The 288,358-nt window shown below is 40.8% G+C and overlaps 3 protein-coding genes and 1 long non-coding RNA gene across 9 annotated transcripts; 1 reads left to right on the top strand and 3 right to left on the bottom strand.

Moving 5' to 3' along the window:
* Window positions 1-43,491: 43,491 nt before the first annotated feature.
* Window positions 43,492-123,834, bottom strand: CPE (carboxypeptidase E). The gene is made up of 9 exons (XM_038399268.2): window positions 123,184-123,834; window positions 66,404-66,600; window positions 63,532-63,699; window positions 62,324-62,441; window positions 59,843-60,025; window positions 52,649-52,788; window positions 50,983-51,082; window positions 48,367-48,485; window positions 43,492-46,252 (listed from the first exon to the last, which is right to left on the bottom strand). Exons 1-9 carry the CDS (start codon window positions 123,485-123,487, stop codon window positions 46,154-46,156), a joined length of 1,428 nt encoding a protein of 475 aa, XP_038255196.1. The 5' UTR covers window positions 123,488-123,834; the 3' UTR covers window positions 43,492-46,153.
* Window positions 123,835-150,329: 26,495 nt separating this feature from the next.
* On the bottom strand, window positions 150,330-164,763 carry MSMO1 (methylsterol monooxygenase 1). Of its 4 annotated transcripts, none has more exons than XM_038400883.2 (6): window positions 164,657-164,763; window positions 160,047-160,358; window positions 156,837-156,985; window positions 155,658-155,784; window positions 152,983-153,137; window positions 150,330-151,354 (listed from the first exon to the last, which is right to left on the bottom strand). In XM_038400883.2, exons 2-6 carry the CDS (start codon window positions 160,299-160,301, stop codon window positions 151,147-151,149), a joined length of 894 nt encoding a protein of 297 aa, XP_038256811.1. In that variant the 5' UTR covers window positions 160,302-160,358; window positions 164,657-164,763; the 3' UTR covers window positions 150,330-151,146. The 4 variants fall into 4 exon arrangements, with proteins under 4 accessions (XP_038256811.1, XP_038256812.1, XP_038256810.1 ...); XM_038400884.2 differs by lacking the exon at window positions 164,657-164,763 and adding an exon at window positions 163,957-164,076; XM_038400882.2 differs by lacking the exon at window positions 164,657-164,763 and adding an exon at window positions 163,917-164,060.
* Window positions 164,764-168,681: 3,918 nt separating this feature from the next.
* Window positions 168,682-273,674, bottom strand: KLHL2 (kelch like family member 2). Of its 3 annotated transcripts, none has more exons than XM_038400387.2 (15): window positions 273,441-273,674; window positions 267,724-267,852; window positions 262,317-262,423; window positions 259,333-259,454; window positions 208,810-208,972; window positions 192,238-192,347; window positions 190,481-190,597; window positions 189,426-189,575; window positions 186,442-186,559; window positions 185,633-185,830; window positions 184,766-184,867; window positions 181,813-181,941; window positions 170,933-171,073; window positions 170,575-170,721; window positions 168,682-169,815 (listed from the first exon to the last, which is right to left on the bottom strand). In XM_038400387.2, the coding sequence occupies exons 1-15, from the start codon at window positions 273,461-273,463 to the stop codon at window positions 169,787-169,789; spliced, it is 1,785 nt and encodes a 594-aa protein (XP_038256315.1). In that variant the 5' UTR covers window positions 273,464-273,674; the 3' UTR covers window positions 168,682-169,786. The 3 variants fall into 3 exon arrangements, with proteins under 3 accessions (XP_038256315.1, XP_038256316.1, XP_043369246.1); XM_038400388.2 differs by having other exon boundaries at window positions 170,578-170,721; XM_043513311.1 differs by lacking the exon at window positions 273,441-273,674 and adding an exon at window positions 264,100-267,133 and having other exon boundaries at window positions 267,724-267,830.
* A 71-nt stretch (window positions 273,675-273,745) lies between these two features.
* Window positions 273,746-287,711, top strand: LOC122459878. The gene is made up of 2 exons (XR_006280836.1): window positions 273,746-274,016; window positions 287,402-287,711. It is a non-coding gene; the product is annotated as an uncharacterized LOC122459878 (long non-coding RNA).
* The last annotated feature ends 647 nt before the right edge of the window (window positions 287,712-288,358 follow it).

The raw sequence follows: 288,358 nt of genomic DNA, 5'->3' as shown, positions 1-288,358 counted from the left end.
CCAGCCAGTGGCTTTCCCTGAACAAGCGGTGTCCCAAGCTTGGAAACACTGGTCTAGATAATACTTAGTCCTTCCATGAGTGCAGGGGCTGGACTAGATGACATCTTGTGGTCCCTTCCAGTCCTATGATCCTATGGTGCAAAGACATGAGTTAACTACTAATGCAATGCCAAAGAGCTAGATTACTGTGACAAGAGACTCCTTCACTCATGAATATAAGTGGCAAGATAAAATATCCAGCAATATTGTGGTTGAACAATCAAGCAATTCTGATGAAAGTTTCATTTGACTGGTCTGCTCATGTCCACAAATGGATAAGAAGAATATATCAAAGCAACTAATTTGTTGTAAACTGGCTGTCCGAAAATTGATATGTGAGCTAATCAAATTAAATGTCATAAAGATGCTCTCAAAAAGCCTTATATTTATGTACTATTGACACATAGATATTAAGTTATAACTGCCAATTGAACTAATTGGCAATTAATATTATGTGATGGAGTGAAGTTACTTGAAAATCACCATCTATGTGATCACAAAGCAAAACTCCAACTGCACCTGCAGCAGTTATCAACCCCAGTTTATCAGCCTCACACTATTTTGTGCACCTGACAGCCCATTATGAAGAACAGAGTGACAGACTAATTCAATTTTAAAAAAAAAGGTACAGACAAGTTGAGCAGAACATCTTTGCTTGAACTGCACTTTGCAACCTTAATTATAGCTACATTTATGGTTTGGGAATATTGAGGACCCTATGTTCTCCTCCAATTTGATGCATGGAGCAGAATAAACAGGGTAAACAATAGAAGAAATACCGTTGAACCTGGAGAAATGGGGAGCAGAGGTAATTGAGAACTTATGAAGGCCCTTGGTACTCACATGGAACATTCCAGGCTCCACAGATCTGGAGAGGGAAAGCCATTGTGCCTATGAAGCAGCAACTGTATGTGGGATATGCCCATCTGAAACAGGGGCTGTTTCTGCTTTAAAAATCCAGTGAGAGTTAATGCTGACAACTACTTAACTTCCACTCCATGCTATCCAGTCACCCATTTGATGTACATGTTCCTTCTTCGTTACTGTATTTGTGAAAATTCAGTCTATGTACTATTACTTGCACATGCAAACAATTATTTACATTAAAAACTCCATTTGCATGGAGTTACCTTGTACTCTCCAATTCTGTTGTATCCACTCGCCTTTCATTATGTACTTAGACCATAAGCTCTTTGTGGCAGGGACCATCTTTGTGTTAGTCATTCTGCACACACAACACACAACAACAAAAAGGAATTGCCATGCTCCAGGTTTGACTGCCACAGGTCCACTGGATTTGGGACAGATTGTACTCAGAGCAGTTCTTTAAACCCTTCCTTACTGGGATGGGAATCTGTCCTACCGCAACATAAGTAAGGAATTGAGCAGCAAAATAATTGGTAATGAATTTAAGGAATATATGCTTGTGCGATAACACAAATGATCTAGATGAGGCACTAGAACTAAGTTAACATAATATTGCCAATTTCCAAGTATAAAGAAGAGTGCAGGAATTCATGCAGGAAATACTTGATGATAATCAGAAGAAACTTGCTGAAGCAGAGACACACAGATGGCCATAATTCAGGTCCCAAAGCCACAGAATCAATTCACTACTTGGGTTGAGATGAGATTTCTGTGTATGCTCTGCTCTGTAAAGGACAAAGAGCAATTGTGGCTACTGGGGAGAAAAAGGACATGTTAGAAAGACTATGTACAGCAGATTTGGAATGGAGATGTGCCAAGAGAGGGCTCAAAATTGGTTTCTCTTGCCAGTAAAGAGCAAGCAGATTTATATCTTTGTAGCAGAGTGTTCAGTCTATATGAAGTTAAAACAAAGTTCTCAGGTTAAAAGATTTTGGTAACTGAGAAAGCAAATATAATATTTGATGCTATTGGATTACTATTATACACATTTTTGGTATTAGATCTAAATTTCCAACAAGATACAAAACTATTCTCACTCTCACCTGATCTGAAGAGGAAATTACCACATATTCAAACTAGAAAGAGGGTTTTGGCAAAGGAGGCACTTGACTGGATTCAGGTGATCTGGGTTCTCTTCCCAGTTCTGCCACAAATGGCTTGTGTGATACTGGGCAAGTCATTCAGCCTCTGTGCTTCAGTTTTCCCTCTCTAAAGTATAAATAGTAATAACCTTTCTCCTGCCATTTGTCTTGTGTTTTTCTCCTCTTTAGGTCAGGAATTATCAGTTGCTATGTTTAAGTATAGCACCTAGCACACTGGGTCACCAACTCAGCTGGAGCTTTTAGGTGATATAATACAAATTAGTAAGATGGTTATTTTTGACACTTTACATGGGTGACAGAGAAGGCAATTAAGACAGCAAAAGATTGGCCTAGTAAGGAAATGTTAGGACTTCGAACATTGGCACAACTATTGCTTATGAGTCTTACCAAGACATACTTAAATGGTGTTCTTAATTCTGGTGCAACATGATTTGATCTTAAAGTGTGGAAGGACTGCTTGTTTTGAGCATGGCACTACAACTAGTAGAAGGTAAGAGTGGTTCTGGCTTGTGAAGATTATATTGAGAGATCATGCCTTTGAAAAGATCCCCTGAAATTGAAGAGAAGCAAGTTTGCCTGGCCATAAATCATGAATACTATGGTTTATTAAAGTACAATTGCTGCTGCTTTAGAGTGAGAGCCGTTGCCCTTTGATGTCATTTTATGTTATTGTACTCCATTAAACTCTGATCAGCGAAATAAGGTCTGAGGCAGGCAGATCAGAACTGGTTTGTTTACTTAGAAACAGAAGTAGGGTCAATACAAAGTGTACTAGCAAGCACTTTCTATGCCATCAGCACATTTTCAGATTTATTCCTCAACAGTGGACGATATCACATTGTCACAAGTTATCTACACAGGATGTGTCAAAAGTACCTATATCAAGTAAACACTGGCATGACTTTTTTTAAACAACCGCTTCTCTTCCTTTGCTTCAGACAGAGGAGGAAACTGTAAGTGCCACATAGACATCTATATCTAAGAGACCTTTAGAAAGAGGATGCTGTGAATTAAGAGATTTAATTACTGTACTATTCCCTTTATTAAAGGAGACAAAAGCTGTCTGTAGCTTCCTTGTCATTTCTGTCTAGAAATGATTGAGGAGACATGCAAAGTTCTACAAATAGCGGCTCAAAATTATAGCAATGGCTGCAAAAGTGAGTAGTTCACTGCTCTCTCCATTGTAGCCAACAGATTTTTAACTGTCAATTTTAGTTTAGGCTCATAATTCAAGGAGGTGTAGTTGCTGCAGATTAAGATTTCCCAGTAGAATCCTTTAATTTAATATCCCTGGCTCTCTGGGAACACAACAAGTAATGAAATATGGAGTCAGTTACATAATCCACATTTGATTATTGAGAGAGTCTTGAAACAGTCTTGTTCATTGCCAAATATCCAGAGCAATGGGAGCAATTAGAATTGTATATAGATATCTAAGCACTTAGGGCTACATCCACAAAAGCACTTGGGCATCTAACTGCCCCTTCAGGTACCTAAATCCAACATGAAGGTGCTACTGACATCAAAAACTACCAGTCAGCTGCCACCTCACCCCACAGACACCTACATTTCTGCTGGTGGGCACATGCTAAGCCGCATAAATGCTGCTGTTGCCCCATGGCTAACAAGCTGCTTGGAGCCCTTGCTGAAGCCAGAGCCCTAATGTGACCCTAAAGCAGGATTCTCAAACTAGGTGTTCTCCCACCTCTCTTACTTGTGGGGCCCAATCCCATAGAATTCTCATGTCATGCCTATGAAATCAGACCCTGCATAAAAGACAACCAGGTCAAGAATTTTGGGTACCGACTACTATGTTCTGACCTGATGGAGACCCAAATTCAAGTTGTTGCTCCATTTGATTTGGAGCATAGACTTGAACCCTCATCTCCTACATCTGATGTGAATGCCCTAACCACTGAGTTATTGGCTATCATTAGTAGGGGGTGGAAGAGGCTCTCTCTGGTTTTTCACAAGAGAAGTCTGGGTTTCATCTGCTAGGGCACAAGCTGATCTGGCCTAGGCACCCAACTCCAGAAGAGGGTTCAGGGCTGAGAATTTTAACTCTTCCATATGAAGAGCCTGGGCACCTAAAGGCTGAGGATTCCATTAAGAGATAGGGTGCCTAGGGGTTAGGTATTGCAAATTTAAGTATCTTTGTGGATATAGCCTTCAGTGCCTCATTCAAAGCCCACTGAAGTCAACAGGAGTTGTTCCACCGACTTCAGTGAGATTATGGCAATGAACAATAGACAGGCTCTAAATTGGTCTTTTCAGTTTTTCATATTGTCATCATCCCAATGTTCTCCAAGATTTTTCTATCTGATACTCCCATAAAACTAAAGGTGCCTGTCATAGACATCTCAGTACTCCTTCTCTGGATACATACCTTTTCAAGTTACAGACTCAATGGGTGCACTTCTCTCAGAGTGGAATCCCACAGCTCACCCCATTTTTAGACTGGGTTATAACACCCCTGTTTATCAACTTCTTCAAAAACAAAGGGTTAAAACAACCTAAGGGCTTCACCTACATTAGTATTACCAAACAGCTTAGGTAAACCTATTCTACCCAGACACCTGAACATCTGGAGACAGTCTGCTTCTCTTCAGACATGGTCTCTCCCCTGAGCTTCAGGGATTGTGCATTTTTAAAATAAGGCAGACCTCTTTGTTCTTTGTCCATAAGTTGGGACTCTTGCCCCTTGTCAAACCCACCTGACAAGCATGCCAGGGTGTGGAGATAGACCAAAGGGAACTGTCTTGTCATTGTCCTGTAAGTGTTGGTAGACAGAGGACTATCGGAAGTTATCATAGTCCTTTCCTGAGGATGTGTGAGGTGAGCCTCATGGAGGTTAACCTTTTAGCTAGCAGCATAATTACCATCAAACATATGTAAGTACACAATGTCATGGTGTCTGGAGTAATTCATGACCATGAGTTCCAAACTCAGGGCAGACTGTCAAAAAATAGGGCAGACATCCCAAACTGGTGATAGGTTCTATAATTAGATTTCACCAACCCACTAACATGTGTGAACTCCTGGATCACTATAACAGTCTTACTACAGAGTCTCACAGAGTCCTCTTGGGCACTCCAGTCTATCTTGCCACCCAGGCTAACTGGACTTAGTGATAGTTGGTTGCAATACACCAAAGATCACAGAAGATTGTTGTTTCCAATCGCAAGAGACCAGTCACTTTTCCCAGGTGAATTTGTACTTGAGATCTCACAAAGACAATGCTTGTAGATAATGCTATAGTAAATGAACTAAGGATTATTTAACTAGGAAAAAATTAGTTATTACAAGATTAAAGCAGGCAACATATATATACAAATGAGTTACAGTCTATGCTTCCAAAAGGTGACAGAGTTGTTGTAATCCATCAGCAGTGAATGTCTTTTAGGGCTAAACCAGGTTGACCCTGGGGATCTCTTCTTCTGTTTTGTATTTCCAGTCCAAACAGCAAAAGGAGGCAAGAGAAAAATTTCCCCCGTTTTATCCCCTTCTTCCACCATTCAAGCTGATGGGCTGGGCTTTATTACACATAGTGGCCCTCTCAAACTCATAAAGGGACTAAGTCTTTGTATTGTGATGTGCCACAATGGCCCATTTAGTTCTGATAGTCCTTGATGTGTGGAGGATCATTCCTCCTGATTGGGTTCACAGGTCCAGAGCAAGCATTTTTACAGTTATAAAGCAAAATTTGTCTAAACACTTTCTTTTAAGTCTGAACAATACTAACTACTTGAGTTAGTCTGGTTTCCAGCTATGAATTTGTCAGTGCTCTGCTGACATCTACAGCCTTGGCAAGAGCTGGCACCAGATCTACCTGCATCACACACACAATAATTAAAATAACACAGATCTCCCCCACGTTCTTTACAGGGTTTTGTAACACTGAGAATATGAGATCACTCTTGCTATGTGAGGGGAACAGTAGTATCCTGGACTAAAAACTCCAAGACCAAAAGCTAAGGTATTCAGTAACTCAGGCTAGAGTTATTTGTGTCAACACAGATCACTTAAAGTAATAACTTGCAAATGTTTCCTTTCCAACCCATGCTGTGCTTGGCTACTAGAAAACTCTTCCACCCTCAGAATGTTCCATCAATATGTCCACAGCAATCATAGCTACCTCAACCTCAGATACCCATCACATTCAGATCAAGATTTTTATTACTGTCCTCCTCTGCCTTTTCTTGCCTCTTGAGTAAGGCCCAGGCTATCATCTTCCACTAAGAGTAGCTACTTTAAAAATGAACATCTGGGTGTAGGCAAGGTGTAAGATGGGGATGGGAATTAAGAAGGCCAGCTATGTTGTGGACATATAGTTCTGCAAGCAAAAGCCAATCATAGTGCAAGGACATATGGTAAAGAGGATAGAAATACACGTAACTAGTATTAGTTAATAACCGAATGCTAATTATTAGACAGATTTCTGCTCTCTGGTTAATAACACCCCTCAGAGTATAAGTATTCACATAGTGTGTCTTTGGTGAGAAATAACTTTGCAGTCATGCTAACTAGTCAAACTCATCTAATCTGCATGAGGGAAATTGTGTAAATGAGCTATCTGCAGTTTTGGTTTGGGATCTGTGCAGCATCCTGTGCTTCAAACTAGCTAAGACAATTCAATTTTGAAATAATCAGTGGTAAATTCTAAGAATGTAACTGAAATATGATTCAGACTTTCTGGGCTTCAGCCAATGAAGATGAGATGTGAAGTCTGTATAACAGTGGGTGGTCACTTTTTTTTTTTTTAAGAATAGGCATCAGTGGTCCATGAAATGTCTTTACTATTTTGAAACTTAGAGTATAATCCAAAACTACATTGATTCAGACTTATGGCTGGTAGATCACATTGTCCTTGTTTCCAGACTTGTGTCCTTGGCATTTTAATAAAGAAAACATCACTACATTCATGACTAGGCGACTGAAATTATGACAAAACAAAACCACTTTTTTACTTTCCACTGAAAACATCTATTGTTTGAGTGGTTTCATCTCTGGAATACATCAGCTGTTTGGTTCCAAACTTCACTGATCATATTTTTGTTTTCAACCTGTTGTGTGAGCAAAACTATTCTGTAGAAAGCAGTACAATGCTAGTCAATGTACAAATCAAACTTTAGTAGCAAGTTTCCAAATTTGCTACTGCTTCAGAATCTGTATAAACAATTGTGCATGACTTTATACCCTCAGAGACATAACTTACAGGGTGAAAGGGTTCTAAAGGCACATTCAACACACAGGTAGGCCATGTCATTAAAACTATAAACTTTGAATCCAACCCTAGTGTCGATTTCCTAGAATTCCTGAAACCTATTCACTCTGCCACAGCTATGTTAACACTGCAATGCAAGTAAATGTGCTAACTTAGTATAGCCAACCCTGTCGTTTCTTCATGGATAGCCTGCAGCCACTTTTTAAAGAATAAAGAAAAGAATTGACTGAGGTTTTAAAAAAATGGGTTACATATATTCACTGGAGAGCAGGGATCTCCAAATAATGTTCAAAGACAAGGAAAGCACTGGTGTTTACCATATCTAGCTTCAAACAAGTGGGTGGTGTCTTTCATAATTCCAAAAGTCTTGCCTCTGAAAGTGCTAATTCCACAAAATCTCTCCTGAACTGTGAGAGTCAACACAACAAATCCAAAACCATAAACATACTTGCCAGATCAAGATATACATTGATTTACACACGTTGAGGATTTGGCCTACTATTTATACAAGTGCAGATAGCAAGATGGAAAAATGAAAGAATAATTTACCTCAGATCTCTGACTGCAAATTTTAATCACAAAAATAAAACTTACGGAGTTGTGTTACGAGTGTATTATTGATAAAATCATAATTAATTGGCTGCATAATGAGACCAAGTCTTTTTCTGCATTATTGTGTTGCTGGCACAAAAGCCCGAGGCAGGCAACAGCTGGATTCGTTGTCCGGTGTGCGTCGCCTAATAATCACAACGGGGTGGAGAAGTAGAAAAGTTTATTTGAAGCTTCAAGCGGTACAGGGAGACAACAATCTCATATCCTGCACACCACTGCAAGCAGTTACACATATTTTATACATTCATTCTTCATCATCCTTATCCAATAGCAAACTGCCCTGAGTATCCATATAGCCAATCCGGGTATACCAGCCAGTTCCCCTTTTTCCTCTTATCATCTATTCCCCCATATATGAAGTTGTTTGTTCAGCATTATCTAACATTGCTGTCCAAATGCATCCGATGAAGTGAGCTGTAGCTCACGAAAGCTTATGCTCAAATAAATTTGTTAGTCTCTAAGGTGCCACAAGTACTCCTTTTCTTTTTGCAAATACAGACTAACACGGCTGCTACTCTGATTCCTGTCCTGCTTGACCTAATCTTGTTCCAGCCAGTCTGTGCCTGCAATACACTGTTGCAAATTTCTCAGCGTGACCGCTGTAAGTTTCTCCAGGCAGAAAAGGGAAGGGGGGGGCCATCTGGGCCTAGAGCGAGGGGGCTTCATCGACACTCGTGGTCTTTCATCCCTTTGAGTTATCTAATGGCCATGCCCAGTGTCCCCAACAACTCCCTCCTTTGAGGATACTCAACAGCCTTGTCTTTGAGTTTTCTCACTTGGGCTGTTCAAATTGCACTCACCATAAGGACCGCTGCAAACCCACCATTGGCCTGCTATAGTGGAAATATTAACTGAATGGCAATTTATATTTCCTGACCCTCTTTTTGTGGAAGGATCATTTGTAAGAGTTTCCCCAAAAGGGGCGGAACCATTACATCCACACTGTTGACCTCCCCTCTCGGTTTTTATCCAATATCCATCGGCCCACTGTGTAATAACACAGGAGCTCCTTCCCACAGGATGCCTATAGTGATCAGATTGGTTTCGGGTAAAACAAAACACTCCCTCAGTGAGCACTGCAACTGAATACTCCTGATCCTGGTAGGTAGCTTGCTGCAAAGAGATCTTATCCCTTATGGTGAGTCCGTTCGATTTCTACTTTCCTGCTCTTTGGTGGTGGCTAATTCTGCTAGGGTTAAGGGCAGCATGACAAGGGGCACTCCTGTTCTGGGGGAAAGTGGAGTCGGAGCACACACCCAGCAATCAGTTTGGTTTGTTAAAGTAGCAACATGGTGCACAAGTAAAACAAAGGAATTATGTTCCCGATATGCACAGTTTAGAAATAACAACATAGAAAATAACAGGGTTACACGATTAATTATTACTGGGGTCCTCCTGGTCCAGGGTTTCCAGTTTTTGAGTGGGCCCATTTTGGCGCTAAGGTGCCCGCTGTTTGTGTCTCTTAAACAGTAACTTTAGCCCTAGATCGTCACTAGATGAGGAATCAACGGGGTGGATGGTCCACTGCTCTGCTGATGAAGGGGTAGGTACTGCCTTCAGACGCGAGTGATGGATCCAGTTCTTGTGTCCCTTGACCTTTGCCGCCGTATGGGAGATCAGCAGGACGATGTAGGGTCCTTTCCACTTTTCCTGGAGAGGCTCGTCTTTCCAGGTGCAAACAAGCACAGAGTCGCCGGGCTGTAAGGAGTGGACGGGAGAGTCCAAGGGAAAAGGCTGGGAGTCTTTAGTATACCTGTGAAGAGACAAGAGAACAGCAGACAGGGAACACACATACTGAGACAAAAAACCATTACCCAGCTCCCACTCCCCTGACAGAACCGGTGTGCCATTCATAGGCCATACCCTCCCAAACAATTTCAAAGGGACTAAGCCCTAATCTATCCTTCGGGAGAGCGCGGATGCGGAGCAGGACGAGGGGTAAGGCATCAGGCCATCGCAGGGAGGCTTCTTGGCACACTTTTGAGAGATGTCGTTTAAGGGTCTGATTGGTATGCTCTACTACGCCGCTGGCTTGTGGTCTCCAGGGCGTATGGAGTTTCCAGGGGATCTGCAAGGCATTCGAGATGCTTTGGATGATCTTTGATGTGAAGTGTGTCCCGTTGTCAGATTCCATCCACTGGGGAAGTCCGAAGCGAGGAATGACCTCCTTAACAAACTTAAGGGTCACCATCCTGGCAGTGCAATTGCGGCATGGGAAGGCTTCTGGCCATCCGCTGAATTGATCCACTAAGACAAAGAGATATTTGTACCCTTGGGTCCGCGGAAACTCAGTAAAATCTATTTGCCACACCCGTCCGGGCCCCGGAGTGGGTTCCAGAGCAGAGGGTGGCCCTGGATGTCCTGGTCGGGGGTTATTCTTTTGGCAGACTAAGCACCTGCGTAGCCAGGAGTCGGAGTCCAGAAGTTATAAAGTATTTTCCCATCAGCTGGATAAGTGCTTCCCTGCCAGCATGAGTGATTTGATGTAATTTCTGTAACACTGGCTGGATCAGGCCCTTTGGTAGAAGGACCTTCCCTTCCGGGGAATGGAGCCTTCCCTCCTTTTCCTGTAGACCGAGTTTGTCAGTTAGCTGTCTCTCCTCTCCAGAATACTGGGGGGTCAGAAACTCCCCCACGGATGGGATAAGGGCATGCATATGGGCATTCTCAGTCTGAGGGGATATCAGGGTGGCACCATGCTTAGTCTCTCTATCTGCCTGGGTGTTACCCCTGGCCACATCCTGATCTTCCCTTTGATGGGCTTTACAGTGTACCACTGCCACTTCCGAGGGGAGTTGTACGGCTTCTAGGAGCTGGAGGATTTGGGGCCTGTACTTGACTGGGGAACCTTGAGCTGTCAGCATTCTCCTTTGCTTCCATAAGCCAGCATTAGCATGTAGCATTCCAAAGGCATATTTTGAATCGGTAAAAACATTGACCCGCTTTCCTTTTGACAGTTCAAGCACACAGGTGAGGGCGACTAGTTAAACCAGAGGTCCCAGTGGGCAGAGGTCCCAGTGGGCAAACCCTTGGCTTCCACAGTGTCATGGAGGGTTACGACAGCATAGCCTGCCCTCCTTTGCCCATTTATCACAGTGCTGCTACCATCAGTACACCACTCATGATCTGCATTTAGGAGGGGTATATCTTTTAAGTCCTGACGGCTAGAGTATTGGGCATCTATGATCTCTAAACAGTCATGTTCCTGTTCCTCAGTCTCTGGTAAGAGGGTGGCGGGGTTAAGGGGGAGGCAAGACTGTAAGATGACTTCAGAGTTCTCTAGAAGTTTAGCCTGGTACTTAGCCATCCAAGCCTGGGTGAGCCAAAGGCCTCCCTTTGCATCCAATAAGGCTCAGCTCATATGAGGGGTATATATCTGTATTGTCCCTCCCAAAGTTAGTTTCTCAGCTTCAGCCAGCGTCAGCGCTGTGGCTGCAACTGCCCGCAGGCACACTGGCCATCCCTTTGCCACTTGGTCCATCTGCTTAGAGAAATAGGCCACGGGACGTTTCCATGCTCCCAACAACTGTGTGAGCACTCCTAGGGCCACCCCCTTTCGTTCATGTACATACAGCTGAAACGGCTTAGTGAGATCCGGGAGGCCCAGAGCCGGAGCTTCCATCAGCTTCCTTTTCAAGATTTTAAATGCCCTTTTGGCCTCTGGGGCCCAATAGAAGGGGCCATGATCTGCTCCTTTTACACAATCATACAGGGGTCTAGCCCACAGTCCAAATTCCGGGATCCATATCCGACAGAACCCCGCCATGCCCAGGAAGGCTCTGAGGCATTTACGATTAATAGGAACGGGAACCTGGCAGACAGCCTCCTTCCTCTCATTGGAAAGCTGATGCTCCCCTGCCTGTACTTTGAAAGCAGCCAAATCCATAGGGTTAAAGGGCACATGGGTATAGACCTGCATAGTCGTGGCTAGACGCTCACCCGTGCCAGTACGGGAGATCTTAGTTTCAGTAAGTAAAGGATATAAGCCCACTATAGGGGCCCTATCAGGTGGAGGTATGGGGGCCGAAGGGGACACCGGACCTGCCATCACAGTTGGGGTGGGGGTCTGGGGACTAACATTAGCCACTACCGAACCAGTCGGAGTCAAATTACATTGCTATAAGACATCTGATCGATTACACAAAGCCAAAAACAAGTGCGCATACAGATGTTCATTCCATTTCCCCGTTCGCTGACAGAACAAAAGAACAAACTGGAGGAACGTATTGTAATTAATTGACCCTCCTGGTGGCCACCGCTCCTGGTCCTCTAGTTGAGGACCAGTCAACTGTACAGTCAATTGAGGCCAGTCAACTGTACAGTATCGTATTAATTTATTCTTAGTCATCGGATCTGATCCAAATACCTTCCAATTTGCTAGGATACACTCTAGGGTCATACACTGTGCCCTCCCTCCCGAGCTCTGTCCCTGTTCCATGCCTACAGGGTAACTCTGGGCGTCCCCAGGTTCAAAACAGAGCAGACAATCTGGATTTCAAAAGGTTCCTATCTTATCCGAAGGACTGGTTCCCCACCATCACCCACGGCACTTCTCCACTTATCAGGCGCATTGCACCGTTGTGCCCTATGGGGCCAGTTGGGCTATGCCCCTACGAGGCCCCCGGGAATCACACGGTGTGCACTGGCCGTCGGTCGGAGTCCTCACCCGCCAGTCCCCGCAAGGGATCCGGGCAAGGCTTGTGTTGTAGCCTCTCGCCCACCCAGGGATGCCAAAAACTGTTGCTGGTACAAAAGCCCGAGGCAAGCAACAGCTGGATTCGTTGCCCGGTGTGCGTCGCCTAATAATCACAACGGGGTGGAGAAGTAGAAAAGTTTATTTGAAGCTTCAAGCGTTACAGGGAGATAACAATCTCAAATCCTGCACACCACTGCAAGCAGTTACACATATTTTATACATTCATTCTTCAGCATCCTTATCCAATAGCAAGCTGTCCATATTGCCAATCCGGGTATACCAGCCAGTTCCTCTTTTTCCTCTTATCATCTATTCCCCCATATATGGAGTTGTTTGTTCAGCATTATCTGACATTCCTGTCCTGCTTGACCTAATCTTGCTCCAGCCAGTCTGCGCCTGCAATACACTGTTGCAAATTTCTCAGCATGACCGCTGTGAGTGTCTTCAGGCAGAAAAGGGAACGGGGGGCCATCTGGGCCTAGAGTGAAGGGGCTTCATCGACACTCGTGATCTTCCATCCCCTTGAGTTACCTATTGGCCATGCCCAGTGTCCCCAACAATTGGTTTCCTGGTTTCTCTCCTCCGATTGAATATTTTATCCCTCAGTTCTTCCCTCCTTCTCTTCCAGATGCCCTGCAAAATGTGACCCAGATCCTACTCATTAAAGTCAATGGGAGCTTTGTCACTGATTTCAATAAATGTAGAATCAAGCCCTATGCCAAGTTCCATAAACCTTCTCCCTCTTCCCTTCTCCCCAGTTCTTTTCATTACTTATTATTTCTTTGCTCTGAAATCTATTAATCTCCACACTCTCTCGATCCTATCCATCATAACCATCTTTCTTTGCCAGTTATGTTGTCCCAGTTCTAGGGCTGGAATTAGTAGTAGAGTGTGAACTCAATTCTATAAAGTGTTACTTTTGATACTGCCAAGCGTATGTCACTACATCGCATAACAGGAGCCCAAAATGGCATACAATTTCTCCTCATGAGTCTGGATCTGATTTTAACTTTACTTCTAAGTCTCACTTGAAAAATGACCAATGTATATAATTTTTCTAAATGTTCTCAAACCTGAGTGTTAAATCTTTGCCATTTGCAACTTTTTGAACCCTGGCATTCCCAAATTTTACAATTGTACATTATTATTTCTGCCAAAATGTTTCTATGTACAAACATTAGCAATTCTTCATTCCCCGTGCCAAAACCTCCCCTGGATTTCTTCTTTTAGTCTTCACAAGTTTAATTAAAGCTGTCTCTACTGAATATGCCTATTAAGGCAGGCAAAGTAATGAAGCTATTTTAGAAAAACATACAGTTCCAGCTGTAGATTAATAGTCTCCATTCATAGTGAATGTGAAGGGTATTGCTTTGAAAAGCCTTTGTTGACAATATTAAATATTGATTAAACATGAAAAACCCCTAGACAACCATTAGCTGGTTATTGGATCAAGACCTGCTGTTTGTTCTCCCTCTTTTATATACTCTGCTATTTGTTAAAATCTTGCATTGGTTGTCTGAAAGTGCTCTGTTATCTTATCTCCAAAATGCACTACTTCCCAAATAGCAAGTGAAAGGGCAATCTTTATTCAGTTTACAGTGGCCTTGACTTTATTAAAAGTAATGCACCATGCAGTGTTCAAATTAATAGCTATTCTAACAACTCTGTTTTATGGTTTGGTTTTTGTTATCAAGTACTATTGGATTTTCCTGCATATTGAAATGAAGTATGCTACTATTATCAAAAAATTTAGTCCCTTCCCTACTACATTTGTTCTGTAGATCCCAGTTTTTCTAATTATTGTAGTTTTAAGAAGTAAGTTTGTCTCTGTTCTCCTGACTTCTCTTAGGCAAGAAAAATATGAGCTGATACAGTACTAACCAAATATAAGAACATTGTATGTCCCTTGCAAATATAGAGATGCATATACACAATGCATAGCATCCATTCCAGATAAAAATACTATTGATTGTTCTGGAAGGTGTGTGGTTATCCAGGAGTTACTACAAAACAGAATATTTCACTAATAGTGTCTTTACAGCTGAGCATGTATGCCTGTGCCACAATCAGGCAGTTAATCTGGATGTGGGGCAATAGAGCTATCTGGCTATAGACCAGGATTAAAAAATGAACACAATAGGGGAAAAAGAGAGGAAACCTTGCACACCTATGTGGCAAAGCTTTTTAGTCAAATCAGTGTAGTGTATATTACACCTCATCCTCTTCTGCCTAGCCTTTGGTCCCAAAAATGTGAAAATGCTAACTTGCTCTGTAATAGGTATTCACTGAGGCCATGGGATTAACTATCATTTAAGAATGTATAAAAACTTATGATTTACAGCATAAGGCAATGCATATAAAGTTATTATCCCCTAAGTAGATTCATCATCTGGTACAGTATTTGAAGAAATTTCACTCCATTGGTTTGTTTTTACTTGTTATTCAGTTGGAGCAGCCTATACAGTATTGCAAATTCTCATGATTTAACTATGAGTTTCTAATATTTCAGACATTTTTAGGATCTTCATTAATTTCTGCCTTCAGTCTTGCAAAGTTTTGCCCTTACCTGAAATGGCCACCATCTCCCATTGGACCAAACCTACTGGCTTCCCTCAGTTAGATGACTACCATCTCATTTGAACCTCTGCAGATGAAAGTGAGGCTGCTTGGGGCGGGGAGGCGGGGCACAGGGGAAGGCCAGCATCTCCCAAGGTTGCTGGTGGGGTTTAAATCAAGCTGCTCACAGTCAAGATGATGGCCCTTTAGTGGGCACACAAGGGACAAGAGAATGTGGAAGTCCAGGGAATGAGACTGGGGGGAAAGGCAGCAGCCCTCTACTACTTGTACTAAAGTTATAGTTCTGTTGGCTGGTAGTAGTTACAAGGCTTTATGAGGACATCTCTGAGAATCAACTACTAGATTGGACCAAGGTACATACAGTTCTCCTTACTAAAAGCTCTAAAACAGTTGATTTCAACCATTAATAAGTGATACCAACTATATCCCCAATGTTCCATCATAGCCTATAATGTGGTGTTAGTAATGTCACTCTAATGGCCAGACACTAACTCTTAACAAAAAGAATGAGGAGTACTTGTGGCACTTTAGAGACTAACAAATTGACTTAGAACAGTGCTTCCTCAGCTCTCGTCCCCTAACGCTTCCACTCTGCTTGCGCTACATTGATGACATCTTCATCATCTGGACCCACGGAAAAGAAGTCCTTGAGGAATTCCACCATGATTTCAACAATTTCCATCCCACCATCAACCTCAGCCTGGACCAGTCCATACAAGAGACCCACTTCCTGGACACTACAGTGCTAATAAGCAATGGTCACATAAACACCACTCTATATCGGAAACCTACTGACCGCTATACTTACCTACATGCCTCCAGCTTTCATTCAGAGCACATCACACAATCTATTGTCTACAGCCAAGCTCTAAGATACAACCACATTTGCTCCAGTCCCTCAGACAGAGAGAAACACCTACAAGATCTCTATCAAGCGTTCTTAAAACTACAGTACCCACCTGCTGAAGAGAAGAAACAGATTGACAGAGCCAGAAGAGTACCCAGAAGTCACCTACTACAGGATAGGCCCAACAAAGAAAGTAACAGAACGCCACTAGCCATCACCTTCACCCCCTAACTAAAACCTCTCCAAAGCATCATCAAGGATCTACAACCTATCCTGAAGGATGATCCCTCACTCTCACAGATCTTGGGAGACAGGCCAGTCCTTGCTTACAGACAGCCCCACAACCTACAGCAAATACTCACCAGCAACCACACAACAAAAACACTAACCCAGGAACCTATCCTTGCAGCAAAGCCTGTTGCCAACTCTGTCCACATATCTATTCAGGGGACACCATCATAGGGCCTAATCACATCAGCCACAATATCAGAGGCTCGTTCACCTGCACATCTACCAATATGATATACGCCATCGTGTGCCAGCAATGCCCCTCTGCCATGTACATTGGCCAAACCGGACAGTCTCTATGTAAAAGAATAAATGGACACAAATCAGACATCAAGAATTATAACATTCAAAAAACAGTCGGAGAACACTTCAATCTCTTTGGTCACTCAATTACAGACCTAAAAGTGGCAATTCTTCAACAAAAAAACTTCCAAAACAGACTCCAATGAGAGACTGCTGAATTGGAATTAATTTGCAAACTGGATACAATTAACTTAGGCTTGAATAAAGACTGGGAGTGGATGTGTCATTACACAAACTAAAAACTATTTCCCCATGCTAATTTTTCCCCTACTGTTCACACCTTCTTGTCAACGGTTTGAAATGGGCCATCCTGATTATCACTACAGAAGTTTTTTTTCTCCTACTGAAAATAGCCCACCTTAATCGATTAGTCTTGTTAGAGTTGGTATGGCAACCCCCATTTTTTCATGTTCTCTGTATATATCTTCCTACTGTATTTTCCACTGCATGCATCTGATGAAGTGGGTTTTAGCCCATGAAAGCTTGTGCCCAGATAAATTTGTTAGTCTCTAAGGTGCCAAAAGTACTCCTCGATCTTTTTGCTGACACAGACTAACACGGCTGCCACTCTGAAACCTAACTCTTAACACTTATTCATCACTGTAATCCTGTTGATTTAACTGAGATGTGAAGTCAAAGTGACTTCTTCCTCACTGAGTCAGAATTGCTTGTGGGTTGCAGTATCTTCCCTTAAAATATACAGGTCAAATTTGAGAAAGTTATTTTTTCACTCTTAAAATTCAGTACTGCTTACTTGTTTCAGTCAATATCTGTATAACTTTTTTCCTCTTTTGGAATGTTTCAGAAAAGCTGTTTTGTTTTTTAATACGTTTGGTGAGAGACCTTTGCAGATCACTTTTATAACCAACGTATTTTTTAATTAGATTCATCAAGATTTGCGGTAATTCCAGAATCGACCCATGTTTGTCCTGGGCACAGAAAAACAGATGGGACAGTAGTCTGGTCTGGAAATCTTAACTGCTTGAAAGGGGAACTCTGAAATCACGTGGCTGAGTGTAAAAGGATTTTAACCAGACATGATTTTAATAAATATTTAGAAAGTCACACTTTTGAACTATAGACCCATCCTTTAAGTTAAAAGAAACCTTTTAGAACTTAAACCCATCGTATTAAGTAAGAAAAAACCACTCCACTTACTTTAGAACATTATAGGCCACTGTAAATCCAGAATAACTCCTTTGGCTTCAAATGAGTTATTCCATATATACACCAATGTAACTGAGATCAGAATCAGACTGTGTGACTAACTTAAAACAAAGAAGAACAGAAAAATAAAGCCCACAAGAGACAAACTGCAAAATGTTACTCCTTCTTACATAATGCTTTGGAAACAACAGAGCAATGAGAACAAAATTTCAGCAGGAAATCCCAGGGGAGTAATGGGATAAGATTTTTGTAGAAGCCTGTAACTGTAGCAGTGTCCCAAGCTGGCTTGAATTCAATTGCAAAACAGTTAGATATTTTAGCACTTCAACTATCCAGAACTAAATAGATGCTTCTAACTCAAAGTGTTGAAGGAATTGTGCACATAGAGAAACATGTGCATATATGTGTGTTTTGGTTCTGCCCCAAAATTCAGCCTTTTTGGAGCCAAATCAGTGCATGATTAGAACAAGTTTTCAACAGTGATTTTTCCTCTCTCCCTTAGAGTTGTTTCTGAAAGCCCCTCTGGAGAATTTGTCAATTTATACAAAAGAATATATAATGTTACAGCCACTACTCTGAAGCTAAACTGAATACTTCTTGCTCCTTCATCTAACCTACCTCTTCATTTATAAAAATGAAAGAACAGACAGAATAGCTCCTAGTTTTGGTTAAGAAGTGGTACTATGGTATAACTCTGAAGCACTAGCTTCACAACTTGTAAGATATCTCCATTGTCGTTTGCACTGTTGTTGTAGCCTTGTTGATCCCAGGATGTTAGAAATACAAGGGGAATGAGGTAATATCTTTTAGTGGACCAGCTTCTGCTGGTGAAAGAAATAAGCTTTCAAGCTACACAGAGCTCTTCTTCACATGCCTTGTCTCTAATATATTGCCCAACAGTGACACACAAACAGTAGGTATGCCCAGATTCTGTTGCTTTCTGCAAACTGAAGATCACTACTCAGCTGTGAATAAGCATAATTCCACTCTATAAATATCTTATTTTATATACAGGTCTGGATAAGATGTGTTTTTGAGATAGATTATTTTGATACAAGACTGGCGGCACTCTTAGGGACATCTTTAATTTGGAGAATTAAGAGGACAAAATTTCATTTCTTAATATTAATATTTAACACCATCAAAACAAATTGAAATTGAATTAAGCCCAGAAATGTACAAAATACCTCCACTAGCCAGGCTGTGCGGACATTAAACCACAAATAAGTTGTAATAAGCCTTTTAAAAATTCTTATTTCCTGTCTGTGCCATCTTCTTTGTACTTCCTTAGCACTTTCACACCATGGAACATCACAAATGCCCAAAATGTTTTACAACCCATGCAATCCATGGTATTTTTGATATCACAAGTCGATGCATTGTGGAATACCTTCAGCAAATCAAAATTCTAAGCGGGTTTTCACGGAGAATTTTTAAAATTACTTAATTTAAGCCACCACCCCCTGGGTAGGAGAGTCATTTAGCATGTATTACTGGCTTAACTCAATTTTCACTTTTGCTTTGTAGTTCACCTTTTAAAAAAAATGAAAATTAGCAATTATGGTTCACTGAGAATTACAAAGAGGGGAATACCTTTGTGGGATATTAGCGTGGCAGACATCATATGGACAAGTATCAGCAGTATTGAAGTGGACTATAGGTGCAGCAAACAGATGTGAGGAATTAGGAAACCTGAGTAAAGAGCAGATTCTGGGCTTGTTTTCACTAGTGTCAGACAGCAGAGTCAGGGGAACATCAGCATGTCAGATGTGTCTCATGAACAAAGCACTGTTCTGGTCTGTGACCCAGACAGGCAGGCCCTGATTGGTGTTATGCTGAGGAGAGGAATAGATCAGAAATCTGAATGTGTGGCTGAACTATGGGCATAAATGGAAGGAAAATTTGTTTTGGGAGGCATATAACAGTTGAAGAGGTTTATACCTGTTGAAGGAGGTCTAAACCTTTTAAATGGTCTCAGATGAGGGGCTATATAGAGGAGACAATGGGCTAAGGCTCTGCAAACACTACAACCTAGGTCAATAAGTTTATTAACCACGGTGTGCTGTGTGTGTGCCTAGACCCTAGTAATGAACTGATACATGATGGTTTGTAATGGAGGCTCATGTTCATACGGCTTTTAGAACCAACAGTAAGAGCATGACTTTGCAATGGGTGGAGATTAAGGATGAAGCATGGCTCAGTGAGTTTGTGTTATATATTAGAAAACAAAGAGTATATTCTGTTATTGGGATTCAGTGCTAAGCAAGGCATTATAATAACTTTTATACTGATCTCTCGATTAATATTCAGGGACATACTTGAGGAAACAAATGCCTTCTTGGTCCCACACCAGAGGCAAACAGTCACCCCACTTCCTTCATAAGCCACTCTAAATCTTGAGCGAAGAAAATAAGTGAATTCCTGTCAGGGTTCCCTCAAATCAATCTGCTATGTAAGCCCCTGGTCCCTGTGAGTAAGTTCCATACAGAAGCCAGCAGGGAGGAAGGAAGAAGTAGCTAAAATAAGCAGATGGGTGGACAGGGTGGAAATAATAAGCAGTGAAAGAGACTTCTATACTGGGGAAGATACTGGAAGAACTAATCAGAGACAGAATAAATGAACATTTGGAAAGTAAAGATAAATTAAACAATGGGATAGAACGCAGAATGGTATTTGACAGAGTGCCTTTTTGAGAAGTGGGTGATTATTGCTTGCCTCAGGGTACAGTATATCTTCATACCTGCAGCCACCAAAGAAGTAAAATGCTACTCATAAATGTTGCTGTCTAGCACATTTTGTGGTTTCTTTAAAATAACTGAATTGAAAATTCAAAACAACATCTCTCTAAATAAAAATGTTTTCTACAGATTACAGGATAAGAATGCTGCACATGGAAAAAGATATGCATTGAAACAGAACAAATGATGAAACTCTGCACACCCTAATTTTTATGATTTAGAGAATATGTATTTTGAGTTTATAAACACAAAGGCTATCATAGAAGGGTTTCCCTGCCTGATTCTTTTTGATATTATAAAGCTGTCTTCAGAACTATCTGGACAATAATCAAGTGCTCTGCTGTGAACCATGGGATAGCAGATCACACTATAATATCACTTAAATAATAAGTAAGAGCCCTTAATACCATCAGAAATAGGCAAATAAACTTCTAAATATATTAAAAACACCATTGAACCATTGCATACATAAGACTTTCTACAAAAACTTGTCATAATATTCAGTCAGTTGAGTGAGATGATTATCTGAACGCATACGATAACTTAGCTATTGTTGTTAAGTTAATTATCAGTTTTATTGAGCCCCAGGCCAAATCCAGAAAACTATGCAAAGTCTGAGAGAAAAAAAAGAGTGGATAGACAGAGTATCACCAGTATAGACCAGTCACATAGCCTCCTTACATATCCCAAAATGCTACTGTGCTATGAAATAGGCATAAATTCACCAGAAAAGAGGAAATGAAAAGAGAACATCTGTGATGTATAAAAGATTCTGAAGGGTATTCACAGAAGAGTGTTACAAAACTATTTGAGCTAGTGTCAAATAGGAGTACAGGATACAAACCTAAATGAGGGATTTTAGGCTAGATTTCTGTACACTGGTAGCAGTTAATATGTGGAACAAGCTACTAAAATCCAATAGACATGAGTAACATTGATAGTTCTGGAAAGAACTAGACATAACCATATTAACGGAGTCACAAGCAGACACGACCTCATCAAAATCAAGAGTTGCACCCTCTCATGCCAGGTGTGAATTTTACCCATATTAGAACAAGATAAAATACTGTAGAGCACAACTACATCTTCAAAAGAACTTCACAGAATCTACCTGAAAAAGAAGTCATGGTGCACTGTTAGTCAGTATCAAGTTTCAAAGTAGCAGCCGTGTTAGTCTGTATCCACAAAAAGAAAAGGAGTACTTGTGGCACCTTAGAGACTAACAAATTTATTTGAGCATAAGCTTTCGTGAGCTACAGCTCACTTCATCAGATGCATTCAGTGGAAAATACAGTGGGGAGATTTATATACACAGAGAACATGAAACAATGGGTGTTACCATACACACTGTAATGAGAGTGATCAGGTAAGGTGAGCTATTACCAGCAGGAGGCGGGGGGGGGAAACCCTTTTGTAGTGATAATCAAGGTGGGCCATTTACAGCAGTTGAAAAGAATGTCTGAGGAACAGCTGGGGGGAGGGGAATAAACTGGGGAAATAGTTTTACTTTGTGTAATGACCCAGCCACTCCCAGTCTTTATTCAAGCCTAAATTAATTGTATCCAGTTTGCAAATTAATTCCAATTCAGCAGTCTCTCATTGGAGTCTGTTTTGGAAGTTTTATGGTTGAAGAATTGCCACTTTTAGGTCTTTGATCGAGTGACCAGAGAGATTGAAGTGTTCTCCAACTGGTTTTTGAATGTTATAATTCTTGACGTCTGATTTGTGTCCATTCATTCTTTTACGTAGAGACTGTCCAGCTTGACCAATGTACATGGCAGAGGGGCATTGCTGGCACATGATGGCGTATATCACATTGGTAGATGTGCAGGTGAACGTGCCTCTGCGGCCTAGTCCACACTGGGGGAGGATCGATTTAAGATACGCAACTTCAGCTAGGAGAATAGCGTAACTGAAGTCGTATCTTAGATCGACTTAGCATCACTTACTTCACCGCTCCCCCATCAACTCCGCTTCCGCCACTCGCCCTGGTGGAGTTCCAGAGTTGACAGCAGAGTTATCGGGGATCGATTTATCGCGTCTACACTAGATGCGATAAATCGATCCCCGATAGATCGATCACTACCCACCGATTCAGCAGGTAGTGTAAACGTGGCCTGATAGTGTGATTAGGCCCTTTAATGGTGTCCCCTGAATAGATATGTGGACAGAGTTGGCAACAGGCTTTGTTGCAAGGATAGGTTCCTGGGTTAGTGGTTCTGTTGTGTGGTGTGTGGTTGCTGGTGAGTATTTGCTTCAGATTGGGGGGCTGTCTGTAAGCAAGGACTGGTCTGTCTCCCAAGATCTGAGAGAGCGATGGGTCGTCCTTCAGGATAGGTTGTAGATCCTTGATGATGCGTTGGAGGGGTTTTAGTTGGGGGCTGAAGGTGATGGCTAGTGGCGTTCTGTTATTTTCTTTGTTGGGCCTGTCCTGTAGTAGGTGACTTCTGGGTACTCTTCTGGCTCTGTCAATCTGTTTCTTCACTTCAGCAGGTGGGTATTGTAGTTGTCAGAACGCTTGATAGAGTAGTCAGTAGTAACTTCTTTGAACAGGTGTTGTACTGCCATCTAGTGCTCACTGTATATTATGAAACCCAGGAATCACTAATGTAATCACACATCTAAATCACTTCAGGCCTTGCAAAACTGAGTGGAGCAACACATATAAATTCCTTTAAAAATCTTAGTACACATATAGCCCTGTACTTGTTGAATGATCTATACAAACCTTAAATTAATCTTCACAACATCCCTGTAAGGTAGGAGAAATACCTGCTTATTTCACGGATGACGGTGGGTGAACTAGCTAGTTTTAAATAAGAAATTATCTGAACCTGAGACACAGAGGTTAAACCTGTGCTTTATCCAAGGCTACACAGTGAATGAATGGAGGAGCCAGATTAGAACCAAGGTGGTCCTAGTTTCCAGTGCTACATGTAGTCCCCTGCTCATGCTGCTGCTCTAGGTTGAATAATCTCATCCTCATATCAGGACCTCCCCGAACGTTGATATTCATCAAGATACCCAAGTCGATGACTGTTGCCCAGTTGTCCTGTATGGCAACTGGCCTAAAGGAGAAACAGATCCTGCACTGGAGATAGGGAATGTGAAAGAGTGCTTCATATAGCCAAAGACAGAATTTTTGAAAAATGAAATCAAGATATCAAAGTCAGACTTCCTGGCTGTGGAGCCGAAGAACCTACTATGCTTCCATCTCTTAGTTTCTACCATACCATCAGCTACATATGCACACTTTCATAGGGTTTTATACTGCCTCATATAACCAGTGGATTTTATCATCCCACCTCTAACTCTTATGGCCTGTACTAATAGTTTGCCTTGTTAGCACACTATTTTATTTTTTCAATGTAATTATTTACTTTATGCTGTTTCATAGGTTGCAGTATCAAGAAATGTATTTCATAGCCTGTTTTCTGTTAATCAGTCATCCGATTTTGAAATTGTATTTGCTATTACTGCAGCTAATAGTTAAAATATTTACCCTTACCTAAATTCAATTTCAGTTTACTACTCAACAGCACACACTGCTTAAATTATGCTCCATAAAATTACAATACAGTTTACGATGTGGTTTTAGTAGCAATCCACTAGACTATGGGAGACATTTATATTACGTCCTCTCTATGGGAAAGATGATCTTATGCTTAAGACACAGGAATGGGACTCAGGACATTGATATTGTCTGTGGTTTTGCCACAATCTGCCTGTCTGATGCTGGATATGTCACTTGGGCCAATACTTTTCAACATGGTGCCCTTCAGTTAGGTACTAACATCTCTGTGTAAACACTGAAAAAAAATCAGTGCTCTTATTTAAGAGGTGGAGAACCAAATCAATGGGGAGTTCTGCATTAGTTGTGATAGCGTACTATGGCACTTTGACGAGTGGAAAATGTCCTGATTGTAAATTAAGTTTCAGGATGGATAGAAGCTAATTCTTGTGTACCAGATGTGTTAGGCTCTGATTCAGCAAGTTACGTAAGGCACACGCCTACCTTTAAATGTTTGAATAGTTCCATTCATTTCAATAGGACTACTCTGGTGTATAAAGTGAAGCTTGTGCGTACATAGCTTGCTGAATCAGAGCCATGATCCTATGAAAACATAAAAAAGGTAGATACTTTGCCCATTTTTAATTAAATAAAGCCACTTGTAAAGATTAACTTATTGATATAGTAATTACATGTTTTATCTAGTGAATTGAATACAGAGACACTGTTAAGAAAAAAGAAAAGGAGTACTTGTGGCACTTTAAAGACTAACAAATTTATCTGAACATAAGCTTTCGTGAGCTACAGCTCACTTCATCGGATGCATTTGGTGGAAAATACAGTGGGGAGATTTATATAAATATTTATATATTTATTTATATTTAAATAAATTTTCCACCAAATGCATCCGATGAAGTGAGCTGTAGCTCATGAAAACTTATACTCAAATAAATTTGTTAGTCTCTAAGGTGCTACAAGTACTCCTTTTCTTTTTGCTAATACAGACTAACACGGCTGTTACTCTGAAAATTGTTAAGAAAGAAAATAACATGGGTAACAAGAAATTTTAACTGATTGATTTAAAAAAAAGTGGTTTCCTAAATAGTCAATTGGAATGATAGTGTAGGCCTGAGACATGATCAACCCCACTCCCGACCCCCACCATTAAACCAACTCTTGGGTGAAACTCAGGGAGTTCACCGCTACAATTGAAAAAAGGAATGTTCTGCTGCTGATAAAGCACCCTCCCCCCCACCTCAGGAATGTCTCTAACGAGAGTTATAACCACCATGGTTGTGAAGACGCTGGGAAACTAGGAAGGATACAGAAGGAGACTCAACAAATGGTGAGATAAGCTTTGACCAGTGTTTTATGCTGACCATCTGGACAAATAGAGATGGTCACAATTAAGTTACAATTTGGGCATGAAAGATAAAATGTAAAGAACTTGGGGCAGGAAGGAGGACACATAGGTGCCAGTGCATAATTGGCTAAAATGTTTGTTATTGAGAAGTGTGGGATACTGTGATAGGTTTAGAAAATTTGAAGGAGGGAGCTAGTTTTATCTATATAATGTAAATGAAAAACAATGCTCTTTGGGAACCATTTCTGTACTGCGGTTCAACATCAAGCTGCTAGAACTCTGACCCCTCTGCATGACCATGACGTGCAGAGGCAACACCGGGAATCCTGATTGGCCATCGAGTGAAATTTGTCTGTATATCGGGAGTGGTGAGCATAAGAGATTTGCTTGGTATATGTATTCTGTGTGTGCTGCTAAAAGATGTTTAAAGCCCAACTGTGTAAGGTTCTTTCATTGGAAAAAGGTTCCACAGACTTGTAGAGCCCTGAGTCCCAACGGAAAGGGCAAGTACTTAAATTGATCAGGTTTCTTCCTGAGCCCCATAGGTAAGAATAGATGCCTTACACCCTGAGCCCTCAGCTTTGAGTGCGCCAGGTTGCAGCCCCTATTGCGGCTCCTCACAAATATTTTGTTACGTTTCTGGCTACACTTTTCCCTTCACCTCCTTATCTATGCACTCCCTATCCATGGCCCCACAAAGCCACGGGACTTCCTGGTCAACCTCCTCCTGGCCTTGGCTAAAATGGCCATCTATAAAACCAGGGAGAGGAGGTTGGCTGATGGAGACTCCTGTGACTGTGGGGCCTATTTCCGATCCTCCGTCCGTTCACGCATCCAGGCAGAGTTCCTTTGGGCAGCATCCACTGACTCCCTTCATGCCTTCAAGGAGCAGTGGGAGCTGTCCGGGGTTCTCTGCTCAGTGTCCCCGTCAGGTTCCCTTTGTTTGACCTTTTGACCGCACTCCTGTTCCTATTATTTTATTAGTTGTCCCCTGAAATCACTTGGCTTCAAGGTCCTGCGGATCCTCCCCTTAGGCTGGGGGGGGATCCAGGAAGTGGGCTTCTGCCTGCCCACTTCCTGGATCCCAACAGGCCTGAGCCCTCGGAAGGGAAAGGATGGGGGTGCCTAAATTGATTGGGTCACACTTTTAGACCTCTATAGGGAATAAGCCAGGTACCTTAAATTGAGCGGGTAACAGTAGCAATTGTGTGTAATTGGATATTTTTAAATCCTACAGGGGAGGATAATGTGAAGCTCAGAATAAAAGTCTGAGGAGGTTTATCATCCCTGGCCAGGTTGCTAATGATACTGAGACTTCACTAACATGCTGATAACTCGCCTCTCATTACCACCTTAAGTTATTATAACATAACACTATTTGGCACTCAAACTAGCAACCAATTTTAGGCAATTGTTACAGGACTGTACCAGCATGGTAAGGATGTGTAACTCTCACGATCAAGAATTAGGGCAAGAAGCTTCTCAGTATTAGCAGGATAGTAAATGCTTAATCTGTTTTAAGATGGGGAAAGTATGAGATGAAAACTGACCCCAAGTGTACCTTTATGTATCAGTTTTGCATGTCCACTTTCACCAGCCTTTTTCACTGGATTCAAGGAAAAGTTCTCAGCCCCTCTAAAGTGCATTCATATGCAAACACACACACACACATATACACCGGCACTTGAAGGGACCTGTTAGTTTTTCACAACTATAATCAATTTTCATTTTACAGATTCTGGCATGCAAAAAATATATGCTACAAGAATGTCATTATTTCCATCAGTAAAACAGTTTTTAATGGTTAAAAACAAAATTCATAATTTTCACACATTTGTCCCAGGTGTAATTTGGCCATTTGCAGAAAAAAGTCATTACTTACTCAGCAAAATTTCCACTGAATTCAGTGGTTGGCAGATTGGACCCTTCACTGGGAAAACAGTCTTGTATAGAAATGGAAGATTTTTCAACTATTTAAAGAAAATAGATTTGAAGTTTAGGTTTAGAGTAGCAGCCGTGTTAGTCTGTATCCAAAAAGAACAGGAGTACTTGTGGCACCTTAGAGACTAACAAATTTATTAGAGCATAAGATTTCATGGGCTACAGCCTACTTCATCGGATGCATAGAATGGAACATATAGTAAGAAGATACATATATATACATACAGAGAAGGTGGAAGTTGCCATTGTTGAAACCCCTTATTTAAAAAATAGGGTATTCTAAATTGTAGTCCTAAACACTTCATCCTAAAGTTGTCCTTCTGTATTGTTTCAGGTGCTTACTGTCACATTTCTGTTTTATAAAGGAAAACAGTCAAATTTGAGGAAAGACAGTAATATATTTAGGGAAACAGTGTAATTTCTCTCTTCTCTGTGTCAAGGTGAATTTTTTCCCATAGCTCCAGTATCTGCACCAACTGATTCTGATAACCAGTTGTTTCTGGAACATTGCTCTTTCAAACATTTCAGGTATGTGGCACATTCACAACATGACACATTAGGCCAAATATTCATATGCAAGAGGAAGCAGGTAATTGTGAGTGAAATATGCAGTAGTAGCATGTGCCAAATTGCCATGCCTGATGACATCTGAAAACTGGGGAGGAGGATGGTTGAAGGACAAAATGAGAGACACGAGGTCTTAGTCATTTTCTACTCTCAGTAATAGCATTGTAAATCCAGAGAAGTCTGAAAACTGAAGTTGCTGGATTTACATATATAACTGAGAGCAGAAGTTGGCTATTGACTTTGATGGGAACTTGATTAGACCATAGGTCTTGATCCTGTGATATGCAGTCTCCTATTAACTTCAGTGGGAGTTGGGAGCACAGCATTTTGATGGGAAGTGAGCAACAGCTTGTTTACTTTAATATCACCCTTCTTTCTATGGTGAGTTAATGATTAAATGATTAGAAGTTCATCCTCCCCTGGCAGATAACTAAATTTCTCTTTTCTTTACATGTTTTCCTTAAACAGTAGGTTTGGGAGAGCAGGATGTGAGTTTTTGGGGAAGTGGGGAATTTCCCTGGCCCTCCCAGAGGAGATCAGGATCTGGGAGTCACTGCAGGAACCAGTTCAGATGGTGGAAGTTTCCCTCACTTGAGAGAACAAGGTCCCAGAGCAAATGAGAGGTGCATGTGTGTTTGTTAGTAATGCAATTCTAGCAGTAACAGTTAGACTCACAATATCTGACACCTTCTTTAATCTAGGATAGGGTGTCAAATACCGAGTTTAAGGGCCAGATTAAGCCATTTGATGTATTTATTTAGCTCACATGACATTTAGATTCTCCAGCATCTATCCTTTGAATATTTTTAAAGCAATTCGTTAGCCCTTGTGGTTTCAAAGACAAACTTTACGACCATCACCTGACTGTAACCAATGCAGAAATGGTTGCCTCAGCCTGCAGAGGGCTGAATCAATGACCCATTGGGGTTATTTACTCTAACACTCAATTATGGCACTTTAACATAAGCATTAACTATTTAAATTGCTTAAATTGTTTTAGCAGACAGAAGAGGGAAGAAGGTGGGAGGAAAGCCTGCAGGGTATTCGGATTTGAAAGTTGCTTCAGGAAAGGAAATGCAGAGGGCTAAAAAGAGGAGTAACACCAAGACAGGGAAGAGGGAGTGAAACAGAAAAAAGATCCGATTTTTTTCATCCGATGAAGTGAGCTGTAGCTCACGAAAGCTTATGCTCTAATAAATTTGTTAGTCTCTAAGGTGCCACAAGTACTCCTTTTCTTTTTAGAAAAAAGATTGATGGGGAAAGAAGAGAAGCAAAGGACAAAATAGCATTGTTCCTAAAGGTGAGAATATTTTCCCCATTGAATGATGCTGAACGAGACAAAGTACAGAACAAATAATGAAAGTTTACTTTCCACATAAAGGATATAATTTATAGTTAATCTTAGTCCCATTGACATTAAGGTGAGTGGGTTGTGGAGAGAGGGTGGTATCTACCATAGACCTAAACTGATGCTTTGATCCACAGATAATTAAAAATGGAATTGGGTCCTCTATTATAGGTCATACTAAGAAACATATCCCTCTGATATCTAAGCACTACCAGCATTGTAACAGAGGCAGATATATAATCACTTGGTTATTATTATTATTATTATTATTATTATTAAAGTTGTATTAGTAAAGAGTTAGTTGATAGTCACATGCAGAAATTTCTTCAGTTTCTGACTTTTGAAAGCAAGATTTTGATCCAATCAAATCCACTCACAAATTATAATAGTCACACAGAGATATCATCCTCTCTCTGATTGGGATTTACACAAGCAATAAAAACTACACGCTTACATGGGGAAGACAAGATAAGGCTTCTTAGTTCAGCACAATGTATATCCTCCTTGTTTTTCTATATGAACAGCTTCTGGCAATGCATTTATACAATGTTAAATTCAGAACAAAAAAAAATCTAACATTTCCATGTCATCTGTGAAAGCAGCTAGACAGGAATTAGGATCCCAAGGGCCATCATTGTTTTACATGAGGAAGTAAAAACGTCACATCTTGTCAGCTTGTTTGTCAACTACTTTACTCCCATGTCGAATTTAAAAAGTACAATTCAGGGAACGTTGCAGAAGGGAAACTGAAACCCCATCTAGCCCATTCCATTTCACCTCAAGTGACATTTAAAGAACTTTGACAGTAAAGAAGATGCATTGAGGAGATCCCTTCAGGTCCAGCTAGTGAGCACTGAGTTTCAAATGTTAGTATTATTCTGAACATCTTTAAGAGAAAATGTTATCCCCTATTAACTCTGTGTGCATGGGGAGGTGTAGTTAATGTAAACAGGGGTTTATAGTGAATAAAACTGCAGCCTCAACTAAATGCATAACGACAGGTTTCAGAGTAGCAGCCGTGTTAGTCTGTATTCGCAAAAAGAAAAGGAGTACTTGTGGCACCTTAGAGACTAACAAATTTATTAGAGCATAAGCTTTCGTGAGCTACCAGAGCTGTAGCTCACGAAAGCTTATGCTCTAATAAATTTGTTAGTCTCTAAGGTGCCACAAGTACTCCTTTTCTTTTTAAATGCATAACGTTTGCTACTGCAAGGGTTAACATGATAATGTATTCAAAATCATAAAATCAGAGGACTGGAAGGGACCTCAAGAGGTCGTCTAGTCCAGTCCCCTGCACTCATGGCAGAACTAAGTGTTATCTAGACCATCCCTGACAGGTGTTTGTCTAACCTGTTCTTAAAAATCTCCAACAATGGAGATTCCACAACCTCCCTCGGCAATTTATTCTAGTGCTTAACCACCCTGACAGTTAGAAAGCTTTTCCTAATGTCCAACCTAAACCTCCCTTGCTGCAATTTAAGCCCATTGCTTCTTGTCCTAGCCTCAGAAGTTAACAATTTTTCTCCCTCCTCCTTGTAACAACCTTTTCTGTATTTGAAAACTTATGTCCCCCTCTCAGTCTTCTCTTCTCCACACTAAACAAACCTCATGTTTTTCAATCTTCGCTCATAGGTCACGTTTTCTAGACCTTTCATCATCTCTGATTAATCATTAATGATTGTTTTACCATTGCAGAAACAGACTGTCTGAAGCAGGCTATGGACTTTATTGAACAGAATGGGTAATTTGCCTTCCATGTGGATGTATAGTTTCATTTGTAGGTACAATTTTTTTTGTTAGAATCTCCATTCTTAAAATGATGTGTCCTACTAAAATTCTAGTCAGTTGTGAAAATTTGTGATATGATTGTTTGATGACATAAAGTGGAACTTCTCTTTGAAGGAGAAGAATTCATCTGAAATTAAAAATATAATGCAACCTTATTATATTTTCCTTAACTATATATTTATGGCCCTGTCAAGAGGTTCCACTCACCCCTTGGGCACCTCTTCCTGGCCACTACCAGGGATTGGCTCCTTTCAGTTTACTGCACCTTCCTCTGAGGGTGCCTCCACCTGCCACTGCAACACCAGGTACTCCTTCTTCATGACTTGGCCATCTGGCCAGGTCACTATGCTTGTTTACCTCTTCCAGAGTAGCAAAGTCTTTCAGGGCAAACTATCTCAGTCTTCCCATTCACTGTTCAACCAGTACCACCTCCCTAGTACATTCTCTGAAACCCCTTTCTGTACTTAGCTTCCAGGTTTTATATAGGCCCCTCCTGTTCCTGTCCAGCTGAGCCTCATTTAATCAATCCCTGCTCCCTGGCTCCTCCTCTTTGTGCAGCCTGGGGAGTTAATTGGCCCAACTAGCCACCTTAACGTCTCATGGGCTTGTAGGGGGTGGTCACCCCATCATAGGCCCCCAAGATTAGAGATAAAGGATTGTAGAAGGGCTCAAATTCCCAATACTACTCGATGGCTGAGAGTATAGTCATACCACTGAAGCTACCTGGTTGCAGTTAATATGCAGTCTCCTAATATTTCCCCCTATGAAAAGTTGTATGGTTTGAACCTGCATTCCAAACTATTCAGAAGGCCCAAGGGGAAAAAAGAAGCAGTTTAAACTACTCAAAAGGACTGTTTTCCTTAGGTGGAGAGGATGGTGGATTCGAGACTAGTGTGGGCTAATGGAAAGGATTTTTTTTTTGAAAGGCTTTTCTCTCTTTGAGACAAATACATCTTGCAAGGTAAGCTGGGAAGTGTAATATCAATAAAAACATGTGGTCAGCCATTCTGAAGGCTAAGTCATCCATTCCTGAATGGAGTGTGCTAGAAAATTAGAGGCAGCATTTCAGAATGGTTTACTTAATGATTCTCACAGAGCCTTTTTGTAAACAGGACCCCTTTCCCTGTAGACTGGTTCCGTGAGGAACAGGACAGTGTGTAAGCCAATGAGCCTATTGCTGCCCAAACAAAGAACATAATCTCTAAAAGAAAAGGAGTACTTGTGGCACCTTAGAGACTAACAAATTTATTAGAGCATAAGCTTTCTTGAGCTACAGCTCACTTCATCGGATGTATTTGGTGGAAAAAACAGAGGAGAGATTTATATACACACACACAGAGAACATGAAACAATGGGTTTATCATACACACTGTAAGGAGAGTGATCACTTAAGATAAGCCATCACTAGCAGCAGAGGGGGGAAAGGAGAAAAACCTTTCATGGTGACAAGCAAGGTAGGCTAATTCCAGCAGTTAACAAGAATATCAGAGGAACAGTGGGGGATGGGGTGGGGTGGGGGGGAGAAATACCATGGGGAAATAGTTTTACTTTGTGTAATGACTCATCCATTCCCAGTCTCTATTCAAGCCTAAATTAATTGTATCCAGTTTGCAAATTAATTCCAATTCAGCAGTCTCTCGTTGGAGTCTGTTTTTGAAGCTTTTTTGTTGAAGGATAGCCACTCTTAGGTCTGTGATCGAGTGACCAGAGAGATTGAAGTGTTCTCCAACTGGTTTTTGAATGTTATAATTCTTGACGTCTGATTTGTTTCCATTCATTCTTTTACAAAGAAACTGTCCACCTTGGCCAATGTACATGGCAGAGGGGCATTGCTGGCACATGATGGCATATATCACATTGGTAGATGCGCAGGTGAATGAGCCTCTGATAGTGTGGCTGATGTGATTAGGCCCTATGATGGTATCCCCTGAATAGATATGTGGACAGAGTTGGCAATGGGCTTTGTTGCAAGGATAGGTTCCTGGGTTAGTGGTTCTGTTGTGTGGTGTGTGGTTGCTGGTGAGTATTTGCTTCAGATTGGGGGGCTGTCTGTAAGCAAGGACTGGCCTGTCTCCCAAGATCTGTGAGAGTGATGGGTCGTCCTTCAGGATAGGTTGTAGATCCTTGATGATGCGTTGGAGAGGTTTTAGTTGGGGGCTGAAGGTGATGGCGAGTGGCGTTCTGTTATTTTCTTTCTTGGGCCTGTCCTGTAGTAGGTGACTTCTGGGTACTCTTCTGGCTCTGTCAATCTGTTTCTTCACTTCAGCAGGTGGGTATTGTAGTTGTAGGAATGCATGATAGAGATCTTGTAGGTGTTTGTCTCTGTCTGAGGGGTTGGAGCAAATGCGGTTATAGCGTAGAGCTTGGCTGTAGACAATGGATCGAGTGGTATGATCTGGATGAAAGCTGGAGGCATGTAGGTAGGAATAGCGGTCAGTAGGTTTCCGATATAGGGTGGTGTTTATGTGACCATCGCTTATTAGCACCGTAGTGTCCAGGAAGTGGATCTCTTGTGTGGACTGGTCCAGGCTGAGGTTGATGGTGGGATGGAAATTGTTGAAATCCTGGTGGAATTCCTCAAGAGCTTCTTTTCCATGGGTCCAGATGATGAAGATGTCATCAATGTAGCGCAAGTAGAGTAGGGGCATTAGGGGACGAGAGCTGAGGAAGCGTTGTTCTAAGTCAGCCATAAAAAGCCCCCCAATCTGAAGCAAATACTCACCAGCAACCACACACCACACAACAGAACCACTAACCCAGGAACCTATCCTTGCAACAAAGCCTGTTGCCAACTCTGTCCACATATCTATTCAGGGGATACCATCATAGGGCCTAATCACATCAGCCACACTATCAGAGGCTCGTTCACCTGCGCATCTACCAATGTGATATATGCCATCATGTGCCAGCAATGCCCCTCTGCCATGTACATTGGCCAAACTGGACAGTCTCTACGTAAAAGAATGAATGGACACAAATCAGACGTCAAGAATTATAACATTCAAAAACCAGTTGGAGAACACTTCAATCTCTCTGGTCACTCGATCACAGACCTAAGAGTGGCTATCCTTCAACAAAAAAGCTTCAAAAACAGACTCCAACGAGAGACTGCTGAATTGGAATTAATTTGCAAACTGGATACAATTAACTTAGGCTTGAATAGAGACTGGGAATGGATGAGTCATTACACAAAGTAAAACTATTTCCCCATGGTATTTCTCCCCCCCCCACCCTACCCCACCCCCCACTGTTCCTCTGATATTCTTGTTAACTGCTGGAATTAGCCTACCTTGCTTGTCACCATGAAAGGTTTTCCTTCTTTCCCCCCCCTGCTGCTAGTGATGGCTTATCTTAAGTGATCACTCTCCTTACAGTGTGTATGATAAACCCATTGTTTCATGTTCTCTGTGTGTGTGTATATAAATCTCTCCTCTGTTTTTTCCACCAAATGCATCCGATTAAGTGAGCTGTAGCTCACGAAAACTTATGCTCTAATAAATTTGTTAGTCTCTAAGGTGCCACAAGTACTCCTTTTCTTTTTGCGAATACAGACTAACACGGCTGCTACTCTGAAACATAATCTCTGAGGCTCAACTTCAGATTTGGTGTTTATTTTAAGTTCCACACCAAACAGTAGATTAAAAGAACATCTGGGTTACAAAGAAAAACACTCAAAATCAAATAAAGCTGAAATTAAGGATGTATGCATGACCTTATCTTTGTTTTCCTTGTGTGTGTGTGTTTTTCTCCTTCCTCTATTATTACATGGCCTACCTATTTATCTACCCCAAGTCTAATATACAATCTCATACTATAGTTTGCCATGACATCGGAGTCTTGGTGGTGTAGGAAATTGTGTGTAAATGGAGACAAAAAGGGGTATCCACAGTGGTGTGTGATCACATGAAAGAACACATCATTCCCCCTACATATCCACCATCTGCACCTCCTCATCTCCCAGGAAAAAACCCACAACTTATTAAATCAGGATTTTTTTAACTGGATGTTCTTTTCATTAGAAACCAGAAAATCTCTTTAATAATTCCTGCACAGAGGCACAGAATAATGGGCCACTTCTTACAAATGCTGAGAAGAGGATGTTCTGTGACTGTTCTGTCTACTGCTGCCAGCATATCCCCATCTTCCAGAAGCTAAATTTGTCACTAGCAATATATTCCATCTGCCAACCTGAGCAGCTGGAATCCAGAACTAGAGATGCTCCCTGCCTCAACTTATAGATTTTTAAATGCAGAAGAGACCATTATGATCATGTAGTCTGATTTTTGGCATAACATAGGCCATTGAATTTCACTAAACAGTTTCTGTGTCAAGTCCATAACTCATGGTTAGGCTAGAGCATATCTTTAAATCAGGATTGGATGTCATTCTAAAAGACTTCAAGTAATGGAGAATCCACCACACCCCGAGGTGAGTTGTTTCAATGGATAATTAACCTTTGCATAAAGAAATTGTGACTTGTTTCTGTCTGGATTTGTCTGCCTTCAGTTTCCAGCCATTGGATCTTGTTACGTCTTTGTTTGCTAGACTGAACAGCCCTCTTCTATGCTTTGAAAGCTTTGTTAGTTAGAGGAAGATTTCCCATTCACATACTGGGGAACACTGATAGAACTAATGAAAAAAACGTTTTGCTGCTTTGAAAGTTAAGTGATATCACCGTACTCTAGCAGTTCCAAACATTTTTTAAAAGTTCAGATTCCAGTTTAAAAATAATTGAGGAGTCAAGTTGAAAGAGACTTGGGCAGGGGGACACCAGCCTCTTCCCAGTGGAGGGGGATGGGCTAAGGTGGGCCTTAGCCCCCCATCACCATAAGACCCCAATCCCTGCCCCTTCTCTCCCCGCAAGGCCCTGCCCTCTGGCCAGGTCAGAGGCTGGAAGCTAGAGCCAAGCAGTGTGTGATGCTGGCTGACCGTAGACCGTAAAGCCACCCACGTGGGGGGACCTGGTTTCAGCGCAAACAAAACCCTTGCAGTGCCTGGGGAGCAGCGACAATGGGGTGGGGCCTAGGAGCAGGCCAAAGCAGGTCAGGCCAGGCCACTGTGGGGAGCCACGGACTCTCCACCTGCCCTTGGCAGCATGCCCCAGTGGACGGGGACATGGGCTGCGGGCTGCCCTTGGACACCCCGCCCCCCGCCAGGGCTCACTTCTGTGCTGCTACCGGAGCTGGGTGCTCAGCCAGCAGCCACCGCTGTCTCCGCTCTGCTTTTAGGGCTGGGCGGCCAGAGAGCCGCAGCTGCTATGGGGTGGCTAAGGCAAATTTTTCGGTGGCTATAGTATCCACAGCCTCCTCTCCCCTTTCCCCTGAATACCACCCCTGGAACTGGGTATTTTATTTTTTCCAGCCCTGTCCATTGAGTCATTTAACAGCCTATCCCTCTAATCTAGGTTATATATATATATATATATATATATATATATATATATATATATACACACACATACACACACACATATACATACACACACATACACACATACAAAATATAGGGAAATACCTACCACAAACATTGATAGTGAAGTTATAAAGTGAAGACCTTTGAGAACTACATAGTTCTCATGTCAATTTTTCAAAAGCATTGTCTTTTAATAATATGCACTACAGTAAATATTTGTTTGCCCATGCATTGGACTTTCAATGGAACTTAGGTGCTTTGGAAATACTTACCCGAGTTTTTTTTTGGTTTGGTTTTGGTTTTTTGCTTTGTGTATTTCTGTCCTAGGAATATTTGTAGTTTAGAAACCACAATGCTTTGTAGCTAAAATGAAATCAGAAATGTCTCAGATTTAAAGTAGGGAGAAAAATTAATTTCAAAAGTCAATGTGAAAAAGTTTTCCAGTTTAGCTGCTTTTCAGAAGAAAACTTCCATTAGATCAGTTTCTATATTCCAGTGACAGTTGTTCACATTTAAGTGTGCTGTGTGTGTGTAGTTTTCCAGAAGACTATTAACTAAGCACACTTGTAAGGTAATATGCCAGAAATTTATGTAAAGCTATACCCAACAGTAGTGAATACTTATCTTGTTAATTTGGGTTTATCCTGGCATCTTCTCATACCATCGGCAAACAAATATCTACTGACCTAATTTATAATGTCTTTCAAATTTTTTCCTTCTTAAAAAAAAAATCCACTGCAAGCTATGTCTAACTTTTAAGATATTACAAAAATGATCACAAGATTGTGCAAATGTTTCATGTCTTGAAACTGAAATGGCATATAATCATATATACAAAAGGGCAGTTGATGTTGGGGTTGTAGCGTATATTTGGCTCTAGATGGAAGGAGAGAGCTCAAGACAGTGTTTCTGCCTTTACTGGGGAAGGAGTATATCATGTGTTGTTGTGATATGGTTCAGCAGTAATTTCCCTCTTCACTCAGTCTTACAGTCTGCTGCAGAAGGCTTGAGACAATTATTCCCTTCTCATAATTCAAAATCAGCACCTTTTTTTCCCTCCCTTCCATTTGCTCACCTGTGCGTGAGAAACAGAGACATGCAGAAAGTTCTAACATTGGCAGGACAAGTCGGAAGCCACACCTCCACTCTGAAGCTTTCCTTTTCAGAATACTATGGTATCAAGCCAACAAAGCATTTATGCATCTATTTAACTTGAAACACAAGAGTAGTCCCTGAAATCAATGCATTTTGCTGGATTGAGACCCATGTGATTCTCACTATGGCAGTCACACAAACCTATTTGAGATAACTATTTTTAATAAACAAGTCTCATTCGCAAATTCCTATCACCTATCCTACCATTACTTACAGTCCTTTAGTGTTTGGAGTTTGATTACTTTCCCTTGGGTGCTAATGTTGTTAGAAGGTGGAAGAGGTTTGTTGATACTGCACACTGTGTGTTAGATATTTAAGGCACAGAATGTGCAGAGTACAGAGCAAGAATTTGGCCAACACTGCTGTCTTTGTGGAAGGGTATTGCTTTTGCTTCCCTTCACTATTGACAGTAACTGTTCCTTCTTTATTATTTACACTGTTTTACACTCCAGTCACATGAGGCAATATGGTTTTCCTATTATTGTGATGGTGCCTCCCAATATACTTATGAATATATATATATGACATAACTAGAATGTGTTTTATGCTACTGTCAAGGTTCCTTCTCCACTCTGAACTCTAGGGTACAGATGTGAGGACCTGCTTATTTTTACCAGCTTAGGTTAAAACTTCCCCAAGGTACAAACTGTTTTACCTTTTGTCCCTGGACCTTATGCTGCCACCACCAAAACATCTAACAAAAATAACAGGGGAAGTGCCCACTTGGAAACGTCTCCCCCCCTCAAAAAAATATCCCCCCCAAGCACTACACCCCCTTTCCTGGGGAAGGCTTGATACAAATCCTCACCAATTTGCATAGGTGAACACAGACCCAAACTCTTGGATCTTAAGGGCAATAAAAAAACAAACAAACAAACAATCAGGTTCTTAAAGGAAGAATTTTAATTAAAATAAAAGAATCACCTGTGTAAAACCAGGATGGTAAATACCTTACAGGATAATCAGATTCAAAACATAGAGAATCCCTCTAGGCAAAACTTTAAGTTACAAAAAGACACAAAAACAGGAATATACATCCCATTCAACATAACTTATTTTATCAGCCATTTAAACAAAACAGAACCTAACACATATCTAACTAGATTGCTTACTAACTCTTTACAGGAGTTACGACCTGCATTCCTGCTCTGGTCCCGGCAAAAACATCACACAGAGAGAACCCTTTGTGCCCCTCACCCCAGCTTTGAAAGTGTCTTGTGTCCTCATTGGTCATTTTGGTCAGGTGCCAGCGAGGTTATCTTAGCTTCTTAACCCTTTACAGGTGAAAAGGTTTTTCCTCTGGCCAGGATGGATTTAAAGGTGTTTACCCTTCTCTTTATATTTATGACAGTTACATATGCCATGTAACATATCTCTGTAAAGGTTATGATCTACTGAATCTATTAATCCTATTTGTATGCATGTATCATTTTTGTATTTGAAGTTATGAATATTGGCGGCATACTTGTTTGATTCTGAGTAGGTTTAGTGAAGCAGTTGGTCAACTTCCTGAGAAAAGACTATTCTCAGTAAGTGCCCAGTCAAGAAGCCCTTAAGCCAACAATGAACTTGGAGACGCCATTCCACATCTGGGCTTTCCCAGGAATGTGGCTTGGCTGGTAAGGAACACAGTCATGCATGGACATGTGACTTGCCCAGGTGACTCCAACACTCCATTTTGTTACTGGACTTTGCATAGGAGAGAGGAGGGGATCTCCACCCAAAAGAGAAAATCTATTTAAACCCCTGGGAGACCCCTCCATTTAGTCTTCTGCTAGCTAAAGAGAGTTTCTCCACCCCCAAGGATACCTCAAAGAAACTGGAACAAAGGACAGTAACTACAGGGAGCGTGAGTGATTGCTGGACCCAGACTAGGAGAGTAGTCTGTAAAAGAAAGCTTACTGGAACCCTGGTGAGATTTTTATCTGTATTCAGTTTGATTAGACATAGACTTGCCCGTTTTATTTTATTTTGCTTGGTAATTCACTTTGTTCTGTCAGTTGCTACTTGGAAGTACTTAAATCCTACTTTCTGTATTTAATAAAATCACTTTTTACTTATTAATTAACCCAGAGTACATATTAATAGTTGGGGGTGGCAAACAGCTGTGTGTATCTCTCTATCCGTATTATAGAGGGCAAACAATTTATGAGTTTACCCTGTATAAGCTTTATACAGGGTAAAATGGATTTATTTATGGTTTGGACCCCATTGGGAGTTGGGCATCTGAGTGTTAAAGGCAGGAACACTTCTTAAGTTGCTTTCAATCAAGCCTGCAGCTTTGGGGCATGTAGATCAGACCCTGAGTCTGTGTTGGAGCAGACTGGCGTGTCTGGCTCAGCAAAACAGGGTGCTGGAGTCCTAAGCTGGCAGGGAAATCAGGGGCAGAAGTAGTCTTAGCACATCGGGTGGCAGTCCCAAGGGAGTTTCTGTGATACAACCTGTCACAAGCATATACTGAAGTAGCTCCCAGAAGCCCTCCATAGCACCTATTTATTAGGTGCTGTGCAAACACATACAAAGGCACAGTCCCAAGGAGCTTATGTTCTAAGAAGTGGTCTCATGGACTATGAATGGGATTTCAATTAATGAATGCTTGTGCTCTACTCTGAGCTGTCACAATGATTACCTCTTCAGCCTTGTTAAGTGTGTTTGGACAAGTTTACACACTGTGCTAATGCTCGAGCATTTGTACCCATTTGTGATGAAGTGGGAATTTTTTGTAATATGTTGATGAATCCTATGTGTGCCTCAGTTTTCCTTTGTACATTCCATTGCTATCCAGAGGTGGGGGGAAAGGGTTAAGTCTGCTCTTGGGGCAGCCCAGGAGGCATGAGAGTGTGTGTTGCCTTCTCTCTGGGCACAATGAATGGGCCATTAAGAAACTGGCTGGAATGTGCTGAAAGTGACCCATATCAGTGCAACATCTAAAAGAGACCATGGGAAGCCCCCGGGACCAGAACATCCTAGCAATCAATGACCAAGAGGAAGGATGTCGCCACAACCTCTCAGCACGATGCTGAGCAGAGACCAGCTTGAGAGCAAAGGCTGGAAGGTGACCAGCAGGGGATAAATGATAGGCTTCTGGAAGAGCCTAAAATGGAGTCAAGTACTGCTTGGCTAGTGAATTGCTCTGGCTTGGCCGTATGGGGATTACATGTTAACCTTTATTTCTCTATTCTAACCTAAGGACTTCCAGTTGAAAAATACATCCTACTGTTTGGAAAACACTGCCTTGGCGACACTGCAAATAATTGCAGAGGTGCATTAGACCCTGAAGTGTGTACAAGCCTCTGACTAGTAATCTACCTCCACTGGCCTACCTGGGAAGAGATCCTATGAAACAGGAGTGCTCGAGCCTCAAGCCTCAGAGGCTGCATCAGTGCTGTAACTAGATGTTTGTTTTAGTGTCCAGGGCGAGCAAGTATATTTGCGCATGGGACTATTTTTTTTTTTTATTCCCGCACCCATCCTGCCCCTGGCCCACCCTGCTATTCCCATTCCCACTTACATTGTTTAGAGAATTTTTTATCCCACTCCTGCTATTATGGCAATGGGTCCTGCAGGATCCCAGTCCCGCAAGTCTCTACCCCCTACCATTTTTCTTTTTGTCCACCCTATTTTTTCATTCCCCCTCCCCACACACACACACACACACACACACACACACACACTTTTGCACCATGGGGGTTGCCCCACTCACCCCACCCTGGTTATGACCCTGGGCTCCAGCCTGCATGGCCTATCCTGAAGGAGGAGTGAGGCCCCTTAGGAGTCTTCATGATTGAAGTGGTTCCTCCAGAGACTGCTGAAAAGCTGGGGCCGACCGCTGATCCTGTGGATACGCGACACCAGGGTTTGGTTCTGGGCACAGTGTGGTTTTTGTGTTACTTTGAGCCCAAGGACTATGCAAAACTACAAACCAAAGTGAATGGGGAGATGCCAGGGCCAGATCCCTCATCTCTCTGCTGTGACCATGCCCCTGGCTCTAGAATGCACTATACATATTTCAGTATATTAGGTGAAATTCTGGCCCCATTAAAAATCAATGGGAGTTTTGCCAGGGCCTTCACTGGCATCAGTATTTCATCTATTGTCTTAGTGAGCTCCCACTGGGACAGTGCACCACCACAGTGCCCCAATGTGGGACAAGACCTTGGGAGCACAATAAAACCCTTAACTATTCTGACTTAATTTTCCCCCATCTGTAAATGCATATAATATCTGCCTAAGAGAGATGTAATGGTTAATGAGCCAATGTTTGTAAAGCACTAATTATTAATAGGAATAAATGGGAGAGTGCTATCAAGACAATGGAAGAGAGGTGGCAATCCAAAGACCCTCCTTCCTTTGCTATAAAATTTGACAGTTAAATTGTTGCAGAGGAGGAGAAGGCATACATTTATTTTGCTTACCCTATAAAAGTCTAGTTGGTGGCAGGTATCTAGTTTGCTGATGAACCAGACTTGGAAGTGGGCTTAGGGGAAGATGTCCCCTAAAGAACCTGGGGAATAGGTCTGGGGTCCAAATATTTAGTACAGCAAGAAGATAATCCTTCCTGCCCTTTACGCTCAGCCCCCTTATGAGGGAGCATAGTAGGGTTCCAGCAATGGGCTGGGACCAGCTGTGGTGGGATAGGGGACTAATGGCAGACTTCACCAGGTGGAAATGATTAAGGAAGGACTCATGACCTGTGCCATATGAGTTTTTGCTAATTAGTTCCCAGATGAGTAAGTTAATAAGCTGCAGCCTAACTAAACCACACAACCCTTGTATTTTGTCTGTCTTCCCACACGTCTGGGACAATCACACAGATTTCTGACTAGGAGCCTGAAACAAAATCCAATAAAGGGAGTTTCTATTGATTTCTTTCATCTTTAGATCAGGCCCTAAATGTACAGATAAGATGTTGAGTGCAGTGATTCTAGGGCTCCAATCTGCTTGTAGCATTTTGTTGCTGAATATTTAGCGGAAAGATCTAGCTAATATCACAATGCTGAACTGTTTCAATAACCTTCCCAGATGCTGACTGCCCCAACTGTCCCCTACACAGCTCCTAAAACCGCCAGCTTCTCTCCTCGATGACTTCTTCCATGCAATCGTATCTTCAGTACGACTATTTGTGGTACCTTGAGATAATAGAAAAGGTAATATAAAGGCCACAAGGATACTATACAGAGTGCATTATTCAGTCTTGCATTTAATTCAGTGTAGATCTAGATCTGTAATAAAAGGTGCTTATGTGCTGGTTGTAAAAATGTTGATATATAATATCTAGGACTCAGAGGAGCAAAGTGAAGGAGACAGGCTGAGCAGGAATCAGTGTTTGAAGGCCACCCAATACAGTTATACTACAAGCCCCTTAATCACTATTAGCAAAGATATACAGCACTATTGCCAGCTCTTGCAATCTTGTGGTGTCTTTCTTAGAGCCTTTGCTCTTGGAGGCATAGGATTATGTGAGAGCCTCCATTTTTTTTTTAAAGTAAGTTTCTGGCCCTCATGGTTGTGTAGAAAAAGCTTGGAAACATGAACTAAGTGCATCCTCAAAGCTCAGAAACCAAAAGGTAAAGAAAAAGAACCCCAAATGTTTTTTTAAATCTCATGACTTTTAAAAGTCATGATTTTTGGATGCTGGGGTTGGCAATACTGCAATAGTTAGCATATTAATAGCTGGACATTTGTCACCTGCAGTATTGTTAACCATGCTACCTGCCATTCTAAATATAGGGATTCCCACGAATACTGCAGTAGGATAAGCACCTGAAACATGGCACACATTCTGGGCCCTTTCAGCATTCAGGAAATGAAAAGGGGTACATTTTAAATAGACCTGTCTATTTATTGTACAATAGTACAGCATGTGCCTTTTTCAACCAAAGAACTCTGCATCATGTAACACACTTTTAATATTCCATTGCAACGTACACAATCCTACAGCACAGATCAGTTCAGTTAGAGAAGCTACATAAACAATGACACTCCTGGTTATTCTGTTCTTAAGCATTTTTACATACAGTAAGAACAGTGGCAGTGGTCCTGGTGCTGTTATATTTAATTACTTTAGCCTGTTTCAATACAGCTAATAGCAAGCAGACATCTGAAGTAAAACAATGATAGCTTAGGGGACATTACATTTCATTTACAAATGCATAAAACAATAGACCAGAAAATGGCATGCATGGAATATAAGCAAGGCTTAGAAATACATTATGAAGTTCAGTTTGATGTAATGTCTGCACTATACCACAGAATTCCCTATGCAGAAAAATTGGCTACACGATAGGAGTTGCACCATATAACAGTGCCTTCTGGCCTAACATTATGCTGTTTTATGTTGTATTTTGTACAAATCTACACTTGCCTTGTTACAATAATTTACAGGCTGAAAGCAACTCTGTAGCCATTGCTAAATGCCAGCACTCCTTTGTTTTAATTCATACCATTTTTTTTTATTTTGCCCATCTTATCTGAACCCAGTATCAGTTCCATACATATAATCATACAGACATGGTTTTGTGTTTAATGTCTCTACATTTTAAACTGCTTTGTAGTAGGTGTTTGTGTCTCCTCGACTTTTTACACACACTAGGGAGGGAGGTGGAGTTACCTTTTTTTAACCAAAATGTCTGTGTATCTGGTTTTTTTTTGTTTGTGACAAAGGTTCTTCAGCATGACTGAGATATAGTTACAAAATTCATTGAGTTTCAGCTTAATCCATTGTTACAACTCTTAATAGAAGAGTTCCTTTGGGATTTGTAGTCCAGTGTCTACTACTTTACGTAGCACTGATCTACATCTTACAAAGTCAATTTTTGGTTCATTAGGAATCAGGTTATTCATTTCCATTACTTGTTCAGTGTAGGAACACATGCAGTATCTTGGGCATTTTATTTTAAAAGTCAAAGAGCTATGTTTGTTTAAGAAATGCAAGAAGTCCAAGGACATCATTTGCTGTGATTGTCAAGCTAGAATCTTAAGCAGATCAAGTTAGGGCCTGTTCCTAAACACATGAAGTAACTGGTAGTTTTCACATTGACTTCAATGGGAGCAAGATTGGGCACTGATGACTTTGTTTTTGAATCCTGCAACCCCCATTGACTGAAAATACAGGCTAATAAAACTACAGATTTCTTTGAGAGAAGATGGTACAATATTCTATTTGTTCTGTTCCACTGCTTGTTTGGGGGGGGGGGGGGAGTCAAACACCTGATCCTAAATTAAATGACACACAGCAGTACACTCTAAACTTTCAGTCCGATCCTAGCTGGTATAAAGTGGCAAGTTCCATTGATTTCAATGTAACCATGTCAATTTACACAAGATGAGGATCTGGTGTCTACATTTATACTGTTACTTCTGAAAGTTTCATTTTTCATGGACTAAATAATGGAAAACTGGTTCGAATAATTAAAAATAAATTGGAGGTCCACAAATTTGTCCAGAACTGAAACGTATTTTTTCCCAAAATATTTTACATCTATTTCCCTTTTACCCACCTGTGTTTCTCCTAGATTTAGACAAGACCAGCAGCGGAACAAACAAGAGTTGCAAACAACACTACTACTGCCTGGCTCAGACCAAAGAATGCCTGTCCTTAGTAGATTTCCAACCCATTTTGTAAATTGAAGAGTTAGGTGGCTTTGAATGAGCACTGGAACTTTTGGCTGCTCATCCAAATCACACAAACCTTTGGCAGTTCTTCCATAACTGGGTGACTAGTAATTATATATCAGCTGAAACACCGAACATTTTCTTCACTGGAACACCCCACAAGCACAAGAAGCATATTAACAAAATCCACACTTTGCAGCATTCCTTCTTTTGCCATTCAGAATTTTAACTTCGTTACTGAGTGACCAAAAAACCCCAAATCCAACCTTGGAGTATCAGTAACAGATTAAGGAATAAAATTACATTATCCCCTGTTATTAATATTAGGTCTTCTTCAGTAAAAATGCTTATACAAGTTCCTTCCACATTACTAAAATGAAGCTATACATTGATGTTTATTTGTTTAAATAGCTTCCACCACCAAAGACAGAGAATTTTATATTGATTTTAATTCTTGTAAAACATTAAGTAAACTGTTTTTATACACCTTTTCAACTACACTCATTATAACTCAATATAGAACATCTCTGCTCATACGCATTGCCAGACATTTCTGCCAGTATCTGAAACTGACTAAGAATTATGGGTATTTTTAAATCCAGTTAACCTACAAATTCTGGACTTGCAAATTACACATAGAAGATTGTATTTCCACTTAGGCTGCTGAGACATTCACTCATTTTTTTGTGTATCTTGTATGTAGGAAAGTGAATTTTCTTTAAAAGTATGGAATAAAAATTAATAATTTTTATTTGTCTAGTTAGTAGCCTTGTAGTTTTTTTAAGTAGTGCTGGTACTAATCAAAAGATTACTGAAAAAAATCAAAGTTAAATATAGTGAACTGCACAAGATCTAAAATATAGGGTCTGTCCACAGCACATTATACTAAGTCAACACATAATACATTAAAAGCTGCAAATTCAAAGACTTCACTTAGAAATTTAAAGTTTCTGACATCATCTTCCACCACTCCATCAACTCTTCTTTCTCTTCTTCTTTTCTTTCAGACAATGACTCCAGCTCAAAATCAACCTAGGTCAAAGAAATAATCCAAAAGGTGACTTTTAAAACACATGCTTCAGGAAATGTAGGGCAGGGAAGGAAGGTCCATGTTTGGATTAATTAACTGAAAGGAATTATAGGAAAACAAATATTTATTGGGATCTGAGTGGACGCTCCCTCATTTTAGGCTTTGTTTTTCAAAAGACTCTAAAGGAGTTAGGTGCCCAACTTCCACTGAAATTCAATGACAGCTGGGCACCCAACTCCTTTAGCATGCAATGATATGAATTACCTCTGTGGTTTGTCTACCACCTATCAATACAGGGGAAAAAAACACCAAGATCAGAATTCAGGCAGTTGTCTGCTGTATAGCAGAGCAACACATATGCTACCTCATGCCACCACAGAGTTCCTTCTCACATACAACACATTTTAGGTATGTAATAGGGTGGCTCGCCCATTGAGGGCTGAAACTAACCAAGGCTGATTACAGAAGCAGACACCTGGGAAAGACTAGGTGATTTCCCTAAAATGGGCAGCAGGAGGAAGTAATGAAGTCTTGAAAATTGTAGTGAGTGTGACAGGTTTCTGTAAGGAAGACCATGAGAGTGCTCGGGTGGCTTCTACTAGAGCTCTTGAGTATGAGAATGGTTTGGGCCTAGAAGCCAGACAAGAAGGCTGAATTTTAACCAAGTGAAGCCTGAGGGTTCTGGGCCCAGCTCCTACTAGACACCCTGACAGGGAGAAGGATGTGGGAGCCTGGAAGCCAGAGAAGGAAAAGCTCCTGCCAGGTACAGCCTAAAAGGCTTTGAATTGGAGCTAGGTCTGGGATGTAGGGTTGGTGTGTCTCTACCTATAGGAGACTGACCAGACTGCGGTTGGGGCTGGAGGGGAATGTTTTAATTACCTATTAACTATGAGTTATTAAGGGGCCCTGAAGGGGGGAGACATTGTAGCAGGGTTGATATTTACTGAGTGCCCCCCTCATGGCCTGTGTTATCCTGCTACCAATGTACTGTTAGTATGTCCTAATAAATGATGTCATATTATGTTGACTCACTGCTGATTGTCTACCAGAAATAATTTTAAAGAGAGGCACTGATCTAAAATCTTCCCTGGTGCATCTTCCACAGCAAGAATGGGCAAACTATAGCCCATGGGCCAGATCCAGGCCCCCCGCAGCTCCCATTGGCCGGGAATGGGGAACCGCAGCCAATGGGAGCTTCAGGGGAGGTACCCGCAGGCAAGGGCAGCGCACAGAGCCCTCTTCCCTTCCCTCTCCTCCCCCAGGGACATGGTGCCGGCCACTTCTGGGAGTGGCATGGGGCCAGGGCAGGCAGGCAGTCTGCCCTGGCCCCGGTGCATGCCGCTGCTGCCCTGGAGCCGCTCCAGGTAAGTGGTGCCAGGCCAGAGCCTGCACCCCAACCCCCTGCCCTGAGCCCCCTTGTATACCCCCTCCCACACCCCAATCTCTTCCCCAGCCCTACATTCATGGCCCTACATGCAATTCCCCCCCCCCCCCAGATATGGCCCTTGGGCCAAAAAGTTTGCCCATCCCTGTTCTACGGCATTACATCCAGGATGGGTATGTCCCACTTTAGTTTTTAAGGGGGAAATTTACCTCTGTGCCGAGGCTCAAACCAAAACCCATACATTATTTAAGTCCCACTGAAGTCCTAGTTTTGGGTTTATTTGGCACGTAAGTGGTGTAAGCGTTCTAGTGCTGGCCCTCTGCGCAGAGGTTAAGGAGATTTTCATCTTAACTATTCAGTTGCCAAAAGAATATCAGATCTAAACAAAAATGCTACTGTCCAGCCATGTGTGTGTAATTTTTACCCACCTAGGTGGATAAAGACAAGACTAATAGCAAAAGAAATGAGACACCTTCAAACACACTACTCTTGCTTGGTGGAAGCCAACAAGCATTAGAAAGAAAGAGTGCACAGGCTGACTAGATTTCCAGCCTGTTTTCTAAACTGATGAGGTTTGGGTCTATAAAGAGTTATGAATGAAGAGCAGCTAGGGTTTTTCTTTAGACTTGTATATTTTTTGAAATATATGAATATACATAGAATATAAATAACAATGCTCCATTATTCTTTTTTCATAAGGAAAGAAAAAACAACCAATGAGGGAGAACTTACCCCAATGGCAGGGCTAAAGGGAACAGCCACTTTTTTAGTTATTGCTAGATAGCCTGGTGCTGAGGCTGTAAGTTTATAGTTTCCTGGTGTAAGCAATCTCCAGTAATCACCATCCTTGGCTGAAGAAAAAGAAAAACATTGAATCGGAAGAAATAAAACTCATTATCCTAGGCTAAAAAAAAATGGGCTGTAAATGCCATTACAATATAATCCCAGAAATTCCAGCCTGGATTTCAATATCCAGGCAATTATGCAATGACATAAGACAATTTTAATTAATTTATAAAAAGATGTTTTCCACAAATATAAGCCACCCTTCACTACTGATACAGCTCTTGTGGAAATAGATAATATGAGAACTGTCACCCTGTAATAAGGAATCTCTTTAGGGATATAGTATCTTTTTAATATATACAGTTTTCCTGGGTGTCTCCCATCAACATGTGTGTGAGTTAAGGAAATAAATCCCCATTCATCAAGATTCAAATACTCTAGAGATTATATAGCCCAGTGAAAGAAGCATCTTTTTTTTTTATCAAGATGACAAATGAATGGAGGGACCAGATTATTCTACATAATCTTTGTTTACAGTGAATCAATGAAGGAAAAAAATATAAAAATCATAATCCTAAAGCCACACAGTAGAACTAACCCTCCACTCCATTACACCAGTTTTACACCAATGGGTGGATAAAGAGGCCCACTGGGCATTGTTTATAGTGTGGTATTTCTTTGGAGTTTACAAAAAAGTCACTCACAAGAATTCTTCATCCCTGCATACTACATAGAGTTTAGAAGAACCTTTGGAAGGTCACTCAGCAATGCCACTTGAAATTAGTGTCATTGCTTATGCCAATATTTTTCTAAATGCTTGCTGAACAATTCTGCAACTACACCAGCACTTTAAAAAAAAAAAAAAAACAAACTTCTATGTCTAGAAGGGAATATTATACAATTGTTCACAAGTAAACTTGACAGCGTCAGTACAATCAGAGTTGGTGAAAGTCCAATTGAGAAAGCTTCAGGAGGCATCAAATTAAAGTGCCCCCATATTTTTTCTTTAAAAAGACAGATTCTGTGGAAAAAAATATGATCTATTATATTAGCTGGTGCTGTAGCAAGATTGTATGTTAAAACCTACACAAAAGAACAGAATTAAGGTTCACCATTCACTTTTGAGATTTCCTGACTTTTGACCACTTTATTTCTAAATCTTTTGACATTGCATTGCTGCTATCTTTTTGCAAACATCCAGTGATATGAGATGATGGGGTGATGACTATGTGCATTATCTACTATAGAAGTGCAATATCATACATCTTAATCTCCCAGCACTGCAACAGAGAATAGGGAGTGGATTCTGACCTTTCAAATGGAGGACATAATCCTTTTCTTCCCTCCCCACCTCCATTCCTTCTCTCAATCCCTATGCTTGGTCACTTACTGTTCTTTACCTTTCATCCCTCCTTTCCTTTATTATGTACAGTGGAAGGGTACTGCTAAAGTTACTGTTGGCTCTTCTGGTTGGTGGCACGACTGTCCAGTGCCTGTAACGTGTGGGCACATCACAAAGGGAAATGCCAATCTGAGTGGGTTGCAATCCCATGCCATACAATGCAGTGGAATAGTGGGATTCAATGCCAGCATACAATAGTCCACAAAATGTGGGAAATGTATTTATTTAATTAGCACCTTACACCAAAAAAATGCTGTTTAAAATGACAATGAATATATACACTTCACACACTGTCAACGTGAAACTATTGCTAAACCTATCTCTAGGGTAAGATTCAGCAAAGATGAAAAGGTATACTACTACGAAACAACACGTTTAGAACGGGAAATGAAGAAGTACACCATCTCACTGAAGCAGCAGGGAGCTAGGAAGAAAGCAATTACCCAAACTGGAATTTGGCAATGAGATTAGGGATTAACACTCCTAATCCTGCAAAAAGTACTAGGGGGTCTTTAATGATCACAAGGGATTTGGACCAGAGTTTTAGGTTTCATCCTTGAGATGGCACTTCCAAAAGTACATTGCTCAAGAACATAGTCTGGACATACACCATTGACAGTTCCATGGTGACTCAGGGTGTTTGCAGCTCAAACCAACATATCCAAACTAGTTTTAATCTTACTAGCTCATATCCCAGAGCAGTGAAGCCACAGCAGCTATCTTGAGGATGTCAGCCTGAGCTGCAATCACACCCGATGATTACAGTCTAGACATATTCTCAAAGATAAAGGTGTCACCTACTGAGTCACCAATAATATTTCATATAGCATGTGGGATTAGGACTAAAAGTATTGTCTCACTGGATCAGAGCAGTGATCTATTTAGTCCAAACCAGTCTCCAACAGCAGCCATTATCATCTCCTTCAAAGAAAGGTGCAAGAAATTCTGCAAATGGCCGATATGAAACATCCTGCCCACAAGGAAAATTTCTTCCTAACTCCAGGTTGTCTCCCATCTAAGTATTGATGCAGCCTGACCACACTTAGCTAATAATATCAGATTAGATCTGAGAGGCTATGACTCCAGATTGCATGTTACAGAGGCATAGTAATACATTCTAGCACACCTCCTTACTTAATCACCTACGGTGTGACACCCACCTGATGTAATATCATGGTTTATTCCCTCCACAGAAATGGTAGCATTTGCAATCGGGTTTCCCTGAAGATCTCTAACAAATCCTTTCACTCCCCGATGTATCTGAAAAAGCCAGAAATACATGGGAAATTACTTGTGCTTGTTTTCTAAAGGAAAAGGCAGCTGTTTTAGTCAGTGAAATATCTGAGACTGCATGTTATCCACCCCATAGCTACATGCTGAAAATAAGCAGCAAGGATAATTTCTAAACCTCACACTGGAATATTACAAAGTGATTGAGCCAATGGAGTTCAGCTGCTGATATGACCAATTTGTTTTTTGATATGCAGCACTCATCACAAATGTGCAGCAAACCATGAAGGGAAGTAGGCATTCCCTCGAATCCTTTTGTTACTGAGTATTCTCACACTCAATAAAAGGTGTTGGGAGACAGCCTGATGCACATATTTCCTACAGGTTGTTAAGTTTTCTCAAATATAAGAATTTTGGGTCTGATCCTGCAAGGCATTCAGAACCTAAAATGGGGTGTGAGCAGCCTCAACTCCCAGTGAAATCAGCTAATTTACATGAGACAATCAGCCCCTTGGAGGACTGAGCCCACAAGATACAATCCTGCTCCGATTGTAGTTAATGGTAAAACTCACATTAACATCAGTGGAGCATGAATCCTCATTTGAAGACCGTACCCCGGTCCTCCAGTGCAATGTGGCCATTTTGTGTTGCAATACCATTGGACTGTGGCTCTAAAACCAGCATCACCAGCCAGCATAGAGCATTTGGCAGTGTAAGTGGAGATAGGGTATGCAATTGAGGCTTCTCTACACTCTGATCTACAGCTGTCGTTTAGGCACTATTAGCAGCTGATATCGTTTAGACAAGAACATCCTTTAGACAGCTCTAATTTATGATGAAGGATTAGCCTGGCACATAGCACAGGAGAGCAGAAAGGCCAAGTACCCTTTACTGGGTACTACTGCACCCTCCTCAGCCATAGCTGAGAATCTGGCCAGTCAGTATCATGTAGGAAAGTCCAGAAGGTGAGTAAAATCCTCTACCAGATGAGAGCAACTGAACTTCAGTGATCTAGCCAGCAGTTCTACAGAAGCGGGCAGTTTAAGGTGTCACGGTATCTACAGCTCTGAAAATTCCTTGTCAGACCGTATTTTAAGTAAAATTAACCCATGTGCAAAGCTGAAGGTTTTTTTTTTTTTTTTTTTTTTTGAACAGGAGGATCCTGTAGCAAAAGGGTGAAATTCTGTAGTGCAAATATACTGCCTGTAGTGCAAATATACTGCCTCTTCATCCCACATAAAACTAACAGGCAAAACTCAGTGATTTATTCATTGCAAATATTTGATCTGGCAAACTTTGGCATTTTTTTCTTAAATAAATTATTCAAGAATAAATGTGTCCCATTCTTCAACAGCTGTACTAACAGGCTATTTTTTTCATCATAATCACTGGCATATAATTGTTAACTATAGCATATCAAGCAAAAATCAGATCTAGATCCAGATGGGTTTGAATTTTTAGCAATCTATTAGTTCTGGATTTACCCTATGGATGTGTGTGGAGTAATCTTAACTACAGTATATAATCAGATTAACACCCTTGGCAGTTTCTGTTTAGTTGCATTACTCTAGAGAAAACTCTATTTTGACCATTTACCTGCTCAATATAATTGACAAGTGAGTTCTTGTTGTCCTCCCAGTAGTTCTTCAGAGTTTCCTCTGATGGGAATTTTTCACAGCTGAGCTCCACTGTGATTTCAAAGCAGTTGCTGCTGAGGTAATTGAAGTCCTGCATTCCTGCAATATCAGCAGAGATATGTTGACACTATTTGCATTGCTCTGAGGCAAGATGCACTGACAGTGTCCAGTGTGGAAAGTGGAACTTATTAAATGTTATGGGGAATTAGGAGAAATCTGCATTAAACACAATGGGCCTGATTCTCCTCTCCCATTGGTGTAAATCTAGAGCAGTGGTTCTCAACCTGTGGCCCAATCAGCACACAGCTGTGGCCCATGTGACATCCTCAGGGCCTTACGGGTAGTATATATATTGTGTGTATGCAGCCCACATAACAGAGAGCTGTATACATAGCACACAATGGTAAATGGTTGAGAACCACTGATCTAGAGTAATTCCACTGAAGTTACTGGAGTTTAAACCAGAAGAAGAAAGAAGCGAATCAGGCCCAATATACTGTTCTCAGGGGAGAAAAAGGGAGTTCACTGAAAATGCTCATTTCACAGAAAACACAGAATTTCTTGGCAGTCGTGACTTCATGTAATGATTGTACCAAATCTGACCATGCATCTGGCCTGCATATTCCTATGGGACACTTGGCATGGAAAGCCCTTTTTTTCTTTCATAGGAACTAAAAACAATTTCCAGGTGTGGTTCAATTATTTCCAGATGAAAAAAGAAACTGACCATTATGTGCACTATAAACCTGTGAATGACAGCTAATGACAAAGCAAATAAAACATCACAAATACTTTGAAAGAGATATTAGGGCTAGTCAAATTTTTTCTTTTCAGCAAAATGAATGTTTATCACAATTTTTAGGGTCTACCTTCTGTGGAAAAAAATTTCAATGATTTTCTGCAAACAAACAACCCTCACCCCCAGAATGAAACGTTTTCATTTTCACTGAAATTTTCAACTGGGGTGGGAGAGTGGGGAAGGGAGGCCTGTAATTTCCAATCAGCTACAGCATTTATTTTTCTTGTTTTTTGGGGTTTTTTCCTTTCAAACTCAGCACCAGAGTAAAAGAAATGGGGAATAGACTTGAATGTGATAAATGAAAAACATTGTTAATGCAACTTTAATTAGGAGAATTTAAAAATGTACAGTAGTATTTTTGATTAGCTATGTATTTAAATGTTCATCTGCCTGACCTCAGTCATTATATTCACTGGACCAGTTTCTGTGACACCCACTCCACTTCCTCTGCACCACTCAGGCAGCACAAAGAGGAGTGGAAGCCAGCCATGTTTCCCTGGATGAGGATTCATCGCAGTGAGCACAGGGTTTGTATAGCCAATTCCTATGCCTCCTCCTTGTGGTTTTCAGTGTAGGGACAGGAAGAAGCCTGGCTGAAGTACAGTATACCCTGGCAATCCCCACGTGGATTATTGCCAAAGGGCAATTATAGTAGTCCTAAGGCTGCTCTAAATTCCACTGTGACTGGGATCTCAAAACTGGCCTCAGAATCAGGGAACTGCAGTCAGCTTCCTAATGCCATCCTGCTCCTTCATGGTGGGCACAGTAGAGAATCTGGTCCAATACATGCAGTGTGACTGAATTCACGTTACATGTCAAATTTCATGACTTGTTTGTAGCTTACTTCTATAACCTCTAGTAGCTAGGCAAAACCTTCATTTATTCCAAAGTCCAATTTGCCTTCCCATGATTACATTAGAGACCATTTGGACACAACAGAAAATATCTGCTGTATAATTTTTCTGTTTTTATTTTATTCTTTTAAAAATAGGAGAGGAAGGTTGTTTGTTTTTTATCTGAAGCTCTCAGCTGTGGCCCAGGTTCTGCAAAGAGATCTGAGCAAATAGACTCATATCATTCAAAACTCATACACATGTAGGAAGTTCCATTCTCTACCAGGATGTGCTAATGGGTTCCACAGACTGTGGTGTGTAAAGCCTTTTCTTTCATAAAGTTTTGAATCTGCCACTTTTCAGCTGAAGTGTCCTCCTTAATTTATACTGAGGTTGCACCTAAAGGCCCAAATAAGATTTGAGCTCATGTTATGTACAATACAGATATGAAGAGACAATCCCTGCCCCAGAAAGCTTGAGAGAGAGAAAGTATCATCATCCCTATTTTACAGACAGGGAATTGACACATACAGACTAAATGACTTGCCCAGTGTCACACAGGATATCTGTGGTATAGCCAGGACCTGAACCGACATCTCCTTGGTCCCAGCCAAGTGTCTTACTCAGGCACACCTCTTTCTAATTACATTTTTAAACAAATTGCCCATTAATCATTCCCTCCCATTGTCTCTTTCACCATAGCTGACTGATCGTTTGATCCTACTCACCGCAAAGAGAAAAAAAGCGAATAATAAAAGATCCTTGAGATGGTGCACATGTAACTGAAATTCTGGAGAGGAAATGGCCTCTCCTATTCCAGGTGTCCTGTGTCACTCTAGCCACTACCTCTTGCCCTCCTGGAAGAGTGGGGCTATTAGGAGGCTCTGTGCATGGGGGACAGACTTTACCTTTTACTATAATGCTGTAGTCACATCGTACATTAATGGCAGGAGGTAAATTGTACTGATAGTGTCCAGTGTGGAAAGTGGAACTCCCAGCAAGGAGGGACTTATGTCATTACTGGGAATGGCGTTTTGATGCTTTGCAAACTTCAGACTATCCCTACAACTTTGATTCATGTCCCTCATTGCTGGTTTAAAGTTGAGATTTTCTAGGGAACCAAGTGAGTTGAATGTCCCTTTGTTCTTTTATTCCAATCCCTTCTAGTTAAGGGAGTTACACAGGATTTACATTGGAATAAATGAGTTTAGTATCTGGACAAAGCAAATTTTCTTCAATTTTAAAATAAATATTATGTCAGGGGGCAAATCCTCAGAGCTGCTGAGCATCTGCAACTCCCACGTACCTTTGTGTTACTAGCTAATATATGAACTAGCATAACCCTTTATTCGTACGTCTGGGCAGTACATGGTGACAAAGTACATTGACACCTTTCGTTCTTAGGGTGGTGCAAACTGAAGCTTTGGGGGTGATACGCAGAGCAGAGCATTCGACATGACTCATGGTAAAACCCAAAAGAAAATGTCCTCAGCTTTGATTCAGCAGTAGGCAACATGAAATGTGATTTAGGTCAGCAATGAACTGACAAAGTGTCAGGCACGACTACAGCATAAAAAGACACTTAAACAATAGACTAATTACAGATCAAGTTAAGCTGCTTTGAGATGCTATTTTTATGCTGATACAAGAATCTGATAAGACTCAGTTGATCAAGGGCCCTTGCACGGCTACTTGGAGTACTGTATTGTACATATTACAGAGTTAAACTGTAATAAGTGAATAACTGCCATAGGAGACTTATGCTTGGGGATGATTTGCTATTATCTCTTGGTCTTGCCTATATTACACAGTAACTCCACACAGTTAACATTGTTTCGTTGTTACGTCACTGATCAATTAGAAAACATGCTCGTTTAAAAGTTGTGCAATGCTCACTTTTAACATTGTCTGGCAGCCGCCTGCTTTGTCCACTGCTTGCAGAAAGAGGCACCCGTTGGTGTTAGTGGTGGGGACTTGGAACCAGGGTGGATCGGCAGCCCCCATCAGCTCCCTTAAGTTCCGTGTGCAGCAGCCTATCAATTGCCAAGCAGTTCAGCAGTCCCTCCTCCCACTGCCGTGTGCTACTCCTGCCCTCTGCCTTGGAGCTACTCTTGGGAGCCTCCTGCTTGCTGTGCAGAGGGCGGGGTACAGGAGTGCTAATGTCAGAGTGTCCCTCTTCCCAGCACTCCTGCCCCCCACCTCCACAGAGCATTGGGTGGCAAGGGTCATAACAGGGCTCAAGATGGAGGGAGCTTGCTGGCAGCAGCTGCTGTCTCAGTTTACTGATCTACTTAAAAAGGCAATGTACTTTAGAGTAGGGTTAGCGTACTTAAAGGGGCAATGCGCATTTCTCTCTCTCTCACACACACACACACACACAGTGTGTGTCTCTGTATTTCTCTGCCATGCTGTCTCCCCGCCCTCCATTCGTGCTGCCTTGTAGAGTGTGTTGCTACATTAACAACAATGTGTTAACTCTTGAGGGCTCAGATGAGTGCTAGTTCATCATTTAGCAGCAAGACATTCCCTGGAAAATATCCCACCCTCTGACTACCACCTCAACTAAGCTTCACAATCATTATTGCTGTGTACAGTATTAAACTGGTTGTTTAAAACTTATAATGTATAAGTGTGTGCATATATATAAATAAAAATATATACTCGTCTGGCAAAAAAAATTTCCCTGGAACCTACCCCCCATTTACATCAATTCTTATGGGGAAATTGGATTCACTTAACATCGTTTCGCTTAAAGTAGCATTTTTCCAGAACATAGCTACAACGTTAAGTGAGGAGTTACTGTATATAGATATTACACACACAAAAACTACTTTAACAGAACATTATTAAAATTCAGAGTCAAGCACTCAAAAATTTTGGAAATGCCAGAATTAACGTTCCCTCTGTAAGCTTAATTCAGCCCCCTTATGTGTATGTATTATGATATAGTCTTTAATTGCAAGATCACACATTTTTTCCACAGGACCATTCCTCATTCAATAGCCTGGAAATGAATCAGGATTATGCAATGAAGGGGATTTGTGTGAGGTATCCCAGCTTCCTCCTAATTAACCCTCTATTTTCATCCTTCATCCAATCTCAGTCTCCCCCATCTACTGGCTCCCAGTCATCATCCCCATTTCCTTCCCTGGCTCCCAGTTCCAGTCTGCTTGCCCAGTCCGTCCTACTCTTCCCCCTGGATCCTAGTTCCATTCCCAGGCTCCTTGCCCAGGCAGCTCCATCTCTCCCTTGCTTCTAGTTCCCAATTCTAATATTCTTGACCAGCAAGTCAGTCTTCCACAACCCCAACTCCATGTAAATTTCCTTCTCCTTCCCTCCCTTCATACACACCCCACCAGTCTTTACTTTTCACACACCCCTGGCAGCTCCTCCCAATCTATTTTGCCACCTCTGAAAGTCTACCTGTTGTCCTCTCCACATTCAAACCAGGCAGCTTCCTCTTCTATGTTTCCTGAACCCAGTAGCGGGGACATGGGTATGACATGGGTGTATGACAGATGTGAGTTTGGATGCCTGGACCCCGCCCAGCTCACAGCAGCCCAGAGCTGCAATTGCCAAGTCCTGCTCAGTCCTGGGCTCCAGCATGTCTAATGTGGAAGGAAACATTTGGAAACTGCAGGTGGGCTTCCCCAGAGCTGCAGACCCTGGAATTGCCAGGGAGCTGGGCAGGCAATCTGGCACAAAACTAGGCAGGTTTCCAGAGGAACTTAATCAAAATTGAACCATCTCTGTCAAACATTTCAATTAATTGGCAAATTCTGACCAAAGAAGTTTCATTTGAATTTTTCCAACCAGCTCAAGCTTCCATTGACTTAAATGGGAGTTTTGTCTGAGCAAAGAACTGAGTTAAAACTGAAGTCTAATTCATGCCCCTGCGGCCTACGAGTGGAAGTATATCCTTTCCCTACATAGTAAAGGGGTTCAACAACCTCTACCACATTGTACTGCCACCTCCACTGGACACTGCAGAGAGCTCTGCATGAGTCTGGGGATCCACAGATAGGGAGGAGGCAAGAAGTAGGAAAGGGATGCAAGAATCTAAGGCCCTGACTGGGCTCTGTAGCAATGCGAGGACTCACTGGTGCATTGCCTCCTGCTGGTCATCCTGGGAATTAGTTCTCCAGCCTAAGGAGTGCCCTCTGCAGGCCACTGTCTCACCTGCCGCTGGCCCCCATGTCCCTCCTGGACCACGGTGCCCCTCTCCCTCAGGGTTCTGCCCCCAGCAGTAACCCACAATCTGGGTCTCCCCACCCAGGGAATCCCCAACCCTCTATCCTCACCTTGCCTCAGTGGCTACTGCCAGTCACCATCTAGCCCCTGCTCACTGGGGCAGACTGTAGTCTGTAAACTACTCATCATTGGGGGTGGGGGAGTTGGACCAGCTGCCTCTGCCTATTCCCAGGCTACACCTCTGTAGCCCCAGTACCTTTCCTGGCCTTTAGCAAGGCCTGCAGCCTGGGGGTTTTCCAGGCTGGAGCTCCCCAGCACCTCTGGCCTTCCTCCAGTCCTGCTCCACTCTAGGTACTTTTCTCACAGGCAACCATTCCTTCTCTCTCAAAAGCTAGAGAAAGTCTCTGCCTGAGCCCCTGCTCACAGCCCTTTTATAGGGCCAGCTGTGTCCTGATTGGGGCATGGCCCCAGCTGTGGCTGCCTTCCCAATCAGCCTAGCCTTTTCTTTCAGCCCCTTACAGGGTTGGAGTGGGGTGATCGCTCTGCTACAGGCTCCTATTGAAACTGATGGTAAAACTTCCATTGTCTATAGTGGTGTAGAATCAGGCCCTAAACATCTCCTAAAAGGCACTCTGCACCTTTCACGATTGGGCCACAGTGAATAGCAGTCAGCAGTCTACCATCCATTACCAGGTATCTTTCTTTTTTTTCCTTAGATTGTTGGTAATGATAAATTACTCCATACTCCCATAAGTAATAGTGTAACTGTGTTTAGTAGGCATTTTTTTTACTGTGCATGTGTAAAATCAATATTCCACTTGTTTATACATCCATTATTTTTTTACATTTATTCTCTGAATTATTTGTTACAAACCTGAAGATAAAACAGTTTTCAGACCTTTCTGTGAAAAAAGACAAATAATTTTTAATTGTTCTCTAACTGTAGAAAATGGCTTAACTGCAGTTGTCTGAGAACTCAATTGCTTAAACATTCCAAGTCTGCTGGGTGTGTAGGGTGAAAGATAACAAATATTTTAACGGGCATCCTGGTCAGCTTCCCTTTTCACTTTGGGTATGTTCTGAGCTGAGCACATAAGGAGTTCCATACTTACCTCCCATTTGCTTCATGGGTGTTTTGTGGCTACAGTCGTTAAGAAAATATTCCCTAAAGAGCCATCTGAGATTCAGCTTGTTACACCCGCAAACGTTGAAGAGCTTTGCAATATTGTTCTATTAATTTGTCACTGAATATGTGATTTTAAAGTAACCACAACTACTGACCATCCTCAAAAGCAACTGAATCCGTACTGTACCATGAAGTGACACTGACCTCCAGAAACACTGTACCAAGCACCACCATTGGTTGTTCCATCTACAAAACTACTGTCGTCATCATTCTTACGACATGGTGGCCTGTTTGGATCAGACATGGCTGGGTTAAAAGATGAATAACTCCGAGCTAAGCTTTGAAAAATCGCATCATCAGGGCAGGAGCTGTATTCATGAGTACTACCTAGAATAGAAAATCAGACACACTGATTAGCAGATTAGTCATACAGATTAGGACTACTGGATTATGAACTCATTAAAACAGGGACTGTGTCTTCTACTTTTCTGTAAAGTACTGAGTGCACATATAGCAGAATAAAATTAATATTTAATAATAATTCCATTACTTTAATATGTTAATATGATCTGTATTTCTATTATTCAAAATATTAATATCAATAATAATATCCATTATTGATTACCAGTATTAATATTATTGTTATTAATTTTACAGTACCAAGGTGTGCTAGGCATTTTCCAGACAAAAGAAACAAAAAAAGTCTCTCCCTCAAGAGTTTACAATCTAATATTAAATGATATGATGAGTAAGAGTAACAAACAGTAGGGAGAAAATGGGTTGAAGAAGGACAAGGGTTACAAACAAGATCAGATGGTTATTCATTTTAAACCTGTACACATGTTAGTGGCTGAAGTAATAAAACAATAATAATACTATTTGCAAACTGACAAAATGATTCTGCTGCAGAGTGAACCATTTTATAACAGACTACATATTGCCGAGCAGTGTTTGTGAAGGAGAAACTGCAATACAGTTATTTTCACTAACATACATATCACTTCCATGACTGCATTTATTAAAGTACCAAAAAAGAACTCTTTCAACTAGGTATGTCACTAATGTCTTAGTTTGCAAGCCATATATAAACAGCCTCTGCTTACATGTCAGCTATTGTACATATACCTACTGGTTCATTGTCATGTGGTAATTACCAGATATGAGGAAAATTCTTCAGATAGATGATGAGGATGATATGGAGAGTTAAACATCGTGGACAGAAAGGGTGAAATCCTGGCTCCACAATAGCTAATGGTAAAAGTCCCATTGACTTCAGTAGAGGCAGGATATCACTCAAGCTCTTTTGCTATTATACCAGCTATACCACTCTGCTTGGGATGTTCCTAGACTCACGACTCAATATATAACTACCATTTCTTCACTGACAGGTGTCCAAAGCCTCAAAACCCATTCCCCTCTCCCTGATTAGGAAAATTTGGTGTATGACTAAAAAAAGATACAATGTAGGGCATTGGTCCCCAAACTGTGGGGCGTGCCTCCTAGGAACATTTGGGGAGGCACACTGTGTGGTGGGGGGTGGGGAGGGAGTTCCATGTTTCCAGCCCTGCTCCGCTCCCAGACCAGCTTTGCTCCCACCCTTTCTCCTCCCCAATCCTGTTCATGCCCTAGTCCTGCTCTACCTCCAGGCCCAGCTCTGCCTTCATTCCCTCTCCGCCCGCAGCCCAGCTCCAGCTCACTCCCAGCCCTCATTCCGGCTCCCCAAACCACCTCTGCCCCCAGTCCCAGCTCCACTCCACCCCGCTGCTCAGCTCCCAGCCTGGCTCTGCCCTCATTCCTTCTCTGTCCCCAGACCAGCTCCCCCTTTAAATCCAGCTGCTCCCCCATCACCGTTTCTGCCCCCAGCTACATTTTCAGCCTACGCAAATGGATAAAATTTTCTGAACCTGATTCTCCACTGTGTTACACCAATTATATGTCAAGTAACCCACTGAAATCAGGCTCTTCTAACTGCAGAAAATGTATCTTCAAAAACTAGAGTGAAACATTACATATTAACTATCTTTGAACTAATTAATGAATAATATATTTAAATGGCTCATAAAGTTGCATGGTATTTCCACTCCACTCCTAGCTGATTAGGCCTCAGCTGGAATATTGTATCTCTTTCTGGGCACTACATTTCAGGAAAGATGTGGACAAATTGCAGAAAGGCCAGAGAAGAGCAACAAAAATGATTAAAGTTCTAGAAAACATGACTTATAAGGAAATATTGAAAAAATTGTTTTTGTTTAGTTTAGAGAAGAGAAGATTGAGGGGGCTCATAATAGTTTAAGTACATAAAAGGTTGTTATCAGGAGGAAGGCGAAAAAAATGTTCTTGTTAACCTCTGATGATAGGACAAGAACCAATGAGCTTAAATTGCAACAAGGGAGGTTTAGGTTGGACATTAGGAAAAACTTCCAGTTAAGCATTGGAACAAATTGCCTATGGAGGCTGTGGAATCTCTGTCACTGGGGGGTTTAAGAGCAGGTTAGACAAACACCTGTCAGGAATGGTCTAGATAATACTTAGTCCTTCCATGAGTGCAGATGACCTATTGAGGTCCCTTCCAGTCCTATACTTCTATGATTTAGAAAGTGAATCTTAGTTAGCAGCCACGGAAAGATAGATTGTCTACATCCTATTTGCGTCTTTGGACGTATAAAGTTAATGTATAATACACACCACTGCGAGTTTCATCATATGGATAGTTTGCAACAAGGTCTCCTCCATGAAGATTCGCTGAGAGGACAAAGGGAATATCCATAATCCAGTGGATGATGCTTTTAGTTTCAGGAGCAAGCTGTAACAAAACAGATATTTTCAGCAATTAACTTTGATAGTCTATGTAGTAACATATCCAGCAGTCTAATGCCTTTTAAATACAGGTTACAGGCTTGCTTCTGATCACACTTATGGCCCAATCCATTTAAGTCAATGGGAATCTTTCCACTGGCGTCAAGGCAGCTGATTGACATTAGGCCCTTGCAGAGATGTCAATCTGGAGTAGCTCCATTGACTTTGGTGGATTCACATCAAAGGAAAAACGTATAAATTAGATCAGAATCAGACCCTATATTTACTGCATCTCAGTGTTTGACTTTACCATGCTACACAAAGCACAAGAAATATTGCAAATATTGTGGTAATTTTGAAAACTATGAAAAAAACAAATGTTGATTTCAAGGATGTCCATTGTACATTCTACGCTGTATGTTAACTACAATGGATAGATAGTAAAATTAAACCTGTGCTGAGCTGGTAGTCACTTTTCATCAACAGGTTGTCAAAATCTGTAATCAAAAGCTGGCTTTTAGGGCCATAGCCCCTTAAAAGTGTATGCCAGTGTACCAGTAGTGGTTCCTGAAGCATTCTGCATGTGAAGATCAGAAGTAGGCAGAACCCCTCCAGACATGTTATTTAAGAATATGGGTACATAAACAAGAACTGAGTTTCCAGCAGGTAAGATCAATGTATAAGTGAATTCTGGCAGTGTTCCACAGATGGCAATACCAGGATGTCTTATCGACAAAGGAAATGTAGGAGATAAAGAAGTCAAGGATGACTCCATGATCTCCGGTCTTAAAAAATGAAGGTTGGAATTAAGGAGAGACAGTGAACTAACAGAATGGACCAAAGAAGACTTGCTACGCAAAAGGAGGAATCCAATTTATGAAACATTCAATAGAAGGAAATTAATGGTGCACTAGGAGCTGACAGATTTAAGACCAGAAAATAGATTAGTTTAAGTAACAAAATAATCCAAGTCCGGAACATTGTCTTATTTATTTTAAAACATAGGCTTCTTGATGTAAGAGCCAGCAAGAGAGCTCGCTATGGAAAAGGATGAAACACACTCCAATGATTTGGTGAAAGTACAGGACATTATTTACCTTAGGATTCTGGTCCACAGCTTTCCTCATGTTTTTCAGTAGGTGATTGTTTGGGCCACTTTCTCTCTCATTAACGTAAACTATTCTATCCAGGTCAGGGAAATTACGGTTCAGGTCTATTCCTTGAGCATTACTTCGACCAACAAGCCAGTCTTTGAGTTCACCAGGCTGAAAGAGAAGAGGGAGAAGACGGGGGGAAAAAAGTAATTCAGGCCATCTGTACAGACAAACGCATATGTATTAATATTATTATTATTAATTATGTGTATTACTGTAGCACACAGGGGCCCCAGTCCTAGAACAGGACCACAATGAACTAGGCACTGTACAAACTCAGAACAAAAAGATCCTGCCCCAAAGGGCTTACAATCTAATTATCAGAAAGAGACAATAGATGGATAAAGACGGGGGAGTACAAGTAAATGAGACTATAGGTGACAGACAGTGGTCTCTGCACAACAGCAGCCTAACCATTGTCATGGTTTTTGTAGACATCATAGCAAAGGAGACTTTTAATGAAGGAATTCAAGGTAGAGAATGAGGCAGTTTTACAGATGTTTAAGGGGACCACCTTCCAGACGTGAGGGGCAGCATGGAAGAGGGCATGAAGGTGCTTGTGATGGTGGAGGTCAGCATCATTGACAAATCAGAAAGCTGCAAAAGATTGATAGGGTGGGATTGACTATGAAGTGCCTGGAAAGCGAATACTAGCAACTTATATTTGATGTGACAGGGAAGAGAGAGGCCAGTGGAGAGATTCAAAAAGAGAGGTGACATGGGCTAGGAAAATGATCCCAAAGAGCAGCATTCTGAATGGATATGAGTAGGGCAAGATTCCATTTAACAAGGTCAGGGAGCAGGATGTTGCAGTAACTGAGACACAAGATGATGACAGCTTGAATGAGAGTTTTAGCCGTATGATGGACAGGGAAGGCTGTAATTTCGAGATGTTATGCAGAAAGCATCAGCACAAACCTAAAATAAATTTGCGCCCTGGACCAAAACCTTCAGTCATCATTTACTAAGACAAAACTCCCACTGAAGTCAGTGTTTTATGTGAGTTTGTACTGTGTGAGGACTTCAGGATTTGGCCCTAGAGTTGGATTATTGCAGATCAGTGAGCGTTAGTAGCTTAATGCTGAGGTTAAAGGCAAATTCTCTAAAGAAGGGCAGCCTTACATGGCAAAAAGTTCACATTTCTATTATCCTGCTTCAGGTCACATTATTTCTAAAAGATCAAATACTAAAGTTCTTATGCAGACAAACTCCTGTGAAAGTCAATGTTCCTCATCCAGAGAAGAGTTGTAGCTGTTCAGAATTTCTCAGGAATCAGGAACAATGTGAGTTTTACATTAGCAAGAACTTCCAGATTTGGCTATGATGCTTTCAATTTGCATTAAAAAAAACATATCTATTCCCTGAAGCTGACCAGTGACCGCGTGTATATAACTACTTTCTGATGATTTGTATTCTTGCTCATTATGACTTTAGCTAATGGAAAATTCATGGCAAAGATATCATTTTGGTTTAATTTGTGGGGTGTACCAAACCTGCCATAAAGCTCTGTGTACAGTAGCACTATAAAAATAAAATTCAAGTAACCCTAAAACAATACATGTAAAGCTTTTTTGAGAGTTTCTTTCTGAAGGCAGGAAAGAGGTTCTTTCCCATTTTAAATCAGAGTTTTACAAAAAATGATTTAACATGAGTAGGACGTACTGATCAGCTGGTAATTTATGGGAAATATACCTTCTTTACTGCCACTAGAGGGAGCACTAATACCGAACATTTTGGGGAAACAGTGATGGTAACCGATTCAAACACAAGTGTTTCATTTCCATGAATTTAACACTATTTTTAAGAAACAGAATCTTGCTTATTTAATAATATATACAGCTTTCATGTGGGAAGTTTCAAAATTACTTTAGCAATAATCTTTACAATTTAACGTACTCAAAGTAATGAAAATAGATGTTGTTAGCAAACTAAACTATAGCTATTTTATATTATTTTATATTATAAATCATAATAACCATCACATCTTTATAAAAGGTGCAATTATAGTTCTCAGTAGTGACCATACACTAAAACCCCAATCCTGCAAACACTTCTGCAGATATTTAACTTTAAGCATGTCAGTAGTCCCATTCATTTCAACGGGTACATTCATTGGAGTAAAATTACGAGTGTGCATAAGTGCAGAACTGGTGGATGAAACATCCATGAGTAATCCATTAATACAATTTTAGATCTGCATGAACAGATCACAATTTTCTTGACTGTATTCATTATCCTAAATTATACTACATTTGCTGAATACTTCTTGCTCAGTAGTTGGTTTTTAGAAGAAGCTTGTTCAGAGTCTCTGATATTTGAAATTAAAGCAGTTTTATGAGACATATAGGTCACATGGTATATTTCTGTTCCCTGATTGGATGGATGTAGTTCTTAGAATCAGGTTTCCAGTGAGAATACTCTTAATTATTACTTAAACTTATCCTTCCATCAATATTTCACAATATTCCATTAAAATTTGCTGTTTGGGGGAAAACATTCTGGTCAGTAAACTTATTTGTAGAATATTTATGAAATGCGACAACAGAAAGATCATGAATACAGTGAATTAGTTAAGCTAAAATGAATATTTGGAGACAATTTTTTGCAGTATTTGCCTAGCTCTATCATATAGCTATTAAAGAGGACAGTTACAATGTATTGTACTATTAAAAATAGTGTGCAAGGTGGACTTGTCAACAGTCATTGCAGTGAAAATTCATATATTTCTGAGCTTGTTCTATTAGTCGTGTTTTTCACTGAGTCTAAGATAGATACAGATCGTGATTACAATCCTTATAAACCTTGGCTTACAAACCTGGGATGCTGCCTTCTCAAACCCATCTGGATTTAAGGATGGCATGATGTGGATGCGTGTGCTGTGGATCAAGTTGATAATCGTCTCATTTCCCTTCTGGTATTCATTACATAGGTACTGAGCTAAGAAAATGAGCAGCTCCCTTCCAACGGCTTCATTCCCGTGCATATTCCCAATATATTTAAATTCAGGCTCCCCTGCAACACAAAGAAGAAACATCCCTTAGACAGATGCAAAGAATATTCCACATTTTGTCCATGAGGCATGGGCTTTGGTGATCAGGTCACATAGCATATTACAGCTGTTTCCAAACACTATTGTTATAGCTCTGTGTCCCCACCCTTAGTCCCTAAATATCTAAAGGAGAGAGACTGAAAATGTCCTTCAGGATAGTGAATTTAGATTTTCAAAACAATCCAGCTAATTAAATAAATAGTAATCTTTATTCAGGAGTTTGTCTAAGAGTCGAGAAAAGACACCAAATTCTGACCCAGTATATCGGTGTAAATGCACCATTAATATTAATAGTGTGACTCTGCATTTACATTATGTAACTGGTATAATCCAAATGTAACCCATACATTTTATGGTTTATAAAGAATAAATTCACTTTTCAAGAAAAGAAAAGTGTTGCTAAATTAATCTTTTAATTGTTAATGTCGTTTCAGCTTGCAAATATTTTAAACTGGAATGATGTTTTTTATAACACTCCCATTGAATAGCAACTGCTCCTGGACGTCTGAAAGTCCTGTTTAACAACTGTCTGAGACATTCACTTCTGATTTATAGACTTAGTGCAGTATCTTGATGGGTAGAATGTGTGGTTTTTCCTTAATTAAATAAAAATTCTAATCTTCCCAAATTATGTTTATTGGTCAATATCATTGCAGCTGTAGATACAAGAGGAACGTGCAGGAGAGTCTATGGTCCCTAGAGGCATGAAGAATTTATATGCATTTATTATTTTTAAGGTAATATCTTGGGCCCTGATACTGCAAACATTCAGGCATGTGTTTAACTTTAAGCACGTGAGTATTCTAACAGAATCCAGGGGACTCTTGTCCTAACGGTATGCATATTCCTAAGTGTTTGTAGGATTGGAGGCTTAATTTTCTTTTCATCTCTGTTCATCTCTACATATGATGATTTATTTTTTGATTCCATTATAACTGCTCTCATCTGACCAAGGAGTCTTTCATGATACGCTTTGAATATATAATATTGAATACCTGATCTGATCTATATTAACCGGTATGTCATAAGTAAGACACAGGAGGTAACTTGTCCCGCTCTGTTCGGCCCTGGTGAGGCTCCAGCTGGAGTATTGTGTCCAGAGTTGGGCATCACACTTTAGGAAAGATGTGGACAAACTGGAGAGAATCCAGAGGACAGCAACAAAAATGATCAAAGGTTTAGAAAAACTTTATCCCTGAACCTGTAGAATTTTACAGGTTACTACCACTAAATCCAAACATTCTTGTTAAACCCTCTAAAGCCAATTCCTCTTCTTCTCTTCATTGTTTTATCAGTTTTCTATCAATAACAAATTCCCTTTGACAATGCCCATTTGGTGCTTCAAGCAGAGGAGCATGAGCAGTAGCACAGTGATATCAGAGGTAATGCAGCCAATCACCACTCACTCCCTCCAATAACCCTCACCTTTAACCCTAAACTGCTGCCTGCCTCGGTCATGTCTCCCTATTTGGTGCTGCAGGCAGAGGAATCTCTACCTGTAACACTAAGTGGGCATGGTTTAAATGAACTAAAACAGTTTTGACTAGGCAAAGGTAAATGATCTTGCCTGAACCAGGCATATTGTGGAGGGGGCCACAGTGCAAATCTCTATTCTCTTTCCTACTCCACCGATATAGCAACTGATCTGAAGCAGCCCATTATTCCTGCGATATAGCCTTATTTGAAAATATAAGTGGTTATTCTATAAATTATCTTTAGTTGGAGTTGTGTTTTTAGAAAATAATTGAACAAGACCTTAGGTGACAGTAACTTTAGAAGTGGTTAGTGACATGTAGCAGTGCTTGTCAGTTTGTCACCAAAAAAGCTTAACATTTTAAAACACTTCTTCCTTAATCAGTTATCAGGCTTTAATGTACTCTGAGGTCAGGTCAGGATTGATGTAAAAGCCCTCTAAAAGCCAGAGCAACTGAAAGGAGTTTGTGCTTTACCAAAGATATTAAATTATTTTAGAAAAATTGAGTACTGGATTGCCAATAAAAATTGCTACCTTTTCATTTCGTTTTTACTATCAAGGGCCAGCCCTTTTTAAAAAAAAAGGGCTTAGTTGGAACCAGAAATTGAGACTTCTGTTTTGTGATGACCTTACTAGATTATTATGATGTTAAGAAGATCTTTTAATAATAAAATAATAATAATGATAGCATTTATATAGGACTCTTCATTTGTAGGTAAAACTAAGATACAGAAAGGCAAGGCCACATTTTCAGAAATTGACTCTAATTTTGAGTGCTTCTAATTTTAAGTGCCCAACTTCAGATATCTAGGGGGGTCTAATGTTAGACATCCAATTACTGAGCGCTCAAATTTAGATGCTGTTTTTGAAAATTGATTGAAAATACTCATTTGCATTTTTCTGATCCTGAGCCATGGGAATCAATGGAGTCAATTTCATGTTCGTTTTTAGTCTGTTTCACTTTTAGGTTTTTGGATTGCAAACACTGGAATTCTTCTTTGAAAACTTGTCTACATGTTTTTAAAAAATCAACAACATGGAAATATTTATACTAGTCATTTTAATTCAAAGCAGATAAATAATGACGAAAAATTATATTAAAATTTTAAAAGCAATAAATCTCTCTCTGGGTTTGGCCAAGAGACTAGATTAATATTTGTTTTTGTATTGGATTTATCATATCAAATTCTTCCCAAATGCTTTAGAAAAAAATTTTATGACAATACTTTGCACTCATATTATGCCTTTTATCCATCATTTCCTTATGATGGAGGTGTTATTAGTGCCATATTAAGGATGAGGATAGTAAGGAAAAGAGAGGTTAAGTGACTTGCCCTCATCCACACACAAGTCAGTGGCAGAACTGGAAACAGAACCCAGCTTTCCTGTCTCCCACTCCGTTGATCTAACTGCTAAACAAGACTGCCTTCTCTGGAGGTAGATGCTGGTAGTGCAGTGACTGTGTGAGCAAACGTATCACCATGAATATTAGCTGTGGAATACAGCCGGTGCTACTCAGCTTGTCCTCTCTGTTTATTAAGACCAGCAAAATTTTAAATTAATCACACAGTCTGCACAGTGGTTAAGTGTAATTTCAAAGGGATTGGCTGTATTCCTATAGTCTGGCTGGCACACGACGCAAAAATTTTTCTTTCATTTTTCTTTTATCATTGCAATGTATCTTTTTATTACAAGGAAGTTTTTATATATGACAGGTTTAAGTGGGTGTATGCAAGATGGTTCACAATGGCATTTTTGCCCCCCACTGCAGCAGCCAATTCCTGGTCTTCCTTGTCCTTGGGCAGCTAATGCTGATTGGCTCTAACAGCAGCTTGCCCTGCAGTTTACATCCTATTTCCAGGGATACATGCCAACTAGAGCAGCTGCTCCTCAGCTTTATCCCTGCACCCTCATCCCCATCACACACAAAGCTCCAGCCTCCAAGTTCTAGTGCAGGGAGATTTCTGCCGACTTTGGCTACACTTCCTTTGCTGGTTTCAGGGTCTTTCTTACTCCATTCCTCACGCTCCTCCTGTGGGGCAAGGGAAGCAATCTGGCCTTAAGAGAGAAAAACAGAGCAGCACAGGTAAACCATCTCTGTAAGTGAATTGTAACTAGTGAACAGGGGCTGGACTGACAGCACTGGAATCCTGAAACCCAAGCCCACAGAACAAGTACAGCACAGGAGACAGCAAGGGAGGCTTCCTGACGCTGCCCCAACAATACGCCTCAGACGCAGTCATGGATGGTGCCTTACTAGCAGTGACGGCAATTTGTCTCTATGGCAATTCAGTGTGTTTTTATTGAAAATAATCTCGATCTTTCTCTCTCCTTCCTTATTGAAACTCTGCATTTCAGCAGCCATGATGCATTTTAAGACAGTAACTGTTTCTGGAAATTGCCAATGACTAAGGACTTTTTTACCCAGGGAAATTGACTATATAGCTCCCCTGGGTGGACACTCTATTCTGGAATAAAATGACTTTATTCCAGAATAATTATTCCACTTTCCCCACATAGAAAGTCCTAATGCTTATTAGCTTTTGCTTGAATTTACTGTTATTAGTCAGGAAGTTTGTGAAAGGATTTTTAAAGTGAAAAGCCATCTTTATTTGATCAGTTGTTATAGGAAAAGCAAGCGGACACAGAGCAAAAGCTGAACAGGTTAAAAAAAAATCTACTTTTATGAAACACAAATCTATGAGGACTAGCAAAGGACACAAATTACATCAGAATATTAGGTTTTATGATTTGATGTACTTCAGTACACACAGTGAGCAAGAAAGATTGAGGAGTAAGTTATCTTCTTGTAACATTCAATATCTTTTGGGGTACTTTGATGGTCTCTTAAAAGAAGAGGTCACTAATAAGCATAGTTTCTTGCACACTTTTCATAGTACCAAGCAGTATCAGGTAACCACTTCAAGGGTTCATTCTTCCTATCTTCACTGTCAGTGGTTATTGCCACTAGACAGAATTCAATCAATTTAGATGGCTGGTTGGGAAGGGCCATTTGGGAGAACAACAGGTCTTAGAACATGCTAATCTCATGTTTCTGAGAAAGTTACAAGGAGCCTCTGTCTCATAATGGCTGCTACAGCCCTACAGAGGCATGTGACCAAGTCATCTGATACTGGACTCCATGATAATACTAGTGTTTTTTCCACAGACTAGGCGTGGGAATCAAACTCTGAGAGACAAAGGATTCTTGCCATATGCAAAAACTCTTTAAGGCAGGGGAGTGACATCCCGCGGTTGGCTCTTCACTGACTTCCCGCCCAAGAAAGAAGACTGCTGAAAACACCTGAGAAGAAAAATACTGAATTACGGGAAAAGGGCTGAACCCAGGCTAGAGGGTTGTCTGGCCTGTGAAAGGAATACCTGTAGTTTTAAGCTGCAAGCAAGTGTAGTTTGTCTTCAATAATCTCTGCAATATGCCTAAAACAACATTTAGGGTGAGAATTTGCTACACATATCCAATTTCTTTAGTATATTTAAACTTAAGTTATGTGTTTGTTTTATTTGCTAGGTAATCTGCCTTGATCTGTTTGCTATCCCTTACAAATTACTTAAAAATCTATCTTTTGTAGTTAATAAACTTGTTTTTGTTTTGTCTGTGTAGAAATCATAGCTTTCTGCCCCAAGTTATGTATATTCCTCTCCACACTGAGGGAGCGGCTGAATTTCATGAGCTTATACTGTACAGTTCTCTGTGCAGCGCAATACAATATAATTTTGGGTTTACACTCCAGAAGGGGTGTGCACCAGAGTAACTGGGCAGTTCCTTAGCAGAGCTGATTTCAGCATCTGTGTGCTGGATGTGTTCCTACCTTTATGTGTGCTGGTAAAGTGCAGTCTAAAGCCTGGGGAAGGGCTTGACAGGCTGCACAGCAGTATGGTGTAAAGGGAACCCAGTCTGGTGGGTCAGGCAGGCTCAGTGGTACCCCAGTTCCAAGTGGCACCCAGAGTGCGGAGAAACCCATCACACCCTGCTTCTTAAATCTGGTTGTTTGTGATCAATTGCAGCATGTTATAGCAGCTAATATTCTCACAAGCTTCTAAAGTTAGACACAAATGTTTTATTCTCTTTGAAAACTAAGATTAAAAGCTTTTAGATAATGTGCAGCTTTGATAATAGCTCTAATAGTTCTTGAGACAGCAACCACTACAGCAAGCCAGCATTGAAGTGGAAAGAAAAAAGAGACAATCCTTCCTCAAAGAATTATTCATCCCTCACTCCAGGCAAAAACACAGACCTGGATGGCCAGACCAGCATGCAACGCTCCCTGGACCAATATATCCCTATTCACATATTTGTTAGAACATAGAAACCCTTTATTAAATGCCTCCCCATATGCCTGTAAAAAATAAAACAGGAAAAGAAATGATAATTTAATATAAGCCAGATCTAAGGAAAGGAAGCCAGTTTGATGTAAAAGCTAACCTAATCAAGCTTGGTGCGCAAGAGGAAGAAAAGAATTGTATTACAGTCTGTTGACTCAAGAATAATGATATCAGCCTACTGAGCTGAGTAAAACCTTTGCCTCAATAGCAAATAGAAAAAAGGAAAAGGGCCTGTTTCTAGAGGTTGGTTTGTTTTTCCTTCTCACAAAAGGGACTGCCAGAGAGAGAATGCCAGATGGACAGTGACCTTGGAACTGGAAGCTGGGACACAGCATTGCAATTGTGAATCACTAAAGGCCATTAATATATATGCATTTCATCTTGCTTAACAAACAGTCTGTAACAGCTTTAGCATCTGATTAGGGAGACACATCATAGTGACCTGCTAACAGCCAGACTGTTTGCTATATGGGAAAAAATGTAAGGGGGTTGGTAAATTCCCTCAGGTTTCTCTCACAGAATTTCCACTGGAGTTTGCCTTCAGAGGAGCAATCAGCGGGTTCTACATTCAGAGGAGGCTGAGTCAGGCATAGGATTACAGCACAAGTACCCAGGCAAGGACAGCAGAAGTCGCAGTATCCGTCACACCTATGGGGATGTCTATACTGCAAAGTAAGCCTGTGTTTGAGCCCAGATCAAGCCTAAACCCCTTGCATCTACATTGCAATTATGCTAAGCCAGGGCTTGGACCTAGGGTCTCAGGACCCTGCAGGGCTGGAGAGTCCGAGCTCGAGTTAAGCCAGGACCCAGCATCCAAGCCTTATTGCTTTGCAGTGCAGACACAGCCTCACCTGACTCAACCACAAGTATCCCACATTTCCATGGGACAACTTCCTTAGTCCTCTCTATCCCAACAATCTGCAATCTACTCTACTGAAAATGGAAGCCACCCCCGCCTTTTGCTAATGGCAGCAGCTCAGGTCAGTATTAACTCATTTTCTTCTGATCTGCAAGCACACTGTCAGAGAGCCTCCTGGGTTTGCAATGGAGGGTGAATCTACCAAGCCTTTTGCAAAGCAAGCTGCTTCCTGGTAATGTGCAGGGTGGGCAGCAAAGTTTTCCCACAGTGCACCATGGTCCTAGGGTTAAAGCGGCCATATTTCAAGGAGGCAGCACTAGGGACTATGGGATATGGTTACTTTGATTTGCAGGGTGGACACCCTAGGTTCAAGCACAGGTTAGAACAGTCTTAACATAGGGTTAAAATACAGTGTAGCTTCTCAAGCCCGGGGTTCCCTAACACAGGTCAGCTGACTCAAGTCCCACTAACCCCAGGCTTACATTGCGGTGTATACATACCCTTAGAGGACAGTGAATGAACTCCAGGATGAAAAATCTTGAAATTTATAATTAGACAAGTGCATAGTGATCTCTGCATGTGCAATCCTGTTTCATGCAATTTGATACAATATAAATCTACACGATTTATGCCCCCTAGCTGCAGACAGGCAGAAGGGCTAGTTAAAAACAACAAGGCATATTCTTTACAAAAGATGACTAATAACTATTTCCTACAATTATAGCCGGTCTGTCTCCATTAGGCTATGCACATCCAAGTACAGGCAACAGCAGGATCAGGAACTGAATCTTTCTTCCCAGCACTATCTGATTTTTTTAATTCCTCTGAGAAACATTAAAAGCTACAGCAAATCCATCTATTTTGTGGTCTCTTTCATCTCTTTCAGAATTTTCTATCCCTTTTATGTTATTAGCAACACACCACAGAGGCTTTTTCTTGCCAAAGCATCAAAAAACAAGTCAAGCTGGTGAGAACAAACATTTTCTTTTCCATTATATAAGGGCACAATCCTGCACCAATAAAATCAAGGAGAGTTTTGCCACTAGACTTCAATGGCAGCAGGATCAGGCACTTGGGCTTGATTGGTCTTCTACCTTGCATCTAGTGCAGTCATTCACACCTAAGACAAAGGAGTGCACTATGGACCTGATTCTCCAGTCACACTAGTGTCAATCAGAAGTTCTGAAGTAAATGGGGTTGGGCCAGAGTAAAATCTCTGCAAGCAAAAAGGCAATTGTGCCCTGCCATTCTGATCTGAGAGTGTCTTACACTCATGTTACACAGGTATAAATGACTACACAAGATGGAAGGCAGTAAAAATCAGAACCACAGCCCTTTTAATGTGCCTGTAGTATGTATTGTATGCCAGCATACATTAATAAATATTCAATAGTAGAGCTGGTTAGAAAATGGGGCAGGAATGTTTCCCATAGATCATTTTGATTTATTGATGACAAAATCAAAACCCAAGCTTTTTTAGCTGAAAACCAATGTAATCTGGCCGGGAAGCCTGGCCATTAAATAGAATGGGGCCACCAGGCAGCTGAACTACAACTCCCATGAAGTATCAGAGCGGCATTTCAACTCAACATTTTTGGTTTTCAGATGTTTTGGGTTTTTTTGACAAAAAGACAAAATTCTCCAAGGAAAGCAGACACTTTTCATGAAAAATTTAATTTACTTGAAAACCAAGTTTTCCATTGAAAAGCAAAAATTTTCCATCAAAACTGACCAGCCCCATTCAATAGAATCAGAATACCACCATTAATTATCCACCTGCTTATTGAACAGCAAATCAGAAATGATTGTTCCCTGGTTAGAGTATTTTCTGCTTCCTTTGCTCTCTAGAGATACACATACCACCCGTTTTACCCAAGTCTCAAGTAGACAACAGTATAATCAATTTTTTAATAATTAAAACAGGGACTTGATGAAGTGCAAACCAGTAACCAGTGTGACTTATGCAAAACCTTTCCAGGAAACAAACATGGGAGCAGATTTTTATTTTAAATTTTTTATGATTGGCCTTTGTAAGTTTTGCTATTTTTTTGTTAAATGTTTAGCTCTAAGAAGCAAATGAAAAATGGGAAAGACTGTTAAGATACTTAGAGTAGGAACAAGAGAAGTACTAGGAGCCCTAACTCTTTAATCCAACTTCATCAATCACCTTGCTTCTGAACAACTTTTCCAATTGCACCTTTTGTACACAACAGCAGAAGGGAATAAATAGATATGACGCATCTCCGGAACCTGTGTGGGTGGAAAATGTCAAACAGCACCAGGAGACAAAGAGAAGTGTAAACTGTAACTAAAACTTCAACACACAGATAAGGGGATACGGCATGCAGATGGCCAAATAATCTCTGTAAACAAAAATGTAAATTCATCAAAGCTGCATGAACAATTTCTTGACAAAAAGGGCCTAACCTGCAAAGCTGCAGAAATCCAATCTGGAAGTGACAGCTTAAAGGCCAAACAGATTTACCAAAATACTTCCAAAGCTTTAAAAACACATGTACATGGACCACCACAGACACACACACACACACACACCCCAGCCTCTTTTTGGGTTTGTTTAATACAAAACCAACAAAATGAGCTCCAGACTCTCAGGATGTGGCTGAGAGCACTGTGGAGATGGTGTCATCCAAGCAGCATTATACTTATGTTAATACTCATCTTAGGTACTTCTAGAAGGAACCCTGGTACCTCTCATGATGGATTTCCAGGTGAAATAAAAGTGGCCCTTTTTCCCTAGTTGGCTCTGTCTTCATCCTCCTTCTCTCTCACTTCTCATTCTATCTCGTCCGAGGCTCTAGCCTGCACAAAGAACTAGAGTGAATATAATAGATGAAGTCTTGGCCTCACTGAAATCAATGTCAAAACTCCCATTGTTCATCCACTATTGGGAACAATCCCACATTAGCAGGGGGAGAATGAGATGATCTAATAGATCATTCTGCCACTGCTGCTTTCTCAGTCCACTCCTCTGCAGTTTTTTCTTTATCACCCCCATTGCTTGCACTACCCCAGCCAGGTGACTCTCTTCCCCGTATTTTACTTCTCTAAGACTATTAGGGCAGAGAATGACATGATTATGGGAGAAGCAATGTCTTCCTAATGTTAGCTAAAGAGAGAGTTTACAGAAATAGTTGCTTAAATCAAGTAGGAGGAAAGGTGTGGTGCATGGCTAAATACACATTTGACTAACTGTTGAGCCAGACCCAGTAATTTATAGAACAAAGAAAAATTGTGGAGTAGTGTGAAAACTGAAATCCATCTTTTTTTCTACCCACTCTGGTCTTAGAGACATGTTTATATATTATTGGATTTATGTATTATGTATACACATACACACATACCCGATGTCCTTCACTCTTCTACTCAGGAGTTAGGAAGGTCATTCTGAGTTCATGTAAATATTTTTCATACCATGCTGTTCACTAAGTACTCCTTATATGTAAAACAAATACCTACTTTTAAACAAAAGGAGTAGCATTTACAGATATTTAAAATGGCAAGAAAAAGAAAAAACTGGCACATTTTGAAAACTAAATGCAAACCACATGACTCCAATGGAGAAATAAATAGAATTCTTTTAGAAAGCAACCCAATAATCACTGGTCTTCATTAGTCCCCCTCCACCCCCCATGCCCTCCGATCGAGTGGTTTGTTTTTATTTAATTGCACAATGTGAAAGAAAAGCCCTATGTGCCAGATCAAGCTATTGTTTCAGTATATGATTAACGTAAAACTGCTGGGATCATTTTATAGAATGTTATAAATCTGGTTCGTGACATATTTCTTTTTCCTTTTTTAAAATGCACTTTATTTAAATTTCTCTCATCTTGAACTTAAGTTTTATGACCGAATCTATGATGACTGCCAAAAGCATGTTTCGGTATATTTTATCCAGCTGTATGCCAAGCCACAAAAGGAAAAAAGGGAACGTGGGCTCAAAATTTAAAGTAAAATAAAAAAAGTATTCAAATTATAGGAACACAAGAATATGAAAGCTAAGGGGCATGAGGTTACCGCATTGTCCATTACAGCCAGTACTGAATGGAATATCACAAACCTATGGAGGAGAAATCAACATAGATCTTTTCCAAACACTGTGTTAGCTCAGTAGGCGATGACAATACCCTCCATCCGTCTCCTGTTCCAAAAATGAACCACTGCTCCTTGAACTGACCTGACTCTTTTTCTAACTGCAACTGCAAAGGTCTGCATATGTATACAGTAGATCCACCCCTTTTATTATATCTTTACTAGTAGCAAAAGCTTTCATTAAAATTAAATTTAGATTTCCATTATAACCACATGTTCCCATGCTCATTTAGACCCTGATCCAGCAAAGCACTTGGGCCCAGATTCTAAAAGGTATTTAGGCATTGAGGCACTCAGTGTTTTTCTATTGCCTAACTGATTTAGGAGCCTTAATATCATTTTCTAAAGGGACTTAAGCATTTAGGAGCCAAAGTCCCATTGATAGTCAATAGCATTTAGGCTCCTAAGTGCCTACATCCCTTTAGAAAATGAGATTTAGGCTCCTAAATCAGTTAGGCATTGAAACACTGAGTGCCTCAATGCCTAAATACTTTTAAAAATCTGGGCCTTAGACATGCGTTTAACTTTGAGTACACATATTGATTTCAATGGGATTATTCTCATGCTGAAAATATTAGTATTTTGCAAGATTGGGGTATCATGACCTCATGCAAAAAATATCAAAATCAACAGGAGTCTTTCTACTGACTCCAAAGAACTTTGGATCAGTCCCTTACTTTGGAAGATTTCATTTTGGGTGGAATTTTGGTCTCTGTCCAAAGATTTTTTTAAATTATTTGTTTGTTTGTTTATTTTAAGGAAAAAGCTCGATCAAGATCTGTTTGCACAGTTCTGAGTTATGTGAGGGAGAAAAAATAAGGTTCCTATTAAAAAAAATATTATAAGACTTTTTCTTTGTACACACATAACTCAGAAAAACAGCTGAACTTCACAAGCTGAAACTTTCCAGGTATCTTGTTTTCACTGAGCACCAAAATAAATGTCTGAGCACTGAACAAAACTCCAGGCCAGTTGTAAAAGAACAGATTTATTATGGATTACACATGCCTGGTATGAAATTTAGAGGCATGATACTATTTACAGGACTTTGGACTAAGGTGCATACAAAACAGCAACATTACCTACATCAGAGTAGTTTTGTGCTCCTGTTTCATTGTGGATTTCTATAATTGTGAACATTTTTAACTAATCAGCTGTGGAAGTGCACAGAAAAATCAACAGAAAGTGATTAAAAACATGAAACTTTGTTTTTCTTCCTTTATTTAAGAAATGGGAAATGATATTTAAAATCTTATATTATTGTAATATTTAGCCAACAATTGTAACCCTCCAGAGTTAGGAAATATAAAATTTAAGGGGTCAAAGTTATCCCTGGTGAATGCCCAATGAAGCCAATGTACCTATACCCAAGGGCATTGGAACATTTTTTATAGTGGGGGTGCTGAGCGCCATTGAATAAAACTGAAAACTCTGTATATGATGGAAACCACTTCAAGCCAAGGTGTGCTGCCGCACCCTAGGTGCCCCTAGTTCCAGCACCCCTGCCTATACCAGGGATGAATGCAGCTCAGGATTCTCATGATAACCTACACTCATCTACATTGTACGTATTGGACTAAACTCATCTCTGGCATAATTCAACTAACATCACTGAGGCAACACGGGATGAACTTGCATCATAAGAGTATTTTAAATTGCTAGTTATGCCATTAAATATCTTCCATAATATTTAGAAGGCCTATTTCTAACCTTAAATACTCACCAGCAACTCAAATCAATGTCAAAAGAAGTAGCACAGATGTAGCTAAGGGAAAAATTGACTCCTAGGAGCCTTGTTCCCTTTCTTATAAACAGGAGGGAGCTAGGTTCTCCAGGAAATACTCTGGACTTTACGACTGCTCTCCTCTTGATCCGATGGAGTTTAGTATCCTGTAGAGTCCATCTTTTTTTCCTCAGGCTTTTGTGGAGGGGCTGAGCTGAGGTTTGGGTTCATCAATAACTGGTCGATATTTATTTGTGCATTAAGATGGGGGAAAACAGTCCTCTATGTTCTATTTTGTAACGTATGTTGTAGTTGCATGTTAATCTAAATAAATATTTCTGCATTCATAGCACATCCAAAGCCCATTGAATTCATTGGGTGTGCTTGGAATACAGGATTGAGCTCTCTATCCGTGCAATGTGTACGAGAGCATTATGAAAACTTTAATTCAGGCCTCTTATATCTTCCGACTTGTGTGTGTTTACAACTGAAACCTAAAATTACTTACATTTAATTTATAATTAAGTTTTTATCTTTAAATATATAGAAATTATACACCAGCTGCTTCAAAACTAAAGTTTAATTTTAATTGATAGTGAAGAGGAGACTTATTTTTCCAAATTAAATATAATTTTCTCTCTTTCACAATTTGTATTGCAGTTAACATTGACAGCTCAGATGGCTGGAGAACTTACAGAAGTTATTCATTATCACTTCCAGTATGGAAGAGGCAAATCACAATCTACCAGCTGTAAAAATGTTTTGCTGTTATTGAACATAAATTATGTAAAAAACTTCAATGGTTACAAAAAAAGAAGAAACGTTAATATTTGTCCCTCAGCGGTTTGCCTCTATTCGCAAAGTCTGAGCATCTCAGTCCCATGTTTTTGCTGCTGATGTCATAGGCAGTTCCTAGTTCCATATCCAAGAAGCGCTACAGTAGCCCTGTGAAGTAAAAGTTGAGTTCATTAACTTTCTTTTTGCAATGTTAAATATATTCTCAACTTAACTTCACTAAGCAGTTGTAGCTCTTCTTGAATATGGAAAAGGGAACAGCTTATGCTGCCAGAAGCAGTAGCATAATTATCAAAACTAACAACACCTGTTGAGACAACACCTAGACTTTAAAAATCAGGTCATTCTGATTACTGTCTTGTTGAAATTTCAGGATGATTTAAGCAGTCAGAAAGGAAGGCTAAAAACTGGGATTAGAAATTTATAGATGTGCAGCATTGATTCATCAGAATGTGTTATACTGAGGTCCAATATCTTGCAAACCACCAGGTTACAAGCAACACACTATATAACATGGAAAAACTGGTATTAACCGCTTTACCTTGGGAGGGATAATTAGTTTCTATGCATGGTAGTTTATGAGATATCAAACCTTAAAGTATTCACTGCTCCCTGCAGCCAGGCAAATATATAGATCATTCACCAGAGAGAACAGGATGTTTTCCTACAAATCACAAATTGCTCATTGGAAGTTAGGGATTAAATAATGGTATGCACAAATATGAATTAACACAAAGTCCCATGGCAGCAAGTCTCAGATTTTCAGACAGTCTCCGCTTCATGGGGTTTGTGCTATGGACTAAAAAAGCAACACAGACATTCCTTCTCAGCCCAGGCTCTGAAATCCAGAGAGGGGGTAAGTCTCAGAGCCCAGGCTCCAGACTGAGCAGGAGTATCTACACTGCTAGTTTTAACCCCGTTGCGTAAGCCACACAAGCCCAAGTCAGCTAACCCAAGCTCTGAGACTTCTTGCTGCAGGAGTTTCTTTGCAGTGCAGACATACCCAGTAGTTCTCTTATTTCTATGTAAACAATGTGCTCTTTTTGAAATACTTGACCCATCCATTTGCCCAGACTCACTAACTCTCTCTCTCTTTCTCTCTCATGCACACACACACACACACAAAATGATATAGCTTTGTCAAGTATATTTTATATTCTTCCCAAGACTGCCACACTAAAGCGTGATAATTTCAGTATTGTTATCATTTATTATTTTTAATACCGTAGCACCTAGAAGCCCCAATCCTAGACCAGGACCCATTGTGCTAGGCACTGTACGAACACAGAAGAAAAACATGGTGTCTGACTCAAAGATCTTATAATTTAAGAATCAGACAAGAGACAACAGATGTATACAGGGGGCATATGAGAGAGTACAAAGAATCAGTGAGCTAATATTTGTCCACATGATAGGCAATGTTCTCAATGCAACGGCAGCCTCACTGCTGTCCTATTTGTATAGGCATCATGGCAAAGGAGAGTTTTGAGGAGGATTTAAAGGAGGAGGATAAGGCAGTTTTGTTGATATCTACATGAAGTTCCTTCCAAGCATCAGGGAAGGCACAAAGGTGCTGTTTTGAAATTACCCAGAGATAAAGTGTAGAGGGAGAAGAGTCAGGGACCAAGGACAAAGCCCTACGGAACCGTCACAGAAAGCTGGAGAGGGAATAAAGAGTATAACCTCCAAAGGACACATTGAAGGAGCAATTAGAGAGACAGCAGGAGAACCAGGAGAGGACAGGAGTCATGGAAGCTGTGAGGCTGGGATTGTGTTGCTGGCAGCTGTCAAGTCAAGGGGGCGGAGGGACCATGAGAACATACACTCTTAACCCCCTCTGTTTTGATTGACTGTACCAAAAATTTGGAAACCATGAAGCCTACAAAAACAGGACAGAAGTGAGCCAGCTATTGCACTGAGAACATTGCCTATCATGCTGACCAATATTAGCTTATTGATTCTTGTACTTCCCCTGAGGGAAGATTCAGAAAATGGGATTTGTTTAGTTTGGAGAAGAGAAGACTGAGCGGGGACATGATAACAGTTTTCAAATACATAAAAGGTTGTTACAAGGAGGAGGGAGAAAAATTGTTCTTCTTAACCTCTGAGGATAGGACAAGAGGCAATGGGCTTAAATTGCAGCAAGGGAGGTTTAGGTTGGACATGAGGAAAATCTTCCCAACTGTCTGGGTGGCTAAGCACTGGAATAAATTGCCTAGGGAGGTTGTGGAATCTCCATCACTGGAGACTTTTAAGAGCAGATTAGACAAACACCTGCCAGGGATGATCTAGATAATACTTAATCCTACGATGAGTGCAGGGGACTGGACTGGAAGACCTTTCGAGGTCCCTTCCAGTCCTGCCATTCTATGATTATTATTAGTATGAACTATTTGAATTCCAGAAGTGCCCAGAGGTACCAGCTGAGGAGCCTCAGGCCACATTTGTGTTAGACGGTAAACAAACACATAGTAAAAAATAAGAATGAGGAGTACTTGTGGCACCTTAGAGACTAACAAATTTTTTTGAGCATAAGCTTTCATGGGCTAAAGCCCTCTTCATCAGGTACAGTCTCTGAAGAGTTTCTAAAGGAGACAGATGAGACAGAGAAAGGGAGTATGCTTGGTTGGCTTTACCTGTTTCTAAGCATATTGTGCTACTCTAATCTTTGGGGTAAGAAAATCTGAGTTAACTTTATATGAAAAAGGCAAACATGGGATTTTTTTATTGAAACCATATTTAGAAAGATGATACAACTACATTTTGTGAGGAGCAGCCAATATTTGCATTCACTGAATGAAATAATAATGTTCCAGTAAAGACAGAAATCAAACAGGATACTTGAAATTAGACCAAGAATGCAACTAAATGTATGTACATTATCCAAGTATAAAATGAGCTTATTGAAGTTATGACTTTTCAGCTGGAATAATACTATTGTGGGCCAAATTCACCCAAAGCACAACTCCACTGAGTTGAGGGAGTTACATGAGTTATGAACTGGACTATGTGATTCAAGCTCCTTCTCATTTTACTTTGCAAATTCTTGTCTGTAAAAACTGAGGGATTTGTATGCTTTTCACAAAACTTTGAATATTTCCCCAAGGGCAAAATGGCAATTCATTTTTCACCAGCAATCAGCTCTAGTCCCAAACCCAAATGATGGTCTAAATCTTTATATTGGGACCCAAAGAAAACACAAAAATAAAGGGGAGGGCAAAACAAAGCACAAATATAGCAAAGAAAACCAGTGTAAATACAGATAAAAATGAACTGAATAGACAAATCGTTCCTAAGGGTCAGACTGTGGCTGGGACGGAAAGGTTGTGTTGCAAAACTCTAGCAAAATTTCACTGAAGTCAATGCAAGTTTTGCCTAAGGAAGTAGCGAGAGAGAGAGACAAGCAGAACTCTCATTTACATAAAAAGAAAAGGAGTACTTGTGGCACCTTAGAGACTAACAAATGTATTTGAGTATAAGCTTTCGTGAGCTACAGCTCACTTCATCTGATGCATTCAGAAGTGAGCTGTAGCTCACGAAAGCTTATGCTCAAATAAATTTGTTAATTTCTAAGGTGCCACAAGTCCTACTTTTCTTTTTTGCGAATACAGACTAACACAGCTGCTACTCTGAAACGTCTCATTTACATGAGACTAAGTAGGTGATTACTGGGGGGAGAACCAACTTGCTTTCTGTAACAGCAATCGCTTCACATTACTGCACAGTACTTACCTCTGGGAATCAGAGCAGCTTCTTAAAAGAAAATTAACATTGTTTCAAGTTATTATTCTGCCTATTTCGTTTAAAACGTTGATCAACAACTGTACTGTTAAGCCATTTTCTGTTGCTTTTGTTGTCATTACAGAGATTTTCACCACAACAAAATACACTAAGAGTTGACATTTTGAGAGCACGTTGAAAGTAGGATCACTTATGATGTCGCAGTTTCTGTTTTCTTCTGTTGATCTTTACAGCTAAAACGTAATTATTATTTTAATAAATTCAGACCCAGATAGATCCAGCCTGGAACATAAGTACTTTATGGGAAGGAAGAAAAATGTGTTATGAGTAGGTTTATTTTAAGATTTCTGATCTGTAATCACACCTACACAAATCCACCCATATCCCACTAGGCAGATGACGTGAGAAGCAATGTCATTCGCAACAGAAGACACAAAGTGAGTCATTGCAAAGTGACGCTTGTCCAGGTAAATCAAACTAAACTAGGGAATACATCTGTTGTGTTCCTTGAGCCCTTGCTGCACAGTTTTGTGTGATACTCCTTTGAATTCTCTGAATCCCAACACACATCCCCTTCCCTCCTGAAGGGAGAGTGAGAACAAACCAAGTTCTTTTCAGACAGTCAGTGAACGAAAAAGACAGGAATCAAGAAACCAGAGATAGAAAAAACGTATTAGGACACTACGTCTATCTCCCTGCTAGCTCAGGATTCTTTCCTAAAGTATTCTTAAGTTTTTTTTCTCAAGTCTATTTTTAAACGATTAGCTATGGAGCTCTCATACTTTTCCTGGGAGATTATTCTACAGTCTAAGATCTGGCAGGATATTTTCCTTTATTCCTTTGACCTCCCTAAACAATTTCTATGACTACACTCTTGGCATTTGCATTATTTAACATGGTTTTCATATTCCCCCTTAGTTGTCATTTCGCCAACCCAAACACAGGCCCTTTAATCATATTTGTTGCTTTCCTCTGATTTCCCTCCAATCTGTTGTCATCTTTCTCATACTGAGGTGACCAGAACCGAAAACAGTATTTTAGGCATTCCAGTCAGTGCTATAGAGAGAAGAAATCCCACTGTTCTTGGTGACAGAGTGTGGTTTCGGAAAGTACTGGCCATGCAATAGTAAGGAAGCCCTGTATAACCAGTAATGTGACTAGAACACTGTTGGTGATCTGCCAACTAGAGACAGCAGACACAGTGATGGGTGAGCCTGGCGGAAAACTGAACCACCAAGAAAAATTATGGGCTGCCTTCTGCCACCCTTACTCACTCTGAGTAGTAACTCATTGGTCTGTGTTTGTTGAGTGCCTAGCACAATGGGGTCCTGGTCCATGACTGGGATTGCTAGGCTCTATGATTACATAAATAATAAATAAAATATAATAATAATAATTCCACAAATAGCCTCACTGATTTCCATGGGACTGCTTGAGAGTAAGGTGAAAACCAGTGTAAACTAGTATATCAGAATCTGGCCTTATGTTTGTAAGTTACAGTGTAGGGTGCATCCTGTTCACTGAGGCACACAGTTCCTGTGCTATAGCTCTGTGCTGCTTTACAAGTCTGTCCTATTGTGAACTTAATCGCCACGTCTAATTCTCTCTCATAAAGAGTCTGTTTTATCTTAACACCTGTGTGTAACCTCTTCCTATTCTAACCAAGCACCCGACCTAACCTATCAAACCCATTACACTATTATCATCAACATCCTTTCAAAGCAGTGCTGGGCAGGGACCTTCCCTTTTCAAAACAAACAGCTGCTAAATGGAGCTAAACCATTTTATACACATAGAAAACGGAAGAGAAGGGACATAAATAATGTTTTCGAAAATGCTGCCCGGATGGAGATATTATTCCAAGGGGGCCCACTCCTGGTCTGTGTGCCTGCATGTATAAACAGAGCAAGTGATTATTAGCCCAGAGAACTAAACATGAATTTGTGGATGGCTTTGTTGTTTTTACAATCTAAAATGGACAGATAAAGAGTGAGATTTTGCAGTGAACCTGCAAGAGGCACTGCACAGAACTCACAGCCCAACGGAAGATAGGAAGATTTCACCCTATCACTGGTGAAACTCACAGCGCAAAAACTCTACAAGTGTAGACATACCCTAACTTTCAGCATGAAAGTACTCCAGTGAAGCCAATGCAACAACTCAGATAGGAACCACCATAGTGCATCAGAGCAGTGATCCACCTACTCCAGTATCTTGTTTTCAACCGTACCAAGTAACAGATGCTTCAGAGAAAAGTGCAAAACCCCCACAGCTCACATGCTTAATGATAAACATATCTTTAAGTCCTGTGGTGAATCAGGGCAAAACATAGAGTATCTCTTGTCTTCTTTACCAATTTTTGTATTGCCTTGCCATAATAACAACCACCACCTTAGTTTATATACAAAGAAGGTTTGTTTGTTTTATTTATTTAGTTGATCTAGTTTGTGTTTTGCTGGGCTTGTTTCTGTTTTGTTTTTTGTTTTATTTTTAGGGGTTTATCTGTTTTTTGTTACTGTCAAATATGATTGTAATTATACATAAAATCTAAACAGATACTAGGCATAAAAAAAGAGAGGCTCTGCTGTTTTCAGATGGCAGCACATGCAGAATGTAGAACCTAACTATGCTAGTGAGTTAACCATATAAAACAGATGTTTCTCTCATAAATAATTTATTCTCTGTGACTTTTTAATTTCAGAACAATAAAGAAGTAAGACAGAACCCCCTCTGGACATGTTCTATACATTAAATATATTTTCCTTCTGTCATATTTACGGAATTTAGATTCTGCTTTTGCATCAATATACTTTTGCAACAATATGAAGAGTTACTGAGCCTGGGAGTAAGCACTGTGCTCACTATTTTTTGCCAACTTGGTCCCATAGTTAATTACTTTTTTTTTCAGAAACACTTACCTGGGCAATTCACTAAGAGCCAAAGTGAAGCCCCCTAATCCACACAGGCAAGGTGAGATGGACCAAGACAGATCTAGTACTTTTCATAGGAGGGACTCCAACCCCGTTCCATGGCAGAATGTATTATATTATATATATTTTTCTAATTATTTCTGAGTTTTGCCCCACAGATATGTAGTGGAGGGTGTGAATGAAATGTGGGCCCAATTCTGCCCTCAGTTACATGGTGCAACTTCCATTGTGGGCTGAGAGGGAATGCCCAGTGGAAGAATCTTACGCTTCCTAAGATTCAACAGTAGCCAAGGCAAGGAGAGGAAGATGCAACTCTTTCCCTCCTGCTACTTCCCCATTCATGCTCTGACCCCTGGTCCAGTGACACTGGGCTTCTCTCCCTTCCTTTCTCTTTGTACCCCCACAGTGCTCTGGTCTGGGCAGGGGATTCTAAAGGCTGTGAAGCTAGCTTCATAGAGTCATAGAGTTTAAGGCAAGAAGGGACCACCAGACCATCTAGACTGACCTCCTGTATATCACAGACCACCACGCAGCACCCACTCACTAAATCCAGCCAACCCTTGCTCCTTTGTACCACCTTAGATTAATTGCCTCTTTGGAGTCACACCCTTCAAATCTGTACAGATGATTTTCATGCCATTCTCCTACTTAGTGGTCGGCTTATTTAGTTCCTTCAATCCTTTCTCAGAAATATTTTTTTCACTTATTTTTGCTACTCTTGTCTAAATTTCCAGTAGCTTGTTATCACCTTGCTGTTATTAGCGTGTTCAGAACTGAAAGCAGTACATAAGTGTGATCTCACCACAGTCTCAGACTAGTCTTTTGTTGCGATTTATCCACATGAAAAAATACTGCATTTGACACAGTAATCAGTGTCTACTTAATGGAGGTCTGTGGTGAAGTAACACGTATTCCGCAACTCAGACATGGGTATCTATACCACTCTATCTGAAACTTTCCCTACCATTAGGATTCTTCAGCAATATTCCACTGACTCCTTTGCTTTAGTGCAAATGATATGATTCAAATGTAATGATTTCAAAAAATACATTTTTTCCACAAAGAAAAATATACATTATGATCACACTGGGTATTAGTGCCTTGGAGATAGACTAATTTAATATATGCTTCCTCTCCTAATATGGCAGATATATTAATTTGTGAAATTCTCTATTTTCCGATAGCCTGTGGATGATTACTAGTATTCTTTATTTATTTGGTAGTGGAGCATGCCTCAGGTGTTAAAGTGTATATGTTTATTCTGTTTATGTCTTTCAGTAAATCAAGTGTTTGTTTTAAGCTGACTCTAGCTAAGGTTGGAGAGGGGGAGGTGGAGATACAGCACTGTAATATGGAAAATGCAGTTACATTTAGAAAGTGACAATACAAGTGTTATGAAGTTCAGAAGAGATGTGCGTGCTCCCCATATGAAGCACAAGATTAAGTGTGCTACATGACATCTAAATGGGCGCTTTTCTCATTATCTGCCTTTTGCAACCCCACAACTCCAAACCACATCCACCTGCTTTCCTGGGTTCCATAATGGACCTGCACCTTACTCTTGGCCTGGTAAACACTTTAGCACACACAGACTTCTGTTGGAGAGGAAAGCACTGAAAATCACTAGCATTGGACCTGCCACAGGGCCTCAATGGACTCCCAGTATTCTAAGTATTGTGCAGATTTTGGGGGCATTATTTACACATAGGTGGATGGTTTATAAAAGCGTTGCTCAGGATACATATCCAAAGATGAAATTTTCCCAACTGCCAGCCCTGCAGATTTAAACTGGAATCTAAAAATTAAACTGCGCTTTCCATACCCTATCTAATCCATCTCTGTGTTTTCATATTACACTCATCACCAGGGTGTCATTATCAGTAATAAAAATTTTGCAATCAAAGTTTAGCACTTAATTTGGTAGATGCTTCCCAAGCTAGAATAGATCCCAGCTCATTCTTCCACAGCTGGGTTTTCTCTGCTGTGCTAAGAAGAGCAAAAATATGTTTGTCATAAATAAGCAGCTGTAACATGTATATTTAGTAGGAAGATACTTTTTTTGCAGTCACATTTTGGTACATAACCTCATTTACAAGGTAAAAATAATTTATGGGACAACTTGTCTAATGCATATCTAACAATCATGTCAAATATTTCTTTAAATTGGTGTCACCATATTTCATTTAAAGGGGCACTTTCAAATGTCAAATTAATCAACACACTGTATACACTGTGATTTCATCCTTATGAAAATTATTAAAAGGTTTTTCCAGGTCTTCCTCTTCTGGTTTGTGCCAGAAAAGATAGTGCTTAACAATTTACCCTAAACACTTCATAATTCATTGCTTACATTCAACATGTCAATACAATGTAATTCTACAGAGTGTATCTGCAACTGCAGTTCAGGATTCCTGGTTCCTCAGGAAATCCCATGGAGACAAGTATTTGGAACTGAAAATGTGACTATTTGTTGAGTCATCAAATGGAAAATCAAAAGGGCAGGACTTTCCTATCAGTGCAATGATAAAAATTTTTAATAAAATTGGGGAAAAGGAAACCCTGAACTAATATGAGTAAGGTCTGTGCATTAATTTCCAAAATCATGATTTTCCTTAGTAAAAGGAAAAATTAGAAATAAATCACATGTTCAGCACAATAAAACTAATTTTAATATTTATTTTGACTAGTCCCTTGTAAAATAATATAGCAGTGTGCAGCATCAATAAGTTACCAAGACTATTCCATAGTATCTCTTTGGTACTATCCAGGGTTAATATCACAAAAACAAAAAGGGCTTACAGTCATTCTGTCTCAGGCAATGAGCTCATCACCTCTCACAAGGTAAGCAGAGCGTGACCTGGTTATACTGGCATTCTTCCAAAGAATACCTGGGTGTTACAATAAGAAATGTTAATAATTCAGTTGATAACAATTTTCTCTGAATAAATTTTAAGCCAATCATGTTGCATGCTCTGTAACTGAGTTTAATACCTTTCAGATGAGCTGTAGACCTAAGAATTTAACCCACTTGTGCTTCTTAAAAATCCCATGGCACTTTGCACAAGAATAGGATTACTAACCCTGGTCTACTGTCTAAATTCAACTTTGAGCAATCACACTGCATGAAAACTTCCTGTTTTGTAGCACCCTGTGCATTCCTGTGATGAATGAAATTATTTTTCCTATATACAATACTTCACATATGTGTCACTTTCTTTCCAAGGATCTCAAGGTGCTTTACAAACTTTAATGAGGTATGAAGTATATCCCATTTTACAGAGAAGGAGACATGGAGATTTAGGAGTACGTTTTCATTTCAAGCCTGCATTTAAGATTCTAAGTGCCTAAGTCACTTTTGAAAATGGTATTAGGTGCTTTAGAAAGTTTTACCTAGGGTACTTAGATATAGTGTAATAAAGAACTTATTCAAAACGCATAAAGATTTAAACCAGAGTAATGATAGAGACTGAAAATACAGGAAAAATTGTCTGACAATCTGATTTCCAATTCAGCTCTGGAAGAGAGTCTCCTAATGAAAGAGATGGAAGCTCCTGCATGTGAGTCATTTAAAACAAGTCAGGACTAAGCACTGAAGAACACTGTAAACTGTAGGAAATGATCCCACCAATGGGATGGATTAGTGAACTAACAGATCTTCTCCAGAACTAATATATAAATAAATAAATACAATAAATAATAGTATATACATAAATTTAAATATATAAATACAATAAATAATAGTCACTTCTATTTTTATGGATCTATAATCATTCAACACTATAGGGTTGCCTTTTTCTTTCAAACCTTCTTTTTGAATAAATTCGTGCCTTGGATAGTCCTGATATTGATATCAGGTATGATATCCATGTGTATGGTACCCATACACATTTTACATTTGATTCAATATTAAAATTGAAGCACCTTCAATTACACAATGAAACTGTCAGCATTTCTTCAGCTGCTTTGAAAGGTCTTGTCTGCTCTGTGTAAGTATGCTTGTCTTGACTTACTCAAAGCAAACATTCTCCAACAAATTTCAGGTCTTTTTAGAGGGCATCAGAAAGACTATTCCTTATCCTCTGGTACCTCTTACAGAAATCCCCCTTAGAACAGCGAGTACATAGTAAACACTTTCAGTTACCCAATTACAGTTGTTCACATAGCAACACACTAACGCTTTCAGTAGAATTCTTTTGTTTCTTTTCAATCTAAAGAGCTTTCAAACCTTAAAATATGTTGATTTCTTTTTACTAACAATTATGGAAGAATAAACAAAATGCTTTTTCAAGATACATCTTATGGTTTAACCCATCTTTAACCTACTTGCATTTATCCCTTCAGAATATGAGAAAACTTTAGAAAGTTGTCCTTTGATATCCTGTTCCCATTCTCTCAGACCGCTTTTTATTTTCCAGCAATTAGTCACACTTTTCCCTTTGAAATCACCAAATTACATACAAAACTCTTTAATATGATTTGTGCTTCGTTTAAGACCTTTTAGGCACAACCTGAACATTTTAATTCCTATTCCTATTAGTCTCCTTCTCTGCCATCTGTGTAAACTCTTGTTTATTTCTTTAAACCCTTTTATGACTTCCTGCTTCCTGAGTAGCTCATCCAGGGTCTGATCCAGAATCCACTGAAGTAAATGAAAGAATACCCTTTAACTGCAAGAGCATTGGATCAAGCCCCCTGTCTCTGATTCATACCATTGTGTTTCATGGCTTTCAAGTCATCAAGCAACCTGTTTTCACCCACTCATGACACTATAGAATCATAGGGTTAGAAGGGACCCCAAGGGTCATCTAGTCTAACCTCCTGCCAAGATGCAGGATAAGTTATATCTAAACCAGGCAGATGGCGCTCCAGCCTCCTTTTGAAAGTTTCCAGTGAAGGAACTTCCACAACCTCCCTAGGCAGTCTGTTGAATCGTCCTACTGGTCTTATAGTTAGGAAGTTTTTCCTGAAATTTAATCTAAATCTGCTATGCCCTAGTTTGAACATTTGCTCTCATTCACTCTAATGGTGCAGGCTGTCTCCCCTCTTGTGTTCACTCTTCAGTTGCAGTCAAACTTTGGCCTTGGAATTTGGTTTGTTTCTATTTGTGATTGCACATACTGTATTTCCATCAGGCCGGGTTCTGAATGAGCTCCTGGAATTAGCTTCATTATTATTATTTATTTGTGTTTTAATGATACCCCGGCAAGACTGTGGCCTCATTGCCTTATACAATATACAGAAACAGAGTCTGATTTCAGAAGTGCTAAACACCTTCAACTCCTTTGACTTCATTTGGAGTTATATACATGCAAGGTATTACTGATATACTATCTCCCCTTAGGCTTGAATAAAGATGGGGAGTGGATGTGTCATTAAACAAAGTAAATCTATTTCCCCATATTTATCCCTTCCTCCCCCCGCTGTTCCTCACACGTTCTTGTCAACTGCTGGAAATGGCCCACCTTGATTATCACTAGAAAAGTTTTTTTTTCTCTCCTGCTGGTAATAGCACACCTTACCTGAACACTCTCGTTACAGTGTGTATGATAACACCCATTGTTTCATGTTCTCTGTGTATATAAAATTGCCCTACTTTATTTTCCACTGCATGCATCTGATGGAGTGAGCTGTAGCTCACGTAAGCTTATGCTCAAATAAATTTGTTAGTCTCTAAGGTGCCACTCCTTTTCTATCTTCCCTACTTTAATCCTGATGTAGCCTTACAGGCACATAGCCATACCTGAGTCTTCAAACATATTCTGATTGACTTCCTTTCTGCCTGTTAAGGCTTGCAGGCCTTACACAATTGTTAAGCTAGCATTAATTAATGTTTTATAGAGATCCTTTATATCACACATTTTTAGATTACCAATGCATATACACCTGAGTGTCAAATGTGTCCTTCCAAGTAAAGAGCTAAGTGTTCATTCTTCCTCAGTATATCTCATCTTCTAAATTAATGTGAATCTGAGAATCTAAAGCATGAGATACAATGCATAATGTAGTAGCTTGTATGTATGTGTAGTCTTCGTGATAGGACAACTAAGAACTGCCAGAGAGTCAACAATGACTACTAAAGGAATTACTTATAAAATATGCCTTTCACAAAAAATTACCAGGTCTGAAAAAGCACACTTTGCCATATTGGATCACTCTGGGACAGAGTACGTGGAAAAATACAAAAAGGTATAAAGCCTAGCAACAAAGTTTCAAGGCTGAATTCAAACAGTTACTTAAATGCAAATACTTACATTAATTAGAGAACTCCTCACTTACGTGCATCTACACAATCTCTAGGGTCTCCTATTTCTAAGTGCACTGGGTCTGTTGCTATGGAAAGGAGGCACAGTCTCCTGAGAGCGTGGACATCGTGGATAAAAAATCCACAATTAACAGCACTGGCCATAATATGAGAAAAATAGCTATAATCACAACCAAAAGGAATAGGAACTTCTAAATTTGGTTTCCTCTATTTAGCATTTGGAAACCTCTAGCTTCACTCAAAGAATTATGGAAATAAAATTATTCCAAGGTTTAATTAAGTGACTGATGCTCAAAACCCTGTAATTTTTTTTATTTTAGAAATAAATATGTAGTTTCTTTAGTGATCATTGACTTCAACTAGCTCTCTCCATATTGCTGCATGGATTAGCCTTGATCCTGCAAGCTACTCCACATGAGCTGACCCCTGAGCCCATGCAGAACCCCACTGACTTCAATGCTACTGGATTCCAATGCAGCATTGCAGTAAACTAAGCATACCTCTTGGTTTTACTGGGACAGTCCTGGTGTTCAGATGATGTCCCAATACCCTAAGTATGTCTTTTCAGATATCCCAAATATCCTGTTTTTTCATTTCATCAATCAAAATGTTCTGTTTCTTTATAACTGCCTAATGTTTGTTCAAAACATATTGCTGCATGGATATAAATATTTTCAACACCCCTGCTTCACCCACATTACATAGCAAGTATGTGTTTTGTGCAACACATTGTTCAAAATCAAAATCTGTGATAACCTGTCAGGTGACATAATTGTAGTACGAGTTTTATGAATTGATGAAGCCTCTCAGGGGGGTGGGAGTATGTAGAGGCAGGATAAGCACCTAGTAATCCCTCTGTGCCGCCTCTCTTTGACCCAATATATTGCTCCTGGTGGAGCTTTCCAAAAGAGGATTGGGTGAATCAAAAAAGGAGCCAGAATGCATAGCCTTCAAGTATACCACAACCCTGAATGTGTTGCCACAAACATGTACTAGCTTTGATTTTGCAGATATGGGCACCTTAGATTAGGCCCATAGCCTCCAGTCCACAATGAAAAAAGCAGATCATCATCAGTCCATTGACAATACTTTTCTTCCCCATATACAATATATGGGCAGGACTTCCAGATTTTCAAAAAGGTACTCATGCACTGCTCCGCTCAAAAATGCAACATCTAATGTTTGGTCCTGCCACCCAGTGTAATCCTCAGCCCTGAGTTAGGTGCCCAGGGTCCTTATACAATGCATGGGGAGAGTCAGACACCTCAGAAAGGAATCCTCAGAAGCCAGCAATCTGCCCAGGAAGCCATCTAAGCTAGCCAGGAGTGAGGAGAGGAGAAGGGCTTAGATGCCAAAGTGTCTGATCTGGAGCTCTTGGCTAACAGGACAGAGATAGGCATCTCCCTCTGCTTGGGATCCTCAGCCATCAACACTATCCTAAAGTAAAGCACCGAAGTCAGCTGCTTATGTAGCCTGCAAACTAGCAGTTGAAATCATCTCTCCCTTTCTCTCCTGCTCTCACTCAATACCTCTCTCACACTGACCCTCTGTTTCCCCATAACCCCAGCTATCTTTTTTTACAGGTACTTGTGCTGCCCCTCCAAACACACACCTATCAATGACCTACATCCAGCTCTTCTGCTGTGGGGTCTGGCAAATATCAGGTCTTAGACATGCTCAGAGCATGATACAAGAAGGCCTGAAACATAATTGTTTTTTTAAGTAATGCAGGGGTTTTACATTAGAAATCCACCTTCTGGAAGACTCTATGGACAACTGTAGAATTAGCAGGATGATGACATCACAGGTGCCAAGGAAGTGAAAGCTGATTAATCAAGAAGGGAAATGGTTTTTATTCAGACTATTTAAAACTGTCTTTTATTGGTTGGCTGGTTTGGTTTATTCGTTTATTTTTGTTAAAACCCATTTAACCAAAACACTTCTGAGAAAAATCTTTCTTCAGGATTCAACCTCTTCAGAAAGAGCTGGGGAAAGCTCCCAATACCCAGTTCTGAGCCATTCATGAAGTGAGCCAACGAAACAAAACAAAAACGAGAGGCAAGACTTGATATCCCCAATATTTCTTGGGGAGCAAAGGGACCTTTGTGTCCCGCTTTAAACATTATAAACAGGGAAAAATAGGGTCAACACCTTTTTCTTTCCTGGTCATCTTTGAAAGGGCAAAATCCAAGGGAATAAAAATCAAACAACTTCTATAAGGATTTAAAAATAAAAAGGATCTTTAAAAAGCTCAGTAGAAAAGACTGCTTAATCTTTAAATGGAAAGGGAGATTTGGAAGTCCTATGGTAATTGGTTCTAGAAATACACAATCAAACAGCATCAAAACAAATAGGGATCGAATCCTAGCTCCACTGAATTCAATGGGTGTTTTGCCATCAACTTCATTGGGCCAGGATTTTACCTATGAGGCATATTATTAAACAATATAGTGGTGAGAAAAGAGTCCGTCCAGTGCTTAATCACTGCCATGCAGTTATATTTTTACTACTTATGAGCCTTATCCAAAGCCCACTAAATATAATGGAAAAACTCTCATTAATTTCAGTAAGCTTTGGATCAGGCTCTATATGCCCCATGTTACTGACAAGATTTGAAATTACAGAATCACAGAAATGTAGCACTGAAAGGGATTTCAAGATGTCATTTAGTCCATTCCCCATCACTGCAGCAGGACCAAGTAAACCTAGACCATTCCTGATAGATGTTTGTCTAATCCGTTCTTAAAAACCTACAGTGGTTGAGATTCCACACAACCTCCCTTGACAGCTTATTCCAGCTCTTAACTATTCTTAGAGTTAGAAAGCTTTTCCTAATATCTAACCTCGATCTCCCTTGCTGTAGATTAAGCCCATTACTGCTTGTCCTACCATCAGTGGACATGGAGAACAATTGATCACATCCTTTTTATAAAAAGAAAAGGAGTACTTGTGGCACCTTAGAGACTAACAAATTTATTAGAGCATAAGCTTTCGTGAGCTACAGCTCACTTCATCGGATGCATTTGGTGGAAAAAACAGAGGAGAGATTTATATTCACACACAGAGAACATGAAACAATGGGTTTATCATACACACTGTAAGGAGAGTGATCACTTAAGATAAGCCATCACCAGCAGCGGGGTGGGGGGGGGGAGGAGGAAAACCTTTCATGGTGACAAGCAAGGTAGGCTAATTCCAGCAGTTAACAAGAATATCAGAGGAACAGTGGGGGGTGGGGTAGGGTGGGGGGGAGAAATACCATGGGGAAATAGTTTTATTTTGTGTAATGACTCATCCATTCCCAGTCTCTATTCAAGCCTAAGTTAATTGTATCCAGTTTGCAAATTAATTCCAATTCAGCAGTCTCTCCTTGGAGTCTGTTTTTGAAGCCTTTTTGTTGAAGGATAGCCACTCTGAGGTTTGTAATCAAGTGACCAGAGAGATTGAAGTGTTCTCCAACTGGTTTTTGAATGTTATAATTCTTGACGTCTGATTTGTGTCCATTCATTCTTTTACGTAGAGACTGTCCACTTTGGCCAATGTACATGGCAGAGGGGCATTGCTGGCACATGATGGCATATATCACATTGGTAGATGCGAGGTGAATGAGCCTCTGATAGTGTGGCTGATGTGATTAGGCCCTATGATGGTATCCCCTGAATAATACCCTGAATATGTGGACAGAGTTGGCAACGGGCTTTGTTGCAAGGATAGGTTCCTGGGTTAGTGGTTCTGTTGTGTGGTGTGTGGTTGCTGGTGAGTATTTGCTTCAGATTGGGGGGCTGTCTGTAAGCAAGGACTGGCCTGTCTCCCAAGATCTGTGAGAGTGATGGGTCGTCCTTCAGGATAGGTTGTAGATCCTTGATGATGCGTTGGAGAGGTTTTAGTTGGGGGCTGAAGGTGATGGCTAGTGGCGTTCTGTTATTTTCTTTGTTGGGCCTGTCCTGTAGTAGGTGACTTCTGGGTACTCTTCTGGCTCTGTCAATCTGTTTCTTCACTTCAGCAGGTGGGTATTGTAGTTGTAGGAATGCATGATAGAGATCTTGTAGGTGTTTGTCTCTGTCTGAGGGGTTGGAGCAAATGCGGTTATATCGTAGAGCTTGGCTGTAGACAATGGATCGAGTGGTATGATCTGGATGAAAGATAGAGGCATGTAGGTAGGAATAGCAGTCAGTAGGTTTCCGATATAGGGTGGTGTTTATGTGACCATCGCTTATTAGCACTGTAGTGTCCAGAAAGTGGATCTCTTGTGTGGACTGGTCCAGGCTGAGGTTGATGGTGGGATGGAAATTGTTGAAATCATGGTGGAATTCCTCAAGAGCTTCTTTTCCATGGGTCCAGATGATGAAGATGTCATCAATGTAGCGCAAGTAGAGTAGGGGCATTAGGGGACGAGAGCTGAGGAAGCGTTGTTCTAAGTCAGCCATAAAAAGCCCCCCAATCTGAAGCAAATACTCACCAGCAACCACACACCACACAACAGAACCACTAACCCAGGAACCTATCCTTGCAACAAAGCCCGTTGCCAATTCTGTCCACATATCTATTCAGGGGATATCATCATAGGGCCTAATCACATCAGCCACGCTATCAGAGGCTCGTTCACCTGCGCATCTACCAATGTGATATATGCCATCATGTGTCAGCAATGCCCCTCTGCCATGTACATTGGCCAAAGTGGACAGTCTCTACGTAAAAGAATGAATGGACACAAATCAGACGTCAAGAATTATAACATTCAAAAACCAGTTGGAGAACACTTCAATGTCTCTGGTCACTCGATTACAGACCTAAGAGTGGCTATCCTTCAACAAAAAAGCTTCAAAAACAGACTCCAACGAGAGACTGCTGAATTGGAATTAATTTGCAAACTGGATACAATTAACTTAGGCTTGAATAGAGACTGGGAATGGATGAGTCATTACACAAAGTAAAACTATTTCCCCATGGTATTTCTCCCCCCCACCCCACCCCCCACTGTTCCTCTGATATTCTTGTTAACTGCTGGAATTAGCCTACCTTGCTTGTCACCATGAAAGGTTTTCCTTCTTTCCCCCCCCTGCTGCTGGTGATGGCTTATCTTAAGTGATCACTCTCCTTACAGTGTGTATGATAAACCCATTGTTTCATGTTCTCTGTGTGTGTATATAAATCTCTCCTCTGTTTTTTCCACCAAATGCATCCGATGAAGTGAGCTGTAGCTCACGAAAGCTTATGCTCTAATAAATTTGTTAGTCTCTAAGGTGCCACAAGTACTCCTTCTCTTTTTGCGAATACAGACTAACACGGCTGCTACTCTGAAACCTATCCTTTTTATAACAGCCCTTAACAATCATTAACTTTCTTCATGACTAAACTTGCCCAGTTTTTTTTTTAACCTTTCCTCATAGGTCAGGTTTTCTGAACTTTTTATCATTTTTGTTGCTCTTCTCTGGATTCTCTCCAAGTTGCTCATATCTTTCCTGAAGTGTGGCGATCAAAACTGGACATACTATTCAAGGTGAGGCCTCAACAGTGCTGAACAGAGCACCTCACATGTCTCACGTACAACATTCTTGTTAATATACCCAGAAGGATATTAGCTTTTTTTTGCAACAGCACCACATTGTTGAGTCATATTCAATCTGTAATCCACTATAACCTCAGATTCTTTTCAGCATTACTACTGCCTACCTAGTTATTCTCCATTTTGTTGTACATTGGATTTTTTTTCCTTCTTAAGTACTTTGCACATCTCTTTACCGAATTTCATCTTGTTGAAACCAATTCTTTGATTTACCAATTTCTAATCATATCATCCAGAGTGCTTGCAACCCCTCCCATCTTGGTGTTATCCACAAATTTAATATGCATACTCTCCACTCCATTACCCAAGTAATTAATGAAAATACTGAATAGTACTGTACCCAGGACAGACTCCTGTGGAACCCCACTAGATATCCTTCAAGTTTGACAGTAAACCTTTGATAACTACTCTTTTAAGTACTCTTTTTTCAGCAAGGGATGTCCCTTTATAGTAATTTCATCTAGACCAGTGATTCTCAAAGCCGGTCTGCCGCTTGTTCAGGGAAAGCCCCTGGCGGGCCGTACCAGTTTGTTTACCTGCCGCGTCCGCAGGTTCGGACGATCGCAGCTCCCACTGGCCACAGTTCGCTGCTCCAGGCCAATGGGGGCTGCGGGAAGATCAGTATTATGTTTGCCCTTTTTTGATTTAGTTGGGGATTGGTCCCTCTTGAGCAGGGGGTTGGACTAGATGATCTCCGGAGGTCCCTTCCAACCCTGATAATCTATGATTCTATGATTCTCAAATCCTCTGGGACCTCCCCCATTCTCCATGGATTCTAGAAGATAATCACTCATGGTCCCAAGATTATTTTATTTATTTAACAGGAGGGGAAAAAATCAAAAGCTCAGTAGGATTTTTTTTTAATTAAATATGTGTTTAAAAACCTTATCTTCCTTTCTATCTGAAGCACAAAATGTGACTGTAAATAAAGAAACAGGTACTCACTGGAATGTATGATAATTTGTGACTTTTCAAAGAGCCTACACTGCAAAACCTCACACACAGGAATAGTCTTTAGTGAGTGATTATTCATGGGATAAAGGATTGCAGGATCCATCCCAAATGTTTTATAAATACATTTAAAAAAAAAAAACCATGGAAGCAGAAATCAAGTTATTCCCTCAGACTTTCAGTGAGACAAGGAGCTGTTCATTCCCCTCTGTAACATGCTCTAACATTTGAGACCAGTAGCAAACTGCTAGCCATCTTGGCAATTAAGGCTGTATTGATCAATATGATAATCAATCAGATGTTTTGTAAAAACTCATTTGAAAGCCAAAAAGACCAAAGATTTTTGAAACACTAGCAATTATTATGTCAGTACCAATTTCTTATAGAAGATTTTATCATAAAAGCAGTTCCCTGGTAGAAATAACAGTAATTTTTTTCATCCATTCATTTTTCTGTTACCATTATATCACACTGAAAAAGACTTTCAAATTGCAAAATATTAGTCTTAGTCATGAAGTACTTTTTCAGCTGATTTGAAAATTCCAGAAGAGATCTATTAGAAGCTTCTTTTATAACAATATTAAGATACCACTGACAGCTCTTCTGGAAGATAATCACTGTACAATGATCAATGTAAGACAAAAGAAAAACAAGAGTATTAGGAAACAGTTGTGGAAAAATAACTTGATATACATTTCAAATAATTATAATGTCGTCTAATGTGCCCTCATTACAATTGGCCCAGGCTCTACAGTTAAAACAGGAACCAAACCAATAAAGTCCAGAAATCAGAATAAAGTACAAATCAACAACACATATTTTTAAAAGGGCCAATTTCACAAAGCTCAAATCAATTATGAGCCAGATCAGCTGGGAGAAAGAATTTAATCAGAATAATGTGAACGATAATTTGGAATTGTTTAAGCACACTTTACTGGATGCCCAAAAAGTCACAAACAAGGAAGAAGGCTATACTGGTTAAAAAAACAACCTGGTTTAGAGGGGAAGTGAAGGGCAACTATAAATAATAATATATAACAAATGGAAGAAATGGGAAGCTGATAATAATGAATATAAATCAGAAACTACTCATTTTAGAAAATTGTTAAGGTAAGCAAAGGGACACAAGGAGAGCTCTATGGCCTGCAGAGTTAAGGATAATAAGAAACTGGTTTTTAAGTGTATTAGGAACAAAAAGAAACCTGACATGGTCCCGGTCAGTTACTAGATGGAAATGGTAGAATCATCAATAATCATGCAGAAAAGGCAGAAGAGTTCAATAAATATTTATGTTCTGTATTTGGGGAAAAACAGATAATGGAGTCTGATCATATAATTATGATAACACTCTTACCATTCCACTGTTATCTTAGGAGGATGTTAAACAGCAGCTACTAAAGTTAGACATTTTTAAATCAGCAGACCCAAATAACTTGCATCCGTGTATTTTAAAAGAACTGGCTGAGGAGCTTGCTGGACCACTAATTTTGATTTCCAGTAAGTCTTGGAACACTGGGGAAGTTCCAGAAAACTGGAAGAAAACTAACATTGTGCTAATATTTAAAAAGGGTAAACAGGATGATCTGGATAATTATATGCCTGTTAGTCTGACAACAATCATGGGCAAAATAATACAGTGACTGATACAGGACTTGATTGATAAAGAATTAAAGGAAATAATATGATTAATCACAATCAACATGTTCAAGGAAAATCAATCCCATCAAACTAACTGAACATCTTTTTTTGATAAGATAATAAATTTGGTTGATAAAGTTAATAGTGTTAATGTAATATACTTAGACTTCTGTAAGGCGTTTGACTTGGTGCCATTACATTTTGAATAAAAATATAGAATAATATAAAATTAACCTGGCACACATTAAATGGTTTAAAAGTTGGCTAACTGATATATCTCAAATGGAAATGGAAATAGGGAATTATCACTGAGCAGGTGAGTGTCCAGTGGGGACCAACAGAGATCAGTTATTGGCCCTGCGCTATTTAATATTTTTCTTAATGACCTAGAAGAAAGCATAAAATCACTACTGATCAAGTTTGCTGATGACACAAAGATTAAGGGAGTGATAAATAACGAAGAGGACAGGTCCCTGACACAGAGGATCACTTGCTAATCCAGGCACAAGGAAACAGTGTGTGTTTTAATATGACTAAATATAAATGTATACTTCTAGGAACAAAGAATGTAGGCCACACTTATAGGGTGGAGGACTCTATCCTTGGACTCTAGAAAAGATCTGGAGGTCATGGTGGCTAATCAGCTGAACATGAGTTCCGGTGCAACGCTGTGGCCAAAAGGGCTGAACCTTGGATACATAAACAGGGGAACCTTGAATATGCACAGAGAGGTTATTTTACCTCTGTATTTAGCACTAGTGCAACTGCTACTGGAATACTGCATTCAGTTCTGGTATCCACAATTCAAGAATGATGTTGAAAAACTGGAGAGGGTTCAGAGAAGCACCATGAGAACGACTAAAGGATTAGAAAATAGGCCTTATGGTGACAGACTCAATGAGCTCAATTTATTTATCTTAACAAAGAGAAGATTAAGGGGTGATCTGATTACAATCTATAGATACCTAAAAGGGGAACAAAGATTTGATAATGGACTCTTCAATCTAGCAGAGAAAGGTATAACAATCTAATGGCTGGAAGCTGAAACTGGACAAATTCAGGCTAGAAATAAAGGTGCAAATTGTTAATGGTGAAGGTAATTAACCAATGGAACAACACAACAAGGGTTGTGGTGAATGTTTTTCTGAAACATATGCTCTAGGAATTATTTTGGGGAAGTTCTATGGGCTGTGTTACACAGGAGGTCAGACCAGACGATGGCCTTGGAATCTATGAAAGATAGAATAATAACCAGACGTTTCCACAGCTGGAAAAAACTAAAACTAAAATGAAGAGCTTTTATTATCTGTTGTTTTTACTGTACGTCTTACAGTATTCACCCAACAGCTTAAGTAGAAAGAACATATCCCTACCCCAAAGAGCTAACAATGTCATTTTAGACATGACGTGAGTAAAGGGAGTAACATAAAGGCAGGGAATGGAAGAGGTGATGAAGGACAAGGGTTACAGCAATAAGATCAAAGAATTCTTCAGTTAAGGTGGATGAAAGTGGTTTCCCTTCACCTGAGTTAAGTTTTTGTAAGAAATTCACAGTAAACGAAATGCCATCTTTACCAACATGACACGTAATTCTTCTGCTCTACTCCATGTTGAATAGGCCTCAAGTGGAGTATTGTGTCTGGGTGCCACATTTCAGGAAGGATGTGGACAAATTGGAGAAAGTCCAGAGAAGAGCAACAAAAATGATTAAAGGTCTAGAAAACATGACCTATGAAGAAAGATTGAAAAAATTGGGTTTGTTTAGTCTGGAGAAGACATAACAGTTTTCAAGTACATGAAAGGTTGTTACAAGGAGGAGGGAGAAAAATTGTTCTTCTTAACCTCTGAGGATAGGACAAGAAGCAATGGGCTTAAATTGCAGCAAGGCTGGACATTAGGAAAAACTTCCTAAATGTCAGGGTGATTAAGCATAGGAATAAATTGCCTAGGGAGGTTGTGGAATCTCCATCATTGGAGATTTTTAAAAGCAGGTTAGACAAACACCCGTCAGGGACGGTCTAGATAATACTTAGTCCTGCCATAAGTGCAAGGGACTGGACTAGATGACCTCGAGGTCCCTTCCAGTCCTACGATTCTATGATTTCCTGTAGGAACCCAATACACTGAAAGCTAGCACACTGTTGTTTCTGAAAACTCACTGTTTCAGTGGGTGCATAGTAGATATGGCCTGGATACCTCATATGCTCACAGCCTTCAGTGTGATTAGGGAGGTTTCTATTATGGTACTTACTAAAATAACAGATTCTGGAATGTTATAAACTGCTGTGATCATCTGAACAAAGATTCTTGTTATTTCCGTCTATTTCCAGTATGTACCTAAATGTACAAGTGTGATTTTTCTTTGCTCAGAGATATGAATAGAGCCTTTAATAACAGGACTATTACTGACTATATCTCTTGACCGCCTTTTCTAGCATTTTTCATGTACACTTCCTTCTAAAATGCTCACTCACAGCTGCTCTGAGTTTCCTCAGAATTCACTAGTGAGCCTCCTTAGAGAAAAGGTGCATTCTGCTCTAAACTACAATGTTAAAAATTTATTACTTATTAGCTCGCCTCTTTCTTGTTCTAAACTATAGTTATAGCTTCCTTCTAGATAGCAGAATTCTTGATAAAGAGCCTGGACTTTTCCTCCATTCCACACCATATACTGCAGCATGGAAGACAGGCTGAAACAGAAATCAGGGCCTGCTCTGATAAGTCTGTAGAATCTGCAGCAATGCTGACAACTTGTTCTTTTCAATCTCTTCTGCTTCTTCTCCATTGTCCCAATTTCTCTGCATTTTGGAGATGCTTCTTTATGAAGCAGAGGAGAAAGGGCAAAAGAGGAGTTATGAAAGAGCAATGGAGATGGGGGGAAAATGGGAGGAAGAAACAGAACAGAAACATTTCTAACTACTTTTAAAAGTTAATCCTTCCTTTCCATGAAGAAATACATACAGAACAGTGGCTTCCAACTGCGCAACACTTAATTTAAAAATGGAACCGGGAGTGCATAAAGGTCACACCCTAAATTTTTGATAACAGTAGTAGGTGAGGTCTATTCAAGTCAATGGTCATGTAGTTAATATGTTATATTTATCCAGACTGGGGAGTAGAGCTCTGTGCGGGCACAAATTTATATCGATGGATGCGGATATCAGCGGATATCAATTGGTATCCGTGGAGGTGCAGGGCTCTACCAGGAACCACAGCAGCGAAAGGAGCAGCACGTCGGGGTGCTGCTCCCAGGAGCTAGCACACCACGCTGGCAGCTCCTCCAGGGTGGCTGTACGGCTCCCAGCCCCGCCCACTGGGGCGGGCACCCGGCTCCCCAGCAGCTGTCCCTGATTGTGCTTGTGAGTTCAAGCAACTCGCACCCTCCTAGACAGGAGTCCCTTCCATGCAGCGGTCTGCGTCTCTTGTCTGGGGGCGTGCGAGCCTCTTGAACACACAGGCGCGACCAGGCACAGCTGCTGGTGAGCCTCATGTCCACTGGGCGGGGCCAGGGCTGGACTGGAGGCAGAACGGCCATGCCGGAGGGGCTATCGGCGTGGGGCGCTGGCTCCTGGGAACATTACTCTTTTCGCCACTGCTGTTCCCGGTAAAGCCCTGCACCTCCACGGCGACTGATTTATATCTGTGGATATCCACATCTGCAGATATAAATTTGTATCCACACAAGGCTCTACTAGGGAGTAGAGGTAGGTGAATTTTTTTTACGGCAAATGGCATGTTTGCTTTAAAAAAAAAAGCATTCTGGGGGCACTGAAACTATTCAGGAATTCGGGACAAAATTCAGCTCATGGTTTTGGCCAAAAAAAAAAATTAAAAACAAAAATTTCAGAAATATCAAATTGAACCGTTTCAACATTTGTTTCAAAACATCTTCATAATGAAATGTTGAGTCAAATAAACATTTCATTTTGAAATTGGCATTTTGAATCAACATTCAAAACATTTTGTTTGACCTGAACACATTTGTTTTGGTTTTTCATTTCAGCAAGAAAACACAAAAAAGTTCAGTTTCAGTTTGAAATGAACCGTTTCTTTTTCCAGTTTGGCCACTGAACCGAAAGATCATTTGCTCATTGCTACTGGAGAGTGCTCTCAGGCGATACTTCAGCTAGGGATAGGCAAACCCCTAATAGTTCAGATCTGGGTGCTTATCTATCTTTTTGTAGCCTTGTCTCCTCATAACCCATCCCTCCAGAATCCTTCCACATGCCCTTCACCCTAGCTCCCATGCAGGTCTTCCTGTAGAGGGAGAGCACAGTAATATATTACCCTCCCACTTTCAATATTTTTGTCTTCTTCATCAGGTGAAAACGGGGAGTCCCTTATCTGGCCATTTAGGATCTTAAATAAGATTCTGCATCTAGAAATGCGCTATGGTTCAGGGAGAAATCTCTTCTATTCCCCCTTAAAAACACATTCCTAATTTTCACCTTCTGCTGGTGTTACACTGGTGAAATATAATTATTGCTAATACACTGCTTGGCTACCAGAATAATATTCAAGGCCTTGTCTAGTATGTAGCACTAAAAACCTAATTTATGGTGCAAGGCCCCAGGATTTGTGAAATATCTCTAAGTCAATTTGAAGTACATTATGGTCTAGAATGAATAAGGGATTTTGAGAGGTGTTGTTTTCCATACTACATGAAAGTGATACAATGCATAGAACAGGAAAACAACAACACTTGAAGAAGCTCCCTTTACATACAAAAAGCCTGATTCTCAATTACACTAGGACTCCTTTATGCTGTTCTGGAAGCATAGACGGGACATTTAAATGGGGCAGAACAGAATCCCTTATAATAATTCTGGTCTGTGTAAAACTGGTTTAATGGCTCTACACCAGACTCCTTTCTACTGCCCAGTATAGGAAGAGGGAAAGAAACATGGTTGGACTGCACTTACACCACCCCCATTAACTTAGTATTTAAGCACTTTAAAATCTTTAATGTATTTATCCTCACAGTGCTCCTGTGAGGTAGGGCAGTGCTATGATCCCTGTTTTACAGATGGGGAACTGCGGAACAGGGAGACTAAGTACTTTGTCAAAGGTCACAAAGGAAGTTTGTGTCAGATCTGGGAACTGAACCTGGACCTCTCAAGTACCAGACTAACATCCTAATTGCTGGACTATTCCCTGATTTTCAAGGCTACTCTACTCACTGGGACTACCCACTGGATACTACTTAAAGATGAATTTCGCCTAGCACAAGGACTATGAATAATATGTCTCACATAAATACAATATAAACTCTTATGAGGACTTAAATGGACCCTGGGGCCTATGCTGGCCCTTGGCACAAGAATGAATTTCTCTTTAGGTTTGTAGTTAGGCGCATAAAAATTCCATAACATGGACTGATACCAAACAGCAGAGTAATTCACTGGATAGGTAACATGTATTTTTAAATATATACATACATATATGGTGCAATGGCTTCCTGTATGATATATTAATTTAGTAGAAGATTTCTCTTGGTCATAAATTTTCATCATCACTATTCAAAAAGATTAGAAATGAAAACACAAATATCTGATAAACTATTGTACTTCAACTCATGTCGCAATTAATTTAAAGAGTTTGCTTGAAGCTCCAGGCAGACGGCCTGACTGCCCTGTTCTTTTTCATTTAGCCCAATTTATTTTGTTGTCAAATTACAATTTATGTTCCTTATTTGCTGCCCATTTTTCCTTATGTTGAGCAGTACCTTCAACTTCAATGGGACTACTTGAGGAATAAGAGTCAACTCAATGAGAGTAAAGGTGGCAGAATTAAGCCCCTGGTTAAAAATTAAGAGTTCATTCCCAGACTCTAGGTATTAATATATCTGCGTTCAGATTCATGTGATCAGAAACAAACAACACTAATAGGTGCTGGAAGTAGGGGTGTTTCGGGTGCTGCTACATCCCCCAGCTTGAAGTGGTTTCCATTATATACAGGGTTTACAGTTTGGTTCAATGGCTCCCAGCACCCCCACAATAAAAATTGTTCCAGCACCCCTGACAATGCTACACATATATTTACAAGGAATACTGTAGCATTTGGCCAACAATCTGCACAATATGATTTCAATCTTGACAATCAACAATCCAAGATTATTTTCTCTAGAACTACAGCAGTTAAGTATAAATTAAGTTCAGATAACAAAATATAACCTTCTGCTGTTATACACTAGAAGTCAAAATTTATAATTAATATAGTAGGAATAATGCTAGGACTGAGTTGTCAATACAATAGGGATCAAAGATGATCCTCTTTAAAGCCTTCTCAAGACAAAACAGAGCACCTGTTACTATGTAAATCATCAACAGGCTTAACTATAAGGCCTTGTATTTCAAATGTACTTTATAATCAAAAATGATTTTGGCACTAAAGCCAAAACTTCAGCAAGAAGGCTTAACAGTAAGGATTTGTGAAGTAGCTCTGACACCCTTTTTAGTATGTAACTGCACTATTGCATACTAAGTCAAAGTGATTACCCTCTGTAAAATGCATTGAGATCAAAGTGCAAAGTAGTATTATGAAGTGTCATTGTTAATAAGTTTAGAATATGAAAATGTTTCTATCAGATGTTCATAATCAAGACTGAAATTGGTTTCAATACATTACAGAGGATGAAATTCTGTGCTGATTTACTCCCCCTGCAATCCTACTTTGACACCAAGGGTGTAAATTCACACAATGTTTGGGCCAAAGAGTACATTTCAAAACTGTAATGCTAAGCTTTCTATGGGAGCTGGTTTTATTCTGAATTTGACAATGCTTGATTCATTCATCTAGTCCTATAGTCTTGGGAATAATTAAATGCTATGATATAAATCACCAGGAAAAAAAATCAATGGAAATTCAAACGCATCCTATGTAAATCAGTACTGTACTATAAATATGTTTTAGGTAAATCAGCTCTTCAGAGGATAGCAATTTCCATGCTAGAGCTTGCAGACAATGGTAAAGGCAAAAGAAGATTCATGCTTGTTAACAGATTAATGGTATTTGGGATTTTATATTATTTTTCTTCTCTTTTTTAAAAATATTTTAAAATGTTTTTGAATTCTGCAGGTTCATTCCAAAATAAAATGGGCACTGACTCCTTCTTGAAAAAATGAACCCAAAAGTAAGTTAGTTATGGGTTGTTGTTTTTTAAAGTTAAACTGATATGCTTTACTCTAACACAGAATAATAACACTTAGCACTTATTGAGGACTTTTCATGTACGGTTCTCAAGCTAGAAAGCATCTTCCAGTGTATATTGACAAGAATTCCTTTTGAAAAGGGAAATGTGGTTGCAAACACATAGGCCCTAAAGAAACGTGCAGGAGTACATGTTTTGCAGTGAATATTTTAAATTGTGCATTGACTGAATATTAAACAAATCTCAGAAATTCTCTATGCTGCTGCCTAGAACTGGCACCTCATTCTCTATTACTGTGCATGCTGTGACTTTTTAGAATATGTTAAAGGCACAAGTACTCTTTTTACTTTTCTTTACTCTTATAAACTGCATTTTAAACATAAATCAAATCACATTGGCCAATTCTTTTTGCAACAGAACTGCACCCTTAAATACAACCAACACCAGATGGTCTCGGCATATAAAGCAGCAGGAGACAACATATTAATGCTACTCAAACAAGCAACTTGTGCTAGTAACAGACCAATGAAATCAGTCTCAGACTGCTAATCCTCTGTCACCATGGCAACATCTATTTCAGGCAATTCTTCAATTTTCAAGTCAAAAAGAGCCTCCCTGCTCTAAAACTTCTCTAGTCAAGGGTCTGATGCAACCAGGTGCATTTTCATTTTGCATTGCCTACAGCTACAGAATTTCATTTACTTTGATCGTCACATGAAGCATCAGGTGAAGTTTTTGTCTTTCCATCTGGTGGTTTGTTTAATTATAGGTATTTCTATGGCACTCATCAAGGTAGCATTGAGTGTTCCACAAATATAGAGGGCTAGATTGTGACTTGAACTACCTGATCATATAGGGACTTAAGGCAGAAGAACCTTCCTTATATTCCTGCTCAGGCTATGGAGACAAGTGTTCAAGAGGAGGATGCTGTGTACCTGCTAATCCCCCTCAAAGAGTTGGTGGGCAGGGCGGGGAAAAACTTGGCTCCTCTCTCTCACGTGCCAAGCAATGTAGCTGAGCCAGCACAAGGGTTGTCATCATTTGCTGCTAGTATAGGCCAGGAGTAAATTACTACTCCCACCCCACCGCAGCAAATGAGAAGGGAATTGTGGCTCTCAACAACGTCCCATACACAGGGCTTACAGCCAAACCACAGCTGAAAGTTCAAATCTTCCTTTGTGATATAGAAAGAGGCATGTTCTCAAAAGGATACCCATGAGTCAGGCACAAGGTCCCATTTTTCGTCACTGGGATTTGTGTGCCTCTGGCCTGATTTTCAAAAGTGCTGATTATCTGCAGCTCCCATTGACATGAAATGGAGTTTCAACTCATCTGAAAGTCAGGCCCTAGCTAGCATGGACCATTTTAAAATCTGCATCTAAAGGCCTGATCCTGTATTTCTCATATAGATAAATCTACCATTAAAGAAAGAGTTTTGCCTGAGTAAGGAGTACAAGTTTGGACCCTAGATCCACCTGAATTTTGCTTATGTTCCTAGCTTTTTTTCTCTATCACTATGACCAAAAAATAGAATTGGCCAAAACCAGTAAGTGCTTTCTGCTTTTCCTGTTGGAAAAGTTTTAAAATTCTTTATTACAAAAGATACATGTGCTGGGAAGATGCAGTTCATGCCTGTGAACCAGTGCAATGTATAACTCAGTGTGGGATCCTATTCCTTTATGAAGGGGTCATTCAAGTTACATGATTTACATCTAGAAATTTCCTGAAAGAAACTTTCAACAATTCATACTTGTTACTTATCAGTCATTAACATGAGGTGAAAGTTATTAACATTTAAAATCTTTTGCCCTCTTTTCTATTTTCTCAACCTTAATTTTATTGTAGAGTAAAAATATTAAATTATTTTTGTTTTACATCTTTTTTGTGGGGGTGTAGTGATTAGAGAACTGATCGGAAGAAGGGTCAGTTACAGTCACAAATTAGTGTTACAGGATCACATTTAGATACAGAAAAACCTATAAGCACATAAAAGTTCACACTCCTGCAAAGACGGATCTGCCAAAGAAAAAGTATCAGATATTAAACTGGGACCTCATTAAATATTAGCCAAAGGGCCCAAGTCGCACCAGATCAAACTTCTTTCTATCTGACTTTAATGCAGATCTGCACCTACAGCATATGATGAGTACTTTAGACCATATGCACATTCTGCAGTAAGACCAAGGTCTTTATATAGTTGCAAATTAGGCATCTTATATTCCATGACAATGAATGTTTCCACATAAAAGGTGCTTCTTGGTTTAGCTCAGCCTACATCTCAGGATTTAGTTTATGAATAAACAAACAGGCCAGATTAAAGGTCTTGGGCCAGATTAAATAAGATTGCTAACATTGACTAAGGTTTATACGGTTATAAAAGTCTCCCTGGCTTTGGGAAAAGATCAAACAGCACTGTTGTTGAATTAATTTTAAAAAAAAGTGTACTGTCCTAGAACTGCATTCCAAAGGATTTATGATTTACAGATCTCTTCTGACCATTTACTGTTATCTACATTTAACTCTAATATATGGCCACATGTTGGATCAAATACTGCAGTGCTTCCTCAAACAAACATCCTGTCATTTGCCAATGACAAGATTTGGCTAGCCCTACATGGGTACACAAAAAGAAAGGAAGGACAGAGGAAGCCTTCTCTCTGTGGGCAGGGCCTAAACACAGTAGCAACAAGGAGTTGAGTCGATCTGGCACTCTTGCCAATATTAGACATCTCAGAGGTGAGGCAAGGCCCCGTCCTCAATCCCCTACACCAGCCATAGGATGGCAAAGCTCCCACTCCATGATGCACTCCTTCAGTAACCCTAAAGGCATTCTGGGTAAATCAGCTCATATGTTTGGGATTATTGATCCTGTCGAGACCCTGAACCCCCACCCACTCATCCACAGTATGTCAGTACTTACTCAACATATAGATCTGTCTTAAGAGCTAACAATGATTTATGTTGTTTTCACTGCAAAAAATACCTACAAACCCTGCTACCATTCTATTTTCTGGGCTCAGTACCATGCAGGTCTCAATCCCTTCAAGTCCCCACTGTCTTCTCGTAGATGCCCTCACTCAACCCAGGATACTCTGAAGTAGGTTCCCAGAGACTGGGAATGAAATCCTATTCCCACTGAACTTAATGGGAATTTTACCATTGACTTCAATGGGGCAACAATTTCCTCCCAGGAACTTGTTTCAAAATGAGTACATCCTCTTCACCAATGCCCAGTACTTCTACTCATCATATTGATTAACTGGATTGGCAGCCTTAAGTTACACACTTTTCTTTTTGCTTCTTTTTCTTGATTCCACATAAATTTGGTAGCTACGATCCCCTTTCTCAGTGTACTCCAGCTTCCCCACTGTATAGCTTTAGACATACCTTTGTTAGTGCTCTATGGTGCCATGCATGTCAGAATTTTGTTTAAAGAGATCCTGCTAAGAAAAAGGTCATTGGATCAATGATTAAGAATTTACCATATAGAGAACCCAGTCAGAAAGTACCATACATGGTTTATTAGTAGCATACAGCCCAAAGCAAGCAGATAAAGCAATACTGTTTGTTTCTTTACCTCACCACAAATGCGTTGCATGGCTATATGCATAGTGCCAAATTTCCAGACTGGGTTGCCTGGCTTAACTTGTCCTCCAGTTTTGCAGACACAAACTTGTACCCCCCTTGTTCATGCCAGCAAATATGAAGGCCAGACTGTCGGGGATTGGCCTCATGTCTCATTACGTGCCTTAACTAAAGTATTGAGAAACTGATCAAGAAATTATGGAATACAGAACTGCTCCTGGATAAAAGGAATTAAATTTTTCAGTAAATTTCTCAGATAAGCAGAATTAACACAATAGCAAGATCATATTCTGTGAAACAATTGTATTCTGCTGCTTTTCATCAAGTGCTTCATGAGGCCTTAGAAAATCATCACACTTTATAAAACTCATGCTACTAATGACCTGGAATTCACATTAGTCTAACTACCGTACAACACCAGGTTTGTTCTAACTGTGCAAGTCAATGACACAAAAAGGCTTGCCTTTTGTTTTTTGTTAGAAATCCCTAATGAATTCTGCAGATATGCAGAGGTAGTGATAACTGCATCACCCATGAGAAACCAAGTCAATGTAATCAACTCTTTCAAAAACCATCTGACTATCAATAGCTGATTCTGAACAGACAACTCACAGTTCTCCATAGTATGCTAGGCCTTACACCTGATTTTTATGAATTCTCTAGCAAAATCCCCACTGGAGTCAATGGTGCAAAGTAATGCCCTTTCTGAAGATCTGGGCACTGATTCTTGGCTACAGTCTGTCCCCCCTTTATGCTGCTCCAGCAAAGTAAAGGGGCAGTAAAATGGTTGGATTCAACCCCTAAGACATATGCCGGCCTAGGGGCTTCCCAAGTAGCATACAGAGCTGCCAATATGGCTTTATGATCCCTTTTTCATTATGATCTGAATAAAAATTGAGATAATTAAATAGCTTGACCAGAAGTATAACTGGGGAGTCAAAATACTAGGCCCTGATCCTGCAAAAACTTATGTGCAGGCCTAATCTTACACACGGTGAGTAGACCCAATGACTTCCATGGAACTACTCCTAATGCATACAGTTAACCACGTGTGTAAGTCTTTGCAGGATCAGAGTCCTAAATTGCTCACTTTGGTTGAAACTCTGCAAATGAATATGCTTTTCACGGCCCCTGGATTTTAGTGGGAGTTCTGCAAGTCCATCCCAGCACATAGTCTGGCTCTTGAAATTATCACGTGCTCTACACACTTCCATTTTTAAATTGAACTTTAAAAGTACTCTTAAACTACAAACAATAAAACTTTTGGATGAATTCACAAATGTTTAAAAACAAAGTAAAATAATGCTTAGCAACGTCTAGCTCTCTCCCTTTGCTTGATGGGCCTTGTGGGGACAGCATTATTGAACCTACCCCCACACATACACTTTTTGTTCTGATAAAACGGTTTTCCCATTTTGTTTGAAGGAAAATGCCTCTACATTTACAAAACTTTCTAAATATGTAATGTTTTTTCCCCAAAAGCAATTAAGTTGCCATTTCTTACAAAATTAAACTACATTCAGCACAAAAGTTGAAAAAAATCCCCTAAGAAAGAAAAAAAACACAACTCACTCACTGGAATAATTTGTATAGTAGTGGTGCTGAGAGCCATTGACCCAAACTGTAAACCCTGTATATGATCGGAATCACTTTAAGTCAGGGGGTGCAGCAGCACCCCCAGCATCCCTAGTTCCAGCACCTATGCTCACTCAACGAATAGAATCATAGAACTGGAAGGGACCTCAAAAGGTCATCTAGTCCAGTCCCCTGCACTCAAGGCAGGACTAAGTATTATTTAGACCATCTTTGACAGGTGTCTGTCCAACCTGCTCTTAAAAATCCACAATGATGGAGATTCCACAACCTCCCTAAGCAATTTATTCCTGTGCTTAACCACCCTGGCAGTTAGGAAGTTTTTCCTAATGTCCAACCTTGCTGCAATTTAAGCCCATTGCTTCTTGTCCTATCCTCAGAGGTTAAGAAGAACAGTTTTTCTCCCTCCTCCTTGTAACAACCTTTTATGTACTTGAAAACTGTTATCATGTCCTCTCAGTCTTCTTTTCTCCGACTAAACAAACCCAAGTTTTTCAATCTTCCTTCATAGGTCATGTTTTCTAGATCTTTAATCATTTTGTTGATCTTCTCTGGACTTTCTCCAGTTTGTCCACATCTTTCCTGAAATGTGGTACCCAGAACTGGACACAATACTCCAGTTGAGGCCTAATCTGCGAAGAGTAGAGCGGTAGAATTACTTCTCATGTTTTGCTTACAATACTCCTGCTAATACACCCCAGAATTATGTTTGCTTTTTTTGCAACAGCGTTACACCGTTGACTCATATTTAGCTTGTGATCCACTCTGACCCCCAGTGTGCAACTGATTGTTCCTTCCTAAGTGGAGTACTTTGTATTTGTCCTTATTGAATTTCATGCTATTTACTTCAGACCATTTCTCCAGTTTGTCCAGATCATTTTGAACTTTAATCCTATCCTCCAAAGCACTTGCACCCTCCCCCCCACCGGCTTGGTATCATCCGCAAACTTTATAATGACAGGTTTCAGAGTAGCAGCCGTGTTAGTCTGTATTTGCAAAAAGAAAAGGAGTACTTGTGGCACCTTAGAGACTAAAATTTATTAGAGCATAAGCTTTCGTGAGCTACATCCGATGAAGCGAGCTGTAGCTCACGAAAGCTTATGCTCTAATAAATTTGTTAGTCTCTAAGGTGCCACAAGTACTCCTTTTCTTTTTGCAAACTTTATAAGTGTACTCTCTATGCCATTATCTAAATCACTGATGAAGATATTGAACAGAACTGGACACAGAACCGATCCCTATGGGACCCCACTCATTATGCCCTTCCAGTATGACTGTGAACCACTGAAAACCTCTCTGGGAATGATTTTCCAACCAGTTATGCACCCACCTTATAGTAGCTCCATCTAGGTTATATTTCCCTAGTTTGTTTATGAGAAGGTCATGTGAGACAGTATCAAAAAGCTTACTAAAGTCAAGATATACCACATCTACTGCTTCCCCCAGCCATAAGGCTTGTTACCCTGTCAAAGAAAGATATCAGGTTGGTTTGACGCAATTTGTTCTTGACAAATCCTTGCTGACTGTTATTTATCACCTTATTATCCTCTAGGTGTTTGCAAACTGATTGCTTAATTATTTGCTCCATTATCTTTCCGGGTTCAGAAGTTAAGATGTCTGGTCTATAATTCCCCAGGTTGTCCTTATTTCCCTTTTTATAGATGGGCACTGTATTTGCCCTTTTCCAGTCTTCTTGAATGAGTGCTCTGCAGGGGTGGGTGGGAAGGAGGAGAGGACTTCCACAGAGATAGTAACCTTTTCCTTTCCACACACACACAAAGGAGATCCGGGTGCAGATCCTTGGGTATGATCTGTGCCTGTATTATTGTGGGATTTCATTTCTATAAAGACAAATCTCCAGTTTAACTAGGAGCTACAGATACTTAGCACCTCACAGAATTTGGTTGATTTTTTCCCCCCAGAAAGTTCTGGTGCTTTCTTTTAAATGAGAATGAGAATGGATATTTCTGGCAGTGGTACCATTTTCAGAGCACGTGTGTGTCTGTTTGACAACAAAAATGTTTGCCTTGGAATTATTTTCAGTGAAAGTAGGGAAGGGGTGGGGGTGGGGTGGAAATAGTGTCCCAGTTAAGAAGAGGGAAGATCAGCACTAAGAAACAGGAAGGTGGAAAGAGTCATTGTGGGGGATTAGCTGAAGGCTGGCACATGTTTAAAGAGAATTGCAAATGATGAGCTACTATAGAAGCACAAACTGAACAACAAATTACAGAGAAAATATGGAGTAATTTGGTGATTCTGTAGCACCTCTTATGCTCCAGATACATCATAAGTATATTCCTTGTGTTCCTGTCTTTACTGTATTTGTAATCTCCCAAGCTTTATTGAGTGCACTGGGAGAAATATAACCTCACTTTCCACCATCGGTACTCTTGCATACAGGAGACTGGCCCCATGTTCTCCATGACCTCTCTGCAGCAAGATAATGCTAAACACTATCACTTAAAAAAGTGTTGTCTACTTAAACATTAAAAATATAATAAAATGAGCCTTTCTCTAATGTCCAGTGTTAAAAACAAGTCACTTGCCACATTCAGTTTGCATTAATGCTTCACAGGAGATAATAATAATGAGAAAACAGGAGATAATAATAGATCTTATCAAATAACACATGGGATTTCTACTTCTAGATGGAGAAAGACTCAGAGACAGAAACAGAAAAGAACAAAATATTATACAATGAAGTGCAATTAACTATAATCAATAAAGCTATAAATAATAATATCTGATGTTCTGATGACTTCATGGTAACCAAGAAAATGAGGCTTAAGTGGTTTCCATTTCAACATTAATCTGAGATGATGTATTCATTATTGCCTAATTCAAAGTTTTCCTGTAAGATGTTTTAAACACTTCTGATCAATTCAGTCAAGATTTTAAGAAGTATTTTAATTAAATTCACAGGTTGCATCCTTGTCCCTGCTAGAGCTGAGTGAATCATGGTAATTTCGGGGAAAAAAATAATTCCAGATTGGATTGAAAACAAAAATTGTCCAAATGTTTAGTGTATCAAAAACATTTAAAAAATCATTTTGAGTTCAGTTAAATGAATTATTTTGTTCAATTTGGACCATTTTTAAATATGTTTCTATTTTAAAAAAATAAAACATTAAAGGAAATTTTGAAACAAAATTCACTTCAAACCAAAAAACTGAAATTTCATTTTGAAAATGTTGAAATGGAACATTTTGATTTTGTTTTTAAATGGGGAAGCTGGGACCTTTAAATGAACAATTTGGTGGAATCTTAATAAATTTGCAAAGCATTTTGGTGTTGCTGAACCGGACATAAATATTGCCCAGGTCTAGCCCCTGCCCTGGTCCATATACACCACTCCGGCAGCAGATAGCAGCTTTAAACAGGTCATAATGGGCCAAGGGAGAATTTCCTCAATATAGGAAAATCCAATTTATGTGCCCTTTCAAAAGCCCCAAGTAGGTTTGGGCCTAGAAGTAGGAGATAGTGGACCAAGGGATTCCTGGCTGCTGTACAGCCCATAGGCAGCCAGGGGAAAGGCTCCCATAAATTAAAATAGGCTGCTTTAATTTATGCTGGATGCATTTTAGCCCCCACCGCAGCACATATGTCCCAAAGGTGGCAAAAAGCCACCTTTCCCCCTCCTTTCCCTCTGCCCGCTCCTCCTGTGCTAATCTCTTAGGAGACACAGCACAGAATATTACTCAGACAGTGTGCTAAAGAGATTCTGTCCTCCCCATATTTGCTTTTTTTTTTTGTATGATAAAACTTATCACCATTTTTTCTAAAATTTGTGTAGAGTCTTTTAAATGTAGAAACTGATTTAAAAGCATTATGAAATGGACCATTATGAGGCAGTAAAATTCTAATGTTACAGGCAATTTTGCCAAGTAATCTATCACTCACTATCAACTTTACAACCTTTGGGAGAAAAGGTTGTATTTTCTCCTGATGTCACAGTTGTGAAATAGACTCTCTGATGACATCTTAAGCAGCAGGTATGAGCTTTTTTGCTGGCTGGCAGTAGCTTTATTTGCTTGGTTTGTTAAAATATATTGTAAGCCTGATTTTTAGTCCAGCTTTAAAGAGGCTTCTTCTTTTTGTGTACCTAAAATTTTGCAGGTGCAAATAACTATAGTGCCCACATTTAAGTTTTGTTATTTAGGGTCAAGACTGCCAAAAAATGGATGCCAGAAGTTAGACTCCTAATCCACATTTAAGCACCCATATGGGATCTGCTGGTTGCTAAGCACTTCTGAAAAAATCAGGCCACTTATTTAGACACAGAGACACCTTTGCCCCAGCCTACCCATTTCCTCACATACACTAAGCAGAGCAATAAGGTACAGAACTAGTTCCTGTTCCTGCACTTTCTTGTTCCTTCCGCAGGCAAAATTCATGGTGAAATCACTAAAAGCTTTGCCTCAGTGAGGACTAGGATCAGAAGATTAATGGTTGAGAAACCAATTCAAATAGCTTTTGATTACTTATTAACTTAAATTTTAGTCACAAAATGCTGTAGTAATATTTTATTAGTTAACTGTATAAGTTATGCAAAAAGAAAAGGAGTACTTGTGGCACCTTAGAGACGAACAAATTTATTTGAGCATAAGCTTTCGTGAGCTACAGCTCACTTCATCGGATGCTGTAGCTCATGAAAGCTTATGCTCAAATAAATTTGTTAGTCTCTAAGGTGCCACAAGTACTCCTTTTTTTTTTTGCGAATACAGACTAACACGGCTGCTACTCTGAAACCTGTATAAGTTATGGTTATAGGGCCCAGAAACCTATTCTCTTGGATGATATGGACCTGATCGTACTCTCATTGAAATCAATGGCAAAATTCCCATCGACTTTAATGGTGTAAGATCAGCCCCTCTATATCACTGCTATTACCAGATAAAATCTTTTCATAGGGTTTGGCTATCCCCAGTCACAAAGATTCCATCCACATCTACCTGTGTTTGTCCCCATGGAAATCGTATTTCCAGAGGTTAAGCCCATCAGTTTTTCTTTTTAAACTGAAGGGAAACCCGTAAAATCCTTAGAACAATAGGCAAATTTATCCTGCAAACTGAATTACAGCAAAATACTATTGGATTTTTTTTGTTTGTTTTGTTAGTTTAATTAATAAACAGAATGCTTTTTTCATACACAAGATGGAGACAGTACATACAAACATTAAAGAAAAAGCAATGCCATACTTTTTTCCTTTCATCTTACCTCCTTAGCCTCTCAACCAAGGTCGTCTATATAATAAAATATGGAGGTTCCCTTCATACATATATAGCACCTTTCATCTGAAGATCTCAAAGCATTTTACAAACGAGGCAAGAAACATTGCATGAAACCCTAGCCCTGTTGAAGTCAATGGGATTTTTGTCATTGACTTCAATAGGGCCTGGTTTTCACCCATTATCCCCCATCACAGTAATAATCAGTTATTTATTGTCAGCTTCTATCTTCCCTGATAGTCTCAGGCATACTATATCACCAACCATTGCCCAGAATTTTCCCACACCTCACTGCCTACTGTCCTATCTTCACTTTTACCTTTTTAGCAAGAGCTTGGAGAAAGCTGTCTTTTCTCACCTAACCAATTCTCCCAAAACAATGTCCTTGATCATTTCTAGACTGGGTTCAGCTTCCACCACCTTAACAGCAATAAAACTGCCCTTCTAGATCAATGGTTTGCTTTCAGCTGGAGATCTCCAAGTCATCTCCTTGAGCATACTGCTGATTTGATGCTACCAGTATTGACACCCCTCTCTATCTGAAACTGTTTGCTGGAATTCCAGGAATTTTCATCTCCTGGTTTTACTTCTACTTATTCAGCCATGCCTTTTCTGGCAGTGGCAATGGGCTCTACTGTCCTGTTTGAGTTCTGGTAGTACTCAAAAAGGAACTGCCACCATCAAAAGTACATTTAATTCCTTTTTTAATCAGAATCCAATCTCATGGTCATGAATCATAAGAGAGTCAGAGAAAAACATTTCACTCTAAATCGCTTAAATGTATAGTATTCAGGATTGCACAAAATGCAACACATTCTGATAGTCTTAATTCACAATTGAAAACTTTTGGCAAAGTAAATTCTGGCATTCTCCTACCTTAACATTTAGCAGATCTATGGGGAACATCTCAGAAAAGTCATACTTGTTTCTGAGTGCGTAATCTGGTTTTTTAAAGGATTGCCAAGATACTTCATACACTTATGCAAGAAACCAAACTTGTTCCTAAAGGAGCCATTCTTGTTTCCAATGTGCATATTATGGTTTTGAAAAAAAACCTCTTAATTTATATTTATCCCAGGCAATATGAGGTCTTAAGAATCATTCAGTTGCTTGAGTAATTTAATACATGCTTACATAAATGTCCTTTCCATTTTTCACATTGTTCTTATATTGCACCTAAATTAAATGTTTTCTTTCATGAATAATTCCTTAAAACCACAGGTTGGTGCACATTCTTATGCACATTGGACTGTGTGCAGATATTGATGCCTGTTTACGTGACATCTGTCTGGTGATGTGTGTTTATATATAAAAAATTTGACAAAGATTATGGTTTACCAGGTATCCGTTTTTCAACCAGAATGTCCCATCAAAAAGGGACCCTCCCCAGCCCAGTGTAAATGAGCGAGTGAGTGAGGGTGGAGAAGAGCAAGGCGACAGAGGGAGGGGAGATGGAGCGAGCAGGGTGGGGCCTTGGAGAAGGGGCGGGGCAAGAGTGTTCGGTTTTGTGCCATTAGAAAGCTGGCAACCAACCTTTTGGTTCAGCTTCACACAATAAATCAAAGGGTGTACTGATTGGCGCTTCTTTATTCCTTCACGATCATTAAAACCAACACAAATAGATTCTGTCCAGCTTTTACTTATAAAGAGATGCTACTCAAGGGTATAATCAGAGTTTCTTTAAGAAATGTGAACTTTCTGAAGTATGTACCCAGACAGAAAATGTTTGTATTGCTGCAGCAGCTGACTGGATAATTCAAAGTGTAGCCTAGCAGTCTTATCAGTTCTCTACAGTTATCAGCTCTCTGCAGATCACTGCCCTATTGGCAACTATGTTTTTTAAAAAAAACAATGACTCAGGGTATTTTTATTGTAAGTACAGGCTGGATCACAACTCCATAGCGCGCCACAAAATTCTATAAATCGTAATTTAATGATAGATTAAAATAAATCGTATAGGGCTTGATCCTGCAAGCCTTAATTACATGAATAATCCTTACTCATGTGGCTAGTCTTCACCCTCTAAAGCATTCAGCAGGGACTCCTGATGTAAGCAAGGATTACTCACATAGGTAAGGGTTGCAGAATCATACTCACCTTTGCTGGCAAGGTTGATACAGGGCTCCATTTCTTTTGCTATAGCTATCACAAAGGCATACATAGGAAACTAAAAAGGGACATTGTTTACTAATCTGAAGAAACTTTCTAGCATTTTTATTATTACTGAACACATTTCTAAAATGCCCATTAATAGTATTTAGACAGTCAGGGTCTGATCCAACACCCATTGAAGTCATTAGTCATTTATCCAATTATTTCAATGGGCTTTGGATCGAGCCCTTAGTTACTCTATATATCCAGATACAAAATATTATTCTCTAGACATACTAAGAAAATCCTGCAACATGTCGAGTGCTTCCTGAGTGCAACTGAAGGTAAAGGGAGCTCAGCACCTCTCAAGAGGTGCCTTAGCACCTTGCAGGATCAGACCTTAAAGGTTTTATCCAACAATAAACTCTCACAGTTTAAATCCTGGTTAATCTGTAGGGGAAAAAATACACATTTTCAGCATTGGCTGCTACAACTTGCTCGGATATGTTGTATTACACAAGGTCTGGTTTGAATCAGAGGTTCTCAAACAATATGTTCAGTGTGAACATTTTAATTACAATAAGGGGATCCTCCTGTGGGGTGGTGAACATCTACAGTGTTCATTGCAGTCATTTGCAGGATCAATCCCAAAGAAAGCTCCCTATCCGTGGTCCATTAAAATATTTTGGTTAAAGGACGAAGTAAGGAACTGACATTGAGCCTGATCCTGATTCCACTGACGTCAGTAGCAAAGCCTCTGGTGAGTTCAAAGGTGGCAGGATCAGAGCTTCCATGCGAATTATATTCTCCCACCACCCTAAAAAAAAAAAAAAAAAAAAAAAAAAAAAAAAAAAACCACAATATGTAAAATTGTCTTTTTCTTCCTATTTTAAATAGATTGAATGAATGCTGGATACATACATAATAATAAAAAGCAATAACTCTCAGAAAGCCATAGTAACATCTGCACATCATTCAAATGAGTTCATTAAATAATAATAATCAATGATACTTACTATTTATTTTAAATATCATGCTTGCCTTCAAGATGGCCCCAACACCAATGATAAAATACTTTAACTCATTTCCAATTTTGGTATTTATATTCCATTCCAAAACTATGCTATTGTTATACTGTATTTTCCCCTTATTTGTCTTTTTATTATGTCAGATATCCTACCACCTCTCATTTTTAACATGGTTATCAATAGTCATGGTGCTGTCAAAAGCAATGCAACTTGCAAAGAATGCCAGGCAGGGGTATAATTACCTGAGGTCAAAAAGATAATTAAAGATAAAGCTCAAATCATGTGGAGCCTGAACCTGATGGGTGCTCAGCACTCACAACTCCCATTGAAATCAGTGCTAAGGCAGGGGGTCCTGCCCCCAAACCTATTGAAGTCAATGGAAAGACTCCTATGGACTGCAAAGGACTATATATCAGACCTCAGCTGCTTAGCCCCTTTCAGGATTAGCCCTTTAAAAATACAATATTTGGAAATAAATGTTTATACAAATGAGTAAACTTGCACTGATTAGAAATTCATTGTGTATATGTATAAAACCAATATACTATAAAGGTCAGTTGTAATCACCTGCTTTAACTATCTCAAAAGATAAGGACAAATAATAACAAGGTGTTCATTGCTCTCCACAAAATATAATTGGTGCAACTGCTAATCATTAGCTGTAACAATATGTGCTTCTACCATTCCCACAGAAAAACACAGCATTTTACACCCTCAAAGGTGACCCAGATTTCTGAACAGACATGTTAGATTTTAAATTGCAAGTCTGTTTAGGTCAGGAAATAAAGAAGGTAATTTCCTTCCAATATGCTTGCACATGGTATTCCCTCATAAATCAGAATTAAAGGGAGATCTTTCAGCCCCTACCAGGGTCATTGTTTTGTAGGATTTCTAATATTACTTTTAGTGGATGTTAATGATAGGGCATTCATTTTAACGATAAAATTGAAAACATGACCAACTGAAGGTTGAGGGTAGGAGCTTCCATATATCTATCCCTCCTAGCAAAGCAAAGATTTTAATAATAATGTTAGTAGGGGGCTTTGGACCTTTAAAGCACTGTAAGGGTCATTCCATCCCGTCTATAGCGCTACAAGGGCTCTTATGCCTAGTCTATGATCCCTATAGCCGATAAGAAATAATTGTTCAATGATTCGTGTAGCCTTGACATACTAATTACTATTTCCACAGTCCCAATATTACACGACTGCCATTGCCCCACCCGTACTAATATTACCGCATTCCTATGGCCGAAAACCTGCTCTTATGTGTATTCTTCCTGTCTCCCCATCAGGGCTAGGCACGATGCCGATCTCCCCACGGCAGTGCTAAGCCTGCCGCGATGCCCGCTGCCCTGTAAGCGATACTGACGCGATCCCCGCGGCCCTGGCAGTGCCTGTCCCTCCCGCCCGCCTCGCGGGGCTAATGCAGAGGGGATCGCAGGGCGCAGAGGCCGGCGCGGGGTGGGTGGCAGTTACCAGGCTCGTGTCTCCCGGGGTCATCCGAAATCTCGACGACCAGCAGCTCCCTGCCCTCGAAGCTTCGCCCCACGGTGTAGATCCTGCTGATGGAGGGGCACTGCAGCCACACGGCCACCAGCGCCTCCCGCAGCTCCGGGTAGCGGTGGTACTCGAAGGAGACGCCGCCGTCCTCCTGGCTCAGCCGCCGCCGCCGGCTGGCCCCGGCCGCAGCCTCCTGCCCCGCCGCCCCGGCGCACAGCAGCCCGCAGGCACCGAGCGCCCCGCACAGCGCCAGCAGCCCCGCGCCCCTTGCCGCTGCCATCCCGCGGCCGTCTCCTGGCCGCCGCCTCGCCGCTTTGTTCCCCTCCGCCGGGTCCCCGGCGGCGCCGCTCACACCTTCCCAGCCGGCTAAAGCGGAGCCAGGCAGGAAGCGGGCGAAGCCGGCCGCCCCGCAGGCGCGACGGGGAGATGCAGGAGATGGCGCGGCCAGCAGGCCCGGGCCGGAGACGCCGCGTGCCCGGCGGGGCTGGGCTCACGGGATCCCTCCGCTTGGTCCGCTGCAGAGCCGGGCTCGGAAAGGATGGAGCGAATGTACGCAGGGGGCAGCCAAAGGCGGGGGCTGCTGCCGCTCCTGTACAGTACAATACCGCTACCGATCACCGACCATCCGCCGCGTTAGGGTTGCGTTTAGGCGGGACCTCTGACACGCCTGATGTGTGCTTGTCATGGGGGCAGGGGACCCAGGCGACCGGCTTGGTGTTGCAAGGCACCAAAGGGGAAACAGCATGTTTGAAGTTGCATGCTTCAGGTATTCCCTCCGGGGATTCATTTTTCACTAACCTCCTAGAATGTTCTGGACCTTTGTAGAATCTGGTGGACCCTTCCTGAGAACAACGTTGTCCTCAAACCTCCTAAAATGATGATGGAGTGCTGCAAAGGATAGATGTCCTGCTTTCAGCATCAGATATCAAGTAAAAGATGCTCATGGACAATCTTACAAATCTGACTAGGAAGCCCCTAAGTGACACTCGCTGGAAGAGCTGCCTTGACAGGGTAAGGCCAGTGAGGTACCAAGTGACTGAGGTTTACAACGCCCTGATGGAACTGGCACGGTCCAATAAAGCCGGAGTCGGACCCAAAGCACAAAGCCTGGCAAACCAGATAACTGTCCTCCAATTTCTGGTCTCAGTTGTGGTTTGGAATGATATCTTGTTCCAAATATCATTTGTAAGCAAGGTATTACAAACTCAATGGACATCGCAACCGCTACTATTTTGATGAGAAGCTGCCTTGATTTCGTTGTGGCCTACAGTGACAATGGAATTGAAGAGGCCATCACTGCTGCCAAAGAAATGGTAGAAAACTTAGGAGTTGAGCCCTTCTTCAAGGAAACTCATATTCATCCGCAGAAGAGACAGTTTGGTTACACGGGGCAGAGATGAGATGATGGGAAGTTCTGAAGAAAAATTCAAGAGGTAGGTTTTTTGCTCGCTCATTGACACTGCTCAAGTGTCCATCGAAGAAAGGTTCAGGCAAATGAAGCATCATGAAAAAACCTGGGGGCTTTTTTGTATGCCAGCAGACAGGAAAACACTCTTAAACAATTTTACAGACCTTCATTGGACACTGACACCTGGAGAATAGTTAAGATGTCAGTGATAAAGATATTAAATTGGACAACATCCATCACATTTTGCCAAATGGGAAGCACTCTCCACTCCAAGTTCTCAAGTTCATTCATGATGCCGTACTGAAGGATACTTTTCCTAATGTGTGAATAGCTTTGAGGATTCTGCTCATGTTGCCGGTCACAGTCATGAGTGGTGAGCACAGCTTTTCAAAGTTCAGGCTCATTAAAACATATCTTTGATGGCCGACAAGACACTGACATTGTTTGACTGACACTGACACTGTAGCTCACGAAAGCTTATGCTCTAATAAATTTGTTAGTCTCTAAGGTGCCACAAGTACTCCTTTTCTTTTTGCGAATACAGACTAACACGGCTGCTACTCTGAAACCTGACATTGTTTGCTATTTTATTGCTTGAAAATTCCATTGACCAGTCTTTGGATCTTTCTGACTCTATGCTTTGTGAGGGCAAATGTGCAAAAGTGACCTTTTGAACTAAAGGACTAGGGTTAACATTCTAAGGCCGTCACCTACTGTAACACTATTTAATACTGGTCCACCCAATGTTGGTGAACAGTTCAATTTATCGATGTTAGTACATTTCAGTTATTCTTAAAATTTAAAAGTTTCCGTAAGCTTAGACTCTTAGAGGAAATTATTTTTTTTATTTGCTTATATATGGCATGAATAAATAAAGATTTACAGATCCTAGTGTGCAAATTTATCATCTTCTATGACAGAGATGAATCACGCATGCAAATCATGCATCAAAGTCATGAAATAGGCTATAAATGCAATAAAAAACGTATTCAAAAGTTTAACCAAATGGGAGGGGATGCCAAAGACGCTCCTCACCTGGGCTTCCATTTGGACTAGGGCCAGCCCTGGGAGCATCCTGGCACCATTATACTGTTCCCAGGGCCAGCTCCAGCTTTTTTGCCGCCCCAAGCGGCAAAAAAAACCCCAAAATGATTGAACTGCCACCAAAGTACCGCCGAAGTGGAAGGGAGGGAATGAAAGACCCACCGCCGAATTACCACCGAAGACCCGGACGTGCTGCCTCAATAACTGACGGAGTGCTGCCCCTTTCTATTGGCCGCCCCAGGCACCTGATTCCTTCCCTGGTGCCTGGAGCCGGCCCTGACTGTTCCACAGTTAAGATTTACAATTTGATAAAAATTTGTTTGAGATCAAACTTTTCCATACGGTGACTCAGCCTCAGAGGTACATTTATTTAGGTTTAAAAAAAAGTTTAATGCAATCCTACCACCCCATTAGATCAAAGTGGTATTGGCTTTGATCTTGTAAACTCTTTACTCAGGGGAGTAGTCACATTGACTCATAACACAACATTGGGGATTGTTTGCACAAGTAACGGTAAGTGCAAGACAGGAGCCATAGAATATTTCTGATTTTCCATGCATTTTGTGCACACTTGAACAACATCCCAGAAATATCTCTTTTTTGCTGACCACAATGTCCTGAAGAGTGTAGACTAAGCTATTTGGTCACCAGAGCAGCTGTGTTATTGATGGTTGTAAAACCACCTACTGTGCTATGCATGCATAATCCAGTAAACTGTTTTCATTAACTGCTTTCAATATTCATATCATGGGTAATATCAGAATAGCCCAGCAAGGGACTTATACAAACAACACTTTAAAAGGATATTGGACTATATTGGACTATACCCTTCTTTATACTCATGCAACCCATTTAAGTCAATCCAGTGGCAAGGGTAAAAATGAGTGCAGAATGCTGAGGAATGGGGGGATCTCAGCGAAGACAGTGGTGTATACTGTGCTCTATTGGACCCCAAATAGATTTTGGACATGAAGTACCAAACTTTTAAAAAATATTGCAATGTATTTGAATGTATTTGATTAAGTTGTTCTAGCAATAGACAGGTCTGGCAAATAATATTAACATCCAAATAGTTAATGACCTTTAAAAATAAATATTTGGCTCATATCATGCAAGGAACAGAGTGTGATTTTCTTACTCACATGGATGAGCATTTACTCATGTTCAGTGGGACTCCTCATGTGAGTAACTGCTCACCAATGTGAGGAAGGGGTCACAATATGGAAATTAGAGGACCTCTTAATTTCATGTAATTCATCTCTTTGTCAATACAGGATTGTCCCCTTGGGTATAATATCTGTTTTTTTCCAGACTTATTTACTAAGGCCCTAAGGACCTCCTCCCCCCAGTCTTACCAAACACATTCTCAGAACATTTTCTTAATATTCCGCCTGATTTATTCTTTTCTTAATTTCATCCTCATCATTCCTAGTTACTCCTCAAACCAGGCCCTAAGTAATTAATCTCCTTTAAAAATGTGTATGGCTATGTCCTCCCCTGAGTTAACCTGTAATCAGCCAGTGAGAGGTCTGTGTTTCATATCAGTTCTCGTTAACTTCCAGCTATGTTCTTAAAAGCATTTAAGAACTTAAGAAAAGGTTCATCTTAATTCATTTGTATGTATAAAGTTTACTTATGTCAGTGGATGCATTTCAGCTTCTCATGTCACACCTAAAGTGTAAAGCTCTTACATTATTAGGATAGCAAAAACAATCAGCTTCCCTTCCCTGTTCTGCCCTCCTGAGAACATATTCTTAAGGCAACATCCCAAGAACATGTAATATGTCAATGTTATTATGTGATGACAGCAATATTGTTTTGTAGTTAGATGGGAAATTACATTTAAATGATCTCAAAGCACTTTACACTCATTAAACTTCCGGTGATCCAGTGATGTAACTAAATGAGATTATTCCCATTTAACAGATATCATTATCACTATAATATATACTTTTGTAACTCAGAGGACATCTGCTTTGCCTTACCCAAAGCACAGAGTAGGTCATTGCATACTCATGATCCTAACAGCATATTACATTACACTGTTTAAAATAGAGTTTATTTTTTCCTTTATTTTCTAATTTATAAAGTATCCACTACAATGTTTCTGAGTGCTAGTGATAGCAAAGATATCCTACCTGGCCAAGGGGATGAAGTGATTACTTTTCCTCCCTTTCAAGGAGATTTACTATTTGCCACACACCAAAGGAATTGCACAAGATGTTAGCTCTCACACCCTTATTAAAAAAGTAAGCCTGAACAAAAAGGCTTGGGCCACAGGAAGAAGAAGAGGTTACTCGCCTGTGCAGTAATTGATGTTCTTCAAGAGGTGTCCCTGTGGGTGCTCCACTGTAGGTGTTGCTGCTCCCCTGCGCCATTGTTAGGAGATTTTTACAGCAGTACCCGTATAGGCCACGCATGCACGGAGCCTGCCTCACATACCAGTCTTGTCTTAATAGTGCGGATGCACAGCTGAACTCCTCAGTTCCTTTTCTACAATGGAGGCCACCCCAGCTCCGAAGTAGAGGGGAGGAGGATGGGGAGTGGAGTACCCACAGGGACACTCATCTTGAGGAACGTCAGTTTCTGCACAGGTGAGTAACCTTCTCTTCGAGAGAGAGATGTCCCTATGGGTGCTCCACTGTAGATGACTGAAAAGCAGTATCTCTCAAGGAGGTAGAGACTTTGGATCTGGAAGGAATGCAGTAGATAGAAAAGCTCTGCCCACATGTGTATTGGTGATGAGTCCCTGTGTAAGAGCATAATGTTTTGCAAACGTATTTTCAAAAGCCCAAATGGCAGCTCTGGAAATGTTTTTAAAGGGAGATGTTATGTAGAAAGGCCACTGAGGCTGCCATGGATCTGGTGGAGTGAGTCCTGATAAAGGCAGGAGGAGTCATCTTTTATAGTTGATAACAGAGACAAATGCAATTCGAGATCCAGTTTTCCAACTGGACAGTCAATGGTTAGAGATAAATGACCCCTTAGAGCATTCTGCAATGGGGACGAATAGCTTGTCGGAACGCCTAAAGGTTTTAGTCCTGTCGAAGTAGAAGGACAAAGCCCTGCACATGTCCAAAGTGTGCATCGTAGATTCAAAGGAATTTGCATGTGGTTTTGGAAGAGGTAGGGAGATGGATAGGCTCATTGACATGGAAAGATGAATGCACCTTCAGCAAATTTCGGGGAGTAAGCGTAGGGGGACTTTGTTCTTAAAAATATGGTGTAGGGCAGATCTGCCCTGAGTGCTGCAATTTCTCCTGTTTCAGAGTAGCAGCCGTGTTAGTCTGTATTCGCAAAACAGAAAATGAGTACTTGTGGCACCTTAGAGACTAACAAATTTATTTGAGCATAAGCTTTCATGAGCTACAGCTCACTTCATCGGATGCATTCGGTGGAAAATACAGTGGGGAGATTTATATACACACACAGAGAACATGAAACAATGGGTTTTATCATACACACTGTAAGGAAAGTGATCACTTAAGATGAGCTATTACCAGCAGGAAGGAGGGGGGAAGGAGGAAAACCTTTTGTGGTGATAAGGTGGGCCATTTCCAGCAGTTAACAAGAACGTTTGAGGAAGAGTGGGAGGTAGGGTGGGGGGAGAAATAACATGGGGAAATAGTTTTACTTTATGTAATGTGTGGTTGCTGGTGAGTATTTGCTTCAGGTTGGGGGGCTATCTGTAAGCAAGGACTGGCCTGTCTCCCAAGATCTGTGAGAGTGATGGGTCGTCCTTCAGGATAGGTTGTAGATCCCTGATGATGCATTGGAGAGGTTTTAGTTGGGGGCTGAAGGTGATGGCTAGTGGCATTCTGTTATTTTTTTTGTTGGGCCTGCTCTGTAGTAGGTGACTTCTGGGTACTCTTCTGGCTCTGTCAATCTGTTTCTTCACTTCAGCAGGTGGGTACTGTAGTTGTAAGAATGAATGATAGAGATCTTGTAAGTGTTTGTCTCTGTCTGAGGGGTTGGAGCAAATGCGGTTATATCATAGAGCTTGGCTGTAGACAATGGATCGTGTGGTGTGATCTGGATGAAAGCTAGAGGCATGTAGGTAGGAATAACGGTCAGTAGGTTCCGATATAGGGTGGTGTTTATGTGACCATCACATATTAGCACCGTAGTGTCCAGGAAGTGGATCTCTTGTGTGGACTGGTCTAGGCTGAGGTTGATGGTGGGATGGAAATTATTGAAATCATGGTGGAATTCCTCAAGGGCTTCTTTTCCATGGGCCCAGATGATGAAGATGTCATCAATGTAACGCAAGTAGAGTAGGGGCATTAGGAGACGAGAGCTGAGGAAGCGTTGTTCTAAGTCAGCCATAAAAATGTTGGCATACTCTGGGGCCATGCAGACAGCCCCCCAACCTGAAGCAAATACTCACCAGCAACCACACACCACATAATAGAACCACTAACCCAGGAACCTATCCTTGCAACAAAGCCTGTTGCCAACTCTGTCCACATATCTATTCAGGGGACACCATCATAGGGCCTAATCACATCAGCCACACTATCAGAGGCTCGTTCACCTGCGCATCTACCAATGTGATATATGCCATCATGTGCCAGCAATGCCCCTCTGCCATGTACATTAGTCAAACTGGACAGTGTCTACATAAAAGAATAAATGGACACAAATCAGACGTCAAGAATTATAACACTCAAAAACCAGTCGGAGAACACTTCAATCTCTCCGGTCACACGATTACAGACCTCAGAGTGGCTATCCTTCAACAAAAAAACTTCAAAAACAGACTCCAACGAGAGACTGCTGAATTGGAATTAATTTGCAAACTGGATACAATTAACTTAAGCTTGAATAGAGACTGGGAGTGGATGAGTCATTACATAAAGTAAAACTATTTCCCCATGTTATTTTTCCCCCCTCCCTACCCCCCACTCTTCCTCAAACGTTCTTGTTAACTGCTGGAAATGGCCCACCTTGATTATCACCATGAAAGGTTTTCCTCCTCCCCCCCTCCTTCCTGCTGATAATAGCTCATCTTAAGTGATCACTCTCCTTACAGTGTGTATGATAAAACCCATTGTTTCATGTTCTCTGTGTGTGTATATAAATCTCCCCACTGTATTTTCCACCGAATGCATCCGATGAAGTGAGTTGTAGCTCACGAAAGCTTATGCTCAAATAAATTTGTTAGTCTCTAAGGTGCCACAAGTACTCCTTTTCTTTTTTGCAAAATTCTCTTGTGCATCTCGCAGAGGCAACCGCTACCAGAAACTCAGTTTTCATAGAGAGGTGTAGGAGGGAACATGTGGCTAATGGTTCCAATGGTTTTGGGTTAGGCATGTTAAGACTAAGGGGAGGTCCCAAGATGGATTAGGCGGTTTGATGTCTGGGATAGGGTTTGGGGTCCCTTAAGGAATTGCTTAGTAATGGGATAAGTAAAGATAATCCTATCATCGATGGCATCATAGAACATTGTAATTGCGGCCAAGTGGAGTTTGATGGGACTCAGGGAGAGTGCAGAGAATTTAATCCCTAACAGATAGTCGAGGATTAGCGGGAGAGGCACAGAAAAAAGGAACGGTGTTTGTGACATCCCACCAGTGTGGAAATCTTGTCCAGTTATAAAGGCAGGTGGTGCATGTAGAATTTGTTGTGCTATGAAGGAGTACATTTTGAACCTGCTCTGAGCAAGTTTGCTTGGCATGAGAGAAACATGAAGGAGCCAAACCTTGAAGTGTAACGTGATTAAATTGGGGTGGAATAGTAGACCCTGTTGTTGAGACAAGAGATTCGGGTGGAGGGTAGTGAGATGGGTGTGGAAAGCGACATCCTGGTAAGGAAAGGGTATCATGCCTGTCTGGGCCATGTGGGGCTATCATTATGACCCTGGCTTGGTGTGTTCATATTTTTATCATTAATTTGTGTATGAGTGGTATCGGGGAAATGCATACATTAGGTAGGTGTTCCATGGGAACATGAACGCATCCCTCAAGGAGTGTTTGTCTAGTCCTGTTCTGGAACAAAATCTTGGGCATGTCTTGTTTGTTGCAGTTGCAAAAAAGTCTGTGGTTGGATATCCCCTTGTGTGGAATATGTCTAGTACTATGTCCTTGTTAAGTTCCCATTCGTGGTCTATGGGAAATCTTCTGCTGAAGTTGTTGTGATGGTATTGAGAGAGCCCGGTAAGTATGCAGCTAATATTTAGACATTGTGTCTGAGACACCAGTTCCATTGTTTCATTTGTTCTGTACAAAAGGGAGTGGGATCAAACCCCCACCCCTTGCCTGTTCACATAGAACATGCAGGCAATGTTGTTGGTCATTATCCTGACATGTTGGTTTTGTATGAAGGGGAGAAATTGTAGGCAGGCATTGCGTATTGCTCAGAGTTCTAGACGTTGATGTGAAGGGACATCTAAGCAGGAGATGAAAGCCCCTGGGCAGTGTATTGGGGCATGTGTACTCCCGATCCCATAAGGGATGTGTCTGTAGTTAAGACAACCGATGGGACATCCTGTAGAAAGGGGACCCTGGAGCAAAGTTTGTGAGACAATGTCCACCAGTGGAGGGAGTCCTAGACTCTGGGAGGTATGTATAAAAGTTTGTTCAGACCATGGACATTCGGTCTGTAGACAGTGGAATCCAGCTTTGGAAACACCTCATGAAGAGGTGAGCATTCCTGACTACAAAAGTGCAAGAGGCCATATGGCCTCGGAGTTATAGGCAAGCTTTTGCAGCCACTTGTGGACTATTGCACAGCTTGGGAACAAAAAGGTTGATAATATTAAAAAGATGGAGTGGGAGAGATGCTATTCTTTTGCGTGAGTCGAAATGTGCTCCTGTGAACTCCAGTTGTTGGGTGGGAGTGAGTGAAGATCTTCTTTGTTCATTCCCAGGCCAAGAGCATGGAAACATTGGACTATCCATTGTGTGGATTGAATGGCTTCTTGAAGGGTCCTGGCTTTTAAAAGGCAGTTGTTGAGGTAAGTAAAAATTATGATTCTCTGCCTTCTGAGATGAGCTGTTATGACTGCGAGGAGTTTGGAAAAGACACAAGGCGCAGTCGAGAGGCCAAAAGGTAGAACCCTGTACTGGTAGTGTTGTGAGCCCAAAACAAAGAGAATAAAACTTCTGTGGGCAGGATATATGGTCACAGGAACATAAGCATCCTGCAGGTCAAGGGCTGAAAACCCAATCTCCCTGCTCCAGTGCTAGAATTATGGTTGCAAGAGTCTCCTTTTTTATTTTATTTTATTTTATTTAACAAATGTATTGAGGCATCTGAGGTCAAGAATGGATCACTATCTCCCAGTTTTCTTTTGTGTTAAAAAGTAATGGGAGTAGAACCCTTTTCCTCTGTGTTGGTCAAGCGCTGGTTGTACTGCTCCTAATTGGAGGAGGTGATGCACCTCTTGGGGAGCAGTTGTTTGTGAGAGGGGTCCCTGAAAAGGGATGGGGGGAGGGGAAAATGGACACTGAAGTAGGGATGATGTTTTCTGTACCGTCGGTCACATCTTCAGATTTGCTTATTAGTGGGAGGGGGTTGACATGGAGCCAATGAACTGGTGTGGCAATGTTGAAATCTTGGTCACTGACGTTGTTGTTCATATGATCTATGACTTTGTTGCGTATACATTGGTAGCATGTTTCAGAGTAGCAGCCGTGTTAGTCTGTATTCGCAAAAAGAAAAGGAGTACTTGTGGCACCTTAGAGACTAACAAATTTATTAGAGCATAAGCTTTCGTGAGCTACAGCTCACTTCATCGGATGCATTTGGTGGAAAAAAAAAAAAAAAAAAAAAAGTGCATCCGATGAAGTGAGCTGTAGCTCACGAAAGCTTATGCTCTAATAAATTTGTTAGTCTCTAAGGTGCCACAAGTACTCCTTTTCTTATTGGTAGCATGGATGTTGATAAGGTTGGTTTCTATATTATCTCCTCCTATTTGCAGGGGTTTGGATACCGAGAGACCGTAATGTCGCTCTCGAGTCCTTCATGGAGTGAAGCACATCATTGGTGTTACTGGCAAATAGTTTTTTACCATCAAAAAGGAGATCTTCTATGGTATTCTGAACCTTGCAAGGAAAAGAAGACAATGAAGCTTGACACATCGTGACTGCTGTAGCAGTGGACCTCACCGCTCTATTAGCAGCATCAAGCGCAGCTTGTAGTGTGGTACGGGAGATGATTTGTCCATCAGAGATTATGGCTTTAAACTTATGTTTTTTTGCCCCCTGGAATGTCATCAGTACAGGCCATGAGTTTCTCATAATTTCTGTGGTCATATTTTGCCAGAACAGCTACATAATTAGATATCCGGAATTGTAATCTGAATGAAGCATATACTTTACGACCAAGCAGATCCAACCTTTTAATGTCTTTATCAGTCGGGGTAGATTTGGGAACTGGTGTTTGTTCTTTTGGTTAGCTACCTCTACTACCCATGAGTTTGGCTCTGCATGAGTAAAAAGGAACTCAGACCCTTTGGAAGGAATAAAATATTTCCAGTTAGCTCGCTTACAGGTAGGTGTGCTAGTAGCCAGTGTCTGCCATATGGTTTTGGCAGGATTCATAAGGCTGGATTTATAGGTAAGGCAATCTTGGATGTGGAGGAAGGTTGCAGGATGTCAGTCAACTCATGCTGGTTTTCAGAAAACTTCCTTCAGATTAATCCTCAACTCACTGGCGACTCTTTTGAAGTGGTCTTGAAATTTTAAAAAGTCATCCGACAGTGTTGGTGGGGGAGGCAGTATAGCCTTATCCTATGTGGATACAGGCTCCACAAGGGTTGGGGAAGCCTGTGTAGCATGTTCTTCAAAGTGAGGAATAACAGCTTGTTGTTGTGTCTCATTCGTAGCCGTATGCACTGGTGATGGTGAGGTGGCATTGCTCCTATTTTTGGCATCTTGGGGATCATAGTGGAATCGCTTATATGGTGCCTATGGACCCCGTACTGCCACTGACCATGGAAGGGCATAGATGGGGCCATCCATGGGTTTGTATACCAGGGAGGGAGGTCTTTGATGAACGAAGACCTAGATTTTCTGTGACCAGTGCTGATTTGGCTCTGTGACTGGAAGAACTGGTATGGTGAAAAATCTCCCTGCACTATGGCTTCCTCATCACTAGAAAAGTGAGATACAGCCGGAGACAGGTGTCCGGACCATATGCAAACATCCAGAAAAAAATAGGTGTCAAGTAGAGGTAACTGTAGGTTAGGTGACACCTGTAGGTCCAGTGAATGAATCAACTGCAGTGCCGGAGAACCTGTGTGAGAGAAACTCTCCGTTAGGAGTGCCTGTGGTGCTGAAGGGTCACTCGGCACCGATGTTCTCTGCACCGTAGCGCTCAATGCATGCAAGAGAACTAGATAAATTCATGGTGTATAAGTCCATTAATGGCTATTAGCCAGGATGGAATGGTGTCCCTAGCCTCTGTTTGTCAGGGGGTTGAGATGGATGGCAGGAGAGAGATCACTTGATCATTACCTGTTAGGTTCACTCCCTCTGGGGTACCTGGCATTGTGGACAAGATACTGGGCTGGATGGATCTTTGGTCTGACCCAGTATGGCCATTCTTATGTTCTTAGGTCGGTGGTGCCAGGGAGGTAAGCGCAACATGGGTCTGTTCCAGCAAGGTCCTCTGTGGTGGCACCGTGTCCATTGCGGTGCTGAACGGTGCCATGAGAGAGGCAGGCAACTGGAAGCCTGAAGCCTCAGCACCAGGAGCTTGCACTGTTGCTGGAATAGCGCAATGCCAGGGGAACCAGCACAGCAAAGGTGCTGAGCCGAGAGAAGGTCTGTATAGAAGAAATAGACCTGCCTGGTGACCTTTTTGCTTGCAATGTTTCCCTTCTGGGTGAGGGAGGCGGGCGTTTTTTCTTTTGTCCTTTTTTCCTTTTTGTTCTTTTTGAAGGCGGGAGGGCTGTGGTTCACTGAGGAGCCTGTACCTGGCTGTCAGAAGCAGGTCTGAGTGACTTCTACCCAAGAATCATTTTCAGGCGGAGTTCTCTGTCTTTACCTGCCCTGGATTTTAATTTGGAACAATGGGCACATTTTTGAGGAATGAGGGACTCCCCCAGGCATTTTATACACTGGGAGTGGCCATCCGAAATAGGGGTGGCATCCCTGCATGTAGTGCACCGCTTAAATCCTGGGGAGCCAGGCATATTAGCATCGGCTGGAGGCTGAGACGAACAAGCGGGAATTCATTTTTTTTTAAGGGATGAACTTATCTAGTAACTAGAGTGCTAAACTAAGTGAAAAAAAAAGGATGTAGAATAGGTAAGAGAAAAAGTTTTAACGAGTCTGCTGTAGGTCCGACTCTGGCCAGGGATGATAGAGAAGGAACTGAGGAGTTCGGCCAAGCATGCGCATTATTAAGACAAAACCGGTATGTGAGGCAGGCTCCGCGCATGCATGGCCAATATGGGTATTGCTGTAAAAATCTCCAAACAATGGCACAGGGGCGCAGCAACACCTACAGTAGAGCACCCACAGGGATACCTCTCGAAGAAGAATTGTAAATGTTGGGGGAAGAGGTGGGGCCACACTCCGCCAAAATCCCAGCTCAGCCCTGGTCTACACTATGGGGTTGGGTCGAATTTAGCCGTGTTAGGTCGATTTTAAAATGAATGCATCTACACAACCAACCCTGTTCCGGAGACTTAAAGGGCTCTGACAATCAACTTCTGTACTCCTCCCTCGTGAGGGGAGTAGCGCCAAATCAACCTTGCTGGGTCGAATTGGGGGTAGGGTAGAGGCAATTCGACAGTATTAGCCTCCGGGAGCTATCCGCTCCGGACAGCACTTTCAACCCCGATGCACTAGCCAGGTACACAGGAAAAGCCCCGGAAAATTTTGAATTTCATTTCCTGTTTGGTCAGCGTGGCGAGCTCAGCAGCACAGGTGACCATGCAGTCCCCCCAGAATCGCAAACAAGCTCCAGCATGGACCAAAAGGGAGTCACTGGATCTGATTGCTGTATGGGGAGAAGAATCTGTGTAGGCCGAACTCCGATCAAAAAGAAGAAATGCTAATATATATGCCAAAATCGCACAGGGCATGGTGGAGAGAGGCTACAACAGGGACACACAGCAGTGCCACGTGAAAGTCAAGGAGCTCAGGCAAGCCTACCAAAAGACAAAGAAGGCAAATGGTTGCTTTGGGTCAGAGAGCCATGCATGCCTCTTCTATGATCAGTTGCCTGGCATTCTAGGGGGGACTCTACCACTACCCCACCATTGTCCGTGGACACCTGCAATGGGGGGAGTCTCACACAACAGGGAGGAGGATTTTGTGGATGAGGAAGAGGAGGAGGAGGAGGACAATGAGCAGCAGGCAAGCGGTGAATCCATTCTCCCCAGCAGCCAAGACCTTTTCATCACCCTGGAGCCAATACCCTCCCAAGGCAGGATTCCCGACCCTGAAGCCAGAGAAGGCAGCTCTGGTGAGTGCACATTTGTAACTACAGTACAGGGTTTAAAAGCAATAGTGTTTAATGTTTGATTTGCCCTGAAGAATTGGGATGCATTCGCGGCCAGTACAGCTACTGGAAAAGTCTGTTAACGTCTGGGGATGGAGCGGAAATCATCCAGGGACATCTCCATGAAGCTCTCCTAGAGGTACTCTGAAAGCCTTTGCAGAAGGTTTCTGGGGAGGGCTGACTTATTTCGTCCTCCATGGTAGGACACTTTACCATGCCAAGCCAGTAGCAAGTAGTCTAGAATCATTGCAGCACAAGCATGGCAGTGAATGGTCCTGGGTTTTAGTCGCATTCAAGCAACATTCGGTCTTTATCATTCTGTGTTAGCCTCAGGAGAGTGATATCATTCATGGTCACCTGGTTGAAATAGGGGAATTTGTGTAAGGGAACAGTAAAAGGACCCCTTTCATGCTGGGTTGTTTGTGCTTGGCTAAAAGGGATCATCCTGGAAAATAGCCATGCAGTGGGGTACGGGGAGGTGTGTGCTGCACATCAACCTGAAAACTGCAGTCCCTTCTTTTAAATGTGAAACCCAGCTGGCATTGCTTCCTATGGGAAAGGATGGCACTGCAGTTTGAACCATTCCACATGTTATGAAGGTATAAGAAGCCAACTATGCATACCAAAAGATTTATCATGGCTGCCTGGAAATTGAATTCTGTTGCCCAGCTGTGTGTGGTGTATCACCATACCGGCAGGCACTCAATATAAAAGGCAAAATGCGACCTAAAGCACATGTGTTGTCTGCTGTGAATTGCTTGATTCACTGTAAAAGAGTCTCTCCCTTTTGTTCTCAGAAATGTATCATCTTAAATTTTACTCTCCCTTTTTATCTCCCCCCAGGTGCAAATGTTTCTATGCTCCCTCTATCATCTCCATCCCTGAGGTTATCGCAGATTAGAAGGCAAAAAAAATGCACTCGCAATGACATGTTTTCTGAACTTATGCAGTCCTCATGCACTGATAGGGCACAGCTTAATGCATGGAGGCATTCAGTGTCAGATGTCAGGAAAGCATTAAGTGAGTGCGAAGAGCAGAGGCAGGAGGAGATGCTGAGGCTGATGGGGGAGCAAATGGACATGATGAAGCATCTGTTGGAGCTGCAGGAAAGCCAACAAGAGCACAGACCCCTGCTGCATCCATTGTATAACCGCCTGCCCTCCTCCCCAAGTTCCATATCCTCCTCACCCAGACACCCAAGAACGCCCAGGGGGAGGCTCCGGGAACGCAGAGACTCCACTCCAGAGGATGGCCCGAGCAACAGAAAGCTGGCATTCAATAAGTTTTGATTTGTAGTGTGGCTACAATAAGCAATGTGGCCTTGTCCTTCCCTCCTCCTGCATCCCACCCCACCCGGGCTACCTTGTCAGTCATCTCACTTTTTTTTAATTAATAAAGAAAGAATGGATGGTTTCAAAACAATAGTGACTTTATTTCCTTTGCCAGCTCTGATCGAAGGGGGGAGGGTGGTTGGCTTACAAGGAATTAAAATTCAGAAAGGGGGCAGGATTGCAGCAAGGAGAAACACACACAACTGTCACACCGTAACTTGGCCAGTCATGAAACTGGTTTTCAAAGCCTCTCTGATGCACAGAGTGGCTAGCTGTGCTCTTGTAATCGCCCTGGTGTCTGGCTGCTCAAAATCAGCCACTAGGCGATTTGCCTCAACCTCCCACCCTGCCATAAACATCTCCCCCTTACTCTCAAAGATATTATGGAGCACACAGCAAGCAGCAATAACAATGGGATTGTGGGTTGCGCCGAGGTCTAACCTAGTCAGCAAACAGCACCAGTAAGCTTTTAAACGTCCAAAGGCACATTCTACCTCCATTCTGCACTTACTCAGCCTATAGTTGAACTGCTCCTTAGTACTGTCCAGGCTGCCTGTGTATGGCTTCATGAGCCTTGGGAGCAAGGGATAGGTTGGGTTCCCAAGGATAACTATTGGCATTTCAACATCCCCAATGGTAATTTTCTGGTCTGGGAAGTAAGTCCCTTCTTGAAACTGCTTGAACAGCCCGGAGTTCCTAAAGATGCGAGTGTCATGCACCTTTCCCGGCCTTCCCACATTGATGTTGGTGAAACATCCTTTGTGATCCACCAGTGCTTGCAGTACCATTGAGAAGTACCCCTTGCAGTTTATGTACTGGTTGGCAAGGTGGTTCAGTGCCAAGATAGGGATATGTGTTCCATCTGTCACCCCACCACAGTTAGGGAACCCCATTGCAGCAAAGCCATCCAGTATGACCTGCACATTTCCCAGAATCACTACCCTTGATAGCAGAATGTCAGTGATTGCATTGGCTACTTGGATCACAGCAGTCCCCACAGTATCCTTGCCCACTCCCGACTGACCGGTAGCAGTCAGGCATTGCAATCTTCCACAGGGCTATCACCACTCACCTCTCAACTGTCAGGGCAGCTTTCATCTTGGTATTCCTGCGCTTCAGGGCAGGGGAAAGCAACTCACAAAGTTCAAGAAAAGTGGCCTTATGCATGCGAAAGTTTCGCAGTCACTGTGAATCATCCCAGACCTGCAACACTATGTGGTCCCACCAGTCTGTGCTTGTTTGCCGGGCCCAGAATTGGCGTTCCACTGTATCAACCAGCCCCACTGCCGCTATGATGTCCCAATTGCCACAGCCCGTACTTTCAGGAATGTCTGTGTCCATGTCCTCATCACAATCATCCTCGTGCTGGCGTCTCTTAGCCCAGTTCTGCACATACTCCAGGATAATGCGCAAGGTGTTTATAATGCTCACAACAGCAGTGGTGAGCTGAGCGTGCTCCATGCTTGCTGTGGTATGACGGGTAACCCAGGAAAAAAGGCACAAAACTATTGTTTGCCATTGCTTTCACGGAGGGAGGGAGGGAGGGAGGGGCAACTGACGACATGTGCCCACAACCACCCTCAACAATGTTTTTGCCCCATCAGGCATTGGGAGCTTAACCCAGAATTCCAATGGGCAGCAAAGACTATGCAAACTGTGGGGTATCTACCAACAGTGCACTGCTCTGTAAGGTGATGCTAGCCACGGTATTGAGTACACACTCTGCTGACTTAATGCACTTAGTGGGGACATACACAATCAACAGTATAAAATCAATTTCTAAAAATTTACTTCTATAAAATCGACCTAATTTCGTAGTGTAGACATACCCTGAGATGATCTTGCCTGTGAGACTGGGTGCTGAATAGCATGGCGTGGAAGAGACCTGAATGTAAATTGACTGTTTTCTGTAGTTTTATGTAGAGAGTCAGGGATAGTTTTTGATTGGGGTTGAAATTTAAAAACTCTTACATGCTGCAATGTATGACATTGTATTCTATATGATTTTATGAAAATATGCTAATGAGTGTGAATATAATGTAACTGGAATATGCTTCATGCAAAAGGTCTCTTGTAAGGTATCATTACAAAGTTTATAATCTATTGTGTGTGGTCATCCAATTTGTATAAATGTATCATTCTTGTATCTGAGACTAGACATATGAAATATAATTCTGAAGTCCTATTGTGTGGGCTATTAATGATAGCTTGGAATCTTGATGGCTCCTATTAACCAGGACAATTAGTTGTAAATGGCTCTGTTTACTTTTAAGTCTTCCTGTATATATGTGTGCTGGCAAGTGGGTAATGAAGTCTTACAGTGACATTGATCATGTCACTTGAACTAGAATCCATCTTTAACCTGGTGCTTTTCCATTTAGAAGGAGGGGTGGGAACCCAGAGAGGGGCAAAGGATTTCCGCCTTGTGCAAAAGATATATAAGGGGGTTGAACAGAATAAAGAGGGCTGCAATCATGAGAAATCCCCTAGCTACCACCTGAACTGGAACAAGGACTGTACTAGGGGAAAGGATTGGGCCCAGACTAGAAAGGAGTGTAGTCTGTGAAAGACTCTTATTGGAACATCTCTGAGGGTGAGGTTTCATCTGTAATCAGTTTCTTACTGTATTAGGCTTAGACTTGCATGTTTTTGTTTTATTTTGCTTGGGAATTTACTTTCTTCTGTCTGTTATTACTTGGAATCACTAAATCCTACTTTTTATATTTAATAAAATGAGTTTTTGCTTATTAATAAACCCAGAGCAAACCTGGGGGAGCAAACAGCTGTGCATATCTCTCTATCAGTGTTATAGAGGGTGAACAATTTATGAGTTTACCCTGTATAAGCTTTATACAGAGTAAAACGGATTTATTTGGGGTTTCGATCCCATTGGGAACTGGGTGTCTGGGTGCTAGAGACAGCAGCACTTCTTAAGCTGTTTTCAGTTAAGTCTGCAGCTTGTGGGGGACATGGTTCAGACCTGGGTCTGTGTTAGAGCAGACTGGCATGTCTGGCTCAGCAAAACAGGCTGCTGGACTCCTAAGCTGCCAGGGAAAACAGGCTCTGAGGTAGTCTCAGCACATCAGGTGGCAGTCCCAAGGGGGTCTCTGTGACTCAACCCATCACACAATGGTTCTGTGCCTTAATGTCTGAACCCCAGTGAACCCACTGGGCCTACTGCACATGACATAGTGTGACCCGATGTCCCAATTTTATAGGGACAATCCTGATATTTTGGGCTTTGTCTTCTATAGATGCCTATTACCCCCCACCCTCTGTCCCAATGTTTCACACTTGCTGTCTGCTCACCCTAACATGACACCAGAGTGGCATTTTAAAAAATAATCCTATAGGTGAAGGTGAAAGTATTTGACACTGGCAGCCATAGAGCTCAAATAGCTACTACTGTGGTTAGTTGAAAACCAAACTCAGCAGCAATAGAAACTCCTGCAACAACTGACAATTCACCAGCAGTAATTGATAGAGGGTGCCATCCTGCAACAACAGATAATGGCAGTGCTGGAACTTCCTGGTCAGGCAACATCCCTGCCTTCAAGACACACTGGTGTAGACCCCAGACTATCGCTGATGACACCATCTCTGATCACAATGCTCCCTGAGGACAATCTGGAATCATTTCTTGCTACCTTTTTAGAAGGTGACCCTCAAGGGTGCACTTATAGGGATGGGTAGCAGAGCGTTTTTTCATAGAAGCTCATTAAGACTAGAATTCCTTCCTATTCTTCATCGGCTGGAGCCGAAGTGTGGTGGGGTTTTTTTAGAGGAATTCTGTTAACTCTGAAATCTAGATGGAATATCTGCCCATGGTGTTGGGGGTCAGGTCTGGACAGAGAGAACTAGATTGGGGTGTGGATGGACATTTGTGGTTGATCTATCAGCTAAAACCACCTCCATGAATACAGCACTATGAGATCATTGTGACTTTGACTCTTGATGTTGGAAATCCCACTGGATCCATGGAAAGACATACAAGAGGGCACCAGAACACTGCAGAAGGAATGTGTCCAGAAATGTCTCTGGACACATACTATCTCTGGAACTAAAGTTCTGGCATTGACATTGGTGGTGAACATGTCTATCACTGGGGTTCTCATACACGGGAATACTGTCTCTGTGGTAGACTTCCACAAGGATCACTCACATATGGCAATTGGTTCTCTGCTCAGGAAATCTGCCAAGTTGTTGCTGACACCTGGGAGGTAGAGAACCATAGTTATCTTATGTAGGTGGCACTATGTCAAGATGCTGATGGCTTTGTGGCAGAGAGGAGACAAGCATGGTTTAACTTAGTAAGTAACCTCAGTAAGGTTTAACTTAATTCAACCCAGTTTATTCTTAATTCTGTATATTTATTCACAGGGATATGCTGGAGAAACCAATGGAGCAACAAATGTTTGGATTCCATAGTATTTTGGTTGTACGTTGCCTGTTCTCTGCTATTCTGCACCAGCCCTTTAGAAAGCATCACTCTACATTTTGTATTGGAAATCAGTAATCATATGCTACGAGGAGGCTCATCTTTCTGATGTGCCAACTCAGTGCAGTGGGAGACCATTTGAAAGTGATGGTGTATTCCAAGTTGAATTTAAAAGAGATGATTGTACTACTGATATTGAATAGGGGAGTGTGAAGGGACTAAAATATCACTTTCAGATTTCTGTTTTCAAATGATTTGCTCACTAGAGCAGCAGTGGGATGAATTATATTACATATGAAGGAAAAATTTCATCTTAATGATTTGTGAAAATAACGTTTCCTTTTGTGCTATAAAGAATAGTGTTAGTGCAACTAGAGAGTTAACTGAACATCCAGAATATATAAGAACGTTCATCTTTGAGGAAAAACACAGCACTTTCCTTTTTCAAGAAAAATAAAGATATGCAAATCCTCAGTGTCCATGTTAAAATCTGAAAAACCTGCAGAAAGGTGCACTGTAAATATAGCAGTGTGTTTTCAGAACCAGGGGGTAGCTGGGGTAGCTGCAGACAGCTGCAGCAGCACAGGAGCTAGCAAACAGAGTTGTAAACAGGGGAGTTTGAGTGGGAGTTCTGTTGGAAGAGAAGCTAATTGTACTTGGTTTTGTATTTTTAGTATTTGTGTGTGTGTGGAGACTTGTAGGGGCCTTGTGCTGGGAGAGAAGGTGAGCCCTGATTAGGGGGCAGGGCTTTTCTGACAAGAGGTCCTATAAAGGTAGCCAGCCAGGTAGGCAGTGATACAGACAACTGCAGCAGCACAGGAGCTAGCAAACAGAGCTGTAAACAGGGGAGTTTGAGTGGGAGTTCTGTTGGAGGAGAAGGTATTTGTATTTGGTTTCATATTTGTAGTGGCTTGTAGGGGTTTTGTGCTGGGAGAGAAGCTGAGCCCTGATTAGGGGTGGGGCTTCTCTGACTAGGGGTCCTATAAAGGTAGCCAGCCGGTCAGGTAGTGGCACAGACAGCTGCAGTGATAAAGGAGCCAGCAAACAGAGCTGTAAACAGGGGAGTTTGCATTGTGGTGCTTGTTTGGGGTTTGCTTTTGCTGGGGGGGGGGTCTTTTTGGTGTGGCTTGTTTCCCAGATTAACAGGACTTAGGTAGGAAGACGATGATAGATACGGAGGCAGCTGTGGGAGTGACTCCTGTAGTGGAAGACACATTGAGGATGACTGGATGTGGAAGCTGTGATATATACATGATCCTGGAGGGGGGATCTGGTAAGAGTTTTTTCTGCATGAAATGCCGTCTGATAGAGCTGATGGAGGAAAAGATCTGAGGTTTGGAGATGCAGGTGGCGAGTCTGGTTGAGTTTAGGAAGGGGTTTGAGCAGATGATGGAGCAAAGATATGAGGTATCTCAAGGGAAAAGCCCAGACTTACAGATGGAAGCAGGGCTGGGGAATTTTGAGGGGAGACTGGGTGAGGAAAGTGGTCAGTGGAAGCATGTGACTAAAAGAACCAGGCAGAGGAAAAGACGGGCTAGTGAAGGAGAAATAGAGCTTAGGAACAGGTTTGCAGAGTTGGAAAATGAAGAAGGGGCTCAGCAGATAGCTGCTGAAGATGGAAGGGTAAGGGAGAAGAGAGGCTAGCCCTATAGGAAAAGGGGAAGAGTCAAGGGAGACTACACCAAATATGAGCCCCAGGAGGATACAGGATGGGTTAAAGAGGATTATAAGGGAAAATAGGAATGGAAAGAACTTGAAGCCAGAGGGAACAGGGGAGAGACTGGAGAATAGCACTGTCACCAGGAAAAGGCAGGCCTCTGTGATAGGGGACTCTTTATTGAGAAGAATAGACAGGCCTGTAACTAGAGCTGATCCAGAGAATAGAAGGGTGTGCTGTCTTCCGGGTGCTAAGATCTGATGTTAAAAGGGATCCTAAAGGGAGCAGGAAAGAATCCCCTAATTATCCTTCATGTGGGAACAAATGATACGGCTAGATTCTCGCTGGAAAGTATGAAGGGAGACTATGCTAGGCTGGGGAAGATGCTTAAGGAAATTGAGGCTCAGGTGATCTTTAGTGGGATCCTGCCTCTTCCTAGAGAAGGGCAACAAAGGTGACAAGATTATGATGGTCAACAGATGGCTTAGACAGTGGTGCTATAAGGAGGGCTTTTGGATGTATGGCCACTGGGAGGCATTTATGGACAGAGGACAGATCTCTCGGGATGGACTTCATCTGAGTAGGGAAGGAAATAGACTTCTAGGATCGAGGCTGGCACAACTGATAAAGAGAGCTTTAAACTAGGAATTTGGGGGAGATGGTTGGGAGATGTCCAGGTAATCTCCACGTCAGATTTTAGCATTGAGAGGGAAGAAGATGAAGTAAGAAAGGATACAACCGTGGGTAGGAGAAGGTATATAAGGAGGAAGGGCAGTGTGGATACCAGTCTAATAGGTTATACTGGCTGTAGAATGACTGTGCCTAATAGGGTACAAAATGTGAGCGAGGCCAAACAGCAAAAATTAAGATGTTTGTACACCAATGCAAGGAGCCTAGGTAACAAAATGGAGGAACTAGAGCTACTGGTGCAGGAAGTGAAACCAGATATTATTGGGATAACAGAAACATGGTGGAATAGTAGCCATGACTGGACTACAGGTATTGAAGGGTATGTGCTGTTTAGGAAAGACAGAAACAAAGGTAAAGGTGGTGGAGTAGCATTGTATATCAATGATGGGGTAGAATGTAAAGAAATAAGAAGCGATGCAATGGATAAGACAGAGTCCGTCTGGGCAAAAATTACATTGGGGAAGATAACTAGTAAAGCCTCTCCTACGATAGTGCTTGGGGTGTGCTATAGACCTCCGGGATCTAGTTTGGATATGGATAGAACCCTTTTTAATGTTTTTAATAAAGTAAATACTAATGGAAACTGCGTGATCATGGGAGACCTTAACTTCCCAGATATAGACTGGAGGACCAGTGCTAGTAATAATAATAGGGATCAGATTTTCCTAGATGCGATAGCTGATGGATTCCTTCATCAAGTAGTTGCTGAACCGACTAGAGGGGATGCCATTTTAGATTTAATTTTGGTGAGTAGCGAGGACCTCATAGAAGAAATGGTTGTGGGGGATAATCTTGGCTCAAGTGATCATGAGCTAATTCAGTTCAAACTGAAGGGAAGGATTAACAAAAATAAATCTGCAACTAGAGTTTTTGATTTCAAAAGGGCTGACTTTCAAAACTTAAGGAAATTAGTTAGGGAAGTGGATTGGACTGAAGAACTTATGGATCTAAAGGTAGAGGAGGCCTGGGATTACTTTAAATCAAAGCTGCAGAAGCTATCGGAAGCCTGTATCCCAAGAAAGGGGAAAAAATTCATAGGAAGGAGTTGTAGACGAACCTGGATGAGCAAGCATCTTAGAGAGGTGATTAAGAAGAAGCAGAAAGCATACAGGGAGTGGAAGATGGGAGGGATCAGCAAGGAAAGCTACCTTATTGAGGTCAGAACATGTAGGGATAAAGTGAGACAGGCTAAAAGTCGAGTAGAGTTGGACCTTGCAAAGGGAATTAAAACCAATGGTAAAAGGTTCTATAGCCATATAAATAAGAAGAAAACTAAGAAAGAAGAAGTGGGGCCGCTAAACACTGAGGATGGAGTGGAGGTTAAAGATAATCTAGGCATGGCCCAATATCTAAACAAATACTTTACCTCAGTCTTTAATAAGGCTAAAGAGGATCTTGGGGATAATGGTAGCATGACAAATGGGAATGAGGATATGGAGGCAGATATTACCATATCTGAGGTAGAAGCGAAACTCAAACAGCTTAATGGGACTAAATTGGGGGGGCCCAGATAATCTTCATCCAAGAATATTAAAGGAATTGGCACCTGAAATTGCAAGCCCATTAGCAAGAATTTTTAATGAATCTGTAAACTCAGGAGTAGTACTGAATGATTGGAGAATTCTTAATATAGTTCCTATTTTTAAGAAAGGGAAAAAAAGTGATCCGGGTAACTCCAGGCCAGTTAGTTTGACATCTGTAGTATGCAAGGTCCTGAAAAAAATTTTGAAGGAGAAATTAGTTAAGGACATTGAAGTCAATGGTAAATGGGACAAAATACAACATGGTTTTACAAAAGGTAGATCGTGCCAAACCAACCTAATCTCCTTTTTTTGAAAAAGTAACAGATCTTTTAGATAAAGGAAATGCAGTGGATCTAATTTACCTAGATTTCAGTAAGGCATTTGATACCGTACCACATGGGGAAGAATTAGTTAAATTGGAGAAGATGGGGATCAATATGAACATCAAAGGTGGCTAAGGAATTGGTTAAAGGGGAGACTGCAACGGGTCCTACTGAAAGGCGAACTGTCAGGTTGGAGGGAGGATACCAGTGGAGTTCCTCAGGGATCGGTTTTGGGACCAATCTTATTTAATCTTTTTATTACTGACCTTGGCACAAAAAGTGGGAGTGTGCTAATAAAGTTTGCAGATGATAGAAAGCTGGGAGGTATTGCCAATTCGGAGAAGGATCGGGATATTATACAGGAGGATCTAGATGACCTTGTAAAGTGGAGTAATAGTAATATGAAATTTAATAGTGAAGTGTAAGGTTATGCATTTAGGGATTAATAAGAATTTTAATTATAAGTTGGGGACGCATCAATTAGAAGTAACGGAAGAAGAGAAGGACCTTGGAGTATTGGTTGATCATGGGATGACTATGAGCTGCCAATGCGATATGGCTGTGAAAAAAGCTAATGCGGTTTTGGGATGCATCAGGAGAGGCATTTCCAGTAGGGATAAGGAGGTTTTAGTACTATTATACAAGGCACTGGTGAGACCTCACCTGGAATACTGTGTGCAGTTCTGGTCTCCCATGTTTAAAAAGGATGAATTCAAACTGGAGCAGGTACAGAGAAGGGCTACTAGGATGATCCGAGGAATGGAGAACTTGTCTCATGAAAGGAGACTTGGGGAGCTTGGCTTGTTTAGCCTAACTAAAAGAAGGTTGAGGGGAAGATATGATTGCTCTCTATAAATATATCAGAGGGATAAATACAGGAGAGGGAGGGGGAGAGGAATCATTTAAGCTCAGCACCAATGTGGACACAAGAACAAATGGGTATAAACTGGCCACCAGGAAGTTTAGACTTGAAATTAGACGAAGGTTTCTAACCATCAGAGGAGTGAAGTTTTGGAATAGCCTTCCAAGGGAAGCAGTGGGGGCAAAAGATCTATCTGGTTTTAAGATTCTACTTGATAAGTTTATGGAGGAGATGGTATGATGGGATAATGTGATTTTTGGTAAGTAATTGATCTTTAAATATTCAGGGTAAATAGGACTAATCCTCTCAGATGGGATATTGGATGGATGGGATCTGAGTTACCCAGGAAAGAATTTTCCGTAGTATCTGGCTGGTGAATCTTGCCCATATGCTCAGGGTTTAGCTGATTGCCATATTTGGGGTTGGGATGGAATTTTCCTCCAGGGCAGATTGGAGAGGCCCTGGAGGTTTTTCGCCTTCCTCTGTAGCATGGGGCACATGTCACTTTAGGGAGGCTTCTCTGCTCCTTGAAGTCTTTAAACCACGATTTGAGGACTTCAGCAGCTCAGACATAGGTGAGGTTTTTCGTAGGAGTGGGTGGGTGAGATTCTGTGGCCTGCGCTGTGCAGGTCGGACTAGATGATCAGAATGGTCCCTTCTGACCTTGGTATCTATGGATAAAAATCTTCAGATGACCTTGCCCTCATTCACCAGCTGTAGCTGAGTTTCATGAGGCAGAGGAGTTGGCTAGAGAAAGAGCTCTTCTAGACACTCTGCCATTTTTAGATCTCTGAATCTACTCATTTGTACTTCTAATTTAAAATGCCTGTCCCAGGGTCTAGGCTGCTTTTTTTTTTTGTTTGTTATGCAAGCCTTGCTCCTTTTCTTTTAACCAGCTCTCAGATAAGTGGCCATTGTGTTAGGTCTGCTTGTGTGTTCAGGAGCTCAGAGGTGGTTCTAGAGACAGGATGTGGTGGTGGGTTGGTTTTTTGGTTTTTTTTTTTTTTGAGAGAGGTGGTTCCCAAAATCACCATTATAGCACTCTGCTTTTATAATGGTTTCTCAGGGTGTACAATAGATGACATTACACATCCTCAACTCCACAAGGGCACAGACCCCACTATGAAGGATGAAACAGCAATATTTCAATGCACACAAACTTCTAGTTGGAATTGCAGCAAGCTGCAGTATTAGATTTTTTTTCACCCCAGCTTGCTGCACAGAAAATGCTTGTGTAGCTATGCCTTCAATCCCTAAGCACAGCTGGGTGTTGGCCAGAGAAAGTGTACAGCAAGTATCTTAAGAGCCTGGAAGCAAGTCTTGAGAGCTATTTCCAAGATGTCTCTTTACTGAGAACCTTGTGCGCGGTCAGCTAAACTTATAGACCGTTAGCCTTTTTTTCCCTTTAAAAAAAAAAAGGCGGGGGGGGTGTGGGAGGACAAAGAAATTGGCAGCATTTATTCTGGAGTACAATAGTTATGCTATGTATATATGCTTCTGCCACTCATAGCATCAGAGAATCTTCCAAATATTTAAAAATCAATCTGTTTCTGTCTCTCCCTGCCTGGCCTGTAGATTAGCTTAATTAGTTTATAAGGGTTTTGACTGTTTTGTCTGTGTGGGGGGAAAATAAAAAGAGGAAAATCTAAGTCAAGGACTTTTTGCATTTAACTCTTAGACTAGTTCCATGTTTCTCTTCGCTTGTGGGAGAGCATTGGGGTGGTATATCTAAATATTTGATATAACCACCACTGAAAAAATATTGGTTCTGTGTGCTGTATAAGGTACAGTAGAACCTCAGTGTTACAAACATGTTGGGAATGGAGGTTGTTTGTAACTCTGAAATGTTTGTAACATAACAAAACTTCATGGTGGTTGACTCAGACATTTACAACTGAAAACTGACTTAAAGAAATTTTCAGAACTGTATTTAGTAGTTTACATTTAACACAGTACTTTCCTTTATTTGCTTCCCCCCCCCCACACCGTCTTTGCTGCTGCCTGATTGCGTACTTCCAGTTCCAAATGAGATGTGTGGCTGACTGGTCAGTTCGTAACTCTGGTGTTCTGAACTCCGAGGTTCTATTGTAAACCTAAACATCTTCTCTTCCTGAACTAAGCTGCAGCCTTAGTTTTCCAAAGCTGTAGCCTTGCTTGGGAAAAAGTTAGGTCCATATACACTACAAGGTAAGTGTGTTAACTATGTTAGGGGACAATTTTGTACAAGTCCCCCAGTTATTATAGTGTAGATAGTTCCTCAGATGTATTGTACAATTGTTACCCTATACTAGAGTCAATTTTAGAATTAACTCTGTTCATATTTTAAAAGTAAATGGCAATCTTGGGCAATTCCTCATTTGCTTTACATTAAAAATATGGAAGATACACGATACACTGTCAAAACACATTTATTGTATTTTGTAATCCACAAGTGCAAATCTAGCAACAAGTCAGTTTAGCAAATTACAACACACAGAAGGAAATGTAATGTAAATGCTAAGAACACTGACAAAGTAACTTAAAGAGCAGCAAAAAAGGCTTCTCAAGTAAAAACAAAACCACCCTTTTCTAATCTTATCTAAAATGTACTACACCCATGTCAGGAATGTTTCTAAACATATAGCCAGCTCTTCTGGAACTAATAGTTTTGAATTATTCAGTGTGCAAATGGCTGGTCTAAGCTCCTTATCAACTGATGGTATTTTGGTTCCTAAAGCAAATTCTGCCCATTTGCTCCAGGTTTAAATATAGTGCCAGTACCACAGTTTTAATAGGGTTGCTGTATTTGTATTACAAATTTAAGAATATATAATTTTTTTAAAAAATGAAGTCCAATTTCAGTATATTATAATGTACATAATTCTACATGAATCCAAATAGGGCATTAGATACTTTAAAAAGTTTACTAAAATTCTTGCAACAGATGACCAAAAAACTTTCAAGTCACCTATGTAATTTAAATTTATCTTAAGTACTGCATATATACTTTAGAGTTGTGTATAAAATAGAAAGCATTCCCATTAGGAAGATATTGCAATGTAATTAATGATTTCCCCTACCACTTAGTAGCCAAGGGACAAGGTATATGCTTAACTTTTGCTTTTAAGAAAAGCAAAATATTGCTTTAATTTGTGATCAGGTGTTAATTACAAGTTTGAGCCCAAAAGAAAGATGGAAACAGTTTGTCAGTGGGAGGGTAAATGGGAAATTTAGCTGGACTTTTTTCCTGTCAACAGTGCTTGATTCTTCTCTTTCTCTTGATATGACACATACTGATGATCTGTACCAAAGATTCTATCCCACCATGTGAAGGTTGAAGCATAGTTGCCAATAAAGTTCATGTGATGGAAATCATGAAAACGAGCCCCAGCATAGAAGGGAACTAGATGCAGGGGGTTTAGAGGAATATCGTAGCCACTAGAGAGAAAAAACAAAACAATTAAAATACTGAACCATAAAGTTCTTAATATTTTGTACAAACAAAGCCAGGCACCACTGATTACTTCTTGGTTTTCAGTATTCTGCTAAAATTAAAATATTGACTATCAACTACAGTTAAAAGCTCTGAAATAGTTGCATGAAGAAATTTATACCACTGTAATACAGAGAGATCCATCTATTAGGGCCATAGCACTAAACTAGAGATTATAGAATACCCATGGACCTGGAATGCTTCAGATTCTGTAAAGTTGGATGCCATTATCTATCCATTTCCAAATCAACACTTAATTTAAAAAAAGGCAGACTGAAAAACGAACACCCAAAACATCAGTACAATGATGAATATAGAAGAAGGGCTTTTGTGTGGCATCTGACCCAGAATGTACAGTACCAGGTTGAGAAACGCATTAAATGTAGCTAAAAATCTCAACATTTAAGTAGTACTGCAGAAAGGAAAGGGAAGTGACATTAAAGGATTCAACATGTTCATATTTTGTTGGCACTAGAAAGCACCTTACTCCACCTAGTGGAAAGATGGTGTCTAGATTTAACTTTGCTATAATAATCCTGTCATCCCATGCCTGTTAGTGTGACCACTTTGGGAAAAATGTCCACTGACAGTTGTGGCTTCTATTTGCTGTTCACATTGAAATGCACTACTTCGATTTAGTTTTATCCATTTTTATTTTATTTACGCTGCTGTAGTGTTCCATTCCTCAGTTCATAAGGCATATAACAGCTTCCCTCAAATGGAAGTGAAGTAAAAATCACAGGAAAAGTTAAAATTGATACAATGAAGCTATTTGACCACCTGAAGAATGGGTCACTGTTCTAACCTATAGTACTTTATACCATTCTTGATCTTTTAGTTCTTGCCTGTAAGCATATTACTACATTGAGGTTAGGTTAATTAAAAACAAGTAAAGATTGCCCTCCAAGCCCCACAGAAGATTTAGGAAAATGTAGACTGTCATTATGGACCACCACCTACAGGCAACTTTTCTTGGGAGCCAAACTGGGGCCCCTTAGGTTAAGCAAGCATTGGTTCTCCAAGACAAGCCTTCCTGCATAGGCAAGCTTATTGACAGAAGTTTAAGATATACTACCTTGAGGTCCCCCTCCATTTTAGCAAAATAAAACCTCACTTATTTCATATGTTAGCAAACATTAGGTAATTTGTGTACTAAATATCCAATGTTCTCTCTCAGGCTCTAAATTCAATCTTGTGAGAGCTTCACTGGTGTCCAATATTTACCTTTCCTAAAAGCAGAGATGACAAAATGTATAATCCTGCCATTAATCTCAAACTGTGTTTCTAGTAGATGCTTTATGAAGTTGTTTTTAGTGAGAGCTCTATTCTCCCACCCAAGGAGTTTTGCTATTAACATTGCCAAAACAGAATAATTATATTGAAAAGGATAAATGGCCAACTACAATACTGAAATGAAAGAAGCACTACAATCCTTCTCTGGCTGGTCTACACTATGTGTGGATTTCTATTTGTAGTGTGGTAAAGAGCCTTCTAGTATCATGTATACTAGCACAAAGATGGGTGGAAGAGCTGAGTATGGAAAAATCATTAACACTGAATGAGGGGATTTTACCTGTGTACATCAATGGTTTCCATTAAGCGACATATTACCCAGGCCCACAGAAGAATCATATGGTTACAGAAAACAATAATGCCAATGAAAAAACCAGTTCCAAGGATAAGTGTTTCCAGTGGATGTGCATACTCTGCTTGCATCCCAAATGGAGACTGGGAGGAAAACAAACACACACACAGTAAGCACTTTTCTGTAGTATGCAAACACACAAGAGTGAGACCAGTTTAGAACAGAGATAACTGTAAATAGGATGGTCTTGCAGACAGGGCACTCAAGAGACTGGGGTTCAGTTCCTGGTTCATCCACTGGCTATACAGGGGCACTTGATCAAGTGCTTCAGTCCCCAGGAGTGTTCCCTTACCTCACTGGGAAGGACAAAAACCATTGATTTTGAGTCACTCCAGTACTACAGTGATGACAACCTTGCAAATAAATGAGAGCTTGCCATTTCTATATATTAGTTATAAATGGTAAGAAACATGTTTCCCCATATCCCCTGGCCATTATCAACTTCCCTGAACCAGAAATTAGTAGTAAAATCAAATGATCTCATTAGGGCAATTACAGCAAGTTTTTGTGAAAGCCTTAAAATTTTTAAATACCTTCCACAGCTCAGGAACACATGAGTTTATATACATTTGTATCTATTAGTGCTTCAGCTTGTAATAATATTCATAATGTATTGCTAGATCAAAACTGATTTGACAACTGCCAACCAGAATCAGTAATGTGAAATCAAAGCAGTTCTCAAAGGAAGAATGTGGACCCCTTTTTGTCCCTTAGGACCAACAAGGTCTAAAGAAAGGAAGTGAAACAGTGAATAGGTAATCTTACCACAGGTAAGATGGTAAGGGCCTAAGAGTATTTAATGGATCATATACATCACATATTAGATAGTAGCATATAAGAAATAATCGTTGGTCTAGTGCAGTTAATAAGACCTTTGAATAACCTTTTTGGAAGTAAAGTGCAGACACAGCCTTTTTGGCTTACTAGATATCCTGTTCAGTTTTTGGACTGTCCCAGGTTTGGGTACAGTAGACCTGCCAGATATAATAAGGATAAAAAAGCAAAGTCCCCAAACTCCCTCTCAAATAATAAAATTAATAGCTTTGTTATTGCTAAGTTGATAAATGTTATAAAACCTGTTGTGTAATGCAGAATTTCATATTTGGTCAAATTATTATATAACAAATCAGAATAGGGTGTTGATAAAAGTAGGATGCCATCCTGTGTACAAAAAAAAAGCAGAGACTTAAGCGTTTGCCTTTGTTTACATAAAGCCTTGTGTTTGTGTACATGTAGCCAATTCATTGGCCTATCACCCCTAACTGATCACTGGGTATGGCATTCTGTACTGATGCTGAAATAAATAAATTGATCTTTAAATATTCATGGTAAATAGGCCCAATGGCCTATGATGGGATGTTAGATGGGGTGGGATCTGAGTTACTACAGGAAATTCTTTCCTGGGTATTGGGCTGGTGAATCTTGCCCATATGCTTAGGGTTCAGCTGATTACTATATTTGGGGTCAGGAAGGAATTTTTTTCCAGGGCAGATTGGAAGAGGCCCTGGAGGTTTTTCACCTTCCACTGTAGCATGGGTCACAAGTGACTTGCTGGAGGATTCTCTGCTCCTTGAAGTCTTTAAACCATGATTTGAGGACTTCAATAGCTCAGACACAGGTGAGAAGTTTATTGGGGTGGGTGAGATTCTGTGGCCTGCATTGTGCAGGAGGTCAGACTAGATCATAATGGTCCCTTCTGACCTTAATATCTATGAATCTATAAACCTGTTCCTTGGATTCGAACCTGGAGTTCACAAGTGGCTATTGTCTGCTACACCAAAGTGGCTGTCTGTTTGCTAAGTTCATAAGGTAACCTGTGGACCTGGTTGGTGATCCTTACAAAATGAGTGCTATATAAAATATACACTAATTCATCACTTCTAAATTCAGGAAATACAACACTAAACAGTTTTGAAGAACACTGTCAACTTGAATTTTTTAAGACTACTTTTGGAATGAAGCTCTCTTTAATTGGTATGTCCTGAACACTTTTTTTTTTTTTAAAATCCTTCAGAGTGTATAGGTTTTTTTGCAGTCCTACTGCTGTTTATTATAAGGGTCTTTCGGATTGTACAAGACAAACAATTAAAGTGACTATATTTAGAATGTTAATTGCCCAACCAACCTTGCAGCTATAGTAATCTTAGCATACAATAAAGATTACGGTATAGTAGTTATAGCAGGTTAAAAATCTAACAAATGTGATTGTCAAATTGACAGCGTGCCATTAAATACAACAAATGAATAATCAAGTAGACAGTCACCATCCTGACAGTCTGATGATAAAAGGTAGGTATCAGAACACGGCTGCCATTTGAGTGAAAGGGAAAGAAGAGACAGTTGTTACAAGACATGTTCTATCTATATCTGGGTTAATTTAATAGTTATGGAACCACCTAGAAGTCATTTAAACACAGTTACAAATACTGGGGTAACTGATAAGAAAAAACTAGGTAGGTGTAAAATATTTTGTAAGATTGGCTGTTCTCTCTATTTCCAAATGGATGCAAGATCTATTTAAATATGCTTGGTTAATACAGTGTTTATTGTAAGCATCCTGGTTATATTAAACACAAGGTTGAAATCATTAAAGTATTACGTACTATGAACTCATGATGAACTTTATGGATGTACTTGTATATTCTCTTGTGATGCAAGAGTCTATGCAAGAAATAGTGCCAGGCGTCCTCAATCACTGCACATCCAAAACACTGGGCAAGTAGCATGTACCTTTAATTAAAAAAAAGTTAGCTATAGCAAGATTAAAATATATGAAAGAAATAGTATTTTTCTTTGCTAACAGGCCAAATCCAGGATGTATGCACAGGGAAAGGCTCTGGAAACTTGGGAAGTACAGTTAACAACCAGATAATATGCACTATGAGTACACGCATATGCTCTTAACAGCTCTTTTATTGATCTACTACTAACAAATACAACTGAATATAGTGTCTAAAATTGTACATATTTACTTGCTAACAAAACATAATACATGTACAATTTTAGGTACTATACTCAGTGGTATTTGTCAGCAGATCAATGAAAGAGCTGTTAAATGAGTTAACATGCAATACTGCAAGCTTCTTAGTTTGGCCATTGGCACGCATGTGTGCACTCTCACACAAACACACACCTGTATATTAACACACTGCAGTTATATAAAAGAGAAGCAGCATTAGCACTAGAAAGGAGATAACTTAGTACCCTGCAAGAAATTGGGCAGGTCTGTTGTTGTAAAGAAAATATAGAAAATTACTGTATGTAATATTTCTCCTGACACTAAAACTAAAGAAAACATAAGGTTTGCGATTTAAAAATGTATTAGTTTGCAGACAGAAGGGTGTGCACATGGTACAGTCCTTTCCTGAGGTACATAAAATAGTATGTGGGTAGTGCTTCATCATGTTATTTCTAGAAATGAACCAGATGGCTCAAACATTAGATACTTGCATATACAAGGGTGCTCATGAGCCCACAGCTGGTGTCTTAACTTTCAGCCACACTGTATCCCTTTTTGGATTTAGTTTATCAAGTTCTCCCCCTCTCGGCATTAGGCATAATATCAAATATAGGATCCTAGCCTGGTCCCATTATTGCAACTGGATAAACTTCAGTGAGAACAAGTTTGGGTCCATGAATTACACATTCATTCAAAACAATCATATGACTGTGCAGCACACTAAGTTCCCTAGCAGTTGGGATCGTTTCACAGGTACTGTCATCAGTTCTTCCAACAGAGTTAAAACAGAAGTACAAATAACAGTTCAATGGTTTCTACCTACCATCTTGGCATCCTTTCCCAGTCATAAGGGATATTGAAGTACTCTGTGAAATAGTAGGTACCACATATCAGAGGAAGTTGAATACAGAAGTGATTGAAGAGAAGCGTTTTTAAACACTTCCACTGCTTCTCCCACGTTTCTGGTTTATCCTAGGAAAAAGAAATTTCCAATAATCAGTCCTAGTGTGCAATATCATTGCAGAAGTACAGAAAGTAATTCTGAAGATTTGGCTTCAAGCTACAAAAGGAGAAAAAAAACAAACATTCACTGAATTTCCTGCTTTGCCATGCTATGCTTCACTATTATAGACACAGTGCTGTAATGAACTAGCTAGTCTTTAGGTCTACCACTTGTCTCTACTGGATAGACCTGTTCAACTGTGTTTGATATATACTGTATTGCTAAAAGCTGATAAATATTTTTCTTTACTTAGTAGTAGGGGCCTGTGCTTTTTTCTGACCACCAAGTAGTTCTAAGTAGTCTGTGTGCATAACAGTGACAATGGTAAAATCTTAGGTGGTCACATTTGTTACATAACATACAATCATATTTTTAGGTGTTAGAAGTACATATGCAGTAAGTTAAGGATCCACTTCATCCTAGGTGATTTTCACTCTTAGTGGGTTTAAGTCGACTCGTCACATTATAAAGAAAGAGGTGCAAATGAACAGACCGATGGGTTAATTAGGTGATGTGAAAAAAGTATAAACAAGAAGCAAAAGCCTCAAAGAAAATGGAGTTTCCCAAAATTCTTTTTACCTTCATAAGAGAGAAAAATCAGGTCTTGTCTACCCTGGAAGATTATAGGCTACTGGAGAGCTAGCACGATGACATCACAGCATCCATCAAGTGAAAACTGACTGAGATGAACAACTTAAGTGAAACTATTTTTGTTGAAGACATCTATTTAACTATCACTGCATTAACTTGGGGACAGGGGGGAGGGGGGGGGAGAAAAATTACCTAAAATTTAGCATCCCACCAATTTAAGGACTGCAAAAATTCCTAAACCACATAAAAAGATTGGGTGTGGATAGGGTGACCAGATGTCCCGATTTTATAAGGACAGTCCTGATTTTTGGTTTTTTTTTTCTTTTATAGGCTTGTATTACCCCCTTCCACTCAGTGTCCTGATTTTTTCACACTTGCTTCACCCTAGGTGTGAAGGTGAAGGCAAACCCAATAACTTTCATATTCTTTAAAAAAGTGTGAAACCATTCTCTGCTTCTTACATATGTCAGTAAACGGGCAAGTTATTTTTCTCCCATTTGCAACTCAGCTTTCAATTAACCTAATAAAGTCTCAATGACTAAACATGAGATTATTTTTATCTCATGTTAGACTGAAATGATTCTTTGGAGGCACAAAAGGGTCATTTAACAAAGTATGGTCAGCCCAACTCAAATTCTACCATCTCAGTTTTCAATTACCTGGAAAGTAGGTTCCTAAGCAGTTTCTATTGGCTGGTAGGTAAAAAAAAAATAGGTGAGAGGAAGGTACCAAAAGGGACTGAAGAGAGAACTGTTTGTAGGGGGTCAAAGGATACAGGCAGATTGGGAAAGAGCAGAAGCAGGGCAGTACTGTTCAGAGTGATGACAAGTCAGTATATTTCTGAGGGTGGAATTTGGGTATATAGCATATCTCAAGTTGTAATTTTCTTTTTAATACAAATTCCTTTGTTAATTGTTTTTTTCTATCCTATAACCTTTAAAGGTAGGTCACATTAGTGACCAAAACTAACTAAAGCAACCTGATTTTACAGGGGTTTGGCCACAAATCATTCCAATTCATTGTTTTATTTTTTTAAAAAGTAACCTCCAAGTTCTCCTAAACAGCTTTTCTATAAAGTGACAATAAAATAAGTATTCATTAGCACTTGTTTGCATTGCAGTCATACCAAACTCATGGGTGACTTAACCACTTGCAAGAGTTATTATCCAAGACTCATTCAGATAAAAACTATACCATGCCAACATATGCACTTCTCCACTACATTTTCATTACACACACACTGGGACGAATACGAGGATACAAAGAGATGCTGGGGATTAAAGTCTGTTGCAAGGATGTGTGGGATAGATCATCCCATTTAACAGTCACAGCTATGACATCTATATTTACTTAATATTTTCCAACCAAATTATGTAAGCATTTATATACTTAAGTTTCACAAGAATTTTTCAACACTCACTGTTATAGAACAAGTTTGATTTTAAATCCAGTACTTAATATGAACATGCAAGTCTGGCAAGTGGGGAAAACAACCACCAGGTTGCATTGGATGGGCAGATTGCCTGTATTATGGAATGAAATTCACTCAGTGTGGACAGCTTGCTCAGTGTTTTCTGTATTACAGAAACTTTGCATTGCCCCTTCAAGGGGATGTGGGTGGAGATGTCCTGCGGGGAAGGCCCGAGCTGTGGCCCCCATCTTGGCACCTAAGATGACAACATTGGGAGTACTAGGGCAGGGGAGAGGTTTACAGCAGTGATATTCAGACTGTGCAAATGGCTCTTTAATATGTCTCCTGCAGTTCTTTGCAACACATGATATTAAAGTTATTAGCCAACAGTAAAAGCATCCTGATTATTAACCAATGTTATCAACGTGCACTAAGTTATTAACTTATTTGCTGAGACGATATATACACACGCTTTACATATAAAAACTAAATATTTTCTCCATCACACTGTTTAAATCTACATACACTACAGTACTATAGTAAATGAAACAATCAATTCACACTACTGTGGCTCTTTTGGGTGATGTTGATCACTTTGATCACTATGTTGTTCCTGAACCCCTGAAGTCTGAGTATCACTGGGCTACAGGATCCAAATTTATACTTAGCCAAGAGCCCAAATCTTCCACACACAGGTATGTAGCCTCTATTCCACTTGGTGTAACAGAACAGTGGTTGAAGAGGCTGTGATGCAAAGTTGTCCTTTGCATTCACTTTGAGAACAATGGATCCCTTACCCTCCCACAAAGCTGAAGGAGTTCCATCACCAACCCCAATAACCTGTGGCTTTATATAGGTGGAAGTGAGGTGTGTGAGCCTCCCATAAAATATATAGATGAGCATATCAAGAACAGATGTTTCTACATTCTAAGATTCCTGACCATTTGTAAAATACTAAGTTAGAATATCACATAATTTTTACATAAAACAAAGCAACCAGAAACCTGTGCAATTCACAATTTTCTTACCTGCTGAATTTTATACTTTTGCATATAAGGTATAAACTGAAATATAAATCCAGGTAGACAGAGCAAAAAGTAGGAAAGTTCATGAACTATGAGTGATCCCCATGTTGCAATCTGGAACTTGGTGTAATTGTCCAGCATATAGTTCCAAGCATTTTTAAATGGTTGCTGCAGTGGATTGTCAGGCAAGAAAGAGTCGATGTATTCCACAGCCAGGTAAGCTGAGTTCAGGATGTCGACACTCTCATTCACTGCCATTGTTCAAATATAAAAAACTTCACACTTGCAGTTGCTCTGCAGAATTCTAGAAACAGCCTATAAATTTTAAAAGGTAAAATTGAATTTGTTACTGACAAATTGATGCTATTCAAACAGCCATCTACTTCAGAAAAAAAAGGGTTAAGAAGGACACTGTAAAAATACATTGTACTTTAGGAAAAAGCACAAAACTATGATGTAAACAGAATCAACAGGTTTAATCCTACAGTTAACCTGAAATCAGATCAAGTGAGTAGAGGGCTAAAGGATAAACTCAAACAGGGGAGTGCACAAGGGAGGGCAAGCAGAGGCATGGGCTCTCCCCAATAATCGGCAGGGTCACAGAACTCCTCCAGCCCTTCCAAAAGGGGTCAACATAAGAACGGCCATACTGGGTCAGAACAAAGGTCCATCTAGCCCAGTATCCTGTCTTCCAACATTGGCCAATGCCAGATTCCCCAGAGGGAATGAACAGAACAGGTAATCATCAAGCAATCCATTGCCCATTCCCAGCTTCTGGCAAACAGACGCTAGGGATACCATCCCTGCCCATCCTGGCTAATAGCCATTGATGGACTTACCCTCCATGAATTTATCTCATTCTTTTTTGAGCCCTGTTATAGTCTTGGCCTTCACAAGATCCTCTGGCAAGGAGTTTCATAGGCTGACTGCACATTGTGTGAAGAAATACTTCCTTCTGTTTGTTTAAAACCTGCTGCCTATTAATTTATATTAGTGACCCCTAGTTCATGTGTTATGAGTAAATAACACTTCCTTATTTACTTTCTCAACACTTGTCATGATTTTATAGACCTCTAGCATATCCCCATTTAGTCAGCTCTTTTCCAAGCTGAAAATCCCAGGTTTATTAATCTCTCCTCATACGGAAGCCATTCCATACCCCTAATCATTGTTGTTGCCCTTTTCTGAACTTTTTCCAATTCCAATACATCTTTTTTGAGGCGATCACATCTGCACGCAGTATTCAAGATGCGGGCATACCATAGGATTTATATAGAGGCAATATGATATTTTCTATCTTATCTATCCCTTTCTTAATGATTCTGTTTGCTTTTTTGACTGCCGCTGCAGATTGAGTGGATGTTTTCAGAGAACTATCCACAATGATTCCAAGATCTCTTTCTTGAGTGGTAACAGCTAATTTAGACCCAATCATTTTATATGTACAATTAGGATTATGTTCTCTAATGTGAATTACTTTGCATTTATCAACATTGAATTTCATCTGCCATTTTGTTGCCCAGTCGCCCAGTTTTGAGAGATACTTTTGTAGCTCTTTGCAGTCTGCCTGGGATTTAACTATTTTGAGTAGTTTTGGATCATCTACAAATTTTGCCACTTCACTTTTACCCCTTTTTTAAATTTAAATTGCTATGTATGCCCCTGAATCCAAATGTTTCTAACAACTAGTTTGATGGCAAGCCCCTTCAGGGAATCTGTACTTAAACGTCTATCATCATAAACTCTTAATTCTTTTAGAAGTGTAACATTGATATCAATCACCATTATAAAATTCTATTCATTCAGTGAGCAAGGAGGCTTCTTTTCAAATGGTGAGTAAAGCAACTGATTATTATTTGAACCTTAAACTATTCCTGTAAGAAAACACCCTGGTAAGTAAAATGGCAGTTAGAGAGGTTGATAAAAAATGTTCAGTATACTAAAAGTAGAACTTTTTGTGGTTACGAACAGGTGAATTTCTTCAGACTATTCAGTAGTGTTGGTCAACAACTTTCCATCAAATTATTATTTTGAGAAAAAACTAGGGGTTTGATTAAATAAGAATTTTCATGTAAAGTACCTGGCTTCCTCAAGAACTTTTGATTTTGTTGAAAACCCTTCCTTCTCCCCCTGATATTTGGCCAAACTTTGTCAGTAAAAACTTGATATTTTAAACTATTAAAAAAATGAAAATCTCCATGGGTAATCAACAAAGCCCGTTGCCAACTCTGTCCACATATCTATTCAGGGGATACCATCATAGGGCCTAATCACATCAGCCACACTATCAGAGGCTCGTTCACCTGCGCATCTACCAATGTGATATATGCCATCATGTGCCAGCAATGCCCCTCTGCCATGTACATTGGCCAAACTGGACAGTCTCTACGTAAAAGAATGAATGGACACAAATCAGACGTCAAGAATTATAACATTCAAAAACCAGTTGGAGAACACTTCAATCTCTCTGGTCACTCGATCACAGACCTAAGAGTGGCTATACTTCAACAAAAAAGCTTCAAAAACAGACTCCAACGAGAGACTGCTGAATTGGAATTAATTTGCAAACTGGATACAATTAACTTAGGCTTGAATAGAGACTGGGAATGGATGAGTCATTACACAAAGTAAAACTATTTCCCATGGTATTTCTCCCCCCCACCCCACCCCACCCCACCCCACCCCCACTGTTCCTCTGATATTCTTGTTAACTGCTGGAATTAGCCTACCTGCTTGTCACCATGAAAGGTTTTCCTCCTTTCCCCCCCCTGCTGTGGGTGATGGCTTATCTTAAGTGATCACTCTCCTTACAGTGTGTATGATAAACCCATTGTTTCATGTTCTCTGTATGTGTGTATATAAATCTCTCCTCTGTTTTTTCCACCAAATGCATCCGATGAAGTGAGCTGTAGCTCACGAAAGCTTATGCTCTAATAAATTTGTTAGTCTCTAAGGTGCCACAAGTACTCCTTTTCTTCTTTCCATGGGTAATGTTTTGGATAAACATTGCTCAAGTTTAAGCATGGCATATAATGGAAAAATTACTTGCTTAAAACTAGGAAATAGTTTGACTCCTAAACACAAGGATCGTACCTGTTACTGCAAATACAGTATGTATTTCCCCACCGCCGAACAAAATTATTCAAACTGCAAGCTTACTTACTTATCAGAGGCCAAACAATATATACAATTTAGAATCCAATGGCAAAACAACCCATATGTTAAGTTAGGATGCACCGTCCTCACTGGATCCCAAGGCATGATCTCTTTTCTTTTATAGTCAAAGAATGGAACAGGTTAGGGCAGATACTCAGGTCTGAGTGGTTCAAGAGCCAAATCAATCAACATCACCCAGAAGAGACACAGCAGCGTGAATTCATGGTTTGGTTTACTGTAGCACTATATATTCCAATGACAGGGGAGTTTAACTAACACACCCACGTTATTCTCACAGTAAAATGACTAACCAAGTAGTATTTGTATCAACTACAACTGGTTAACTACATGGTGAAGACACCGATTGGTTAAAAACAACTAAAATCACAGAGCGTTTGAACATCACGCGCTGGGAAGAGCCTTGCAAGGGGGACAGAGTATCGCTGGCTTAGGGGTTAATTGTAAGGATGTTCCCCCCCCCCCTTTTAATTGCAGCGCGGCTACACGTCTGGCGCCTGGCTCGGCAGGTGGTTCTGACACGAGCAATTCCCACCATGAAATCTGCTCTGACTCTTGGACAAAGGTAAAAGCTGGCCAGCAGCAGGGCCTCCGACCAGCGCCCAGCCCCGGGCGAGCGGTGCCGGGCACAGCGAGACCGGAGACCCCAGCCCGGGCCGCCCGCGGCACAGGGCAGAGCGCGCCCAGCCCCTCACTCACCTGCACAGCCACAGCCACAGCCCCTGCCTCGCTCACTCACCTCACGCGCTTCTCACCCATCAACAACAGCAGCGGCCGCTCCGCGCTCTCCCATTGGCCGCGCAACCCCTCAGCGCCGCTTTGATTGGCTCCCGGGCGGGAGCCGGTGCCCGTCAGGCGTGGGGCGGGCGGGGAGACAGAGCGGTCCCACCAGATGATGATTGGTCGAAGGGATGGAGTGAGCATAGTGAGATCTCGGAGCGCAGCCAATGAGGAGCGAGGGAGCCCAGGTGACGGCGAAAACGCCATTAGAAGGAGACGGGCTGAGAGGGCAGCCCCAGGTGGGAGGAAGAGGCGGGGCCGTTACCGTGGTTACTTCTTCCCTGAATCACTTTCCTAAGCGCCGCTGGGCGAATGAGACGCTCCCCCGGGGGCTTTGTAGCGCGGGGAAGCCGCTTTCAAGCCACGCGAATTGCTGCTGCCCTGGCCCGGCGCGCAGCCAGGCCCCGTGCTCAGGCCGCAGCAGCCCTGGGCGGCCCCTGCCCGGCCGAGGAGGGGGCTGTGGGGGTGATTAAGATGGGCCTAAATGTGGCTGAGAAGAAGACAGCGTGCTTGGGGCGCGCCTTGGGGCTAGGGCAGGGGCCCGAGCAGCCCGGAACGGCAGGACACCGTGGGCGCCGTGTTTCCGGCGGGGGCGGGGGGGGGGGATAAGTAACGGGCCCGGGAAAGCGCTGTAGTCACCGGGCGAGCCGAGCACAAACCTTCCCGCTGCCCGGGACGGGGGCCGTGTAGCGGGTGGGTTCGTTGCGGGCTCTGGCTGCAGCTGGCCCGTTAGCTGAAGGGTGGTTGTGGGGCTGGCGCTGGAGCCCTCCGGCTGAAGTGATTTTCCCTACACCCTGCCTCGGGCCTCTTTGTAAGCGTACGGGGCGTGTACGTGTGACTGCTGGGTTAGCGTAGCGGGTGGAGTGGCTGCTTTCTGATAGGCCAGAGGTTCTCAAACTTCATCGCATCATGACCCCCTTATGATTTAAAAAAAAAAAAAAAAATTTACTACGCAACCCCAAGAGAAATGACTGAAGGCTGAGCCTACCCCAGTGCCATGGGGGTGGGCAAAGCCCAAGAGCTTCAGCCCCAGAGAGGGGTCTTGTAACCTGAGCCCTGCTGTCCCCTCCAGCTTCAGTTTCTGCCCTGCATAGGGGGGCTTTGGCTTTGGCCCCAGCAAGTCTAAACCAGCCCTGGTGATCCCATTAAAACACAGTCGCGACCCACAGTTTGAGAACTGCTGTTATAAGCTGTTAAAGTCAGAGCCATTGTATAAAATACCATTTGGGCTATGGGCTTAATAAAGGAATTTTTGCTTAAAATTAGTGTCAGGTCTCCCCTATTAATATTACTTTCAAATAATTCCAACAGGGTGGTGTCAGGGCCAGCCCCCATGGGTTTCATTCCCCCCATGGAGCAGGCACAGCGTGGTTCTACTCACTGCTATCCAAGCAAACACCTAGGTCCACTAGCTGAAGGGGGGAGAGCTATCCCTGCCTTTTACTAGTGCAGCTGAGGCCCCATAGGAGGAAGCTTGATATTTTCTGTCTCTGTCTCAGCTGGTAGCTTGATGTATGCCCTGCCTGTTTCATACTTCTGACAAGGGAGTTAACACTATTCACAGGGTGTGGCCACTTAGATTTTCTGTTTTTGTGGTTGCTTGTCATGCCTTAAATCGTACTCCTTTGAGAGTCAAGAGGTACTTTATCTGTAAAACAGGTCGAACTGCCTCTGCTGATTAATTTCAAATTGTCACCATATAGGAAGTAATATTAGGTGCTATTTACCTTGGCATCTATTTACCAGTTACAAAACTACAAATAAGCACAATATTTAAAATGAGCTTCCCTCTTCCAATGCTGGGGATTGGCAACTAACACCTAAACCAACATGACTTTTTACATTGTCTAAGGTAAATAATTTCAGAGAAAATATCGACACAAACACTGAATAGCTCTGGCTTGCAGCCACAACTGGTGAGAAAGAACTGAGTGGTGGTTGGGCCACTCTGACCTTCATGCCCTCAATCTGGGGCATGAGGACTCTGAGGGAGCATGCCAGGCCCCAAAGGACTACCTAGTGCTACCTAATGTCTTTGTCCAAGCATATAAGGTGCAGGTGCGACAAGAATGGAATATGAAAAGAGAGAGAGACACAAACACTTGATGAACTATGTTCTCTGAGTTGAATAATGCAGTTGAAATTAGAAAGGTCACATCTATTAGTTCTTTAAATCCACAACTACTGAAATACAGTAGTGACCAAAATATTTATTATGCGCTGACTGGCAGGCTGGTCAACAAAAGAGAAGACCCAGAGAAACAAATGTGGGGGAGGGAGGTTTGATGAGAATAAAAGCAGCAACAACCGATGCAAAAGTTGGATGTACTACCTGTTGGAAGATTCCTTGTTGACTGAAGTCAAGGAGGAACTACATGGAAGATTCTAGGTACTGAGATGGTGGCAGTTGGTAGCACATGCTGAGTGGAAAGGTATGCCATATACTGTAACTGTCACTACCACCTCATTGAAGTAAAAAAAATCTAGGTGAATTCAAGTCCATCAGAGTTCAAGAGTGAGAATTTTATGTTAGCTTTAAAGAAGAAATCATTCTTCAGGTAAAATAATAGTATCCCATTTTATCAGGTTGACCCTTATCAAATTGGTTCTATTGTATTGTGAGGAGTTTGTGTTCTATTCTATCCTTTTAAAATAAAGGAAATTTTAGTGTTGGTGAAAACTAGAATGTGGAAATTGCAATCCTCAACTTCATACAATATATACAGTACAGCCAGCAGAAGTACAACCTTTCTTCCATGATATCACCAGTGTCTCAACCACGTTAATTATTTGTATTGTTCTAGCACCAAAGAGCCCTAGTTATTGACCACGACTAAGCACTATGCAGACACAAAGAGGATGTATCTGCCCCCACAGAATTTATAAGCTAAGTTCACAAGGAATCATTTCTAAGAGTGAGAGGGTAAAATTCTCTATCCATGGTCCATTAAATCCTTGGCACCTTTCCTGACACTGCCAAAAAGCAGGCTAATTATTTGCAACTGTGGTGGTGGTTTTGTGACATGGATACTTGTTCACTAGGAACTGGACAGAGACCACCTACTAACGGCTTGTCTACATGAACATTCAGTTCACAGCAAACTGGTGTGCGAGTCTACCCCATGCTAGCCGGCCTTGGACTCTGCTGATGCATATTAACAGTTCATGGGTTCATTTTGGTCCTCTTTGAAATGGGTCTAGATCAATGCGCATTACCCAACTGTTAATACATGTCTGCAGAGACCACACGGACAGCCCATAGTAGGCTAGTGTGGGGTAGATTTGCACCCCAGCTTGCCGCAACTAATTGTGTGGACATGCTCTTAGAGCTGTCATGAGCCAAAAAACCAGCCATCCAATGGTGATAATTTTCCGTTACTTACCTGGGGTGGATTTGAATTGGTAACTTAGAAATGAAAGGTTCTATATTCCAGTACCTATTTCCTGAGCCTGTGTAATGTTATCATATTAAATTATGACCATATAGATCATTGTTGCTACCACTGTTACATAATTACAACACATCTTGTATAATTATGTCAAGTAAGGTGTCTATGAAAAGGTTATGATTTGCTGAATATGATTATGCTATTAGTATGCAGGTTTCATTTTTGTATTTGAAGTTATGAGTATTGGCTCTATACCTGGATTTCAAATGTTAGCTCCTGGGTAACGCTCACAAGGTATTTAGCCTGCACATCTTGAAGGGACTATTCAAATTAAGTGGCTCATCAAGGAATACTTAACTCACAATGGACCATGGGAAATGCCTATCTACACTTAATGGACTTTCCTGCTATGACTAAGCAAAATCATGCGTGGACATGTGACTTGTCCATGTGACCCCAAACACCATTTTTTACTTGCAATTTTCCACAATGAGATTCCCTTCACTTGAGAGAAGCTATAAAAGGTGCTGGAAAGATCTCCATTTTGCCTATTTCCTGCTCAAACCTCTGGACTATGGATTTATGCTAATAGGAGCATTCCAACCACAGGACTGAGGACCTTCTAATCATTTGGAAACAACCAGAGACCTGACTTAAGCCAGCAGTTTATTCCATCACTGCTACAAGCCTGAACCAAGAACTTTGCATTTATTGTATGTATTTGATTCCTTTAACCAATTTTAACTCTCACCTTTCTTTTTATAAATAAACCTTTAGATTTTATATACAAAAGGATTGGCAACAGCGTGATTATTTGGTATGATCCGAGTTGTATATTAACCTGGGTATGTGGCTGGTCCTTTGGGATCAGAAGAACCTTTTGTTTGATAAAAATGATTTTAAATAACCACTCATCTTTAACTCTTGTGTTTGGATGTTGAATCCAGGACTGGAATGCCTAAGGAAACTGCTTTTCTGACTTCTTGTTAGGCAGTGTGATGAAACAGAAGTTTGCTTTTGTTGCTGGTTTGGTATATCTTATGGGAGAATAATCACCAGTTTTGGGGTTTGTCTGCCCTATTTCTCAGCAGTTTGTCCTGAATTTGGTATTCCCAGTTGTAACCCACAAAGGCACAGTTACAGCCTGGCAGACCCCTCTTCTAATCACTTACATTTTATTCTTATATTTAGGTTAACACAAGTTTTTCCAAACAACTTTTGACTGTTTGTTGATCTCAAAGGTATTTGTTGTGAAGCTTGTGTTCTCAAAACAAGTTTTAACCAACTCCTTAGCATTATGAAACAAATATACAAACTTTTATTATTTAAAGAAAATAGCTCAAAGATTACAATAGTTTTGGTCATATTTAAAAGGTCATCCATGAATAAAAACGATACTTGCTCTACAAACATGGGCACATACAGTAAGTTTTTTCATACTTGTTAATAGCAGCTAAGTTACACATAGATAGTTCTTAATACCATGCAAGCTCAGTTGAATTCCATACATTCATTATAAACTTGCAGTTATGTTCATGCCAAATAATCACCTTTTGATAAAAAGGTAATAAAGGAATTCACCTAAACATGACCAAGATTAAACAAAGAAAAATCAAATAAATACAGGCAACTAAACTTTTTCATAAAAGATTTTGGCATTATACCATTCAAGAAATGCTGTATCTTCTCCATTCTCTTTAAGTGGCATTTAGTAGTGTTAAACATTGTTATAAAAAAAATACAACTCTGTTTTACAACATATAGTGGCATAATTCAAAGTACTTTGCCAATTATAAATAATATAATCAAGTTCTGAAGAGTGTTAATGGAAAGCAACCTATACACTCACTCTCTCTTTCTCTCACTCTCACACACACACACACACACAAAATATTCATGTAATGAAAACTTATAAAAACAAAACATGTTTACTCCCATGCCAGCTTGTACTACTGAAGTGGGATTCAATACCCATCCTGAAGACTTACAGTTCATGGATCTACAGTCTCTGGGGAAAAAATAAGACAAAAATTTACTTTCACCAGAATACACATCACTTTACCATTCTTCACTGAATAATCCATTTGTCAGTCACAACTGACATGAATTGGTCCTTTTGAAGGTGATTTTTTTGTTCAAAGGCCTTGCAAATAAAAACTGTGGTCCACTAGCATTTATAAAAATTCAGTCAGCTGCTGCTCAATGCAGAATAATCCTACACGTTGCTTCTACCTAGAGTAATCTTCATTATCTGTCATACGTAATTGCAGACCGTCACATCTTCCACTGTGACTCAATGTGCAGCTACAAGTAGAGAAGTGCTTTGATTCTCAGTCACTTCAAAAACACTTGTTGAAGCCGGCCCTTAGTACATAATTAAGTTGAAAATCTTTTCGCTGTTCATAATGGTTTGTCAATAACTGTAACACCTATAGAATAAGAGAATCACAAAATTAAAATGTAAGTTATTTGACCGCGTTTTTTCAAAAAAGACAACTTCCAAAAGTATTACAAGAAATACAAGATTTCATACAATGATTTATACCCATCAAAAATATATATCTATATGTGCATTTATTTAAGGCAAATATCCAAAAATGTTCAAGCTGTGTTACTCAACACAAAGTTGTGAAAGTTGTCAAGGTCTGATTAACCTTTCACCATTAACTCAGTTTGATTATCAGTAGCATAACAGCTCTGTCATGCACTTGTTTATATTACACACTTTCTGTTTTCCCAAAAATGTGAGCCAAGATCCTTAAAGGGGTCTGATTTTCAGTGGGTGGATTCCCACCACATCTAATGATCAGGCTCATTTAAAGAGTGTCCTGCTCCCCCCCAAAGTCAGATCCTAAAGCAAGTTTCCAGCTGCTTTAACATAAATTGTACTTCTTAGTGAATACCGAGAAGAAAATAAAGTGTGTTATCCAAAACAAACAGATTTTTCATACAATATTTTGCTTTTAAATTAATTAAAGAAATAATATTTATTATTTATATTATGATAGTGCCTAGGAGTCCTAATCCTGGACCAGACCAGGCACTGTACAAAATATACTTTAAAAAACGGGTCTCTCAGTGCAATAGATTTTTACCTGGGACATTTTACTCTTTGGATGTTTTGTCACACAACTCACTCGAGGTACAACTTTCAAAGTAATGAGCAGTTTAAAAAACTATATACCCATTACCTGCATAGCTCCTTCCAGTACTCATACAAGAGGACACAACTGTCCATTTATCAGTTGTTGGGTTATAATATTCCACTGTTGACAAGTTACAGGAACCATCATCTCCTCCAACTACATACAACAGGCCATATACAGCACAAACCCCTATTAAAAAGGAAAATAGCTGCAATAAGACAGAAGTTTACAGAAAGTGCACACCTATTTGCTTGCTTACATAGTGAAATCATGCCTTTCATTTTGAGACTTTAGTAAAGAAGCAGAAAATATTAAAGAGAGGTAGAAGCATGTATAGAATAGATACATAACCACATTAATAGCATTTTAAAGAACAATATTTCTAAACTACAGTATATACCTGCATTCCTTCTGCACATGTTCATATCTGCAACCTGCCTCCATGTACTGGTGGCAGGATCATATACTTCAACACTTTTTCTAACCAAAGGACCATCATGGCCACCTACTGCATACAATAAGTTGTTTAACACACCAACACCTGCAAAAATACAAAAACACTCAAAATCAATAGAAGAATGGCTATGACTGAGTATCAAGGAAAGCCAGTACACTGTGTATTTATAAATGTAAATCCTATTTCACAATCAGAGTTAGAAATCCTCTCAAAAGAAATGTGGGTCAGAACCTGTTAAACTAAAGAAATGATTACAAATTGGTAAAGGCAAGACATTGATTAGAGGCCTTGCGTGACTGGGCATATCATAGCATGCAAAGATTAGAGCTGTTCTGCAACAGAAATTAGGAATAAGCAAAGAATAAATGTACTGAATATCTATGCAAATACAGCATATTGGAAGTAAGCACCAATTAGAAATTATACTAAATTATGGGCTATGATCCAGTGGGCATAATGGAAACTAGGCAAGATGAGCCATATAAATGAATCTAAATAGAGCTGGGTACAATCTACACAGCAGAAAGAAAAGAAGAGGTGCAAGAATGGCACTACATATCTATCAAAAGTATGTTGAAACAAGCTGACAATGAAGTTATGGAATACTTCACTGGGCATGAACAAACAACGAATGAACAAACAAACAGGAAATTACAGTGGGCATCTGCTACAAACTGGTAGATAAAACTAAAAATTCCTTGAACCAACCCTAAAAGGTGCTCAAAAACCCAAAGGATTCCATACTCATGGGGTACAGAACCCAGTTCTGTGTCAAATAAACATCTTAGTGTATATTTAGCTTTATGTTAAGAACAACTTTATCAATCCATAAGGAGCGACTCAAGGAACAGGTGAAGTCAGATTGGATCTACTTCTTACTGATAAGTATGAACCAACTGAAAATGTGAGAATCCTAGGAAACCAGTGATAACAGCTGCTTATTCACCACTGTAATAAGAAATGGGATAATAGAACATAACAGTATTAGCATAGAAGATTTCAGAAAGGCAAAGTTTTTGGAGTTAAGACACTAGTAAGTAATGTATGACGAACAGAAATATTAAAGTTCACCAGTATGGAAGTTGGCTGAGGAATCCCAGGAGACAATAATGGCACTGACTACTAAACAAAAAAGTGTAAGCTATAAGAGTTGGCCAAATGTGGTTTCATAAACAGCTTCATAAAAGATTAAGAATTTAAAATAAAACCTATATTGCAAATGAAAAGGGAGAGGGAATCAAATAGAAATACACAGGATCAGTTATGGCATTCAGAGAAAAGATATGGTTAGAAGAAGTTAATCATAGGACTGGAAGGGACCTCGAGAGGTCATCTAGTCCAGTTCCCCGCACTCGTGGCAGGACTAAATATTATCTAGACCATCCCTGACAAGTGTATGTATAACCTGCTCTTAAAAATCTCCCGTGATGGAGATTCCACAACCTCCCTAGGCAATTTATTCTAGTGCTTAACCACCTTGACAGGAAGTTTTTCCTAATGTCCAACCTATACCTCCCTTGCTGCAATTTAAGCCCATTGCTTCTTTTTCTATCCTCGGAGGTTAAGAACAACAATTTTTCTCCCTCCTCCTTGCAACAGCCTTTTATGTGCTTGAAAACTGTTATGTCCCCTCTCAGTCTTCTCTTTTCCAGACTAAACAAACCCAATTTTTTCAATCTTCCCTCATAAGTCATATTTTCTAGACCTTTAATCATTTTGTCGATCTTCTCTGGACTTTCTCCAATTTGTCCACATCTTTCCTGAAATGCAGTGCCCAGAACTGGACACAATACTCCAGTTGAGGCCTAATCTGAGCAGAGTGGAGCAGAAGAATTACTTCTGGTGTTTTGCTTACAATCCTCCTGCTAATACATCCCAGAATTATGTTAGTTTTTTTTGAAACAGTGTTATACTGTTGACTCATATTTAGCTTGTGGTCCATTATGACCCCTAGATCCCTTTCCGCAGTACTCCCTCCTAGGCAGTCATTTCCTATGTTGTATGTGTGCAACTGATTGTTCCTTCCTAAGTGGAATACTTTGCATTTGTCCTTACTGAATTTCATCCTATTTACTTCAGACATTTCTCCAATTTGTCCAGCCAAAGTGTGAGGTGATTATCAAGGATTTTCAGAAATATACTTTGGGGAAAATATATTATATAGTAAGGCCATTTATACATAAAGAGGGACATGACCTCTGCTGAAATACTTAATATTTAAATTTTCATGTCTGTCTTCAATAAGAAAACCAAAAAGGAGGAAGACTGGAATAATTAGGAAGTCATAAAAGTCCAAAAAAATAGCTACCATAAAACATCACTATACCAACATTACAAAATCAAGTTATGCATTGCTTTATCAGTGATACTCAGTATGGACTATCATTCAGTTCAGCTAATGGGTATTTTGGTTGCTATTGTTTATGGCTATAACATCAATCAGAATGCGACATTGTATCACTTTTCTTTCTCATGCTCTGTGATCTCACTTTAGTGTAGAGTATCACACACAGCATATATGTTATACGGCTTTCAATATGAGAGGACTTGAGGAAGGATGAGATTTTTACCACAAATTTGAGATGCAGTCATATAGCAAAACCAAATATATAAAAAGACAGGGTTTCGTTGCTATTTTGTCCCACCTCTCTTCCCTAACTCCATCCTACTGTAGCCGCTGGCCTTATTGTTTAGTATATTTACTTCTCAAAACCCAACCATTTAACATATTACTTTTTAATACCGTCTCCACTCCGCTTTGGTCTATCCTTTATTACGCCTCCACCAACCCTGATTTCCAATTTATACCTCATTTCTTACTCCTTCCATCTGTATCTTCTTGTTGTCATCCTCTTGCATTTTCAGTTCTTTTGTTTTCTTCTCCTGCCCATTTTCCTGGTCCTTGTCTTACCCTTTACCCCTCCCAAAAGGCCCGGAGGACATGGGATTTAAGATCCTCATCCCTGTGTGGTGCAGCACACTCCTCTCAGCTGTAGCCAGGAGAAGATACGACTTCCGTCCCTATGCTGATCAGCTGAGAGATAGGTGGCTCTAAAGGGACCAGGCAGCTGAAAGTCAAAACTTGGAAAAAAGTGATCCTGACAATTACCATCTAGTAAACTGAATTTCAGTTCTTAGTAAAATAATGGAATATAAGAGAAAAAAAATCTGAACATTTTTAGAGCTAGATTCACAAAAGGACTTTGGTGCCTAACTACAACTTTAGGTGTCTAAATCTTAGAACCAGGTCCCACTGAGATTCACAAAACCCCAACTCAGCTGCTGCTGATCTGTGCAAGTGCCTAAACTAGCTCAGCACCTAACTTTTTCCAGTAGAAGTTTCCTAGATGCCTACGTATCTGCCTCTCCTCACGCACACTGCAGCCAACTCTAGATACCTGGATGCCCAAGTCCCAGAGCGATGCTGTAACCATGGGAAGAGAGGTGTTTCTCTACCTAACTCACCTGCAAGGCTCAATCTGGTAACTCCAAGCTTGTCTGCCAGATCAGGCCCCTATAAATGAGCTTCCACAAAACAGCCAGGGAGAGAAGAAGGAACTCCCTCAATTTTTAGCACAGTGTTAGATATTACTAATATTTATTAGTGCCCTTTTTATAATACTTTGGCCAGTTTTTAATCTACTTCTCATCTCCAAGCTCATGTCCATTCCAAGTAGGTGTGTGTGCGCTGCGTGCCCAGTCGTCAGAAGGGTTTTCCCCTAGCAGTACCCATTGGGTTGACTGTGGAGCTCCCTGAAGTGGCGCCTTCATGGCGGTGTATAGGTCCCTGCCAACCCGCTGCCTCTTCAGTGCCTTCTTGCCAGATACTCTGACAGAGGGGAGGCGGGTGGGTCTTGGAATGGACATGAGCAATGCATCTTAAAGAACAACAGTTACAAAAGGTAGGTAACCATTTTTTTTTTCTTCGAGTGATAGCTCATGTCAATTCCAAGTAGGTGACTCCCAAGCAGTCCCCCAGAGGAGGGATTGGAGTTCACTGAGTGGCAGACTGTAGCACAGCTCTAAACAAATGAGGCATCATCTCTAGCCTGCTGTGAGATGGCGTAGTGTGACGTAAAGATGTGAACAGATGACCATATCACTGCCCTGCAGATGTCCTGAATAGGGATCTGCACCAGGAAAGCTGCAGATGAAGCTTGCACTCTCATGGAGTGAGCTGTCCACGCTGGGCTGGCATCTTTGCTAAGTCATAGCACACCCTTATACAAGCCATGATCCAAGAAGAGATCCTTTGGGATGACACCAGTAATCCTCCCATCCGCTCCGTAATTGCTACGAAGAGCTGGGTTGATTTCCTAAATAGCTTTGTCCGCTCGATGTAAAAGGCTAACGCCCATCTGACATCCAAGGAATGGAGCATACGTTCTCCGTTAGTGGCATGTAGCTTAGTGAAGAACACTGGCAGAAAAATGTCCCGATTCATATGAAATTGCAAAACCATCTTTGGGAGGAAAGCTGGGTGAGGCTGCAACTGCACCTTATCCTTGTAAAACATAGTATAAGGAGGCTCGTACATCAGGGACTTGAGCTCAGATACCTTCCTAGTCATAGTCACAATGAATGCCACCTTCCAAGAGAGGTAAAGGAGACAGCAAGTCGCCAGGGGCTCAAAGGGAGCGCCCGCCAATCTCGAGAGCACCAGATTAAGATGCCATGGGGGAATCAGCTGTCTTACTTGAGGGTACAATCTGTCTAGCCCCTTGAGGAAGCAGCCGACCATAGGGTTAGCAAATACTGAATGGTCCATTCAGCTGGAATGGAAAGCTGAAATCGTGGCCAGGTGCACTTTTATTGATGATACTGCCAGCCCCTGCTGCTTTAAATGAAGTAAATAGTCCAAGATGAAGGGAATCAAGGCCTGTAATGGACCAAATTTAAAATCTCTTCCACTTAGCTAGGTAAGTGGCGTGCATAGAAGGTTTTCTGCTGCCAAGGAGCACCTGTCTAACGGAATCTGAGCACATGAGTTCTAACAGGATCAGTCATGGATATTCCATGCTGTGAGGTGGAGAGACTATAAGGTGGGGTGCAGGAGGCGGCTATGATCCTGGGTGATCAACTCCGGAATCAGGGGCAAAGTTATAGGCATATCCACTGACAGGTCCAGCAGCGTGATGAACCAGTGCTGATGTGGCCTTGCTGGTGCTACCAATATTAACGCCTTGTCTCGTTGGACCTTGTGGATGTGTGGGAACGGCAGGAATGCGTACAGCAGTGCCCTTTCCAGGACAGGAGAAAGGCGTCTGCGAGCAAGCTCTGGCTGTGATTCAGGAAGGAGCAGAACTGCTGACACTTCCTGTTGTGCCGTGTCACGAACAGGTCTATCGGGGGAGGTCCCCACCTCTGGAAAATGTTTATGGTGATGTCTGGGCAAAGAGACCACCCATGGCCATCAAAAGACCTGCTGAGGTGAACACCACCCTGTCTGTTTATATAGACCATTATATAGAATATTGTCTGTCAGTACCGATACACATCTGCCCTGTAGATGGGTTTGAAATGTCTGGCAAACGAGGTGCACTGCACGCAGGTCCTTGATGTTGATGTGTAGTGAAAGTTCTGTCTGGGACCATTGACCCTGAGTCCTGAGATCGCCTCGGTGTGCTCCCCATCCTGTTGCTGATGCATTTGTGACTAGTGACAGTGTTGGCTGAGGTTTGGAGAGGGGTATTCCCGCACATACTGTTTGCAGGTCGAGCCGCCATTGTAGATGACTCAAGAACCTGAGGAGTAAGAGTGACTAGTCTGTCTAGGTGGTCTTGGTTCGGCCTGTAAACTAGACCTAGCCACGCCTGAAGAGGACGTAGCTGCATTCTGGCATGCTGTACCACAGTCATACAAGCTGACGTGTGCCCAAGCAACTTTAAGCAATTGCATGCAGTCATGTTGGGAAATCTGCTGATATCTTATGATGGGGTTCATGGTGAGGAAACAAGCTTCCAGAAGAGACGCTCTGGCCAGGGTGGAGTCTAGAAGGGCCCCAATGAACTCTATCCTCTGAGTAGGGGTTATGGTTGACTTTGCCATGTTCAGAACGAGGCCATGCCTGAGGAAAGTCATGCACATGAATCGTCTGTGGGACAGGATTATGGACATGTGAAAGTAGGTGTCCTTCAAGTCGATGCAGCATACGAGTTCCCCGGATCCAGAGAGGGAATGATGGAAGCCAGGTAGACCATGCGGAACTTCAATCTCTTCATGAATCTGTTGGTGGGGGGAGGGATGCAAAGGGGGAAGGGAACAAAATTGAATAGACTATCCCAATTCTACCGTGCTCAAGGTCTATCGGTCTGAGGTTATTATATAAAACAAAATGGGATAGACGATTCACAAAGAGCGGGGAAGGATCCAGGAGTTGGGCTGGTGCTCCATCCTCAGGTGCATCTTCAAGAGTTTGGTTTTGAGGCCGAGGGCTGTTTCACCACCGCTTGGCCATGGCCAGAGGAGGATTGAGAGAGGCGCCTCCTGCTACTCCTGCCCCACTTCCTATTATAATCTTGTCTGGGAGGAGCAGAGTAAAAGTGTGGGGGTGGGCTGAGGTTTGAACAGCTTCTGCTGGGGCGGCCAGCCTGTGTAGCCCCAGGGATTTAAGGGTTGCCTGCAAGTCCCCGAGCCAAGAAGCCAAGAGTTGGTCTGCTCTGAAAAGAGCCCAGAGCAGTGAAAGGGTAGGTCCTGGATAGTATTCGGACCTCATGTGGACATAGTATTCATGAGACCTGAAGCCATGAGATGCTCCTCATGGCTACGGCAGTAGCCATTGTGCATGTAGTCAAAACTGCCGAGTCCAAAGTGGCCTGTGGCGAGATCCTTGCCTCCAAGACCTTGCCAAACTCCGAGCGGGAGTCTGTGGGGAGCAATTCCTGGAACTTGGCCAAGGTATTCCAGGAGTTGTAGTAGTAACGGCTGAATACTGCCTGTTGGTTTGCTATGTGAAGCTGGAGCGCCCACAGTGGAGTACACTTTCCAACTGAAGAGGTCCAGCTTCTTAGTGTCCTTGGATTTGGGGGCAGACCCCAGCTGTCCCTGCTGCTCCTTGTGGTTAGCCGCCTCCACCACCAGCACACCCACCTGCGGGTGGGTAAAGAGCCGCTCGTACCCTTTGGACGGCACAAAGAATTTGCATTCCACACCCTTGGCCACACGGTGGGATAGAGGCGGGTGTGTGTCATAACACCCTTAGTGATGTTTTGGATAGTCTTGATATGGGGCAACGCTACCTTCAAAGCTCTTTCAGGGATCAGAATGTCTACCATTAGATCGGTCTCCTCAGAGACCTCCTTTGTCTGCATATTTAAGTTCTGGGCCACCCTCTTCAGCAGGTCCTGATGCACCCTGGAGCCTATAGCAGGCAGCATAGTAGAGGTACCCATCACTACCTCATCTGGGGTGGATGAGGACGATGCCTTTGGGGGCACTGGGTCGTCTTGACCCTCTGGCTCATGGGAGTCACCCTGAGTGGTGACACCTTGAGCGGCACAGGGGATAGCGGTGGTGCCTGGCGCTAACCTGGACGTCCGTGTCCTGCCCATGGGGAGACTCCCAGGTTGCCGAAGTGGCTGAAGGAGGGATCCAAACCTCTGAGGCCACCGACAGGGATCTGGAGCCCAACCCCTGGGCTTGGTGGTAGGCCCATGGTGTTCAAAAGGGCCACTGGGCTGGCCCCTGCCACTGTGGGGGCCAGGACATCACTGGCACCGTTTGCTCTTCGTCCTGCCTCAGACCGTGCCGGGAATGGTACCAGCTAGCCTAGAGACATAGGAGTCCACCTCTGACTCTGAAGAATAGTTGAATCTCTGTGACCACAGCGGTGTGGACTGAAACAGTATTGGGGAATGGTGCCATGGCGAGGGTGATCAGTGATGCATTGATGTTGGCTTGCCCCTGGATGGCACAGTTCCCCTTTAGAGCTGGTTCCAGTGCCAAAGCGGGAGACTCTGCGATCAAGTCCCTGGCTGCTTCACATGTCCGGTGTGGACAGAAGGCCTATGTCCTCCTCCAGATCCTCCTGGATTGGGGAGTCCACCAGGACCAGACTCGACGGACCTCCCCGCAAAGCTGAAGTCAACAGTGCCAGTATAGATAGGGCCGAAGCTGAGTGTCCCGACATGGGACTCACCCCACTGGTGCCTGCTTGCTCCACTATTTTAGTGGGAAAGTGCCATGTCTACTCTTTTCTTATTGTGTGGCACTGACCAATGAGAGTGTTGCCTTGCACTGGCACTTGAGGCGGTCTTCGGTGCTGGGGAATGGTGGTGCCACCCAGATTCCTTAACCGAGCCTTTTCTTGGTGCCGAAGCCTCCCACACCGAGGCCGGCGCACTGTGCACCGAAGTACCAAGCATGGGGTCAGATGTCGCCTGGGCTCTCTGGGGATGAAGGGCCAACTCCATCAAGAGGAGCTTCAGCCGAAAGTCCCGCTCCTTTATAGTTCTGGGCTTGAAGCCCCTGCAGATCTCGCACCTGTTGGACTGGTGTGCCTCTCCCAGGCACTTCAGACAGGAGTCGTGTGGGTCTCCCCTTTGTATGGGCTTCAGGCAGGATCCTCATGTCTTGAAACCCAGAGGCCAAGGCAAGCCCCAGTCCCCGGCGGGAGCAAAGGGTAGTGTGGGGGGAAACCCCCAACTAAAACCTGACTACTAACACTAATATTAACTACAACTTTTAAAACTATTTACCGAAAAACGGGTAACAGTCCACTAGGAAATTGCTTGTTCAATGCAAGAGAGAGAGAAAGCTGCTCCAATGACTTTCACTGGCGGTAAGAAGGAACTGAAGAGGTGGTGCGTCAGCAGGGACCCATATACACTGCCATGAGGGCACCACTCCAGGGGTTCTACAGCTGATCCGATGGGTACCGCTGGGGGAAATACCTTCTGATGACTGTGCACATGGCGCATCCACATTTGGAACCAACATAAGCAATCACTCAAAGAAGAAACTTAGTTAGTAGTATTTTATGAGATACTAAAATGCTTTACTAAGAATCCACATCTGACATATTCCTTGATGCACTAATTTTGTAATTTTAGGTAAAAAAGTAATCAAATACTTTAAGCAAGTTTTATGATATAAACAAATCAAATTCTTGTGTTTTTAGCTAGAATTACAAAATAGGTCTCTGAAGGGAACTCTGTAGATGAAAGGTTTCAGAGTAGCAGCCGTGTTAGTCTGTATTTGGAAAAGAAAAGGAGTGCTTGTGGCACCTTAGAAACTAACACATTTATTTGAGCATAAGCTTTCGCGAGCTACAGTTCACTTCATCGGATCCATCCGATGAAGTGAGCTGTAGCTCACGAAAGCTTATGCTCAAATAAATTTGTTAGTCTCTAAGGTGCCACAAGTACTCCTTTTCTTTCTGTAGATGAAGTATTTGGATTTTAGTAAATATTTTAATACAGTATCATGAATTACTACTCAAAAATAATTCACTTGGATTGGATTTAAGTATTGCTACATTGATTAGAAACTTGATAGAGTTCAATAAATAAATAAAGAATAAATTATAGAAGACAAGGTATAATACTGGAGAAGTGGTAGAAAATTTATTGGGGTGCACCTAGGAATCCAAGTTCCATTAGGTCTTATTTATAGCAATATTTCTTTTGATCATCAGGAAAAGGAGAAAGCAGCACATTAATGCAACTCCTGCTGGATACTAAATTGGGTATGCCTAGAAACACCCTGGAAGACATCCAGAGAAGCTAGAAATATAAGCAGAAAAATACCCAAATTAAATTTGATTTGGAAAAGACCACATGAAAATATCTGGAGCAATAAACTACTATTCAATGAGTTGGAAAAACCTAGAATACCAAAAGAGAGAGATGACAATGATCAGCAAACTTGACTTGAGTTCCCAATATAACAACCCCAAAATAGCATTAGTATCATCTCAATGAATAAGAAGTAGATGTCACTCTGGCATTTTGAGTTATATTTAAAAAACAAAAACATACACATAGCTCTTGGTGAGATTACACTTAGATTACTGTTTTAGATTCAGGGCACTTCAATACCAGAAAGAAAAAACTGAAGGGAGTTCGAAGAAGTATACAAGAGATTTACTTATGAAGAAAGATTAAAAGAGAGAAATGTGTACAGCTTGACTAAATGATAGGGGATGGCCGCACATGATAGCCTAGACATATTTGAAGGGTATAAACAACAGGTAATGAGGGGGTTATTCAAGATGAAACAAAGTTTGTATAAGTAGAAGTAATGGGATTAAACTAAGGAATGGAAATGTAAGGACAAATATAAGGAGAACACTTCCTAATAGCGAGATCACTTAGACTGCAGAACAAGTCTTCAAAGGAGTGGTGGAAGCCCAATCACTTTGCACAGTTCAAGTTAGACTGAAATCCCTATTAGAGAAAGCAATTCTACACTAACAAAGGGATGATCTAGATGACCTAGGCCTCTCTTATCTGATTTCTGTGATTTGATGAGCTGCTTAATGGAGTTTAGTTGGAAATGTAAAAGCACTGGATTTGACATTCCATGTATATTACTCTGTATGATAATACCAAGGAGCCTAAAAAGTCTAGTAGGTAAATACGAAAAAGTACCAAAACAAGGCGGAAGAAAACCCCTGCATATTTAACATTTGCCTAACCTTACTGTATGGGACAGTTTTGCATTTGTAACCTGCAGTGCTTATGTCAACTCCACCATACAATAAAAGTAAATATTCTGAAGTGTCCTATTGAGGTCAGCCTGTATTTTATATTTTAAGGAATAACATGTTTCTGTGATTGCAATATAATAATTTGCTTTCATTTTGTTAATTCTTGTTCACTCACCTGCTCCACTCCGTCTAGTGCTCATTTCTGCCACATAGGTCCACTCATTTGTACTAGAATTATAGCATTCCACCGTACTAAGGCACTGACGTGACGCCCCATCATAGCCGCCTACAGCATACAGAATACCTAGAAAGGCAATCACCAAGCCACCCACCCCACAGTATACACAGATTAATTTAAGTATTTTAACACACACACAGGTACGTAGACTCTGATGTGCTATGTATATATGCAATCAGGCAAAACATCAATTCACTGACACCTTCTACTATTGTTTTTCGTAATCCAATTTAGAGTGGTTACAGGGGAGGTCCTACATAAACACAATTAGCCTGAAGTACTAGTCTCTGGTCCATGTTATTTTAAGCGGATACGAGTTTCCATGACTCAGCAACTGTATGAACAAAAAATGTTGGGTTGCTCAACTGAAGTACACGGTGTCACTCACCCTGATTTTAATCAAAAATTCCACAAAGGCAAACCATTTCAGGTGTGCGCAGCACTGAAAGCTAGCCAATTCCTTTCTTGAGAAATTACAGGGTGGAGAATGCTTCTATAGCTTAAATTTGTCAGAACAGAGACAGCAGGAGGCTCCTGTGACGTTGCACTCCATATGATTTTATGAAAATATGCTAATGAGTGTGAATATAATATAATGGAATATGCTTCATGCAAAAGGTCTCTTGTAAGGTATCATTACAAAGCTTATAATCTACTGAGTGTGTTCATCCTATTTGTATAAATGTATCATTCCGGTATCTGAAACTAGGAATATGTAATATAACTCTGAGGTCCTATTGTAATTATGCAAAGTAGGGGCCATTAATGGTGGTTTGGAATCTTGATGGCTCCCATTAACCAGGACAATTGACCATAGATGGCTCTGTTTTATTTGCAAGCCTTCCTGTGATTCAGGACTGGAAGAATGAAGGCTTGCGGTCTCACAGGACATGTGTCCATGTCACCTGGTACTGGAATCCATCTTAAACCTGGTGCTTTTCCATTTAGAAGGAGGGGTGGAAACCCAGAGAGACAAAAGATTCCTGCCTTGTGCCAAAGCTATAAAAGGGGGTGAAACAGAATAAAAAGGGCAGCAGTCATGAGAAATCCCCTAGCTACTACCTGAGCTAACAAGAACTGTACCAGAGGAAAGGATTGGGCCCAGACTAGGAAGGAGTCCAATCTGTGAAAGAAGCGTATTGGAACATCTTTGAGATGAGATTTTATCTGTATTAAGTTTCCTACTGTATTACGCTTAGACTTGCGTTTTATTTTATTTTATTTTGCTTGGTAACTTACTTTGTTCGGTCTGTTATTACTTGGAACCACTTAAATGCTACTTTTTATATTTAAAATATTTAAATATTTATATTTATACTTTTTGCTTATTAATTAACCCAGAGTAAGTAATTAATTCCTGGGGGAGCAAACAGCTGTGCATATCTCTCTATCAGTGTTATAGAGGGCAGACAATTTATGAGTTTACCCTGTATAAGGTTTATACAGAGTAAAACAGATTTATTTGGGGTTTGGATCCCATTGGGAACTAGGTATTTGGGTGTTAGAGACAGGAGCACTTTCTAAACCATTTTCAGTTAAGTCTGCAGTTTTTGGGGGACATGGTTCAGACTCTGGGTCTGTGTTGGAGCAGACTGGCATGTCTGGCTCAACAAGGCAGGGTTCTGAAGTCCCCACGCTGCCAGGGAAAACGGGCTCAGAGGTAGTCTCAGCACATCAGGTGGCAGTCCCAAGGGGGTTTCTGTGACCTAACCCGTTACAGCTCCCATACCATTAAAACCACACCTGTAACAGAGTAGCTCAAATTGCTGTGTTACATCAATGAAGATTTATCAGAGAGATGACTATCTTTTTGCATCAAACTTTGCTAGCTTTGTTTGGAAGCATCCAATTATAAATTTATGGACATTTTTCAGTTTTCCTTAGGTGTACAAGGCCAACTATTTAATAGTTGGTTTCCACGTTACTTTATGCACATTTCTCTGCAGGCAAGTTTAAGTACTAATCACTTGTGTACACAACGATGGTTTGACATGTCCAAATGAAAGTACACAAAGAAGCTGGTGTGTGCACACACAACCGGAGGCTGAGTTGAAGTTCCTTTGAAAACGTGACCCATAGTTTACGTTTTTATCAGCTTCAGAGTATAGAGCTTCTGGACAGAATTCCACTTCTGGGCTCTATCCTTATTAATTCCTCAATAGGCAGGGTACAAATCTGAGTTCATCTCAGGCCCTGTCAACACTATTTTAAAAATGTATTCTAATATAGCAGAATACATATATTTTGTTTTAAATAAAATAAACCATAACAAAAGCAATTTCTACTAAAAGTTATGCCAGTGATAGTGGATGGCTATAATCATCTACATGTTTCTTAAAAGCCATTTAAGATGGGGTAATAAACTAATCTCCTAGTTTAATGACCAAAATATTTCCTATTCTCAGATGACTCTTAAAATGCAGTTAGAACAGTTATCCCCTGTCCACACGAGCTGAACAACTATGTTCACAGAGGAGTTTTGAAAAAATGTAAACAAAGTTTAAAGTCTGCTCCCCAATGTGGCAGAAAATAGCATAAATGGTTGTGCTAACCTTTTCCCTACTTGCAGACATCGAGTTTTCCTCTACTTTGTCACTGACTGAATGTGCCACTAATCTATCCTTTTAGTTGAGAATGTCCCATTCCCTACCCTGATTTTTGAACACTAGCAGAGAGAAAAGGCAGAAACTTTCAGAATTGTACTTGTCTTATTCTCAGTTAATAACAAGGACATTTGGATGTTTGCAATCAGTACTAGACTGCTTTGCAATAACCTTCCATTCTATATAATTATTGTACATGTAGTATTTGATTGAGAAAAAAATCTTACAAATGTACAGACAGTGACATAGGCAAACAACTAACATTATCGGATGACATAAAAACTTACCTCCAACAACACCTACACCAACACTACTCCTTCTTGTGTTCATTGGAGCTACATGAAACCATTCATTAGTCTTCATATTATAAGCTTCTACGGATGATAAACCTGTTAAAACAGAACAAAATCTGTGATTGACATCTTCACAGTATCCAGTCTTTAGAAATTCTCTGTGCTAAGATGTGCAGTCAGATTTTTTTCTAAGAACAATTAATGGCTATACATGTGGCCTGGGAAGTATCATTTGGATAGCCGACAACATACTGTGATGTTTGGATAAGGGGTGGTGAATAAAGTCTTTGTAGGGAGTCAGAAAAATTTCTCTCTTTCTTTTTGTAAACAGTGAGCTATTTAGTACAGTCTTCTGCTCACCAACACGTTCAAGTACATATATACACGTGCCCATCGCGCGTGCACACACACACACACACACACACACTTCAGACACCACTAAGAGTTAGGAATAAGTGTGCATATTTGCATTACAGAAAAAAATACAGAGAATCTATTCTAGATGCATACAGGAAAGGGGCTCCTAGGCTCATCTCTTTCATGAGGGAGTTGTCAGAGTATTGTAATAGGACAGTGAGAAGGAATTTGGCTCTGCAGTGGCTCAGATGCTGTTTAGTCCTTTGGACCTGCATTCTAGCAAGTGGGAGTACAGATCATTGCTCCCACTCAGTACACAGTTTGTGCTAGGACCAGCACCTCCCAAGGAATGTTCAACTACACAAAAGGCTACTTGGCTTTCCTGGTCTTTTTCATTTCAAATGCCAGGAACAATATCAAGATGCATAAGTAAATCTGACAGGATTATTTCAATAGTAGCTAGAACTGTAATAACTAACACAGTAATATTTAAAAATAAAATACCTGTACTCCCATCAAATCCTCCTACAGCATACAAGAGTCCATTTAATACAGCAGCTCCCAAGGTGCTTCTCCTATCTTGCATATTAGCAACACTGGTCCATTGGTCCTTCACTGGATCATAGGAATCTACTGTGCGAACTCTTAAAGAGCCGTTGAAACCACCAACAGCAAAAACTAGTCCACCCATGTACACCATGCCTTGAAAAAACAAGAGTTTACTTTCCCTTATCACTGACTTTCTTTTGTACTGTTCTCAGCACATCAGTGTTTAATAAGTAACAATTTATAATATAGATTGCATTATATTACCAGGCTTTTAGTGACACTTTATTCAGTTTAAGCATTAAATTTTATATGACATTAATGCAAAAATGTTCTGCAGGCTGGATTTATCTCTGCTTACAGCTTCTCAGGTATATTACATTAAATGCCATTTTAAACAACAATATTTTTACATCATGGTTCTCTCCATATTCTTTAAACATAAAACTGTAGTATCTGAACATCTCACATACATTAATGGATTTACCCTCAGTATCATTGCGAGTTCCATTTTACAGATTGGAAATTGAAGAACAAAGAGACAAAGACCAAATTTTCAAACTTGGGTGATCTAAAGTTAGGCATTTAAATCCATATTTAAAAAGTAATTTAAGTAAGTGGCCTGAATTTTAGAGGCAATGAGCAGTTGCAGCTCCCACTAAAATCTATGCTCCCCACTTCTCAGGGCATGTAGAATAAGTAAAGAAAGAATAAGCATGGTTTTGAATATTGCTATAGACAGAGCAGTTAGGTTACACATCACATACCTGCTCTACATCTTCTGGACGGCAATTCAGCCACCTGATGCCAGCGCTCTTCTTTAAAGTCATAGCATTCCACGCTACGGATGGCCTTTGGTGCTTGTCCTCCAACCACCATCATTAACTGCAAGGGAATCAACAATATTTACTGCTTATTTGCACATATGGGAATATTTGAAAGACTTTAAAGTGCTAAAGAAAAACATTTCTCTGTACAGCCCATAATCAAAAGATATTTCAGCCAAATATATGCCTAATATCTTACAAGTTAAGAAAAAATACAAAGATTTCTGAAACATGCAATTTGTGATCTTTCCAGCAAAGGTAGTATTTGAGGCAAGGAGACAGAAAGGAATTCTGGCCTTGTTATACATGCTGTATGGGAAAGATTCAGATTGCCGTGGCCACACAGGAATAAAGATAAGATGCAATGGATGTAGTTTAATTAGGCCAGAACTTTAGTCACTTAATATATCTGGAAATAATTCATACAGTACAGGTTATCATTCTTTCCTTAATAGTTTCCACCTATTTTGTAGATCTGCCGTCAGCTTTCCAAGCTGGTTCCAAACTTATTGCTGGGACCTTGCCATGCTCCCCTCATATGAAAGTTAAGAGAGAGTGAGGGGTGGAAAAAGGTGGAGTTGTCTCCCCACTATGCCAGGCATTAGGAGCCACAATCTCCCTTTTCCCAGTTTCCTTAGGTGATGCCTTCCTCTAAATCCATTTCCAACTCCTGTTTATCAGTGAATAAGAACATAAGAACGGCCATAGTGGGTCAGACCAAATGTCCATCTAGCCCAGTATCCTGTCTTCCAACAATGGCAATGCCAAGTGCCCCAGAGGAAATGAACAGAACAGCTAATCATCAAGTGATCCATCCCCTGTTGCCCATTCCCAGCTTCTGGTAAACGGAGGCTAGGGATACCATCCCTGCCAATCCTGGCTAATAGCCATTGATGGATCTATCCTCCATGAATATATCTAATTCTTTTTTGAACCCTGTTCAGAGCCTCTCTGTTACAAATCCTGCACAGGACACCTGCCACCCTGCTATCTACTAAGTTGCAACATCCGGACCTCACCTTACCTACCCCACCAGGTCCCTGACATGCTGCAGGGAAGGTGACAAAAATCCACTCCGTGTTGGCCAATCTGGCAGTGAGGGCAAAATTCCTTACCAATCCCAAAAGAAAAAAGGTTACTAGTGCAATGCCAACAGCAGATCATAAAAATCTGGTTAGATTCTGATCCCAGGGGTGGGAGGGTGAATGATGTGGATTGGTGACTGACGGGAGAGTTCCTTCCAGAGTGCATGGGGTATAAATATCTCCCCTCCGTCCACTGCACATGGTGGGTCAGTGATAAACAGGCAAATGGGAGGTGAGGGGGTCAAGGTAGTAATAAAGACAATCATAAATACGTGGTTATAATGGTCAGAGTAGACACAGTGCAGTAAATGATGCCTGTAATCTAGCCTCAAATTAGAGACTGTTTATAATTTTGGGGTTTAAATTTCTACTGAAATTAAGTACCAATTTACTAGTAAGTATTTATTTAAAATAAAGGAAAACTCCTATTTTGAATATAGCTCCTAATGTCTATGTAGACTCAAATTTCTTGTCGGTTTCTCTCTGGTGAGCAGCACAGGACTGATAACCAGGAGTACTCATATTAATGTTGAAACAAAAGATTGACCAAAATATCTAGAAACCTTACTTTCATAGCATAACTTTACTAAGAATTCTGCTGCCCAAAATTTGTATCTGTTTAAAAAAAATTGAAAAGAGGAAAAAGCGTGTAAATATTGATTATCTTAACACTCAGTGTTACCTACTTAGAAGAAGAGAATGTAATGCTGTTTAAAAAAATCTTCCCAAAGTCTTTCAAGATTTTTCAGGGTAAAATGCTAATGTCAGATATTCAGCATGGTGTTTTACATATTTTTATTACTCTGATACTTAACTAGTGCAAATAATTAGCAAAGTGCATTGTGCAGGTTTAAAGGAGTCCAGAGATGGGTGACAAAAATTATTACATATGAAAAGACTTCAATATCAAGAGAATTTGAAAAGATTTGGACTGTTTAATTTGAAGAGGACATAAATAAGAGTCAACATAGTGGAGGTATGTTAAACAAATAATGAATGATAAAGAATGTGAATTAGGCATGCCTATTTACTTTTTCTCACAGTACAAAAAGAGGCCATTCAATTAAATTCAAAGTAAAAAATTTGTAACTGAAGAAAGCTGCAGGAAGCTCAGGATAGAGATACTCTGGGAACTTCTGGGGGCTGATTCTGCCCTCAAGTGTGAGAATCCAGCTCCTAGAATCTAGATGAAGTCAGTGAGGATTGTGAATGTGCACCAGAGAGCAGAATCTAGCCTTTGATTTGGTCCTCTTGGGGGAAGACTAGTTGTAAAGCTTCACTGAATATGCAAAAGTCAGAGGAATGGCATTGACATCTAGCTCCTATTCTGCCACTGCTGAGTTGGAATAACAGTACTGTGATAAAACTTCTTCTGTATTTTGGTGAAAGAGAAGAGGAGCTTAGGTATTAACACAAGTATTGTTAGTTGAAAACAAATTAGATTATTTAAAATACTCCAGAATTAGACACGACCACATAATTTTATCCAGGCTTACATTCCCCGTCCCCACTGCAGACCCATAACTTTGGTCCCTATGATGCTACGGCAGCACCATAACTTCTGTGGGCTCAAAATGGTACAGTTCTATAACATATTTTCCTTAAAGAGCCAAAACACAGACATTTATGAGTTTTATACTCCATAAAATGTTTCTGTCAGTCAGTTTAGGATCTAAGCTGTTACCATGTTGCACCCTTCTCAATGGTGAACAATTCTAGTAGGAAGACTGTGTAATGGAGAACCCCAATTACAGCCCTGTCCAGTGTTACACTTTCATCCCAGACTTTAGACAAAACTGAATATGAAGAAGACAGCAAGTTAGAAGTTAGAAATCTTACCTTTGGAAGGCTTACAGGTGTTCTCAGTCTGGTTCGAGTACTTTTCATCAATGCTCGTTGCTCAGTTGGCAGTAAGTGATACTTCATAGCTTCAATGAGGTAATCTTTACATGCACTGCTGTTCTTTACCAGCGTCTCCTCTTCAACCCTCTGTGCATTAATGAAAGTTTGACAAAGTCACAGAATTTTAAAGTGAAACACAAATCATAATTCGAACTGAAATAAACCTACATTACAGGCAAAAAAATAAAGCACTGAATTAGTAGATCATACCCCAGTCAGTGAAACGCTGGAAACACCATGATGTTGATATGCCAAGTCCCTAGGAAAAGAATTGGAGAATACAGACCCTTCTAATTATTAAATGGAAGATATAATTTTAGGCAATGGCAAGTGTTCTTAGTCATTTTCCTGATGGTCAAGCAGATTTCTAGCTTTTCCAAATCACAATATAAGAGGCTCAGTTAAAATGAACTATTTGAACAAGAGGATCCCATTAAACAGAAACTCAACACAGAAAAATAGCAAGACACAGAGTGAAGAAATTTAGACGACCAAAGATTATATTTCCAACATAAACAACTTTTAGTTGACCAAGATGCCAATTATCTGCGATAAGCATTCTGACACTAATCAGACCTTATGTTCAAAGTGATAACTGTACAAAATTGGAAAAACTGTGGTATATCTAAACTATATAAAATAGACTTCCTTTGACACTGAATTCTACATATTTAAAAATGATAGAACATTAGCTACAATGTACTAAAACATAAACATTAACTTTTAACCATTAAAATCATGAAAAGAATCACTAACAAAAAATGTGCTATATAAGGGATTACATTACAAAAGGAAGCCCAAATCTAAAATCAGATTAATAATCACTGATTTACAATATGCATTAAGGAAGCATTCATTTGAAACTATTTGTATAGCATTACAATTAGACTAAAACACAATTAAATTACTCTGATGTAAATTAGGCTGCTGACAGACAGGATCATACACAGTGTGTGTAAATTTTTGCTAGAATTCTTTTTGCTTTTGCTTACCTGAACTAAATATTCTCGGGAAAGCAAAGGCAGCCGAACATGTTCCATCAAATGTGCCATTAGCTCCTGCCTCACATCTTTGTCATGGTTTACCCATGATATCACTGCTTCAAAAACCTTGCAGAAAACAAATACATGCCATGAGTCCCCACCTGTTTTACAAATTCATCGATATGAAAGTACAAGTGTGCTCCCAAAGCCAATTTTCACTTGGACTAAAGTTTCTGAAGCATAAAAATAGAAGACCACATAAATTGGCCACTCCAATCCTTTCAACACAGTTGTTTTATATAATATCCCTCTTGGGTATGTGAGCCACTCTCTTTTTGAATACATACGGTACTGGTTCCTCAATGAGAACTCCCAGTGGATTAGGACATCGTCAAATTACTCTCACTATTATGAAAGCTGTCAACAAATCTGTTCTGAACTTTTCCCATAGGAACTAATTTAATTAGTGCTGTAAACTCAATAAAAGCCTGCATCTAAGTAAACGTCTTTCCCCACCCTGCTTTTTCTTAAGGTCCTGAAGTCCAGAACTATCATCCATAACTAATTCCCCTGCATCTTTGCTGGTGTCACCACACTAGTCTCTCACTAAAGTCTATAACCAACCAACTAGGGCAAGGCAAGTGTGATTTCTCTCCCACTACACAATACTTCACTGTTGCTATAAAATCTGCGAATTAAAACTTTGTGTCTTTCTAGAGACAGACATTTATATAGTAAAGTCAAGCACTTCTGTGTGGGAGAGAACTAGACTTTCACAATACCATGGAAATAGCAACATGGCATCAGTTCTAAGAGGGACTGTGCCTCCTATGCTCGCAAAGGCTTTAAAATGTTTTTTAGTTTATATAAAGCACGTGTGACCATTTGGCCATACATCTTGTGTTCAAATATGCTTATATGTGTTAAGTGCGCCTGAACAGGGGGATTCAGATTCCTCTTGGAACAGATTTTATGGGATGGCCACAGCTCTCCTGACAGAGATAAGCACATTTTTAATGGGGAAAAAAAACATTGCATGTATATGTTCAAAATGAAAATATTCGTAAATCAAATTAGTTAGGTATTCGTTAAGGGCCAAGTATTGGTCCCATTGAAATTAGTGGGAGTTCTGCCTTTGACTCCAGTGGAACCAGGACCTAGTTGCAGTGGGAAATCTAAAGATACCTTAAAGCTGTTTTGGTCATACACAGCTATCTAGCAATCGCTTTTGAAGCCTTCCCCCACTTTTTTTTTTTTTTAAATTTGGGATGCTTATCTCTTAAATCTGAAGACCAATCTAGTGTGACAGCTGTCCACTTTGGTACCTCTTACGTTAAAGGAATCAGGTATATAAAGATGCTTCAAAAACACTATTCTGCTAAATTAAAAAGCAAAATTAAAGCAAATCCCAATTTATTGTATGTCCCCATGTTAGCCAATTACTATGTACACATTCCTGCATGTATTAATTGGTTTACCCCAAAGCTGGGAGCTTTTAGTTTTTAGCTGTAGGTCACTGGTTAAATGCATTCTTAGAATCCTTAAGAGCTCAAATCTGTTAAGGGATTAATTTAAAGGTTTAACACCTTGACACCATTTCTGTAAAACTTCCTTAAGTGCAGAAAACACTATGTGTGTGTAAATAATTGAACCATTTTACTGAGGGATTAACAAAAAAATCAATCCAAAAAATTGTGTAAAATCTGGGAAGAATGGACACTTTTTTTTTATCTATTCGAAAGGAAGAAAGGATAGACGTATCTTACCTTCTCCTCTGACGCAATTGTAAGTTTGTCACTGGATATTAAACTGCACACCTGTTCTACGCCAAGGTTGAGGAATTCCTCACTAAGTATGACATCAGAAAAATGCTGTTCTGTTTAGAAAAAAGTTCTCTTTAACATACATCACTGAGCATAGTTTATAAGCAGCAATAAAAGAATAACATGAAAAGCAAGATTGATTTAGCATAGCATACATGGTTAAGTCTATAAACAATATCTTATTTTACAACATTCTCTAGCACCTCAAGTTTTGATCATTGCCTTCACACAAGCAGAGCAGGCAACTTTTATATACATTTTCAAAGAGGCAGAAGTTATTTTTAAAGTTTCATAAAAATAACTTTTCACGTTTTGCAGTAATGACACTAAAAACTTGCATTAGAAGTAATTTTCATAGTGATTAAACAGATTTTTTTCACTTTAAGATATTCTTTGAAAGTCAAGTTAGCACACCACTTGCCTATAGGGAATGCCTTATTTTAAGATTCCTTATTCATATTTTACTAGTTTTATTTTGGAAGGTGTACACCAATGCTTCAAATACAACATGAATATGCATTTATATATTGTTTGGATATATACTTAGAGCCTGTAGTACAATCCTCAACATTAACAGTTATTTTACGCAGTCAGCATTCTAGAAGTTGATCCCAGTGATCTGCATTTGAAGTGCACTTCAGCAAGCATAAATAATTGAAATACTTTACACTTCTTTATTATCTTTCAGAGCATCTCTAGACTCTTAAAAACATTAAATTAAGCACCACAGCAACACCGGAAGCAAATCTTATAACCATTTTACAGATTGTGAACTGAGGCACAAAGAAGGTAAATGACTTCAGCAAGGTCTACAGTAAATCAGTGGCAGAGCCAGACATTTTATTATTTGTAATAGAAGCCTGCCTCTTACTTTAACAATTACAGCATGTTACATCTAAAAGCTTTCAGTTTAAGGGAGTACTTGACTGATGCTGGTTTATTCAGCCTCACTCTGGTCATAACCGTCACCTCTGGGTCTGAAGTGACATGCATGGACTGCTTAAGCAGATGCAGCTTAAGCTGTGTTTCCCTGGAGCTGTAAATCCTGGGAGAGAAAGTTTGGCACACAGAGCACTTACCAAGGATGTAGCACTTTCCTAAACAGAAGAGGCAACAGCTGTGTCCCTCCTGCAGGATTTACACCCTGAGGGTTTGGCCTCTGCCATGAGGTGTGGCGGTTGGTACTAAGTGCCTTGATCCTCTGTATGGGTTAGGGGGCTCAGATTTTTTTAAAATATCCTTTAGAGCAAAGAAGTGTGAAGATGGAATTCTTCACCAAATGGGTTGAAAGAACTGGTTTAGAGTCTCTGAAGAGACTAGCAGAAGTGACATGGTTGCTTATAAATAGGCATAAAAGGTAGCCTCGTGGTTATTAACTGGGATTTTTTTCTCATCACCTATACCTAACAGACAAGAGACAGTTTGATGTTAGGAATTTAAAAATTCGCTTTGAAGTAACAGAAAGTAAAAAGACCAGCCAGGAGTAGACAAAACAGATTAAAACCAAAGTTGTATTTTTTAAAGCCTTTTCCAGTATTATACAATATAGTACTTCAAGCATGACAAACATCTTTATCTGTGGTAGTGTAAGACTAAGAGTTATAAAGAATACTGAAGATTTCTAGGTTGAGAAGCCTGATTTTTCAGTAAAGAAGTAAGTCTTCAGTAACTCCCTATGCTAAAACCTTTTGATGAATATGTAAACAGATTTGAACAAAAACAAGTGAGCATAAAACATAGGAAATGCCATACTGGATCAAGACATCTAGCCCACTATCGTGTCTCTCTGACTGTGGGAGCACCAGATGCTTCAGAGGAAGGTGCAAGAAACCACACAGTAAGAAGACGTGAGATAATCTCTTCTCTTCCACCCCACCACTCCCCACATTTTATGGTCTCACCTAATCCCAATGGTTAGAGACTTGTTTAAATCCAGCAGCATGCGATTTTACTTCCCTTCTATACTCTTTAGCATTGGATAGTCTTGTTATAGTTACGGTTATCATCAATAACAGCATCCAATACCTCTTGGAATCTTCCTAAATTCTTCACCTCAATGACATGCTGGGGCAATGAGTTCTGCAATCTAATTACAAGTTGAGTAAAAAGTATTATCTTTCATCATTTCTGAATTTGCCATCTCTCCATTTCACTGAATGTTCCCTAGTTCTTGTGATATGAGACAAGGAGAATAGACATTCCTGATCTACCTTCTCTATACCATTCATTATTTTATATACTTTTTCATATCTCCTTTTATTCTTCCCCTAAGGTAATCAATCCTAGTATTCTCAGTGTCTCATTGTACCAGTGTTTACATTCCCCTTATCATTCTCATCACCCTTCTCTGAACCTCCTCTAATTCTGCAATAGATTTCTGAGATGGGATGATCAATTACACATTACTCCAGACAGGGCAGTAACATTAATTTATATAACAACATTAAATTGTTATCTCTGAGACATGTTCCTTGCTCAAAAGAGATTGCAATCAGAACAAAAGATATGATACACAGGATGAGAACTCAGGAAATGTTGTCTATGGGAAAAATCAATGTAGGAAGGAATCTCAAGGAAAGAAACAGATTTTAGAAAGCAAAAAGAAAGCAGGTGTTTGAAGAAGTGGAAGACTCTTTAAGCAAAGGGGTTGGCATGAGGTTAGGCACAAAAAGCATAAAACTAAAAATGAGCAGATGAAAGGCACAGCAAAGAAAGGAGAAATGAGAACAAACAACCCACAAGATAGTCAATAGCTACACGGATTCGAGTTCTTGAGTGCTGCTGGTAGCAGAGAAAACGTATGAACCTGCAGCCTGATGCACTAGCGAGAAAGGAGAACTTCAGCACAGAAGGTGGATGTCTGAGTAAATTCTAGTTACCAAAAAAGGCTAAGCTATTATCTACTGCCTTTTTTAGAGTTTGATGGTTACCAAGGAGATCTTGTTAACTGTTTGATACATATCCTGTTAGCAGAAGCCAAGTGAAATTGCAGCTAAATGAATTACTATAATGAGAAACCAAAATAGGGAAGAACATAGTAAGTGAATGGGATCACCTTTAATAGCTCATCAACAATAATTTATCTAAAGATGGTACAGTGTTGAAGGTAGAATACATAACTGCCTTCATACAGTATGTAATGCTTAAGAAACCTCTTGTGTACTGCTACAACCAAATAGTCTGTATGCTTCACATTTACTAACGGAACCACAAGAGGGACAGCAGAATCTTAATTTGAAATGAAGCAAACAAATATTTCCAACCCCATCCATTAAAAAGTAATGATCTGCACCCCAAAAATGTGATTGGATTAAAATTTGTGATTTAAAAAAAAAATGAAGGTTGGGGTCTTTTGATTTTCCTTCTGGCTTTTGAGCCTTTAGGGTTCACATTTTCAAGCTTCTCTCCACAACCATGAGGGCTAGAAAAGCACCTCCCTCAACATAAAAGCTGAAGTTCTCATGTAAGCACATAACTTCAGGATCTGGGGCTTTTTAAACACCAAATATCACAAAACAGGCAATGCAGCTGCAAGAGTTGGCAACACTAGTGGCCCTAATCTTACTTCAAAGTGATATTCTTCACTTCTTGTACCATTGCTGCATGAAACCACAACTTGGCTGTGTTTTGTTTTACTTCTTTCACAGTAAGGTTTACCTTAATCTTCTACTCTTCCAGGTTTCCCAGAAATTCCTGGTTCTAGATAGAGCAGCAGATAGAAATGGCCAGACATTTTCCAATGGAATGTTGTTTCATCTGAAAATGCTGATTTGTTGACACTGAAATGCTCCATAGAGATGTGCTGATTTCAATGAATTTCCATTCAAAAACTGCTCTAGTTTCCTGCCAGCTTCCCCAGCTCTCTGAGCTGCCTGGGAGCCAGCTGGCCCAGTAGCTCCAGGAACGTCGGCTCCCAAGTTCCCAGATCCTCAGCAACCTGCTTGGTGGACTGCCAGATAGCCTGGGCTTCCAGCTCCCTGTCAGCTATCAGGCAGAATTTTGTTTTGAAATTATTAAAATTAAATGTTTAATTTTTTAATGAATTTTCTTCAAATTTCTTAGAATTTTGAAATTTAGGTTTTTATTCCAAATCAGAACAAAAACAAAATCTGAAATACTCTGCAAAATGGAATTGCTGTTCTCCACCCAGGCCTCGTGACAAGTACTCTGCTGATATTCAAAACGATAGCCTCCTCTGAAGTATTCCATTGAACTGGGTTTCTTCAAGAGCTGCCTAAGAACCAGAGAAGACTGGAAGCTGATCAGATCCAGAGAGGAACCAAGAGGAAGAGGAAGAACAAGAAACTTCTAACAGAATGGAGAAGGGTAGCAGCTGAATGATTCGGAGTATAGAAGCCAAAGCTGGAGGGAGTGGAGCAGGGATCAAGGATGGGAAAAGAAAAGACAGAGGAACTGAAGCTGCTACTAGACTCCCGCCTCTTCCTCACATCATCTGCTGCAGATACTGCCATTTGCCCTGCATATTCTATATCCAAGGCAGCAAACAGTTGTCCTGTTACTGTACCAGCCAGAAGCCACAGGGAAGAATGTATGACCTCCTATCCTTAGGAATATGGACATCAGCAATCTCACTTCCCATGAGAGAACTGCATATGAAATCTACACAACAGATTATGCAACAAATATTTGTGTCCATGGATGAATCAAGTATTAATAAATACATTCATGTAAACATAAGGGCAGACCTTCTTGATTTTGTGGTACTTGAATTTTTTTGCTTATGATTTGATTAAATACTTCTCTGTATGTGTATTTCATTTAGTAAAGATTTACCAAAGTTCTCTTGGATGAAAACTGATTGGCAGAATTTCTGTGGGAAGAGCGGTTTGGAGGTTAGCATAGTCCATCTGCTGCTTAGTTTATGAAAATTACTGTCTGTCCCCTAAATTTGTCTCCGTGTGTGACCTGCTGTTCAGGACAACAGATACATCTTCTACCATTAATAGATTTCAACCAATTATGGCTATTTTATATGATTCTGTAGTTGCGTCTTAAAATATATCTCAGAAACTGAAGGCATCAAGCTTATTTAAGATTTTGTAGATCTTCAGGAGACGTCACACAAAGGCTCTTCCCCTCACCTCACGACCCAGCAAACTTGTCAGAAGAGGACTCCTCACATGCTAGGACATACTTCAGTTCTTCCAGAAGCATAACCTCTTAAATCACTAATAACAGTTTGCTTTATATATATTTGCATTAAAAGTTTAAGAAAATGCTATGTTAATGGTTCTCAAACTACGGGATGTACTCCATGCTGGGAATCCAAAGAATTGATCAGGTGAGCACGGGCCAACCTCAATTATTTCCCAGAGCCTCAACTGTCATTTAAAAAGAAGTCTGTAGCGGTTATATGAATAAAGAAAACCTTCAAAATGTGAAATGAATATAGCTGCAATTGTGGTGTCTCACTGTATTTGCAGAGAACATGAAACAATTGCTCAGAGGGCTGAATTATTAATTTCAATAGGTGCTAACTCAGATGTCAATGATTATAGTTGATATCAAAGTTTAAAATATTTAACTACTCAAAGCACGTAGGAAAAAAGATCTACGTAAGTGTTGCTGACAGAGTGTGCATATGTGGGTGAGAAGCGTGCTACACAGAAATTCAAAAAAAGGTTATATTATCCTTTCATATGTTTCATACATCCCTTGCCTGCGACGCTTCCTGCAGCCCTCATTGGCCTGGAACAGCGAACCTCGGCCAGTGGGAGCTGCGATCGGCCGAACCTATGGACGCTGCAGGTAAACAAACTGTCCTGGCCCGCCAGCGGATTTCCATGACGGGCTGCGTGCCAAAGGTTGCCAATCCCTGATATAGATCATTAATTAAATCAATTGAATCACACAGCTCTTTAGCAATCATATAGAGTATCAATGGACTCCTTGCACCCATTGGACTCATCTCTTCTAAAATGAAGATATTGCCAATATCATGGGTAACACCACAGCTTTGATACCTTTGCCTTTTTTCATTTTAATAGAAGACCCTTTTTAAAATATCCTAGATTTGAAGATTAAGCAGTATCTTCAATTCTTAGCATCAGTCACAGCAGATGAAGAGCCAAAACATTGGTGAAAGTTAGTCTTTAAAATAATTATCTGGCTGTTAGGCTATTACCATAAAGGTAATAATGCCATTACTATAAAGGTACAAAAAAGTTTAGGTGATAGCCTAGCTGATGGCCACACACTACTTAAGCAATAATGTAATTTACTTGACTTTTTTATGTTTAAATAACTGTATTCTGGAACACACTACAAAATCATAGCAACAAGGATAAAAGAAGCATAGCAACAGAAATTACTGCTCAAAATAGAATTAGAAAAATGTTTTTGCTAAAAAGATGTCCTTTAAGTGAAGTGTACCAGATTTTACACAAGAACACTCTATTGAGAAATACACGTTTTCAATTCCATTCAGTGATCACGAAAAGTGGCAGATTGAGAGCACAGGAATCTGAAGCGTTTTGACCTAGAGAACTGGTACAAGATAGTATAGCACATGCTGCGACAATACAAGCTTCTCACATTGCCCTTCCAATCCACTTAATCCCTAACCTGGAATGACCACCCTCTTGGTGAGAAAATCATTCAGTCTGAATAGCCATTCACTCCTTGATCAACACTGAAAGAACTAGCTAGCTTCAGGAGAACATCTATTGAAAGCTCCCATCAGATACATTCTTTGATTAGCCAATAGTGCTGTTGAAGTATTTTCTTCATACAAGAGCGATGAGTTGTTTCCACAGTATTTACTCCCTAGCCCAGTGATGGTTATGAGAGTCTGAGTAGGAATATATTCTGGATCTCCAGCATGGCTGTGACCAACTAACGGTCAGATTCTCTACTGGAGAGAAAATTTTGGTGCAACAGATGTTAACTCCAAGTGGTTTATACCTAGGTCAGCTATTTTAAAAGATGCCTCACCATACAAGTCATTGTGTGACTAAAGCAATTTCCTGGGGGTGCCACTCAATTTTAGTCTTGTTGTTAATGTTGACAATTTCTAAAACTATTCTACCTTTCAACCTCATATCTCCTCTGCATTAGATCAGGCAGTGAAAAAACACTTAACCTTAGTGTCTATAATTGTATTATGTTATAAACCATGATAACTGTTAAGCAAGAAATACGATAAGGAGCTTGATATTTCCCATGACAGTAAAGCCGCTGACTGATAGTAGTGTCATTGAACTATTTTATTTTTAATCTGGATAATGGCTCCATTTCCTCTTAAGTGATTTAAAGAAAGGAATGTTAGAAATGCAGAATAACCAAAGGGCATAAGATGAAGAACTGCATTAGCCATTTCACTGCTATCAATGTAGAGTATTTTCAGGCTATAAAAATAATAGTATAAAATTTAAGTGAACTTTCATTTGTTGATACCAAACATTTGAATTTTTATCAGTGTTTAATTCTTACTGTCATTGCTCGTTAGAATAAACTACTACAATGCACAGTTCTGCCACAAATACTGAATAGTTAACATCTTGGGCATTTCTGTGTATGGTTAAACATTTTTCTGGCAGTTAAACAATTAGCAACTTTTTTTGAAATGGCAAAGGCCTGGACTATTTGAACTCATTAACACTGACCAGATCGTATATGAAATAGATCATCACTTCACTCTGCTCCCTATCTTATGCCATATCCCTGCTCCCTTAGAAAAGCAACCACAAAGACTGTGGTTTCTGTAAGGATGGAAGAATAGGCAGCATCTTTCAGGATGGCAAAATAGCTCTGTAAATTGTTTTTGTGAAACACAAAAACAAGATAAGTGCACTTGTTCTTCATTTTATTCTAAATTCTAAGACTTTGACTTCCACAGTTAGCCCATCATAAAAAGAGAACTGAGGATGGACCCAAGGATACTGCTAAGCTTGTGTCTCCCTATGCCAAAATACTATACTATCCATGTCAGGAATAAAATTAGTGTGGGAACTCCCAAGAAATTCTTACAGAACTTGATTATAAAGGACTAATTTTTGAACCACTTGTCATTTTAACAGATTAGTCCTTTAGCAAATTAGTCTGTTGCTTACTGTTTTTTTGGGGGGTATTAGAATGTACAACCCAACAATTATGACCAAGGACGCATGGTATAAAGTAATCTAAATGTAGCATATTAGGAACTTGGATAGCCAATAAATATATTACTTACTCTATGTCCTGGGAAAGCAAGATATATAAATAACTAACATCAGCTTTACAAGTCTGTAATAGAACAGTAACTTCAATGCAGGCTCAAATTATTTGAAGTGGCCTTACCTATAAAAAAGGTGTTTGGTATCCTAGAGTATTCACTGACAAATGCTATTTTATTAATTCCAAAGCCTCACTTCTGTACGCACTTTAAAAGCTATGCATAACCAGTTTTCTCAATGTTCTGAAGGACATAGAAAGACTAATACAATAGCTTCCAATGTGGCTAACATTGTGAAATCTCATTTCGCTGCAGGACAACAAACATGGAGAAATATGCCCATTACCTAGGGATAAGAGGATGGATGAAAATGGCCTAAAAGAAACTGATGTGGCTTTGAATCACTGAGTTATGGTGAAAACATGAGTATTGGCAAAATGAGATAATAAATTTTAATTAACGTACCATACATGTTAAAACAATGTCATGAAAATTCAAAATATTTCTAGTCTGAAGATACTCTTTTATAATTCAATATAATGGAATTAAAATGCTCACTAAAATTTGCACCATTTGGAGCAAAGAAATGGATTGCTTAAAATATAAAGCACCTACATATTTTAACTGTATTTTTCAACAGTTGGTATTTCTTCCTATTGTAGTGCACAAGAGGTGAAAAATAGGGCACAAAAGAGTTTTTGAAAAAAAATTAAAAGTTAGAATTTTGATATGAGACAAAAACAAAAACGAAGTTAATTTGCACTAAACTTTTTGTAAAAGGGCATTCTCAGTGTAATACTCTTCTCACAGTAACATCTTTAGGCAATCAGATCTGCAAACTAATCTGGTTTCTTCACTGAAATACACATGATCAAATCCCAGAACTTTCTGCAACAAAAATCCAAATATTTTGGAGTGGAGCCAGAGTCCATATTTTAAAAGGCCACATATAAGCAATTTCAATTAAAAGAACACTTTATTAGATAAAAACAAAAATACTTCTTTCATGGAATAAAATTAGTTTTTAATTTTTATATTAAAGACAGTAGCTAGGATCTTGCTAAGCATAACAACTGAGTGGTACTAGCTTGATGTTTTCTTTGCATGATTCACAATAATTGATAAGGGCATTATACTTCTTTCATACTGGAGAAATAATATGACTTATTTATCTAAGAAATAGGATCAGCTTCATTTCAACTTATCAGTGAATTAAAATAAAATGTATCAATAGCTTCTCTTGAGGATGTCTCACTACAGAAACATGATGTTTACTAGAGTTTACTAGAGGTGGAAAATACAGGTACATGAACATCTGGATTGGACACTTACAGCTCTAACTATTTCAGTAAACTCTCCAGTTTACACACCGCACTAATTAAGGATGTATATGTCACTGTACATTTTAACAAACTCATGACAAGTGATAAAATCCTGTTTTATATCAAATTTTGCTGTAACTAAGGCAAGATGTTTTGTCTTACGTTGGGCTGAGTCTGCCTGGCAGATGAGGGCAGTGCACATTGGCCAAAAACAAAATGAAGTAGCTGGCTTGTCAGACCTATGCCCTTGGATACATTTCTAGCTTAGCTGAAGAGTAAAATAAAGGTATTTGTGTGTTTCATTTTAAAACCCACTGCACAGACATATCACAACCATCTGGAGTGGACCTAGGAGCTAGTTGAAGAGCCCATTGAGATTCCAAGAAGTTGATGCCAAAAAGGAATCCACATTTATGAAAAAAAGTGGATTTTAAAGTGAAATTTAAAGGAAATGGCAGTGCTTGGATTAGGGAGAGAGGGAGGATGGTTCCAAGCACAACACGAAGAGGAAAATTAATGAGAGTAATTAGAGAGGATATGAAGAAGAGATTGGTCCAGAGCTGTGCTGAATCTTAAAAGTAAGGATGAGATACTTAAACTTGATCCAGAAGGAAAAGGAGATAGTGAAAGTAGTGATGTGGTCTGAGCAGTAAGTAGAGTTTTCAATACAACTGAAAGGGGAGAAGCACAGGCACCAACTCCGTGGGGAGTGGGCACGCTCATGGGAGGGGGCAGAACTGGGAGGGAAGAGATGGGGTGGGATGGGGGTTTGGGGAAGGGGTAGGGTGGGGGCAGAGCCTGGGGCAGAGCAGGGGTGGGAAGAGGCAGGACGGTGGAGGGGGCAGGCGTAAGGGAAAGGGGTGAGTGGGGGCAGGGCCTGGGATAGAACGGGGGCTTAGAGCCTCCCCCCCGGGCCTGGAGGAAGCCAGTGCCTATGGGGAGAAGTGACAGAAGAAGAAGAGCAGAGAAGACGGTTACAGTAGAGAAAATCAATTTACGGAAAGAAGCAACAAAACTCAGCAAGGGCTTGTACATGTGAGGAAGGGAGAAGGGAATTAAAGATGGTAAGTTTATTTACTTGAACGACGAGAAGGATACTGAAATCACCAGCAGTGACAGAAGGTGTGTGGAGGGAAATTTTGGGGTGGGATTTTTTTTATTTATTCTTTTTGGAGTGGAAAGCAACTCAGCTTTGGACACATTGAGCCTGAAATGGAAGTGATACATACAAAAGACACTGAAAAGACAGGAAAAGATTTGTGACTGGAAAGAAGGTGAGAGTTCCAGTAAAGAGATACATTTGGGACATTCTTGTAATTCATGACAACTGTAATATATATAAATACCTAAAACGGCAACGTATATTAGCAGATTTGTCTTATTCTTTGGATATAGTATTTATAGAAGCATACTGATATAACAACATCACAGTAGTCTACTGATGGATGGACTGGAAATTAGCCAGAGATATTTTACTCATTATAGCAATTTTTCATTGATTTCAGCACTGTCTTCAACCTCCAGATCAAGTCTCAGTGCCTGATTGTGCAATACATATTATAAACAAATGATACGACTGTCTCTCCCCCAGCTAGACAGAAATGTTTTATTAAAAATCAGTCTGTTCCATAAATGTATTGTTTCAAGGCAAGTGAGAGCAGCAGAATAAAGACAATGAACCTCAAAAAAGCAGACTTTAATAAACTCAGAGAACTGGAAGGTAAGGATCCCTGGGAAGAAAATCTAAGGGATAAAGGAGGATCAGGAGAGTGGCAGTTTCTCAAGGACACAATATTAAAGGTATAACTGTACATTCTTGATGCAAAGGAAAGACAAGAAGAAGAACAAGAGGCAAAAATGGCTCCATAGGACCTCTTTAATGACCTGAAAATCAAAAAGGAATCCTACAAAAAGTGGAAACATGGACAAATTGCTAAAGAAGAGTACAGGAGACTAGCAAGAGCACTAGGGACAAAATCAGAAAATCTAAGGCAAAAATTAGTTACACCTACCAAGGGACACAAAAGGTAATAAGAATAGGTTCTTTATATAAATAAGGAGCAAGAGAAAGATGAAGAAAAGTGTAGGTTCTCTGCTTAGCAGGGATGAAGAGCTAATAACTGATGACAACTAGAAGACTGCTTAATGCCCATTTTGCTTCAGTCTTCACTAAAAGAACCAAAAGTGTTCATGATGACCAGATACTCAGCAATAAATATTAACAACAAGGGGGAAGGAATGCAAGCTAGAATAGGGAAATAACAGGTTAAAGAAGATTTAAATGGATGTATTCAAATCAGCAGGGCCTGATGAAATTCATCCTAGGGTACTTAAGGATCTAGCAGAAACAATCTTGGAACTGTTAGCAATTATCTTTAAGAACTCATGGAGGACAGGTGAGATCCCAGAGGACTGGAGAAGGGGAAACATAGTAGCTATTTTTTAAAAAGGGAAACAAAGAGGACTCAGAGAACAAAGAGAACTCAGTCAACCTAATTTTGGTATCTAGAAAGATGAATATGTCAAGAACAAAACATGTCAAACTAAACTAATTTCCTTCTTTGACTGGGTTACTGGCTTAGTGGATGCGGGGAAGCAGTAGACATGATATATCTTCATTTTAGTAAGGCTTCTGACACTCCCAGTCTCTCAGTGTATATGCAGTATGCCCAGCCATTTGATAGCATCATCATCAACCAAGTGAAGAGCCAGTAGCCCGCCATCAAAGTAAGTCAGAGGGCACTTGTTGAGGATATGCGGTATAGTCTGAAGTTAACCGCATCTACATTGCGGGTTGTTAGAGAAACCCCATTTGAAAAGATTGGTTGCACAATTGCCCTGTCCTGTTCAAAATGGTTCAGGGATGACCAAAGGTGCCTTGGCAGGTCAAAACCTGATGGACAGATGGTTGAGTCAGTGACAAGAGATTAAGGACTGCTGTCACTGACCACTTGTTACACCAAGAAGATTCCACCGTCATGTCTGTAATAGCATAAGTTACCATAAAGGGCATCTAGAAGACAGGTGAACTGGAGGGTGGTTGAAGACGTCTGAGTACAGAGGCAAGTTGCTGTTCTCATGGATCTTGTCCAGGAACATGATAGAAGCCCCCTCACAGTGAATATGAGGTGATGCTATATTACTAGGAATTGGCAGCCATGGCTATGGAGTTGCATGTAAAGTCCCAGTAACAATGCATATAGCTTTGTTAAACTCTACATCAACCAGCCTCATGTGAGATGAGCGACATCAGACAGGAGCACTGTACTCTGCTGTTGAATAGCAGAGGGCACGGGCTAATGTTCTAAGTGTCTGGGCACTTGCACCCCAGCTTGAGCTGGCCAGTTTTCTCAGCTAGTTGTTCCAAGTGCTAATTTTGGCAGCTATCTTTGAGTGGTTGTGGTACATCAATGGTTGCGATACGTCAATGAAAGTAACACTGCTAGAATCTGTGGTGAGAGACCTTTAGCTTTGAATTCATTTAGCTTGTTAAGTTATAGATTAATTATATTTTACCTTTTATTGTGTTGTAAACAATTCTGATTCTTATTTGAAGTCTCATTACTTGAAATCACTTAAAATCTATCTTTCTGTAGCTAAAAAACTTGTTTTATCTAAACCAGTGTGTGTTTGGAAAACTTCATTTGGGATCACAGGATTTGTGCATTTAATTTTCTATTAATAAAATGACAGACTTTATATGAGCTTGTATTGTCCAGGAGTGGCTGGGGAGTACAAGGCACACATTTCTGGGGGAAAGTCTGGGACTGGGTGTGGGCTGGTATTGCCCTGCAGTGTAATTCATGGCTGTCTAGCTATAGCACTAACACAGTATAGCTGGGTGTGATTTACGTGCTGGAGGTTGTGTGTGGGCAGACCAGGAGTGGTTGTTCTCATAGGAAAGCAATGTAAAAGGCACACCATGTTGAAGAACTGAGGGGACACAGCTGTCCATCAGTCCAAATTGTACCCTGCTTTTCACAACTGCTGAAAGGGATCAAAGGATTACTGTGGATCAAAAATTGAATACGAGTCAACAATGCGATGCAGTTGCAAAAATGGCAAATAGTCTGGGGTATATTAACAGGAGCACTGTATGGAAGACATGGGGAATAATTATCCCGTTCTACTTGGCTCTGGTGAGTCCTCAGCTGTATTACTGTGTTAAGATCTGGGCATCACACTTTAGAAAGATGAAGACAAACTGGAGAGAATCCAGAGGAGAGCAACAAAAATGATAAGAGGTTTAGAAAACCTGATCTATGATGAAAGTTATAAAGAACTGGCCATATATAGTCTTGAGAAAACTATATTGAGAGGGGACTTGATAACAGTCTTCAAATATGCTAAGGGCCATTATAAAGAAGACTGATCAATTGTTCTGCATGTCCACTGAAACAGGACAAGTAGCAGTGGGCTCAATCTGCAGCAAGGAAGATTCAGGTTAAATATTAGGGAAAACGTTCTAACTATAAGGGTAGTTAAGCTCTTGTACAGGCTTCCAAGGGAGGCTGTAGAATCCATTCTCCCCACTCTGGCTCTGAAAGAACTGAATTAGACCAGGCACGCCCAAAAAACCAATTAAGCTGCAAACAGGGTATATTTAGGCTGTGTGGAAGAACCTCACCTGTGAAGGAACAGGCAGGGCTTCAATAAAGCCAGGAGGCTGCCAACAGTGCAGTGAGATGGCAGGGATAAAACTGCAGTCTCTCTTCTTGAGGTAAAGGAGAAGGAAGAGGGATAGGAACCCCTGAGAAAAGGGACAGGAATCCACAAGGAAGGGTTTACCTAGTAGGGCTAAGAGAGGGATCTGACTAGGAAGGCTGGTGAATGAGAAGCTTAAAGAAGCATGGTAGGAAGTAGTCCAGGGCAGAGAGTAATAGGATCAGTGAAGACCCAGAACTTAACTGCTTTCTCTAGGTTAATGGACTAGAACCCAGAGCAGAGGGTGCGCCACCAACCAAAGCAAAGTGGTATTGCTTGGGGCAGTGAATGAGAAAACTGGTGAGTCACTGTAGGAGTGACATAGCCAGGGCAACAGGCATGAGGACTGCCTAATGCTGCTTGAGCAGACAGATATTAAAGACTCCTCTGGAAGGAGAAATCACAGTGTGACCTGGCGAGAGGGCTGAGTCACAAAGCAACTGTACCGTAACTCCATGAACAGGTGGAGAGCTGCAATGGTGAAAGAGAAGAAAGGGAGTGCTGAACCAGGTGGAACTAATCCCCAGAATCAGCCAAAGGTGGTAAGTAGAGCACCCAATGACACCATCATCTGAGGTTTTTAAGAACAGATTAGAAAAACACCTGCCAGGGATGGTCTAGGTTTATGCCTCAGCACACAGGGCTGGAATTGATGCCTTATTGATGTCCCTTCCAGTCCTACATTTCTATGATTCTCTGATAACGTCAGAGTGCTTTTAGGGCATCTTATTATTATTCTACTGTTTGCAATTCTGAGAAATTCTCAATTCCATAGTGTCAGAAAAACACATAATGAAGTAAAAAAAAGTACCCTCCTTAGAGCAACAAGTACGTTAATTAGACAAACTCATTAGACTGCCAATTGCTGATCTGGTGATGGATTCTGGAACTAGCTGTATCTCAGCTTTATTAACCCTGGTAGTCTTAATCTACAGCAGAAAAATTATGGAGTATATTATAAATATGGGGACAATGGTTTCAAATTTCAGAAGCATGAGAACCTCATTTTAGAATATCAAAACTATTTATCATATTATATTAGGATCAACACAAAATTTAGTAAGAGGAAAAAATAGGGAAAGCTGAGGGTTCTAACCCTCCCATCATTTCAGGGAAGCACCCCTACCAGGCAGATGTTCCTCCTGATAGTAGTTCTTGAGGTGTTTGCTTGGGCAGATAGCTGGCCTCCTGTAGTAGTAAGTTATATGATCAATTAGGAAATGTATCCCCTTTCCATTTTGTGTTGAGGTGGGAGAGTGGCGTTCCAGACATTTTTCTAGTAGCTTTTCAAACTTTGGGCTGGACAGGCAAGATTTTGGGAAGAGAAACAGATAGTAGGACACCCATTCAGTGCATTCTCTGCCTCACCTCATCATCCTTACATGCCATTGGAGCAGCCAGCAGGATACAGGGACTATGCAGCCTGTCCCCAGTAAGCTGATGAGATCACAGCAGTAGCAAGCACATCTGCAATGAGGCAGCTGCTCAAGTGAGCAGCATTCTCTTTAATGTTAATTTCAGAGAAGGCCAGCAGAAAGTTTTGCTGTGCCCATCCCTGAATATAATGGATTCTTGTCCTTTTTTTCCCCACACCACTCTGAACCACACCTGGCTAATAATTCTGGGGAGAGACAATAAGATTATTCTTTGGGAAACATCCCAAACTTATTTTGACTTATGACTCATTTTACATATACAGCATATATTTGGGTAAGGGGACCCTTTAGGTCCCTCCAAGCCTTGTCCTGCAGAAATAGTGCCCACGTGCTTTTTCCTTTTAGCTTTAGCAATTGGCTTACATTGGCTTACACAGATTATGCTGCCAAGATTGTCTCCACAAGGAAGAGAGCTAAAAGCTTACTTTTTTAAAAAATGAAAGATGATATTCTTCTTCATAGTGCCACTAAACTGGCTCAGTTAACTAAGCAGTTGGATGAGCCCCAAAATGTCCCCTCCAATTTGTCAATCCAGTGCACAAGATAACCCTAAACTACAATGGTTACAAGCTAAGCGAATTGCTTGCTGGGTCACAAGTTTCATGGTTCTGGCCCTGACAATTACAGAAAATGAAGATGCACTTCCCCTTGTGCCCATATAACCAATGTTTTGGCCAGAAGACTTTTTCTTCCTGTGATAGATGTTATAGATCCCACTACGCTTTTTCAGAAAAAGTACCCATCTCCAGCATCTTGGATAAACTCCCTTTCGTTAGGGCATACTAGAAAAAGCACCTTCCTAAAAAAAAAAAAATCTTCACCCCCCTCCCCCCCGCAACAATAATAGAGCAGGTTATTTTCTGTACCATGTTAGACTTGCCTGCATACATGTTGGCCTTGTTCAATAGATCTGTGCATGCGTGCATATCAGCAAAAGCACGGATCCCTAAGCAGTTGATCGGATGAAGCTGGGATTCCAAAAACTCACAGCAAGTCCTCTTCACATCTTGCAACTGTAACAGACCAGCCGCTGGGAGAAGTACCTGTAAGAAGCAAAAACTAGTTAAAATTTCATCTAATTTTATGCTGCAGTACTATCACAACATCTATAAGACAAAGCAGAAAAATATAAAAATTTGACACAACAATGAAAAATGGAAAAGTATCGGGACTACGAGAGTTAGAGCTAGAAAAACCTACTAGGTCATTCTGATTCACCTCCCTGCAAACATACATTTATTAGTGTGAAATTTAGTTTTAAAGGTCACAAGCAATGGAGCTTTTGCCACTTCCCTTTGGAAATCATTCCACATACTAATCACGGTGTCAGTAAACTCTTCATAACATTCAGTTTAGGGATTTTTTTCCCTCTTACTCATCTTATTACTCCTAGTTATACTCAGGTTTCAGAGTAGCAGCCGTGTTAGTCTGTATTCGCAAAAAGAAAAGGAGTACTTGTGGCACCTTAGAGACTAACAAATTTATTAGAGCATAAGCTTTCGTGAGCTACAGCTTGCATCCGATGAAGTGAGCTGTAGCTCACGAAAGCTTATGCTCTAATAAATTTGTTAGTCTCTAAGGTGCCACAAGTACTCCTTTTCTAGTTATACTCCTAACCCTTTTCACTAACCCAGACAATTCTTTTCCCACAGAATATTATACCCATTGAAATATTTGTAGACTTACGCCTCTTCTTAGTCATCATATAGCCACATTACAGATATTAAACTCTAGTCTTTCTTCATCAGAAAGTTCTCCCCACTCCCAAGTAATTGTTATTGTTCTCCAGAGGAATTAAAGTCAAATGTGCCTTATGTATGGTATTTTAGGATTGCCAGGCTTCCTTCTACAGTGGTGAATATTAATTCTCGCACTGAATAGCACTCATGAATTTCTCCATCTTTGTTTTCCTAAAAAATCTAACACCACTGCACATGTATGATGTGAAAAAACCTCTTTACTATACTCAAGTCATATAAGACATGGCCATTAGTCCAAAATCTCCATATTTCTCTCCTCATATTCTTGATTAGTTGTTCCCCAACAATAAGTAGCTGATCCCAAGTGGCTTTTCCGCTGATCTAAGTTTAAGTTTTGGATCACAAAACTGTCTTCTATTTAATTTAGGAATTTCTTTTATGATGCATGTTTTACTTAATTTATTACTTAGCTATCGCAGTAGTACAAATTACCCCACAAATTCTGTTTACTGTGGTTTTGAGCATCTTGAAACATCTTAGTACTTTAGATTTCTCACTCTCCCAAGTCCCAGTTATCAGATGACCACTGTTATTGTTTGTATGTTAATCTAAAGAATTTCATACCCATCGTTCACTGCTGAATTGCAATAGCTAGCATTGTAAATAATTATGAATCACTATATAGTGCCATATTTGTGTCTTTTTTTTTCTTTTTTTTTTGCCAACACAGGCTGTTACCCTCTAAACTGTTCCAATTACAAGTTGCATCACACCAGATCATAACTGAAGACTCCAGGAATAAATAAAAGCACATTGTTAGTTTACATATATCATATTACAACTTTCTAGATCAAACTCGGTGACAATCTTTCAGCAGAGCTTGTGTAAGTTTGTTGAGTAAAACCATATAGGGCCAGGTAATTCTAAGTTTGGGCCTTGAAAACACTATCCTTTTTAAAAAAAAATATTTAGCAATAAAAAAAATGAACTACTTGAAGACAACAGGAGAAATGTTTTGCTTTTCAGAGGCACAGCAGAGAAGAAATAACTTAATGCAATTACACACACATTGTTCTTCAACCTTAAAACTGAACATGAGACTATTCTGTTCTAGAATTATGCCTTTGAGTGAAGGTTTCTTCTGCCATCTACCATTTCTTCATGAAGCATTTCTATTTTTATTTTTATGTATATTCTAAAATAGAAATCTCATTAAAATAAGTAAGTGTGAAATGATTACTAAACCATGTCTATAGGTGACAACAGCAGCAACAACAATTGGAAAGATTTTTAAATCTAGAGTGGACTTGCAATTGTAAGTCATGTGGAGGGAGAATAAGTCTGTGGAATTCTTGTTCAGCCTGTAGGTAAAGAAGGTGCTAGTCACACTGCTCATTTTGTTCCCTCATTATCTTAACAGATTCTGGAGAATGAATGCAGTGTTATTGTAGCTGTGTTGGTCCCAGGATATTAGAGAGATAAGGTGGGTGACTTTTATTGGACCAATCTTGGAAAAGGGGGTAGAGAGTGAGGTAGCAAATTTGCAGATGATACAAAACTACTCAAGACAGTCAAGTCCAAAGCACACTACGAAGAGCTACAAAGAGATCTCACAAAACTGGGTAACTGGGCAACAAAATGACACATGAAACTCAATGTTGATGCAAAGTAATGCACATTGGAAAACATAATCCCAACTATACAGATAAAATGGTGAGGTCTAAATTAGCTGTTACCACTCAAGAGAAAGATCTTGGAGTCATTGTGGATAGTTCTCTGAAAACATCCACTCAATGTGCAGTGGCACTCAAAAAGGCGGACAGAACGTTGGGAATCATTAAGAAAGTGATAGATAAGACGACAGAAAATATCATATAGCTGCTATATAAATACATGGTATGTCCACATCTTGAATACTATGTGTGCATGTGGTCAACCCATCTCAAAAAAAGATATATTGGAATTGGAAAAGGTTCAGAAAAGGGAAAAAAATTATTAGAGGTATGGAACAGATTCCGTATGAGGAGAGATTAATAAGATTCAGACTTTTCAGCTTGGAAAAGAGACTAAGGAGGGATATGATTGAGGTCTATAAAATCATGACAGGAGTGGACAAATTAAGTAAGGAAATATTATTTACTCCTCATAATACAAGAACTAGGGGTCACCAAATGAAATCAATAGGCAGCAGGTTTAAAACAAACAAAAGGAAGTATTTCTTCACACAACGCATAGTCAACCTGAGGAACTCTTTGCCAGAGGATGTTGGGAAGGCCAAGATTATAACAGGGTTCATAAAAAAAACTAGCTAAATTCATAGAAGATAGGTCCGTCAATGGCTATTAGCCAGGATGGGCAGCGATGGTGTCCCTAGCCTCTGTTTGCCAGAAGCTGGGACTGGGCAACCGGAGATAGATCACTTTATAAACCTGTTCTGTTTATTCCCTCTGGAGCACCTGGCATTGGTCGCTGTCAGAAGACAGGATATTAGGCTAGATGGACCTTTGGTCTGATCCAGAATGGCCATTCTTATGTTATTTTAAAATAGTTTGAACATATGTTGGAAAAGGAACCGAGACATATTTACTTTTACTTACTTTTACACCTACAGGAATAGAAGATGTAGCAGGTGAGCTCAGAAAAAAAATGGAATTTCTATCCCATAAGAAATTCCAAATTTCAACATCTGTTTTCATCTCTAATCTAAATGAAAATTTGAAAATGTTTGTGAAATTAAAAGTTCCAAGATATTTCAGAAATGGCAAAATGTTTTGTTTTGTCAATGTTTTGCTTGTTTTTATTGAAACAAAAAACATTGACATTCCTGAATTAAAGTGTTTCAGTTTGGTTTGTTGATTTGACCCAAAACGTTTCATTTTGAGTCACTTCAACATCAATATTGTGTCACAGGAATTGTTGTTTGGATTCCTGATGCTCCTGTTCTTCTTTGAGGGTCTGCCTACAACTGGCAAGATGGAATATGCTCTCCCTTCTGGTCACAGATGATGTTGCTTCGAGCTCAATATAGGCCAGCCAGAAAGCCCAGCCCATAAAGAGGAGTGGGGGCATCAGGAATTTAAACTACAATACCAATAGACAATGCACCACAATAGGGAAACAGAGTTAAATGTTCAACTGACTTGAAATGAAACTTTTAAAACAACAACAAGCCTAAATATTCTAGTTCAGGTCCTGAAATAAAGTATTTTGTTTCGGTTTGTACTGGCACATTGAAATTTTCCCACATAACATTTTAATTTTGTAAACTCCATTTTCCATCAAAATATATTGGGACGGAAGATTTCCTACCAGCTTCCTCCTAACGACCAGTGCAATTTTGGTACAATTACAGTGCTATGATTAAAAAAAAAAAAAGATGTGCTTGAGCCTGCCCTCTTCCTCTCTCAGGAGAAAAAATGTTTTAATCACTGAGACAAGGGGAGTCAGATAATATCTTTTATTGGACCACTTCTGTTAGTGAAAGGGACAAGCTTCTCAGAGCTCTTCCTCAAGTCTGGAGGAGGTAGCCAGAGTGTCCAAGGTGGAACAGACTTAAGCATAAAGAGTTCACACATGTTCTAGGTTTCAGAGTAGCAGCCGTGTTAGTCTGTATTCGCAAAAAGAAAAGGAGTACTTGTGGCACCTTAGAGACTAACAAATTTATTTGAGCATAAGCTTTCGTGAGCTCCAGCTCACTTCATCGGATGCATGAAGTGAGCTGGAGCTCACGAAAGCTTATGCTCAAATAAATTTGTTAGTCTCTAAGGTGCCACAAGTACTCACTTCATCGGATGCATATCCGATGAAGTGAGCTGGAGCTCACGAAAGCTTATGCTCAAATAAATTTGTTAGTCTCTAAGGTGCCACAAGTACTCCTTTTCTTTTTGACATGTTCTAGGAAATCACTTAAAATGAAGTGGGCAATTAACCTGTCTGAAGGACAAAGGAGGTTTAGAGGGCAGCAAGGTGTATTACAAATTGTTGTAATGAGCCATAAAATCAGTGTGTCTGTTAAGTCGATGGATTTTAGTGCCCAGCAGTGTAACGAATTTAAGTTCCCAGCCTCCTCTTTTGAAGGTGTTATGCAAGTTTCCTTTGAGAATAAAGACTGAGAGGTTACATATGGAGTGATCATTTTGTGAAAGTGCCCATGGGTGATGGGGTGTTTTTATCTCAACACTTCTCTGTGTGAGATCATTTGAGAGCACTGGGATTGTCTGGTTTCATCCAAACAGTTGTCACTGGGGCATTTAGTGCATTGGATGAGGTAAACCACATGTTGTGACAAGCATGGGTAGGTCTCGTATCTTAAAAGGTTAGTTTTTGGGAGGCGGGTATTATTCATCTTAGCAGTGGAGATTTGTCTACAGATTTTACATCTGTTATGGCAGCATCTGCTCCCACTTGCGTTGGTGTGTCCTTGACTGTGGGAGCTTGCTTCTGATGATGAGCAGGGTGAGGCGGGGGAGGGGTGTTTGAAGGACAGAGAAGGGGGATTGAGCTATTTCTTTCAGGATGTGGTCCCTGCCATTCTTTGATACGCCGTATGGGTTCTAGTGTGGGGCTTTTTTTTTCCCCCTGTGGAGAAAAAAGTTCTCTTGGAGCATTTGGGTGGCCTATTCCATGATGTGATCTGCTTCCTGGTGGAGTGTCCTTGTTTAGAGAAGGCAGTTTTAAGTGTGTATCCAGAACTTTCTCATTGGAGCATATTCTGTGGTAACAGATAACAGATTTCTTGGTGTGCCAGGGGTGTGGTTACTTGATCTGTGGAGGTAAGTGTGGTGATCCATGGGTCTTTTGTATGTAGATGTCTGTAGAGTTCCATTGCTGAACCTGATCATGGGGTTCAGGGAGTTGATGCCGGTGTGGGAGTGTTCTAGAGAGTCTGCTGGATGGGTGGTGGTCGTTGAAGTTACGGTGGAAACCTATGAAAGAGTTTAAGTCACCTGTCCAGAGGATAAAAATATCACTTATGTATACCAGGTATATCACTGGTTTTGCAGTACGTTGTTTCCAGGAATTCTTCCTTGAGATGGCCCATGAAGAGACTGGCATATGGCTCTTCCCGTGGTTTGGACAAAATGTTTGTTGTTCAACGTAAAGTTGTTTAAGATCAGCCATACTGGGTCAGACCAATGGTCCATCTGGTCCAGTATCTTGTCTTCCAACAGTGGCCAATGCCAGATGCTTCAGAGGTAATTAACAGAATAGGGCAATTATTAAGTAATCCATCCTGTCATCCAGTCTCAGCATCTAGCAGTCAGAGGCTTAGGGACATGCAGAGCATGGGGTTGCATCCTTGATTATCTTGGCTAATAGCTCTTTTGGCTTTACCTACTTCTTTTTTTAATCCAGTTATAGTTTTGGACTTCACAATGTCTCCTGGCAATGAGTTCCACAGGTTGGCTGTGTGTTGTATGAAGTACTTCCTTTTGTTTAAAACCTGCTATTAATTTCATTGAATGACTCCTGGTTCTTGGGTCATGTGAAGGGGTAAATAACACTTCTTTATTCACTTTCTCCACACCATTCATGATTTTATAGACCTTTATCCGATCCTTCCCCCACACTTAGTCATCTCTTTTCCAAGCTGAAAAGTCCCAATTTTTTTAATCTCTTTGTATAGAAGCTGTTCCATACCTTTAATCATTTTTCTTGTCCTTCTATGCACCTTTTCCAATTCTAATATATCTTTTTGAGATGGAGTGACCATAATTGCACACATAATGTAGTGGCATAATGATATTTACTGTCTTGTCTGTCCTAATGGTTCCTAACATTGTCAGCTTTTTTGATTGCTGCTACACATTGAGCATATGTTTACAGAGAACTATCCACAATGACCCCAAGATCTCTTTTGAGTGGGAACCGCTAATTTAGACTCCATCATTTTGTGTGTACAGTTTTCCAATATGCATTACTTTACATTAACACTGAATTTCATCTGCCATTTTGTGGCCCAGTCACCTAGTTTTGTGAGATCCCTTTGTAACTCTTCACAGTCTACTTTAGATTTAATTATCTTGAGTAATTTTGTATCATCTGTAAACTTTGCCACCTCATTTTTTACTCCTTTTTCAAGATCATTTATGAATATTTTGAACAGCACTGGTCCCAGTGCAGATCCTTTGGGGACACCTCTCTTCATTCTAAAAACTGACCATATATTCCTACTGTTTGTTTCCTGTCTTTCAACCAAAGGAGTACTTGTGGCACCTTAGAGACTAAAATTTATTTGAGCATAAGCTTTCGTGAGCTACAAGATGCATCCGATGAAGTGAACTGTAGCTCACGAAAGCTTATGCTCTAATAAATTTGTTAGTCTCTAAGGTGCGACAAGTACTCCTTTTCTTTTTGCGAATACAGACTAACACAGCTGTTACTCTGAAACCTGTCTTTCAACCAGTTACTGATCCATGAGGGGACCATACTACTTATCCCATGGATGCTTACTTTGCTTAAGAGTCTTTAGTTAGGAACCTTGCAAAGGCTTTCTGAAAGTCCAAGCATACTATATCTACTGGATCACCCTTGTCCACATGTTTGTTGACCCCATCTCAGAATTCCAATAGACTGGGAGGCATGATTTCCTTTTACAACAGATGCATTGATTCTTTCCCAACAAATCTTGTCCATCTATGTGTCTGATAATTTAGTTCTTTACTATGGCAGAGGATGAAATGGATGTGTTTGGTGATGTGTTTGGGGTGGATTACTGAGTGTTGTCCATTGTCTTGTAGATATCTGAGGCAGGCAGCAATGCCTCATAATGAGGGATGTTGATGTATAGAGAGATGATGTCCATGGTGGCAAGGGTATTGTTCTAAAGGAGGTCGTTAAAGCTGGAGTTTCTGGAGGAAACTGGCTCTGTGTGTGGTTTGAAGATGGTTTCTATGAGTCGTGATACTCCTTCAGAAAGAGTGCTGTGACCAAAGATGATGGTTGTGCCTTGGTTCCCTTGTTTGTGTATCTTGGGAAGTATGTAAAAGGTCCCTGTGGTGGGTTTGTGAGGGATGAAGTTGTAGAGTTTTTCTTGGAGTTGTTTGGGGAAGGATTTGATGATATCCTTAAACTCCTCTGTGGACTGTGGTCTTTTATTGAGTTCTTTATAGTAGGTGGTGTCAGAGTTGTCAGTTGGCTTTGTTGGTGCAGTCATCACAAATGAGGACTACAATGGCACCTCCTTTGTGTGCTGGTTAGATCACTACTTGGAGGTTGGATTTCAGGGACTACATAGCTTCCCTCTCAGTGGCGGAGATATTGTGGTGAATATAATGTTTATTAAGGATTTCACAGTTGTTGTTTTTTTCCCTGAACCAGTGTTTAAATGATCAAATGTGTGGTTTCATCCGCTGAGGGGTGTCCAATCAGATGATTCTTTATTCTTATGTCTTTTGGTGGAGACATGGTGGTTGTGCGTGGTGGTGTATTTGTGAAATAATTCTTTGAGGCAGAGTTGGCAAAATAATTATCCTAGTTCTCCACATGTTAGTATGGTATCAGGTTCTGTAGTAGGGCAGAAGTTCAGTCACTTGGACAGCACAGGTAATGCAGTTCCAGTCAGGAGTAGTCTTGATACGTTGTTGAGGTGTTGTGTAGTGTCAATGCAGTGGGTTCTGGTTTCTCCCAGAGACAGTGTTCTCTTGGTTGTGGTGGTGTTGTAGCTGGTTCCACTTTTTGGTTTTGTGCTGGATGGCTGTCATCAGGATTTTTTGATCATTTTGGATTTCCTGTACAATCTCCAAGTAGGTTTCCTGATATTTTTTTCCCCCCAGTGTGTGGGAGCTGGAGGTGATTTCTTATTAAAGGTGGTTCCTGCTGGAGTATGTGAAGTGCAGGAGATGGTTCTTCAGTTGTTCAGATGTCCTTCTAAAGAGCTGTTCAGTATACCTTTCAGTGTACCTTTCCCCCTGTATACAATACTGGCATCTGAGAATTCAGCTAGAGCGCTCAGTCACCACTGCATTGTTTGTCTTACTCTAGCGCCCAGCATTTTATTTGGTTTGGAAGGAACCATTACGGAAAGCAATAAAAATCATATGGAGTTCCAGATAGCACAGCTGCAGTTATGAAAGTTATGTACCGAGACCCCTGTAGTGCTGTAAGAATTGGTGGAAAATTAAGTGACTGGTTCAAGTCAAAGTTTGGTATAGGACAAGGGGGCATGAAATTATGGTTACTTTTCATCATGTTCTTGTATTGAAGATAAAAATGGTAGATGAATGGGAGGGCATGATACTGGATGATCTACAGTTAAGCTCTTTAGCTTATGCAGATATCATACAACTGGAGACCTATTTGAATTAATGATACTCTTCACTATCTTGGAAAATTGTGTAGTCAACTTGGAGTTAAAATAAATGCCAAGACAACAGCAGTTGGAGTCTTGGAAAAGGGATAATAGATAAAATGTTGAAATGAGGCAGTGAAACCATAGAACAAATAGAATCTTATGTGTATCTTGATCAGTGCCAATCTTTCCCTCAAGAATGAAGTTAAAAGGTGACCTACTTTTACAAGCATTGCACAAAAGTTGATGAAATTATAGACCGAAAAACATTGTGTTTGGTAATAAAGTGAAAATTTATCAAAACAGTGTACTAACGGTATTATTCTGTGGTCTGAAAGCAATTGCTTTAAATATAGATATCAGAATGCTGGAGGCAGCAGAGGGGAGAGTTCTCTGGAAGGTGGCAGGTAGAAAGTGGAATGATTTTAAAACAAATGAAAAATCCAGGTATGCGATTGGCTGTGTAAAAAGATTATGATGGTGGGGAGACTGTAGAAGACAAACAGATGATAGGATGCCAAAGAAAACAATGCAAATACAATCAAAGTCAATCAGATCAAGAAGTTGACCACCACCTACGTGGCAGGCCATTGTATGCCTGGACACAACCAGGCTGGGTTTAATGGAGGAACAAGCCACGAACAGGAAAGAACAGTGATGCAGTATTTCTCACGGTGTCTGAAAAGATGCTTTGAGATTAATACAAGATGAAGAAGAAGATGGCACCTAGAAGTCTCATTAATGACCAGAACCCAGATTGTGCCAGATGCTGTACAAACTCAGAACAAAGAGACAGTCCCTTCCCCAGAAAGCAGCCATATACTAATCTACATCTAAGTACTCTATTTCCGTTATTCTTAATTACCCTTTACTTGCTTTAAGATTTTTTTTTCTGTGGATTCTGCTCCCACCCCACGCTTACTCTCATTCTAAAGTTACTGTATTTAATGTTCCCAAGCTCTAGTTCAAACAGAAATTATTTCAGGGAAGTTCTATGGCCCGTGGTATTTAGGTGGTCAGTTCACTGTGACCATTCTTAGGCTTAGAATCTATGAAGCCAATCAAAACGGATTTTAACTTTCGTATCACAGGAAAACAAACATTCTCAAATATACTTGGAAAGCAGACATAGAAACTTAAAATCAGAAATGATTTTTTTGGGCCATTTGGACAGCCTTTCACACGGAAGATGACAAAGGGAAATGCAAAAGGGATTGGGAACAAGATTCTATTGTTTTCAAAACTTAAATTCCTCCCATTTCTTGGCACATTTTACCTGCCCAGTTCTTTTACTTAAGACACGTTTAAAAGTGCCTTACATACAAAACAGAGACCTTAAAATAACAGTCAAAGCTAGGCTTCTTATTTACTTTAAAAATGCTCACAAACGAATAGCATCATAGGTGCCTAAAAAATACAAACATGACAACCTTCCTTTTATCACCATGTGCCGGAGACAAGTCTGAATCAGCAATACTGGTGAAAAATTAAATAAGACGAGTTATCTTATAGGAGTCCCAATGCTCCACAGTCCAAAACATGAGCGCCCTATATACAGGGTCACATGCCTAGCAGTCTCAGATGAAGAGATACTCATGATGACAATACTGTGACTAGTGAGATATCATTCACGCTTAAGAAAGGCAGGTCTCCAGATAGAATTCAGATTAACTGATTAGTGTTTGTATGAATAGTTGATTGCACCACATCTGAACAATGAATCAATACAGGATTTCCCCACTAACTCCAGTCTTCACCTGAAAAGCTATTTAGGAGGAATTTTGATCTTGTGACCTCATTGGGCTGGCTAAATATTCTCAAGCTCTAGATAGATATTTAACCTCTTAAACTCCAAGAACCACATGTGTTTCACAGCTGGTAGCAAAGAGTTAGAAATTATGGGGTTAATAGCATAGTGAGTAACAAAACAGAAGTTTGTTGTCAGGAAATTCTCTTCCTATGTAAAAGAGGAATTCATGTACTGTTAAATGAGACCCACTACAGAGAACAGTGGACAAAAAAGCCTACAAAATCTAATTCTTAAAGTATTCAAATTCTGTACTTCCAATGGTTAAATAGTCAAGCTCAGAGAACTGCTTTTTTTTTTTAAACTAAACCTGAAATATAGGTTCATATTTCTGACATATGAAGAGAAAAAAAGAGCTGCATTAAGACTAGGAAGGGTTTGTCCAGATTACGAAAAGAAGTTAAGGTTAGGCCAGGGTAAGCAAATACACTTAAACCAGCTCCAATATAATCTGAGTTTTTAATCCAAAACTGGAGAAAACTGTAGTGAAACTTAACTTTTAGTAAAAAAGAAAAGGAGTACTTGTGGCACCTTAGAGACTAACAAATTTATTTGAGCATAAGCTTTCGTGAGCTACAGCTCACTTCATCGGATGCATCCGATGAAGAAGCTTATGCTCAAATAAATTTGTTAGTCTCTAAGGTGCCACAAGTACTCCTTTTCTTTTTTGCAAATACAGACTAACACGGCTGTTACTCTGAAACCTTTTAACTTTTAGTGAAATGGGTGGTAAATACACATTCACATTTTGATATTGCAGTTAAATTTCACTGCTGCCAAATATATTTATGAAAACATTACAAAGCACTTGAAGTATTTAAGAGCTGCATCTATGGGAATAATACAAGTGTTACACACTTTGCAGTTCATCTCTTTCAGCATTTATGTCTGATAATTTGTCCTGGCATCTTTACTGAACATTTTCAGTGTACAACACATGTGCTGGATGCACTGGTGTGGTTTTAAAAATACATGTATGAAAATGCAGCATTGGATTTAAAGCTCTGCAAGGAGCACAAAGATTAGAATGAGAGAGCTAAAGGACATGTTTTATAGGGTTGCATGGTATTCTAAATCATACTGCTCTCACTGATTTAATGGCAATTGGACAGTAGCCCTTAACACTACAAATGTATCCTTAAGCGTAATGAGCCTTATGAAATTCAAAATGGACAACAGCCTTGAAATCCGTGAAAGTCTCAGATAACTGAACAAAATACAGTTCTCGGGCTTGTCTGTCGGGCGCCCTTTAATGTGCAATAAATACCTTTACGCGTCAGCAGAATCTACATGGGGCAGTTAGAGACGTGTTCTATTGCTCTACATTTCACACCCCTCTAATTCACACTGCAGTGATATACAACCCCTTATTTCCCAACAGTTTTGCTATACAGCAGCCACAGTATTTACAACATATTATTGTTTCAGATGTACATAAGCATTCAGCAAAATAACGAAATTAAAGATAATTACAACCATATGAAATGCTATAATAAATATTAACATGGCGAGGACTTGGAGATTAATGTTATCTGACTAACCTGGAAACTAGAAGCCATCGTGATATTAAGGAAAGCAGTGAGTATAGATACTTGCCTTTTAGTTATTTCCTAAAATATATTTGTGTAACATTAACAGTCCATTGTAGGTCACCCAAAGCAAGAGTTTAGAGTTCTTGCTCATACTGTACTGCAATACTTGAAAGATTACAAAATGTTGTAAAAAGCCCCTGCAATTCCTTGAGAACAACAGGCTGATTTTAAGACTAAATTCACAGTCTGAATGGAGCTACCAGGGTTTCTCCAACCAGAGATTGTAATGGTTCCATTAAATCAATCCTATAAATACAGGACCTAAAATGCTAAAAATTTCAGTGCTGTGGGAAATTCACCTTTCCCTAAGGGCTAAAAATATAGTTCAGACCGAAAGGGTGCTAGCGTAAACCACACTAACAGTATGTATCTCTGTTCTTCTCTAGAAGCTGGTCCACATTAGAGGTCTCTGAATCAGTTGAGGATTCCATCTAATGGGTTTAGTCATTTAGAAGCTCATGCTTTCAGTGAGGTAGGTCCTAGTTTCAAACCCTTCTAATGGCCCAACTGGGTTTGTTTATATTAACACTTATTGCTAACATCATATTTTTATGCATCACTAATTATAACCCTTTCTAAGGGCTAGAAAATCTGAAAAAGCAGTTAAAATGTTTATCATCTGTTTATGGTAGTACCTACACTGTGTTAGGTGCTTCTCAGATGGTCAAGAACACTAGTCCTTGCCCCAAGGACCTCACAGTCTAAGGACAGACAAAGATTAAGGGTTAGTTTCAAATACTAATCAACACATTTCACTACTGATAGCACGATGGAAGTTTGTTTTTTAAGGATTTAAAATTTGAGAGGCCAAATGATTTGCAATTCATCACAGGAAAAAAACAGCTCTATTTTTTCCATTTGGGCAAAAAGCCAACACAACACTGCAAGTCTACAACCATATCTTAAAGCATGTTTCAAACATGGTTATTTTTATAGTGTAGGAAGACTTGGTTGTAATTAACAAACTTGTTTCATAATTATAACTTAGTATTTGTTATAAGCCTTTAAGTAAAAAAGCATCCACTATAGCCAGCAAACCCCAAAGTCTGGACTGAAAACCCAAGGCATCGTTAATTCAGACAGTGGAGTACAGCACCAACTCCAGCTGATGTACATTTCTCCCCCACCACACCCACAGGTGGATGAATCGGCTAAATCTTCCATTTTTATAGTAATACAGAGCCCAAATAGCATGGTAGTAGAAGTGCTTAAATCTAAAATACTTTGCATGTATGCTGCTTGTCTTTCAATGCAGAAAGAATGAGTCAAGATCAACATCTGTAATAGTGGGTGGATGACATCTGAGCAGGCTAAAATTACATGTTGATAACCACAGCACACAAAGCTGAGACCAATACTTTGCATTTCATCCAGGAAAGCTTTTAGCTATCATTCATCTAATCTGCAGTGGATCATGTCTAAATTCTTCTAGGAGGCATTTCCTTGCAAAATTTCTAGAAAAAGGATGATTTTTAATGACACTTGACTGACAGTAAAGGGTTGTTTAAAAATCAAGGTATTGTTACAACAATCTGATAGCCAAGGCTGGGATTTTCAAAGGATTTGTGCCTATGAAAATTCTCATAAGTAAATGAAAATTAAAGTAGCGTACGATTATTATAATACATTTTCAAAGGTAGCTACCACTATGGAGAAGGGATTTCCTCTGATTCCTGTGAGCTTCATCCTTGGCACAGATAAACATTGTTGATTAATACATGTGGTAAGGTGGGTCAGGGAAGAATTCTATCCTGAAGGACGACCCATCACTCTCACAGATCTTGGGAGACAGGCCAGCCTTGCTTACAGACAGCCCCCCAGTCTGAAGCAAATACTCACCAGCAACCACACAACAGAACCACCAACCCAGGAACCTATCCTTGCAACAAAGCCCGTTGCCAACTCTGTCCACATATCTATTCAAGGGACACCATCATAGGGCCTAATCCCATCAGCCACACTATCAGAGGCTCGTTCACCTGCGCATCTACCAATGTGATATATGCCATCATGTGCCAGCAATGCCCCTCTGCCATGTACATTGGCCAAACTGGACAGTCTCTACGTAAAAGAATGAATGGACACAAATCAGACGTCAAGAATTATAACATTCAAAAACCAGTTGGAGAACACTTCAATCTCTCTGGTCACTCGATTACAGACCTAAGAGTGGCTATCCTTCAACGAAAAAGCTTCAAAAACAGACTCCTTGGAGAGACTGCTGAATTGGAATTAATTTGCAAACTGGATACAATTAACTTAGGCTTGAATAGAGACTGGGAATGGATGAGTCACTACACAAAGTAAAACTATTTCTCCATGTTATTTCTCCCCCTCCCCCACCCCACCCCACCTCCCACTGTTCCTCAGATATTCTTGTTAACTGCTGGAAATAGCCTACCTTGCTTGTCACCATGAAAGGTTTTCCTCCTTTCCCTCCCCCCTGCTGCTGGTGATGGCTTATCTTAAGTGATCACTCTCCTTACAGTGTGTATGATAAACCCATTGTTTCATGTTCTCTGTGTGCGTATATATCAATCTCCCCTCTATTTTTTCCACCAAATGCATCCGATGAAGTGAGCTGTAGCTCACGAAAGCTTATGCTCTAATAAATTTGTTAGTCTCTAAGGTGCCACAAGAACTCCTTTTCTTTTTGCGAATACAGACTAACACGGCTGCTACTCTGAAACATGTTCTCTTCTGTAAATGTAAGTTTACCATTCTAACAAAGCACTTTGAATTTAACCTGGAATTGGACCGTCAGTGCAGAGTAAGAAACACAGTTTTAATATGCAGTCGCTGGTATGGACAAAGAAGACAGTAAAATGCATTATGTATTTGAAATCTTCTAAAGGTGGCCCTTCAAGAATGGCCCCAAGTAGAATTATTTTCAAGAATGAGATAAAAAGGTATGGATGCCCAGGGCAAGGTTCACAGATGAGATGAAAGGACAATCTTTCAGCCAGCCACAGGGATGGGGCATTTCTGCTTACAATGCAACTTGGAAATATGACTACTCTAGTAGTATCTTAAGACTGAAGACCACCTGGACAATGGGTGAACTTAGTTGAGGAAGCAAATTACTCATACAAGAGTCTTCTTCAACAGCATCCGGTTAAACAGCAACTGGGTAACAGGAAAATGGCATTGTGACGTTGCACTCTGTATGATTTTATGGAAGTATGCTGATGAGTTTGAATATAACTAAAATATGCTTCATGCAAAGGTCTCTTGTAAGGTATCATTACAAAGCTTATAATCTACTGAGTGTGGTCATCCTATTTTTATAAATGTATTCCCCTTGTATCTGAAACTAGAAATATGAAATATAACTCTGAGGTCCTATCGTAGTTATGCAAAGTGTGGGCCATTAATGGTGGTTTGGAATCTTAATGGCTCCCATTAACCAGGACAACTGACTGTAAATGACTCTATTTAACTTGTAAATCTTCGGTATACCTGTGTGCTGGCAAGTAAGTAATGAAGTCTTACAGTGATATGTGATCATGTCACCTGAACTGGAATCCACCTTTAACCTGGTGCTTTTCCACTGAGAAGGAGGGGTGGAAACCCAGAGGGACAAACAATTCCCACCTTATGCAAAAGATATACAAGTGGGTGGAACAGAAAAAGGGGGCAGCCATCATGAGAAATCCCCAAGCTACTACCTGAGCTGGAACAAGGGCTGTACCGGGGAAAGGATTGTGCCCAGACTAGGAAGGCGTCCTTCCTAGTCTGTGAAAGTTTGTGAAAGAAACTTACTGAAACATCTCTGAGGGCGAGATTTTAATCTGTATTCAGTTTTATTACTGTACTAGACAGTCTTGCGTTTTTTATTTTATTTTTCTTGATAATTGACTTCATTCTGTCTGTTACTACTTGGAACCACTTAAATCCTACTTTAATAAAATCACTTTTTACTTATTAATTAACCCAGAGTATGTATTGATACTGGGGGCGGGGGTGCGCCGAACAGCTGTGCATATCTCTCTATCAGTGTTATAGAGGGCGAACAATTTATGAGTTTAGCCTGTATGAGCTTTATACAGGGTAAAACTGATTTATTTAGGGTTTGGACCCCATTGGGAGTTGAGCATCTGAATGTTAAAGGCAGGAACACTTCTTAACTTGCTTTCAGTTAAGTCTGCAACTTTGGTGCACATGGTTCAGACCCTGGGTCTGTGTTGGAGCAGACTGGCATGTTTGGCTCAGCAAGATAGGCTGCTGAAGTCCTAAACTGGCAGAGAAAGCAGGGGCAGAAATAGTCTTGGCACATCAGGTGGCAGCTCCCAGGGGGGTTCTGCAATCCAGCCCGTCACACGCATGTCCAGTGAAGAGGGCACCGGACTGGGAGTTCGCAAAGAGAAAAGGAGTACTTGTGGCACCTTAGAGACTAACAAATTTATTTAAGCTTATGCATAAGCTCAAATAAATTTGTTTGTCTCTAAGGTGCCACAAGTACTCCTTTTCTCTTTGTGAATACAGACTAACACGGCTGCTCCTCTGAGACTTGTGTTTGTATTCCTGACTACTACGGGAGTTGCTGAGTGAGCAAGTCACTTGACCTCTGTGTCTCTGTCTCCCCCTCACCTTCAGTCTGGGTGGTCTATTTAGACTGAAGATTCTTTGGGGCAGGGACTGTCTCTCACCAGTGTTGGTACAGCACATAGCCCAATAGAGTCCCAATCTTGTTTGGGGCCTTTAGGCATTACTGTAATACAAATAACAGGACAGTTACAAAAAGATTCTGTAAGCTATTCTATAATTTTAGGTTTCAGAGTAGCAGCCGTGTTAGTCTGTATTCGCAAAAAGAAAAGGAGTACTTATGGCACCTTAGAGACTAACAAATTTATTTGAGCATAAGCTTTCGTGAGCTACAGCTCACTTCATCGGATGCATTGGATGCTGTAGCTCACGAAAGCTTATGCTCAAATAAATTTGTTAGTCTCTAAGGTGCCACAAGTACTCCTTTTCTTTTTTTCTATAATTTTAGTTTCAGTAAAACATTCTCAAAAAATGGCTAAAATTTGCCTTTTGTCTGACAATCAAAGCTGTTCCACCCTGGTAAATTGCCTGGTGGAGCATCATTCTGCTGAGAGGAAAGCTTTTGCTGATGCATTTTTTGGGAAAGCATCATTTCATGTGATCTGGAGCTTCTTTTTACCCACTATTCCACTTACACCCACCTTTTAAATCATTGCTAGGTGGCTGACATCTGACTGTAGGAATTCAATGCTTCTTAATTAGTCTCAATAAAGCCATTATATCAAGATGTTACTGGACAACAACATACAAATAACTATACTCGATCAGACCAATGGTCCACTTAATCCAGAATCCTGTACTACATGCTTAAAAGGAAGATACATGCAACTCCAAAGCCTGCCCATTGGAGAAGTTTTTTTCCTAAACCATCTGCTAGAGTGTCGCCTTGAAGCATGAGGGCTCATAATACTTCTAAAAGCGTTTTCATTCAACCTAATGTAACAATAAATGGGGTCATTGTCTATATGTTTATTACAGTTCTGAATTCTAAGCAGCTCTTGACCAGAATATCTTGTAGCAATAAGTTTCACAGGTTAATCATACATTGTTTAAAAAAAAAAAGTCAAGCTCTTAATTGGTTACCTCTCTCTTTCATTGAATGAAATATTCTCATATCGTGAGAGGGTAAATAGGAACCCTTGGTTCACCTTTTCAATACTAGACATATACTAGATATTTCGCATCAATCAAGTCCGTTCTTACTCATCCACTCTCTAACTTAAAAAGATATTCATCCTTAATCTCTCTTTATTTTGAAGTTGTTCCATGCCTCTAATCATTTTAATCACCAATTTATGAACCTGCTATACTTTATTTGAGATCAGTTTATCACTAACTGAACACAATATTCCAAGTGAGGGCATAACACTGACTTACTTAATAAAATTAAGTGTTTTCTATCCCACTTTTTTTTTTTTTACTTTGTTTTTTTAACCACCACATTGAGCAAAGGTTTTCACCAAGGTATCTGCAATGACACCCAGGCTTTATTCCTTCATGGTGACAGTTATTGCAGAACCTAACAATACACCTCCAAATAATTCATATTATTGCTTCTAACAGTCATTATCTTGGATTTCTCAATATTTAATTTTGTCTGCCATCCTGTTGCCCATACACCTTGCTTTAGGAGGTGCCTCTGAAGTTCCTTCATTTTCTCTTTTGACTAACCTAAATAACTTTGTCATCTGCAAATGTTACCACCCCATGTGTACACCCTTTTTCAAATGTAATATATTAAAAATTAGCCCTATTTTGAAACCTCCTGGCACCACATCCTTTTGCTATGGTGAAAATAACCATTTATTTCTATGATCTCTTCTGTTTTAATCAATTTTTGATCTGACAATACTTTACTTCTGACCATGACAACTTATGAGAGACTGTGTCAAAAGCTTCATTGAAATATTCTCCTTCAGATGGTTCTCTTTTATCCACTATTTCAACAATATGCTTATAGAATTCTATAGATTTCAAAGACACCATTTTCTGTACAGAAGTTGTTCAAGTTTGCTCCATCATAGCTGTTAGAGGGCTTTCCCTTCACACACACACACAGGTTCTTGTCACGCAGACAGAAAGCAGAAAACCAGACGTCCAAAGTGCAGGCAATGCGATGTTTATTGGGATTAGTTCCAAGCAAACATATCCATAACTCTACATGCCGGCAAGTCTGTTTTCCAGTATTTCATTTTAAGCTCTGACACAGCAGAGCATTTACCCCGTCCACCTTTCCAGCTCTGACACTGCAGAGCCTTGCCCTGTGTCCCTGTTCTGCATTCCCCCTCCACATTCCCATTTCCCACCTCCTCCTCCTTAGCAGGCCCAAATATACCTGCAATGCATGCCCACAGTCCACCCCTTTTGTACCCATGGGAGGGCTAAGGAGTGAGGTTGTGCTACGGTCAGGGACAGGCATTTCGTTGGTCTTTTAGTGTTTTATTCCTTCCCTCCAATCCCCCTTTGCCTTTCCCGACTGGTAGCTTGACCTTTCCTTGAGATTTGAGGCAATCTTAAAGTGTGCTCATATATTAACTCCCACCACGCCTTGTAACACTAACTGCTCTTATTTGTTCCCATTGTACTAACAAACCCATCTAACTAGGCAAAAGCAACACACACAGTTTTTTTTGTTTTGTTTACACATATTAATATAAAATACAAAAATATTAAAAAGTAAAACCCAAAATTCTATCCAAGGCTAACAAACAGACTTATATACTAACAATAGCCTGTTCATCTAGGTGTTTTACAGTTCTATTTTACATTCTCTTCTCTACTAGTCTACTTAACACTGAAAGAATGCTTACTTGTCTTTAACTTCTAGGATCACCTGCAATGCCTTTCTTAAAGTTAGATACAAAAAAGGTTATTGTTACTCATTTATAGCACTATTAAAAACAGATTACATATTTCTGTTAGGTTTCATAGTAGCAGCCGTGTTAGTCTGTATTCGCAAAAAGAAAAGGAGTACTTGTGGCACCTTAGAGACTAACAAATTTATTAGAGCATAAGCTTTCGTGAGCTACAGCTCACTTCATCGGATGCATTTGGTGCCACAAGTACTCCTTTTCATATTTCTGTTAGTATCTCAGACACTTCATTCTTAGAAGTTTCTTCAGTAAATCAATGAATTCTCTACAGAGTGTTTCATGAAATATGAGGGGCTCATTGCATAATACAGGTTTGGTGCCACCCTGTGCAAGAAGCCTTGATTATTTACTCTAAAGGATAAAGCAGATCAACATATCCATTGTTAGGAGAGGTTTCAGAGTAGCAGCCGTGTTAGTCTGTATTCGAGAAAAAGAAAAGGAGTACTTGTGGCACCTTAGAGACTAACAAATTTATTTGAGCATAAGCTTTCGTGAGCTACAGCTCACTTCATCAGATGCATTTGGTGGAAAAAACAGAGGGGAGATTGATATACACACACAGAGAACATGAAACAATGGGTTTATCATACACACTGTAAGGAGAGTGATCACTTAAGATAAGCCATCACCAGCAGCAGAGGGGAGGGAAAGGAGGAAAACCTTTCATGGTGACAAGCAAGGTAGGCTATTTCCAGCAGTTAACAAGAATATCGAGGAACAGTGGGGGGTGGGGTAAGGTGGGGGGGGAGAAATAACATGGGGAAATAGTTTTACTTTGTGTAATGACTCATCCATTCCCAGTCTCTATTCAAGCCTAAGTTAATTGTATACAGTTTGCAAATTAATTCCAATTCAGCAGTCTCTCGTTGGAGTCTGTTTTTGAAGCTTTTTTGTTGAAGGATAGCCACTCTTAGGTCTGTAATCGAGTGACCAGAGAGATTGAAGTGTTCTCCAACTGGTTTTTGAATGTTATAATTCTTGACGTCTGATTTGTGTCCATTCATTCTTTTACGTAGAGACTGTCCAGTTTGGCCAATGTACATGGCAGAGGGGCATTGCTGGCACATGATGGCATATATCACATTGGTAGATGCACTGGTGAACGAGCCTCTGATAGTGTGGCTGATGGGATTAGGCCCTATGATGGTGTCCCCTGAATAGATATGTGGACAGAGTTGGCAACGGGCTTTGTTTCAAGGATAGGTTCCTGGGTTGGTGGTTCTGTTGTGTGGTTGCTGGTGAGTATTTGCTTCAGGTTGGGGGGATGTCTGTAAGCAAGGACTGGCCTGTCTCCCAAGATCTGTGAGAGTGATGGGTCGTCCTTCAGGATAGGTTGTAGATCCTTGATGATGCGTTGGAGAGGTTTTAGTTGGGGGCTGAAGATGATGGCTAGTGGCGTACTGTTATTTTCTTTGTTGGGCCTGTCCTGGGTGATTCTTCTGGGTACTCTTCTGGCTCTGTCAATCTGTTTCTTCACTTCAGCAGGTGGGTATTGTAGTTGTAGGAATGCATGATAGAGATCTTGTAGGTGTTTGTCTCTGTCTGAGGGGTTGGAGCAAATGCGGTTATATCGTAGAGCGTGGCTGTAGACATTGGATCGTGTGGTATGATCTGGATGAAAGCTAGAGGCATGTACGTAGGAATAGCAGTCAGTAGGTTTCCGATATAGGGTGGTGTTTATGTGACCATCGCTTATTAGCACCGTAGTGTCCAGGAAGTGGATCTCTTGTGTGGACTGGTCCAGGCTGAGGTTGATGGTGGGATGGAAATTGTTGAAATCAAGGTGGAATTCCTCAAGGGCTTCTTTTCCATGGGTCCAGATGATGAAGATGTCATCAATGTAGCGCAAGTAGAGTAGGGGCATTAGGAGACGAGAGCTGAGGAAGCGTTGTTCTAAGTCAACCATAAAAATGTTGGCATACTGTGGGGCCATGCGGGTACCCATCGCAGTGCCGCTGATTTGAAGGTATACATTGTCCCCAAATGTGAAATAGTTATGGGTGAGGACAAAGTCACAAAGTTCAGCCACCAGGTTAGCAACGACATTATCGGGAATACTGTTCCTGATGGCTTGTAGTCCATCTTTGTGTGGAATGTTGGTGTAGAGGGCTTCTACATCCATAGTGGCTAGGATGGTGTTTTTAGGAAGATCACCAATGGACTGTAGTTTCCTCAGGAAGTCAGTGGTGTCTCGAAGACAGCTGGGAGTGCTGGTAACGTAGAGCCTGAGGAGGGAGTCTACATAGCCAGACAATCCTGCTGTCAGGATGCCAATGCCTGAGATGATGGGGCGTCCAGGATTTCCGGGTTTATGGATCTTGGGTAGCAGATAAAATACCCCAGGTCGGGTTTTTGGGGGGGGTGTCTGTGCGGATTTGTTCTTGTGCTTTTTCAGGGAGTTTCTTGAGCAAATGCTGTAGTTTCTTTTGGTAACTCTCAGTGGGATAACATTCAAAAACCAGTTGGAGAACACTTCAATCTCTCTGGTCACTCGATTACAGACCTAAGAGTGGCTATCCTTCAACAAAAAAGCTTCAAAAACAGACTCCAACGAGAGACTGCTGAATTGGAATTAATTTGCAAACTGGATACAATTAATTTAGGCTTGAATAGAGACTGGGAGTGGATGAGTCATTACACAAAGTAAAACTATTTCCCCATGTTATTTCTCCCCCCCACCGCACCCCACCCCCCACTGTTCCTCAGATATTCTTGTTAACTGCTGGAAATAGCCTACCTTGCTTGTCACCATGAAAGGTTTTCCTCCTTCCCTCCCCCCCCCACCCGCTGCTGGTGATGGCTTATTTTAAGTGATCGCTCTCCTTACAGTGTGTATGATAAACCCATTGTTTCATGTTCTCTCTGTGTGTATATCAATCTCCCCTCTGTTTTTCCACCAAATGCATCCGATGAAGTGAGCTGTAGCTCACGAAAGCTTATGCTCAAATAAATTTGTTAGTCTCTAAGGTGCCACAAGTACTCCTTTTCTTTTATTGTTAGGAGAGTAGCCCAAAACAATGTGGAAAAAGTTCCAGCAATACCCGAGGGCATGTTAGCTTTCCTCATGTCAAATGCATATTTTTAAGATTATTTCATCTTGTTACATGTCACTGGCGAAGCAAAAGTAAAAAGTGTAATACTTTTACTCCCACAAGTAAATCCCTTCCCATCGCCAGCTGTGAGTTAGCTGGGGTTTATTTTCAGCACTGGCATTCATCAGCACACCAAAAATCCCCAACTCCTTTAGTAAGATGTTACGCAAACTCTTAGACAGGAGAGTGACAGTATTAATTATTTGTAGTCTGCTTGCACTGCTGTAATAACTGGGCCTATATATTTACCATAATTCTGAACCTAACTGTGACAAATGGGATAAAAGTTCATAAAATGTCACAATAACCTGTAACAAATGTTGATGAGAAAAGGTGCACAAGGGAGTCAGAAAGACTGAGTTAGTCCAAACTAAAAGTCCTATTACTGTAACTCAAGCACTATTAAGACCATGCCTGGTAAATAGGAGAAGCGTGGGACGGGAAATTAATGAAACAAAACTGCTGTGTTGGAAATTAGGCCTAATTGGTGGACGAAGTAATGAGAGGATGGGCTATACCGCCATCATTCCCTTTTGGGGGTCCTTTAAAAAAAATAGGCGAGGGGGGGGGTTGGGTTACCGTAAATGCTGCATGACTGAATGAAGGGTAAGAAGTGAGCTTCTCCATCATGGCTGTCAACCCATGGAACCCTGCGATCCAGTGCGACACCTCTGTGCTTTCCTCTTTGTGACCCTAAGAGATGTCCTAACCAGACTGGACCAAAAGAGAGACCCAGATGATACCACCTCCTCCACTGGCTCCAGCTGAATCCCAACTGACTGGCATGTCAGTCTTTGTAAATCCCATTCCCTTATGTCCTTTTCTCCCAACACCTTCTTTCTTTATTTTCCCTTCTCTCTCTCCTTTTGCCTTCTGTTTAACAAAAGTCTAGTTGAGCCAGCCAAAATTGCATATTTTATGACATTCTGGAAGCCTAGGAGCAAAGAGGCAACTAAAAGTAAAGCCCGAACCAGCCCAATGCTGGCTCAAATTTACTATGTCTCAGAACGGCTGTTAAGACCACGTGCTGTGCCTGTGTTTTTCTATTAGTGAGACTGCAAGTGAGAGTCAGCACCAGAGACAGAAACTGCATTTTCTATCTTTTCTGTTCTCTTCTTTCCCCATGTGTGGGTTTGTATTGTTTTGCCTTCTAGGAAGTGGGACTGGACTTTAATAGCAGCACAATGACAGCTCCAGCCCACCTCAACTAACTTCTCTTTTCCCCATAAAGGATGGTTATTACCATTGTTGATATAATCTAAGACAGTCAAACAAGGGGTTTTCCCTTTCTAAAACCTCTCTCCAGCTAAAGGAAAAGGGAACAAGAGATGTTAAAACAAAAGCTTTATTTAATACTTTACACATCAAACACTTTTAATTGCTTTTCCTTCTTTTTCTCTATCTTCTATAAAAGGTTAAAAGGGTTTTCAATGATTTTGCCAAGGTACTAAGCAGGCTGAAGTCTCTATATACCAAACACTGTTTAATATTGGACAGTGACTGGGTTACATTCACACCTTTGTCTCTCTGGACTCCCATATTTCATTAATATAACCGTGCCTACAATGTATCAGATGCTGTCAACCGGCACAAAAAAAAAAAAAAAAAAAAAAAGAGTTCCTGTCCCACACTACTTAAAACTTTAGACAAGAATAACGTGGAGAAGGATACAGTCAGAATATGTACAACTTTATATACATGCACAGACTGGTGGGATCGCATAGTGTTGCAGGTCTGGGACGATTCCCAGTTGCTGCAAAACTTTTGCATGCGTAAGGGCACTTTCATGGAACTTTGTGACTTGCCCTGAGGTGCAAGAATACCAAGATGAGAGCAGCCCTCACAGTTGAGAAGCGAGTGGCAATAGCCCTATGGAAGCTTGCAATGCCAGACAGCTACTGGTCAGTCAGGAATCAATTTGGAGTGGGCAAATCTACTGTGGGGACTGCTGTGATGCAAGTAGCCAATGCAATCAAAGATCAGCTGATATCAAAGGTAGTGACCCTGGGAAATATGCAGGTCATAGTGGATGGCTTTTCTGCAATGGGATTCCCTAAGTGTGGTGGGGCCATAGATGGAACCCATATCCCTATCTTGGCACCGGAGCACCAAGCCGGCGAGTACATAAACTGCAAGGGGTACTCTTCAATAGTGCTCCAAGCACTGATGGATCACAAGGGATGTTTCACCAACATTAACGTGGGATGGCCGGGAAAGGTACATGACGCTCGCATCTTCAGGAACTCTGGTCTGTTTCAAAATCTGCAGGAAGGGACTTTCTTCCCAGACCAGAAAATAACCATTGGGGATGTTGAAATGCCTATAGTTATCCTTGGGGACTCAGCCTACCCCTTAATGCCATGGCTCATGAAGCCACATACAGGCAGCCTGGAGAGAAGTCAGGAGCTGTTCAACTACAGGCTGAACAAGTGCAGAATGGTGGTAGAATGTGCATTTGGACATTAAAAAGCACGCTGGCGCAGTTTACTGACTCAATTAGACCTCAGCGAAACCAATATTCCCACTGTTATTACTGCTTGCTGTGCACGCCACAATATCTGTGAGAGTAAGGGGAGACATTTATGGTGGGGTGGGAGGTTGAGGCAAATCGCCTGGCTGCTGGTTACGCACAGCCAGACACCAATGTGGTTAGAAGAGCACAGGAGGGCGCGGTGTGCATCAGAGAAGCTTTGAAAACTAGTTTCATGACTGGCCAGGCTACGGTGTGAAAGTTCTGTTTCTCCTTGATGAAACCCCCAGCCCCTTGGTTCACTCTACTTCCCTGTCAGCTAACCACCCTTCCCTCCTCCCTTCAATCACCAATTGTAGAGGCGATAAAGTCACTGTTGCTTCACATTCATGCATTCTTTATTAATTCATCACACAAATAGGAGGATAACTACCAAGGTAGCCCAGGAGGGGTGGTGGAGGAGAAAAGCACTAGGATGATGAAGGAGGGAATGACAAAGCCACACAGCACTTTAAAAGTTTAAAACTTTAAAACTTATTGAATGCCAGCCTTCTGTTGCTTGAGCAATCCTCTGGGGTGGAGTGGCTGGGTGGCCGGAGGGCCCTCCTCCACGTTCTTGGGCGTCTGGGTGAGAGGGCTATGGAACTTGGGGAGGAGGGAAGTTGGTTACACAGGGGCTGTCGCGGTGGGCTGTGCTCCTGCTGCCTTTCCTGCAGCTCAACCATATGCTGGAGCATATTAGTTTGATCCTCCAGCAACCTCAGCATTGAATCCTGCCTCCTCTCATCATGCTGCCGCCACCTTTCAGCTTCAGCCCTCTCTTCAGCCCACTACTTAATCTCTTCAGCCCTCCACCTCTCCTCCTGGTCATTTTGTGCTTTTCTGCACTCTGACATTGTCTGCCTCCAGGCATTTGTCTGTGCTAGTGTGGGAGAACAGCATGAGCTCAGAGAACATTTCATCGCGAGTGAGTTTTTTTCGCCTTCTGATCTTTGCTAGCCTCTGGGAAGGAGAAGATCCTGTGATCCTTGAAACACATGCAGCTGGTGGAGGAAAAAAAAAGGGACACTAGTATTTAAAAGACACATTTCATATATGGGTACACTCTTTCACGGTAAACCTTGCTGTTAACATTACATACATAGCACATGTGCTTTCGTTACAAGGTCACATTTTACCTCCTCCCAGCACGTGGCTAGCCCCTCCACCCTCCCCGTGGCTAACAGTGGGGAACATTTCTGTTCAGCCATAGGCAAACAGCCCAGCAGGAACGGGCACCTCTGAATGTCCCCTTAAGAAAAGCACCCTATTTCAACCAGGTGACCATGAATGATATCACTCTCCTGAGGATAACACAGAGAGATAAAGAACGGATATTGTTTGAATGCCAGCAAACATACACTGCAATGCTTTGTTCTACAATGATTCCCGAGTACGTGCTACTGGCCTGGTGTGGTGAAGTGTCCTACCATGGTGGATGGAATAAGGCTGCCCTCCCCAGAAACCTTTTGCAAAGGCTTTGGGAGTATATCAAGGAGAGAAGCTAATGCCAGGGCAAATCAATCATTAAACATGCTTGCTTTTAAATCATGTATACTATTTTAAAAAGGTTTAAAACTCACCAGAGGTCCATTCTCTGCTTGGCGGGTCCGGGAGGCAGCCTTGGGTGGGTTCGGGGGGTACTGGCTCCAGGTCCAGGTTGAAAAACAGTTCCTGGCTGTCAGGAAAACCGGTTTCTCTGCTTACTTGCTGTGAGCTATCTTCCTCATCCCCAAAACCTGCTTCATGTATTGCTTTCATCTCCATTGAAGGAGTCAAACAACATGGCTGGGGTAGTGGTGGCTGAACCCCCTAAAATGGCATGCAGCTCATCATAGAAGCAGAATGTTTGGGGCTCTGACCCGGAGCAGCCGTTCGCCTCTCTGGTTTTCTGGTAGGCTTGCCTCAGCTCCTTAAGTTTCACACAGCACTGCTTTGGGTCCCTGTTATGGCCTCTGTCCTTCATGCCCTGGGACATTTTGACAAATGTTTTGGCATTTCGAAAACTGGAACTGAGTTTTGATAGCATGGATTCCTCTCCCCATACAGCGATCAGATCCTGTACCTCCCTTTCGGTCCATGCTGGAGCTCTTTTGCTATTCTGGGACTCCATCATGGTCACCTCAGCTGATGAGCTCTGCAAGGTCACCTGCAGCTTGCCACGCTGGCCAAACAGGAAATTGAAATTCAAAAGTTCGCAGGCCTTTTCCTGTCTACCTGGCCAGTGCATCCGAGTTGAGAGTGCTGTCCAGAGCGGTCACAATGGAGCACTCTTGGATAGCTCACAGAAGCCAATACAGTCTAATTGTGTCCACAGTACCCCAAATTCGACCCAGCAAGGCAGATTTCAGCGCTAATCCCCTTGTCGGGGGTGGAGTAAGGAAATAGATTTTAACAGCCCTTTAAGTCGAAAAAAGGGCTTTGTTGTGTGGACAGATCCAGGGTTAAATCGATTTAACGCTGCTAAATTCGACCTCAACTCCTAGTGTAGACCAAGGCTTAGAGACTTCATAGTAGAATACTATTAGGCTTAATTTAAAATATCCTAATATGCTAAGACATGTTAGTGATATTTTCTTTCAAATTAGATGAAGAAAAAAAATGGCCATACTGGGATCACACATTAGCCTTTCAGCTCTGCAGGCCCCAAGTTCAGTTTCACAGGTGAAAGAGTTAAATGGTCTCAGACTAATTCTCTATAAGCATCCATAGCTGCAAATTCTGTGCAGCTCTATGTATGACACTGCACAGAAATTTGAGCTGTTTGCATCTAACAAATTTCATCTTTAAAAGTTATTTGGATTTTATACTGGTAAAAGGCATTTGACTGACATCTGTGGCAAATGAAATCCCCTGTTTATTTCAGGGTGGCAACAGGGAACTTTGTTCTGTCAGCATGCTTCAACCCTGTTAGAAGGAGGACAGACTTCATCTGCAAGCAAGAGTTCAGTCCTCATGGCCCATTCAGTGCTTGACCTCTACCAAATAGTCCAAAGCATGACGATTAGTTTGGTTTAAGAATGCTGGAACTCTCATACAGGAGTCATCAAATATCCATTAAATGGGAACATGTTTCAATCCATTAATAGCTTGGCTGCATTCAAAATTGGTGGCCTCAATGTTAATAAGACTTTGTAGCTCACTGGTAAGGCCGTAAAGCATTCAGCCACAATTTAAGGGTTTGTAGACATATACTTTACGTACAAATAATGTTTAAGATTGCTACATCAAGCACTTAAGTTAGAAAATGTCAGAACTGAGGTTACCTATGCAACCTTAATTTGACCCCCCTTCTGCATATGCATGATCACAAACCTTTTCGTCCCCTCACACGGATTTTCAAAAGGGTTTGAACCCAGGACCTTCAAATAGACATCACAGACCTTTTCCACTTGAGTTAAAGGAACAAAAAATAAGAAAAGTAAGCTGTTTTATCTTTTATGTGGCTCAGCCCGTAATGGATATATTATGCACACTTTGCCAATGGGTAACCCATTTGTGAGATAGCAATGGAATGTTTTGCATTACAGTAGAATTCCTGGGTTCTGTTCTTGGGTCTGGGACCAGAGTGGGGTCTAATCATCAGAGCAGTGGTTACCAACAGAATACCAAGAACACAGATGCGGCACATTTAATTCTGAGAGGAAGCATGGCTAAGTGTTAAAACTTGGGTCTGTCACATTAGAAACCCATGTTTTATTCCCAGCACTGTCTGGTGCAGCCTCTGCTACTTATTTGTCAAATAAGTGAATGCCTGCCTCCAAAGATAGAAATGAAGGCTTGGCCAGCATATAAGCATTGGGAATTGCTCATAAATATTAACAGCCATCAATGGAATACAGGAGATCAAAACTCATGTCTCCTAGCTCCCAGCCCTTTACACGTAGGCTAAATATTTTTAATTTTAGTGATGGGGTTGGGGGGAGGAGAGTCACTATGCAGGATATTTTATCTGATATGTGGGCAGGTATGACAAGACAGATATGCATGTTGCATGACACTCACAACACTTAGCAAGTCTTAACATATGCCAAAACATCACTAGCAGATTCTGTTTATGCTAGATCATGGTGAAATGCACAGGGAAATTAGCGCAAGATCACTTTCGTAGGTGCTAAGAAATTGGCCAATTTTGGTAATTCAAATATCTGAAGTTACGTAAAATTAAAATGTAAAGCTGACTAATTCACTGATGTCGACAGTCAAAACTGTCCATATTGTTAAGCTTAATGCAGAATGTTATTTGTGTGTTAGAACTCCCTACCAATGCAGATAAATAAGAGTGTAACAGCTTGAAACACTTTGTATGGTTTAGTGAACATTTGGCTAAACTGTTCATTAAAAATATTACATGTTGTACCAGATATTTAGCTGAGAGTTTTTTGGCAAGTCAAACCTAAAGCACAGGAAGTAAAAATTAACAAATTTTAGCATAAAAGATCCTTATATCTTCATCGCTGCTATTTATGAAAGAATTTGTACACATAAATCAATGTACACATAAAACATTAAACTTGCTTCATTGTTATTTGCCAACTTTTTTTAAATAGACAGTAAATAGAGCAACTAAGTTCTTGCACTCCAAGCAATGCTTTCTGAAAAAATGTGAATTGATAAATTCTGCACCTGCAGTAATCACTTTACCTAATGGCAAGCAAAGTCATCTTTGAAATCCTTCATGGGTTAGAGAAACTCACCAGGAAAAGTGAACTGTAGGAACTACTGCAGTCATATTAAAAACTCTTTGGATTCCAATCTGTGACCAAAAATGCTCTGAAAGTAGTAGTTCTCCGATAGATATCCCATTATACAAAACACTGTGGTAGTATATGCACATGATTCCCTGGGGTATAAATCAACTTTTCCCCAAGAAAAAAGGTAATCACTGATTTAAAGACATACCAAGTGTACGGCATAAGCCCAATTCCAGAGAATGAGAAAAAACATGGTGAACGTACTACTTTGAAAAGTAACTAGAACTGGCATTGTTGCTTTCCAAGTTTATTGTCTCTCACTGAGCAACTGTGGTCAGTTTACAAACAAATGGTTTCTCTTGGTTTAAAAAAAAAAAAAAAACACTCTGCAAACTCAACCTGGGATATGAAAGTTAATCAAGGATGTTTCCTTCTGCATCACTACCAGAGATTTTGTCAAGGCCAAATTATGCCCTCCCTTATACCTGACTATCCATTGTCTTCAATGAGCTGTATAACTATAATTGATTGATCCTATAATGGGGACTTTGTCCAGTTTCGAAGAGGACTAGATCAAAGCATATTAACAACTCTTAACTCATGTCAGTAGGGTCCGTGTGGACAGTTAGTCCGCAGAAAATTAGTGCTGTGTAGATTCACACCACAGCTTGCCATAAACTAATTGTTCACGTAGACAAGTCTTCAGTAAATAATTATTTTAATTATGCATAAACTGGATTAGAATCCAACTCACTCCTTACACTTTTTCAGAGGTAAAAATTTCCATAGTCTTCCCTCCAGAGAGAATGGAAATTGTGTAGACTTGAAGGGACACTTGAAGAGTTCTAAACATTTTATCATCATAACTCCTTTTCTGAGAGCTCAAATCCTCACAACCCTCCATGAGCACTTATATGAGAGAAATTTCAAAACACTGGGCCAAATGCAGCACAACAAAATTGAAAAGCACACCTTCCTGCACCAATTAAGCCCACTGAGTCAGAGCGGAAACTAAACCCCTCCCCCCAGTACAGAAGCTTAACTTGGGGGGGGGGGGAGGGTGGAAATCTTCTTCCCTGGTTCTAGTTTTGTACAACTCCTGTGTCATGATTTATGCTTTCCGCTACCAATAATGACAAGTAGAAGGTGGTGGTTGAGGGTAAGGAAATTGGAGTGGCAGAAGTCTTCTCCTCCTTTCAGGGGTGGCTATTAGCATTTAACACACGAACTGGAAGCTAGGCAAGTGGCCCTTAAGCCTATATAAGTTAAAGCATATTAAAAGAACATTAAGATTATGTCAAGTCAGGTACTCAAAAGTTAGGAAATGCCAGAGTTAGGGAAGCTAGGCAATTGGCCCTTAAAGGAAATATAAAACAGAAGTTTTGCGCATTCACAACTGCAAGTGAAGTAAATAAGAACTACAGCTGCATGAAAAAATTCCAAAAGAACATTCTTCCATCAGGAATGTTGATCTTTCAAAATGGACACATTCTATGGGAACATGTCTATTTCAACAAAATTTCATTTAAAAATTAAGTATTTTGGTAAGATCTTTGATAAACATTTCTAACTTACCAGAATGAATATTTTTTGTTTCAAAATTTTATTATTTAAATTCATGTGCCTACATTGTAATAAAACAAAAAGTTACAAAATAATGTGATAATCTAAGATAGAAAATACTTGTTCCTAGAGTTTAAAGGAATTCTATTGTTTGTCTGATGGAAACTAGTTATACTGGAGCTTCTTGCATTAGTACATTCTCCAATATCCAACTGAGCTTCAGCCTGAAATAGACTCTCCTGCCCATTCTGTTTGGTGCACAGGAAGGTTGATCAATGAAAAAACTGGAAGTACAACACCACTTGACTTGGGAAAACTAAAATATAGAGAGACTGCATTTTCATCTTAAAGACTGAATATAAGCAGCATAAACATTTGTGTCTAATAAGATAGATCTCCCGTGAACGTAAAACATTTTAAAAATATCAATTCACATCAAACAAGTCTTTTTTTTGCAGGGCTGTAGAATAATTTCTTTCTGCATGCTTGCTCTTAATGTTGTCATATGATACTTTTGGATTTAATTTTTTAATACCCAGTCCATTATCCATTATTCCATGTCATGGCAGAATCATACTGAATCTCTGTACCATACGAACCCTTCAGAGTTTAGCCCCAGTGTGTCCACCTCATTGCTTATTTTGCTTTATTTTGCTGCCATGCTTTCCTTCACTTGAGCCATTACTCTGATTCCTGGATTAGATTCAGTGGTTCTAGAAGGATTTTTTTAATGCTTACATTCATGTCCTCTGCAGCTATTCACCTGCCTAATCTGTCACCCACTAAATCTTGAGAAAAATTAACCCTTTGTGTTAATTACTCTCCTCCCTAGTAAGCATCCTCTAGACACTGCACCACCTATTTATAGAAACAATCTTTATTAGTTATCAATAAGCAGATGACAAAACATTCTGACCAAGTACTATGAGATATACACACACATCTAATCTCTCACTTTTGTAGATGCACAAACTTAACACTGGGAAAAATCGTCCACCAGATTGTAATTTTTTCATTTTATTTTTTATATGATACCAATAAGGACAATTACAAATGATCAGTTAGCATACCAACCAAGCAAACAAAACTAATTACCAAATCAATACCTATTACTAAACCAATTACCAATTAGAATACCAATTTCAAAACCAGTTACCAATTAAAATAAAAAATGTAAAATCAAAGTCAAAATCAAAGTGAAATATTTCAGTTGACCTCAAATTAATTTTGGCGGAAATTCAGTTTCATGGAAAATTGTGAATTTTGACTTCTTGTGGTTCAGAATGAAAAATTTTCAAAATGTTAGAATTTCTTGCAGAATAGAAATTCTAAGTTTTGACCAGGTCTCAAAAGAACTACTGTGCTCTGAACACATGAAATGCTATACAAATGTTAAGCACTGTGATGGTATCTCAAGGCGCATACCTAATATTCATGGATACTTGACAATATTTCTGTTTTAATCTGTGCCTCTGATCCTAGTGTATAAAATGTGCTTAGCACCTCACAGTTGTGTTGTGAAGATACATTTGTTAAAGTTTGTAAAGCACTTCAACACTACTGTTCGAGTGCGCACAAGGAAGTTACCTGTAGTCAGTGCAGGATTTGGATGGTATCTGATAAGTAAGGCCTGGGGCTACACAATGAATGATGAGGCTGAAAAGTTACACTGAACTGCTACCCTTCCAGTGAGCTTCATCCATCCTATGAACTCAGTGAAATAAGGATCCTGTGGGAAATACAGTTCATGATTTTGTATTTAATGCATACACACAAAAGGGCCAAATTAAGGTTACACAGGCAACCATTAATTCAGGCGTCTAAACTTTTAATGTTTGAACTTTAGTGTTCTTTTAATACATTTTTTTGCATAATAGTTTTTTTTTTAGTTTGCTATTTGAAAAAAAACTTATCACTGGACATCACACTGACTCCAACATGACATGGTTCATCAGAAGGTTTACAACTTTCAGATTCACAGCTTAGACCTCTGTCCCTTGAGCTAACAAAGTAATTGACAGCAGCAGTAGTTAGTCATTCTCTATGTGGACAAGCTGCTACAGGGAGATGAAGCACACATTTAGCCAATGTGTGTCATAGCTATTTGCTGAATGTTGAGACTCAGGAATCCTGACTTCTAGGTCAGGTTCTGAATGGAACATGTTATAGTGACCGATTATAGACCCATGTGGCCCCTTCCACCCCCCAGTCCTAACCCCTTTCTGACCTTGCCAACCGTGCTTCTATTCCTCTCTGCTCCTTTTGCCTCCCAGTGTATCCTTGTTCTCCCTTCTATTCCCCCTAAGCCTGCATCCCCCAGCCCTTCTGTACTTACTCCCTTAGGCCTGGTCTATACCTAAAACTTAGGCCAACCTAACACCGACTGTCGACATAGCTAAATCGATGGAAGAATTCTTCCATCAACCTAGCTACTGGCTCAGAGAAGTGGATTACCTTCATCAGCAGGAAAACCCTGTCCATATATGTAGGAAGCATCTAAGCTACAGTGGCATAGCAGCAGCACCAGAGTTGTGCCACTGTAGCACAGATACAGGGCAAGTTTACACTACAAACACTACATCGGCGCAGCTGTGCCACTGTAGTGCACCTGATGAAGACGCTCTATGCTGACAGCTGAGAGCTCTCTCGTCAGCATAATTACTCCATCTCCGTGAGCATCTCCTGCCGACATAGCACCAGTGTAGACAGTGCTTAGGTCACTACAACTTGCGTCACTCGGGGGGTGGCTTTTTCGAACCCCTGAATGACGTAAGTTATATCAACATGAGTAGTAATGTAGACAAGCCCATCGTCTTAGGCAACTTCTTCTTTCTCATCTATGCTGCTTGGGCATCAGCAGCGGGAGCACTGAAAGCACAGGAGAGTCTCCCTCTTTGTTTTGTGAAAAAAGTGTTTGCCCACGAGTGACAGGGTGTTTTTCTCATTTATCATTTTTCCATGACTGTTCATTTAAAAACATAGTGATTGCCTGGTTTCACCCAAGTAGCTGTTGTTGGGGCATTTGATGCACTGGATGAGGCATTCCACCTATTGTGATAGGCACTGACAGGACCCATGGATCTTGAAAGGCAAATGTGCGGGGGGGGGGCATTGATTATCTTAGCAGTGGAGATGTGTCTACAGGTTTTGCATCTGTTGTTATAGCAGGGTGTGTTGTCATTTGAGTTGGTGTGTCCTGGTCTGTGGGGAGCTTGATTCTGATGATGAGCTTGGATAGGCTGGTGGGTTGTTTGAAGGTCAGAAGAGGAGGTTTGGGAAAGAGTTCCTTCAGAACATGGTCCCCATCAAGTATGGCTTCCAATTGTTTGATGATATCCTGTATGGGTTCCAATATGGTGTCAGAGTTTTCCTTTACTGAAGCAGATTCTCTCAGGGCATTTGGGTGGCCCATTCCATGATTAGATCTACTTCTCTGGTGGAATCTCCTTGTTGTGAAGGCTGGTTTTAAGTGTGTTAAGGTATGTATCCTGGACTTCCTCCTCAGAGCATATTCTGTGGTGCCTGTAGCTAACAGATTTCTTGGTGTGTTTGGGATCTGTGGAGATAAGTGTGGTGATCCATGAGTTTTTTCTATATAGTTGTCTGTAGGGTTGCATTGTTGAAGTTGATTCTGATGTATGGGAGTATTCCCAACAGAGTTTGATGGATGAGTGGTGATGGTTGACATTCTAGTGGACATCTTTAAGGCAGTTTAGGTCCTCTGTCCAGAGGATAAAAATATCATTGATGAATCACAGAACCATATTACCTGATATACATTTTTCCAGAAATTCTTCCTCAGCATGGCCCATGAAGAGGCTGAGGTATTGGGGAGCCATTCTAGCATCCATGGTTGTTCCTATGGCTTGGGCAAAAGTGTTTGTTGAATGTAAAATTGTTATGGGTGGGGATGAAATGGGGGTAGGTTCATGAGAGGTAATGTAGTAGAGATTCTTTTGGAGTTGTCTGGGGAAGGATTTAATATCCTGAAATCATTGGGTGAATTGTGGTGTGGGATCTTCTTTGAATTCTCTATAGTAGGTTGTGTCGGACAGTTGTTGGTTAGCTTCACTGATGTAGTTATCATGGTTGAGGACTGATAGTGATCAAACCAGCAAACAAAGCGGGCACCATCTGGTGGCTGGATTTCAGGGACTATATAGCTGTTCTCTCAGCAGTGGAGAGATTGTGATGGATGTGATTTTTTTTTTTTAAAGATTTCACAATCAGTTTTTTTTTCCCTTAAGCAATTAGTATAAGATCAAGTACGTGGTTTCATCCGCTGTGGGGTATCCAGTTACATGATTCTTTTGACTGTCAGTGGGAAGTGGGTGGTGTTGTCATCTCAGTTGTGAAAAAATTCTTTGAGGCAGAGTTGGCGAAAGAGTTCTTTTAGTTCTCCACATTAATATAGGATCAGGTTCTCTGGTGGTGGTGATGAAGTTCCTTGGAGAGTACAGATAATTCAGCTCCACTTAGGAGTCATCTTGATGAAGCTGATAATGATGGAGTGTTGTGTAGCATCCCTGTGGTGGATTTTGGTGTCATGGTTACACAGCAAACCTGGTATGTGAGGTAATCAAGAGTGGACAGGATCCTACTCTGAGGCGGATGGAAGGATGAGGGGTGAGAGTTACAAAGTAAAAGGTGAAGATATACTTGTTATGTATACATGTGCTTGTTCAAATGATTTATATTATTGTTCATATATGGACAAAGTTACAAAGTCTCAGTTGTGTGATTTGTGCATGCTGTACCCTACAGTATCTTCCAAGATCACAAAACAGAAATACATCTTTGTGATTACTTAACTATTTGCGATTCTTTCTTCTAGCATTCTGTCTGCCCTTGCAAATTGTTCATAAAGCAGTACAGCATGTTTGCTGATTGGTCTGAGTATGTATGTCCATATACCCCTTATCCTACCGCCCCTTCCTATGAAGTGGCAGATAAGGCTTTGGAGAAAGAAAACAAACCCTAGGAGGTTTCAGAGTAGCAGCCGTGTTAGTCTGTATTCGCAAAAAAGAAAAGGCACCTTAGAGACTAACAAATTTATTTGAGTGTAAGCTTTCGTGAGCTACAGCTCACTTCATCGGATGCATTTGGTGGAAAATACAGTGGGGAGATTTATATACACACACAGAGAACATGAAACAATGGGTTTTATCATACACACTGTAAGGAGAGTGATCACTTAAGATGAGCCATCACCAGCAGGAAGGAGGGGGGGAAAGGAGGAAAACACTTTGTGGTGATAATCAAGGTGGGCCATTTCCAGCAGTTAACAAGAACGTTTGAGGAACAGTAGGGGGTGGGATGCGGGGAGAAATAACATGGGGAAATAGTTTTACTTTATGTAATGACCCATCCACTCCCAGTCTCTATTCAAGCCTAAGTTAACTGTATCCAGTTTGCAAATTAATTCCAATTCAGCAGTCTCTCATTGGAGTCTGTTTTTGAAGTTTTTTTGTTGAAGGATAGCCACTCTCAGGTCTGTAATCATGTGACCAGAGAGATTGAAGTGTTCTCCGACTGGTTTTTGAATGTTATAATTCTTGACGTCTGATTTGTGTCCATTTATTCTTTTACGTAGAGACTGTCCAGTTTGACCAACGTACATGGCAGACTACAGCATTTGCTCAAGAAACTCCCTGAAAAAGCACAAGAACAAATCCACACAGACACACCACTGGAACCCCGACCTGGGGTATTCTATCTGTTGCCCAAGATTCATAAACCTGGAAATCCTGGACGCCCCATCATCTCAGGCATTGGCACCGTGACAGCTGGATTGTCTGGCTATGTAGACTCCCTCCTCAGGCCCTACGCTACCAGCGCTCCCAGCTATCTTCGAGACACCACTGACTTCCTGAGGAAACTACAATCCATCAGTGATCTTCCTAAAAACACCATCCTAGCCACTATGGATGTAGAAGCCCTCTACACAACATTACACACAAAGATGGACTACAAGCCATTAGGAACAGTATCCCTGACAATGTCATGGCAAACCTGGTGGCTGAACTTTGTGACTTTGTCCTCACCCATAACTATTTCACATTTGGGGACAATGTATACCTTCAAATCAGCAGAACTGCGATGGGTACCTGCATGGCCCCACAGTATGCCAACATTTTTATGGCTGACTTAGAACAACGCTTCCTCAGCTCTCGTCCCCTAATGCCCCTACTCTACTTGCACTACATTGATGACATCATCATCTGGACCCATGGAAAAGAAGCTCTTGAGGAATTCCACCATGATTTCAACAATTTCCATCCCACCGTCAACCTCAGCCTGGACCAGTTCACACAAGAGATCCACTTCCTGGACACTACGGTGCTAATAAGCGATAGCCACATAAACACCACCCTATATCGGAAACTTACTGACCGTTATTCCTACCTACATGCCTCTAGCTTTCATCCAGATCACACCACACGATCCACTGTCTACAGCCAAGCTCTACGATATAACCGCATTTGCTCCAAACCCTCAGACAGAGACAAACACCTACAAGATCTCTATCATGCATTCTTACAACTACAATACCCACTTGCTGAAGTGAAGAAACAGATTGACAGAGCCAGAAGAGTACCCAGAAGTCACTTACTATAGGACAGGCCCAACAAACAAAACAACAGAACGCCACTAGCCATCATCTTCAGCCCCCAACTAAAACCTCTCCAATGCATCATCAAGTATCTACAACCTATCCTGAAGGATGACCCATCACTCTCACGGATCTTGGGAGACAGCCCAGTCCTTGCTTACAGACAGCCCCCTAACCTGAAGCAAATACTCACCAGCAACCACACATCTCACAACAGAACCACTAACCCAGGAACCTATCCTTGCAACAAAGCCCGTTGCCAACTCTGTCCACATATCTATTCAAGGGACACCATCATAGGGCCTAATCTCATCAGCCACACTATCAGAGGCTCGTTCACCTGCGCATCTACCAATGTGATATATGCCATCATGTGCCAGCAATGCCCCTCTGCCATGTACATTGGTCAAACTGGACAGTCTCTACGTAAAAGAATTAATGGACACAAATCAGACATCAAGAATTATAACATTCAAAAACCAGTTGGAGAACACTTCAATCTCTCCGGTCACTCGATTACAGACCTGAGAGTGGCTATCCTTCAACAAAAAAACTTCAAAAACAGACTCCAATGAGAGACTGCTGAAATGGAATAATTTGCAAACTGGATACAACTAACTTAGGCTTGAATAGAGACTGGGAGTGGATGGGTCATTACATAAAGTAAAACTATTTCCCCATGTTATTTCTCTCCCCACCCCTTACTGTTTCTCAGACGTTCTTGTTAACTGCTGGAAATGGCCCACCTTGATTATCACCACAAAAGGTTTTCCTCCTTTCCCCCCCTCCTTCCTGCTGGTAATAGCTCATCTTAAGTGATCACTCTCCTTACAGTGTGTATGATAAAACCCATTGTTTCATGTTCTGTGTGTGTGTGTATATAAATTTCCCCACAGTATTTTCCACCGAATGCATCCGATGAAGTGAGTTGTAGTTCACGAAAGCTTACGCTCAAATAAATTGGTTAGTCTCTAAAGTGCCACAAGTACCCCTTTTCCTTTTTGCGAAACCCTAGGAGTAGTCCCTGGCTGTGTCCAAGTCCATCTCTCTGAGCTCCTTTCCCAATTCATCTGTGCTCAAGAGTCCATTAGGCACAGGCCTGACTAAATATGTACCTAAATGCATATGCTACAGTGTGGGTGAGTTAGTTACTCATAAGCTTCTTATAGTAACTAACTCTCCCACATCACACTAAGTATTTAGGTACATATTTAATAATCTAACTGGGAATTGAAAAGTTGGATGTGAGAAAGTTAATTTCTTTGAGAACATTTAACTTTTGTATTCCCTGTCTTAAAAAAACATGTAACCTTAATACTTCATTAACAGTTTGATATTTAATTTCCTGGTATTAAACAAAGAACATTCAGAAAGTTGAACATGTGAGGAAAAAGGCTGGTGATGATAGAAGTGCTAGAATAACCTGATACATAGTGACGGCTATTAGGAGATGCACAACAAAAGAGCGACACATTCTAAGCATCGTGAAAGTTGTGTTCTTGATTTCTTTCTATGCATCTCCCACTTACACAATTGTCTTCTTTGCTTTGTCCCATCAATGGGTACTAGTGGCTCTTTCTGTTTTTCTCTAAGCATTCTTGTCAAGCGCATATTCTAAGCAGACACTAATTTTCTTCACATCATCCTTCAGCATCTTGAACAACATTTTTCTAAGTCTTCCTCACAATCGTCCTGTGACTACCAGCTCTAGTACTCTCTGGCCAACATATATTCCAGCTGAGGCCTTATCAGCACGCAGTAGAGCGGAAGAATTACTTCTCATGTCTTGCTTACAAATAGTCCCACTAATACATCCCAAAAAGATGTTTGCTTTTTTTGTTAGTGTTGACGAGGGCTGTCAAGTGATTAAAAAAATTAATAGAGATTAATCATGCTGTTAAACAATAACAGAATACCATTTATTTAAATATTTTTGATGTTTTCTACATTTTCAAATATATATTCATTTCAATTACAACGCATAATATAAAGTGTACAGTGCTCACTTTATTTTTTATTACAAAAATTTGCACTGTAAAAAACAAAAGAAATTTTTAATTCACCTAATACAAGTACTGTAGTGCAATCTCTTTATGATGAAAACTGAACTTACAAATGGAGAATTATGTAAAAAAAAAATGGCATTCAATAATAAAACAATGTAAAACTTTAGAGCCTTCAAGTTCACTCAGTCCTACTTCAGCCAATCAAGTTTGATTATAATTTGCAGGAGATAATGCTGTCCGCTTCTTGTTTAAAATGTCACCTGAAAGTGAAAACAAGCGTTTGCATGGCACTGTTGTAGCCGGCATCGCAAGATATTTATGTGCCAGCTGCGCTAAAGATTCAGATCTCCCTTCATGCTTCAACCACCATTCCAGAGGACAATTCTCCCCCAAGGAGTTCAATAAAAAAAAAATGCATTCATTACATTTGTTAATGGGCATCATCAGCATAGAATCATAGGACTGGAAGGAACCTCGAGAGGTCATCTAGTCCGGTCCCCTTCACTCCTGGCAGGACTAAGTATTATGTAGACCGGGGTTGGCAACCTATGACATGCATGCCAAACACAGCAAGCGAGCCAGTTTTTAATAGCACGCTGCTGTCTGCCGGACCCAGGCAGACAGCAGCGTGCCACTAAAAATCCTGCCCTGCCCAGTCCGCTCTTTTCCACCCCTCTCCCCGCCCACCGCTTTCTCCTTGCAGGGCAGGCAAGCTTTCCCCTCCTGCCGCCTCTTCCCCCAACGTGCTGGGTTCCTGCCCTTCCTTCTCTCCCTCCCTGCGGCCGATCAGCTGACAGCCCTTGCTACGAGCGGGAGAGGTAAAAGCGGAGCCATAGCACGCTCTCTGCTCCGGGGACCTTGGGAAAGGGGGTGGAATCAGCCGCTCAAGGCAGGGGGCTGGGAGCACCCGCATGACCCCAGCCCAGACCCCCAGCCCTTTGTCCTGACCCCTGCGCCCCCCCACATACCCTGAGCCTTCTGCCCTAACCCCTGCGCCCCCTCACACACCCCCAGACCTCTGCCCTGACCCTTGCACTCCCCCCCACACCCCCTGACCCTTGCACTCCCCCCTACACCTCCAGCCCTAACTCCGGCACGCCCCACAAATACCCAGCCGCCCCACACCCCATGCCCTGCCTCTTGCACCCCCCACATCCCCACTCCCACCCTGAGCACTAAATGGTAGCTCCTGCACACACCCTCCACGTTCCACCTGCACCCCTCACACCAAATGGGAGCTGTCCACGTAAGCGCTCCACACCCAAACCTCCTGCCCCAATCCTGAGCCCCCTCCCTCATTCTAGCTCCTGGCCAGACCCTGCACCCCAACCCCCAGCCTGCTCCTTCACCCCCAGCCCTGTTCTCAGCACACTCCCACCCTCATCTCAGTGCAGAGAGAGGAAGAGAATGGCTAGAACCAGGGAGAAGGTAGGTACCTAGTCTATGTGGACAGGGCCGGGACTCCAGACAGGCAGCGGCCTGAGTGCGGCCAGCAGCCTGGACCCTGGCTGGCAGGAGCCGACGGATAGAACCCCAGACCGACAGCAGGCTGAGCGACAGTGGGCTGAGCCGCTCAGCCCACTGCCTGTCTGGGATCCCAGCCACCGGCCTCACTCAGCCCACTGCTGGTCTGGGGTTCTGGCTGCCTGCCCCTTGCCAGCCAGGGTCCCAGCCGCAGGCCCCGCTCAGCCCGCTGCTGGCCTAGGTGAACAGAACCCCAGGCCGGCAACGGGCTGAGTGGGCCGGCGGCGTAAGATCAGCATTTTAATTTAATTTTAAATGAAGCTTCTTAAACATTTTGAAAACCTTGTTTACATACGACAATAGTTTAGTTATATAATATATAGACTTATAGAGAGAGACCTCCTAAAAAACATTAAAATGTATTACTGGCACGCAAAACCTTAAATTAAAGTAAATAAATAAAGACTTGGCACACCACTTCTAAAAGGTTGCCGACCCCTGATGTAGACCATTCCAGATATGGAAACATGTCCTCTGGAATGGTGGCTGAAGCATGAAGGGGCATATGAATGTTTAGCATATCTGGCATGTAAATACCTTGCAACACTGGCAAAAGTGCCCTGCAAATGCCTGTTCTCACTTTCAGGTGACTTTGTAAATAAGAAGCAGGCAGCAGGATGTCTCGTAAATGTAAAAAAACTCGTTTGTCTTAGCGATTGGCTGAACAAGAAGTAGGAATGAGTGGATGTGTAGGCTTTAAAGTTTTACGTTATTTTGTTTTTGAGTGCAGTTATGTAATTAAAAAAAATCTACATTTGTAAGTTACATTTTCACAATAAAGAGATTGCACTACAGTACCTGTATGAAGTGAACTGAAAAAAACTATTTCTTTTGTTTATCATTTTTACAGTGCAAATATTTGTAATAAAATAGAATATAAAGTGAGCACGGTACACTTAGTATTCTGTGTTGTAACAGAAATCAATACATTTGAAAATGTAGAAAAACATCCAAAAATATTTAATACATTTCAATTGGTATCTGATTATTTAATAGTGCGATTAATCACAATTAATTTTTGGGGGGTAATCACGTGAGTTAACTGTGATTAATCGTTAACCCCTAGTGCTGACTCATATTTAGTTTTGTGGTCCACTATGACCCCCATACCTTCTTTCGCAGCAATACTTTCTAGGCAGTCATTTCCCAATTTGTATGTGTGCAATTGATTGTTCCTTCCAAAGTGGAGTCCTTTGTATTTGTCCTTGTTGAATTTCATCTTCTTTACTTCAGACCATTTCTCCAGTTTGTTCAGATCATTTTGAACTTTAATCCTATCCTCCAAAGCGCTTGCAATCCCTGCCAGCTTGGTATCGTCCATAAGCTTTATACGTATATTCTCTATGCCATTATCCAACCCACTGATGAAGATATTGAACAGTACCGGACCCAGGACCTGCGGGACATGACTCAATATGTTCTTCCAGCTTAACTGTGAACCATTGATAACTACTCTCTGGGAATGTTTTTTACAACCAGTTATGCACCCACCTTACAGTAGCCCCATCTAGGTTGTATTTCCCTAATTTGTTTATGAGAGGGTTATGAGGGACAGTATCAAAAGCCTTACTGAAGTCAGAATATACCACATTTACCATTCCTACTCTATCTACTAGGCTTGTTACCCTGGTTTGACATGATTTGTTCTGGACAAATCCATGCTGAATGTTACTTATCACCTTATTATCTTCTAGGTATTTGCAAACTGATTGCTTGATTATTTGCTCCATTATCTTTCTGGGTACTGAAGTTAAGATGACTGGTCTGTAATTCCTTGGGTTATCCTTATTCCCCTTTAATAGATTGGCACTATATTTGCCCTTTTCCAGTCCTCTGGAATCAATCCCATCTTCCATGACTTTTCGAAGATAATCGTTAATGGCTAGGGCTGTCAAGCGATTAAAAAAATTAATCCTGATTAATTGCACTGTTAAACAATAATAGAATACCATTTATTTAAATTTTTATGTTTTCTACATTTTCAAATATATTTATTTCAATTCCAACACAGAATACCAAGTCTACAGTGCTCACTTTATATTTAATTTTGACTACAAGTATTTTAACTATAAAAACAAAAGAAATAGTATTTTTCAATTCACCTAATACAAGTACTGCAATCTCTTTATCATGAAAGTTGAATTTACAAATGTAGAATTATGTACAAAAAACACCTGCATACAAAAATAAAACAATGTAAAATGTTAGAACCTGCAAGTCCACTCAGTCTTACTTCTTGTTCAGCCAATCGCTCAGACAAACAAGTTTGTTTACATTTGCAGGAGATAAATGCTGCCCACTTCTTGTTTACAACGTCATCTGAAAGTGAGAGCAGGTGTTCACATGGCATTGTTGTAGCAGGCGTCTCAAAGTATTTACGTGCCAGATGCGCTAAAGATTCATATGGCCCTTTATGCTTCAACTACCATTACAGGGAGACATGCATCCATGCTGATGACGGGTTCTGCTCGATAATTCAATTCAAAGCAGTGCGGACCGACGCATGTTCATTTTCATCATCTGAGTCAGATGCCACCGGCACAAGTTGATTTTCTTTTTTGGTGGTTTGGGTTCTGTAGTTTCCGCATTAGAGTGTTGCTCTTCTAAGACTTCTGAACGCATGCTCCACGCCCCATACCTCTCAGATTTTGGAAGGCAATTCAGATTCTTAAACCTTGGGTCGAATGCTGTAGCTATCTTCAGAAATCTCTCATTGGTACCTTCTTTGTATTTTGTCAAATCTGCTGTGAAAGTGTTCTTAAAATGAACAACATTTGCTGAGTCATCATCACATGAACTATATGGCAGAATGCGGGTCAAACAGAGCAGGAGGCATACAATTCTCTCCCAAGGAATTCAGTCAGTCACAAATTTAATGAACACATTCTTTTTTAAACAAGCATCATCAGCATGGAAGCATGTCCTCTGGAATGGTGGCCGAAGCATGAAGGAGCATACGAATGTTTAGCATATCTGGCATGTATCATACATTGCAATGATGCTACAAAAGTACCATGCAAATGCCTGTTCTCACTTTCTGGTGATGTAAATAAGAAGAGGGTATCATAATCTCCTATAAATGTAAACAAACTTGTTTGTCTTAGCGGTTGGCTGAACAAGTAGGACTGAGTGAATTTGTAGGCTCTGAAATTTACATTGTTTTGAGTGCAGTTAGGTAACAAAAAAACCCATATATTTGTAAGTTGCACTTTTACGACAAAGATTGCACTACAGTACTTGTAGGAGGTGAACTGAAAAATACTATTTCTTTTGTTTATCATTTTTACAGTGCAAATATTTGTAATAAAAAATAATATACACTGATTTCAATTGCAACACGGAATACAATATATATATATGAAAATGAAGAAAAACTGAAATTATTTAATAAATTTCCATTTTTATTCTATTGTTTAACAGTGTGATTAAAACGGCAATTAATCAACAGCCCTACTAATGGCTCAGATATCTCCTCAGTCAGCTCCTTGAGTATTCTAGAATGTTTCAAAAACCTCTAGCGACTTGAAGACATCTAACTTGTCCAAGTAATTTTTAACTTGTTCTTTCCATATTTTAGCCTCTGATCCTACTTCCTTTTCATTTGTATTCACTATGTTAGATGTCCGATTGCTACTAAACTTTTTGGTGAAAACAAACAAAAAAGTCGTTCAGCACTTCTGCCTTTTCCACATTTTCTGTTATTGTTTTTCTCCTCTCATTGAGTAATGGGCCTACCATGTTCTTGGTCTTCCTCTTGCCTCTAATGTATTTGTAGAATGATTTCTTATTACCCTTTATGTCTCTAGATAGTTTAACCGCATTTTGTGCCTGGCCCTTCCTAATGTTGTCTCTACATGCTTGCGTTGTTTGTTTATATTTATCCTTGGTAATTTGACCTAATTTCCATTTTTTATAGGACACTTTTTTTTAGTTTCAGATCATTGAATATCTTCTGGTTAAGCCAGGTCTCTTGCAACATTTCCTATCTTTCCTTCACAGTGGGATAGTTTGCTTGTGTCCTTAATAACGTCTCTTTGAAAAACTCTCTCATACTATTTTTCCCTTAAACTTGCTTCCCTTGGGATCTTACCTACCTACTCCCTGAGTTTGCTCAAGTCTGCCTTCTTGAAATCCATTATCTTCTCTATGCTGTTTTCCTCCTACCATTCCTTAGAATCATGAACTCTATCATTTCAGGATTCATTTCTTGTTTCTGTTTCACTCTTGAATGTGTCAGAAAACATTTTAGCTTTAAATAAGATCTACCACTGATGTTACAATAAGGGACTAAGAAAAACCTAAGCAAGAACCATCTTTTACCTTTAGCTTACTAACTGAGGACTGGTCTACACTAGTGCGGTAAATCGATCTAAGTTTCACAACTTCAGTTATGTGAATAATGTAACTGAAGTCGATGTAGTTAGATCCACTTACCGTGGTGGCTACACTGTGCTGTGTCGATGGGAGAGCATCTCTCATTGACTTCCCTTATGCTTCTCAGGGAGGTGGAGTACTCAAAATCAACGGGAAAGTGCTCTCCCATCGATTTAGCGTGTCTTCACCAGACCCACTAAATCAACACTTGCTGCATCGATTGCAGCAGTGCCAATCTACCGGTAAGTATAGACATGCCCTGAGTTTACCAGAGGAAATTTAGGAAGGCCAATGAAGTCTCACATTTACATGCAGGAAACAGTCTATGAACAAGTGTACAAAGTGTACCTGTTTTACTAGTTTCTTTAATCCGGCAGCAATGCAAGCCTACAGGCGTTCAGTTTCCACACATACAGGAAAATAAACGGATCCTTTTTTGGTTCACTTAATTGCCAAGTCTGATCTTTAAAGGCGCATGTTCTCACAAAAAAAAGTTTTTTCTAAAAACCAGGTAAATGCTCTTTAACAAAGCCTAAAACACAAGTAACAAAGCCTAAAACACAAGTAATTCTTGTACAGAATTTTTAAAAAAGGGATCTCCTGCTCATGACCATCTCTAAATCAAAGTAAACAAAGGCAGCTTAGCACAATATATATGAACAGCTAGTTAAAACTAATTTAATGGTGACTTAATACCAGCTCACATTGTTTATCCAGGCCCAAAAGACCACTACACTACAATAACTCCATTGTAGTAGTATTATGTATCTATTTGCAAAAACAAGTAAAACTCAGTATGTTTGTTTCAAATGGAAAATACATCATGTTCATGGAACAGCTAATACCAAATCATGGTATTTCAACTTTTTTCTATGTGCCAAAGCGAATCAAGGAAGAAGCTCAAACTCATTTTCCTGTTAACAGATGAACTGAGAAGACAGTCAGTTAGCATAACAATAGTATATATAGATTAATACCTAATAGCGGTAGGACCAATCTATAATTATTTGCACATTAGTGCAGTTGTATATAGCTATTCTGCATTGAAACTGCAAAACCACACATTTTTTGAATATTTGTTCATTTAATAGATTTGTTCATTTAGTAGACAGTTTCCTAACATATGATCTGAATAGACTGAACACAGCACTTCCAATCCTATTAAATGTATTACATGTAAATATCATAAGAAGCTACCTGTAAGTGGGAGCCTCTCAGGTATTCAGTAAATCAGTCTACAGACACAGTATAACAGGATCTATTATATTATATCTTAGGTATTTTACAACCCCCATGACCATGATACATGAGCATCTCACGATCATCAAGGTGTTTACCCTCACAACACTTCTGTGCTATTTGCCCCATTTTACAGGTGGGGAACTGAGGCCCAGAATGACTAAGACTGCCCCAAGGTCACACAGACGTCTACAGCAGAGCAGGAATTGAACACCTTATCTCCCACTGCCTAGGTTAGGGATCTAACCACTGCATTATCCTTCCAAAAGATTCAGGGCAGCCTTTTTATCTTAGCTTTTAACGTCTCTGGGGCAGGGACTACACATGGCGTATTTGGACGGCACTTTTTAATACGAGTATTAGCAAAATATAAATAAAATATATTTTTAGCTAAAATAAACATGAGGATGACAGAGGAATATATTTCCATTTATAGCCAGTTCCAGGACACAAATACATGTGATGACATTCAAAAGTGCAACTCTTATTTCAGTAGATCTAGTCCGAATCAAAGCTAGACTGTCTTTTCAATATACAAGTAACTACAAACTGTAAGATCACTCACCAGGTCACATTATATAAATTACCAACCCCAACATCATTAGATTCATCTTCAAACAGCCAGGTAATCTGGAGCTGTGAAAATGAAAGCTGCATCAGACTCAGAAGCATTAAACCTGTGGATATCGGGCCTTTAACATCCCTCATACTACTACTAGGATACAGACATTTTACTTCTCATAAACACAAGAGGAAGCCAACACTGTCAACATTAGACTAAAATATGTCCTCTCAGACAGAACCAGCATCCAAAACACACAAGGCTGCTTGCAGGGTCAGGCAGAAAATCTCTACACAAAAGCCCTGACAAGAAGAACTTCATTTTTAATTGAAGTTTGGGCATCCATCTAATGTTATGTACTGAAAGATAGAAAGATATAGATTTATAGAAACACATGGTTGGAAGGGATCTTGAGAAGTCATCAAGTCCAATCCCCTGCACAAGTAGTCATCGAGATATATACGGAGAAGTTTTGCCCCTGAGGAATCAAACTTTTCCTGAATGGGCAAAAAGGAGCTGCCAGGAACACATGAGATGAGTATTAACAAAACCTCTGTCATTTTTGATAGTGCAAGAGCTCTCCACAATGAGATTAAGAGGTCGGTACCCTTGCTAGTTTGACAGGATACAGCACAGCATCAAAGACTTATTATGCGTCTGACTGAGCCCTCAGACAGTAACACCACAAGCCAACAATATCCAAAGAGAACTAATTAGTAAGATGTGAAGTTACCATATATGGCCTAGATTGCTGCAAGGGGTGGTAATGGAACATTTATTTTGATTTGTAAAATGGTAATATGAAGCCTATCACTTCCAGGTCACTGATTCAAACATGGCTAAGACCAGTAGTGACTCCAACTGATGGCTATTCTGTGGCCAAGAAAGAGCTGATAATCTCAGTCCAATGCCCAGTAGAAAACTGATCATTTCAGGCTGAAAGACTGAAGCGCAAGTATGTGGTGCATATAACAATGCACAATTTTTTTCCCTCAGGGTTTACTATGTGTGAATGGCTAGTGATCTAATGCTCAGCGCAAGAAAACGGGGGAGTGGAGAAACAAAGGCAGAGGGTAACGAGCAACTGGAGACCTAAATAATACAGCTTACCAAACAGCACCTCTTATTAAGCAACCAGCATTAACTCTCCAGAATAACTACTTCAGATCTTAAAGCAGCAGAAGCAAAGAAGAGGGAAGGGCTGAATCATCTTGATACATGGTAAGAAAATATTATAGTGGGAGGGATAATAGCTACATTTTTTATTTGTATTTTTCATTGTTGATTGGACTCTTTCATTGCGACATTTCTAATCTCTTTGAAGTGTGTCTGCCATGAATGAGTCATAGGTAATATCAGCTGATTGAATGAGTGGGATGGGCAAAGTCCTTGTGCTAAATACTGATTGATATAAATATAGTGCTAACTAGCAAGAGTCCATCCTTGAGCTAAAGAAAAAAAAAAGCCAGACTTAGTAGGCCACTGACAAAATGAGAACATAGGAGCTTGGATCAAGTGGTAGTAGGTGATTTAGTGGACTAATATAAAGGAAATGTTCAATAAACTAAACTTTAATTTAAAGGGGGAGGTTTATTTTTGTTTTAAGACAAAACTCAGTGCAAACCAGCACTGTCAGAGTGAAAACTCCCAGGTAGCTATGTAGGTAGAACACTAGCAGCAAAATGATAAGTGTGGGGGATGCCCAGTTCACTGAACTAATGGTATGCTTCAAAGCCCACTGAAGTCTTTCCATTGACTTCATTGATCTTTGGATTAGGCCCAGAGTACAGGATGTGCGAGTACTAGCCTTGGGAGCATGAACTACCTTTCCATCACAAAGGTAGGGAATTTTTTCCACATCAGTGTAGAAGCACATTTGTAGTGTAGAGGATCTTATAGCTGGTGCAGCTATACTGTGAATAGAGGACTCCACTTTGCAGTAATGGTACTTTTCTCAAGCAGAGAACAGCCACATTTCATAACACACACACACACACACACACACTTGACTTTCACTAGAAAACTTACATGATTTTAGTACAAAAACCCTTTGTTTGTCTATTTATTTAAGGATTTGATGATACATTTTCTACTAGACAGCAAGATTACTGTCAATCTATCATTTGAGAGAAACTACAAACTAGTGACTGGTGTTTTCTTTGCAACACCTGCAGTACTGAGGATTTGAATGTAGGTAATCAATGTCTCAGGGAGCCTGATTTTGCACTTTAAAAAAAGGAGAATTCTGTGATCACACAATTTCTGTCTAATATTTATCTCTCTTTCTTAAGGTTAAGATTCTAGCAGTAAATCCTATTATCTTTGCAAGTATAAGAAAAAGAAAATCAGCTTATTTTGCAAGAGCCCCCAAAAATGTCAGAAACCACAGAAACCATTAGGAGAAGTCCTTACTCTCTTACCTGTACATTTTCTTCTGTAACCTGAATTTCAGCAGTGTAAACATAATCAATAAGCATTCTCAGTGTCCAGCCATCCACTTCCTTTATTCGAACTCTCTTTGCTCGACTCTCACTCATTTCACCTGCAATACAATTTTGTAGACAATTAATTTAGTCATCGGGAGGCGAACTACTGTCAACAAAGCTACTGCCCCTTGTTGGGGATGGTTTTAATTTTGTCACTGGGAGACCTCTCTCCTGGCGACAAAGAGCAACCACACAGCACACCTTAGAACAGCTGTTGTAGGTGCGCAGCGTAGGCATAGCCTAAAGGTAGAATAACCCAGATTATCTGAAGTTACTAAAAGGCTATCTAAGGTACTTATGTGGCCCCTATCACCATAGAATCTGACAGTCTCTTTATCAGGGCTCCTTGCTTCTCTCACTCATTAGGTTCTACCTTTGGACGGGAAGGACAGACCAGGGCTAGCAAGGGTGAAGCTTCTCCATTCCTGCCTCTTCTCGAGTTCCTCTGTCAGAATTTAGACTCTAGAGCAGTGGTTCTCACCCGGGGCCTCCGGGGGGCCGTGAGCAGGTTTCGGGGCGGGGGGGGCCACCAAGCAGGGCCAGCATTAGACTTGCTGGGGCTCAGGGCAGAAAGCCAAAGCCCCACCACATGGTGCTGAACCTATGTAGCTCTGAAACCCACCACCCGGGGCTGAAGCTGAATCCTGAGCAATTTAGCTTTGCAGGGCCCCGTGGCGAATGGCCCTGGGCAACTGCCCTGCGTGCTACCCCGTAACGGCGGCCCTGGCTTTTATATGCAGAAAAACAGTTGTTGTGGCACAGGTGGGCCATGGAGTTTATAAAGCATGTTGAGGGGGGAGGCCTCAGAAAGAAAATAGTTGAGAACCCCTGCTCTAGAGGAAACACAGGAAATGCCTGACTGAATCAGACCTGTGGTCCATCTAGCCCAGTATTGTGTGTCTGACGGTGGCCCATACTAGATGTTTGAGAGGACGGTGCATGCAACCTCACGTTACGAAAAGTGGGATAATCTGTCCTCCACATTATATCTCCTCCCAATCCTTAGTAGTTAGAGATTGGTGTAAACCCTAAAGTGTGAGGTTTAATATCTTTCAAAATGTTAGCATTTACAATTATAACTCTGGATGGAGAAAGAATGCAGAAAATTCCTCCATTTTTCCCTTTGGTTGTAACCAGTAAAGTGAGTGAAACTTGCAGGTCAACACGTAGAAATGTGGATTATTAGAAGTGTAACATAATAAGAATTAAAGATTAAATTTAGGACTTTGTCAGTGGAGAATAGCCATATAGCATAGGCGGCATAGTTGATTCTTATTAGAAGGAAGCATTTGCACCTGTAGCACACAGTCTGCCAATCCTTCAAGCAACACTGGTGTTGGGTTTAAAACTCCCACCACACCAATTCACTGAATAAATGGTTAGTCTGTTTACATAGAGATATTTTGAATGTGTGAGATAATAATACTCAGCATTTAAAATACAGCTAACTTAAAAGGCTTGCAATTCTACATTATCAACCAGATGGAAAAAAGCATAATAGAAAAAGTTGCTTTCATTTGAGTTTAACAGAAAACTAGGATGATTTTTTATCAGATTAAAAACAAACATCAGTGCTCACTGGTAATCTGTGCATCAACCACAACTGAATACTTAAGGATTAATAATTGGAGAATTCTTTAAATGTCATTTCTATGCTGCACTAAGTGGGTATTCAGCCAAAAATGTGGGGGTGGGGGGGAAGAGAGAAGAAAGCACAGAACGGAAGACGAGTCAGTCCTAGCAGAAAGAAAATATTAACAGATTTCAGTCAATTCCATATCATAAACAAATCAAGTCTAACCTACATTTACAGTTTAATCTCAGTAAAGTGATCCCTGTTTCCCAATACACAGTTGTGTATAAAACTAGAACTTCTGATCCTAATTTGAAACTTAGTTGTCAAAATTTTGTTTTTACTCTTTACCTGCATGCCCCATGTCAGGAATGCAAGATACATATCACAGTGATTATTTCTGATGTCCCATGTCATCAAGAAAAAAACATTAAGGACCAGAGTATATCACAGAGTAGGAGAAAATAGCCAAGGAATTTTAAAATAAAATTATAAAATACACATTTAATAGTAATTTTCATTTTGACAGCATCTTCCATGAGAGGGTTTCAAAGTAATTTACAATCAGTGAAGAAGTAATTCCACAACATTCAAAATCCACTGGGAGGTAATTAAGGATCTAAACCTACTTTAGCCCTACAAAACATCTAACATACCTGCTGTAACAACATAACTGAAAATTATTAGCATGGAGTGAGAAGAAACAGAATCCAGCCTGTACAGAAAAGTTATTGCAACAATACACAGCATATCTGTCCCTCAATTATCCAAAGACTATCAAAATATGCACTCCAGCTGCCAAAGCCACTGAAAGCGTTCATGTCTAACAGCTTACAACACTATGGGACTGAGGGGAAAGAAGAGATGTTAAAGGGAAATAATTTACTTAAAGTCCAGAAAAAAGTGATTTAACCTACTGTTACACAGGATTGTTACTTCTGAAAAGATTAGAGAATCTCTTTCTCCTTTACTTTGAACATGACAGCAATTTACATAGTCATTTTCTACTGTTTCCACTGTTTGTATGCATCTTTCACACAGAAAAAGGAAGAGAAAAATAAAAATAAATAAAACGAGAGAAATACCAAGAATTGTCAGGAGGACTTAGAGGAAAGAGAATCACCTAAACCTACTTTTAACTCCCTTTATACAAGAGACTGGATTTCAAGATGACAGTTCCCTTTTAAGTTAGAACAAGCTAACATCTAAAATAGACAAGGTTCATTTAATTTTAACATCTTATTAAGATATAAATAAAACAAAGCAAAACAAAACTCTTTTGCCTGAGCACTTCAGCATAGTCTGCTGATAGTTAAAGGTAACAAGTGTTAAAAACATTTAGTACCTGTAAACATGGCATGGAAGTAAGGGCTGCAAGCGGCTAGCACGACTCTATGAGCTGCAATTTCCATGTCTTCAGCTACTATCGTCACATCACACAACAAGTTTTGACTGTTTTGAAAAAAATATCAAAGGAAGAGTAGTTTTACATCAGCAAATCCATAGTAGAAAAGCACATAACATCTACCTCACAGTAAACATGATGTTTTCCCCAACAAAAACAATGTTGATAAACCAAAATTTTTAACTCTGTTTCAAAAAACACATGGCTGTATACTTACAGCTGGTACTTGGGTTCATGCAGCTTTCTAGGCACAAACTAATAAATTCCGCTTTCTTGCTCGGTTAAAAGACTTGTATGCCAAATGCAGAACAACTTATATCAGCCAAAAAGAGTTTAAGGCTACATACTCTGGAGGAATCCTCTTTCCATGCCATGTATCAATATGGACAAATACTAAAAAGTTAAAATTTGTTAGTCTCTAAGGTGCCACAAGTACTCCTTTTCTTTTTGCGAATACAGACTAACACGGCTGCTACTCTGAAACCTGTAAAAAGTTAAGGTTCACTCCCAGGTAGATCAGGGCTATGAACTTCCTAGTCAGTGATGAGCCCAAACTTCAGAGTGGCTTTCTTTGTTGTATTACTTTCAAAGTTTGTGCCTTGTTTACTATTCAAAATCACCATAAAGTCTTCTTTGTTATTGCTGCTTTTCAAGTATATCTTCATCACCAAAAATCTCCAAACCAAGAAAAATAGCTTAGGTTATTCTAAGGTGAAACGTAGCACGCCTTCTTTAGTTGGTAGCGTTGTTTAGCGATGTTGGTCCCAGGACATGAGAAAGACAAGGTGGAAGAGGGGGTTGGGAAAAATTTATTTCAGGATGCAGTACCCATCCAGTATGGCTTGTAATTTTTTGATGATATCCCATATGGATTGCAGTGTGGTGCGGTAGCTGAGAACTAGGAGTGTGCGGTTGGTTGATTTTTTTCCTGTATTGAAGCAGATTCTTCCAGGATATTTGGATGGACCATTCCACAATGAAATCTACTTCTCCAGTGAAGTATCTTTGTTTGGTGAAGGCAGTTTTAAGTGGGTGAAGTGTGTATCTCACAATTTCTCCTTAGAGAACCAACACCCATCTATCAAACTCTCTAGAACACTCCCCCACCAGCACCAACCTGCAGGACATCACAATCAGCCTCAACAAGGAAACGCTACAGACCACTATATACAAGAAACTCATGGATCACCACACTTACTTTCACAGATCTAGTAGCCTCTCCAAACACAACAAGAAATCTGTTATCTACAGCCAACCACTCACAGAATATGCTCCAAGAAGGAAGTCCAGGATACACACTTAAAACTGCCTTCACCAAACAAGGACACTCCATCAGAGAAGTAGATTGCATCATGGAACTGGTCATCCAAATATCCCAAGAAAATCTGCTTCAAAAGGAAAAGCCCCACCAACTACACATCCCTAATTATCACTGGAATCTGTGTGGGGTATCACCAAACAATTGTAATCCATATTTTATGGGGACCATATCCTGAAAGAAATCTTTCCCAAATCCCCTCCTCTGGTCTCAAACAATCCCCTCTCCCCTAACATCAGAAGCAAGCTCCCCACAAACCAGGACACACCAAATCAAATGACAGCAGATCCTGCTATGACACATGCAAAGCCTGTAGACATATCTCCACAGCTAAGTGGATCAATACCCCCCACACCTTCCAAGATCCATAGGTCCTATCAATGCCTATCACAACATATAGAGTACCTCATCCAGTGCATCAAATGCCCCAACAACGACTTGGGGGAAGCCAGGCAATCACTATATTCTCAACAGAACTCACATAGAAAAACGATAAACAACAAAAACACCTCGTCACCCGTGGGCAAACTCTTCAAAAAACTATCACTCAATATCTAACCTCTCAGTTCTTGACCTTAAAGGAAACCTGCACGACACCTTCAAATGGCAAACCTAGGAACTTACATTCATAACTTTGCTAAAAACTTAGGGCTTGTCTACACTAGAAAATTAAGTTGACCTTTTTTTCATAATGGAAGGGTACACTCTGAAGCAATTCTATGACAAGCTTCTCAGCTGCAGAATCAGAGTCTACAAAAGGGTTCTAGCGGTAACATAGCTTTGTACATATGCAATATAAGAAATCAGTCTAGGTTTTGTAATATTAACCGTTTTCCAATTAGAATGTTTTTGAAAGTCCTTGTTTATCAGCTATTAAAGCTGTTTGGGAGGCATGAGTAAGAAAAGTTCCATCACAATAAAAACGGATTACTGCAAGGCATAAAGATAGGGACTAAATGGACAATTTGTAGGGACTAAATGGACAATTTTCAATTTTTACATCTGCATAGCAGATCCACAAAATCCACACCCCTGAGAGACGTAGCTATCCCATCCTAACCCCCAGTGTAAATAGCAGTAAGTCAACAGAACAATTCTTCCATCAACCTAGCTACCGCCTCTTAAGGAGGTGAATTAAGAACCTCTCCCTTCAGTGTAGGTAGGGTCTACACCAAATCACTGTTGCAGCTGTGCTGCTGTAGCATTTTAAGTGAAGACATACCATTGGTGTATAAGAGTTAGTAGATGGGTGTCCCAGTGATCAACACTAGGATCGATGTTAAGCATATTTGACAACTACTTAGAGGAGATTGTGACTTACAAAGTCGCAAGATTTACCAAGGACAAAATTATTCAGATTAGTCAAGAACTGTAAGGATTGTGAAAACCATTGATAAGATTTAACAAAACCAGGTAAATGGGTAACTTGAAATCAACCAAGATTCAATGTAGGCAAGTGAAAGGTTATACACATTGAAAAGAATTTAAGTGTTCATGCTGAGGGATTCTTAAATAGTTATAACCTTACAGGAAATATCTTTTGAGATATGTGCACCTCAGTAGACATTTGCTTAGATTGCTGCACAAATGAAAGAAAGTGAGCTGGGAGGCAGTATTAAAAAAATACTCAATAATACAAAAAATGGCTACTTAAAGATACTGCCTTATTTTGAACAATATAATGCCTTTTAATCAACTCATTCTCAAAGCTGATAGTGTCCTTCAGTGGTCTTGTGTAACAGCAGTCAAAGGCATAAAGAAGGTTTCCATAGAAAGATTAAAATGTTTAGGATAATTTCATTTGGAAAGACAAGCAAGGGAAAGTTAGAGGTTTAGTAAACAATAATGAATACTTTCAAAGAGGATCAAACACCTACTAAATAGTTCCCATAATATGAAAACAGATCTTAAGTTAAAAGGCAACAAATTTAAAACTGAAGGAAATACATTATGCAACACATCGTCAAACTAAGATGCATTAATACGGAGTTTTTAATACTTTCTATTAGAGTCTAGAGGAAACAGACAAATAAACCTAATTAAGCCAATTGCTCTGAAGTCAAGCTTAAAATAATTAAGTTTATTATTTCAAATCCAAAAGGAATACAAATACAAATATAATGTGACCTGACAAGGTCCTAAAATTTTGACATAAGTTTTACTCAAACTGAAGCTACCTTTCAGTATCATCAGTAAACATTTGTGGCAGCTACACTACTAAATGCAACTATAGTTGAGATTTGCTTGGCACCATTTCCATTTAAACTTCTCAATTGTTTATAAATATGAAACAAAAACTGCTTGTACTCTCTCAACAGCAATCCTAACTTTAATAAATCCTGAAAATTGAAGTACATTTTTAAAATAATAATCCAGGGCCTTCAACAATGAACTCTGCTGGGAAGTCACCTCCCTTTGCCTACAATGCAACAGCAAAACTGAGATTGGGTTTGTTACTTCTGGGCATGATACAACCTACGATTCATTATAGACGTGACCTCTATTTCTACACTCTCTCTCCTCTCCAAAAAAAATCAGTCACTTGACCCTGCAGCTCTGCCATATTCCTTGAGGTTGTGAATCTGGTTACCATAATCCTTGGAGGAGCAAGAAATGTGGTAGGGTGTAGCATGACAGCCATTCAGTTTGGTCAGCAGCGTAAGGATGGGCAGGAACATTTAGAAGGGGATAGCTTACTCTCAGGCTACGTATGATGTCTTTTACTATATGGTCAGTGTGATGTAGATTGCAATCTCTTTGGGGCAGGGATTATCTCCATGTTTGTCCGGAGTGGCACAAACTGTCAAAGTTCAATAAATAACTAAGTATGGCCACAGTGTCAGTAGCAGCAAGAAGACATAGCCACATGCAACAAGTGATGATCAAATATTGAGGCAAACTTTACTAAGAGATACAAATTGTTGTTTTATGCCAAAAGAGGTTAATATTTTTAGGTAAGATAGGGAAGAAAGGTAGGTATATGAAGTTTAAAATCTCAGGCTTTGTCTATACTAGGGAAATTCTGCAAAAATCTTTGCGCCGTCAACACCTATTCAGCTGAATCAATGTTAGCAACTGTTGTAAGACCAGCTATAAACAGTTTTGAGTACCACATCACCTAATTATCTTACTAAATAGTCTAATTGACATGATACTAAGAACAGTATCAACACAGGGCTTCCAGTATTGCAATGGTTGGAAACTTGACAACAAAAATTTCTTAGTGCATAAGAGGCCTATGTGAAAAGTGACCTCTTAACTGAACCTATTTGGAATATACTGTGCAACAGATAGCATCACTGAAACAAACAAATTCTTCAAATATTTTTCATACCCTAAGCAGGCTTGGAAAGATTAGATTTTTATCAGTAAATGTTGGTCAATATCAATTTCACTGTACATACACAAATCGAGGAATGAATATCTCCAACAATAATAACTGAAATTTACAGATAGGCAAAGTAAGAAAAATACTCCTTGATATCTTTAAATCAATGATTTACTTTGTATATTTTGATGTGATGTTAACAATTTGTGTTTTTAATTATGATGAACTAACTTGAATCTCAATATCTACTGTCATTAAACAATTATTGTCTGACCCTCCATAATTTCATGCAACTGTGAAAATTTAAATATATAAAAATAAAAAAATGCTTAAAATCTATAATGTTGTGCAACTTTGAAAATTTATATCCAGAAAAATGCTTATAAATAAAAACACTTATATCTGTTGAAATTATATAAAAAACCAAACTTTGAATTCTGCCAAGCCAACACATAAGCAATAACTCTGGCTAACTTGTCAAGGGTGATATGAATATATAGTATAGATTCCATCAAATTACTTTATGACTACCAATAAGTTATCACTTTTTAGTTTTATAATTCATCTTATTGGTTTACCTGGAAAACTACGTTCATGGGATTACACATCCTATCTAGGGCAGAAACTTAAATTAAAAAAATCTGTGAACAACTGAAAATGGATGACCCCATACACGTGCATAAAATGAATACAATACGTACCTTCTTAATTCATTCATAACTTTGAAAGCTTTCTTCATATGCCAAGGATTCACTGTAACAGGGCAGTGTTTTTCAGTATCATCATCATCTTTCAGATCCACTGGCTTCTGATGGCAAAGTTTTGTACATCTATAAACAAACAAGACAACCAAGTTTAGTTAACATTTCTGTCCACTTGAAAATCATGGTCCCATCTCATTTTTGCCAAACTTACTTTTTACTCAGAGTGATTTCAAATTCCACATTACCAACACCCAGTACGTGTTTTGGAAAATATACCAGGCACCTAGTAATACTAGTCAGAGGAATGCATCTACTAGCCAGGTTGATGATAAAGAAGAATGTTAGCCTAGTAAACTCCATGAGCAAAGGTACTAGTGAGATGCCCATCCTCCCCCTTACCAATCCTTAGCTTCTGGGAAAGAAATGGGCACTGGAATTTTTACCTAAGTGCTGTCCCTGAGTCCTGTTAAGGCAAGGTGGAGCATCTTTCAATTAAACCTATGATTAGTTGTTCCCTGATCATAGCTGAGGCCTGGCCTGACATGGGTGATTAACAAATGAGGGAGACCTCATTTCTTGGATAGAATTAAGGAGGTAAACAGATTAGGTTGAAAGCAGAACTTGTGTGCTAAATAAGATAAATAAATAGGTCAGTAGGCTAAAAAAAACAATGTCTTAGCCAGATAAGATAGGAGGCAGAACACTCAGAGCACCATTTACTGACAATGAGTAAGATAAGTTAGCAATGAAGAGATGAGGCTGAACATGGGCAATGCATGGACAGAGCATGCTGCACAGGAATTGGTTCCTGCAAAGTAACCAAGCCAATCCAAAAACATGTAATGCAATGTAATATATCTATATATATCTATACATCAAGGAAGAGGCTTTCTGTGAAACTTTGGATGTGTGGTATTTCCTATACTCATCTACACTTGAGTCCGATTAACTCAGGGTAGCTTCGCTTTGTGCCAAATAAAAAAATCTGAGTGACAAAATCTGGAGTTAAACTGAGAACTAGATGAAGCATTCTCACAGAACTGGACAAGGTGTTCTAGATAAGATGGGTGGAAAAGTTCTCAGACATAATCCCAGCACTGATAAATTTTCATTCTCCGATGTATCTGTCTTTTGGAAGAGAATCAGTTCACACCCCCTTCCCCAGCCCTAGGCTGCTGCAACACATCATCTCCCACAGATTCCAGGTCATACTCCCCCTTTGAAAATTCCAACAGTACCCACTATTGTTCAGTTTGCCACATCAGCCACATGAAACTGACATGATTATGGGCAATTTCACAGCTATCCACAAGACTCTTCTGAAGACAAGGAGTGAAACTGACCAGACTTTTCTTAATGAGTTTCTGCTGCTTGAAAAGTCTCAGAGTATCAGCAGAGTCAAAAAAGCTGTCTGAATTTAAACTTTTTAAAAGAATGTTTAAATTCTACAAACATTGTTTATACCAGCTCCTTTGCTCAGTTGAGCTAGCCAGTAATGAGTAGGCAAGTAGATTTTCAAGCTATGCTATTGTCTATAATGCCTAAAGGCTGTGCTGCTATTCCCACAAAGGAGACAAATCACCATTTCACTTTGTTAAACAATATTTACTGGTTTCAGAGTAGCAGCCGTGTTAGTCTGTATCCGCAAAAAGAAAAGGAGTACTTGTGGCACCTTAGAGACTAACAAATTTATTTGAGCATAAGCTTTCGTGAGCTACAGCTCACTTCATCGGATGCATTCAGTGGAAATGAATGCATCCGATGAAGTGAGCTGTAGCTCACGAAAGCTTATGCTCTAATAAATTTGTTAGTCTCTAAGGTGCCACAAGTACTCCTTTTCTTTTTACAATATTTACTAGCTCTCGTATGTTTATCTGCACTACACAACTTTATTCCCTATCCTCAAAATTAACAACAATCAAGCATGAGTATTTGGCATTCAAATAACTTGTTAGAGGCAGTTCACTCTGACACAAATACTTAAAAAATTTACAATATCTTATAGTGAAGATTAAATCACTGCTTATAGTTTGTCATGTTTAAATGTTTTTACCAAATTAGGAGGGTCAAATTCAACATAAGATTTAGGGACCTAGAACTCTGATCTGTTTTTTTCACTGCATCTGCTAGAGTATTTTTCTGAGCATGTCTGAAGCAGCTTTAAAAAAAAAAAAAAAAAAAAAAGAGCATTTACATGTAGATAATGGCTACTTAAATTTAAGATTTAAATCTGTCATTCTAGATACACAGTATTCCCACAAATAGGAAAGCAAAACAACCTTTACTATACCATTCAGGATATTGGGTCTAGGAACATAACATTTTGGACCAAACTGCAAGAAAGACAAACAGCACTGATCCACAAAGGAAGAGAGAATCATCGATAGAAGAGAGAGGTCAGCAAAATAAATATGGTTTTCTACTTCAAACCCCTAGCAACTTTAACACTCGCTACATTCTAGAATTTAAAAGTCTGTTTTACAGCTAACTTTTGGGAAGTGTCCTAAACAAACAGATACAATTCAAGTAAAAAGTGGTTCTGGGGGTAATTAGTAGAAAAATTTTGCATCAATGTTCAAAAAACCAACATTACCAGGTATTTCTTCCTTACATCTATCACTATACTACAAAACACCTAATTACAGCATCTGTAGTGCATTTCTTTTACAGTAAACTTTAATTTTCCAATTGATATGCTGTATATAGGGATCATCATTCAGAAATAAAAGCTAGCACTCAAAATGAAACTACAGGTATTAGGCAATATATATTGCACCATCAGGTAATTAACAGTGAAGTAAACATTTACTCTTTTACTTCTCTGCTTGCTTACAACACACATCCAAGTCAGCAATACCTCTTCTACCATAACTTCTCACATTCCAATGCAATACACCACACTCTAAAAACTTTAAGACTATGCCAAATGCTGTCTTTGAGGATTTCCAGACACACTGACTAAGGTGGAGGGGTTGATTACATATGAATCATAAATTCGTAAGGAGGTGATGAAATGGTCAGATTCTAGGTTACAAAACAGCAATGTCATAAATTGGCTATGATGTTATAAAGACCACAATGAATTAAAAAGCCCTCCTTAATATGCATCCTATTTTGGGGGCTGCTTTAAATTACATTGGATTTGTTTAGTAGTGTCTCCAGCTGAGCTACAGTTGTTTGTGACAGCAATTCTATTTTAGTTGTTTCTAGTGGTGCCATATCTGTGGCATCTGAGACTATACTGTAATGAGGAGGGTATGATGCACATACATTAGACCACAAGGTAGACAGCCAGGGTGAACCTTAACCTAAGCATGGTGGAGGCATGTGACTTGAATCTTCAATACATTGATGCTATAAAAGATCTTCCAGTTGTCCTGATTATCATGCTTAACTAAACAGGGTGAAAACAATGTGGTTGGCTGAACCAGAGGAATGGTCAAACTTGAACTACCTTTACTCTATCCTATTCATGCAGCCCTCCCCGTTTAATGATCCTTGCTCCTTCTGAAATTACAGGACTACAATAGCTACACTTTGGAGCTCCTGAAAAGTAGGGAAAATTTAAACATTCTGGGGCAATATATAACCTCACTTGCATGTCAGATTACAACACACATGATGATGTAGGGAGAAAAGACATAATGCAAGATCTCTCACATCATCCAATCCTGAATTGATATAAAAAATGGGAGGCTAAATCTGTATACAGCAACACATTTACTGAATACCAGAAAACAACAGATGGGACCCAGTTGTCATTTCTAACTTCATATGTCAAAGTCTTGACCTGTCAGATCTTGGAAGAGCAGAAAGTGCTGCCACCTACACCGAGTAGAGTTTTCATAAGCATATTCACTTCCACAATCCCATACACACCACCCCATCATGGTTAATTCCTTCTGTCCTCAATCTTTTGCTAACTCATCCAAAATCTGGGCTCCTAGAAACAGCAAAGACTGCAAGATTTGTTGAAGACAGGCCTCTTTTTGGAAGACAGCTTGGGAAAGCACAAATTGACCATAAGAGATAAAGAAAGGACCAGCGGGTGGTATATTTTTCCATTTATGCATAACAGTGTGGGGAGAAGGTGCCTGTAGTAATTTTTTGGTCAACTGCCAAACCCTGGGTAGAGAGATGGGTGAGGTAATACACTCCAAATCCTGGGCACAAAGGAGGTAATATGTTGCTTACTTTTAGTACAAAGAAAACACATGGCTGTCAGTTACAAAAGTAAAGTTAAAAGAAAAGGAGGACTTGTGGCACCTTAGAGACTAACAAATTTATTTGAGCATAAGCTTTCGTGAGCTACAGCTCACTTCATCGGATGCATTGCAAGCTTATGCTCAAATAAATTTGTTAGTCTCTAAGGTGCCACAAGTACTCCTTTTCTTTTTGCAAATACAGACTAACACAGCTGCTACTCTGAAAAGTAAAGTTACTGTACCAGGAAGGAAAAGGGGTTTGCAAGTACCATGGGCAGGGAAGGAGTTACACACCTGTACACAATACTATGTCTCAATCACTGGTACACTCATTGTGCTTCAAATCTGAGGAGGTTTGGGACTATGGAATTGGTAACATGTTGTTAAACATTGAAGCAGAAAATATACATATCTATATAAACCACTCATGTAACTGCTTATTGCTTAGCAACCCTGCTTTTAAAAAAAGCCACTACATCCACATGCCTGAACACTCTAGAAATCTCTTAATGTAGTGATACATCTCAGTGCATGCATATGTATGCATACACAACGCCAGCAAATGAGTGTGGGTGATATTTTAAATGTTTCATATTGTCTTCAAAGCCATTCTTCATAAAACAGATACTATAAAAATGTCTATAGCTAATACAAAAATGAGAGAATCTCGGTCAAGATGAGGGAGATTTAATAGGCAGTTACGCATTTCCCTTGAAGACTTCCTTAATGAGGGTGCTGTTCCCCTCCTTGGGAACAGATTTTAAGGGCATTCCTTAGCATCTCCTCTCCTGATCTTATGGATTGGGAGTGTATTTTATCATGTTTTCTGCTGACCATCTTCAATCTTGCTCACTTTCTGCGATCTCCCTCATTCACCTGCCTCTGCTTGTGACAGCCCTTAAGAGTTCTTTATGAAACACCGCCATGCTTGGCACTGTACAAGGTACAACGAGACAGTCCGCCCCCTGAAGATCTTACAGCACTAATGCAAAACAAGAAGTATTTTTAAAATCCTGCAGACACCTTGCCCACTACTACGTTTCACCTGTTGGGTGCTCCTGTTTTGAGACCTATCCCGCTAACCCAGGCGGGGAATGGGATAGCAGCATTAACACAGTCCAGCAGAGCTGTAACTGTGTCAGGCTTTAACTTGTCCTAACGCCACCAGGGCAGATGGGACCCGGAGCCCGCCGGCAGGTGGGAGACGCCCATTCTGCCGGGTCCCTGGCAGCGGCGCCGGGGCTCCCCTGCCGGGATCGCGCTGAGCCGGAGGAAGGACGGGGACAGCCCGAGCAATGGGCTCTCAAGGCACCGCGGTACCTGGGCACCAGGAGGGGGCCCCCGGAGCTGCCGCCTCCCTCCGGGCAGGGGCTGCCGGAGACCAGGACAAGGGGGAAAGGGGCCGCTCCCCAGCCCGGAGGCCATGGGGAGGAGGGGGGGACACCGCTGGGGATTCCCCACCCTCATCAGCAGGGCGCGCCCGGGGCTCTCCCGCCCGCCCGCACTCACACCGGCGGCAGCAGCATCTCCATCGCGGCTCCGCGCAGGCTTCCTCCTCAGAACGCGGGCACCGCACGCTGCCGCCCTGCACCATTCCAGCCGCGCGCGCCCGGACGCCCGCCGCCGCCTGCGCCTCCCCCCTCCCGGGGCCCCCCTACCGCCGCCCAGGGGGAGCTGGGCTCCCATCCATCTGCCCGCCAGAGCCGGCTGCGATGCCCCTGCCGGGCGCCACTAGCCCAACCCACTTCCGGGTTCCATCCGGGAGGGCGGTGACGGCGCAACGTCAGCACGCAGCCTCGAAGTGAGCGGGACGCCCGCAAGCTTCGCGCTCTCCGCCGGCGTCTCCTCGCTGGAGCGTGGCACGAGAGCCTGGGCTCTGCAGGGGCCGGGCGCCGTGGGGAGTCTGGAGGGCTTTGCGGGGATGGGCCCATTGTGCAGGGGAAGGTGGAGCTGCAGCGGGACCCCGCGCCAAACGCTGCCTGGGCATGGCCCGGGGTTTGTTGCTTCCCACTGGGAGACTCAGGTCTGGAGTCAAAGGAAGAAGGAAAATGACCCTGCAACGGCGCTAACAGCTCCCCGCTTTCCGTAAGTTTCCCTCTGATGTCACCACTGCTGGAAGAGTGCGTCCAGTTCTCGAGCCCTCCGGTCAAGAGGTTCAGAGAGGAGTCACAAGAATGATGAAAAAAGAAAAGGAGGACTTGTGGCCCCTTAGAGACGAACACATTTATTAGAGCATAAGCTTTCGTGAGCTACAGCTCACTTCTGAATGCATCCGATGAAGTGAGCTGTAGCTCACGAAAGCTTATGCTCTAATAAATTTGTTAGTCTCTAAGGTGCCACCGGTACTCCTTTTCTTTTTGCGAATACAGACTAACACGGCTGCTACTCTGAAACCTGTCAAGAATGATGAAAGGGTCAGAAAACAAGCCTCACGGTGACAGACTGGAAGAGCTCAATCTATTTAGCTTAATAGTAAGAAGAGTAAATAGTCTATAAGTATCTACCTGGGAAACAAATATTAATTAGTGGGCTCTTCACTCCAGCAGAGAAAGGTGCAACACGAGCCAATGGCTTGAAGTTGAAACTACACAGATTCAGGCTGGTAATAAGGTGTACATTTTTAGTATTAATTAACCATTGGAACCATAGGCGCTGACTCTGTGGGTGCTCCGGGGCTGGAGCACCAACAGGGAAAAATTGCTGGGTGCTCTGCACCCACCAGCAGCTCCCCGCCCTGCCACAGCTCACCTTTGCCTCTTCCCCTGAGCGGGCCTTCCCCACTTCTCCCAGCACTTACCACCAAGAAGCAGAGGAGGAGCGGGAACGCAGTATGCTCAAGGGAGGGGCAGGGATTTGGGGAAGGGGTTGGAATGGGAGCAGGGCAGGAGTAGAGTCGCCAGCACCCGCCGATGCCAGGAGAAGTTGGCACCTATGATTGGAACAATTTACTGAGGGACATAGTGGACATGTTTTTCTAAAAGATATACTTTAAGAATTATTTAGGGAAGCTCTGTGGCCTGTGTATACAGGAGGTCAGACTAGATGATTACAATGGTCATAGGCAACAGCTTCCTCTGGGCCTGTGAGGGGTGCTCAACCTCACACTCCGCACCAGGTCCCACCCCCTGCCTCTGCCCCATCCCACCCCTTCTCCCAAGTCCCCACCCCTGCCTCTTCCCGCAGGTTCCGTCCCCCTCCCCGAGTGTGCCCTATCTGTGCCTCTCCCTCCTAGAGCCTCCTGCATGCTGTGAAATAGCTGATTGCAGCAGGCAGGAGGCACTGGGAGAGAGGGGGAGGAGCTGATGGGCGGGGGCTGCCAGCAGGTGGAAAGTGCTGGGGGAAAAGGGGAAGCTGATTGCCGGTGTGTGCTAAGCACCTGCTAATTTTTTTCCATGGGTAATCCTGGAGTACCCACGGAATCAGCATCTATGACAATGGTTCCTTCTGGCCTTGGAATCTATGAATCCTGAGGGGCTCAGAGCACTCTCTAAAAGATGGGTATTATCCCCCATTTAAGAAAAGGAGTACCTGTGGCACCTTAGAGACTAACAAATTTATTAGAGCATAAGCTTTCGTGAGCTACAGCTCACTTCATCGGCTGCATCCGATGAAGTGAGCTGTAGCTCACGAAAGCTTATGCTCTAATAAATTTGTTAGTCTTTAAGGTGCCACGGGTACTCCTTTTCTTTTTGCGAATACAGACTAACACGGCTGCTACTCTGAAATCCCCCATTTAAAAAGTCATGATTTTCAAGTTGTATAATAAGCATGCTCCAAGAGAATATAAATGAACAGCACAACTAATTTATCTCAACAATTACACATAATAATCCTAACAACCTAACCAGTGACAATTAAGGCCACTGAGGATTTTGAGAGAGACAAATCTCACAGAAGAGAATTTTAAAATAAGCAAGACTCATCATTAACTACATTTTAAACCTACAAGACTAACTTATGGGTATTATTGGTCAACAGCAGGCCTCCCCTAGTTAAGATTGCAATTGAGTTCACATTATTCTCTTGATTTTTCCACACTCCAGTTCCAAAATCTTTGTGGCAGATGGGCCTCTGTATTACTGGCAATTATAATTTTATAACATGTATTTTTTTTTTTCACAAAAGCTGTCTTGCACCCAGTGCTGTTCAATATTAGAAAGTTCCATAAAGGTCTGGTTTGGATTCCTAGGAAGTTGGGGTCATCGAGGCGGCACTTTCTGTAAATGGAGTTTGGGTCACACCCATCCTCACATGCAGAGCACATCTCTTCTGGTGCTGTTGTTGTGGTCTGTCATGGCTGGTTGCCCTTCATTTCACTCTGCCCCCTTGAGTCTGGGGACACATAGAAGGATTTTACTGAGAAGGGGGAATGGTATCCCCCCCAAGTAACTCTTCTACTAGATGTTCTTGGTTCCTGAGGGTGTGGATGACGATTCTGAAGTGCTAGCTCTTCCATTGGATATGGTACATGCACCTACTGTTGGGGCTCATCCACTTTCATCACCGTTGGGAAACTTAGTCCTCATCCACAGTGTCAGTTGTTGGCATTTGCTCATTACTCTGAGCAGGAGCCTTTATCAGGTATAGTCAGACACAAAGCTCATGTAGGCATGGATGACCACATCCTGAAGAACTGTAGCTTATGCCACTACTACCCATTACTGTGGAGGAGCAACCTTCCATCCACACCAAACTCAAGGTGTGGCACTTGTTGTTGTTAGACGGCTCTATCGTTGACTTTAGCCACATGAAACCTCTATTCTCTAGGCTTACTCTATGCGTGGCTACAGCATCATTGTGGATATATCTGTTATTGTGTCCCATGCACCAGCTGTGGAAAAGGACCCATTCTAGTACCAGCTAGTACAAACATTCCAGTAACACTGCCACATGAGACACTGTTAGTGCTTGGTGATTTCAGTGCTGTGACTGGCTGCAATTGAACTAAGTATGAAATCCAGGGACCCATAATAGGTCCGATTTAGTTCTATTTCCCAAATGACACCACTACCTGGCTTTTGACGTATACCAGCTTGTCTATGGGTCTTTTGCAATTCAGAAGCACCAGCAAATTCAGAACACAGACTCGTTGTCACTCAGCTCTCACTGCATCTTCCAACTTCTTGCAAACCAGATGTTCGCTACCAGTACAATGTCCAGAATCTTTCTGAGGATCTTGTTGAAGCCATGAAATACACACAGGCCCCCATGGATCCCATATGTAACCTCAGTACCCGCATGGACGATGTGGAGATCACCTGGAATAGTATATGTAACACTACCACATTCCACCGCTGGAACAATCGGCATCAGATGGTTAACCAAGACACCTTGGCTTTCTGAAGAAGCCTTTGTTATATTATCGAAAAAGATAGAAGCACATAAGCAGACGGATGTCCAAGAACGTAAACTGATGAAAGGCATTTTCTGGATCATGGCAAAATGTGACCGTCAGATCTATGTCAATTCCCTCACCGACGAAGCAGAGGACAGACTAAATAACAGTCTGCATCCTGCCTACCAAGCCATCACCCACCTGGCTGGCAGCCATAAACAGCCTTCTAACATCCCTATTATGAAACCAGATGGCTCTGCTCATTGATGGAGGAGGTGCTAAGCAGATGGAAAACACATTAAAGCATGCTGAAGCACAGACCTGCTGATGACTGTCTAGAGCTAGACTGATCTGGCTAACCTTACAGTTGTAGATCCAGGAACAAACATTGATCTTTGGTAACTAAAGGAAGTATGAAAGGCCAACCGAGAGTTACACAATGGACATGCTGCTAGGCCTGATGGTATTTCATTGCAGCTGCTCAAAGGTGCCTTGGAACCAGTGAGCACCAGCCTGCATCAACTGTTCTTAAAAGTGTGAGCATCAGGAAAAGTACCAACAGACTGGAAAGACAGCATCATAGAGTCCCTATACAAGGGCAAGGAACCTTGCGCCGATTGTGCCAACTACAGGCCAGTCTCGTTATTGGTCCCTGGAAAGGTCTTTGCTCACATTCTCCTTGGTAGGAAGCAGTCGTTCCTTAACAGACATTGTCATCCACAGCAGTCAGGTTTCACTGCAGGGCAGTCAACAATGCTGGTGTTACCCTCTGGCTGCTGGCTGAGCTGCATCAAGAATTTAACAATATGCTTCATGTGGCGTTTTGCTTCAGTTGACATGTCAGTACTTTGGCTTGTACTGAAAGGAGTTGGTGGTCCAATATTTTGCTAACTCTGATGCGCAATCTTCACGCTTGTATTGGTGTGAGAGTAGGTGCTGGTTCCTGGCCTTCGCTGTGTTTCTGCATCACCTCAGGTGTTGCTTTTTTTTTTTTTACCTCTTTTTGCTTTTTTATGATAAGGTCTGAAAAGATTTTCTCAACAACAGAGTTTCCTCTTTAGCTTAAACAACGAGGAGTCCTTGTGGCACCTTAGAGACGAACGAGTTTATTTGGGCATAAACTTTCGTGGGCTAGAACCCACTTCATCAGACTCATGGAGTGGAAATACAGTAGCATGTATAAATACATGAAAAGATGGGAGTTGCCTTACCAAGTGTGAAGTCAGTCTAACGAGACAATTCAATTAACAGTAGGATACCAAAGGAGGAAAAATAACTTTTGAAGTGGTAATGTGTGGCCAATATCAAACAGGTTTCAGAGTAGCAGCCGTGTTAGTCTGTATTCGCAAAAAGAAAAGGAGTACTTGTGGCACCTTAGAGACTAACACATTTATTTGAGCATAAGCTTTTGTGAGCTACAGCTCACTTCATCAGATGCATTCAGTGGAAAATACAGTGGGGAGATTTATATACATAGAGAACATGAAACAATGGGTGTTGCCATACACGCTGTAACCAGAGTGATCGCTTAAGATGAGCTATTACCAGCGGGGGGAGGAGGGGGAACCTATTGTAGTGATAATCAAGGTGGGCCATTTCCAGCAGTTGGCAAGAACATTTGAGGAACAGTGGGGGGGCAGGGAGATAAACATGGGGAAATAGTTTTACTTTGTGTAATGACCCATCCACTCCCAGTCTCTATTCAAGCCTAAGTTAATTGTATCCAGTTCGCAAATTAATTCCAATTCAGCAGTCTCTCGTTAGTCTGTTTTGGAAGTTTTTTTGTTGAAGGATAGCCACTCTCAGGTCTGTAATCGTGTGACCAGAGAGATTGAAGTGTTCTCCGACTGGTTTTTAAATGTTATAATTCTTGATGTCTGATTTGTGTCCATTTATTCTTCTTGCGTAGAGACTGTCCAGTTTGACCAATGTACATGGCAGAGGGGCATTGCTGGCACATGATGGCATATATCACATTGGTAGATGTGAAGGTGAATGAGTCTCTGATATTGTGGCTGATGTGATTAGGCCCTATGATGGTGTCCCCTGAATAGATATGTGGACACAGTTGGCAACGGGCTTTGTTGCAAGGATAGGTTCCTGAGTTAGTGGTTCTGTTGTGTGGTTGCTGTGAGTATTTGCTTCAGCTTGGGGGCTGTCAGGCCAGTCCTTATTACAGTCTCCCAAGATCTGTGAGAGTGATGGGTTGTCCTTCAGGATAGGTTGTAGATTCTTGATGATGCGTTGGAGAGGTTTTAGTTGGGGGCTGAAGGTGATAGCTAGTGGTGTTCTGTTATTTTCTTTGTTGCACCTGTCCTGTAGTAGGTGACTTCTGGGTACTCCTCTGGCTCTGTCAATCTGTTTCTTCACTTCAGCAGGTGGGTATAGTAGTTGTAAGAATGCTTGATAGAGATCTTGTAGGTGTTTGCCTCTGTCTGAGGGGTTGGAGCAAATGCGGTTATATCGTAGAGCTTGGCTGTAGACAATGAATCGTGTGGTGTGGTCTGGATGAAAGCTGGAGGCATGTAGGTAGGAATAGCGATCAGTAGCTTTCCAGTATAGGGTGGTGTTTATGTGACCATCGCTTATTAGCACCATAGTGTCCAGGAAGTGGATCTCTTGTGTGGACTGGTCCAGGCTGAGGTTGATGGTGGGATGGAAATTGGTGAAATCATGGTGGAATTCCTCAAGGGCTGCTTTTCCATGGGTTCAGATGATGATGTCATCAGTGTAGCGCAAGTAGAGTAGGGGCATTAGGGGACGAGAGCTGAGGAAGCGTTGTTCTAAGTCAGCCATAAAAATGTTGGCATATTGTGGGGCCATGTGGGTACCCATAGCAGTGCCGCTGATTTGAAGGTATACGTTGTCCCCAAATGTGAAATAGTTATGGGTGAGGACCAAGTCACAAAGTTCAGCCACCAGGTTTGCTGTGACATTATCAGGGATACTGTTCCTGACAGCTTGTAGTCCATCTTTGTGTGGAATGTTGGTGTAAAGGGCTTCTACATCCATAGTGGCCAGGATGGTGTTTTCAGGAAGTTCACGGGTGGATTGTAGTTTCCTCAGGAAGTCAGTGGTGTCTCGAAGATAGCTGGGAGTGCTGGTAACGTAGGGCCTGAGGAGGGAGTCTACATAGCCAGACAATCCTGCTGTCAGGGTGCCAATGCCTGAGATGATGGGGCATCCAGGATTTCCAGGTTTATGGATCTTGGGTAGCAGATAGAATACCCCAGGTTGGGGTTCCAGGGGTGTGGATTTGTGCGGATTTGTTCTTGTGCTTTTTCAGGGAGTTTCTTGAGCAAATGCTGTAGTTTCTTTTGGTAACCCTCAGTGGGATCAGAGGGTAATGGCTTGTAGAAAGTGGTGTTGGAGAGCTGCCTAGCAGCCTCTTGTTCATATTCCAACCTATTCATGATGATGACAGCACCTCCTTTGTCAGCCTTTTTGATTATGATGTCAGAGTTGTTTCTGAGGCTGTGGATGGCACTGTGTTCTGCATTGCTGAGATTATGGGGCAAGTGATGCTGCTTTTCCACAATTTCAGCCCGTGCACGTCGGCGGAAGTACTCTATGTAGAAGTCCAATCTGTTGTTTCGACCTTCAGGAGGAGTCCACCCAGAATCCTTCTTTTTGTAGTCTTGGTAGGAAGCTTTCTGTGGGTTAGTATGGTGTTCAGAGGTGTGTTGGAAATATTCCTTGACTTGGAGGTGTCGAAAATAGGATTCTAGGTCACCACAGAACTGTGTCATGCTCGTGGGGGTGGAGGGACAGAAGGAGAGGCCCCGTGATAGGGCTGAGAGTATAGTTGGATAGATTAACAATATTGCTGGGTGGGTTAAGGGAACCACTGTTGTGGCCCCTTGTGGCATGTAGTAGTTTAGATAGTTTAGTGCCCTTTTTCTTTTGTAGAGAAGCAGTGTGTGTTGTAAATGGCTTATCTAGTTTTTGTAAAGTCCAGCCATGAGGAAGTTTGTTTGGAAGGTTGTTTTTTTATGAGACATCAAGAATTATAACATTCAAAAACCAGTTGAAGAACACTAAAATCTCTCTGATCATTCGATTACAGACCTAAAAGTGGCAATGCTTCAACAAAAAAACTTCAAAAACAGACTCCAACGAGAGACTGCAAATTCATTCCAATTCAGCAAACTGATACAATTAACTTTAGGCTTGACTAGAGAGTGGGAATGGATGGGTCATTACACAAAGTAAAACTATTTCCCCATGTTTATTCCCCTCCTCCCCACTGTTCCACAGACATTCTTGTCAACTGCTGGAAATGGCCCACCTTGATTATCACTACAGAAGGTCTCTTCCCCTCTCCCCCACTGCTCTCCTGCTGGTAATAGCTCAACTTAAGTGATCACTCTGGTTACAGTGTGTATGGCAACACCCATTGTTTCGTGTTCTCTATGTATATAAATCTCCCCACTGTATTTTCCACTGAATGCATCCGATGAAGTGGGCTGTAGCTCACGAAAGCTTATGCTCAAATAAATTTGTTTAGTTTCTAAGATGCCACAATTACTCCTTTTCTTTTTGCAATTTTAAACAGTTGATAAGAAGGTGTGAGTAACAGTAGGAGGAAATTAGGTTTAGGTTTTGTAATTACCCAACCACTGCCAGTCTTTATTCGGGCCTAATGTGGTGAATTAATTTGCAAACTGGACACCAAGTTCTGCAGTTTCATGTTGGAGTCTGTTTTTGAAGTTTTTTTGTTGAAGAATTGCTACTTTTAGGTCTGTTATTGAGTGACCAGGAAGATTGAAGTGTTCTCACTGATTTTTGAATGTTATAATTCCTGATGTCAGATTTGTGTCCATTTATTCTTTTGCGTAGAGACTGTCTGGTTTGGCCAATGTACATGACAAAGGGGCATTCCTGGCACTTGATGGCATATATCACATTGGTAGATGTGTAGAGCAACGAGCCCCTGATGGTGTGGCTAATGCAGACCTAAAAGTGGCAATTCTTCAACAAAAAAACTTCAAAAACAGACTTCAACGTGAAAGAGCGAAAGAGTAATAGCTGCTTTAAAATTAATCCAAAATGAATCGATCTCCCACCAAATGACCAAGATTTACTAATTCTAAAAAAATCTTTTCTTAAAATAAGTGAAGGGATGCCTCAGAGGAACACATTGTAAGAAGAAAATGTTAGATGTCACTTGAGTGAAGAATAGATAAAAGGATACAACAATCTTTATCTATGTTTCTAATAACATCTGAGATTATTAAGACTAAAAGCCATTTAAAAACACAATTTACTCTCGACTATCTAGGTTTGTTAATCTTTAAAATTCCTCTCCTCTTCAACAATGAAAGCCACTGGAATAATTTTTGCTTCCACTCTGTTACCATGCTGGGATAGTTAATTTGCTAACAGTGCAATGGAACGTTTGAGGGGAAGGCATTAACACATTTGCACTGGAGTTTAAAAAAAAAAAAATTGAAACATTTGTATTAATCAAGTTCCTTTTTACAGTCTAAATTTTGAACACTACACAGTTTTGAAGCTGCCCTGCTCAGGAGGTACCCAGAAATGTTTGCATATTTGCAGAAGACAGGCTGCTTGCTACAGCTTTGAAAGAGCTGTTGCAAAATCTGCTTGCTAGGCAATCTGTAGCAAGTGGACTAGCTAGCAATAATGCTTTCTGAAGTGCAGATTTAAGTGTTCCTTCCATTCTGTTCAGTACAGAATATATATAGGTGTTACATAAGCCATTCTTGCTTCAGTACATTAGATTAATACAATTCCCTGTCATGTCAGACCTTCAGGTTTCCACATACAGAAGTGAACTGATATAGAACTCGCTCTGCCAGGGCAGAGCATTCTTTTACTCTCACTGGGTCACGTGACCTAATTGCATCCAGTCAATCCTTAGTTAAAGGGGCTACATCAGGCTATCTAACCATTGAATGATGTGTGGAAGCTTAAGATGCTGTCTTCTATGTTGACAGTGGCGATCCCCTCACTTTCATAACTCCTAAATGTACACACTAAAACTTTGCCACTTTGTTAGGGTGTAGCAGAGTAGTCTGATTCTACCCCTTATTAACAAGACAGAATTGAAACGTTATATGAACCACTTCACATTTCCAATGCAGCCACGTTTCATTCTTTTGCAGTGTTCATTTCCTTTTGACCCTCTTCAGGCTCCATTTTTAATCTTTAATGTTAGTTCAACTTTTAAAAACCTTCATTCTTCCTATATTGTTTTCTTTGAATATGAGCACATTTTGAAGGGCAGCATGCAGAACCGGAGCCTTGCAGAGGTTTACAGGGGCCCAGGGCAAAATCTGAAATTGAGGCCTCCTCCACCCTTCCAAAAAAATTACCACTGTAGAGGGGCCAGGGTGGGTTGGAGAACAAGCCTGCACTGCACTCACCCTGCAGTGGCAGATCCTGTCCCACAGGGTTGGGGCTAGCTCCCTGCTCCAGGTGTTGCAACCTGCTACTTGGGGTTGAAGTGCCACTCAGATTTGGCCTGGTGGCCCCTCAATCATGATGAGGGGCTACAGGGCCTAATTTCAGTGAGTGGCATTGCAACGCTGTGCATAGGGGTCATAGCACCACTCTGGTTCGGAGGAGGCCTGCTCAAGCAGGAGGCTTAAGGCAAACTGCCCATTTTGTTCCCACACACACACCTTCTAGGACTCTGATTAGAGCTGTAAAAGTAAAAATAATTGTACTATAAACCCAACCATGTAAAATAGTCATGAGAGAGCAACTGCTTTTAAGGCTTCTCTAACCATTACAAGATGAAAAGGAGTACTTGTGGCACCTTAGAGACTAACAGATTTATTAGAGCATAAGCTTTCGTGAGCTACAGCTCACTTCATTGGATGCATTTGGTGGAAAAAACAGAGGGGAGATTTATATACACACACACACACAGAGAACATGAAACAATGGGTTTATCATACACACTGTAAGGAGAGTGATCACTTAAGATAAGCCATCACTAGCAGCAGGGGGGGGAAAGGAGGAAAACCTTTCATGGTGACAAGCAAGGTAGGCTAATTCCAGCAGTTAACAAGAATATCAGAGGAACAGTGGGGGGTGGGGTGGGAGGGAGAAATACCATGGGGAATGCATCCGATGAAGTGAGCTGTAGCTCACGAAAGCTTATGCTCTAATAAATTTGTTAGTCTCTAAGGTGCCACAAGTACTCCTTTTCTTTTTGTGAATACAGACTAACACGGCTGCTACTCTGAAACCTGTGATTATGCAAGGCACTGAATTTAGCCGTATAGAGTGGAAATCTGTCAACTTCATGAAAAAACTCGCACAGATACAGACAGACATCATCTTCCTCTCCAAATGCAAACAGATGGACATCATACCGAAAGGACTGAAGGTAAAAAATCCATTACAATCTACATACCACACAGACTATGCTGATAGCTTGTGCCACATACTCTCAAAGAAACTGCGGAACCACCTGATCAACATCCTCTACAGCAAACAGGGAAAGATTAAGAATGAGCTCTCAAAACTGGATACTCTCATAAAGAACCAACCTTCCACACAAACTTCCTCGTGGCTGGACTTTACAAAAAGTAGACAAGCCATTTACAAAACACACTTTGATTCTCTACAAAAGAAAAAGGACACTAAGCTATCTAAACTACTATATGCCACAAGGGGCCGCAACAATGGTTCCCGTAACCCACCCAGCAATATTGTTAATCTATCCAACTATACTCTTAGCCCAGCGGAAGAATCTGTCCTATCTCGGGGCCTCTCCTTTTGCCCCTCCACCCCCACGAACATGATACAGTTCTGTGGTGACCTAGAATCCTATTTTCGACGTCTCCGACTCAAGGAATATTTCCAACACACCTCTGACCAACATGTTAACCCACAGAGACCTTCCTGCCAACACTACAAAAAGAAGGATTCTGGGTGGACTCCTCCTGAAGGTCGAAACAGCAGCCTGGATTTCTACATAGAGTGCTTCCGCCGACGTGCACGAGCTGAAATTGTGGAAAAGCAGCATCGCTTACCCCATAACCTCAGCCATGCAGAACACAGTGCCATCCACAGCCTCAGAAACAACTCTGACATCATAATCAAAAAGGCTGACAAAGGAGGTGCTGTCGTCATCATGAATAGGTCGGAGTATGAACAAGAGGCTACTAGGCAGCTCTCCAACACCACTTTCTACAAGCCATTACCCTCTGATCCCACTGAGAGTTACCAAAAGAAACTACAGCATTTGCTCAAGAAACTCCCTGAAAAAGCACAAGAACAAATCCGCACAGACACACCCCTGGAGCCCCGACCTGGGGTATTCTATCTGCTACCCAAGATCCATAAACCTGGAAATCCTGGACGCCCCATCATCTCAGGCATTGGCACCCTGACAGCAGGATTGTCTGGCTATGTAGACTCCCTCCTCAGGCCCTTCATTACCAGCACTCCCAGCTATCTTCGAGACACCACTGACTTCCTGAGGAAACTACAGTCCATTGGTGATCTTCCTAAAAACACCATCCTAGCCACTATGGATGTAGAAGCCCTCTACACCAACATTCCACACAAAGATGGATTACAAGCCATCAGGAACAGTATCCCCGATGCTGTCATGGCTAACCTGGTGGCTGAACTTTGTGACTTTGTCCTGACCCATAACTATTTCACATTTGGTGACAAGGTATACCTTCAAATCAGCGGCACTGCGATGGGTACCCGCATGGCCCCACAGTATGCCAACATTTTTATGGCTGACTTAGAACAACGCTTCCTCAGCTCTCGTCCCCTAATGCCCCTACTCTACTTGCGCTACATTGATGACATCATCATCTGGACCCATGGAAAAGAAGCTCTTGAGAAATTCCACCATGATTTCAACAATTTCCATCCCACCATCAACCTCAGCCTGGACCAGTCCACACAAGAGATCCACTTCCTGGACACTACGGTGCTAATAAGCGATGGTTACATAAACACTACCCTATATTGGAAACCTACTGACTGCTATTCCTACCTACATGCCTCTAGCTTTCATCCAGATCATACCACTAGATCCATTGTCTACAGCCAAGCGCTACGATACAACCGCATTTGCTCCAACCCCTCAGACAGAGGCAAACACCTACAAGATCTCTATCATGCATTCCTACAACTACAATACCCACCTGCTGAAGTGAAGAAACAGATTGACAGAGCCAGAAGAGTACCCAGAAGTCACCTACTACAGGACAGGCCCAACAAAGAAAACAACAGAACGCCACTAGCCATCACCTTCAGCCCCCAACTAAAACCTCTCCAACGCATCATCAAGGATCTACAACCTATCCTGAAGGACGACCCATCACTCTCACAGATCTTGGGAGACAGGCCAGTCCTTGCTTACAGACAGCCTCCCAATCTGAAGCAAATCCTCACCAGCAACCACACACCACACAACATAAATCTGTGTATATAAATCTCTCCTCTGTTTTTTCCACCAAATGCATCCGATGAAGTGAGCTGTAGCTCACGAAAGCTTATGCTCAAATAAATTTGTTAGTCTCTAAGGTGCCACAAGTACTCCTTTTCTTTTTGCGAATACAGACTAACACGGCTGCTACTCTGAAACCTGTGACATTACAAGATAATTCCCTTAAATAAAGTGTTTGGATTTTTGGGGGGATTCGGTCTGATCAGAGGGGTTCACATACAGGCTCATATTTGGACCCTTTATAAAATCTTTTAGGGAACAACTTGATTCTTGAAGACGTTTATTATAAAGCAAATTGAACGATTTACTTATCTGAAGAAATATTTAACAATGCTTTCTAGAAACTGCCTCCATTCTGAAGAGAGGGAATCAGCTCAAATGACCTGAATGTCTTGATGAGACTAGTAATCCACTTAGGTCTGCCCTTTAACACCCCTTTGTCCACCCGTAAGTAGGGTAGGTAGTTCCAAAGGAACGCTGGCAGTCTGAACTTGCAATGCCTCTTAATTGTTGCACAGTACTTAGCTACCATGGGGTTAGAAGCCTTAGCAATATATCTAATATAGACAAATAGATTACGGATACATCTTCACATGGAAAGAAGAGACCAACATGGAAGTTGTATTTAATGTTTTATTGTTGTCAGTTGAGCTATTAAAAGTCCCAGCTATTTATATCATTCTGCAGGGCCTTTGCAAGAGGAAACAAAATAAGATGCTACTACAAGTAACATCCTGGTGGAAAACTGTGCGAGTGATAGGCTGCACAGCTGATTATGAAAAAAATAGCCTCACCATACCTTGCTAACTGTTAAACTATTTGTGACTTCTTTCCTGATTATTGCTTAATTTATTTTCCTGGATTTTGCTCTGGATATTTTATGTAACTCTGTGTTTATTATAGTTTTGTTTTGGAAGATTCTTCCTAATGAACATTTTTCTGCCTTTGTTAGGGTGTAGCCGAAATCTTATTTTCAAATAAATGTGTTAGTCTCTAAGGTGCCACAAGTACTCCTTTTCTTTTTTGCGAATACAGACTAAGACGGCTGCTACTCTGAAATCTGCCTTTTGACAAACTTTTCAAGGCTTCTTTATCCATCATAAATTAGCAAAAAGGGGACAAGACCACTTTTTCTCACTGCATGTCATTAAAGCACTACTGAACCAGTCCTTCAATAGGTTCTGCCCAGGCAAACTCCTGCATGAAAGCTGAGCTACAGGGATCTGCATACAGAATTAACAGCAGGTTCAACACTGACGTTTCTAACTATTGCCTCCTTTATCATTTTGTCATCCTATGGGTATCTGTCCAGCACTAACTAAACTCCCAGCCTCTTGTTCCAGAATACACTGGACCCAGTGTAAAATCTGAAATGGATTCTTTACAGATGATGGAAATCTCCCAGGGAGCAGAGAATCAGTCAGCCAACAACATGGACAGGGCTGAGAAGGACCTTCCAGCAGGAAAATGCGCAAGGGGAGAGCAGGAAAATATGTAGCAGACAAAGGAGAAGGGAAATAAACTAGGGCAGTGGTTTCCAACTTTTTTTCTGGCGATGCAGTTGAAGAAAATTGTTAATGCCCGTGATGCAACAGAGCTGGGGATGAGGGGTTTGGGGTGTGGGACGGGCTCAGGGCTGTGGCA

Source organism: Dermochelys coriacea, chromosome 4 (genome assembly GCF_009764565.3).
Source record: "Dermochelys coriacea isolate rDerCor1 chromosome 4, rDerCor1.pri.v4, whole genome shotgun sequence".
NCBI classification, from domain to species: domain Eukaryota; kingdom Metazoa; phylum Chordata; order Testudines; family Dermochelyidae; genus Dermochelys; species Dermochelys coriacea.
This window is presented reverse-complemented; position numbering and strand designations above follow the sequence as displayed.

Bases quoted from the DNA above. Each gene is read 5' to 3' on its own strand.
- MSMO1 (XM_038400883.2), bottom strand. From the start codon at position 160,301: ATGGCAGTGAATGAGAGTGTCGACATCCTGAACTCAGCTTACCTGGCT. The intron at 153,138-155,657 runs GTACGTAATACT...TTTTCCTCCCAG, and splicing joins AAGTTCATCATGAGTTCATA to TCTCCATTTGGGATGCAAGC. The intron at 151,355-152,982 runs GTAAAATCCCCT...TTTTCTCTCTAG, and splicing joins GAAACCATTGATGTACACAG to TGGCTACGATATTCCTCTAA.
- CPE (XM_038399268.2), bottom strand. From the start codon at position 123,487: ATGGCAGCGGCAAGGGGCGCGGGGCTGCTGGCGCTGTGCGGGGCGCTC. The intron at 66,601-123,183 runs GTAACTGCCACC...TTTGTGTTGCAG, and splicing joins CCCCGGGAGACACGAGCCTG to GGGAGCCTGAATTTAAATAT. The intron at 46,253-48,366 runs GTAAGTTCTCCC...TCTTTGACCTAG, and splicing joins CCTTTAGCCCTGCCATTGGG to GTTGATTTTGAGCTGGAGTC.
- KLHL2 (XM_038400387.2), bottom strand. From the start codon at position 273,463: ATGGAGATGCTGCTGCCGCCGGT. The intron at 259,455-262,316 runs GTACTAAATGTT...ATTGTATTGCAG, and splicing joins CTTCCATGCCATGTTTACAG to GTGAAATGAGTGAGAGTCGA. The intron at 208,973-259,332 runs GTAAGAGAGTAA...TGCTTCTTACAG, and splicing joins TTACAGAAGAAAATGTACAG to GTACTTCTCCCAGCGGCTGG.